This window comes from Canis lupus, chromosome 34 (assembly GCF_003254725.2).
Source record: "Canis lupus dingo isolate Sandy chromosome 34, ASM325472v2, whole genome shotgun sequence".
In the NCBI taxonomy this organism is placed as follows: domain Eukaryota; kingdom Metazoa; phylum Chordata; class Mammalia; order Carnivora; family Canidae; genus Canis; species Canis lupus.
The window spans coordinates 19,804,231-20,092,588 of record NC_064276.1 but is presented as its reverse complement, the minus strand read 5'-3'; the positions used below and the strand labels follow the sequence as shown (position 1 = coordinate 20,092,588).

The window sequence follows — 288,358 nt, the reverse complement described above, 5'->3', positions numbered from 1 at the left end:
ACCAAAGAGAAAAAGCTCCTTTCATATCCAGGAAGCAGTGAACAATCAGGTACCAAGAAGTCAGGGGGATGGATCACAGGAGGACTCTGGGAGCATTAGCTAGAAAAGACAGAAAAACAAGGTAGGCTGGGGTTGGGTGAAGATGGTTTTCTTGGCTCAAGTAAGGAGTGAGGCAGGAGCATTTTGATTTATGATAGACATTTTATTGTCAGTTTTAGAAGCTGTCTTTAAAAGAAAATGAAAATGTGATACTGAACAGCAATCCTACCCTAGTGCCTCCTAGAAGCATTTGAATGGCTGCACCACCTGTGAATGAGAGGAAGCAATCGGTCTCCCCTCAATGTCATCTCTATCCATCCTTCTCGCTCTCCCCAACAGCTGAGAATAGTCTCAGCTTCCACTTTAGTTATAGACATGAGTGATCTCTTTAAATGCTCTGTGGGCAATGAGAATCTGGGCTGCAAATCACTAAACTATTAACTTTAGTCAAGTAACACAGAAAGCTTTGTTTATTCAATACTGAAATAAGGTCAATTAACTATTGTAATAATCAGTGAAAGTAGGCAATTTGTTTCCTGTCCCAATTGTTCACATATGTTGAATTCAACTGAGGACTGTTATGGTATAAATGATTTTCCTTTTTGCTTTTCTGTTCCTTTTTATTTCTACAATTAAATTACTTTCTTAAAGATTTAAATATACAGGGATCTCTGGCTCAGCTGTTTAGTGCCTGCCTTCGGCCCAGGGCGTGAGTCCCGGGATTGAGTCCCACATCAGGCTCCCTACATGGAGCCTGCTTGTCTCTCTGCCCGTGTCTCTGCCTCTGTGTGTGTATGTGTCTCTGTGTCTCTCATGAATAATGAAAATAAATTCTTAAAAAAAAAGATTTAAATATACAGGGACTCCTGGGTGCCTCAGCAGCTGAGCGTCTGCCTTCAGCTCAGGGCTTAAACCATGGATCTGGGATCAAGTCCCATATTATGCTCCTTGCAGGAGGCCTGCTTCTCCCTCTGCCTGTGTCTCTGCCTCTCTCTCTCTTTCTTTCTCTGTCTCTTACATGAATAAATAGATAAAATCTTTTAAAGAAAGATTTAAATATACATGTTTGTATCCATTATAGATGGTAGAAGCATTAAACAAGAATAAATGTTTCTGATAGAATAAAATACGTAAAACTTTTGATAATGTGTGTGTGTTCACATATCCAAGTGCTTATATGAAAAGAAAAGCAGTCACTGACATTTGGATGCTGGCCTTGTCCTCACAGTTAGGTTGTGGCACTCACTTTTGAACATAAACTATTCATACAACACCAGTCTCAGACCAGAACACTCTGGGGTGATGCTGGATCAAGAGAAGCATAAGACCACTCCATAACCATATCTGAATACAAATAGAAGCATGCACATTGTCCAAATCACAAAAAAAACAAAAAACAAAACAAAACAAAAAAAGACCAAACAACCCCCTATCATGGCCAATATGAGTGGCTGGTATGTCTTTACCTGTCATACCTTCTGGCCTTCTAGATAAGAATAATTAACGTACCCCATCATAAGATTATCCCCACTTTCTGATAATATCCATTCCAGAGCATATCCTATTTAGATGAACCTTCCCCCACATGGCATGTGCTCCAATGGTATAGTGTGTCTTTTTCATCTGGGATGCTTCAAGTTTCCTAAGTGCATCCTTGTTCTTTGCAATAGGTCAAAAAACCCAACTTTGTTCAGTGACACATATGTTCCTGGTGATCTTTGACTAAAAGAAATTGATGAGGAGCTTATATATCACTTCTTCCAGTGTCCATGAGGCATTCAGATGTCTCCATGAACTCAAAGCAAAATATGCAGAAGATTTTTTCTAAGATATTTAACTGAGGAAACCAGCTAACTAAGATAAATTTAAGAAGTTAGAAATTTTAAAAGGGTGTTTCTAAATCTTAGGATAAAAATGAAATGTATATATTTGCATTTATTAGAAATTAAGGAGTGCAATTCCATGTAAAAATTATTTGTTTTCATGCTTTCTAATCTCTTAATAATTTATTTTACAGTATAGTTAGACTTGTAAAAATTGTTTTTCCCATAAAAAGTTAAAACAGGGTCACCTGGGTGGCTCAGTCAGTTAAGTGTCCAACCCTTCGGTTCAGGTCATGATCTCAAGGTCATGAGATCGAACCCCACATTGGGCTGAGTGTGGAGCCAGCTTAAGATTCTCTCTCTCCCCCTCCTTCTGTCCCTGACCCTGCTCATGTGCTCTCTCTCTTGCTCAAAAAAAAGTTAAGCAACAAATGCCTATTCTAGTACTGATTACCATCATATTTTTAGAAAATGCATTTTTACCTCTATTCTTATACATATTTCAAGAACATTACATAAGCTATTAATTTTTTTGGTAGAATGGAGAGAAATTTCACATACCCTCTTCCCTGCCAACTTGAATTTCCAGTTTTGTTAGAATAATCTAGTATTTTATAACTAAATTAAGAAAATGCTTTATGGCTTACATGGTTTCTTCCAAGAATTATATGAGACACATGCATTACATTTCATAATATTAATATAGGAATTGATTTTTAAATTTTATAATTTTATTTCTCCTCACCATCTTTATACCAGCCCACTCCACTTTTGAGGTCTTTATTTTGATTTATTTTCTTCCTTTCATTTGAAGTACTTCTGTGAGTATTATTTTCAGAGAGGGTCTGTGTGGTGGGTTTGGCTGTCTGGCATTTCTGTTGCTTTTATTCCCCTAGAATAGCTTGGTTAAGTATTATATTATGTGATCATAATACTTTATTTGTTTCTCTCAAAACTTGGTGGCATTATTTCAATGTCTTCTGGAATTTATTGAGACAGAAAAACTTTGTTTTCAATCTAATGTTTCTTTTCTTTTACATTGCCCAATCTAATATATATATATATATATATATATATATATATATATATATATATTGCAATAGCCACACAAATCTTGTAGAAAATACAGTCTAGAGAATTTCTAAAGCTTTGCTTGTTTTGTTTTATTTCTTGTAGTAATGTTGTCCACAGAGAAGAGAGAGGCATTTATTCTGATTCTTTGGATTGTCTTCGCGTGTTTGAACTACAATTTCTCATACGCTTAATGACTTGTCTCTGCTGATGTTTGCAGCAGGGAGATGGGGGATTGGTCTGTTAGAGGCCATACCATGTCACTTCAAATTATCTGAGTGTCTGACAAAGGAGAAGGAAAATGCATTATTTCATGGAAGTTTTGTTTACTAGAAGAGAGGTCTTATTGGCAAGGGGGTGGTAGGGAGGGAGCTTCCCCGACATGCACCTGCCCTAAATGGCCAGAGGAGCATGGCAAAACAGTCCTTTTCTGTATTTTGTTGTAGATCCAGTCATAGGATCATTGCTTCTCTCACTGACTGCCGTGAATACCTTGTTAGGAGTTGACTTTATTGGGCTGCATCCCCTTGCTTTACATTTCTGCAAATTTAATCCAAAATTAGTGCAGTAACTAGATGCTCCCTGTCTAGGGCCCTGGTGTAGTTCCAGAGGTTGGGTGGAGATTCACCCCCATTGACGATCCTTCCACTTGCCTTGCCACTCCAAGCAGGTCGGGGAAGATGAGTTAGCGCTCTTCTGCTAGGGGAGGGTGTCTTTGACTCTTAGTCCTGAGATGAAGTTTTTGTTTGCATATGGAGATCCACAGATTGGCCTTAATCTACATTGTACATGTATCTCTCAGCATTTTAGGAATGTAACATTTCTAGTTCCCAGTGAATACAAATCTCTTTCTTTTTGCATTTGATTATGCCAATAGGAAATTTGGGAAATTGAGAAGGTTTGGAAAGTAGGTGCATTGGTTGATGTGCACCACCGTGAAACTGAAAGTATTATTTCTAATTTGGATTTTAAAAATCTACTCCTGTAAACTAACTTGAATCTTCACTCGATCAAGATAGTTGTAAATAAGTACCCTACATATGTTTAGATACATAATGGGTGATATTTAAGTAACTTTAAAAAAATTAGTGCATTGTATTTATGCATCTCTAGTCCTTCAAAGAGCTCCTTTCTTAGCTGTGGCAGATCACTAGTTCTCTCCTGAAATCCTTTGTCCCCCTCTTCCACAGTAATAGGATCTTAGCTGGGCACATAGCCTTGCAGAATAAAGACTGCTTATCCCAGACCCCTTTGCAGGTAAGTATGCCTTTGTGATATAAGTTACACAGAAGTTACAGGTGAAGAGCTTTGGGGAAACTTCCCCCAAAAGTGTTCACTTTATGGATGGCTCTTTAACAGAAACATAGTGGCATAAAACAACAGTAATCATTTTGTTACTCTTTCATGGCTGCTGAGGGCAGAGAACTCAGCTGAGGACTTTGGATTGGGTGTCTCTCATGCAGTTGCTGAAGCAGAAGCATGTAGGACTGGCTGGGTAACTTTTTTTTTCATGTAGTCCTGGGTCTTCTCCATGTGGGCTCTTTGGCTTCCTCACAGCAGGATGACAGCCAGATTGCCCGGTGGCTGAAGGTGTCAAGAATGCGTATCCCAGTGAGGAAAGCAAAAGTTAAAATTTCTTTTATGAATTAGTTTGACAATCACATAGTTGTCAGTGTACCATATTCTAATCAGAACTATCACAAAATCTACCCAGTTTCAAAAGGAGAGAGGGCAAAGAGGTCATCTTTCAATAGGAATATGTCAAAGGCACACCAAAAGAAGAGCATATGGAGTGGGAGTTGTTGTTAGAGCCATCTTTGAGAAATTCAGTCTTTTCATCTCCCCATCTTTATCTTTTTTTAATCCTGCTGCCTCAACACAGGTGCTGTCACCTTTGGTCATGAGGTCAAAATAACACATGGCAGAAGAACAGAGAGGTTACCTGGTACCTAATATCGCCAAGTACCTTAGCAGCCATGGATCATCAACCTGGAATATTATGCAAGAGAGAAATGAACATCTTAGCTCTTACAGTCCCCCACTGCTATTTTGAGTTTTGGGTCACTTGAAGTTAAACCTGGCCACCATGAACCCATCAGGCTTTCCTCTCTGTTCACCAGTCTGTACATTAGAGCCTCAGTTACGTATCACTACGCTCTGTTCCCCAAATATGCTGAGCGTTTCTACTGTTCTCATCTCCAGAACACAGATCTCCAAGTCTATAATTCTCTCATCTTCATTCTTCACCAACATCTGCCTTAGTCCCTTCCCTTAAGTCCAATGAAAAAATCCCATCTTTTAGGAAGCTGTCTCAGATGCCTAGAGAGAGGAGTAAGGACCTCATCCAGCATATTCCCACAACCTGTTTGGTGAACCTGTGCTTCACAAATCCACACTGTCTTGGATGACAGCTTATTAGCATATCTTGAAATCTCCTGCTGCCTTGTAAATTTCTTGAGCATGAGCTTTATTGTACTCTTGCTTGGAAGTTCTCTAAGGCACCTACCTCAGTATCCCTTGTGCTCAATAAGCTTCAATAATTTTGTTCTATGAATCCTTATTCATTCTCTCCAAGAGGATAGGAGAAAATTTTGCATTATTTTTTAAAAGAGATCTCTGCCCCTGGATTCATTATTTCCCGGAAAACACAAAATGGGAAATGTTCTCTGAGGATTGAATAGAGTTTAATCAAAGTAAATGTGCATACATAGAACAGGATGAACCATTTGAAAGAGACTAAAGTGTATGGCTGTTTGAGGGACTGGTGGGCACAAGTATTTTCTGGAGGGTGAGGTATCAATGGGAACCAAACCTGAAGAAGTTGAAACCATATTCCTGAGAGCCTCAAAAACCTGAGTAAGGAGTATGGACTTCTTTTTTAGAAGACAACAATTTGCATTTAGAAGTTTGAAGGAACACAGTGATACCGTCAGATTAGTATTTAGAAGTTGAATCAGGCCAAGTGTGTAGAATTTATTTGAAGGAACTGAGTTAGGGATTGGGGAAGAAAGTCAACAATGGGAGTCCAGTTAGGAAGTTTTTAAAATAGCTCACAAGAGACAAAATGTGGTCCTGGATTAGAGTGGTGACCCTATATGACAACAATGGAAAGAAACAGAAAAGAAACACATTATCTAAAGAATTCACAAGATGTGGTTACTTAAATGTGCCATTGAAGAGGAGAGGGAGAGAAATATGGTAAGAGAAGAGGTAAATTGAGGCATCACTGGGGTAAATATGATAGTTGCAGACATTAGGGTAAACATTCACTCAATATTTGACCAGCATTTTGTGGACATTTCATATATTCCAGGCAATCTTCAGGTAGATCAAGATGGGAGGGGATAGTCTCTGCTGTTGAAGAAAAAAATCCTTTTGCAAGGAGCCAGATGTGCAAACAAACTATTGTTAGACAATAAGGTAATTGCTATACCCAAATAAAACAAAACAGCACACAGATAGTCCTCTCATTTTATATTATTTAGATGTATGAGTTGTGAAAGGACAAAGGCATTTGTGGTTTGCATCAGTCCTCTGGAGTTGCCAAGAATAAATCTGTGCAGAAATGCCCAACCTCTTTTAAAGAAAGAAATGGTACTTTGGAAGTATCTGGAAGACATAGTTTTAGAGGGGCATGGAATCTGAGAACTGAAGGGGACTAGGTTATTACTGGTTGCAAGAATCTTTTCTCACTAAAGCTCATCTCAATTCTCTCCGGACCTAAGAACAGAGCTTTCCTGCTGCACCAGTCCTCTTGGTAAGAACCCAAAGTTGACTCTGTTCCCCTTTGACTTCTGCTGTCACATGTTGCTTAGCCAAAGGCTTTATTTTTTTCCCAAGGCATGGCATTGGTTCAAAAGTTCACCAGGAAGCTTTTATGACTAGAAAGTGGAGAACTGGGATAAGAGGGAGACAGCAAAAGAAGCATATGGTGGTACAAACAGGTTGAAAGCTGAGTGAACTTCCCATAATGCCATTGGAAGGAGGAAACCTTAAAACTCTCCATATTTGTGTTGTTAGCATTCAGATAAGTATCCACTTGCTACCAATTCACTGTGTGGTTTGGGCAAATCATTGCACTTCTCTGGGCTTTTATCAGCACATCACCCACCACTCCTACTGCCACACTAGGCCTGGTTTCCAGTTTCACCAACTAATTTCTATCTATCTATCTATCTATCTATCTATCTATCTATCTATCTATAGACATTGAGAGGCTTTTCACAACTCATACATTTTTTCCCCGGGGGAAAGAATCCACTATGTATGTAAGTAGGATTTAATTGATCAAGATATATCTGTCTGGAGGGGATGGGGTGGGGTCTTGCAATAGCAGCCAAATTTCAAGGTGAGATTCTAGAGCCTCTTAGTAGAACCCATTCTTTGGAAGAAAACATCTGGAAGGATGACCTTGACTCTGTGACAGGGCCCGAGGTTTGGAGGGGGGGAAGCAATCTAGGTATGACTTGAATCCTGCTCTCTCTGGTCTTCTCAGAGCTGAGAAAAAGGAGGAGCTTGTTTAGTCCATTAGTGTCAATGGCTGCTGGATCAAATGACCACAAACTGGAGGCTTCAAATAACAGAAATGGGGCACCTGGGTGGCTCAGTGGTTGAGCATCTGCCTTTGGCTCAGGTTGTGATCCTGGGGTCCTGGGATCAAGTCCCACATCAGGCTCCCTGCAGAGAGCCTGTTTCTCCCTCTGCCTGTGTCTCTGCTTTTCTCTCTGTGTGTCTCTCATGAATAAATAAATAAAATCTTTGAAACAACAACAATGACGATGACAAAAACATGTAACAGAAATGTATTCTCTTGCAGTTCTAGAGGGGCAGAGGTCAGGAAGCAAAGTGTCGGGCCACGATTCCTCCAAAGACTCTAGGGTCCTGTTCTTTCTCACTTTTTCCAGGTTGTGGTAGTTGCAGGGGCTTCTGGGCTTGGGGCTCCAACCCTCCAATCTCTCCTTCTGTTTCACATAGCCTTTCTCTCTGTGACTTCTCCTCTTCAGGATCTCATTGTCTTTGGGCCTTCCAGATAATCCAGGATGATCTCATATCAACATTCTTAATTGCATCTGCAAAGATCCTTTCTCCAGATAAGATCACATTCATGGGCTTGAGGGGTTAGGATGTGGACATATCCCTGTAGGGGCCACCATTAAGTCCAATATAGTCAGTAAACACTGCTGTTTCTACATTGTTTAACAGCATCAATTGTTGGCTATTAAAAGAGCAGTGAGACCCTCCAAAAGGATAGAAGGCAGAAGGGACAAGGGACCCGAGAGAGGAGAGGGGAGCACCAGCTCCCCAGTGCAGCAGGGCCTGTCATCTGGTGCTACACGAGGTTATGCAGCAAGTGACAAGAGCAGAAACCAGGAATTTCCAAGGGTCCAAGCAGAGTGCAGTGCACGCGGGCCATGGTCCAAGGTAGTGCGTTAACCACAGTTTATGACGCAGAGTGAGCCATACAGTTAATTTAATGGGTCGTGACCAGAATGAAAGACAAAAAGAAATAGAGAAGAATAGAAAATACCAGAGTTTATTAAAAGTAATAAAGGTAAGTATTGTTTTGAGAAACGTGTGCAGCGGTGTATGTGTGCACTGGGCTATGGTGTAAAATGTTTTTCATATGTTGGTTGCAGTCAAAAGTTTGAGAGTCACTGGCGTAAGAGCGCTGGGCATGGCAGTTTGGGGCATCATAGAGAGAGCAGTGGTCCGGGGAAGTGTCCTTGGTTCTGGGCATAACACTGGGAATGATGAGTGGTGGCCTGAACAGCTACCAAAGGGAGCTCGTGACCTATATGAGACATCCTCGGGGGGCCTCCGTCTCCTGGAGGGACCTTGCAAAGGCACTGACAAGGGGTTGCAAAGAGAGTTTAGGTAGGTCAGTGATTCGGACACCAGTGGGATATTGATGGTGAGTACAGTTCATGAGGTCGGAGGTCATTTGGGTCACATACAGGAGGATGGTTTATATTAGATCTGCAGTTTGCAAACTTTGTTTTCCCTTCTGTTGCTAAAAAATTTTGCTGCAGAATCTGTGCGGTGGCACAGAGTCCCCGCAACACGCCCTTCCTGCGTCCTGGCAGCCCCTGAGGTCGGTGTCCCGCGAGCCCTAGGCCTGGTTTGGGAAGCCTGTAACGACCAGCCCTGGCTTAGAAGGTGTCTGTGGTCCCTGCTAGTGCAAATTCTTTGATTCCATGGCTCAGACAAAATTCTGTGTCATTTATCAGCTTGTGACTTCTCTTCGAAGCCAAGATTGAATTTTGGTCATCTCTGAATCCCCAGCACAGCACTTGGCACAAAGTGCTCAATAATCGAGTGTTTGAAGAAAGTGGGTCTTTTTCGCTGCTTCTTTGCATCTCTGGGACCAAGTGGGTGCTTTTAAAAAGTTGGCGGAGTAAACGAATAAAATCCTGCCATAAATCGTAGCCGAAGCGGTCATGTACCAATGTAACCAGCAGAGGACAGAAGAGTTCAGTTTAACAACATCTTCCTTCCAGCCAGGCTCAGCCAAGGCAGGGAGAGCAGGTCTGTTTTACGGGATTAAGAAATGCACAGTCAGAAAAGGATGGAGACACCAAAAGATGGAAACACATTAATCCCCAAAGCTTTATCTATAGGACAAAGCTCTTATCAGGAAATGGGGTTTTGCTTCAGGCCGACCGCAAGGTACAGGGACAGAACAGGGCCGGAGCTGCCAATCTTTCTAACATGACTTCAGCTACTTAGGTGGAAGAGATTCAGGAACTTCACAGCACCCTTGTCTCACAGAAAGAACATGGAGCTAAGAGATCAGAGGCTGTGACTCTGATACCACTGGAGAGAGGCCTCTCCCTTCTCTGGACTTCAGTTTTTTCCGCATGAAAATGGACCAGATGATTTTGAAGGCCCTGGTCTGCAGATGAGTCCAACTGTAGCACCCAGTCTGCCTCTGCCCTCAGCTCTTGGGGTGATGTCAGGAAAGTCAATGAAGCCAATGCAGTGTGCTTTGCCCCCCTACCCCACCCAAGGCAAGCGATGCCCACTGTGCTCAGGTGCTGCCCAGTCAAAAGGGGGACAGGAGTTGAAAATAATGGTTCTGGTTGACGGCATAAAGAAGTTAGGAGCCAGAGAATAAGTGAGAGGATGAGAGAGAAGGTGGACAGGGGCAAGAGCAAAGAGGGGGGAAGAGGAAGAAAACAGAGGAAGAAGAGAAAGGGGTAAGAGACAGAGCAGAGTGAAAGGAGAGAGGGATAGTGTGGGCAATGGTTTGTGACTCCAGTGTTTTCTAGAATTAAGCTTTTCAAAGACGCAGCTTGTGCATCAGAGTCTTTGCAGATGGGACCCCCGCATCCATGTTTCTAAGATGTGTCCTAGGCAATGGTGGTGTGAAGCCAGGCTTAAGAATCCCCAGTCTAGACTAACACTCGTAATTTTGAGTGTAAGGAAATTGGAGCAGTTGTGGGGCTACTTTCCCTGCCCAGGACATCTCTGTGTCTACGTAGCCCCTACCGCGCCGGTCCAAAGTGCAGGTTTAGGATCAGCTTGAAGAGGAGCTTCACCATCTGTTCTGTGCTACCCCAGGGGACAGGGCTCTCAGCTTCTCACCTCCCTTCTCAAACCAGCTCTTTCGCTGCTGGTTGCACTGGGAAGGCTCATGGAAGACCCCAGATTTAGGGGGCGAATAGGTAAAGAGAACTTAGAGATGTTTTCTGGGTGGCACAGTGGGGCACAACTGAATTCAGTTTCACTTCACTGGGGAGCCCTGAGCCGAGGTCATAGATCAACAAGTGAGATGCATCTGGAAAGACTGATAAACTCATGAAGAGAAAGGAAAATTGAGAGGAGAATTAGGGGCAAAGTGTCCTTACATACATCTAGTGGGAAAGGAAATGTTGGAGTGGCAGAAAGAGCCCTGCTACACACTGCATAACCTGGGCCCTCTCCATTCCCTTGTCTGGTTAACACTAACACACTCAATCAAATGTGAAACACGACACAGACATGAGCTGGCATTGTTATTCACTTCTCTGGTGTACCATGGACATATGCCTACTTCAGTGGTTATGGATGTGTCCTCCTTAGGCCTTTCAAGAGATGGAGAAACTCTTACATTTCCAGTGACTATATGAGCATTTTCAAATTATGGCTTCACTTTACTCTTAGCATTTATGAACAATTATACTGAGCAGTATTTAAAGGTTTTTCTTTCTGAATCTTGGAAATAACTAAGGGATCGATGGATCTGTGTTCTTGAGAGTATCAGCAGCCTCGGGTTGGGGTATACAAAAGAAAAGAGACTATTTTCTAATGGTCCTCAGTTATGTCAGGTTTATGATGTTTATCCTACCTACAGAATCCATAGAGACCTCACAAATAAGGAGAGAGAGAAGTCTATCTTTAACTCAACCATTATTTTTTATGGACTGCTCTGTACTTCACATTTTTGTGGCCTCTGAGGAGGATACAAACACAGCTGAGGCAAGATTTCTGCTCTTCTTATGGACTCCCAAGGAATGGAAATATAAAGTGATCTGTGAGAGTCTCTACTAGGGGCACAAAAGACATAGTTTGGGGCACAGGAGAAGGCCATATTGATTCTAAAAGACTCTCTTTTAAAAAAAGATATTTATTTATTTATTTATTTATTTATTTATTTATTTATTTCAGAGATGGTGACAGAGATAGCGAGAAAAAACAGGAGCAGAGAGGAGAGGGAGAAGCAGGCTTCCTGCTGAGCAGATAGCCCAATGCAGGGCTGGATCCCAAGACCCAGAGATCATGACTTGAGCCAAAGGCAAATGCTTAACCAACTAAGCCACCCAGGCGCCCCTAAAAGATCCTTGTAAACATCTTAGAATAAAGGTATGATGTTAGCATAGATGGGTTTCAGGTGGAGGGAAGTGCATGCACATAAAAATGGGTGCCAGAGACTTCAGGGTGTGTACAGGGATGAGCAGGTGGCTAGGGGTAGGAGGAGGGCTGGGATACAGAGAGTGACACAGAGTAAGACTGACCAGGAAAGTCAGGAGCTGAGATAACATGACTGTCAGGCTGATCTGTTTGCATTTAAACTGCTTGGCACTGGGGAGTCATTGAAAACTTTTGAGCTGGAAAGTGACAGGATAGAGACTAGATAAAAGAATTCTGCAACAGACCAGTCTAAGATGTCGCCACCTGCTCCTTCTCTTGGAAAAAGTTAACCTTACAGGCTTCATTCATTAACCTCCTCACTCTTCATTATCTCATGCAATCACGTTAGGTCAGGCCTTGTAGATGTTGGTGAAAGCCAATGTGGTAGGAAAGTCTGACTCCTCTACCATCAGCAACTGCAGAGGTGCAAGCTGGGACTCTTCCAGCTGAAACCCAGCCCAACAGAAGCCCTTAGAGATTGCAAGTTTTCATTCTCATGCTCCATAGTGGTAGGGTTGCTATAGAAGGAAAGGTCCCTCCGGAATTCTCCTGTACTCCACCATTTGACAAGAAGTCTATTTGTTCACCATAGCCTACTGCCATCTCCAACACCACAAGCCACCAAATCTTCCCTCTGTTGGGTGGGTCACTTACTCCAAATCGATCTCTTCTCAAGTCAAATCTTTAGCCAGCTATAAATCTAAAAGACATTCGATAAGTGAATTCACACTAAAGTGTTAATAGCTACACTATTAACACTTAGTAGTTAATGTCTGTGTCTCCAAGGAAAAGTATACGAAAGAAAAGACACTATTTTATAATGAATGAATCCCAGCATCCATGTGCTGCATTTCTGTGGAAGAGATCTTCCTGGGCCTTCAAATCCCACATCCCTAGTGTGAGACAGGCCTGCCTCCCTTGTTGGGCCAGAGCATCAGCAGGGACACTCAGCTCCCAAAGCCTGGCTCATTATCACCCCTTGACTTATGACCGGCTGTGTCCATCTGAGTAAGAACAACAAAAACAGGCCTTTATTTTTTATCATGTTTTATGGGTTACCAAATGCTTTCCCTTACCTTGTCTGATCTGGTTCTTGAATCCTATTTTAGCGAAGGTGAGGATTATCAGGTCCATTTGAAGCAGGAGAAAACTGAGAACTTTGGTCTAGTGCCTCAGACATCCAAGCCTTTTCCTCAGGTCTAGTGCCTCAGCCATCCAACTCTTTCACTGTTCTGTGTTCCTTCTCCCACTGCCTAAAATTCTCACCCTCTTCTTCCCTTTTATTTTTTAATTTTAAGGTTTATTTATTTATTTGAGAGAGAGAAAAGGAACATGCATGCACATGTGTGTGCACACACACGAGTGGGAGGGGCAGAGACAGAATCTCAAGCTGACTCTGCACTGAGCACAGGGCTGATGCAGGGTTCAATCTCACCACCCTGAGACCATGACCTAAGCTGAAACCAAGAGTCGGGCACTTAACCAATTGAGCCACCCAGGTGCCCCTCTCACCCTCTTCTGACTGGGAAATAAAATGGCTTTCCATTTGCAAAATGTCCAGAAATCTTGGTCAGAAATCCATTTCCCGTACTCTCAGGAATTTGTGGAATTTGAAGGCATTTTAGAGAATGTCTGGATCAGATTTTTGGGGTTACTGATGATTCTTCTCATTTCCTTAACTTAATATCCAAAACCATCAGCATGTCCTTCAAAGCTAACCAGTCCCCATTTCCTTCATGGCCACCCCTATAGCCCCAAACACCATCTTCTCTTGCCTGGGGAATAAGGTCCCCAATAACAAGCACAAAGCGCCTTCTCTTCCATAGAGACAGGCCCTGGGTGTTGGCTGTAGGAAGTCTGGGTTGGGGAGGTATGAAATGCCTTTATGCTAAGCCCACCAGTTGGGCTATTGCTGTTTAAGGGAGGATGTGTTCTTTCATTCTGGCTCCTCTTTTCTCTTAAATGTTCTTAGACTCTTAAGTTATCTCTCTGCTTCTATGCCTGCCCTCCTACAATTAATTCTCCACTTAGCAGAAGGCATTACTTTTAAAATATCAAATTAGGTCAATCCCTTACTAGAATCCACTTCCCCAGGGGTTTCCTTAACACAGCCTTCAAGGCTCTATGTGATCTGGCTCCTGCCTGACTTGCTGGCCTTATCTCTTAGCCCTCTCTGATTCACCTACTCTATTCTAGCCCCCTTGCCTTATTGCTGATATTTGAATGTACCAAGCATGCTTCCACCCAGGGACTTGGCACTGACTGTCCTTCCACCTGACCAGAAAATGTCTTTTTGCAGATATCTGCATGGCTAGCTCCTTCGCTTCATTCAGGTATCTGCTTAAATAGTTCCTCCTCAGAGGACATTCCCTAGCCGCCACACTCTGTATCTTGCTTTAATCCTTATCAATTTGAACACATATTAATTAATTATTTAATGTGGTTATGTTTTGTCTCTTTAGTAGGACTTTGTCTATTTAGTTTGCTGCTAAATTTGACCTGTCAAGTAGTGCAGATTCTCAGTATTTACTTGTAGAAAAATTTTGAGTGAATCAATTTTACAGATGGAGAAACTGAGGTCCAGAGTGGGGAGGGCAGGTTAGTAGCAGCATCAAGACTCAAGAGAATGTTTTCTTTCTGGCAGGCCCGTGAAATGTTCACTGCACCACCTCTTCCTTTGTATTACAAAAAAGCCAGATTCTTTTTCCATATTAAGTCTTCATTTTGAGAAAGAAACAGCATTTTTATATTATAATACAGTCTAGTTTGCCCCCCCTTTTTTTCAAACTTAAAATCTTTGATTATCAGGGTTGGAAGGAACCACAAAAATTATGGATCAAGTCTTTTATCTTGCAGATGAAGAAAGTAATGACCAGACAGGAAGCTGAATCATGGCCAAACTAGAATTAGAACCCAGGCCTCTCAACTCCCAGTACAGACACTTTCTACTTCCCTGCATTGCTTTATGTTGAACATCTATTTCTGCTTAAAATTTTGCTGTTTCTCATTAAAATGGGTTTCAATGCCTCATATTGGCAGGCAGTAACTCCCAAATGTACATTTTGCAGAGTGGTGGGCAATTGAATCCATGTGTCTGATCACATGAAAGAGGCCTGAATGCCTTCCACAGACACATGTATCTTGGCTGCAGGCTGCTCACCCAGGTATCTCTGGCATCACAAGAATAATGGGGAGGGGGAAAGGTTCTAACATGGAGTAACACCCTCCCTCTGACCTTACCCCTGCCTGGCTTGTGCCTTTGTGCAAGGCACTTACGCTCTCAAGACCTCAATTTTCCTCTTTGGGAGACTGGGCTAGCCCAGGCTGCACTGCCCCACGGTGCAGATGAGGAAGTACTTTGTGAGCCACAGAGGTCTGCATAAGGATGGAGGGAGGTGATTCTTGGTGACAGAGGTCTGAAATAGCTCCCCAGTACAACCACAAACCTCTTCCCCTCCCAGCTTCTGTAACTTGAAAGAGAAGCCATAGGGGTTGGCTGCAGAGGGCTTAGGTTGGGGAAATTTGAAGTACCTTTGGGCCTAATCAACCTTTATGCAAAGTTTTGCCAGGGGGGGGTGGTTTAAGGAAGATTTCCTGTCCCCTTTTGTCCTGGCTTGTCACTTCCAGGGGTCTTTAGATGCCTAACAATGAAAGGATTATAAAACAAAAACAAATAAAAACAACTCCCAGAAGTCAACTCCTCCACAGCCCCAGCACTTCAACAGGAGTGTGAAGGAAACAACCCAGGCCTCATGATTCCCAAGTAAGTATTTAAATAGCTAGAAATCTTGAGTATTTTTCCTGAGAAGCAGCTTAAGGAGGGAGCTGAGGGAGGGAGAGGCTAGAGGCCTAGGCTAGGATAGCCTAGCTGATGCTAGGCTGGGTGGGAGGGGAAGTGCAGAGGAGAGAAAGAGCTAGACCAACACAGATTGAAGTCAGAAAATGATGGGAGAGAGGGTGTGTAGAGAGAAGACAAAAAGATAAAATAAGAAAGATCCTGAGAGAGAAATTCAGAGAAAAGTTAGGAAAAAGGAGAGAGATGAATGAGGAGGAAGGATAGAGGAAGAGGATAAGGACAGAGGAGGAGAGGAGCAGGAGTCTGGGGAGGGAAGGTTGAAGAGATCCCAGAGCACAGAGCAAGGGAGTGGGGCTGCTATTTGTTTCTGGGATGGCTGCTGTTATAGGAAAACTCTCCTCTACTAAGTGGGGCTGTCAAGGACCAAGTCTTGGCTGGAGGAGAAGTGAGATTACTTAGGGGTGCCTGTGGACAGTTGGGCTGATATAACTAGATTCTGAGTCCCCTGTCAGGGGCTGAGGAGATTCCAGGACATATAGAGAAAAAAAACATACAGTGCTTAGATTGAGTTCCTCTGCTCCAGATCCATTGCTCTCTTGGACTATTCCAACATGTGAGTGACTTTTTAATGCCCCAGTAGTGGTTAGCCTTGCCTGGCCCTGCCAAGCCCTGGAAACTTTAGCACTTCTTGCTGTGCATTATCTCATAGCTTCGGCGTACAGTCACAAAAGGGAATGGTGACAATTCCCCAAATCATTCAGGACACCTCCCATCCCCTCCTGTCTCTCAACATTGTGGTTTTGGTCTAAGTATTGAGAATATATTCAAGATGCATGGCTGGGGACAGGATTGGCCAAGTTCTCTGCTTCACTTGGTTTCTGGAGACACAGAATATATTTTTAGCTTTTTATGAGCTTGAAGAACATGAAATATCAGCCCTGGAAGAGTCTGCAGAGATCATCTAGTCCATGCCAGGGCATTAGCTGATCCTTCCTTGATAGCAAATTATTTTAGGAAGATAAAAAAAAAAAAAGCCAAAAAAGCTGTTGAAACTGATCTGGACACCAAACATCTAACCAGAGTACAATCAGAATTGTAGGACATCATTTCTTAACCTTCCTTTTTTATGTGTGTGGGGAGCAGAGAAGTGCTGGATCTAGTCAAGAATCTGTTGATTCTTTTCCCACATAGACACAGAATAGTGGTCACATATGTTCAGGGAGTTCTTGGACTTTTGCATGTCCAGACTGGGGCTCCCTGACCTAAAACTGCTCCTACTGAACCCCTGGATCTGATAGATAACTTAAAGCTGAGTGAAAAGAACCCTGGTGTTGAAATGTGGAGGTCTTGCCCTTGCTTCAGCTGTGCAATATATGGGCCAGAGCACTTCACTACCCAATATTAGACTCAGCAACTCAAACTCTGACGTTTCCTAGATGGTTTCTGAGATCACTTTCCAGATCCAAGTTTCTAGGCACCAAGATGAGGTCAGTCTTGCTTTTTAAATACTTGGTATATTTTGTCACAGTAGGAAGGCAAGTAGATCAGAAATCTTGCAGCTGCTAAGTACTTGCTCCTCTAGTATAGGGATAAGTGAAGTTCTTTTAGAATCCATCACATCCTAATCTATGAGACTTTTTTTACAGAGATAATGGAGAAAGAAATGATTCACTCCTAACATCCACATTCCATTCTCAAATCTGCTTTTAGAAGAATGATTCTGAGTACCCCTTCTCACATACTAATACTTTTGCATTTGTCTGGCCCTCTTAAAATCCTTGAGTATGATGAGAGACAGAGTGGTCTGGGTACATTTACCAGTCTGCAGCGGTGCGTGATGGAGCCTTTGCCTCCTCCAGGGCTGAGTGTTTGTGTATGTGTGTAATTTAGTGTGTGAGCGTACATGTGCATGAGTGAAATCATGGAATGTGTGTGTGCGCAGCAGTGACTAGAATATAAAAGATTGTATAGATAATGTGGTATGCGTAAAATCGTGTGGGCCTCTGCGGGTGCGGGATTATGATTTTTTATTTTTTTATTTTTTAAGTAAGCCACTTTGGATTGTGTAGCCTCCTCTTACTTCTGTGATTGATTTCACGAGGGTAATGGTGCGTAAAAGCGCTGCTGAGATCTGGGGGCGCCTCCTAGTCTGACGTCAGAGAGAGAGTTTAAAAAGCGGGGAGCCGGTGGGGAGCACACAAGCCGCTTTAGGAGGCGCGAGGTTCAGAGCTGCCGCTGCTGCCTGCGGAGCCTCCCCTAGAGGTTGACCAGCCGTCCTCCCGCTCGGCTTCCCCGCGCCGCCGAGATGCTGTCCTGCCGCCTCCAGTGCGCGCTGGCCGCGCTGTCCATCGTCCTGGCTCTGGGCGGTGTCACCTGCGCGCCCTCGGACCCCCGACTCCGCCAGTTTCTGCAGAAGTCCCTGGCTGCCGCCGCGGGGAAGCAGGTAAGGAGATTCCCTCGACGACTTCTTTTCCCTCCCCCGAACCCCCCGATCTTCCCTTAGCCTTCACCCTACCCCCTTGGGTGGATTTAGGAGGTGCTCCTGAAGAGTTTCGGTGCTTCTCTGGGTCCCTCGTCTCCCAAAGCTCTCAGGAAAACTTTCAAAGTCCAGAATCTCCTCTTACCTCCTTTTTTTTTCTTTTCTGATCAGCGCAGTCGGTCACAGTGCAGGTAAGTTCTTTGGCATTCAGGAAAACTCCGAGCCCCGGGTAGCTTGAGCGCGTAGGGGTGAGGCATCCATCCCCCTAGTGCTGAACGCGGCGGTGCTGGCCCAGGTGCTGAAAGCGCGGACCTCTCAAGGCTACCCTTCCTGAGCAGTACCTCCCTCCCATGCTGCTAAAGGGCACTCTACAGACAGAACACAGTATATTTAAGATTGCGAAAGGTCTTGTTCCCCACAGTTAACTTAGCAAAAACGGTAAGACCAATTCCAGTCTGTGGCTCATGAGCCGGAGATTGAAATCGAATTAAACTGTTGACACTTTCATCTTTGCAAAACTGTATTAATAGTCTACTATTTCTGCGTGTATGTGTGTGTGTGTAAGTCTATAGAGGCGGAAAACTTGCAGGAACATTTGAGTTTTTCAAGCCTCTCCGTGTAACTTGGTGATTATAGCAACTACCCTTATTTTTATATCTGTAGTTGATTTTAGGCATGACAAGAGTGCACAGCTATGAAAATTAGGCTTTGAATGTAGCTGAATCTGCTTTCCAAATTAGGCTTTTCCATTTCTTTTTCTCCATCATCATCAGCAACCTTATCCCTTCTCTCTCTTTCTTTTCTACCCTGTTCAGGAACTGGCCAAGTACTTCTTGGCAGAGCTGCTGTCTGAACCCAACCAGACAGAGAATGATGCCCTGGAACCTGAAGATTTGTCCCAGGCTGCTGAGCAGGATGAAATGAGGCTGGAACTGCAGAGATCTGCTAACTCAAACCCCGCCATGGCACCCCGAGAACGCAAAGCTGGCTGCAAGAATTTCTTCTGGAAGACTTTCACATCCTGTTAGCTTTATTAATTATTGTTGTCCATATAAGACCTCTGATTCCTTTCCTCCAAACCTCATCCCACTTCCCTAATCCCCCAATCCTCAGCAAGACCCTTGCATTAGAAATTGAAGACTGTAAATACAAAATAAAATTATGGTGAAATTATGAAAAACAAGGCTTTGATTTCTCATTGTGTATCTTTCTGTTTAATAATATGGAATTAGGGGGATCCCTGAGTGGCTCAGTGGTTTGGTGTCTGCCTTGGCCCAGGGCATGATCCTGGAGTCCCAGGATCAAATCCCACATCGGGCTCCCTACGTGGAGCCTGCTTCTCCCTCTGCCTGTGTCTCTGGCTCTCTCTCTCTCTCTGTCTCTCTCTTTCTGCCTCTCATGAATAAATAAGTAAAATCTTTAATAATAATAATAATAATAATAATAATATGGGATTAACTTCAGTTGTGATTTTAGTCAAGTTATTTGAGATATGCACTCCAAATCTCACAGATATACTATATAAAATTCCCTGTGGTAAAAAAGGTTCTGTCCTGAATGGAAACTCTGATAGTTTGAGTCATTTCAAACTGAAATAATTTCAAATAACTCTATGACTTCTAACTTTAACTCAGTGGTAATTATTAGGAAAGGCTGCCACAAATGTCAATTACAAATTAAATACACTTAAAATTGGATATTGAAATGAGTATTTATGGGTAAGCAGTCTGAAGTGTCCAACTATCCACCAGGCTCTTATGTAAAATATATGAAAAATGAAAGGGAAAAATCACTTAGAAGCTGAAGGAAAGAAGCTGGCTTAAAAAGCTAAAATAAAGTTCTGAGACTTTAAAATCGATTACTTGTTTGTGGACATCTATTTGCATAAACACCATTGGCTTTATATCTTCTTTGACAATCCTCTCTGTAACTGAACAAAGCTAAAAGGCTGCCCATGTTTAAAAGGGAGCTCTTAAATTTTTTTCTCAGGGGAAAATAATACTTTTGTTGTAAGTTTCCAGGTAAGAGAAGTATGGGTTGCAAAAAATATGTGTATTGATTCATTCAGTGAATGCTATACTGTTGAAAATATTGGAGCACAATGTCATAATTGCAGGATAACTTAAGAAGAGATTCAAGCCTTCTTTTGATTTGATCAGAGAAAGCATCAAATAAAAATGCAGACTATAATAAAACATTCAATACATGCTAGCTATTATTATTAGCATTATAATAACATACTGAACGGTACCACTCAAGGCAGAGATTAAAACATTGCTAATTTAACTCACAGAGACCCTAAATAGGTTTCCCATCAGGGATGTCTGTTTTAACTATGAACTGTATTTCTGAATAGCTGCTAGAACAATAAACCCAATATAAATACATAAACTCAGTATATAGATCCCCATAGTGTGAGCTTACTGATGGCAGCACACAAACATCTAAGAAGGACTTCATATTTTGTAGAAAATATTTGTGTTAGATAACATACATTTTAATATGAATGTGGCTTAGTATAATTAATTCCTGAACAGCTGATCAAAAGAGAAAATCCCAGCCGCTTTACTAATCTCTGTAAAAACAGAAGACCCTTTGAGGTTTTGGTGCATCTTTTATTTACAAGACATTTAGGAGGGAATTAATGCGTGTCCACTTAGGGGATCTGTCTGTGTTAAATGTCTTGTGTACATCTGGTTACCAATCAACTCGGTGAAGTAATAGAATCACATTATTATGATTAAAGCACAGAAGAGAACATAACTTAATTGTTTTCTGTGCAGTGTATGGATTGTATGAGTGCCTGGGGATCTTAACTTTTTAGTATCATCTTTAGTTGTCAATTCCCAATAGCAGTATGAAAATAATTGGCAAGAATTATGTAGTGATGAGCCCACCTATACATTTATTCTTTATTTAAAGCCTAAATTGAATGAAGCATTTGATCAAGGTTAATTATCTTTCAGCCTCACTTTTCCCACCTTCATAAGTAGAGGGTTGTACTGAGAAGGAGAGTCATATCCCTTCCGGATGTGACTGACATTCCGTGCTAATGCTGACAAAGGTGCCAGAGGGGTATTGAGTTTTCACATTTTAATTAATATATGGAACATAGCTCTTTTTTTAATATATGGAAGTTTTTATTTTTTTTTACTTCCTATTTAGTTCATTTGCATTCTCCCTAAGTTTGATTCTCCGAAAGAGCCTAGCATTCCAGCCTGTTTATCATTTTGCCACAATGAGCCATTTAGATTATATTTTCCTTCTTCCTTGCCACAACCACAGAATTCAGCAATCCTCAACTACCTGCTAGTTCTTTTTATGGGAGGGCTTGAACGAGGTATTCCTCTTTTCTGGACCTTAGTTTCCCCATCTAAAAATAGGCATACTAAGGAATCAATCTCAGAGTTCAATAGACCACGTGTTGTAAGCTCGTAGTACACGGTAAGTAGCTGGTAAGCATTGAACGTTAATGGTACTAATTTTCTTTTCACATGTGCTGTGCTTCCTAGTGCCTCTTTCTTTGCTTTTTCTGTATCTTTTCATTTCCACAGGTTCAATTATAACCCAGCCTTCGAGACTTATTTTATGTTCTTGCTTCATAAAATTCTTTCTTTATGCCTTCAATTGGGATTGCTCCCTTCTCTGAGTACTTAACCTGCCTCTCTTCCATGGTGCTTATTTATCACTTCTTACCACTTACTATAACTGTATGAATGTATGTAAGACAGTAAGTATTTGTGTGTAAACTTCCAGTGAGTAGATGTATGTCTGATTCCTAGGTATAGTTCACTTAGTATCTCATGTAGTGTTTTGTGCATAGTAGGTTCTCAGTGTTCATTAAACAATAAATGGTCCATAAGTAGTCTTAAGTGACACAAATCTCTATTTACTAGGTGACAACATTCCTTCTTAATGCTTTAGTTGGCAGGGGAAAATGACATTAGTGGTTATTCTATATGATGCTGGTGTGACACCAGAAAGATACAGCATATGGTTTTGATTTTAAGAACCATGACAGCATGTGATTAGCAGACTCAGTCATTTTAGAAGCTTCAATCAGTTTAGTCTTCTTTAACCATCTTACAAAGTTCCCCAGTAGGGCTGCTTTACCATCGACCAACCATGGGGCTTATATTTACATAGAAAAAGATTCACTAACACTTTTTTCCACATTTGTTTATTTCAAGATCATGTGCCTTCATTTTTGAGCCTAATGTAGGACCAATTTTCTTGGCTTTGGCTCAAACTATTCATAATATACAAACAATTCTGTTTTATGATGACATAAAATATACCTTTAATTCCAAATATCAGACATGAAAGAGGGCTCAAAGATCATCTAGTCCTCACTATTCGTTTTACTGAAGGCTGACTTATGGAGAGGTGAAGCTTTGTGTCCAAGATACCTTGTGAGTACCAAAGCTGCAGAGATGGGGCAGAGATGGGGCAAAGCCTAAATTCCCCCTCCTTACCTTTTCTTCTACTATGCTGCCCCTAAGAAATCTGCACTTCTAGATAATTGATGTGTTTCTGATATGAATCCTAGTTTTGTCCCTGAAATTTCTTCACCTTCCACTACACAACAGGTCTGAATCTGAGAGATAGATTGATATAAATTGGCTTCCTATAATTATAGAAAGACAATTATAGGAAGAAACAGTTAAAGGCATTGATTAAGAGGAAAGGAGACTCAAAGAAGATAGTCTTTCACTTAATTGGATCCAAGAAGCAAACATCGATTCTGTTTTGGAATGGAGATGCCGAGGTTGTCCCAGCTAATGGAGGGACTCTTCCACCAAGGGGATGGAATTCTTCCTTGAGAGACAGTCTTCAGAGAAGTCAGGAGCCACACTTGCAAGACTAGGCAGGAAATACCTCATGGACCACCCCCAAATTCCTTAGGAGTGAAAATGAGTGCTTTCATCCCAGAAGTGCAGCTTTTCATGACCTAGAATAAGCCTCAGTGTCAAGGACTTGCTGGAGACTAGGAGAGAATTTGTATGATAAGGCCCCTGGTTTCAGGGAACTGAGTCTAGTAGGTAAGACATATTTATTAAAAATGACCAAATGCTATAATGGAGGTTTGCATAGAGTACTAGGGAAAAGGGAGGTGTCAGCAACTCCCTCTCTTTTCTATCTCTAAGTTATTCTTCTAATTCATTTTTAAATTATGGTTGGAAAGTCGAAATGCTTTTATTCTGGATGGAATAAATAAACGATAGGTTTAATGATACAAGGCACACTTTTCTAACATGATCTCAGTTAGCTTTGAAAGTGTTAATACTTTTTTTATGTATAAAAAGGCAGAGAATCAGAGTTTAAGCAACTTGCCCAAAGATGTCACCAGCAGGTGTGTGGTGGAGTTGGAACCAGGTTGGCTGATTTCCAATCCAGTGCTCTCTCCACTGTATCTTAGGGAAAAGAAACGAATTACAGGGAAATTGTGACTTGCTGGGCAAATTAAGAACAGATCAGCTCCAGACCATCTTAATTTAGCTCTTCTGTATATAACACACATGGGTATTGCTTCTCAGTTATTGTCAGAGGAGAAATGGATTTAGGCTCTGGGGTTGAGGTTTGGTTTTGTGACCTGATTAGGGGTACTATTTCCAAGGAACTGTTTGTAATCTTTATTTTCACACATTTAATATCATCATTATAGTTTTGCTAAGTGAATAGATGAACAAACAAACTAGAAATTCATAACCTCAGCTCTGAGCACTTCTTTCCTACTCATTTCCACATATACAGAGTTCAGTACAACCCAGGCTTGGGCATTTTTCACCTGAAGCAATTAAAAATAGATGAGTCTCAGTTTTTATTCTACAGGCCATGGAATCTGCCTTACTTATGACTGGGAAGTGGCCATATCTAACCCCCCTCCTCCTCGTTCATCTATGTATATCCTGTGAAAAGTGGTCTTAAGGGTGGGATTTGCAGACCTGAGAATTTCATTGAAATATACAAATGAGGTCAACTTTTGCTAAGTAGGCTTTTATGCCATTGAAGCTGATACAGCTCTCAAGGTCTCAGATAAATATTCTAGGTCATGTAAGTACTCCCCTTCTTATGTTTCACATGTCTCTGGAATAGAGTCCATTAAGATGGTGAAATTGTTATCCAGATATGAAATAGTTTTATTAAAATAAGCAACATTTCCAGGAAATTTAGGCTTTTAAAGTAGAGTTCAAATAGTTAAGAAAGTTAATGCATTCTCAGTTAATTGCTGGTTAATTATATATTTCTTGTATAAAAAATATTAAAAGTACACTTTCAGTTCCAATGCTACATTAAGGTCAGATGGCACAATTTAGGAAGGAATGCATTAAACTACCCTGGAATTGCTATCTCTGGCAAAAATTCATTGACTACAAAATACACATAAAGAAAGTCGAGATTTACAAGTTTAACTAGAATATAGGTTTCTTCCTTGTTTTCCATCAATATTTTCCCACTCACTCCCCAAAACAAGGACAGAAGGCAATGATTTTACCAGACTTCTCCCCAACATCTTCTTCATCATCATTTTTGCTTGTTATTACACATGGAATAGCATGATGCATTCATAATACCACTCAAGGTCTGTAACCTTCACAGTGTCTTCTGTAGCTTCCTAGCTCTCATGCATTTCCTCTCACATGATTTTTCAAAATACATATTTATGGATCACCTGTTTGTCATTGCAGGAGGCAGATTTCTGATCTTGTTGCTGCTACCCTTCTTCTCCTTCTCATCCCAGTCCTTCCCAGATACCTGTTCCGTCCCTGACAGTAGCATCCTGAATTGTTCTGGTGAACTGTCCCCTGTGCATTCTCAGCCATATTGTTGGACAAGATCAATTCCACTTCCAGTCCAGATTGATACCAGAGTGGATTAAGTCATTTGGTATATACCATCCCTTGGTCTAGGCACTGGTTCATGGCTGGGCACATGGCCAATCACAGTAAATCTTAAGACACTTTTGGGCACTACCAGGACATCTCTTTCCTGCTGATTGTGGGTAAAGAAGGCTGGCAGTGCAGTCTGAAGGTCTGAGCTGCAGAAGGCACAGTGGAGTGATGTAAGGACACTGGGTCATTGGTGGTTTTGTCAAAGTACAGCAGTAAGCTTATCCTAAACAATAACAAAAACAACATCTTTACTTTTCATACATATGATCTAATAAATTCGCTTAATTTTTAAAAAAGAGTTTGGTATTCCTTTAACCAAAAGCTTTCTTATACATACATTAGGGCTATCTTATATTGTTAGCAGTATATGTGTGTGTGCACACATGCTCACTTGTATGATTCCGTGGTTATGTCTTTGTTTATAAACCTGTAGATATTTATGCATTCATGTCCTGAGAGGAAAAAGGTTAAACTCTACTAGACTGTGTCTTCTTGAAACCCCCATAAGTCATAGGCGTAACAAGCTTCTTTATAAATACTATTGATAATAAAGATGAGAGTTGCCTACATTTGTTTACTACTTTCCAATTTATTCAAGTGTTCTACAAATGTTATCTCACTAAATATTCACACATTTTACAATTCATAAACTAGGCATTAGGGCAAAATTTATACCTCTGCTTTTTTACAAATATAAAACCTAATCAAGATATTTGAGTAACTTGCCCAGAGCCACAGATGACTTACATGAAAGAGCTTAAAATTCAGCCTAGCTTCTCTGAAGAATCAAGTAAAGCTGACCATCCATTTCAGTTTTAGGGACACTCTGATCAATTAAACAATGCTAAAGACCTCTGTAGAACAAACCTTCTCAATTTCTGCTTTCACTCTGCTGCTTGTTATGGTAAGCACATCCACCTTATCTCCAGTGATTAAGCCTCACCACTTGGCCCCTGACATCCCAGGATCTCACCCTATCCACTGGATTCAGAGGGTCCTTTTTTATGGCAAGAGTTCTCAGTGTCATTCCTGGCCTACAGAGAAGAGCCTTCATGAACTTCACAGAGCTCTTTGTGAGGCTTCTCATTCACTGTCTTTCTGGAGAGAGACTCTGGATCTTCTCATGGACTGTAAGTAGGAGGTGAATGAGTGGATATTATGTGAAAAATCACTACAGTTTTCCAATCTAGTGTCTTTTTTTGTTGTTGTTGTTCACTCCTTTGACTTTGGGCTTCCTCAAGTCCTCTGACTTGAGAAATACGTCTTGCTAAGAATGAGAACCCTGTTGACCATATCTTGAGGCCTTCCCTGAGGATGGTCTACCATCCTAGGTAACATTTTATTCGCTTTTCTAAAATTGCCAAGTTATTACCACTAATGTATTATTTATTTTGCATGCTGTTGATTGGCTATCACATTGCAGAATGTGTGTGTACGTGTGCATACGTGTGTGTGTATAGTTTTTTAAATGATGAATTCTTACAATTTAAAAATATTTATTGATAGTCTGTTTCCTAGGTGGAAGCTAAAAAGATTAAGCTAAACTCTCCATCCTTAAGCAGTTTAAAGTCTGAATGAATATTTACTAGTAACTGTGATAAGATGTTGGTTCTCAGAGTGTGGCCTGGACCAATAATATTAGAATTACTTGTCAGATATTAGGCTACTTGTCAAGAATGCAAACTCTTGAGCTCAGTCCCAGATATACTGAGTCAGAAATTTTGGGGGTGAGTGCAAAAAATTGTGTTTTAACAAGTCCTCCAGGCAATTCTGATGCACACTAAATCTGGAGAATCAGTAAGGAAAAAAGAGGCTTGGATGTATTCGGCTGGTCACTATGATGAAGATGATATTTAGTTTTTTAATTTTGCTCCAAAGTTTTTACCAAATAAAGTCACAAATAAAGTTGAAGTTCTTTTTTTATTTCTTTCCCAGTTACACTCTCTTTCCTCTCTCTCCTTTTAGAGGTAAACACCTTCATCAATTCAGTGTTTACTCTTCTTGCTCATGGTTTTACATTTTTACTATGTATGTAGACAATCATAAATAATACGTTGTATTGCTTTGTGCTTTAAAAATATTTTTGAATAACAGCTTACATATTTTTGAAATCTTACCATTTATATTTTTCAGTCATTTTAATCTCTGCATAGTATTTCATTGGACAAATATATCAGAATTATTTATGTAAAAAAAAAAAGAATTATTTATGTATTTCCCTATTAAGAAACACTAAGGTTTTTTTTTTTTTTTCAAATTTGTGCAGGGGAGGGAAGGTGTTGATGTCTTTAGATCTCTCTCAGCTCTGTGAGACTGTATGATCTCTCTTTACTAAGGAAAAATGTTAAAAGCAAAATAATTCTGCTGGTCTCCTAAGCCCTATTCATTTAGCTTTAAGAATTCCATGTTTCCAGGCAACTTTATATTATAATTTGCTACATTTAAAAATTTATATATATAATGAAGTCCATCTACTTCTGTTCTTATTCATCCCATCAAGATTTGGCCTCACTGAAATTGCTTCTTTCGAAATTGTCTATAAAGAGAACACTTTGCATCTCAGCAGGTGTTTTAAACTCCCTTGATTCCTATTAGTGTAAGTCCCCATTAGGTAGACCTAGGGAGACAGACAACGGAACAAATCAGACACTAGTTTTCAAAAGCTGATATACACTGTGTAATATTCTACCTGGAAGGAGCTGAATCAAAAGAGACTGGCCTAGGGGATTAAATAGCACAGGCTTTAACTGTCTGGGTGTATCCAGTCACAAAGAAAATCAGTTGCTCACTGAGTCAAGGCCATGGCCATTACAGCTCAAGGCTGTTTTACCTGCTATCCCTCTTTAAGAGTCTTGTAAACTTACATCTGGTGTATTTCAAGGCTGTAACAATCCTGACAGCCTCCCAGTGGTTCACCAATGCCCTTCTGATGCTGGCCTGAGAGCTTCCCCAGAGCTACGTGTGCTTGGGACCTAAGTGAGAGAATCCTAGGATTCTCTAGGTATGAGCTTATCCACCATTCAGAACTTGAACCTGACCTAGAGGCTGTGTGCTAGCCCACCATTCAATATTTGAACTTGCTCTACTATATCCCTATTCACAAATCATCCATACTCTGTTTAAGTTCCTCTAGTGACAAAGGACTTATTGCCTCCCAAGGAACTTTGGGTCTAGACAGAGCAAGTGTAATCACTGCCTCAAAGAAAGCCCCCAAAATTTTTCCTGGGAAACACATGCTTTGGTCCCCCTCACTATCCCCATATACTCTCTTCTCCGAGCCACCTCATTCTTCCTTCTACTTTTTTTTTCTTTTTGCATGCGACATGTACTCAAATTCTTTTACCCATCTCTGCATCTTTGCACAAACTTGAGTGTGGTCTATTTTATTTTCTCTGAGAGTAAGAAATTATTCTAACGGTCTAGGAAAGAATGATTTTAACTACAAGGACAAATATATCAATTTCTTCTTAAAATAAATGACGAAAGTGAGGTTTAGGGAGGAAAAGTATCATATCCAATGTTACATTAAGGATTAAAGCTTAGTTCTCCTGATTTTTTTTTTCTTTATCAGTGTTCACTGGTCCATCTTTCCAAAAATACTTGTAGGTATCAGCCTGATATAAGTTAACTATAGAATTAATTACAGGAGTTGAGCTTGTCATAGATGATGAAGAGCAGAGGCATGGGAATGTTATTCTAAGTTGAGGGGTTAGACAGCAAAAACACAGAGGCTGGAAAATGCAGAATGTGTTTCAAGAATGATGAATCAGTTCTAAGATGTGTTAGTCTGATCTAGAACTTTCCTTGAACCTCAAAGAACAGTTCAAGCTGAGGCTTTTTCATATTTTTGGGGGGCAGTTGAAGCCAGAAAACAAGTCTTTCTCTGAGATGTTTGGAGAATACTTCAGTTCTGTTTTGAAAGGATACATGAGAAATTTTCAATTTCTTTCAGAAACTGAGAAACATTTTTAGGGCTGAAAACAAAGGCTTTTTTGCCATACTCTGCAACTCTAAAATGAAAATAAAATGTTGAAATAGGCTGTCAATATGTTTTTTGACAATTCAAACTTAAGGTTACTTCAAATAAAAGACAGAGAGCTCTTTGGAAGGCTGATCTATTTAGCATGTTGCCTTTTATTTCTCTAAGTTGGTAGCTATTTCAGCCCCTTTCCTTCCTCTTGTGTTTGTCTTAATTTTTATGGAAAATTGATCGCTTGATAATATCCATGATAACATAAAATTCAGTACAAAGCATTAATCAGAATTTTTGGACTGAGGGGATGACCTATGGGATTATCGAGTGGTTATATTAGAAGGAAGATCTTTGTTTTATACATGAAGAAAATAGCTGTCTTTTGAAATTTCCTAATAGTTCCATAGACCTTAAGAATTTACAGAGCACCTTTCATAAATATCAATTCACTGATTAAAGATAAATGTTTTTCTTCCATGCGGGAGGCTCTCCTCTAATATCAGTGATATACATATGAATATGACATACTTCCTACCATTAAGAGCTCGTGATCCTTATGGTCAAAACTGTCTTAAAAACATAGCTATGACTAAATGTGATAGCAAATACAGGAACAGTTCAAAGGCTGGAATACATAAATTTGTCTATAGGAGGGGGAGTATTGAAGACTTTGCAAAGGATCTAGGTCCTGAGGATGAGTAAAAATTCGTAAGATAAAGAGTTGGAGGATGATTCAGTCAGATGACAAGCAGATGTTCAACACATTATGAGTGACTTAGATTCATTTGGTTGCAAGTAAAAGAAACTCATTTCATCTTGCTTAAACAAGAATGGAAATGTCTGATCAGAAACCCATGGGCATCCTGTGATACCAAGGCAGGTGACTGCTAAGCACATGATGGAGTTGAACAAGAGCAGATGAACCTGCTGAACTGTAGATCTCTGACTTATAGCCCTTAATCTAAATTCCAAAATCTCAGTGGAGAATAAAAACCTGGCCAAGCTTGGGGTCAGAATCAATGCTAGCCCTACCAACATGACCAGAGTGGGAAGATCAAGTGGTCACAAACATGGTTTCCAAGGCCCTCCACTATGGATAAAAATGTCAAAGAAAAGGGCTTAAAGACTGCAAAGGGAATCCAAAAGGGGTCTGCTATAAGCAGATATGAGACCTTTAATGAGAATCTGGGTAGTACCAAAGAGTAGAATAGTGTGGAGTGGGGTGTGTGTGTGTGTGTGTGTGTGTGTGTGTATGTGGAGAAGGGGAGATAAAGGAGCTTGGAGAGTTGGCATGAAAACGTTGTAAGAGTTTCACCCTTTTGGTTTTTTGTTTTGTTTTGTTTTTTTAGATGATGAGGGACTTTTAAGCATTCTGAGAGTAGGATCAGAATTTTATTTGGGGTAGTTATGTGCAGTGGTGATGTAGAAGATGAATTGATAAGGGATAAACTGAAAGAAGAGAAGACAAGTTAGAGGTTGTGGAAATAGTCTAGGTAACAATCAGAGCCTTGGCTAGACAATGAAGGTGGATAAAATAGTATGAAATGGAAAGACATTCAGGAGAAAGAAATAAGAGAATATTGTGGCCTACACAGTATGGCTGGGGATTTAGGAGGAAGCTCACATGATTACTACTTTTTTGATGGAAGCAATAGAGTAACAGAAGGTGCCATTCACCAAAACAAACAACAGAGGAAGAGAAGCTTATGGGAAGCATGGTAGGTTATGACGGGCATGTTGAATTAAGGAAGGGGCTGAGGATCACCTAAGGGGAAACTGCAAATAAGAAGACAGACATTCGGCTCAGGAGTGAGCTCTGAGTTGGAGATAAGATTTGAGAATCATGACTCATGGATGATAATTGACACCAAGGAGTAAAACTTTCCTGGAAAAATGTGCAGGGTCAGCAGAGAAGTAGGGCCAGACTAGCCAGCCTTCTGAGGGGAGCCCATAGTAGGAGGTGATCAAAGAAAAAGACTTTGGAGAGGAGGTTGAAAGGAATGGCCACAGAGGTGAGGAAACCAGAAAAGATGGGCATCTTGGAAACAAGAATAAAGAATTTCAGGAGAGGGAATTTATCACCATCTTACACTATAGGCCAGGTAGGTTTTTTTGTTTGTTTGTTTAGTATAGTTGTTGACACACAATGTTATATTAGTTTCAGGTATACAACTTAGTTATTTGACAAGTTTATACATCATGCTATGTTCACCACAAGTGTAGCTACCAGCTGTCCCATTACATAGCTATGACAAGTCATTGACCATTCCTTACGTTAGGCCAGGTAGATTTTATTTCCACTTTACAAAGAGAAAACTGAAATTTGGAGACTGAAATGACTCATCCAAATTTATACACCTGATCAGTGTTAAAGGTCAGGCCAGAACAGATTTTTTTCACTTTCAAGACTGCTGTTTTTCTGCTCCAGAATACCACAGAGAAACTCCCTGGCAGAGATTTTCCAGAGAAGTCACTAAATTCTCCTAGAAGGAGAGGTAGGAGCCCAGGGGATGACCCAAGCTGCAGAATAGGAGCCTGCAGCTGTTGCCCTGCCCCTGCCAGTCAGCGGTGGGCTGGGAGCCCTGGGTGGCTGGGTGACAGTAGCGCTGGCCTCTCCCAGCAGGCACCCCCTAGAGGCCAGCTCAGATTTTAAGTGTGCCTGTGACTTTAGCCAGCCTGAGGCTAACAGTTCCCTCCCCTTAAAATTGCAAAAGAGGCTGAAATGTTGAGTCTTCCACCTCTAACTTTATGATTCTTTTTTGTAACGCAGCATATTGGGTTCTTCCTCACTGCGGGAAAGATACATCTTCATAAACTTTCAATTCTGTTCCTAAGCACGAGGATGAGAGGTGATGAGAGGCACTGAGGAAATACCGGGGACCTTATCTTTAGAGACGCATGTAATGCAGAGTTTTACCAGCCTCTATAAAATCATGGGTGGATACGACCGGGAGACAGATGAGTTAGGTGAGGAGGCAGGGACTGGTGGAGCATGAACATGGAAAATAAATCAACTAGAGTGATAACAATAAAGAAAAGAAAGAAAAAAAAGACAAAAGAAAAGGAAGCCTCACTAATTAAAAATAGCTGAAGCCCTGGAGACACATTTAAAAGCAATCACGTCGGAATGTTCAAATTGAGAACAACAAAGAAATGGCTATGCAGACTCACTCCGTGCTCTGAGTGCCGTTTATAAAAAAATAAATAAACTGATATTAGAAAAAAAGCCTTTCCTTTTGCAAATTCTCCCCTTGTTGCAGAAAAAGAAAAACAGAAAACTTTCACATCATTTTCCTCTAGTCTTTGGGTGTTAGAATAAAAGGAGAATGAAATTAAATTCACTTTAGATGCTTTCCTTCTGGGCTGTAAAGCTGCTGGCATCATTTATCCCGGCCCCGGCACTTACATAATCTGGGTGCCTCGGGAGCCCTTGGAAGTCATTAAATAAAAAGAAGCCATCAAATAATAGGAAAGGAAGGCAATTAAAATGCTGGACCCAATAAGCCAGTCAGAAGTCTTGATTTAAATACAACCCCAGGACCCAGAATATTAGAAGTTCAAGAGTGAGAGGATTCAACTGGGAAGGATAAAGGGAGTTAAAAAAAAAAAAAATGCCTTTAGGAGTGAGGAGGAGACCACAACTCCCTGGGGGCAAGGTCATCTCTCTTTGTAGAGAGGAGGAACACCATCACCAACCACACTCTGGTAGTTCTCAGACTCCCTGAGCACTGGAGGGGACACGATATTGGGCAGGGTGAATGCAGAGGGTACAGATCTCAAATGTAGAGAGCCCACAGAAATGAGATCTGCTATGCAAGAAGACATCTTAGCCCCGAGGCTGACTTAAGGGTGTGTGTCTCTTGCTTATCGTGTGTGTCTGGTCTGATTCTGGGAGTGGGCTCTGGAGGTCTTGTGGCTAAGACCTCCAGAGCCCACTGGAAATGGCACTGGCTCAGACAAGTGGTTCCATATGTACCGTAGGCTCCATCCATCATCTCAGACTCAGGCCCTTTCCAGTCCAGACAGGGTCTGAAGTTACCCAGGGAAACATAGGACCCTCCAAACATGCTCCAGAAGGTCATCTTTATGGCTCCAGCACTAAGACCATGTCCATCCGCTTCAGGTTCCTGGAACCTCTCATCACCCCCACATCTATCCTTCATTGTTCCTGAGACATGGCTCAAAACCAGGCACAGAAGCAGAAGGTCTAGCATGTTATAGTACCATGCTTGGTATTTTCTACTCTTTCCAGGGTAGGGTCAGAAGCAGGAAGGTCCAGAGATTGTCACTAGGTTTAGAAGGAGGCTTTACAGTCAGGTTTAGGCTTTCCAGGAAGAGCACAAACTCTCAAAATATGGGAGTGAGAGGTCCCACTGCACAGACCTTCAGGATACCACCTGCTCATTGTTGTGGTCTGAGGAATGTGTCTGTTTGCCAACTGGCTGTGCTGGGTCTTCATAAGTCTTACCCACTGCTGGAGTAACCTTTGGAGATGCTCTGGGAAAGAGGCCCTGCTGGCTTTCTGACTTAGGGTCACATTGGTGAGCCCGTAGATTAATTTTACTATGGAAGGTGTCAGATTCATCACCCTTTCCTACTTCTTAGGATGTCTTCCAAAGAAATCCAGGTCCTAATCCTTGGAATCCATGAATGTTTTCTTGTATAGCAAAAGGGACTCTGCAGGTTGAATTAAGTTAAAGATATTGAGATGGGAAGAGTATCCTGAATTATCTGGATGGGCCCTAAACGTAATCACAAGTGTGATTGTGTTCTTGTAAGAGGAAAGCAGAGAAAGATGTGACACAGAGGAAGCCAAGGAGGACACTGAATCAAGATGCCAAGCTGCTGGCTTTGCAGAGGAAGGAAGGAACCATGAACCAAGGAATGCAGCTCTGAAAGCTGGAAAGGCTGAGACACAGATTATAGCTACTGGAAGAAGCACCACCTCCCTGAGGCTCTGATTTTACCCAGTGAAATGGATTTTGGACTTCTGGCTTCCAGAATGATAAGAAAATAAATGTGTGTTTTGTTAAGTTTCCATGATCATGGTAATTGTTCAGTAGGCACAAGGAAATGAATACAAGGCACTCCTACCACTCCTGGTATTTTTTTTTAGGTTTGAAGGACAAACAGAAGAATAAAAAACCCCAATAAACCATTTTCAGCCCTGGGAGTTAGGCACACAAGTTCTAGTGTCTTGGTTTTTGTTTCTTTTTTTTTTTTTTTTTTTTTTTTTTCATTTTTATTTTTATTTTTATTTTTATTTTATTTTTTTTCCTTTTTTTCTTTTTTTATTTTTATTTTTTTTTAATTGGTGTTCAATTTACTAACATACAGAATAACACCCAGTGCCCGTCACCCATTCACTCCCACCCCCCGCCCTCCTCCCCTTCTACCACCCCTAGTTCGTTTCCCAGAGTTAGCAGTCTTTACGTTCTGTCTCCCTTTCTGATATTTCCCACACATTTCTTCTACCTTCCCTTATTTTCCCTTTCACTATTATTTATATTCCCCAAATGAATGAGAACATATAATGTTTGTCCTTCTCCGACTGACTTACTTCACTCAGCATAATACCCTCCAGTTCCATCCACGTTGAAGCAAATGGTGGGTATTTGTCATTTCTAATAGCTGAGTAATATTCCATTGTATACATAAACCACATCTTCTTTATCCATTCATCTTTCGTTGGACACCGAGGCTCCTTCCACAGTTTGGCTATCGTGGCCATTGCTGCTAGAAACATCGGGGTGCAGGTGTCCCGGCGTTTCATTGCATTTGTATCTTTGGGGTAAATCCCCAACAGTGCAATTGCTGGGTCGTAGGGCAGGTCTATTTTTAACTGTTTGAGGAACCTCCACACAGTTTTCCAGAGTGGCTGCACCAGTTCACATTCCCACCAACAGTGTAAGAGGGTTCCCTTTTCTCCGCATCCTCTCCAACATTTGTTGTTTCCTGCCTTGTTAATTTTCCCCATTCTCACTGGTGTGAGGTGGTATCTCATTGTGGTTTTGATTTGTATTTCCCTGATGGCAAGTGATGCAGAACATTTTCTCATATGCATGTTGGCCATGTCTATGTCTTCCTCTGTGAGATTTCTCTTCATGTCTTTTGCCCATTTCATGATTGGATTGTTTGTTTCTTTGGTGTTGAGTTTAATAAGTTCTTTATAGATCTTAGAAACTAGCCCTTTATCTGATATGTCATTTGCAAATATCTTCTCCCATTCTGTAGGTTGTCTTTGAGTTTTGTTGACTGTATCCTTTGCTGTGCAAAAGCTTCTTATCTTGATGAAGTCCCAATAGTTCATTTTTGCTTTTGTTTCTTTTGCCTTCGTGGATGTATCTTGCAAGAAGTTACTATGGCCGAGTTCAAAAAGGGTGTTGCCTGTGTTCTTCTCTAGGATTTTGATGGAATCTTGTCTCACATTTAGATCTTTCATCCATTTTGAGTTTATCTTTGTGTATGGTGAAAGAGAGTGGTCTAGTTTCATTCTTCTGCATGTGGATGTCCAATTTTCCCAGCACCATTTATTGAAGAGACTGTCTTTCTTCCAATGGATAGTCTTTCCTCCTTTATCGAATATTAGTTGCCCATAAAGTTCAGGGTCCACTTCTGGATTCTCTATTCTGTTCCACTGATCTATGTGTCTGTTTTTGTGCCAGTACCACACTGTCTTGATGACCACAGCTTTGTAGTACAACCTGAAATCTGGCATTGTGATGCCCCCAGATATGGTTTTCTTTTTTAAAATTCCCCTGGCTATTCGGGGTCTTTTCTGATTCCACACAAATCTTAAAATAATTTGTTCTAACTCTCTGAAGAAAGTCCATGGTATTTTGATAGGGATTGCATTAAACGTGTATATTGCCCTGGGTAACATTGACATTTTCACAATATTAATTCTGCCAATCCATGAGCATGGAATATTTTTCCATCTCTTTGTGTTTTCCTCAATTTCTTTCAGAAGTGTTCTATAGTTTTGAGGGTATAGATCCTTTACATCTTTGGTGAGGTTTATTCCTAGGTATCTTATGCTTTTGGGTGCAATTGTAAATGGGATTGACTCCTTAATTTCTCTTTCTTCAGTCTCATTGTTAGTGTATAGAAATGCCACTGACTTCTGGGCATTGATTTTGTATCCTGCCACGCTACCGAATTGCTGTATGAGTTCTAGCAATCTTGGGGTGGAGACTTTTGGGTTTTCTATGTAGAGTATCATGTCATCGGCGAAGAGGGAGAGTTTGACTTCTTCTTTGCCAATTTGAATGCCTTTAATGTCTTTTTGTTGTCTGATTGCTGAGGCTAGGACTTCCAGTACTATGTTGAATAGCAGTGGTGAGAGTGGACATCCCTGTCTTGTTCCTGATCTTAGGGGAAAGGCTCCCAGTGCTTCCCCATTGAGAATGATATTTGCTGTGGGCTTTTCGTAGATGGCTTTTAAGATGTCGAGGAATGTTCCCTCTATCCCTACACTCTGAAGAGTTTTGATCAGGAATGGATGCTGTATTTTGTCAAATGCTTTCTCTGCATCCAATGAGAGGATCATATGGTTCTTGGTTTTTCTCTTGCTGATATGATGAATCACATTGATTGTTTTACGGGTGTTGAACCAGCCTTGTGTCCCAGGGATAAATCCTACTTGGTCATGGTGAATAATTTTCTTAATGTACTGTTGGATCCTATTGGCCAGTATCTTGTTGAGAATTTTTGCATCCATGTTCATCAGGGATATTGGTCTGTAATTCTCCTTTTTGGCGGGGTCTTTGTCTGGCTTTGGAATTAAGGTGATGCTGGCTTCATAGAACGAATTTGGAAGTACTCCATCTCTTTCTATCTTTCCAAACAGCTTTAGGAGAATAGGTATGATTTCTTCTTTAAACGTTTGATAAAATTCTCCTGGGAAGCCATCTGGCCCTGGACTCTTGTGTCTTGGGAGGTTTTTGATGACTGCTTCAATTTCCTCCCTGGTTATTGGCCTGTTCAGGTTTTCTATTTCTTCCTGTTCCAGTTTTGGTAGTTTGTGGCTTTCCAGGAATGCGTCCATTTCTTCTAGATTGCCTAATTTATTGGCGTATAGCTGTTCATAATAGGTTTTTAAAATCGTTTGTATTTCCTTGGTGTTGGTAGTGATCTCTCCTTTCTCATTCATGATTTTATTAATTTGAGTCTTCTCTCTCTTCTTTTTAATAAGGCTGGCTAATGGTTTATCTATCTTATTAATTCTTTCAAAGAACCAACTCCTGGTTCTGTTGATCTGTTCCACAGTTCTTCTGGTCTCGATTTCGTTGAGTTCTGCTCGAATCTTTATTAACTCCCTTCTTCTCTTGGGTGTAGGATCTATTTGCTGTTTTTTCTCTAGCTCCTTTATGTGTAAGGTTAGCTTTTGTATTTGAGTTCTTTCCAGTTTTTGAATGGATGCTTGTATTGCGATGTATTTCCCCCTTAGGACTGCTTTTGCTGCATCCCAAAGATTTTGAACGGTTGTATCTTCATTCTCATTAGTTTCCATGAATCTTTTTAATTCTTCCTTAATTTCCTGGTTGACCCTTTTATCTTTTAGCAGGATGGTCCTTAACCTCCATGTGTTTGAGGTCCTTCCAAACTTCTTGTTGTGATTTAGTTCTAATTTCAAGGCATTATGGTCCGAGAATATGCAGGGGACAATCCCAATCTTTTGGTATCGGTTCAGACCCGATTTGTGACCCAATATGTGGTCTATTCTGGAGAAAGTTCCATGTGCGCTTGAGAAGAATGTGTATTCAGTTGAGTTTGGATGTAAAGTTCTGTAGATATCTGTGAAATCCATCTGGTCCAGTGTATCATTTAAAGCTCTCGTTTCTTTGGAGATGTTTTGCTTAGAAGACCTATCGAGTATAGAAAGAGCTAGATTGAAGTCACCAAGTATAAGTGTATTATTATCTAAGTATTTCTTCACTTTGGTTAATAATTGATTTATATATTTGGCAGCTCTCACATTCGGAGCATATATATTGAGGATTGTTAAGTCTTCTTGTTGAATAGATCCTTTAAGTATGATATAGTGTCCCTCTTCATCTCTCACTACAGTCTTTGGGGTAAATTTTAGTTTATCTGATATAAGGATGGCTACCCCTGCTTTCTTTTGAGGACCATTCGAATGGTAAATGGTTCTCCAACCTTTTATTTTCAGGCTGTAGGTGTCCTTCTGTCTAAAATGAGTCTCTTGTAGACAGCAAATAGATGGGTCCTGCTTTTTTATCCAGTCTGAAACCCTGCGCCTTTTGATGGGGTCATTAAGCCCGTTCACATTCAGAGTTACTATTGAGAGATATGAGTTTAGTGTCATCATGATATCTATTCAGTCTTTGTTTTTGTGGACTGTTCCACTGAACTTCTTCTTAAAGGGGAATTTTAAGAGGCTCCCTTAAAATTTCTTGCAGAGCTGGTTTGGAGGTCACATATTCTTTTAGTTGCTGCCTGTCTTGGAAGCTCTTTATCTCTCCTTCCATTTTGAATGAGAGCCTTGCTGGATAAAGTATTCTTGGTTGCATGTTCTTCTCATTTAGGACCCTGAATATATCCTGCCAGCCCTTTCTGGCCTGCCAGGTCTCTGTGGAGAGGTCTGCTGTTACCCTAATACTCCTCCCCATAAAAGTCAGGGATTTCTTGTCTCTTGCTGCTTTAAGGATCTTCTCTTTATCTTTGGAATTTGCAAGCTTCACAATTAAATGTCGAGGTGTTGAACGGTTTTTATTGATTTTAGGGGGGGATCTCTCTATTTCCTGGATCTGAATGCCTGTTTCCCTTCCCAGATTAGGAAAGTTTTCAGCTAGAATTTGTTCAAATACATATTCTGGCCCTCTGTCCCTTTCGGCGCCCTCGGGAACCCCAATTAAACGTAGGTTTTTCTTCCTCAGGCTGTCGTTTATTTCCCTTAATCTATCTTCATGGTCTTTTAATTGTTTGTCTCTTTTTTCCTCAGTTTCCCTCTTTGCTATCAACTTGTCTTCTAGGTCACTCACTCGTTCTTCCACCTCGTTAACCCTCGTCGTTAGGACTTCTAGTTTGGATTGCATCTCATTCAATTGATTTTTAATTTCTGCCTGATTAGCTCTAAATTCTGCAGTCATGAAGTCTCTTGAGTCCTTTATACTTTTTTCTAGAGCCACCAGTAGCTGTATAATAGTGCTTCTGAATTGGCTTTCTGACATTGAATTGTAATCCAGATTTTGTAACTCTGTGGGAGAGAGGACTGTTTCTGATTCTTTCTTTTGAGGTGAGGTTTTCCTTCTAGTCATTTTGCTCAGTGCAGAGTGGCCAAAAGCAAGTTGTATTGGGAAAAAGAGAAAAAGAGAGGAGAGAAAGAAGGAAAGAAAAGAGAAAGAGAAAAAAAAAAGGGAAGAAAAAGAAAAAAAAAACGAAAAAGAAAAAAAAAAGAAAAAGAGAAAGAAAAAGAAAGAAAAAAAGGGGGTGGGGGAAGGAAACAAATCAAAAAGCAAAACAAAACAAAAACAAAAACAAACAAAAAAAGAACCACCGGGGAGTATCTTCTGATTCTGTGTTCTTTAAGTCCCTTGGCTTCTCCTGGAAGTTGTCAGTCTAGCTGGTGTTCTGGGGGAGGGGCCTGTTGTGCTGATTCTCAGGTGTTAGCAGTTGGGGGAGCTGCTGTGCCCCTGCCTGGTGCAGGGCTCAGTGGGGGTTGTTTACCCCCTGAGGCCGCAGGAGGAACAGCCCCAGTGGCGGGGCAGCTCTGGAAATCTGGATTCAGCTCCGGCAGGAACTCCGTCTGCAGGGCCTGGAGGCTCCGGGGCGGGGCCGCTGATCTGCTCAGCTGGGGGCAGGCGCGTCCTTGCTGTCCTGGGCCCTCCCGGCCTCTGCCTGTCCCGGGGGAGGCCGGATCCTGGGCTGTGTCCCGGCGCCCTGTGCTCCGGAGCCTGCGCTGGTGGATTCGCGCTCCCGGGCCGCGCAGCCCCTTCCGCGGAGCTGTCGCCCCAGCCCCTCCGAGCTGCTCCTGGAACCGCGCAGGCCCCTCTGCACGGAGCCTCTTCCTCTGCCCGAGCCCCTCCGAGCTGCTCCCGGGGCCGCGCAGCCCCCTCCGCGGAGCCGCCGCCCGAGCCCCCCGAGCTGCTCCGGGTCCCGCCAGTCCCGCCGGGTCCCGCCGTGCGCGCTGCAGCCCTTAGGGAGCTCGGGGCACTCTCCTGGGCGCGCAGTTGCTGTTACTGTCCCCGGGAGCCCGAGGGCATCCCCGCCCTCCTGGGTCCTGCTCCACCTCCCCGCGAGCCCCTTTCCGCCCGGGAAGGTCGGTGCAGCTCCTGCGTCTCCGGGACGGGGCTCTCCTGTCCTGGGGACACTCGCCCCGGCCTCAGCCCGGCTCCTCGCGGGGCCCCTCCCCCTTGGAGGCCTTTGTTCCTTTATTTCTTTTTCCCCGTCTTCCTACCTTGATAGAAGCGCGAACTCTTCTCACTGTTGCATTCCAGCTGGTCTCTCTTTAATTCTCAGGCCGAATTCATAGATTTTCAGGATAATTTGAAGGTTTTCTAGGTAGTTTGGTGGAGACTGGTGATTTGGAGACCCTACTCTTCCGCCATCTTGCTCCTCCCCTTGGTTTTTGTTTCTATCTCAACCTACACCAAATGCACAATTTCTCTTTGCTTAAATACAAGTGAACATGTTCACTGACATCCATACCAGTCTGATTTAGAATGAACTTATTAGTAATAATATCCTGATGCATTTTATTAGTTTCTGATGGCAACATTAAAGAGAAAAGCCTGAGGCACAGGCTGCTCATTTCATTCTTTCTGGTTGGCAGAAAAGACTGCCATTCTTACTCGATGGATGGCAGAAAAGACTGAAAAAGACAGAGTTTTCAAGGAGATTGGGAACTCTGCTGAGACTCTCTTTCGTGAGACAAAAGCCCCAGACTGATCATGAGGTGTCTTAAATCCTTAGGCTTCATTGGAGAAGGACTGGACACGTGCCACAAACCTGCTCTTCTTCCTACCCATTGCTCCCATTCTCCAGGCAGCCCACATGGAGCTCCGCCTCCTTGGCTGACCATGCCAGATACTGGAGAGGACCTCAATTCTGGAGGCCCGGCACCAAGAACTAAGACGTAGGTTCTAGCTTAGACTTTAAGGGATGGATTTCAATGGTTCTTATGTCATCAGGATCATCTTGCCATCAGAGAAAGAAGGTGGATTTTGAAAGGAAGAACAAGGTCTGAACAAGAAGCAAACCTTCAGCCTGAGTGTTCTCTGTGACTTGGGTAGGAAATGGTTCCTGCAGAAGTAAGCTAAAAATCTGGTAGCCTAAGGCTATTTCTTGGAGTAGAGACTTTGGCCTCCTTCAAGTGTTTTTTTTTTTTTTAATTTTTTATTTATTTATGATAGTCACACACACAGAGAGAGAGAGGCAGAGACACAGGCAGAGGGAGAAGCAGGCTCCATGCACCGGGAGCCCGACGTGGGATTCGATCCCGGGTCTCCAGGATCGCGCCCTGGGCCAAAGGCAGGCGCCAAACCGCTGCGCCACCCAGGGATCCCATGTTTTTGATTCAGAGGAGCATGAGGCTCCTTCTTCTAGCCTCTGGGGATCGTAGAGGCTATAGGCATAGCTTTGGCTTCCAGTCTTTTGATTCAGGTAGGCAGACTGGCTCAAGGTTGGAGCCAGGGACCCTGCCTGGAGCTTCATATTTTGACACAAGGAAGATATGCTAGAGCTTGGAGTTTTCCAGAGCTAGTACCTCTCTCATGAGGCAGTCCTAAAGAGTGCAGTTACTGAATCTTATGGGGTGAGTGGTCATGGGAGACAGAAGTCATGGTTGAAAGTCCTGATTTAAAGCAGCTTTGAGATGACTAGGAAGATTGTTCTACACATGTCATTACTATCCTCACCTAATTAAATAAACTCTAGCCTTCAATTCAATCTTGTATATAGTTTTTAACTCTAAGCCAACCTATCTCTCTCTTCTCCCTTTCCCCTTCTCTCACTCTCTTTTTCCTTCTTTTTCTCTCACATTGTTCTTGCAGCACTGGAAGACTGAAAAAAACTGAAATAGAAGAATCCATTGGATGAAGGGCCTTGTCTTCCATCCTTCAAATCTTGAAACTAAGGTCAAAGATTAGGTAGTGACAGAGTTAATTACATAGGTTTTAGTATGAGATAATCTTTCTTTTGCATTATGTAGTGACATACTGCAGAGACTATCATTAAAGCGATTTTTATTTTAATATCAGAATGACCCTGTCATGCTCCAGGAATTTGTTGGTATAAAAATTACTGGCTGCCCTACTTTTCTGTCATTAAACTCACAAGATAACCACCTATCCTTGGGTGCTATTTATAGGCTACAGAGGGGTATCTTCTCATTGACTCTGTGGAGTCAATAAGGAACCAGTAAGAAAAAAAAAGGGGGAGAAGCAATCAGGAATCAACAGCTCCTGAATTTAAGAGGTTCTTTAGTTTTCAGTAACTTGGATAAGTTTCAGAATCCTGGGAGTTTTTCTTGCTGTTGTTTGCCTGCTTTTTTTCTTTTTCTATTTAAGAAGTCACATGATATGGTTTAAAGAGCACTGGGCTTTAAACAGCAACAGCACAGATTCTCTCATCTAATCCTATCAACCTTATGAAATAAGTATTGTTGTTATCCCTACATTATACTGAGGCTCAGGGAGGTTATGATGACACAGCCAGGACAAGAATCCAGCTATGTTTGATGTTAGAGCACTATACTTTGTTATCAACTTTGCATTAGATAGTAGTCATTACCCCCAGGCATTTCTTCTGATCTTGAACTTGGGTGGGTCTAGAAGTGACATCCAGCACAGGCAAATTTCTACGGGGTCCTGTTGGATAGGATCTGTAAGTAAGCAATCTGATTGGCATACTTATTGTAAATAATGGGAAATAAAGTTTAAGAGCTGGAAAACCAACTGTAAGACCGTTGGATACATTAGACTTGATGTGAAATCAGTGCCACCTCTTAAAGGGTCCAGAGTAGAGAAGTAAATAGGTCTGGGATCAGACAAAGTTTCCAGCAGATGGGAAGGCCACTTCTGAAGCCCATCCCAGCATTCACTGGTTGAACTCAAAGTGACCTGGTGGCAGGGCATCCAAAATGTTTGTTCGCTTGTGTAAGAGTTGGAGGCCTGATCTCATAAGGGGATAAGTCAAGAGACATTTTGGAGGAAAAAAAATGACAGGATTTGATGATGAATTAGACATAAAACCTTAAGGAGAGGAGTGAGTCAAGAGTAACTCTGTGATTCCTTACTGAAGAAAGAGTGTGCACACAGATTTCTTTTATATCTCAAAACTATACTGAGAGAAGGGCTCCATAAGAACCAATCAGGGCATAGCTCAAGAATTTGGGGAGAATGTCAGAAAATATTGCTTTCTGGAATTGAATTTAGATAATCACTTGGAGATGATTTTTGAGTGATGCTGGTGAAAGTATAGCCTTTTCTCCCTATATTTCTCTAAGATATTTCAAAGATCCCAATTTCAAACATAATTAATACAAGATATGGTAGCCTGGAGCTTCTAATTGGTTCTGTCTATCTGAGGAAGATGTGTTTGGGTGTGACTCTGACTGACACAGGTGAAAGGTGTTTTTGTGACTAACCAGGGAAAATGATAAAGGAAACATGGAGAAGGAAAATTGACAAATGATTATAGTACTTTCTGAGTGAGAAACTGTTCCCCAGACCTAAGCAACAACAAGCCAGAGAGACTTTGCTAAGTTTTGCTATACCAGAAAAAATGTCTGAAAGGACCATCTAATTTCCTCTGCTCTGATTCTTTCATCACTAGACAACCTTCTGATGACTAGTTCCATTTTCAGGGATCCTGATCCTAGAAATGGGGCATCTTGGGTGAAACAATGTTGATGCATCATAATTAAGAAAATTAGTGTCAGGCTGTACTCAGACTCTTGTAAACTTGGATAGCTTGGGTCAGTTCCACAGAACACAATCTACCCCTAGGTGAACTCATCCAATTAAGGTATAAGTTGATTTTATTATTATTAGTATGTTAGTTTCCTATTGCTGCTATAAGAAATTACCACAATTTATTGGTTAAAAATAAAAATTTATTATCTTACAATTCTAGAGGTCAGAAGTCTGAAATCAGTCTCATGGTATCAATAGGGCCATGTTTCTTCTGGAAGCTCTAGGGAAAAATCCATTTCTTTGACTTTTTCCAGCTTGCTCAGACTTCTCATATTTGAGAAGTCATATTTGTTAATTCATGGCGCCACATCACTTTAACTGTCGTATCTCCTTCTCTGACTCTGACCTCCCTGCCTCATTCCTCTAAAAACCTTTATCCTTCGGACCCATCTAGATAATCCAGGATAATTTCCTTGTCTCAAGATTCTTAACACAATCATATCTACAAAGTCTTTTTTGCCATGTAAGACAACATATATTTACAGATTCTGGGAATTAGGACATAAATATCTTTGGAGAAAGCAATCATTCTGCCCACAAAATATTGTCACATTTTGCTCAATAGACTAAGGGCCAGTCCTGGGTTTTTTAATGTCCATAGCTAAGGCACAGGAACACTTTCAAGGTCCTCCTCTCTGAGACTGGGCTTGACCCAAGCAGGTCAATGGCAACGCTAAGATGGGTCATAAGAAAAGCATTGTTTATGACTAACAGGGAACCACGAATACAAATAAGACTGTTCCCAAATGAAGATAAGCAGAATGGTGACATCTTGGTTATTAGCCACATGATGAGCACTTGAAAGAAGTTGGCTCTCAGCCGTTGGATCTGTTAAGCAGAGGCTAGACTACTACTTGGTAGGAATGTTAAAAGGAGATTCAAATGATGGCAGGACTCAATGACCTTTATGATTCTTCTATTCATTAACATCTATTAGTTTTATTAAATGAACTGGATGGAGAAGTTCTGTTTTATTCAGGAGCCACTGTCCCTTAGTAGTCATTACCCAATGTATATTTATAAGGATGAGTCCAATAAATCTCCAAAACTTACCAACAAGAAGCAAAAGTCCCAGACAACTAAATGGACTTCACCCTCCCACAGCTTCCATTAAAGTTAATGAGAAGTGAATCATGTCAATAGAAGTGACATAGTCAAATCTTGAGAAACTTGGGGAACACAAGGACTCTAAATGGTTTTGGCAGAATACTAATTCAAATAACTCAACTTCACATGGAGTGGGTAGGAATAAAGGACAGTGAGAGGTTGTATTAATGCTTTGCAGAACATCCCAATTCTAGCTGCAGCAACATTGCCTCTTAGCCTGAAGTGTTTGTCCAAAGAACCACTTCATTAAAAAAGAGTGGTTTGAGCTACTTAATAGCTTTACTATCAAGTCATGAAGGCCCTGAAGAGGTGGCCTTGCCATAAAATTGTTCCCATCCTGTCTGCAGAAATGTCTGGTCTTCAAACTCAATCTCTATCTCTGCTTTTCATACTTTTAACTCTTTGCTGATGGTTTCACTTTGGGGTTATTTCTTGGCATGTTGTTATTTGTGTCCTATCTGCCTGTGTATAAATTAAGGAACTGAAGGGGTGGGAAAAGTGTGTGAGTGGGCAATGAGACAGGGCAGAGAGGGAGGCATCTCAGCTCTTAGCAAATTTGCAGAGTCCTTGAATGCCAAAGCTGGAAGGGTTTTTGGAGATTAACTAACCCCAATCCTTTATTTTATAGTTGGAGTGAATGGAGTCCAGAGAAGCATAGGGAATTGTCCAACATCTCCTCAGGACTAGTGAGAGGAAGAAAAGGGAGTAGATCTCACTTCCTTTAGCTGTCAGGTGGTGTGTGCTTCTTACTGATGATCACATTCTGTCTTCTGGTGGTGGTCTGTGGCTTCCCTACCCACTTTGGTCTTATAGAGTGCTTCCTGGCACCACTCATCATTGTGAACTTAAGAAGGCCCATCAAGGGGCATCTGGGTGACTCAGGCAGTTAAGTGTCTGCCTTTCGCTCAGGTCATGATCCTAGGGTCCTGGAATGGAGCCCCAAGTCAGGCTCCCTGATCATCAGGGAGTCTGCTTTTCTCTCTGCCTCTCTGCTTGTGCTCTCTTTCTCAAATAAATAAGTAAAATAAAAATCTAAAAAAAGAAAGAAAGAAAGAAAGAAAGAAAGAAAGAAAGAAAGCCCATTGAACTTTGTCTACCCACCAATTCCTATTCTCCCAAACTGACTTCTCTTTCCCTTCTTAGTTTTAAAAGTCAATTTACTAGCACTTAGCATCACTTTTCTTGGTAGAAACCCTCCACACTTTCCTTCTCCTAGGCACTTGTTCACATTCTTCCCTCCTCATAGAATGTCCTCCTGATCTGGAAGGCATCCTTCATCCTCTCTCCTAGAAGATATTCTCACTCCCTCTGAATCTTCGTAGCTTTTCGTAAGTTCTTCTCCGAGACTCTTGCTGTTTTCTAAATTGTATTAGTTATTTGTGCAAATGTCTCAAAGCACGTGGTGATGAAGGATGAAGTGATGAGGACAACGCCCATATCAGATATCACCCCCGTAGTAGGGGCTGCACCCAGAGAAAATAATGATCACAGTAACAGCAAATGCTGGTAAAGCACTTACACTGCAACTGTTTTAGTCATTTTACATTTATTCACTCATTTTTAAATCTCATAACAATCAGATGAGGTCATTTTTTAAATCCCCATTTTACAGATGAGGAAACTAAGGCATAGAAGGTTTAGGTATATTTTCCAAGGTTATCCAGTAGAAAGTAACGATGTCAGAATCTGAAGCAGGGAATCTGGCTTCAGGTTCTGACCTTTAAGCACTACACAGAATAGCCTACATATGTTTGTTGAAATATCTATACATCTACCTTCATGCCTGGGTCTACATTGGTGTCTATCTATTTACTTCTATACCTACATATACATCTATAACTATAGAGGTGCTAGTGAGCACTATTCTCTCAGATGATCACTCATGCCAATTCATTAAAGCTTACATTTTCATTATGGACCGAAGTAGTGAGATTGTAGGTTATCGAAGCATCAGAGCAGGTTGAGAGAGAATAGTTCAGGAACAAAAGTAGAATCTCTCTCTCTAAATCGTCTCAACTAAGACATGTCCTGAATTTTCTAGGGAGTGAAAGTGAGAACAGTACTTTATTGTTAATTATCTTTAAATGCTCTCTATTTTCCGATGGACTTAGGGAGAATCAAGACAAACACCAAAAGGTGTAGGTACATGGAGGCTATAACCAGGCTGTGTTTTCACATGAATAAATAGTAACATTATTTGGTTTTCCTGTGGCCCCATCAAGATAAGTTCCAGAAGCTTTAATAATTAATCAAATTAAGACCTAAAAATCAGTCCCCTTTGAGGAAGTTTGTTTCTGTTAGCTATCAATTAACACTGATGACTTCAGTTCCCTTCTCAGTGTGCTTGGAAACATGGAGGATGGAAAAGCACCGCAGTGTGTTAATGGAGCCATAATATACATTGCCTAATGAAGCATGAAGGCCTTGTTTACTCTGAATGCTGTAATTATTTAAGAGCTTTTAAAACCCAATGTCAAACCTTGACTTTTGCCTACCTCTTTCTCACAACTGGAGTGATGCGCTTAGTGTTTTATCTCAACTCATGGAAGTGAACTGCAAATAAATAGCTAATTATGCATTTCCATTTGCCAAATTCTTTCATTGCCATGAAAAGCTTTTGCCTGTCTGGACTCTGTCATTGAGAGATGCTTCACAGCAATGTTCAGAGCTCCCATTTACTGAAGGTCTAAATGCTGAGCTTCACATGAGGTGTCCTGCATAATTTACCTCACAGATCCTCACCACCACCCTATGAACTGCGGATAAGGTATATGAGACCCAGATGTGGCTGAGGTTACACAGGACTCAGAAACCAGGGCTGTTGCTTTTTGAGCCAGCAAAGCACAGTGCATAGATTCATAATGGGTGCTTTAGTCAGACTCCCTATGTTTAGATCCTGAGTCCACTACTTTCTGGATAAGATAAGTTATTAAACCTCTTTGTGATTTGTTTCTTTGTGTATAAAACAGGGGTGATGATAAACATGGATCTCACCTCAAAGGGTTGTCACTTGGAATAAACAATAAACCTGTGGGGTGTTCAGAACAACACTTGGCACACTGTAATTCCTCAACAATATCAGCTCTCACCATTACTTAGCTCTCTGCTCCTCATTGTGTGACCTCTGAAAAAATGTCAACACACATTCACTTCACTCCTGGAGGAGGCCAGGAGCCAAACATTGGTAGAGAAGAAAGATCAGGAGCTGAGGAGTGGGAAGGTGGTTGTCTATCTTGTCTCTGCAGTTACCTCACTGGCTGATGCCTGTGAGCAAGTATATTCTCTTCCTGGGCTTTAGATCCCTCATCTGTAAAAGAGGGTTGACCAGCCATTGCATTCTGCTGTGAAAAAGGCTATGTCAATGAGAGAGAAGGATTTAGAATCTGTTGGTACTTGGACCCCTGGTGTGAGGCAATCCAAGTGTAGGATGCTCTCTGACATACTCTAGGAGATGTTAGCCAAATAAGACTTGTTCCTGTCCTCAAAGGGTATGCCACCTTATGGAGTATCCAGATGGACATATAATACCACATAACAAGGCACAAGGAGCCAAAGGAGCAGGAGGGGCTGAAATCAGCAGGAGAGGCTTCTTGAAGGAGGTCATACTGGGGTTAGGCATCAAAAGATGAAAGATAAGTATAGAATAAGGACGGGTCATGCTAGGGGAAGGTGAGAGTACCAATAAAGACATAGAGTTGGTGACCTATAGGATGTGCACATTTAAGGGATGGTGTGTTGCATAGTGTGGTTCAAACCCATGAACTGCCTAGAAAGAAAATAGTCACCTTACTTACTGCAAAAGATTTGGCTTTGGTTTGAATCTCAGTATTACTTTAAAAAATGTGCAATTCATAGACAAGTCATTTGCCTTTCTCAAATTCATTCTCCACACATTTAAAAAAGAAATCACAGTCATAGGCAAATCCCATTTATAAGGATTCATGAAGTGATGTACATAAAGTATTAAAAGAGAGGGAAGCAAAATGTCAAGAGAGAAGAGTGAGGTAGTATGATAATTAATTGTGTACACATCATATTTTCCCAGGTATATGATTATATATTTGTGGGAGGTACGGTGATATAAAGAGAACAGCGTCTGGCCTACAGTAGTTAGTCAAAAGATACTACTTGGTATTGTTTGTCACCAGGACAAGAAGTAAAGGTAGATTGGGACCAATTTGTGAAGGACTTCGTCTATTTAAATTAGAAGCATGGCCTTGGCCCTGTAGGTATCAGGGAGCCACAGAAAATTCATGAGCAGACCAATAAGATGATGTCCACTCAGAGGCAGGGAAGCTATCCTCAAAAGCTGCCTAGAAGATGACCAGATGTAGGAGCTCACAGGCTGAGTGAGCCTTGCTCATAGATGAGGTGATCTGCGCTGTAGAATCGCAGGTTGCACAGTGCTTTCACATTGTGACATGAAGAAGAAGGCTATCATTTCCATTGCACATATGAAGAAATGAAGTCCTAGAGAATCCAAACAATTTGCCTAAAATTTTTTTTTAAGGATTTTATTTATTTATTCATGAGAGAGAGAGAGAGGCAGAGACACAGGCAGAGGGAGAAGCAGGCTCCATGCAGGGAGCCCGATGTGGGACTCGATCCTGGGACTCAAGGATCACACCCTGCTCTGAAGGCAGGCGCTAAACCGCTGAGCCACCCAGGGATTCCCCAATTTGCCTAAATTTGTATTGTCCATTCATGGTAGTGGTGGGATTAGAATCCAAGTATTTGGACTTCTGGTGCACTACTTTATACCACAGATGAATCCACGGGTGTGGGACACTCTGGGGGAGTAGGGAAGACTTCAATATCACAGAGGTCTCTAGAACCTGTCATTAATGCCGAAATGAGCTACTCCCAGACATTCAATCATTGTTAAAATGCAAATGGCACTGTGTGTGTGTGGGGGGGCGGGGTGTAGGCATGGTGAAGGATCATTCATTTTAGCCATTTAGACCCCAGTTTCAGAGAGCAGAATACTTGGGTGAGGAAAGAGCCTGAGGTCTCTGGCACTCCACAAGGTATGAAGTGACCAGTGGGCAGGGCACACTTAGAGAAAAAGCCAACTGTCAAATTTCCTCAGTGTCACCTGCACTATTGCAGGCCTTGGCTGGCATCATGTTCCTATCACCTACCTGTTGCCATCAGGACAACTGATTTCTGTTCAGGACCTCTGAGCCAGTGTTCCTGCTGTTTTCCTCCACCACAGGACTTGGGCAGACCACATCCTGGCAGTTTTTAAAATCTGACACGGCCAGCGTCCTCTGCCCAAGGAGAGGGCTCAAGTCTGAGGAAGAATCTGATACTGGACATTTCCTAGAGACACATCCCTTCTGCTGCCCTGCCATCTTCCACTTCCAAGGGTGCTCAGGGAGTGGAGGGTCATAAGAGTGCCCTGCGGGTCCTGACAATCATGGGCTCACAGTGTCTGTAACTGGCCAAGGGAATGTGGGCAGTGAGTACTGGTTGTTATATTGACTTAGGGCCCCTAGAAGCCTGTTGGAACAATGCAATGCCACCAGGTGATGTTTCTGTCTTGTAAACAGTTGCTCAAGAATCTATCACTGAGACGAGGAGGTTTACACAACGCTTCCCTGACAAGGCCTTCAGGGCTCTTCAGCACCAGAGCACGGATTCACAGGGCTCCCTTCGGCTGGGGAGAGAACAATGGGATGACTTTTCGGAAAACATTTTATTTTGCCTTGAATTATATAATTCTTGTCACCTTCTCCAGCTGAAACTCAGAGCTGACGGTGAGAACTTTTGACCAGATGTCAGCATCCAGAGTGAATTCTAGGATGTTTCTGTGAAGATCTGAAGTTGCTGGCTCCCTGTCTGCCCTGCCTGGGTTACATTTCATCTCCTCCAATACAACCTCCGATTCCTCTTTCTCCTTAGGAGGCATCCCAACATTCACTCCTTTCTGTCAGCAGGCCTTAGTAGGTCTTTCTGCCTGAGTGCCTGAAGTGTCATAGACTTACTCAGTTCCACTCCCCACTGCCCCCCCCCCCATGATATCACCCATATATGAAATCTAAACTGAAGAAATAAAAGGTCAAATTCAGAGAAACAGTGAGTAGAAAAGTGGTTGCCAGTGACCGGGGCTCAAGGGAAACAGAAGTTGGTAAATGGTATTAACTTTGGCTCTGGGGCGAAAAAGACTCGAGGATCTAACAGATAACATACTGACTGTAGTTGATAATACAGTATCATGTAATGGAAATTTGACTAAGAAAGTAGAATTTAAATGTTCCCCTCCCCCAAAAGAGAAATACATGAAGTGATGGATGTGTTAATTAACTAGATGACAAAAATCCTTTCACAATGTATGTATATCAAATCGGCACAAGATATGCCTCAAATATCTTACAATTTTGTCAATCACACCTCAGTAAAGCTGAAAGAAAAAAAAGAAGGTAATAAAACTTTACATTAGTTCCTTTGATCTTCGACATTTCTAGGATGGTATGTAAGGGCCAGAAACCCAACACAAAGTGGTAACCACTTTCTTTACCTTGGTAAGTTGGGGAAATGACTAAGTGATCTAAGTGATTAAGCTACGGGATCCTAGCTTACTTTGGCTCTAGGGTTTATTACATCTGAACGTAAATTACCATCTCCTCTCTCTTGCTGGACTGTGAGATGTTTGGGGCAGAGGACAGGATTTCATTTATGTCTGTTCTCCCAGGTCTTGCCCTGAGCCAGCACCTATAAATAACCATGGCAGGAGGAAAAGGGGGAGAGGAAGAGCATGGAGAGGTGATTAAAGGGAGAGTGGAGAGAAACAGGTGGATTTCCTCTCTATTCATTTTTGTCTTTTTTTTTTTTTAAGAAATCATAAAAACAGCTTAACCAGAAGTTAATTTAATTAAATTGTTAAGTGTGAGCTGAGTTTACAGATATTTGCATAGTGTGATTCAGCAGTTCCCAAACAATGAGTAGAAGTCACTCTGAGCTCAGGATTCTGCACGCCAAAGGAGTTCTGCAGATAATCCTGGAGTGGGTAGTCTCTGAGCCACTCTTTTGGAAATGCTGGATTACCTCCTTGGCCATTCTACCATTCATTCAGTGGATGAGCATTTATCCGGGCCTGGGATGTGCCTGGTGCTGTGTTAGAATCTGGGACGCAGAGATGAACAAGTTAGATACAATCTCCACTTCTGTGGAGCTTGTAACTGGGTGGGGAACCCACGTGAGTGTGCTCTGAGATAAAACAGGTGAAAGCCATTTTAGTCATGAGGAAACAGAGATGCAGAGAAGGATTTTTCATACTCCCATCTGGAGCTATTCTAGAAAAAAGCAAAATAGACAAAACAACAACTATACATACGTAAACATAAAGTATGCTTCAAGAACTTGCTTCTTTTGTTCTCATTCCAGTAATTTCCCTTTGAAGAAAAGGGGATGGATAGGCGGAGGGCTTTTTGTTGAGGCTTGCAAAAAGTGCTGTGATTGTTTTGCATCATGTTGCCCGTCTGTCCCTTGGTGGCAAATATGAGGTGGGTAGCAATCTTCCCTTACTGGTTAATAGTGGTTAAGCGTATGGAGTTGAGCCCCAGATTCTATCACTGACACGCTGGCTCTGGCTCCTCCTCGCTGTGTGATCTTGAACAGATCACATAAACTTCATGCTATGGTCCCCTTGTCTGTCAAAGGGGGATAAAATAGTACCTACCTACTAAGGTTAAGTTGGTGAAATTATGTACAATGTTAAACACAGCTTCTGACACAATACATATTCAATAAGGCTTAACATTTGCTGTTGTTATTGTTATGATGTCAGCCTCAACGTCCTTTCAGATACTAAGTTTCCTGTGGAATGCTCACCATATCTGTGAGGCTTCTCCCAGGAGCCCATTCTTTAGTGGAACATTCTTTTCTTCCAGTTAATATCCTGTACTGGAGCAGGCTTTGTACCCAGCAAGGTCCCAGGTGCTTTGGAGGACATTGCCTTTAAGAAACTTACGGTCTGATGGTGGAGGTAGACACCTACACAACACATTATTTTCCATAGCAAAATAGAGCCAGTGCTGAGAAAAGACATCAGCACATTGCTGTGGAGTGATAGGACGATTGGGGTTGGCCAGGGAAGTCTTCACAGGGAACTAGGACTAGATAGCGGAATAGGAGAATGACGACAGAAAAGCGGGTGAAGGATAGTCCATGCTAGAAACTTAGGACTCTGTTCTCCCGGCCAGAGACCAAGGGAGTTTTTAGGAACAGCCACAAATGATTAACACTGTTCTTTCAGGCAATAATGCCAGTGACATTGAGGGATGGCTTGGAATTGGTTTCAGTTTTCCATACTCTTCTATCCTTATTGATCATAAATGTCATAAAGGCAGGGAGAGGGGAAAGAACATAGTGTCTTCAAGAATGACTAAGCCATGTGAAAAGAGGTAATAGGAGGTAAGGCTGAGGGACTGGAGAGGTTCGCAGAAGGAAATGAACTTCCTTCTAAGGGTGATGACAGGGGGAGCCTGTGGTGGGGGGGGATGGCCAGAGGTGGGTATATGTGGGAGTCCCATGATCCGTCTCTGATGCTATGTTCTACATACAAATAGATATTCAAGCAAATCTGTCAATAGGCTGAGAGTTTTCAAAAATCTATTTCAGAACTCTGAGGTTGGAGCCAGAACACAGGTTTCCAATCCTTATTCTGCAGGATAACAGAAAAGCTTCAAAAGAAGGAGAACAATAGGTACCATGGAGGAGGCTATGATGGCCCCTCCAGATGCCTTTGCCACCCAAACACACAGTCTCAGGTGCTGTATGTTGGCCACAACACTCATGGCGTGTCACTTCTCTGAAGAATGAAAGCCTTGCCAGACCAGGTCCTACTCAGCTTTTCCCCCTGCCTTGCTCTGCTTTTCTCACTCTATTTCCCCAGAGAGTACTCCCTGCAGTAAATCGCTGGCACCAGAATCCTGGCCTCAGGGTTGGCCTCTAAGGAACTTGACCTGAGACGAGTGCTAACCTGCTCTAGGAGGTGTGGACTCCAGCAGCAGGGTGTAGGGCAAATTGAAGGTGGAGACTGAAAGCCTCACTTTCTTTCAACTCTAGTAGGAGTTTACAGCAATGATTACCATCAGTATGTGCTACCCTGAACTGTTATTTATGTTTTCATGTTTATTTTTGTCTCTCCTACTAGGCTCACCATTCATTTTATCATAGGCGGCACCCTTTACAATGCCTACGAAGGGCTAAGAAACAGAAACTTCCCGACTATCTATGGATAATACTTTTGAATTTTGAACATTTCCTTGAGAAATAAATGAGAAAAAAAAAAAAAACCCTTTGCCTGTAGGTGGGTATCTGAAGGCTGTAGCTTCAGTAAGCCATCTTGTACTCATTGAAAACCTGAATCTTATTATCCACAAACATGCACACCCACAATCACCCAACCTTCGTCAGCCTAACATTCTAACACAGCATTGATAAATATTTGTGTTTAATGGCACTTAAGGGGAGCATTTTGATTTCTAAACATTGGCTGGTGAGTAATGATTTTGCCAAGAGCACAGCAAGAATTTTGCAATCTTGACTATTCCTAGTCTTTTGATGACATACAATTACTCCGCACTGCAGAAAGAAGTGGAGAGAAAATTCTTTAAAGAGCTTGTCACCAGGGAATCATTTCATGGGGAATAAGGGTGGGAGCACCAAATGAATCCAAAAGAAGCTCAATTTTGCATTTTAAACACGATTTTTGCTTTTATCTGAACATTTGAGCCTTCTGAAGGGCTTGTGCTCTGCACTGGAGCAAATGGAGCAAGCAATGGTGGGCTTTGCCCTTGTTCATCTCTGCCAGGTTTTAGAAGAACATCTACTTAGCACTCAAACAGATCTAGAAATGAATTCCTAAGTTGCCAACCTGCTCAAGGAGACAGATGTGTGAACTGGGAAGGGCATAGGAGGCTACTCAGGTGGGTAGTTCAGGCTCCATTGGCTGTGTTACTTTGGTTGAAAGGGTTCCCATGCCAGGGTCTGAACTTTTATAGATTTTTAAAAAAGATTTTATTTATTTATTCATGAGAGATACGGAGGGCAGAGACATAGGCAGAGGGAGAAGCAAGCTCCCTGCTGGGAGCCCGATGTAGGACTCGATCCTGGGACTCCAAGATCACGCCCTGAGCTGAAGGCAGATGCTCAACTGCTGAGCCACCCAGGCATCCCTAAATTTTTATAGATCTAAAGTGAGAATTATAATACCTCTGCAGCAAGGTTGCTGTGACAATAACTGAGATGGCACTTGTAAACTAGCACAGTGCCCTTTACAGAGAGAGCGTTTGACCAATGTGAGCTCTCCTCCAGGTGCCGATTTGTGAGCCAAACTCTCCAGTGCTAGGTCTCAGAGTCACAGAGGCACTAAAGATACTATATGGTACAGCCGAAGGGCCCCAGCTGGTGAGACAGGAGGATGCAGTCCCCTCTCTCTGCTGCTTGTCTGCTGTGGTTATTTGACAAGTATGGCCCTTCTGTGAACCTTTCTGCATATCCTCTTTCCTCTCCATGTATTCAGTTTTCCATACCTCTACTTTCAGAACCCTTATGTATCCTTGAGCACTAGCTGCATTGTTCCAGTTACATTTTCAGAGGCATATGTCTTAACTCCCCAACCAGGGGATAGACTTCTTACTGTGAGGGACTAATTATATGTATCTCTGCAGCCGCACCCTAACCTCCAGTTTACAAAATGGGCCCAGCACACATCAAATGCCAACTAAGTATTGTTAGATTAATGGGATAGGGCCAGTTTTTGTGAATGAGACTTAATTTACAGTATGAGGGACTCATTGATATTATTCACATTTGTTTGACAGTTAATTCTTGTGTACCCATTGTGTGCTAGGCCCAGTTCTGGCCCTGAGATAATAGTGGTGAACAAGATAGAGAAGCTTGCTCATTGTTCGCCGAGCTTGTATTTTTTGTGAGGAAGAGACAAAGGACAAATAAATAACTCTGGAAGTCATAGTGGAATATAGGAAAAAATGATAAGGACCATAAGGGAATGGAGGGAAACTGAATGGGGAAAAATTAAAGAGGAAGACAAACCATGAGAGATCCCTAACTTGGGGAAACAAAAGATTGCAGAAGGGGAGGTGGGGGGGGGGATGGGGTAACTGGGTGATGGGCATTAAGGAGGGCATGTGATGAGATGAGCACTTGGTGTTGTACTATATGTTGGCAATTGAATTTAAACAAACAAACAAACAAACAAAAAAACTCTGGAAGAAAATTGGTAGTGATAGGTGTTGTGATGGAAAGAACATGAGGTGCTTTGCTGGAGTGCTAGGAAGGAGGTGGTTGGTGGCCAGGGAAGGCTTCTCTGAGGAGTTGGAATCTAAGCTGAGCTGTGAATGACCAGTGAGAACCAGCCAGCAAGAGTGTCAGGCTGATGGGACAGCGAGGACTAAGGTCCTCAGACAAGGGCTCATGCAAAGATCCTAGTTTATCAAGTTAAAGGACCAGAAAGAATGTGAATATGGGGAAGGCCTAATAAGGGCAGTGACTGGGGACCTGATATTTAAGTACTTAAGTAGATGAGGTGACCTATTATTAATGCACTGCCATCCTAAGTGCCTTGGTGTTTGTGCTTTTCCTATCCTGCAGGCAGCACTATTTGAGACATCATCTTGTCTACATGGAAAACTAAATAGCCCCAAGTTTCTCCTTATTCTTTCCTCCCTTTGAAAAAACAATCCATGAGCCATAATCACTGCTAAATTTACTTCCCTGTGTTGCACTTACATTCTTCAAAATTTATAAGAAGAAAAGCAAATGTCAGTGGAAAGAGTGCTAAAATTTTCAGTTCCCTACTTACTTATGTACTTATTTATTTTTTATATTCCACCTGCCTCACCAAAGGATTTGCAATTTCCTGTGCTAGAAAGTACAGATACCATTTAAAAAAGCACTGGTGGGATAATGAGGAGCCGGTCACTATGTCAGAGAAGTAATTGAGGGACACAGCAGGGCTGCCAGGCAGCCAAGGCATGAAGGGTATCTGGGTATCTTAAGAGTTTCCATGGATCTAGTGTTTCCATGGACCTTGAGTCTCATGTTAAATTCTAGCTGTGAGGCCTCAGGTAGTTCACCCCCACTTTGGGCTCCATCTGAAAAATGAGAGTATTTAGGTGAGAGGAATTCTCTGGGCTTGTATAATGTCAACATTTGGTGATTCCAGGTGAGGTTTGTGCCACAGAAGGCCAGGGTGGAGTCAGCAGGCAGGAAAAAGTAACTGGGAAGGATTAAGCCCTGCTTTGGGAGATAGGGGGGCTTCATGATGGGACCTTTGTGCTGTTGAGGTGGCAACATGGTGGCTAGGAGCCTGTACTCTGCCAAGTGGACTCCCTGGGTTTGCATCCATGATTGATCACGCAGTCTCTCTTTACCTCTGTTCTCATCTATGAAAGGGAATAATGGTAGTCCTTACACAATAGGGGTGTTGACAGAATCAATGGCATTCATCCATCAAGTACACTTAGAACAATTCTGGGCACAGAGCAAATGTTCAGGAAGTGGGAGTGACTCCTGATGTTGTTGCTGCTACTGTTCAGCAACCAGAACTCCTCAGAGGAGGGGATGTCATTGCTCCCCTGGATCTTCATGACAAAGAATGACTGGTTGAGGCATCAGGATAATTATTTTAGGCCAGATAACTCAGCCTGGATACCAACTTCACATGTGACACAGGAGTGAACAGTAATACTCACATATGCTGAACATTTGCTGTGTACCACATACTGTGATAGAAATCATACTTGCCTTTTCATATAATTTTGTCAATGACTCTATGGGCCAGTAAGGACCTTGAGGTTCAGTGTCATCCATTCTTGCTGGAACCCACATCTGTGACACCAAAGCCCATGCTTTTGAGGCAAGTCAAATACTTGTGGAATTACTTGTTCTCTTGCCTCTGAGCACCTCACTGGAGACAATCAGTCTGGGGACTGCCAGAGTGTCTGTTCTCTGATAGATGAGAGTCCTCTCTTGGGACAGGAGAGCTGGGAGGAGTGCAAGGGGATGCTGGTGGGAGAAAGAATCAATCCTTCTCTCTCTCCCCACACACCCACATGTGCATGCACACACAAGCATACACATGCACACACACATGATCTTACCACGTCAATGGCATAAAGTGTTTCATTTAGTCATAAAACATGGGTTTAGTGTTTGCTTTTTCACTTACTGGACTGTGGCCTTGGGCAAGTCATGAGCCTCTTATTTCTGTCTTCTGTAAAATGGAGAGTCGGATACTCCTCAGCTTCCTCAGCAGAGTTGTGAAGTTTAAATCCTATAGATGATGTATGTGAGGATTTTTGTAAGCCAGAGAGCAATACAAATGGCATTTTTCTTTCATAATATATAACCTATATTACCAAGATTTTGCATTACCTCCCTCCCTCAATGTTTCCTTTCCTTCTCAGAAAAATAGAATTATCCTCTTACCAATGATTCTGTCTCCGGGGACACTGGTGTGGCACAGTGGAAGGACAAATTGCCTTAGTTTAGCTCTAAAAATTGAGTAGATCAATTTTCAGAGTGTTGTCAAGTATTAAGTGAGTGGACAGTGAATTTTAGTACAGAGTAATGGCCCACGTCTGTCAATAAAGGCAACAAGACGAGGTGGTAGGGGTGGAAAGCTGCCAACCCAGGTGTATGTTCTGCAGCTAACAGGGAAAGGAGATTTTCCATTAGACAGTAACAAGAGCTAGATGGTAATACCTAGTCCCCATGTTTTCCTTTTTTTGGAGAAGAGCAATTACTATGTTGACCTTAGTCTGGCCAGCCGTTCAGGTTTGTTGACTTGACAATTATTTCATCCTTCTCTATGTTTGCTCTACCTTAATGGGGTAATTAGGCCTGCAGGCTGTCATCAAATATAGTGGGTGCCTGGGAACTTGGCCACCCTGGAGAGTAGATGAGGTGGGATGCCAAGAGAGGCCTAATATAGGGGTAAAGGCATGGAGCTGAGCATTAAGGCTCACAGTGCTTCTTCCTGAATGGGAGGGTTCCCTCATGACTGTGCCTGTTTGGAAACATATCTCTGGAGAACAGAGTGAGGCAGTGAGAGGAGAGCTGGGACTGTGACTCTCAGCTACTTGGCCTGGCCACTTGACCTCTTTGAACTTCAGCCACCTCATGTCAAAATAGTGATAATGGTGACTCACACTCCTCAAGACTCTTGGAAGGATCGAATACACGAATTCATTCCTTTTGTCCTTCAACATGTGTTAACTAAGCAACTACTATATTTTAGACACTCTGCCAAGACTTGGGAATATGGCAGTGAAAACAAAGAACCCAGCACCCACTTTACTACATAAAATATATAGTATGGCAGATGGTGAGGAGTGCCATGCAGGAAAAAGTACATCAAGGGAGGTAGTGCCAGAAGGAGGAGAGGAAGCAAGTCAAGTAGATATCTGAGGGAAGAATATTCTAAATAGAAGGAACAGCAGGACAGAGTAAGATAATATGTGTGAAAAGATTTTGCAAATAGTTAAAGGATTGCCTAAATGTATGTTGCCATTGTTCTATCTCTTAAATCCAGCTAGCCTAATAGCAGAGACTAAGTTTTTCACCGACGTATACACCTGCCTCTCAATGCTGCAGAGACCACTCTAGAGGTTCATATCAGATCTCAACACCTCAGCAGCTCAAATAACTCCTGGAAGAAAAGTAGAAAGGGGTCTCTGCATGATTTTTATCTGCATGTCAGCTTTCCTATTATTAACCATTTCTGAGACCATGTCTTAAAGGACTATAAGCAAACGACAAGTCAGGTAAAAAAGAAAGATCACTTTTGCATTCCGTGAAAAGAAAAGTAAAAGGAAACAGAAAAATCTAGTTGCTGAGTAGTTTTGCTTGGTGCTGGGCTGGTGAGGTCTGCCTCCACAGTATAAAATGTGCATTTCTATTGACATTTAGAAATGACTCTGAGAGCTTCAGACAAAAGACTCTCTAGATGTGCAAGAAGTTTCAATTATTCTGCTTGGGAAAATCATTTTTCAGAGATGCTTTTTGGTGTTGGGCGGCCTCAGCTGAAGTAGACAGGAGAGTTAAGGAGTGGAATTGATAATGACAGGTAGGAAAATTGGTTGTCACTCAAGAAATGGCAGGAACATCAGTGGGGAGACCTGTATGAGGAGATGGAGGATGAGCTGTTAGAAAATAGAGATGGGCTGTAGTAGGAGGACACACTACAACTACTTCCATAAGACGGAGCCTGCCTGACTGGGGGATGGAACTCAAAAAACACAACAGTATTTCGAACTTGAGAGAAAAGGAGACTTTGTGATTTTATTATTTCTAGGTTACTTCTTACTTCCCAACCTCAAATGGATTCAAGACTGGTAAAGAGTGTCAGCCACCATTGCTAAGTCTGGTGTTCTCTGCTTAGCCCCAGGATGAGCTGGTTTTTCACAGCTCCTTCTCTGCCAGCTTCGCAATGACCAGTGGCAAAGATAAACTTGACCTGTGGCCTCATTATATTATACTGTGGACTTGAAAGAACCTCTGACCCAACAGTCTTTTTATACAACAGAGGATCCTCAATGACATGAGAGGGAAAGTGACTTTGCCCAGGTACCATAAGGATTTGGTGGAAAAATCAGGATAAAAGAACTGAGGAATGCCCAAAATACCTGTGTTCAATGCTTGGACTTTGTTGAATGGCATTTCATCAATGTTTACCCAGTAAACCTACAGAGAGATCTTGTCCCTGTAACTAATGTCCAAATGATACCTATGCTGGCCCCTAGGACAATTGGATTTTAAACCTTTGCAGAAACAGGCCTAAAGTTGCCTTTGGTGGGATGGATGAAAGAGGCACAGGATAAAGTAGGAGTTGGAGGACTAGGGTTCAGGTCCTTACTGCATCCTGGCTGTGAGACTGGGGTAAGGCCTAGAATCATGGACACTTGGGGCCAGGAAGGAGGTTCATGGACATTTAAGCCAATTCCTTTTTCTCCCATAGTCCCCTATACCATATGTTTGAGAGGTCCTCTTGCCCTGTGATAGGACAAGGGGGTCATTCCCACTGAGGGCAATTCCAACTCTTGGAAAGGTCATTCTTATGCCAGCCTAAACTCATAAATTCCTTTTGAATAAATTCTTCCAATGTTACTTCTCTGGAACTCAGTTACCTTATTAAAAAATGGGGATTGCAATACCAGCCTGCTCTGCTTCTCTGATAGAGTAGTAGTAAGGTTACATAACAATATATAATTCAGAAAGAGAAAAAGCAGGGGTGCCTAGGTGACTCAGTCAGTTAAGTGTCTGCCTTCAGCTTAAGTCATGATTTCAGGGTCCTGAGATCAAGCACCCCCAACCCCCACCTTCACATGGGGCTCCCTGCTCAGCTGGGTGTCTGCTTCTCCCTCTCCTTCTGCTGCTCCCCTTGCCTGTGTGCGCTCCCTCTCAAATAAATGAAATCTTAAAAAAGAAAAGAAAAAGCAGTAATGGTAATGTAGGGCCCTGGGAATCACTGCTACTTACTGGGAGACTGGAAGTCCCTCTGAGCAGTAAACCCTGCTTTGCGAGATAGAAATTGGAATACCTCCCCTTCCTCTCTATCACAATTTCCGTTAGGATCCAACAAAGAAAATAAGAAAAAGAGGCAACATGGTGTAGCTAAAGGAGCATTACATTCAAAAACTTACCCTCAGGTCCCTACCATTTCATAATTATTCAGAAATCCTTCATACTCTGCGAGCCTCAGTTTCCCAATCCGTAAGGTAAAGGTGGTAATACTTGTTTGTTTGGGTTTTCTTTCCTTCTGTAAGTTTGTGAAAATCGGTTGAGGTTATTGATCTGTGATGTGTGCACCACCACTCAGGGTGCATGTGCCAGGTTGCTGCTCTTCCTGGGTGGGGAAAAGAGAGCCCACGATCTCCTGCCGTCTCCCTCAACATGTCATGCTCCTCCGGGGACTCCACTCTACTGAACTCCTCTCCTGTGTGATCAGGAGAGGGAGATCTTTGCTGGTGTCTGAATGCCAAGATGAGTGTCTCAGGCAAGCCCGGGGGGATGCTTAGGGCAGAACACTCACTTGTCTTTCACAGAACAAAAGGCAGTGCTCTATTCTGGCCACATTCAAGGTAAACTAAAAAGTACCATATAGTCGAGTCACTTTTCCCTTGGGCCTCAGCCACCATCTTGCTTAATCATAGTGAAGGCCTTTCATCCAGCACTAGGCTGAGATTCAGACTCTGGCTCTTCTGCATTCGCTGGATTAAAAATATCAGAGCTGGGAGCAACTTTTGATCATTTAGTCTACCTCTTTGTGTAGTTGGAGAATCTAAAGCCCAAAGGAAGTCTTGTCCTAGAAGATATAGAAGTTAGTGCCATAGCCAGGTGTACTCAAGTCTTCTAACTCTTGACTATAGTGCCCTTTGGGTCATGCTATACTGTGATACCTCGACAAATAGTGAGAGAGAGCTAACTATGTGTTAGGCATGAGGTCAGACTTTTATTAAGTTCCATTGGTAAACCAGACCTATCCCTGCCCACGAGAGCTGAGAGAGTAGTTGAGGTGACCAATACGGAAACAAATAACTCCAGTCCAAGAAAGGATTTATCCCCTACCCCCCAGAGGACTGACTCCCCAAAAGCCTTTATGGAATTTGGGCCAAATTTCCAAGTCTTCAAGCTTGTTTCAACATCTCTAAAATGGAGACATTTGTGTATTCATTCATTCTCTCAACATTAAATATGTATTAGCGCCTATTCCTGCCACATTATTTTGACCACATCTACCTATCATCAATGACTCTTTAACACACAAACCTGAGCTCCACCCCTGACTGACACAGTGATAGCATAGGTCCAAGGCAAGGCTGGGGAATCTGCACCGTGAATAGACTTGCTCAGGTGACAGTGACAAGCAGCCAGGTTGAGAATTCATGGTTTATTATGTGCAAAACACTACTCCAGGGTCACCTGGGTGGCTCAGTGGGTTAAGCATCTGCCTTCAGCTCATGTCATGATCTCAAGGTCCTGGGATGGAGCCTCACATTGGGCTCCCTGTTCAGTAGGGAGCCTGCTTCTCCATCTCCCACTTCCCCTGCTTGTGCTTTCTCTCTTTCTCTCAAAAAAAAAAAAAAATCTTAAACAAGAAAAGAAGAGAAACACTATCCCAGACACCTAGAGGGGAGAGACACACAAAGGCTATACTCGCTCTCAAAAGACCCCCGTCTAGTTGAAGATGGAAGTTGGGTCAGACAAGTGAACCAGCTCTGATAGTGCTGTCTGAGGAATGTGAGGTTAGAAGCAAGCACTAGTACCAGGAAACAGCACAGGGGCACCTAAGTCATCTTGAAAGGGTTGGGTAAGGTTTCTTGTCGAGGAGATGCTGGAGGTGGGCCTTCAAGCATGTCTATGAGTCAGTTCCTGGGATTGCTGGGGTGGTATGGGCAGATTAGAAAGGCAAGAAGTAGCTGCATGCAGAGGGAATTACAAGGAGAGGGAAAGGAGGAGGCAGGTGAGTCAAGAGGCTGAGAGGTTAGGGATCAGCCCTGGGAGGGCTTTATTCTCTGGGCCAGGAGGGGGAGCCAGGGTTTTATCTGAAGCTGAGGAATGACAGATTCAACCCAATCTTCAGGATGAAGATTTGGCAGTTTTGTGGAGATCGGATGGGGCCTCAGAAGGGCGATGGAAAGCTGAAGTGAGGCATGGATACTCCGTGTGCCATCCTGCAGCGGGCTGTTGGGAGATGACTTGGCAATCAGCGTCTCTCTGCTGAAGCCACAGATGCCATTACTCTCGTGACACTCCCGACTTTCTGAGATGAAAGAAGACAATGGCTGGAAAGTGGGTGGAGGAGTTAGAGAGAGGGGAGGGGAGGTGGGTGGGAAGAGGACAGGGACGTACTTGGTGTCAAACAGTGTTTAAAATACCCTCTTTGCATCACACTAGCTCTTAATTGGCACCAACCACTGAGGGGCTGATTGATCCCAGCAAGGATCCAGCAAAACAGATAATTTCTTACAAGCTCGGAAATGCATGAACCCCGCGGGGGTTCCCACACACCATGGCTTTGTTGTGCTGAGGTCTAAGGCTTCCTTGAAGGGATAAGTATCCAGGGGTGGCAGGTTTTTGTTTTTGTTTTCTGTTTTTTTTTTTCCTCTTCAAAATGCAGAATATATTCATGTAGTTAATGCCTGTGGTCTTGCTGAGCAGATTAAGAGAGGATAGAACAAAGAGCTGGGCTACCAAGCTACTTGTTGTAAATTAACTCTTAATGTAATGGGCTCCTGAGAGAGAAGTTGAGTATGAAGGATGCTCCAGAAACCTAATTTTGGATTAAAGTCTTGATTCATAAAAGATGTGTCCACTGCATACTTATGGGTTGGGTCAGAGGTAGCCTCTATCTTAGGTCCCGGATCGCCTGGGTTCTTCCCAGATTTGCTGGGCCTTCACATAAGGGGGAAGGAAGCCTACATTCATGGAGAACCTACTATTTACTAGGTACTTTGCCTTTGATTTTTTTCCCCCCAAAACCCCATCTGGCTAAATAATATTATCCATCTCTCTCAGAGGTAAAGACTAAAACTAAAAAGATTATGCAGTATGTCCAAGATCTCTCTGATAAGGGCTTTAGAGAGTCAGCTGGGCCCAGGGCTACAGAGCTTCTGATTTAAAACATGCATTTGGCCACTCATAGGGTTACTTTTACTGACATTGGCATGGTACAGTCAAAGCCTTTTATTTATTGAAAGCGTGTTGGTATGGTCACAGCAGTGTGCACTTTATGACAGGGCACAGGAGACAGACAACGTTTCAATAGTGGGATATGCTGTGCTGCTTCTGGAAGCCAGTGAGTGTTTACCTCCTAGATATGGATTTTGTTATCTGTGGCTTATGTTACTCTGGCTTTCTTCTCTGCACCTCGGCACATCAGAAAACTGTGGGAATGAGGCACAGCACCTTGGCAACCTTAATCTGACTACATGGGCCATGAGGGAATGCTTTGTGGATGCTAGCCCTACTCTGGGCTTCTTCTTTTTGTGTTACACACACATTCCTCCCTTCTTTCTGCTTTCCTGGTCAATTTACTTCACCAGTAGCAGCAAAAACCCTCTTCTTATTCTTACTGTGTGGATCTCTCTGCCTCATTTTTCTCTTAGTTTGGTTTTTTTGTTAAAAAGCAAAATTCAACTGAGTAAATTTAAAGATCGAATCTCCTCTAGCAAGCAGAAAGAAGCTCTATCTGAGGAGCTGGACAAAATGGATGGATTTCATAGGCCAAAGGGACATGGAGCAGAAATGCTCAAAAAATGGATTATTTCTTCCTGCTGTAGGAGAAGGCAGAGAAGTCTTATCACAGATTACCTCACAAGTGGAAATAAGGAAATTCTAGGCTGATTGATTTATAATTCGACTTCCGGAAAAGGCTAAAACTGCAGTTAGGTTAGGCATCAAGTCTTGCTAGGGCTTAGTCACAGGGACACCACTGGGGGCCTATTGTTTCTTTTTAACACCTTTAACACACGCATATAGGCCCACCTGTGCCCACACACTCCTCTTTTCCATGCTGCTTTTTTACACTATGCCCTGGGGCAGGCTGTGTGTATGTGTATGTGTATGTGTGTGAAGCTTCCTTATTACTTCCAGGTAGAGCTGTGGTGAAGGCTGACAACTCCCTCTCAGGTTAGTTAGCGACTATGTGACAAATATTTGCATGCTGTCACAAAGGGAAATAATGCAATAAAATATTTGGATCTTTGTTCTCTGTGATGTGAAACTGAGTAACTCATTCTTTTTTTTTTTCTCTTCGTACATCATTTGGTGTCACATAGACCCAAACCTTTAAAAAATACTAACAGAAATGCCCTGTTAATTTGGCATGGAAACTGATAAGCTCTAACCTCACAGTCCATTAGGGTGACAGATAGGTGTCAGATAAATTATGATACTGAAAGCTACCAGAATATGCCACCCCAAAATGTGCCTTTTTGGCATATGTATTATTTTTAACTTAAGACAATCAGCAATTGAGAGCCAGCAGATGCAGGAAATGTTCTTTACTTCCCCGCATCTGTCTAAAAATAAAGAATATAAATTTCTCCTCTTGTAAAGGAAATTTCCATTTATAAAGGAAATTTCCATTTATAAAAATGTCTTTCTAGCTACTCTCCGAGACAATCATCATCTGAGAGGCTCTTAGCTACGTAACAGATAACCTTTATTCAGCATACACCTCCTCTCCTCCCCTTCCTATAATTTGCCTCCTGGTTCAGGAGCCCCAAACACTCTTTTCCTTTGTTTAGCCTAAGATGATACATAAACTTCAATGCCTAGCCATCTTCCTGAGCCACATTTTAACTTGTGAAATCCTATGCATACGTACATTATGAAAACTATTCTTTTTGTTGTTGTTGTTAATCTTTTATCAATTTGATTCAAGTGCCCCAACCATTAAATCTCTGAGGATAAAAGGAGAAAAAATTTTCCTCACTATAAAACAAGGTGATGCGATCAAGATATGATTTTAGTGACATAGGAGCACTTTCCAGTTTATATCACTTTCTTATGTCTATTATTTTATTTGACCCTTGAAATAACACAATCTGGTGGGCATGCCAGGAATAAGAATCCCATTTCACAGGTGGAGAAATTGAGGCACAGAGGCTGATTAGTTTACATGTCTACCCTAGCCTGGGCCATGGCAGAGAATTGAACAGGTACATTTTCTCTCTTACATAGTGCTGTTTGCTGGAAGAAAGAGATTCTTGTACATTTGATTCTAGAAAGGCAAGCAAGAGGCTTAAAGCTTGATATAAGAGCAACCAACAAAACAATTTGGTTTAATAATAGATTTCTTTCAAGTGTCAGGTATTCTGCTGTTTTCACAGTGCAGATCAATTTCTGAGAGAATCTGAGCAAAAAGACCATCCATCCCCACTTCTGTGAAATTGACGTGATCTTTTGCGTCTTGATTCTTTCTAGACCCTGCTGCCAGAGTAGGCATCTTTCAGGGTTGTTCCTCATTACTTGTATGGACAACTTGTTCAGTCTTAGTGACACTGTTGTTATAAATAGCGGAAGGGCAATTAATAGTCCCTCAATTCTTAGGAGTTAGAACCCTCCCAGGAACATCCATTTTGGAAACCTTCATTTCAAAGGAAATGCCATCAATAGGAAATAGTTATTTAATTTCCAAGCAGGTTAAGAGCTTCCCTATGCAAGGATGAGTGAATTATTATACTAATCATTTTTAAATAAAGTAGTTGAGACAGGAAACTGTTGGAGGATAAGAAATTAAAAAGTAAATAAAACCATCCTATATTGCAAAGAGCACATTATAAGTACATCTTAACAAACGAGTCCTTGAGTTTTGCTGCCCCCTGTGTGTGACAAGCGTGTTTGCTAAGAAGCTCTGTGACCTCCCCAGGCACCCCCACATCTTTTAGTGCAGCACAAAAAAAGAGGCATAAGCCTGTTGAGGGAGTAGTCTTGTGAAGTTTGGAGCAAGACTGAGACAGATTCTGGTTGTCAGTACATAATCGCTTAGAAATGAAGATAATATTACTAACCTCATCAGAATTGGGGAAACGCCTCTCCCAAGGCAATCCACGTTGTCTCCATCAGACTTCTCTTCGCCAAAGAACACTACTTAGTTTTGACATCAAGCTGCCATTGGCATACAAGTTATAAAGCTTACTAAAGCAGCTAGCTACCTTGGGAGGTTTTATTCACCCCAGCAAGAACAACCAAAATCAATTTTGAAATTGTCAGCATGGGCCAGTAAGGCTATTTGGTTGAACTCCATTTTTAGTGAATTTAGAATTTCAGTAATATTTCTACTGACTTTCAGAGAGTTTCAACTGAGACAGCCTATATCATCAGACTCTTTGCCCAAACCCTGTGCTGGTATGCCAGGTAAAGTGGCCCTAGTTTGATTGGCAGTCATTTGTGTTTTTTATGAAGGAGATGCTGCTTATCATTCATGGCCATATTGGGAGGACATAAATCTGTAGTAATGCATGAGGACCAATTTCACATAATTGATGGGAGCGGATGTTCACACACTTCTTAGCCTAGGGCATTTAGAAGGCAACCAAACATGAAAGAAAAGCTATTTGAAGTGTAGAAATGCCTACCACAGGTGATTCATAAAGCCTTTAATGAGCCAAATTTCTTTTTGCAGTTACTTTACCAAATACCTGGAATGGTTTGTTTTTAGAGGACTTCATATTGATGTGTTGACTGAATGTCTAGATACACTGGCTGGAGGGTCCAACTATAATTTTCCCTCTACCACTGAGGTCTTAGAACATTATCCTGTGATTTTTTTTGGTCTAGCTCTGCTCTTAACTCAGGTAATCTGAGTAAATAAGTTGGAAGGTCCTTTACAACTTGAAAACTATGCGATTAATCTGTTCTTGTAGAGCAGTGAAAAGTATTTCCTAGCTGGTAAGTTCCTTGCAGACACATCACATCACCTTGACACAATCGGTAATCTCTTCCTCAACGGAAGCTCAGCATCTTCATGTGAAGACTTATTGATATAATTCCTTTTCTAAGATCTCCAGGATTCAAGAATGAAAGGTTCTCTACACATGTTTTCATTATAAGGAAGAGCTTCTTAAGCCTTATAGGATTTTAAAAATTAGTAGAAGTTTAAGCCAGGCAACATAGAATATAAAGAAAATAAACAAAATTCAGTCCAATTTCATCACTGCAGCTCAGCCATGAGGGCTTATCTTTCTTGTTCAAACAATACCCATAGCACTGAGAACAGTGCCTAGCACAGGTAGGGTCTTAATGCTATTTGGTAATAGAGAGAATGAATTATAATTTTGATGTGTTTTCTTCCACCTCTTCCTCCCCATGAATATTTTTTTTCATGGTATATTCATGATGTCTAAGTTGGCTTTTGCACCTTGCTTTTTCTATTTACTTGCTTTTATATAAAACATGTGCCTTTGGGGCACAGAATCCTCTTAATTATTATTTGCGATGACTGGCTACCATAGGAAACACGCTCTAACATGGCTGCCTAAAAGTTCAACATGTTGCTTAAGGAACTAGTATTTTTTTTTCTTGTAAAGCATTTTTTTATAATAAATTTATTTTTTATTGGTGTTCAATTTGCCAACATACAGAATAACACCCAGTGCTCATCCCATCAAGTGCCCCCCTCAGTGCCCATCACCCATTCACCCCCACCCCCCGCCCTCCTCCCCTTCCACCACCCCCTAGTTCGTTTCCCAGAGTTAGGAGTCTTTATGTTCTGTCTCCCTTTCTGATATTTCCCACATACTTCTTCTCCCTTCCCTTATATTCCCTTTCACTATTATTTATATTCCCCAAATGAATGAGAACATATAATGTTTGAAGGAACTAGTATTTTCTTCTCCCTACAAGTGCTTACACATAGGCTGGACAGTCAACCATCAGTATGAGTTGAGTTAGAGATGCATTTCTCTAAAATCATTTCTCAGTTTATGACTTATGAACCTCAAGGACCAGCCACTTTGCAAAGCTAATGGGCTTTCATAAAATATTACTGTCATGAATCAAAACTTTTCAAGGAGCCACTCCTCCCAGTCATACACTGTATCTGTTATGCCCATTACTATCTAAGTTTGTAACGTAAATTTGAAAAATAATGGAACTCTACTTCCTTGGAAATAGCCATTAATTCAAAATGTCCTTTCAATAAGGACAACTCAACAAGTAACAAGCAAGTTCCTGTGTACTGGGCACATTTTGAAATGATTAAACCTTAGTCATTGATCTCACAGAATTCAGTTGGCAATTACTAACACTGTATGAAGCACTGGGTACAGAAGGGAAAAAAAAAACCCTCCTATGTTCTAGTGGAATTCAGAAATGGGGATGGGGGAAGCTCTGGGGACTGACATATAGCAGATAACAAGAAGAAAGTGAGATAAATGCTACAGAAGAGCCATATAGAAGGACCTGTCATGGCACCTGACAGAGCAAGGTTAATTTTGCATAATGGAGTGGTATTTGAGGTCAAGAGGCTAAGGTACATCGACTGACAGCTTTTACAAGGAATAAAGAATTAAATGTTTCAGAAGAGGACAGAGGAAATGTGGGAATTCGTTCATATGGAGGAGAGAGGTTTTTCCTGCTAAGAGGTGGTGGAAGAGGAGTCCTGTAGGAGAGAGCATCCAACCATACCTTGACAAGAGGGTGTGAGAATTGAGAAAGGGTTCTACTGTGTTAGAATAATCCAGCAACTTTTATCTGTGGTCAGATCCCTAGGACATAGTGCTTGCCTTTTGTTTCATGGTTTCATTTTTTATTGTTTTATGATATTTTAATAACCAGAGTATGATTCACAGCACCACCAGTGCCCTTGGCAGTTCTAGCAGTGAATGTGTAAGCCACGCTGGCTCACCTCCAGCAAAATTCTCTTCCCCTGGGAGCCAGGTCAGCTGACATGGCATTAGTACTGAGACAGTGCCCAGGGCTTCTCACTGTTACTGGTCTGTCTGCCCTCCACTCACTTTGTCTAAGTATCTCTGGTAGAGAATATGCCCTGGCACCTGGCATTTCTGCCCATTTAGGGCATTATCCATCCCACATCAAGGTGGAGAGCAGTTGGCTATTTAGAATTTAGAAGGGCTATAGTATTAAGAGCAAAAGGCCTTTTTTCTTCTCTGAGAGGGAAGAGGTAAACCATGGAGGAAAAAGAGAAGCTTCTCAGCAATGAAAGAACATTTATCTTCATGAAGTTGCCACAGGTGGCTGTGGCAGGCAGTGCTCTTAGAAGTGCACTTCGAATGCCTGTGACACACTGGTGAGAGCACAGAGAGCTGTAGCACATAGTGGTTTCCACAGATCTGGTTTGTGCCAGGCCAAACCTTAGATTTGGAAGTAAAAAATGTAGGTCCTTGTCTTCTGATTCCAGATGATATAAGATACTAATGATAACAATTAATAATGGCAAATGTGTATGGCATTTTCTATGTGCCAGGATCTGTTGTGTCTTTATATACATTAATTCTTTTACTCCATTGAATCTTTGTGACAACTCTATGAGGTACAGACTGTAAACCCCATTTTAGAGATGATCCATGGAAATAAAGGCTGTACAGGATAAAAGTTGTTTTTTTTTTTCATTTGAAGGAGAAAGTTTAATAGTCTTAGTAAACCTCCTATGGTTTGCATGGAGATCTGATTTGTGAAGCCATTTAGGAAACTGCCATACATTCATGAGGGAGTCCCATTACACCATAGTTTCTTCCACATTTTCTTTCTTAATTTGTACTGAGCACTTGCAAGGTAAATGACATGAAGCTATCACTATGATGGAAATAGATAAAAAAGACCCAGCCCCTCCCTCAAATACTTACCACCCACTGGGGTTGGTAAGAGACTCAGGTGAATGACTCCAAAATAAAGAAGGTGGGATAAGTGTCAGAAGAATGATTCAAATAAGATTATATAATAACATGTTATCTGCAAATAAATAATTTTACTTCTCCCCTTCCAAGTTGGGTGCATTTTTTTTTTTCTTTTTCTTGCTTAATTGCTCAGGCTAGGACTTTTAGTGTTACGGTAAATAGAAGTAGCAAGAGTGAGTATCCTTGCCTTGTTCCAGATCTTGAAGGAAAAGTTTTCAGTTTTTCACCATTGAACATGACATTAGCTGTAGGCTTTCATATATGGGCTTTATTGCATTAAATTTCTTCCATAGTTATTTATTGAGAAATTTATTGATCATGAAAGAGTGTTGAATTTTGTCCAATACTTTTGGTACCTATTGAGATATCATGTAATTTTTATCTTTCCTTCTGTTTATGTATTGTATCAGATTGATTAATTTGTGTATGTTGAACCATCCTTGCATTCCAGGAATAAATCTTTCTTGGTCAAGGTGTATGATCCTTTTAATGTGTTACTGAATTAGGTTTGCTGGTATCTTATTGAGGACTTTTGCATCTACATTCATCAGGGATATTGGTGTGTAGTCTCCCTGTGGTATTTTTATCCAGCTTTATGATTAGGTTGATGCTTACCACTCAAAATAACTTTTGAAGTGTTCATTTTTCTTCTATTTTTGGAAAAGTTTAAGGATTGGTATTAATCTTTTTTAAATGTTTGGTATAATTCACCTGTGAAGCCATCTGGTCTTGGGCATTTTTTTTTTTTGAAGTATTTTAATTACTGATCCAGACTCCTTATTTGTTATTGGTCTGTTTAGACTTTCTATTTCTTCTTGATTCAGTCTTGGTATGTTGAATATTTCTAGAAATGTACTAATTTCTTTTATTATATTATCCAATTGATTGGCATATGATCATAATGGTCTCTTAAGATCTTTTCTATTTATACAGCATTGGTTTTAATATCTCCTCTTCTATTTCTGATTTTATCTATTTGAGGCTTCTCCCCCCTTTTTTTTTCTCAGTTTAGCTAAGGTTATTTATCTTTTCAGAAAACTAGCTCTTAGTTTCATAAGTTTTTTCTACTGTTTTTATTCTCTATTGCATTTATTTTTGCTCTCATCTTCATTCATTATTTCATTCCTTCTGCTAATTTTGGGCTTAGTTTGTTCTTTTCTTTCTGGTTCCTTTAGGTAGCCAATATGGAAAACAGTATGGTGGTTCCTAAATATATTAAAAATAGAACTACCATATGATTCAGCAATCCTACTGGGTATATACCCAAAGGAATTGAAATCAGAATCTTGAAGAGATATTTGCATTCCCATGTTCACTGCAGCATTTTTTTTTTTTTTCACAAAACCAGGACATGGAAATAGCCTAATGTCCATTGGTGAGTGAATAGATAAGAAAAACGTGGTACATACATACAATGGACAATTATTTTGACCATAACAAAAGAAATCCTGCTATTTGTGACAACATGGCTGGTCCCAAAGGATATTATGCTAAGTGAAGAAAGAGTTACAGATGACAAATACTACATGAAACACTTACATAAGGAATTGAAAACAGTCAAGCTCACAGAAGCAGAGAGTAGAGTGGTGGTTTCCAGGGAGAGAGGGAAACAAATGGGGGGGATGTTAACGAAAGGTTACAGAGTTCCAATTCTTTATAAAAGATAAGACCAAGGGGGTGCCTGGGTAGCTCAGTCAGACAAGCATCTGACTCTTGATTTTGGTTCAGGTCATGATCTCAGGATTGTAAGATTGAGCCCCAAGTCGGGCTCCACAGTGGGTGTGGACCCTGCTTAAGATTCACTCTCTCCTTCTCCCTTTACCCTCTCTCCTCCATCTTAAAAAAGAAAAAAAGAGATAAGTCATAGAGACCTACAGTTAATAAATCTGCATTGTATACTTAAAAATACACTAAAAGTTAAGTGTTCTTATCATGAACAAGTAAATAAATAAATAATATAGTGGGAAGTTGTTGGAGGTGATGGATATGTTTATGGCATAGGTTGTGATGTGCACCTATCCAAACTCATCAAGTTGTATACATTACATATGTACAGCTTTTTGTATATTAATCATATCTAAATAGGTGGTTAAAAAAAGATACAGGAATTTAGAACCTGGTTCTTGATCATGGGCAAGGAAGAGATTCAGCAAAGGTCCTATAGGGGAAATTGTATCAAAACTGGACTCTAAGGCTAAGTAAGTCTGTGCTGTTCTGTCTCCTTCCTAATACTGACCTCCTACTGGGTATATCATGAATCCTTCATTTTATCTTTTGTTTGTTTGTATTTTACATTAGCCTAGGGATGCGTTTGGAGCCTTAAATGGAAATAGTTCTGCTAGTTTCGTGTGGTCATCCCAAACGGACTTAAGCCACACAGGCTTCCAGGGAGTCCATTATCTGTTTATGAACAACAGGCAATCAGGCCAATGAACCATGTTATTGTCATTCTATTTGTGTCTCTCAAGTCATTTTTCATCTCAACTAATCAGAAGATAAAGTCGATACTGCTCCACCTTCCGCCTCCATCCTCATTTCAGTTCCCTGTGGTTTCATGCTGGGTTGGGTTGTTTGAAATCTGGTATAAAACACCCGAGAAGAGCTATAATTTTCAAATTTGCCTGTGGGTAATGTGCGTAGTAAATGTAAAGTACTAGCAATTTGGTTGTTTGAGATGTGACAATTTTTTTACATCAATATGCAGGGTCTGAGGCAGGCACAAGTTTCCAGAAGAAACATGTTTTACTGGTGGCCAGACACAAGCTTACCCAAATAAGTAAGGGAAGAGGTGAGGCAGGAAAGCAAAAGACTGATGTGGAACTTGAGTCTCCTCAATGTTTACCCTGTGGAAGTTTGAAAACAAGGCCCAGGGAGAGAGGGCCTCTAGGGGAACCACTGGCTACTTACTTTCCAAGAGTCCTAAAAGGAGGTGCTCCTTCCATTAGAGAATTGGCCATGGTCTAGTATCTGACCCTCAATGCTGTAGGCTTAGACCTGATTTTACAAGCATCCAGAGGTGTATTCTTCTCCTAGGGCAGACCTAGACTAACCAAGATCATGAGAATGATGTATAAAATCATAGATTCCCCTTTTTATTAGAGCAGGGAGGGGCAGAGGGCAAGGGAGAGAGATGATCCTAAGGAGGATCCACACCCAGCATAGAGCCCAACATGGGGCTCCATCTCACAACCCTGAGATCAAGGCCTGAGCTAAAATCAAGAGTTCAGCGCTCAACAAACTGATCTACCCAGACACCCCTAAATTAATAGATTAGATTCTTAGTAAGAGGAATCTCATGCATCAAATGGTAATAGCATCAGGCTCCCCATCTCACAAAACAAAAGTTCCAGGTCTAGGTTCCAATGGCTTTCTCTTTCCAAGGTACTGCTTGGATGGGTACCAACAGTTCTCTCTGTGATGCTTTTTATTGATGCATTTCTAACCAGCCATCTCTTTGCTCTTATTCTTTTTTTTTAAATTTTTTTATCGGAGTTCAATTTGCCAACGTATAGCATAACACTCAGTGCTCATCCTGCCAAGTGCCCCCCTCAGTGCCCATCACCCAGTCACCCCAACCCCCCCCCCCCCACTTCTCCTTCCACTGCCCCTTGTTCATTTCCCAGAGTTAGGAGTCTCTCATGTGCTGTCACCCTCACTGATATTTTCAGTCATTTTCTCTCCTTTCCCCTTTATTCCCTTTCACTATTATTTATATTCCCCAAATGAATGAGACCATATAATGTTTGTCCTTTTCTGATTGACTTATTTCACTCAGCACAATACCCTCCAGCTCCATCCACGTCGAAGCAAATAGTGGGTATCTGTCATTTCTAATGGCTGAGGAATATTCCATTGTATACATAGACCACAGCTTCTTTATCCTTAATGTAGTCCTGTTACTGCAATGGTTGCCCATGCAGAATGAACACTAAGTTCTAAAAACAACCCCAATCTCTGATGGTTTGGCTTGCTCAATGCTTGTTGGGTGAAAAATTCTGCTTTGTGGACTTTAGAGAAGTCTTGTCCCTTGGCTTTCTAGTTATCCTGCCTGTCAGATACTGCCAGTGGGCTCACTGGGGCAGAGTTTAGTACTGGGAAGGAAACCAAGGGTCCAGACTCTGGCCCTACATTTCCTGGTTGGCTTGGTTACAATGTGCTACGTGACTAAATAACTCTTAAGAAGTTAGTGGCTCTGAAACTGAAGTTTTGCTTTAGCAATGAGGAAGCTCAGAACCATATTTGTGGCTTCTGTCAACAGTGTAAGATTACGTGGTATCCATTAACTGCTGATCTGAGGATTCCTTGCTTTTGTTTTGTTTTTTTTGTTCCATTCCTAAAGTCTGTTCAACAATTGTTTTATACTTTTGTATTTTTGTATGCTCTGCCTCATTCTATAAAGGGAACTCAGAGCTAGAAAATCTCAATGTGACTGCTGATAATAAATTTCTATATATGAAAGAGAAATAGCTGTAAATTTCTTGGAACACTTGAGAAAAAAAGTACAATTTTGTGCAGTTCTTTGAACTCCACAGATTTAAAAAATGTGATTTTATAGTCCTATGTGAGTGGAATTGTCTTATCTGCTAGATTTAACCAGATTCAGATAAGTATGTGGGAGACAAATGGTGAAGACAGATGGGAGAGGGGAGAACTTAATGCACTCAGGGAAGATTTTGTGCACATCGGGAGGATTTCATGTACTCAGGGAAGACTTTGTGCACACAGAGAGGACTTTGTGCACATGGGGAAGATTTCATGCACATAGAGAGGACTTTGTGCACATGAAGAAGACTTAATGTGTACAGGGAAAACTTCATTCTCATGGGGAGGTATCTTCTGAGTTAGGTTGCTCATTCTCTGTGCACATTTGTGGATGTTACCTAGGTAATGTGGGAGTGTGCGGGTAGGTGAAAGAGTTCCAACAGCCTCAGAGAGTCTAATTGAATATGAAGCCCGACGGCAGCTCTTCACAATAACCTCATTTCTAATCACTGGGAATGTGGGAGGCGTATAGCCCACTTGACCCTTTGTGTTGGGACCACATCCTAGCCTATTTTCTCATTGTAAAGATGAAAAAACTGAGGTCTGGGATGTGACTTTCTCAAGAGCACCATCATTTAGTGGCAAAGTCATGTGGAGTCCTGATTACTGGTCTCCCGGCAAGCTCTTTTTCCTCATGTCCATACCTAACACATCTCCCACCTGTGTCCCATTTACTCCTTGTTTAATCATATCTTATGAATACACCACTATCCTCCCCTTTCTTTACTTTCAGCTACTCAAGGAGAGACCTTGATGCTAGAAATTTTACCACAACCCTGAGATCAAGGCCTGAGCTAAAATCAAGTTAAGTGTTTCAGTTAAGGAATGAATGTGTTTCAGTTAAGGAATGAATTCAGCTGCAAAAAAGATAAAAACAAATAAAAGTGTCATAAACAACATACAGAGATCTACTTTTCTATTAAATGATGAAAAATACAGAGGTGGGTGGTCCATTACTGGTATATCATTTGTAAATGTCAATGATGGCTGTAGGTCCTCGCGTGCTGCTCAGACATCCTGTGTGTGTGTGTGTGTGTGTGTGTGTGTGTGTGTATGTGTGTATCTTTCTGGTTTCAAGATAGCTGTGGGGGCACCAGCAATCACAATCTTGTTTGTTTTTTTTTTTAATAAATTAATTTTTTATTGGTGTTCAATTTACCAACATACAGAATAACACCCAGTGCTCATCCCATCAAGTGCCCCACTCAGTGCCCGTCACCCACTCACCCCCACCCCCCACCCTCCTCCCCTTCTACCACCCCTAGTTCGTTTCCCAGAGTTAGGAGTCTTTTTTTTTTTTTTTTTTTTGAGTTAGGAGTCTTTATGTTCTGTCTCCCTTTCTGATATTTCCCACACATTTCTTCTCCCTTCCCTTATATTCCCTTTCACTATTATTTATATTCCCCAAATGAACAATCTTGTTTGAATCAGATAGATGGAAAAGGGAAAGGGACACAATAGCATGTGTCAGCTAATTCAGACTTCTTTAAAGAGCTCTTTAAGACCAACCCCCTCCAAGTGACCATGTCACATAACCACCCTAGTTGTAAGGGATACTAGGGAATGTAGTTTTTAGTTGAGTGTTTTGCTGACCTGAACAAAATTAGGCCACTTAGAGAATAGGAGGGTAGATTGGATATTGGGTAAAGAAATTTTATGCCCTGCCATTTTTGTGATTAGGGGTAAATTAATTAATCTCTGAGTCCACTCAACTATAAAATGGAAATAATAGGAGGTAAGTGAACAAAGTACTTAGCAAAGTAGCTATCACATAGTGTGCAAGAATATAGAACATTCATAATATAGGACAATATTGACAAGATTGATAGGATATAAAAATTCCCTACTATCACTGGGGTGGGTGAGAACTATTTTGGGGAGAAGGAAAGAAGTTATAAATTTGGAAGTGAGATACTTGGCTTCCTTTTTTAGTCAGCATGTTGGGAATGTTGGGTGATGAACTTTCAGAGGTGTCTGGAAGCTTTTGTTCTCCAGGTGACATAGAGGACTTGAGACGTTAGGGGACTTGAGAGAGTTAAGGTGGGTACTCTGCTTGCCATCAACCCTTCCTAATGGACTTTTCTCTGACCCATCAGGCTGGGCTAAGTACCCCACTAGAAAATTCTCTTTACATGTCTGCACTCCCTGGTTATAAGCAATTGAGGATAAGGCTGTGTGTTAGTCCCTTTCATCTTCCAAGGGCTCAGCACAATACCAGGGGCATGGTAGGGAGTCAGTAAATGTGTACTGCATTGGAGGCAGCTGTTCTCAGCTGACTCCTTTTAATATTTTCCTCGGCCAAGCCAAAGCACAAAGTCCCCATCCTAGCAGGCCTTTGGGCAGGGGGGTCCTCTGAAAAATGAGATAGTTAAGGTTTCTTTACATTTCACTCTCAGGGAATGCTCAAATCTCTGAATACCTTTTAAGTTAAAATGATGGAAGTTAAAAAAAAGTGAAAAGATGGGTAATGACACTGATATTTTAGGCAACATGACCCTGCTCAGTGTCCCCTCACATTGCTCTCACATTGTTCAGTGTGATTCACACTGGATCCAGAGCAGAGGTCCTTGGGCCCAAGTTTTGGCTCTGCCATTTGATTACTAGTGGAGGGCAAGTTTAGGCCAGTGGCCTCTAATTACTTAACAGTCAAATGGGGGAAATAGTACTTGCCATTTCCCACTCCCTCTTGGGGTTGTGGTAAGTGTTAATGAATAAATGGGTAGAAGGAGTTTTGCACTGAAGTGAGAGGTCTACTACGGCTGTGACTGTTCTCATCAACATCATCCTTGAATATCCAACTGAGTGAATTGGCTTTCTAGGGCTGCCATAACAGTGCCCCAAACTGGGTGGCCTGGGCAACAGAAATTTATTGCCTCCTGGTTGTGGAGGCTAGGAGTTTGAAATCAAGGTACTGGTGGTGTTGGTTCCTTTTGAGAGCTGGGAGGGGGAATGTGGTTCATGCCTCTTGCCTAGCTTCTGATGGTTTGCTGGCAACATTTGGTGTTCCTTGGCTTGTAGCAGCACATTCTATTCTCCTTGTAGACATGTCTGTCTCTGTGTCTAAATGTCCCCTTTGTATAAAGATCATACTCATATTGGAATAGGGCCCACCTCAGTGACTTACTTTAACTCAGTGCCTCTGTAAAGACTCTATCTCTAAGTAAGGTGACATTCTGAGTTAGGAGAGATTGGGACTTTGACATGTGGATTTTGTGGGGGACACAATTCAATCCATAATTCTGGGGGATAGTAAAAGGTTCATAAATGAATAAGTATTTTACCTGTGGTCTGAAGAGTTTTACCTCCATTTAATTCCTGGTGAATTTAGCTACAGTCTCATTTTCTTATTCCAGTTTCAGTACTTCATAACTCTTGATTTGCTTAACTTTTCTGAGTGTTTGTTTTCTCCTGAGTAAAATGGGACTCTTAAAGACTTTCTTATAAGGTTGTTGAGAATATTAAATGAGATGGCATATATTAAGTGCCATATAGAGTGCTTGGCACATTGCAAGTGCCTCAATAAATGGCCATTCCCTTTCTTCATAGAAATGTTAGATAAAGTTGGGACATCAGGCAGGGGATAGCTACTGGGCACTAGGTTTCATAAAACAGTTATATCAATTTGTCTGGTTCAATCATTTTTGTGAAGAGCTATTTAAGTTTGAAGCTTTGGAAATGGAAAGCGAGCTGTCAGAAAGCTTTTTGCATTGACAGGAGACAAGCCAGTGTTGATAATCCATCATCTTAAATTGCCTACCTTTGATCATGCTCCGCTGTTTTTTTCTGACGATTTTACCCATAATGACTTCTATTAACTTTCAATGTGCCTTTTTAAAAAGAAATGATTTATAAATAAAAATATCCTCCCAGACTGTTTGTGACCTTGAAAACTATGTGAGATTTGATTTATTGTTCTAGTACTTCGCACTTTAGCAACACATGTTCATAACATATTAAAAAGCGAAGCTTAGTTCACCCCTACCATGGTGAGATGGAAGCGAACTTGAAATCCTATAATTCAATCTCCTTACTTTTCAGATGAGGAAACGGGAGAACAGAGAAGCAGGGGGACTGTCCTGCTGTTACCCAATGAGGCAGCAAGGCAAAGTCTAGACTAGAACCTGGGTGTTCTGCTTCCCAGTCTTTATAACTTCTGTTAGTTTATACTCTAGTCTGATTAGTGTCTTAGGCAAGTCACTTCCACTCTCTGGATTTAATCCCATGCATGCGCCATAGTCCTCAGAAGAGCAGAGCTTCCCTCCTCTCCCTATCAGACCACCATTCTAGCATTCAATACCTATGGCCATAGGCAGTACAAAGAGGTGGAGCATTCACTCCGTTGACAGGGGGGCAAAGTGAAACTGAGTGATGACCTTTAATACCTGGCAGAAATCAGTGATTCTAGGAGGGGATGTTCACTGTGATAAACACTCACAGAGTTAAGAGGGAAAAAATCCTGTCTTAAATACTGTTTAGACTGTGGTAAATTGGAATCCTATTCTATCTTGCCAAGTGACCTCGGCTGAATGAATGAAGTTAAGCCAATTAAGACAGGTTAGTCTCGATCATTTCACTGATAGTAATAATGCAAAGACCTAGGTTGGGAGATTGTTTTGAGGATTGAATTAGATAATGTAGGTAAAATCCCTACACAAAGCCTAGTCCATGCTAAATATTACATATAGTGATCATAATACTAGCATATTAGTAACAATACTTTAAATGAGAAAAAAATAGCTCACTGGTTCTTAACCTGTTCTAGATCTACTGGAAGTGACTGCCTTACCCAAATACACATACACAGAAAAGTGTATAAGTGGTTTGAGGGGATTATAATATTCTTGAAACTCCTATATGGGCCTTGGGGGGGGGGGTCCATGAATTCCCTGGGGAATATCTCTATAAGGTTTCTTCCTGTTTTATCAGTGATTCAGTAAAATTTCCTAAGGTTACCTGACAACTAGTGAAGTACAATATACATGTTTCATAAACCAACTGAATCATAATGCTTCAAGAAAAAGACTCTCTGGCAGTGGCCTGAAATAGAGTAGGACTAGGAACTTTGATGGGAGAAATAATAAGTCTCAAATTCTACATCAACTTAGAATCCAGTTAGCAGTTATTCAAAAATAAAAAATAAAGCATCTAATTATGATTCTACAAAATGAGAAAATGCTAAATGTGACATGCTAATAGTTTTTAGAATCTGAAACTCAGAGAAGGGGTGTCTCTTGGCCTTCTGGCCAGGCTGACCTTGACCATTGGGACTGCATTCACACAGGGACAGGGCTGCTAGGAGCTGCTCCATCACCTTTGCAAATAACATGCTAAGTTATTTTATTCCCTAATGTGCCCTTTGAGTATCGATGTGTGGTTGTCTCATTTGTCTCTTTCTATTTTTTTTTAAACATTTTGCTTATTCATTAGAGACACACAGAGAGAGAAGGGGAGAGAGAGAGAGAGAGAGAGAGAGAGAGAGAGGCAGAGACACAGGCAGAGGGAGGAGCAGGCTCCATGCAGGGAGCCTGATGTGGGACTCAATCCCAGGACTCCAGGATCATGCCCTGGGCCGAAGGCAGGCGCTAAACCACTGAGCCATCCAGAGATCCCCATTTGTCTCTTTCTTAGCTCTTTCAACAAACTCTGCTCTGAGGCTTCATGGTTCCAATCTGAAGATGACATCCCTGGACGCTTTTGTTCAAGCCACAAACGTTTACTGAGCCCCTCTATATGCAGTGCTTTGTGGTAAGCTATTCTATGAGAGATCTTTCTTATTTGCTTTTAATGTGGATTGGTTTTTCTCTCTTATACTCTTTCTGGGAATACTTTCTGGCATGTTCTTTCTGGTTATACTTTCACTCAAATTATTTTATTCACAACTCCCTGAAAGACTATAAGGGATGACTGACAGGGATTTTTTTTTTTTTTTTTTTTTTTACAAAATATATCTTGCTCTACATCATGCAGGAACAAAGTTTATGTCCGTGGATTTTGAAACTGGCCACTTTCTACTGTGTAGAATTGCCCTTTACTTGCCTGGTTTACTATAAGAGAAACCTTATATATATAACTGACTGTAACACAAGGCAATAAAAGGGAATGGTGGGGGGTTCAAGAGGTGAAGGAGATCTCTTTCCACTGGCCAAGGGGAAGGATCAGGTGAGTCTTTGGGGAGGGGAGTTGATTGGCTTTTTCCCTTGATCTCCCCAGTAGAGTCTGGGAAAAAAATGAGGAACAATATTTTGGTTCCAACCTCAGGAATATACATAGTTGATCCATATCGATACAACATATGCAATATTAATTTTATTTTTTTCTACTAATTTTCTGATGAAGTGCTTTATTCACTTATGGAAGAAAAATATGCTGGACCTAACTCTCAGTCACCACTACCGCTACCATGGAGTAGCAGGTTTTGTGATCATTTCATGATTTCTGTTTAGTTTAATTATAGCACTGTATCTGTATTAGTTTCCTGGAGCTGCAATGACAAAGTACCACAACTCATGGTCTCATAGTTCTGGAGGCAAGAAGTCTGAAATCCAGGTATATTAGCAGAATTGGTTCCTTCTGGAAGCCTAAGAAAGAACAATTTCCCTGCAGCTCTTGTAGCTCTGGTGGTTGCCAGCAGTCCTTGGCCTTTGTTGGTTTGTGGTTGCTCCACTCCCATCTCTGTGTTCTTCATGCTGCCTTCCCCCTGTGCCTCGTGTTTCGAATATTCCCCTCCCTTCTCTTCTAGAGACACCTCTAGTTGGATTTATGGTTCACTCTAAATCCAGGATCATCTCATCCTGAGATCCTTTACTCAATTACATCTACAAGGATTCTATTTCCAAATAAGGTCATATTCACAGGTACAGGAGTTAGAGTTGGTGACACTATTCCACCCACTACAGTGTCCAAATAAGACCTTGCTCCTTATCTTTGCTTTCCAATGAGTGTGTGTATTGCTTGTAGCAGTGCACTCATTTCAAAGAGGGTGAGAGTCCATATAAATGAAAGAAAAAAGTATCTTTGTTGAGTAAACAAGGAGGGTGATGAGAAACATATTATGAGAGCTACATACATGACAGTGGTAGAAAGGATTCTCCTGTGGGTCCATCCTTTGGCTATAAAGTGCTCTGAACCCCCAGAAGAGTGGTGTGATTACAAGTGTCTAGATATTACTTATAAAGCAAAAACTCAGGATTATTCTCATATCAAGTACCTGGACTTATTTCACTTAAGTGTTAGATAAAATATTTCTTTGTGCCAATCACTATGTACTTCAGACAATGTGTTTCTTCAAGCCTCAATTTTCCAAAGAGAACAGGGGCACTTGAATTATATTGGGTAATAGAGATCTCATGCAAGTGGGTTTTGCATAATGAGAAAGACAGGTAATGAGGGTATGATCTTGTCTGGGTGCTGGGAGAGCAGAGACTCAGACAATCCAGGTTTGATTGGGAGCATTTCATGTTATTGTACAGTTTGCTATAGATGTTTTCCTTGACCCAGAATATAAAAGAAAAAATTAAATTCAGCTAAACACTCTTTAGTGGTTCACATAGTATGTAAGTTTCTGGATTGTTATTTATTACTTGCTTAGGATGAAACAGAAAAGAAAGTCCAAAAACAATTTAGATTGGGATTATGGTTTCAATGTTTTTAAAGGATGAAAATGATGCCAAAGTTTCTTGGTTAAATAATAATTACTTATAATAAAACAAAATTTTGCTTCTCTTTTTAAATCTGGTCCAGGAAGACAGATTTATTAAATGTTAGCCTCTCAGCTTTTAACTCCCTAAATCAACTCTTACATCACAAAGTACATATGGAAAGCCTAATGCTTTTTGAAGGTTTTCTTTAGCGTCACTTCTGGAAAACAGTTTATTTTCTTCACCTGAGGGCAATAGATTAAAAAATAGGTAGCAGCCATGAGACTTCACCAAACATCTTCTGTCTTCCCTTTAAGAGATGTTGAAGGTGCCTAACGGAGTCTGACATGTTTTCACTAAGTATGAAATATCAAAATGGCAAATCCTAACATTTACTTCATCCAAGGACACTTTCATACCTTATGCTTTACCTTGTCAGCATGAATTGTTATCAAGCTGGGACAGGTCATGGCTGTCCCTATCATTCCCTATCATAGTTCAAAATGCTCAGATCAGCTTCTTAAATGTGTGGTATAATGTGTGAGGCCATGTGGCGTGATGGAAAGTAGACTAAGTCTCACAGGCAAAAACCTGGGTTCTCACCTAACTTTACCGTTTGCTAGTGATGCAAGCCTTGACAAATCAGTGGAACTCAACAGATATTTATTATGCACCTACTATGTGCCAGGCTTTGTGTAACAGAAGAGCAGAGAGAGAATATAGACACAGATTCCTCAGAATGATCAGATTTAAGGCATATGCATAGATAACTCCAGGTTGAGGTATATAGAGACTTGTACTGAAAGACAGGACTAGACAAAAAGTTCTAGCAAGCAGAGGAGGGGGAAGTTGCTTAGGTTTGGGAGATCAAGGAAGGTTTAATGGAGGAGGTTGTTTCAGGAGCTAGAATTTAAACAGGGGATAGGATTTGGACATGGTGGATGGGGAAGGGGATATAGGCAGAGTGAATCATGTGACCAAGTCCAAGCCCACTGAGATGGTAAAGCTCTGTGAAGCCTGATGAAGTATCTGTTAACCTGGCACATGCAGTGGTATATGTGGGTAGTAGAGTAGGTAGAGAAAGCTGGCGCTAAGAAGGTATTGAACTTGATAGAAGGAAGGGTTTAAAACACTAAGTTATCTGTTGGAGTTAATCTAGAGGGAAACAAGAAGACTAAAGAAGAGGAGGAGGAGGAAAGGGGAAGAAGGGGAAGGAGAAGCAGGAGAAGAAGAAGGAGAAGAAGGAGGGGAAGAAGGAAAAGGAGGGGAGGAGAGGGAGGAAAAGAGGAAAAAGAGGGGACGTGGCAGGGAGAGTAGTTAGAGGGAAAGAGAAGAAAGAAAGGAAGACAGAAAGCTAGATAACTGGGGGCATGCCTATGTCCCTGTTCAGCACCTCTGTATGGTCAATAAACAAAGGATAAAATGTCCTTTAGGAGGATTAGAACCTGTCACAGAAACAATCTGATTCAGAGGCCTGGTGGGTCCTACAGTCCTGGAATTTCTGCCCAAGTTCCTCTGACAGCTTTATGACAGACAAAATATATTTATTCATGTGTAAATACGTCCAGAGTCTGTGTAGGCTTTTCCCTGTACTATGACAGATAAGCAAAGCATAAAAATGGTGCTAATAACATTGATCTAAGATTTGGTGGTTTACAGTTTCTGGAGATCCATTGCCTAGTAAAGTAGGCATTAATATCATCTCATTTTATAACTAAATAACTAAGGAAATGAAACAGATGGAGAAGGAAGTCAAGTTCATGTCTCCTTTTGAGACTAAGTAGTTAATTATACCAAAAGTTACCTAATTTTGATAATCACGGTGCTTCAAAATTGGGACAATGTTGGGTACTTAAGAATAATTCTTTAACTCAATTCTTGAACAAATATTGATCTGACTTATAAAAGTCAGCACTATAAAGTACCACTTTCTTTTGGCTCACAATACTTCATTTTTAAAATAAAGGAGATGAACCTTTTTTTTCAGTCTTCACTTTATTTTCTTTGTATGGATTTAAGTCTGTGCCAGCATCAAGTCAAGTCATCATCTAGATTTTCATCCACATGTTATTAGATATTCAAATAAAATGAGCTTTCCTTTGTTTAAATATAGAATTAATACATACAAAGAATTTTAAAATATTCAAACAGTGTGGAAGAACAAAAATATAAAGTAAAATCATCCTCCACTTTATCACCAGCTCCTCTCCAGAGACAGTCACTGTCAGTATTCCCTCTTTTTAGTTTTACTAGTAATTATTATTATAACTTTATCTAACATACTTAGGGACCTACTTTTTGATGTCGTAACTCTAGACAGAGCTATTATTTCCTAGATATGATGTCTGAAGAGTTTATTCACTGACATTACTCTCTACTTTTCTTCCCTGTCCACTTTCTTTTTTTTTTTTTTTTTTTTTTTTTTTTTTTTTTTAAATTTTTATTTATTTATGATAGTCACACAGAGAGAGAGAGGCAGAGACATAGGCAGAGGGAGAAGCAGGCTCCATGCACCGGGAGCCCAATGTGGGATTCGATCCCGGGTCTCCAGGATCGCGCCCTGGGCCAAAGGCAGGCGCCAAACCGCTGCGCCACCCAGGGATCCCTCCCTGTCCACTTTCTAATTTCTGTTAGCTTGATTATTACTTTTGGGTTTTCTATATATGTTGTCTTCATGAATAACTTAACCCTATTTTGTCACTTTAGACAGCTATACTCCACTACAAAGAAAATCACAATTTATCTCTCCTCTATAATTATTTTTATACTATCTAAAGTTATTACATTTACATTCTCTTCCATAATTAAAAAGATACCTTGTGATTATAAAATAGATGGATTATAAAAAATAAAATGAATGAACAGAATGTACAATATTATGATTACATAAATACTATTCAATATAAGACCAGAGAGTGAGGGATTTAATACAGAACCAGGGATTAAGTCACATAGAAGTAAATCTATGCCATGAATATATTTCAGGTTAAAGGAGAATCCTCCAAAGGCAGCCTCCCTTACTTGATTCTAGTCTGCTTTGCCATTCATTCTCTGCTGCCACTAATTCTGTCCTTTATCATATTTCTGTTCTATTTTGAGTTTTGTTTTGTTTTTCAATCATAGTATGAAGGCAGTGAAATTCTTGAGTTTTTGCACATCCTGACGTGCCTTAATGTCTTTCCTTTTACATTTGCTTGAAAGTATGGGTATAGAGGTCTGTGTTGAAATCCTTTTTTACCTGAAATTTGAAGAGTTTTCATCGTCTCCTAATGCCCAAGAGGTGCTTATAGGAAATCTGCTATTACTAAGTCTTATTTCTTTGTAAGTGACCACTGCCCCATTGTTCTAACATCCAGATTTTCCTTTTGTTATTGGGATTACCAACTTTGCCATGATGTCCTTATCATAGCGATATCTTTTTCCACTAGCTCTCTGCATTCAGCACCTCTGTGGGAGTCAAGTCACTGATAGTAAGAGGTAGGTATTCCAGTGAACTGAACAGGGGATTGGAGTCAATTGCCCTGCATTCAAGTCTTGATTTTGCCTCTTCTAACCATTTTTAACTGTCTACAAAATCTTGCAAAATACTGTATCTTCACTCAAGTTCAATTTTTTTCTACCAAGACAAATCGATCCTAGTTTCAGCTCTGCTCTTTCCTGCCATGTCCCATTATATTGCAGAATTATTGTTACTGTGAAATACTGGAAGTAAAATTGTTTTGCAAATTGCAGAACTGTAAATTAAGGTATACATTGTTATAATAGATGCAAACATGATGAAAAGTATATGGTGTTATAGAAATGTTGGGTTCTTGTTCTTTTCCCTGCACTTATCATGTATCATTTGGCCTGGATGTATTGATATTACTGTGGGGTCTTCATCACTCAAGGCAACTTGCAAAGCAAGCTTGTGAATTAGGAGAGTTGGTCCCCGATATCTACCATTAACCTGTGTAGGACATCCTTCTTTCTCAGCAAATGTCAACTGATAAACAACCTGTCCCTTTATCCTTCTTAGAATAACTCCTCCCTGGGAAGTAGAAATGATGTACATCCTGACATACAGTGTAGCTCCAAAGTTCTTCCAGTCTTAAAATGAAGTAAGAAGAAATCGTTTAAATTACTGTTTGGGGGCATTAACTTGAATGCTTCCAGCAACTCTATTCTCTCTGATTCAACACATTTCTAAAGTTAAAACAAAATTTCGCTTTGTGAAGTATACTTCCAGGAAGTATTAAACAATGATGTAAAATGGAAAGGGAAAGAGTAAATTAGAATATAAGATTTAAGATATCAATATCACACACCTAACATAGCTACACACACACACACACACACACACACACACACTTCCAGTCATAACCAAGGTCTTCATTTACAATTAAGGAAACTGAGACCCTGGCTAAAGCAGGAACTTGTCCAAGATCACATGAGCTGAATGGAAATAGATTACAAGACTCTTAACTCCATCCCACAGTTATTTTACTCAAAGAGTAAGATCTCCTAATAGTCTTTAAGTTTCTAACAGATTTCTTTAAAAATGGAAAGCAGAAAGAGTTCTTGCAACATGGATAATCTTGAGGCTATTGAATAGATGTGGTTTGGGGGCAGCACCTCAGAAGACTTTCTGTTACAGACCTTGTGTGGGGTGTGTTATAATACTGACACTCCCCCACCCCAAGTGTCTCATTATTTTCATGGGAGGTAGGAAATTTGGCTCCATCTCAAAGATGCGAGGAACTAAAATTTAGGGAGGTAAACAAGTTCACACAACTTACAACATTTGCTTTTAATGAAGGGCAGAGACTGAACTTGAGCTTGAATCATAGGATTGCTTCTCAAAGTAGAGTTGAAAAGAGAATCTAGGAACCCTGGTTTCCTCAAGACTCCAGTCTGCCCCACAGTATCTCAACATGTACCATGATAAACAAAAGCAAAAGCCCCACTGTTAAAACAATCAGTTCTTAGAATGATTCAAAGAAGTTTTAATGAGCTTAAATTTACTGTATCCTGGATTTCTGATTTTTCAAAAAAAAGTTTTGCCTGGCATATGGATTCCTTTCTCATGGTCTTTTTGGAATATTTACAGAGCTTGAGAGATTTAAAATTCCTTGAAAAAGAGACGAGCTTTGCCTTGGTGAAAATGTTTCTGCAACTGTACATTCAGCCCTCTGGTAGCAGAGAAGAGTGTCCAGGATGGACAGGGTCCTGAGACCAAAGTATGAGAAAAACCGTGGAAGGAAATAAATATGCTCTGCTCAGAGCCTCAGCCAGGAAAAAACTCATGAGGGTACTTATTTTTTTATTTTTTATTTTTAAATTTATTTATGATAGTCACACAGGGAGAGAGAGAGAGAGAGAGAGAGAGGCAGAGACACAGGCAGAGGGAGAAGCAGGCTCCATGCACCAGGAGCCCGATGTGGGACTCGATCCCGGGTCACCAGGATCGCGCCCTGGGCCAAAGGCAGGTGCCAAACCGCTGCACCACCAGGGATCCCCTCATGAGGGTACTTGATAGCTGTGTTCAAATTCCCAAAGGACCATGAAGTAGAGGTCAGATCAGACTTGTATCATGTGCCTTCAAAGGGCTGCTCAGATGAAAATGAGAAGCCAACAGATGAAAATCAAAACAGTTTCCTAACAGCTGAGCTTTCTGAAGATGACATAGGAAATCTTTGGATGAAGTGAGCTCTGTTCTGGAAGGTCATCTGACCACTCCTTAGCAGGGGATTCTGGAGAAGTTCTGATGGGTGTTGGAGTGGAACCATCAGGAAGTCCATTCTAGCACAGCTACTATATTCCTTGGTTTAAGTCTCTTAAATCTCTACAGTTCAATATCACACACCCAACATAGCTACACACACACACACACACACACACACACACTTTCTTTATCTTCCTAATACCAATAATCACTTAAATTTATTGAGCATTTACTACATGCTAAACTATATACTCAGATCTTTATAAGCATATTTTCATTTAATCCTCCTCAGTGTTCTATTGAAAAAGTACCATAAGTATGTAATCCATAGATAATGCATAAATATTATAGGGTAAGTAATATGCTCAAAATCCCATAGTTAGTTAATGGGGGAGCTAGGATTTCAATCTAGTTGTGCCTGACACTGAGATCCTAAGTATTCTGCTATTCTGCTTCCTTCTCATGAAGACTAATACATTTGAAGAGCCAAAAATAATTTGCTTTGCACCCAAAATAACTGAGTAAAAGTTAGAGGGGTGCTGAAGATAAACTAGAATAATATTATGATTTCTCTGTCATGGATAACTGACAGCTGTGCTACATTTTGCCCAAGGAAGTAAAATTCTTTTATTAATGAAAGAGAAGAAGAGATTCACAGCCGCACAGGAGAAAAGCCTCCCAGTTTTTGTGGTTCTCTGTCAGTTTTAGGTGGAGGAAACTTCTTGATGTCAACCCGATTTATGGAGGTGCCCTTGACATTCCTGTACAGGTGCTGAGGTTAGAGAAGAGAGTGGGTAAGAAAGGGCAAAGTCAGTTTTCCCCGGGAAGAACTTGCTTAACTTCAGAGTCTTTGGAAGTTTAAATAATCAGAAGTGTGTATGAGGGCATGAGCATGTCTGCTCACATGGAGGATTTTCTGGTCATCTGAGGCTCTTCAGCACCTCCTTGAGGAGGAGCCAGATGGTAGTGCTTCAAGTCTGATTAGATGATTAAAAGATGAAACCAGAAAATGGAGAAACACTCCTACAACTCCTCCAGACAGAAAAATAACACATGGAACAATTCTCTGGGTGAGGTGGGAAGTTCAAGAGGCCCTTCTATCAGCTTGATGTTTACAGCTACCTTAAGATGATTCTTCACACTTTGAATTTTTCAAACAATTGGAGTCTACATTCCAAAAGAAGTTTCTAATTGCTTCTACTTCTCTAGTGAGGCAACTTTTCTGTGTAGGATTCTTGAGGCTTCTAGTGGTTTGTGATTCCACAAAGACTTGGGAGCATTGTGGAGATAGCCTCTACTAAGAAAAGCAGACATTTCTAAAACTTTCAAAAACAAAGTCCTGAAAGGCAATTAGAGTTTCAAGTGTCATCTCAAAAAATAATCTGGACTTCGTTTGAAAATAATAGATTGGTCACAGACATGCCTTATTTTGAGGACATGGAGCATGGAGGAGAAATCCATAGAAAAGAAGAGATATTAGTTTGTTTGGGGAGGTCTGAAAGCAGCATAAGGACAATTACAACTTCTGGGCGTGTAGAATGGGTTGCTGTAGGAAGCCCGCCAAGCTGGGACCCCCTTCAAGAGTCTCAGCCCTGGGTGAGAAGCAGGAATAGATTGCTGGGGGTGAAAGCAAGATTAGTTGGAAGTCAGCTGGACCTCCAGTTCCCTTCTTTACTCCAGACCACAAGAAAATTATCTGTGCCCCATACTAGAGACCTGAGATTTGTTCCTTGAAAGCCAAAATCATTTAATTCCTGAGTTGGAGACACCAGGCACAGTGCAGGGCTACTATGAGAAGTGTGGCCCCAAAAAGGGATAAGGGGGAAATCCGAAAATTGAACCCAAGGATTCCCATCCAGCTATATAACTCCTGATCCCAGAGCTTCATGCTGGGGCCCAGCCTCAAGGCAGAATGTCTTCTTTTAGGGGGAAAATGAAGGGATTTAGAGGAAAGACTTATAGTCTTCCTCTAATGGTACTTGGGAACTCTCCAGGAAAGACAGGGTTGATACCTCACTCATCTACACCTGGCAGAAAATTATGAATGCATAGCTCAGGACACCAGACATCTGAAAAGGCTTCAAACATGAGTAAGAGAGAGATTACAGCAAACAAATAATAATAATAAACTAATTCAGAGAGCACAGAGGCAATAAAAGAGTAGAAGATCAACAGTGGAACAGAATAGAGAATCCAGAAGTGGACCCTGAACTTTATGGGCAACTAATATTCGATAAAGGAGGAAAGACTATCCATTGGAAGAAAGACAGTCTCTTCAATAAATGGTGCTGGGAAAATTGGACATCCACATGCAGAAGAATGAAACTAGACCACTCTCTTTCACCATACACAAAGATAAACTCAAAATGGATGAAAGATCTAAATGTGAGACAAGATTCCATCAAAATCCTAGAGAAGAACACAGGCAACACCCTTTTTGAACTCGGCCATAGTAACTTCTTGCAAGATACATCCACGAAGGCAAAAGAAACAAAAGCAAAAATGAACTATTGGGACTTCATCAAGATAAGAAGCTTTTGCACAGCAAAGGATACAGTCAACAAAACTCAAAGACAACCTACAGAATGGGAGAAGATATTTGCAAATGACATATCAGATAAAGGGCTAGTTTCCAAGATCTATAAAGAACTTATTAAACTCAACACCAAAGAAACAAACAATCCAATCATGAAATGGGCAAAAGACATGAACAGAAATCTCACAGAGGAAGACATAGACATGGCCAACATGCATATGAGAAAATGCTCTGCATCACTTGCCATCAGGGAAATACAAATGAAAACTACAATGAGATACCACCTCACACCAGTGAGAATGGGGAAAATTAACAAGGCAGGAAACAACAAATGTTGGAGAGGATGCGGAGAAAAGGGAACCCTCTTACACTGTTGGTGGGAATGTGAACTGGTGCAGCCACTCTGGAAAACTGTGTGGAGGTTCCTCAAAGAGTTAAAAATAGACCTGCCCTACGACCCAGCAATTGCACTGTTGGGGATTTACCCCAAAGATACAAATGCAATGAAACGCCGGGACACCTGCACCCCGATGTTTCTAGCAGCAATGGCCACGATAGCCAAACTGTGGAAGGAGCCTCGGTGTCCAACGAAAGATGAATGGATAAAGAAGATGTGGTTTATGTATACAATGGAATATTATTCAGCTATTAGAAATGACAAATACCCACCATTTGCTTCAACGTGGATGGAACTGGAGGGTATTATGCTGAGTGAAGTAAGTCAGTCGGAGAAGGACAAACATTATATGTTCTCATTCATTTGGGGAATATAAATAATAGTGAAAGGGAATATAAGGGAAGGGAGAAGAAATGTGTGGGAAATATCCGAAAGGGAGACAGAACGTAAAGACTGCTAACTCTGGGAAACGAACTAGGGGTGGTAGAAGGGGAGGAGGGCGGGGGGTGGGAGTGAATGGGTGACGGGCACTGGGTGTTATTCTGTATGTTAGTAAATTGAACACCAATAAAAAATAAATTTAAAAAAAAAAAAAAGAGTAGAAGATCAAAATAGAATAGCTTATAATTAACATCTCTAGAGTTCTGAAACAAGAAGAGGAAGCATAAAAAGGAATACTCTTCAGACCAGAAAGAACTTTTGGAAATGAAAAAAAAAAAAAAAGTCATATCTTAAATAAAACCTCAATAAAAGAATCAGAAGATGAAATCAAAAGAATTTATCAAAAATTAATAGCAACCACAAAGCCCCTAGAGATATAAAAAATAGGAAATAATAGATAAGGAAATTAGAAAAATGTATAGTCTCATATGACTATTGGGAGTTCTAGAAAATGAACAGGAAAAAAGAAGGGGAGGAAATGATGAAGGATAGAATTCACAACTGAAAGCTAGTACTTTTCAGATTGAAAGGTATCACCAAAGGCTCAGTTCAGTGAATTAAAGATCCCTGCCAATACACATCATCTGGAATTTTAAAATGCCAAGGAAAAATAAAAACTGCTAAAGAAACTGAACTACACAGGCCTGGGAGTCAGCATGGGAGTGGCCTTCCCAAATAGGACACCAGAAGTGTAAAGGCAATAAAGTTAATGCTTTAAAAATTCTGAAGCATTGGGGACACCTGGGTGACTCAGTGGTTGAGCATTTGCCTTGGGCCCAGGGTATGATCCTGGAGTGCTGGGATCAAGTCCCCCATTGGACTCCCTGCATAGAGCCTGCTTCTCCCTCTGCCTCAACCTCTCTCTCTGTCTCTCTCTCTCTCTCTCTGTCTCTCTGTCTCATGAATAAATAAATCTTTAAAAAAAATTCTGAAGGAAAATTATTTTCAACTATGACTTCTATCCTCAACCAGGAGATAAGCAAATTGCTGCTTTTGCTGCTGCAAAGCTGCTCCACCTTCCTTCCAATCCCTCCAAACAAAGTGGCTGAGATAAGAGAAGAATCTATTTCTGTGTCCAGTAACAGGGCAGGTGTAGGTGGGTGATCCAGCAAGACAGTTCAGCTCCACATGGACACTCAGTGTGTGCAGGGGGGAGCAGTTCCCTTTACCTGTTACTCTGCCTTCTCCAAAAGGCTGACTTAGTCCACACATTCAAAGGTATCATCACCACCTTGTCCAAGCTCTGCCCAAGAAGAAGAGAAAGGGAGCTTCCATTCTAGAGAAAGGATAGGATGTAGATGTTGCGTACACTAACCCTGTTTACAGGCCCTGGACATGATCCAGTCCATGGTCACACCAAGCTGTAAGGCAGGCTAGGAAATACAGACTCTAGTTAGGTAGATGGATATCCAGCTAAAACTATGGAGAATCTATTTCTAATGGGAGGAATGGATATAGGGAAAATTTAGCAGTCTCTATCATACCACTTGATCCACCCAATCAAAAGTGAGGTAGATAAAGATACTTCCAGACATGTTTAAGATTTTGAAAAAGATATATAGTTAGATGTGTAGAGATTGCTAGAGCATTTCGTGAAAATTAATGGGACATACATTGAAAATAGGCAAAAGGAAAATAGGGCAATTATTAATTTTGGAAAAATTGAAATGACGATGCATGATTGTAGCATGTGATTGGCTCACTATCTCAAACATGCTCAGTAACAAGCAATATTTGCATTGTTACAGTAATGTAAACATTGGCTATTAATTTAACTAAGATTTTTGCTATGACTATTTTAGGGGATTGGAAAGAGAGGAAAAATAAGCCTTGTGTGAGAACAGTAACTCTTCATCTTTTACACTGGAAATCAACAGAAAATGTCTAAAATTGACAAATCAAGAAACACATGCATACTATTAAAAATAGGGTTGTAGGGATCCCTGGGTAGCTCAGCGGTTTGGTGCCTGTCTTTGGCCCAGGGCGCGATCCTGGGACCCCAGGATCGAGTCCCATGTCGGGTTCCTGGCATGGAGCCCGTCTCTCCCTCTGCCTGTGTATTTGCCTCTCTCTCTCTCTATGTCTATCACAAATAAATAAAATATTAAAAAAAATAGGGTTGTAAATGCTAAGTAACCACATATAAGAGGTAAGGATGTGGACATGGCACGTTGGAATAAGTGGAGTAAGACACTTCTATCTTCATGGCTCTTTGGTAATATTTGACTTAATCAGAAGCATGTGTTAATTTTAAAATTAAAAAAAATGAAAAAGTAATTCCAGTTAAAGAGAATTAAAGGATTTTTGAGTAAAATGAAACTTAGAAGTCATATTGTCCAACATTTGATCAAACTGAGGAATTTTTTCCTCAATACCTCTCTTTAAATTCTCTGATATTGAGCCAGAATTTCCTCTCTTCAGTGTCTGCTTTGGCTTCCCTCTGCCACAGGTCCTCTGAGAGGTTCTTCAGGTCTGCATGAGCACCCTATGGACAGGGAGCTCATTTCCTCCCAAGAGCAGCTATTCTTCCTCTGGAGTGAAGTCAGTCTCTATATGGCTTCCATCCACACGCCCTTGATCTCTCTATTCACTGGCCACCAGACGGAGTGCAATGCCTTTTTCTCAGAACATCCCAAAAATATCCTTGATGAGAGCCATGAGTTGTGCTGGTTGAATCTCCTCACCACTCTGTGAGGCAGGTCAATGTGTCTCTCAAAGTGCTGTGACATACCTTAAAAATATCTCTGCACTTCATTGGAGGAAGATGGAAGGTTGTACCCCACACGTTCTTGACGGTCCATGCAGTCAATGGGGCCACATTGGTCTTGGCTGGAGCCACCTCTTGCTGCTATCGTGGGGGATAGAGGAAATTAACTTATGAGAATGACGTGGTCTTTGTGCCTGCTGCTGCACAGAATTTGCATATTAGGGGAGTCTCACAATAAAGAAGAACCAAGGCTGCTCTATTATCTCCAAAGAGAGGTCATTCAGATGGAAATTGAGAATGAGCTTTGGCTAGCAGGGGGTAGCAGAAAAACAACCCTCACACACTGGCAGGAGGGCCTGAATGATACTGGCTGACTCTTCTCCTTCAGGCAGAATTAATATCATTCATATGGCCAAAGATCTATTTTTCTTTCTCAGAGAACACCAAGGGATGAGCTTTTCTCACTCTCAATCCTAGCTCAAGACACTACCCCAAAGACCTCTCAGTGTGCTCTTGGAGATTTGTTTTTTCTAGGATAGTAAGGCCCAAGGCACTGAATCATCAGTAATTAATCCATTTTGCTCAGTGTTGTATCAGAACAGGAAACAATGCTCTACCTAACAGTAGCTATCATGATCCTACCTCCTTCTAGAAAAAAAGGTGTTTAGACCCAGTGAGGTAAAGTAAGTAGCTCAAGGGAAGTGATGGAGAAATCAAGCGAGAAGCTAGACTTTCTGATTGCCAGGTGAGCACCCTTTTGAGAGAACAGGTGAAAGAAGAAGCCATGTGCATTGGCTGGAGAGTGAGAAACAAGAAGGAAACCACAGATAATATTTTCTTCTTTTGTAACTTAGCTATGAGCTCACACTAACCATGTTCTTTCTATACATTTTTTTTTTCTCCTGGAAATGGAAGTCTTTTTATTGTCTTTGTGCAGGGGTGTGCCCAGTTGGAAACCATTTGTTATTATGTGACTCTGAACCTTCACCTTCTCATCCGAAGCATGTATCCTCATGTTCTGTAATCCTTTCTTCTTTTCTAACCTCCTAAATTTAGTGTAAAAATACCCACTTTAACTCTCCCAAGAGCCAAACAGAAGGATTTTAATGGGCCAAACCTGCTCTTATGATATTTTTGATTTACCCAAAACCTAGAGAATATTACTTACAAGGCCAACTGTAGTAATATGTAGACCCTACAATGGGCAATGGCTCAAAAGCAATAGAAATTTATTTCTTACCCAGGAAGCATAGGTAAAAACTTGAGCATGATGGCTTTCTTTACATGGCCATTTTCAGACTCAAGAAGGTCTGCTGTCTTTCACACAATGCTTCCTGTCCTAAGCATCACCTCCATTTCTGCCAGTCAGATATGGACAAGAGTGTGGAGGGGGAACTGCATGGTAGGGCTTTATGGGCCAGGCCTGGAACAGACACACATCACTTCACAGGCTAGAACTAATCAAAATAATCATATTGAATTATAAGCTTGAGAGGGGTGAGTGGGAAGGGATTGGAAAACTAGTTCCTGGTTTGGTAATTTCCAGAATTAATTCTACACTAAGGAAGGGGAGCATATCATAAAGTTGGGTGGACAGCCAACTTTCATTGTCAAATGGGTATTTTGTCAATATCTTTGGACATGAATCAAAGTAAAATAAAATGTTCTCAACTGTTGCATCATTTTACTTAAATAATTTTAATTCATTTTATTCTTATAAACAAATAGTTACCATACTATATATTCAGCCAACTTTTATGTGGCCTCTGCCTTGAAAACAATTGCATCCACCATTTTTTTCACAGTCATTAACTTATTTTAAAAAACAACTTACTTATGACTCACATGTTAAACATTAAACCAGATGTTGAAGATATATCCATGGGTAAGACAGATAAATTTCCTGCTTACATGAACCTAAGATTCTAATGCAAGACAGGAGGAAATCAATAATAAATAGACTAAAAATATATTGGGTAACCACTAATATTAAAAGTATAATAAGTAGCAAGAAAAAGAATGCCTGTTAGCAAGTTGGACAAGGGGTTTGACCTGTATTCTTAGAGGAGGGAGGTGGTATTTAAACCCAGACCTAAAGACAGGAGGGAGGGCGGCATTTTGAGATCTTAGTTAAGAACTTTCAGACTCCATAATGACCAGTGCAAATGCCTTGAAGTGGCAATGGGCATGACTGTGAGACAGAAACAAGGCAAGTATGGTTGGGAAATTGTGGGTAAGTGGAGGACATGATAGAGTTGAGGTCAGGCAGACTTGTTGGCACAGAACGAGATCATACAGCATCTTGGAGGCTGTGCAAAGGAGTTTTAATTTTATTCCAAGTGCAGTGGGAAACAATTAGAACGGTTGATGAATCCTTTTGTTTTTTAAAGTACCCTCTGGCTTTTATGAGCAAAATGGATGGAAGAAAGCAGGAGAGGCTAGGGTGGTGCTTAGGAGGTCTTTGTCATGGTCCAAGATAGGATGATAGTAAGCTTGGAATATGGAGGAAGAAGTAAAAATGAATGAAGCCTGGAACTGGTGAGTATTTTGGAAGTTGTATGGTCTAGACTTGCTAAAGGATTTGTTCCAGAGGGAATGAGAAAGTGAGGAGTTACAACTGCTTCTTACATGTGATACATTCACTTACTTTCATCCTCTTACTCAATCCTAGGTATCCCTAGAAGAAAGCTTCTTAGGGTCTACGACACAAGGGGCCAGGAGTACTGGCTCCTGTTTTCTTGTTTGCTGTTTCATTTGCACAGACAAACTCCTTCTTGCTCTTTAATTTTTATGAGGAAATGAAAATAGCCTCTATCTCTTACCTAAGAAACCTGGTGAAGAGTGATAAATTGATAATATTCTCTGCAACAAAATTCTAACAGAAACACAAGATGCTCTTCTGGCTGAGTGATATGTCCTGAGCATTTGAATGTAATCAGACTGTAGCATATTTCTTTGCCCTTTTAAAATGATGATGACTAACTGGCTCCCATGTGAGTGAGTTACATCTTAGACAAAGGAGAAAACATAAAATAATTCTTGGCTTAGGACAGTTAATATCATTTAATGGAGTCATAGCTGCATAGTCCACAATCGAATGCGTAGAGAACTCTAAGGAGAATTTTTTACCTCTAAAGGATGCTTCTGTCCCTTTGTTTTCTTGCTCCTTTGTTTAAAAAGGGTCTTCTGTTGTGTTCCCATGTGACTCACGCTGCAGACAAGAAGCTTAAAAGTGCATGGGAGGCTGTCATCTGCTTTTTCCATGAGTGAGAAGGTACTTTTAGGCCCCAGAGATAATGGAATTAAAACTTCAGGTACACTAGAAAGCAAAATAGAATTACAAGCAGTACGCCCTTTTGTTTCTAAGAGTTTTGAGTCTGCAAAATCATTTACTTGAGATTGCAGATAAATTTTAGTAACTTTTGTGCAAACTCTATTAAATAACTCAGTTGCAATATTTTTTTTTATTTTTTATTTTTTTAGAAAGTCTATTCCTGTTTGGGGGGAGAGGGAAGCAGAGAAAACAAAAGTTTTGTATATTGTTGAAAAACTTTATCTTCTATGAGCATTTTTTCCCCAAATTTATGTATGATAGTGGTGCTCTCATCCTTTTTATTAAGTTGCTCTCTATTTTGCTGCCAAGTATTTTGCTAACAGTATTTCTAAAGCTGGTATTTGAAACCTTATGTGATAATGACCACTCATATTAGAGTAAGATGCATGGCTGTTTATACCTCCGAGCAAGAAAATTCTTCTGATTATCTCTGTTAAAAGAAGATTATTTCTGTCTCTTTGGTCTCACAGCTCTTTCTATAAACAGACAAAATGTATAGTGCAACCACTATTTCTAATTATTTCTCCATGCTTTTAATTCCTTCTTTGATATCGCTAATTATTTAAAATAACTTTTATAACTATAGTAGATAATCCTATTAACTTAAGTTTGGGGGATCGATTTTAATCTGCTGTTTCTTACCTATTCTCTGTCTCTATTTCTCTATCTCTCCCTCTATCTCAGTGCTAATTTCCTTTGTTTTTGTAACTTTATATATTGAGATCAACATCTGGAAGGCTTTATCTATGGAAATATTTGGACTTACATTTCTTCTGGGAGGTACCATGAGCCTGAATAACTTTCGTTTTAAGTAGATTTTTAATTTTAGTATAGTTTTAGATTTACAGAAAAGTTGCTATGATTGTACAGAGGGTTCCCATATACAGGGTTCCCAGTTTCTCTTATTATGTAAGAAATGAACCAATACATTGTTATTGACTAAAATCTATACATTACTCAGATTGCCTTAGGTTTTAACTAATTTCTTCTTTCTGTTTCAGGATCCTATCTAGAATAACACATTTCATTCAGTCATCAGTTCTTCTTTGCTTTTCTAGACTGTGAGTTTCCCAGACTTCTAATTTTTAATGATCTTGACCCTGTACCTCCCATGAACCTAAAAGTATGTTCTCAATATATATTGATTTTTCTATACATAGAAAAATCTGATTACAAAAAGAACCTGGCAAAGCCACAATTATGGTGGAAGATTTTCATCTTCCTCTTTCAGATTTAAAGATCAAATAGGCAAAAGCTTGATAAGGTATAAGACATCTGAATATCAGATGTCTTGATCTAGTGCAAATACATAACTAGAGCCCTGCATCTCCAAATGAGAGAAAACCCACTTTTTCAAGCATACATAAAATATTTACAAGGATTGACCACACACTCCTCCACGAACCAGATTTCAACAAATATAAAAACCAGATCCTGTTCCCTGGCCACAGTTCATAAATTAGAAATTAAATTATGAGATAATTAAAAACCCACATACATTTAAAAATGAAAGAACACACATAAATAATTCATGTATCAAATAAAGCAGTAAAGTTGTACTTAGAAAATATTTAGAATGGACTGAACAAAAACGTGTCAAAACCTTTGAGATGCAGGTAAAACAGAACTTAGAAGGGAAATTTTTGCCTTAAAACTTAAAAGGCAAGTGGGTTTTTTTATAAATTTTTAAATAACTTACAAATAATTTTTTTAATCAAAAAGAACAAAGTCTTAAATTCAATGCACTAAGCTTATTTTTTAAGAAATTAGAAAGGCAAAAAAGAAAACCAAAGAAGTGGGAGAGGACAACAGGTCAGCATGGTGCATGAAAGGAAGGACAAGGCCACAGGCACCTGAGCTCCCTGAGGCACAGACATGGGAATGCAGTACGTGCAGCATTAGATATAATGCAGAAGACAAGGTTAGGGCATTCCTTCCATGCCAAAAAAGTCAAAAGAATAATGTAATGTCACTTACATACCCTTCACTGAGATAAAACAATTTTAATGTTATGTATTATCTCTTTTTCTTTTCTCTTTCTGTATATATGTCTTTTTAAAAAGATTTTATTTATTTATTTGGGAGACAGAGTGAGTATGGGAGTTAGGGGAGGGGCAGAGGGAGAGAGAATCTAGAGCCGACTCCACACTAGTGAGGAGCCCGATCCGGGGCTAGATCTCATAACTCTGAGATCATGACCCAAGCAGAAACCAAGAGTCTGATGCCTAATCGACTGAACCACCCAGATGCCCCTGTATATATGTTTTTTTCTGTACCATTTCTGGATAGGTTTTGCCATGAAGCCACTTTATCTTAAATACCTCAGCATTCATCTCCTAAGAATAAAAATCATCTTTCCCTTAACCACAATGCCATTATCACTTCCCCCCAAATTAATAATAATCATTCCACAATATCATTCAATATGGAGTTGATATTCAAATGTTCCTAACTGCCTCAAGGATGTCTTTTATAGCTATTTTGATCTGAGGTTAGGCTCATATGTCAGATTTAGCTGTCGTATTAGTTAGGGTCTTCTAGAGAAACAAAACCAATAGGATATATACATAAATTTGTTATAAGGAATGGGCTTATATGATTATAAAGACTGACAATTCCCAAGATCTGCAGTTGACAAGCTAGAAACTTCCCAGGAGAGCCCATGTTCAGTATAGTTTCAACTCAAGCCTGGCAGTCTTCTGATCCAGGAAGAGCTAATGTTTCAGTTCAGATCTGAAGACAAGAAAAAAACAAATGTCTCAGCTTGAAAGTAGTCCAGTAGAAGGAAGTTCCTCTTACTTAGCCTTTTTTTTTTTTTTTTTTTTTTTTAAATCTAGTCCTTCAACTGACTGGATGAGGCCCACCTACATTACGGAGAGCAATATGCTGCACTCAGTCTGCTAATTCAAATGTGAAACTCCTCCAGAAACACCCAGAATCATGTTTGTCCAAATATCTGGACACCCCAGGGCCTAGTCAAGTGCACATACAATTAACCATCACAGTTGTTATGTCCTTCAGTTTAGACTTTGAAGCAGTTCTCCTGTATTGTTTTTTAAACAGGACTGAGTCTTTGAAGAGTTTGAATGGTTGGCTTATGCAACACCCTACATTCGGGATTTTTCTGATTACTTTGTCATGTTATCATTTAACTGTTCTCCTGTCCCTCATATTCTCTACAAACTGGAATTTAGGTCTGGAGGGACTTAACCGCATTCAAATAAAACCCTTTGGGTCAAAAATACATCATAAGTGTTGTTTGAATTCTGCACTGTGATACATAGAGAGGTTCCTAATGATAAGTTATCCCACTATCAGTGAGGCTGAGATGCTCACCTGGTACACATGTTGACCATCAGAGCTTTTTAATGCAATGATATATTTTCTCATTTTAATCAGTAATTTGCATGGTGATATTTTGGCACTGTGTGAATATCCTGTTCCTCTATAACTTTTCACCTGTTTTAGCTTCCTTTGATAATCCTTGCCTAAATCAATTATTATATGGGAGCTTTAAAAAGGGTGATTTTCTATTTCCACCATCTCTTATACATTTATTAGTTTGGGGATGTTGGATATGATTCAAGGAGTTTGAGGTTTTTTTTGTTTGTTTGTTTGTTTTTTGTATACAAAGTAGAGGCAATGAGATTTTACATGCAAAAAAATCTAGAGAAGAGGGAAAGGCTATAGGCTTTTGATGTAATTTCTACCAAGATTCCAGAGTTCCAATATTATTTGCTCACCTCTGAAGCTCCCTGTGGAGACAGCTACTTGAATCTGCATACTCATCCAATCAGATGAGATTCTGTGAAAGAAATGAGGTTCCTAGCACCCTGGCTAGAAGTCTTTCCCAAGAATATGGACTTGGGAACACTTGGGTGGCTCAGTCAATTAAGTGTCGTACTCTTGATCTCAGCTGGGGTCTTGATCTCAGGGTCATGAGTTCAAGTTCCTCATTTTAACTTTACAAGCAATCATCAAGGTTTTGCTTCTGCCTTAACATGTCTTAAACATCCCTAAAAATACTTTTTCTGACCCATGAATTCCACTCCTAGGCATTTCTCCTGAGAAAAATGTACAAGAACAAATCTACAACATCTCATTGTGGTTTATTTAAATAAATAGTATAAACAGTCTTCATGCCAAGCAAAAATATTGGCTAAATAAATTTTTGTGCAGCTATATAATAGATACTATGAAGCTATTAAAAATTACACAGCAGAAGTATATTTAATGACAATAAACATTTTTCAGTATGCAAATTAAGCACGAGGACAAAGACCAATTCCCTTCCAGAAACCTCCAGGCTCTAATGCAGACGTACAGTTTTAAAGCTTGGGGTTGCCAGGCTCCAATTACTATCAAGATTAGAGCTTTGGTTCAGCTGGGATATAAACGAAATTATTGTAAAGGGAACTGTGTCATCCTCTACCCAACAGAATCCGTGTCCCGTTCCTTTCAGTCCAAATGTCTGATATGCTTGGTGCTTGCTCCTGGCCCCCTGTTCTTTTTTTTTTTTTTTTTTTTTTAAGCTCCTTCCAAATTAACTTCACTCATCTGGCATAATAAGCAATGCGGAATACTGTCAAATTCACAGAGGGAGGCAGGGAGAAGGCTGACATTTTGCAGTGCATAGACATACACCTTTAAACTCCCTATGGGCATTGCCTCTTCTTCCATACCTGTTTCCATCCATTCTTTGGCTTTGCACTGCCTCCACCCAGCAGTCACTCCCAGGGCCTCTTCTTTGGCAGAGCAATTCTCTGCTTGTGTATCCTTTCCCACTTTGTAATATCATAATATCATCTTTAAATATATATATGGCTAGTATGCTGAGGATGAAGGTTTTTTTCCTACCCTCAGCAAGCAAAAAATCCTCTAGCTACCTGGATCCACAGTTCTTTTTTATTTTTTTTTAAGATTTTATTTATTTGAGAGGGAGAGAGAGAGAGAGAGGGAGAGAACAAAGGGAGAATAATAGGGAGAAGCAGACTTCATACTGAGCAGGGAGCCCAAAGTGGGACTCCATCCCAGGATGCTGGGATCATAACCTGAGCCAAAGCCAGACGCTTAATCAACTGAATCACCTGGATGCCCTTGGATCCACACGTATGTAAAAAAAGGTTACAAATAACAAATATTTCTCTCCAGTCAGCCATATGTTAAATCAATGTTCTACTATTAATATGTTTTTCTTATGTAATAAATGGAAAATGAAAAGAGAATGACCTTTTCGATGCTTAGTCCACAGCAGGCATTGGTGAATGCCCAGTCTCCCGACTTGGCAAGTACCAGGTGGAAGCAGCCAGAACAAGGTAGATCTCAGCAGCAGAAGGACCAGGACACTCACTGGGTGATGATGCCAGAGACATTGGGGGAGATCAAGGCAGGGAACTCTGTTACTCGGATTGGATTAGGAAGTGGGAGTTTCAAGTTGTGGTTAGGATTCTTTTGGTTGTAAGCAACAGGAACGAAATTCTAATTTAAGCAAAAAATAGAATGTACTGGCTCATCTAATAGATGCAGCAAAGTGACTTGATCCAAGGCTCACTAATGTTATGACAATTGGCTGCTGCTTTTCCATTTCTGTTTTCCTTTCTTGTTTCAACTCCATTGCAAACCCATTCTCCCTGTAAAGTATCAATAAGGTCATCGAGTACTCATTAAGTGGAAGTTATCTCCCCTACCCCAACCCACCATTACTAGCAAAATTTCCAAGATTCACTCCCTTTATGGTGGCTTGGGGTGCATGCCTATGTGCAGGGGATGCACCCATGATTGGCACATGCCTGGGACTGGAGGTATTCAAGGGCTGGGTTCCTAAGAAAGAGTAGCCTGTTGCCAGGAGACTTGGATGTGGCCTGAGAGTCATAACAAATATTCCCTACTGGAGTCTGAGGAGCCACAGTGGCCCGAGTCATTGTAGGTATCTGGGAAACAACAGGATTGCTAACTGGACATCCTGTCTGCACAGAGCTCCTGCCTGGGGGCAGGGCTGGTGCTGTTTCTGGGTTTCTTTCTCTCACCTGAATTTTCTAGTGAGTCTCAAGTGGCCCTGATCTCTGGGGAAAGGAACACATACAGACTGTTTCTAAAAATTATGAAAAAGAAACTGGCCTCAAAACGAGAAGTAGTATGACTTGCCCTCTCCCTGCATGAGAAGGGCAAGGGAGAGCATTAACAAATTAATAATAAATTTTATTACCAGAACTCTTTTATATAAAGGTTTTGATTCCTAAACTGCCCCCTAAGAATTATGCTTAGAGGTATAAATCTTTCAAGCTCCAGTAATATTCAGAGCCCTCATAAACAGTGGCTTTGGAAAAACCATTACTCTTGCTACCAACCCCACCCCTGTCTTAAATCTTTTATTTAGATAAAAATTTTGGTAGAGTCCAGTGAGCAAGTGAGGACAGATATTTTACAGATGCATTTTAATTCAAGCTTAGTTTTATAAGGTGTTTGCTTAGCTTAGAATTTTTCTAGAAACTTTTGTGCTATTTCCATTTTGTTAGCAAACCTTGTTCAAGGGATATGATCATTTTATAAGGAAATGAGGCATGATGAGGGAATCCGTGCCTCACAGTCAGATAGCCTGAGTCCAAACTTCAGCTCTGCCTTGTACTAATTTTGTGTCTTCGAGAAGGGTGACATCTCTGAGGTTCAGCCTCCTCTTCTGCGAAATGGAGACAATAATACCATGTAGGGGAGCTATGAGGACTAAGTGAGAAAACTTAAGGAAAATGATCACAACAGTCTCTGGCACATAGAAGATGCCCAGTAAATATTTTGTCTCATTTTCCTTTCCTAACTTCTACCAAAACAGAAATCATTTTCCCTCGTCATAAACAAACCTCTCAGCCCTATATTCCAGTGCAAGGAGGGCATCCAATGAAAATATTGAAAATATTTTTCTTAAATCTGATTTTGTTTCTGCTTTTAAAGACTACCTAGAGAATTCAAACCCAGCACTGGAGTTAGTTTATAAGTGATTTGAATCTGTGTTCCAAGTAGGAAAACAACTATTGGCTAAAAGACATTGAGGAGAACTAGGGGAGGTTAAAGTGCCACCTCCTCTGAGAAGCTTCCCTTGGTTTTCCAAACCTGGTGGACATGGCTGTGCCTTCCTACATGCTCCCCACCATGGTACTTCTAGAATAGAGGCTGGCAAACCACAGCCCGTGAGCTAAATCCAGGCCACCACCTGTTGTGTACAGCCTGCAAGCTAAGAATGATTCTTTGACATTTTTAAATGATTAGAACAAATCAAATGAAAAATAAGATTTTCTGACATGTGAAAATCATGTGTAAGTCAATTTCTGTATCCATAAATCATGTATTTTGGGGTTTTTGTTTTTTTTAGTTTGTTTTTAGAGAGAAAGAGCACATGGAGAGTGGGGGAGTGGGCAGAGAGAGAGGAGAGAGAGAGAATCTGAAGAAGGCTCCACACTGAGCACAGAGCTCGACACCGGGCTCCATCTCACGACCCTGAGACCGTGACCCAAACAGAAATTACAAGTCAGACGCTTAACTGACTGAGCCACCCAGGCGCCCCCATAAATCGTGTTTTATTTGAACACAGCCATGCTTATTCATTTGTGAACTGTCACTGCTTCTGCATAACGATGGCAGAACTGAGAAACTGTGACAAAGACCGCATGGCTAGTAAAGTTGAAAATACTTGTTATCTGGCCCTTTCCAGAAAAAGTTTGCAGATTCCTTCCCTAGAACATTCATGATCATGTCACATTGCATTTACTTCCTCCCACCAGGCAACATAATCTTTGAGGAGTGAGATGCACTCTCTTTGTATTTGTGCCTTTAATAAGCACCTAACATGTTACTTGGCAAATATTAGGTATCTATAACTTAGTGTTTTCCCCATTTCCAGGTACTTCAAGAAAAGTGTATCCCTATTGTAATCCATATTAGGTCTATCCAAGGGTCTCTAGCCTTTGGCCACTTAAGGTCTGATAACTATAGTTATGGTCAAAGACTGATGAATATTTCAGGTGTCTGAAAATTAAAGAGAAGGGACCCCTGGAAAGTCACCTTTCTCAACATCCTGTTGCTCGAGGTTATGTGGTGTAAGGGAAGGAGCACTGGATTTTAAGAATTGACCTAATTGATTTGAGTCCTGGACTAATGACTCCTAAGCTGTGTGACCTTGGAAATAAACCACCTCTCTTCCTTCATGCACAGTACAGAGATCATTCTCGTCCCAGAAACCTCATTGGGTCATTATCACCTTGGAAAATACCTATACTGATGAGGACTGGGGCCATGCATGTCCATCTTGTTCCCATTGCAGGTCCCAGCTTTAGCACAAAGCTTGGCAGACAAGGAAGCATAGGTTCTTGGCCGTGGTTGGAAACTGGTATCATGCAGGGGGTTTTCATTATCCACTTGCAGAGAGCATGGTCCGGACAAGTGAAAGGAGAGTTTCCAGAAATCAGGACCTGGACAGCCGGGGTTTTTTCAGTGTTCTGTAGGCTCCCTTGGTGATTCTGATTTTGAGCTAGGATTGAGAGCCACTGTTGCAGAGAGCTCAGTAAATATTTGCTGACTGACTAGGTGACGTGAAGCTGATCCCACAGGCATTTTTCTCCTCTGTGCTTTTAGGTACTGACTGAAGGAATCAGGATTTTCTGCATAAAGGGCAAAATATGTTGTTCGTCACCCTGGATCAAATTGTTCTCTCCAGTTCATGGAGGTCTGATTGCTTGCCTTCTTCACCCTTCACTGCCTTGCAGGCTCTTGTTTATCTGACCCTTTGGGGCCCCTGCATTCTTTATGCTCTGCTTTTTTCTCCTGTTGGTTCTACATCAGTTTTCCCCTCTTCCTCTGCAATCTTCTGGCCTTTCTTCTTATTGTTTCGAAGTTCATCTTGCTAAGTTCACTGGTAGCACTTGCTTACCACCAGCAGCATATACCAAAGTGTATGCACTTTCAACTATTCCCTTTTTTTTTTTTTTTTTTTTATTTACTGCTAAATTGGTTTTGCCTTGTACTTCACATTGGAAAATCAATCCCTGGATGCTCCTCTGCCATCTAAATTACTAAATTACTGTCTCTGGAAATAAGTATTCTCAGAAGCTTTGAGCTGGCTGACAAATTAGGAAATGCACCTTCCCTGCACCATGATTTATAGAAAAGGAAACTGAGGCCCAGCAACAGGGAACAGCTACTCAGGGTCACAGAGCAAGTTCACAGCAGGCTGGGACTGGATCACAGATTTCCTTCTGTCCTCCATATTTCCTTCAGGGCAACACATGCCCCTGATAGCTAGGCCTGGAGCTTTTCCTGGGCAACTCACTGTTTCTCTTTCACAGAGAGTTGGCATCTTTCCAAAGCTGGGCCTTGCCAGACTCTATTAATTTTATCAGTCAAAGGAGAAGGGAGCCTTGCTGACGGCAGACACATGTAGGTGTGAGGAGGGCCTGGCTTAGTGACACTTACAGGACACAGGCCTGCATGTCTCAGCCACCTGGTGTATACTTCAGGGGAACCAAGTGATGACAGATGTCCTAGAGGGGCAGCAGAGCAGTGGGAGAGCTCTTTTCTGTAACCACTTCCAGCTACTTCCCAAAAATGAAATGGTCATAAAGAGCCATCCAGTTTGCCTATAGATCTGTATTGTCCAATGCAGTAGCCACTAGTGACAATTGAACTTAAAACAAGATTAAATTAAAATTTTATTTCCTTAGTTGCAGTAGCCACTTCCCAAGTGCTCAATAGTTACTTATAGCTAGTGGCTGCTGTACTGGACCGTACCTATATAGAACATTTCTAGGGGCACCTATGTGGCTCAGTTGATTGAGCACCTGACTCTTGGTTTCAGCTCAGGTCATGATCTCAGGGTCCTGGGATCCAACCCTACATCGGGCTGCACGTTCAGTACTGAGTCTGCTTTTTTTTTTGTTTGTTTCAAATAAAATTTTTTTAATAATAAATTTATTTTTTATTTGTGTTCAATTTGCCAACATACAGAATAACACCCAGTGCTCATCCCATCAAGTGCCCCCCTCAGTGCCCGTCACCCACTCACCCCCACCCCCCGCCCTCCTCCCCTTCCACCACCCCTAGTTCATTTCCCAGAGTTAGGAGTCTTCATGTTCTGTCTCCCTTTCTGATATTTCCTACCCATTTCTTCTCCCTTCCCTTCTATTCCCTTTCACTATTATTTATATTCCCCAAATGAATGAGACCATATAATGTTTGTCCTTCTCCGATTAAGTTATTTCACTCAGCATAACACCCTCCAGCTCCATCCACATCGAAGCAAATGGTGGGTATTTGTCATTTCTAATGGCTGAGGAATATTCCACTGTATACATAGACCACATCTTCTTTATCCATTCATCTCTCAATGGACGCCGAGGCTCCTTCCACAGTTTGGTTACTGTGGAGTACTGAGTCTGTTTGTCCGTCTCCCTCCTCCTCTGCTCCTCTCCTTGCTCACTCTCTCTCTCTCTCTTTTTCAAATAAATAAATAAAATCTTCAAAGAAGAAGAAGAAGAAGAAGAAGAAGAAGAAGAAGAAGAAGAAGAAGAAGAAGAAGAAGAAGAAGAAGAAAAAGAAGAATTCTAACATTGCTGAAGATTCTTTTGAACGGTGCAACTCCAGATACTTGGGTAAGATACCTTTGTCTACAGAAGAAACACTCCCCTGAGGCAGATCAAAAAGAGGTCAGCTCATGCCAATGCCCCTCAGGTTCTGGATGAGACTGGCTGGTGCAGGCATTTAGGACTCTCCTGCTTCCAGCCATCCCCAGGTGTGTCTTATCTTCTCTGCTGGACTGTGGGCTCCTTGGAAACAGTGTCTGTATCTGACTAATGTTATGTTCCCACAGAATCAACCTGACACATGATAGGCCTCAGTGGATGGAGAACTAAAAAAAATTATGTTCTTTATCCATTTAGTATTATTTTTAAAAAATAGCTATTTTCAATACTGTGATAACGATTTGGTTTGTTGTTTTTTGATAAAGAGGAACAAAAGTGAAAACTGGCTGCTGGTTAAGTGAGAATCCATATTAAGTTCCCCTCCTCCTCAGGGAAGAGGCTCTGGGGTGGGTCATGGACAACAGGGTAGGGTGAGTAGGGGGCTGAGCCCAATGCCGCAGCACTCAGGTTCACGGATATGGGCACTGACTTGACTTGGGGATTATATCTTCCTTTGGCACAAAGCTCTGGGATGGAGTTTGGACTGCTAATTCCAGGCCAGAAGGCAACGTGGTATGATGGACCAGGAGGCATAAAGCCCTGGTCCTGGTTCCAATACTCATTAGCTGCTTTGTGACTCAGTGTATCCGTGACAGTCTAGGCTCGTAATAATAGCCCGTTTCCTCCCCAGTGCACAGACAGGACTAAAGCGAAGTTCAAAGGCAAAAAGCCCTACCAGAATCTTTGTAGCCTAAACAATGCATGTCAGTGTGGGGACGGCAGTCCAGATGGTTACCATGAGCATCTTTTGTCAGATCACCAGGACCTACCTGCTAGAAACCCTTTCTGGAAGTGCTACTGTTTGCACTTGCCAACTGATGTTCCTGCTTGCCAACCAGGGCCTTGGTCCAATCCCACATCTACTGAAATTATGCAACGGCCACAAAATTCTCAGCAAGTCAACAACAACAAAAGTGTTTCAGGAAGAGGGTTTTATTTGTTTTACTTAAACAAAGTGTTCCTCCTTTAAGATGTCTCCAAGAGCTAATCATTTCTATTTTCCTCCATTATCATTGCAAAAACCAGGTGGATCATGAGGAGCGAGAAAGAGGAAAAGCAACTGAACTCACATTGAGAGCACTTACGTGACAGGGAATGTGTGTGCATGATCTTGCTTCATCCCAGCAACTTTTGAGTTAGCTATTTTTATACCCATTTTACAAGGGAAGAAACCAAGGCTCAAAGAGCTTAAATTTCTGCCCAGGGTGACATAGTTAGTGAGTAACACACGCAACACATATCCAATGTCTGATCTAAAAAGCCCCATGGGTCCCACTGCCAAGTCTTGCCTCCCGCCTAAGCAGAGAGCAAGACAGGGTGAGGATCCGTGCTTTCCACCTGCAACCACAGCCTTCTCTACTGTGCTGTGGGTGGCCGAGCGCTGCTTTATGCTCTGTAACTCATCTGAAAGGCCTACTTCAAGTCATGACTCAAACCAGTTCTCTACCAGCCAGGCCATAGTTTGCATGTTTATGATGAGGCTGAAGTTTCTCTGTTCCTTTAGAAAAGTCTAGGTAATTTTGGAAGGCTTTCTGGTCTGAGATAATCTCATTCAAGTATCGTAATCCTATTTTGGATTACAAAAACTTTGCTGATAATTCTGTGTAGTTATGGCAACAAAGGAATGTTAATGTGCCCAAAGAGCACAGCTAACCTTTCCATTATCTAGTTAACCTTGGGCGACCTCTACTTGGTACCATTTCCTCGGTATTTGGAGACTGACAACACACAGACCTGGCAATATTTTTCTTCCCTTTTCAGGTTTAAAATCCCTTCAAATGGTGCTTCACAGTCTGAGAATTTCATTAATTCAATTATTTCCCTTCAGCCAGCAGTTTCTCAGGAAGCACGTGGTCTATTGCTCTCTCTCACTGTGCCTACATCTTGGACAACAGTGGGGTTCCATGTGCCCTCATGCAGCTTGAAGACTCCGCTTGTAACCCTCAGTGGTGGGGCAGTGCGAGGTCAGGCATACGTTTGTTACTCAGTCGTCTTGGGCAGCTCACCTTACCCTGATGATTCTAACACTCTTCCATGAAATGAGAAGAATAACCTCAGCTTTACCCATTTCTCAAGTTGGTAAAACGATGGATTGAAGGGACACTAATGATTGAATTGTGTCACTCGCCAAATTCATTTGCTGAAGTCCTAGCTCTCCCGTACCTCAGCATGAGACCTTTCTTGGAAACAGGGTTGTTGCAGATATAATTAATTAAGATGGGATCATACTGGAGTAGGGTGAGCCCCTAATCCAACGTAACTGGTATTTTTGTGAAAAGGGGAAATTTGGACATAGAGATGTCCAAAGGGAGAACGTCATGGAAACAGGAAGACAAGATCAGAGCCATGTGCCAAAGAACGCCCAAGATGACCAGCAAGCACGAGAAGTTCAAGGAGAGGCCTGGGGTGGACTCTTCCTCCCGACCTCCAGAAGGAAGTAACCCTGCCAACACTTGACCTTAGGCTCCTAGTCTGCAGGGCCGTGAGATCATACGTTTCTGTTGTTGAAGCTGTCCAGTGTGTGGCGCTTTGTTGTGGCAGTGCTGGGAAAGGAGCTACTAGGCTGATGATGTTTGGTTTGGGGGCCTGAGCAGCAAGAACAGGGTGAAATACAGGAGATCTAATGCCCTCAGCAAATACTGGCCTCAGGACCTGAGGCAAGTCATTTAACTTCTCTGGGCCTCAGTTTCTTTTGTGAAATGGGAATTTCATAGTGTTTATATTGCGTTTTTTTTTTTTTTTTTTTCCCCAGGGACTGCGTAGGATAATTTATTTGAAAGTACTTTGCAAATCATAAAATGTTATACAACTATTATTTTGCAGGGGGAAGTGTTCGTGTGTGATTTGGTGATGGTGAGAGGGAAGGAATGCCTGGACATGGGATTAAGATATGTATTCTGCATTTTTAGAAAACCAAATAAATACTTGAGTGATTCTATGAAGTAAACAAGATGTCTTCATCAGCCAGAGAAGTGAGCCTTGATTCATTCCCCCTCATGTGATTTGGTGCCTGGAGCCCAAGGGTAGAAGCCAGGGGAGGCCTGCAGGATTAGTCAGCCCGCTGGGGTGGGGGTGGGGGTAGGGAGGTAAGGGGTGAGGGGAGCAGTCTGCTTCTGCCTCAGGCTCCTTCCCACCCACTTGCCACCCCTACATCCTCTCTCACGCCAAAGGAAAAATCAAGACACTCTTATTTGGCTCCTGACTCAGCGCCCCCCTCCAGCAGAGACATGGGGCTCAGACTCTTTTAGAGTAAGCTGACACTGAGTTTACTTAGCTTGTCTCCATCTCTGAAAAAACTTGCTGCCATTTTCTGAACTGTCTTCTCAATCTCATGCTTCTTTGTTACGGATGACAGTCCTGCTTCTTCCAGAGGTTGTCGGTCATTTCGGGGAAGCCTTTTCAACTTTGTGAACACCTGTACAGACACGTGCACGCATGCGTGTGCATGTGTGTGTCCTTCATGTCAGTGTGTCCATGTGCCCAGCAGAGGGTTAGCCTCGTGATGTCAGGACCCCATGTCTGTCCTGTTCAAGCCAACGCCTGGCTCATGGTGGGGACTGAATTCGTGTTTATGGAAGAATGAGTGAGTGTTGTGTGAGAAAAGCAATATGAGCTCATAATAAAAACCGAAGACTCTGGGGGATCCCTGGATGGCTCAGCACTTTAGTCCCTGCCTTTGGCCCAGGGCATGATCCTGGAGACCAGAGATTGAGTCCCCACATCGGGCTCCCTGCATGGAGCCTGCTTCTCCCTCTGCCTGTGTCTCTGCCTCTCTCTGTGTGTGTCTCTCATGAATAAATAAAATCTTTTAAAAAAAATTGAAGACCTGGGGGCCCAGTGGTTGAGCATCTGCCTTTGGCTCAGGTCATGATCCTGGGGTCCTGGGATCGAATCCTGCATCCAGTACCTGGTGAGGAACCCGCTTCTTCTACCTATGTCTCTGCCTCTCTCTCTCTGTGTCTCATGAATAAATAAATAAAATCTTAAAAAAAAAAAAAAACTTGAAGACTGATGGGGTGCCTGGGTGGCTCAGTCACTTAAGCATTTGACTCTTGATTTCAGCTCAGGTCATGATCTTAGGGTCATGAGGTCAAGCTCTGCACTGGGTGTGGAGCCTACTGTTCTCTCTCTCCCTTCCTCTGCCCCCTTCCTGCTTCTCTCTCTCTCTCTCTCTCTGTCACACACACACACACACACACGTACACACACACACACACACACACAAAAGAATACTGATTACCAGAAAGCTGCATTTTAATTTTAATATCCAGCAATGACATTTCCTGGCTGTGTGAAAGGCACAGAGTACAACTTAGAGAAGCCTCAGTTGCTGAATCCATAGAAGTGACACTAACTTCCCTGCTTAGCTGGGAGAAGTACTGAATGGTCCAAATAGGTAAAGGTGTTGTGGTTAGTTTTGTGTGCCAACCGGGGAAGTCTGTCACACTCAGTTATTCATCAAATACTGACCTCGATGTTGCTGTGAAGATAATTTGTACAAGGGGCTAACATCTACAATAGGTTGGTATTCAGTTGAGATTACTCTTAATAATGTGGGTGGACCTCATCAAATCAATTGAAAGTCTTTAGAACCAAAAACAAAAGTTTCCTGCATAAAAAGAAATTCTGTCTCAAGATTGCAGCTTGAATTTCCAGCCTGCTGATCTACCCTATAAACTTTAGACTTGCTGGCCACTCATGACCACATTAGCCAATTCCTTGAAATAAATCATATATATGATCATAAATACATATATATCAATTAGTATTTTCTAAAGAATATATATATATATATACACGGACATATATATATATTCTTTAGAAAATACTAATTGATATATATATATATATATATATATTTTTTTTTTTTTTTTTCCCCCTCTTTGGACAACACTAAATAATATAGATGGGATAGTGATCAGTTTGGAAGGTTATAAGATGAAGGACAGAGAAGGAAGGGAAGAAGGCTGAGGGGCCAGGAGTGGGAAGGCCCAGTACCCCATCTCTCCTTCTGCCTCAGTGATGAGAGTAGCTGCAGTACTTTCTGCAAGGAGAGAGGTGTCCCAGGAGGTTTAATGGTGCCACCTCCCCAGGTCCTGGCCCTGGGCGGGGTTGGCACACACATTCTCAGGGGGGCCGACTGTGTAGGCAGCAGATTTGAACAAACAGGGCCCCAGGTGTGGAGGAGAGGGCATGGAGAGGGACAGGAACAACTTGCAGCTCCCGGCACCCCGCCTTGGAGAGAAGACTGGGAGCTGTCTGTGTGGGTGTTCTCTTGACTGACACCATCCTAATTAGTACAGTCCCCTCTGGCACTGGGGCTTCTTTTATTAATGCCTTCATTAAAAGGTCTCCCCTAATCAGTCAGCTGTGGGATGTGCTTTCAGAAAGAAAGTTCTTTGGACCCTCAGACAGGCTCATGTGTGAGAAAAAGGGAAGCCTCGGGCAACGTGTGCAGGGTCAGTGGGTCTTCTTGAAATCTTCTTGCAGATCCTACTTATCCTTTACTGGTCCCTCCCACTCTCCCTGCACCCCTCTGCCAACCCCAGAGGCATCTTATGTGACAAAAATGAAACCTTACATGGCATTTTGGACTCACATTGTATTCTCAAACAGAAACAAATTTTGCAAAAGTTTTCAGCCAACTCAGTAATGAGCTCATTTGGGACATGGTTATGCTGGTGCTCCTTCACCACAATATAAGAGCAACATTAATTACCTATCGTGTTTGTACTCCAGCTTATGATTTAAAGTGGGAATTCACATCCATTACTTGCCCGACACCTACTATGTGCTAGTGACTGAGTTTGGCACCAGGAATCTAACCATGGCTAAAATAAGATTCAAATTTCTTTTTTAAAAATATTTTATTTATTTATTCATGAGAGACACACACACACAGAGGCAGAAGCAGAGGCAGAGGGAGAAGCAGGCTCCCTACAGGGAGCCTGATGTGGGACTCGATCCCAAGATCCCAGGATCATGCCCTGAGATGTTTAACCATTGAGCCACCCAGGCGCCCCTGATTTAATTTTCAAATAAATTTCAAAAATAAATTGGTCCACCCCTCATTTCATGCCTAGGAATGACTAGGCACCCCAGCCCCCACTGGACCTCACTTATGGCAATAGTCCCTTTTTCCTGCTTTCCTGGGATTTCTACAGTGAGAAGGGTATGATGGGTGCCCAGAGACAGGAAGCCCAGCCTTCTGACTTGGACTGCACTGATAGTACTGAAGGAGTAGGAATTTGCTGCTAGGATTTTTCTTTGGAGTGGCATGTTTTCTCTGGGGGGCTTGTAGCTGTCCCTCCTATGTACATAAATAAAGTATTTTCAACAGTAAAAAAAAAAAAAAAAAAAAAGAACAGAAGAACAGTGGATACTTAAAACATTATGCAGGAAGGAGCAAGCTCTAGAAGGGACTACCCAACAGCCTGACTATTTAAGTAAGGTTCTTCAGAGGAAGTGTGAACAGGCTAGGTGCTGTGGGAGAGAAAATCATATCTTTTTTGTGATGGAGCCCAGACACATGGAAAGCTGTCGTAGAGGCAGCCCGGGACTAGAGACGGGAGGCCTGGCTTGTAGATGTTGCTCAAATGAAATCTCAGCACTTGACTTTGGCAAGTCATTTCCCCTCTGAACCTCAGGTTCCTTATTTGTAAAGTTAGTTCAGTTTTCTTTTGTTGACATTGAAACCTTCTTTTCTGATGTAGGCGGACACCTATCAACTATGTGAAATTGGTAGAAGCAGAGCTATTCTTATCGAAGCAGGGACATGGGCCAAGGTTACAGCGGCTCTCCCCCCAACTTTTCCCCATAAAGGTACCCCAGAAGCATCTCTTTCTCTCTTTCACTCTAGTGCTCCAACTACTACAGCCTGAAACTGTAGTACCGAGTGGTCTTGGAATTCTCCACTCTGAGAATCAGTGTTTCTGAGAAGTTTTCTAAGCAATCTGATTTTTTTTTAAATGGTAACTGCTAATCACTATTTATTGAATGCCGTTTAACAGGCTTTGTGCCAGGGGCTTTGTACAACAACCCCATGAGGTAGGTACTGTTGTCATTACTTTCTGACAGATGAAGAAAGTGAAATATAAAATGGTGGTAACTCACCCACGGTCATGCAATGATGAAGTGGCACAGGCAAAGATTCAAGCCCAGACAGCACGGCTCCACAGCCCACAATAATAACCATTATGCCATCCTGCTTTTTAGCAGCCCCACAAATGTGTTCCTTGACATTTGCTTGAATAGCTCAGGCTGCAGCTTAAGCTCATTTAGTCTTAAGCACATAACCAAAACATCCAATTGAGGAATTAAATGTCATCCTGTAACCTAATTATTGTCTTATAGAACAAAGTTATCATAGTTTTCCTGGATCTACCTGGGCAATATTTTTCTGCTTTACTGCATTCCATTTCTTCATGGTCCCTGCATATAACAAAGGCCATAGGAAGAACCACTGACCCTCATCTTTATAATACTCTCCATTTGGCCACCATTGACACATTTTTCAGCTTCTCCAGGTCTAAGAAAAAGCAGCAGTAAAATTTGCAGAGTCTTGGGATACCACAGGGCTGGGCAAGGATGCTGCTCTTGGAGAGTAAGAGACATCTGCGAAAGGGACATGGGTAAGCCCACCGCGAAGTCCCATCGTCCAGCCTCAGCTGAGACCTCACCATGCATCACTGTCTTGTACTCCTGTTCCTTCGTGCCCCGTTGCTTCCCTACAACAGCTATGCACATTCTCCCTCAACCCTCAAGTCCCAGAGTCTGCTCTGTTTCCTTCAACCTCCCCAGGACGATGCTTATCTCTCAACCTGAGGAGTGGACCCTATCTGCTCCGAGACTCCTCACCTTCTTGTGCCTTCCCAGGAGCATCTCCCAGAGCTCCTCCCCATTCTCTCTTCTTGTTCTTTTCCTATCCTTTATCCTTGTGATGGAGAAGTGTCCATCTCTCTTCTCATGCAGCCCTGACCCACCCTGGCCCACTTGGCTTCACGTACTCTTGCTTGCCTCCTCAAAATGCCAAATCTCTTCTCACTCTGCCCCCTCAACCAACAAACATGGCAAGTCTCACTCATTTCAGACAGACCTTCCTTTTGGCCCAGACACACTCAACTGAAGCACTGTGGCGCCATATTTTCCTCTACCAAAATCAGTTCTCTCTCACCATTCTTCCTTGAAGACCCCAACCATCAACAGGGCCTCAACTGTTCTTCTCCTTGAAAGCCACTCCCAAGGCCTGGGACATCATCTATAGCCACCAGCATGAGACACCAATCTTCTGCCTGCCCACAGCTTCTGCTCTGGTCTGCTACCAACCCACACTGCCAGCCTGCTCTTTCTGGAGCCCAGTCTCTTCATTTTTTAAAATTTTTTAAAAGATTTTATTCATTTATTCATGAGAGACAGAGAGAGAGAGAGGCAGAGACACAGTCAGAGGGAGATGCAGGCTCCATGTAGGGAGCCTGATGTGGGACTTGATCCCGGGACTTCAGGACCATGTCCTGGGCACTAAACCACTGAGCCACCCAGGGATCCCCAGCCCATTCTCTTCAAATACGTTTTCAAAGTTAAAACTTTGTTTCAAACACATGTGTTTTCAGAATCCTAATATGTGCAACAAATACAAGACAGGGTGGTCAGACTTGTGAATTTATGTGTGAGCTTGTCTATGAGCATTTGTGTGTGTGTGTGTGTGTGTGTGTGTGTGTGTGTGTGTGTGATCAAGGGCTAGTGAGTACCTCCACCTGATTAAAATGGGAAGTTCAGCACCTTTTCCCTGGAAACTTCTTCCTCACTTCAGGATTGGATTTTCAGCAGGTATATTTTGTGAAGTGACTCTGAACCTATGGACACAGTTGATTGGTACAGAGATAGGCACTTAACCTCAGAAGAGCTCATTAGAACCCTCCCCTGAGCCTTAGATTCCAGTTGGGATAGGCAGCTACCAAGATGGGCCTTTATGATACTGCCTCTATTATTCATGCCTTTCTGAACCCTCTAACCTTCAGTGTGAGCTGGACTTAGGGAGGCACTTTTAATAGTAGAATGTGGCTGAAGTTATGGGATGTAGTTTTCTAGGTTAAGTTGCAAAAAGAATGTAGTTTCCACTATAAGAGCTCACTCTGGATCCCATTCTCTCTCCTTCTGTCTCTGATCACTCATACAGAAGGAACAAGTTACCACGTTGTGAGCAGCCCCATAAAGAAGTCTGCATGGATTAGCAAGGAACTGAGGCTGCCAGTCCAACAGCCCGTGAGGAACTAAAGCCCGCCGACACTCACGTGAGTGAGTCTGGAACTGGATTTTCCAAAGCCTTCCAACAGCCATGTGAGTGAACTTGAAACGGATTCTGCACTCCTTCCCCAACTAGTTGTGTCTTCAGATGAAGCCCGTACTTAGCCAACAACTTAGGTGTAGTCTCATTAGGGACCTTGAGCCAGAGATGCCCAGCTAAACTATGGCAGGATTCCGGGTACATAGAAGCTATAAACTAGTCATCATCACCATCATCATTTTCATCACTTACTGTTTAAAGTCACAGTGTTGAGGTAATCTGCTATGTCACAGTAAATAACTAACACAACCTTTGATCAGAAACATGTAAGCCAAGGAGCTCTAGGTGACTGTTTTGCTGCAGGGTCTGGGAGGTAGACACAGTCAGCCTGCAGTGAGACAGAAGGTGGAGTCAATGTTAGAAGCTTCCTTGTGGTCTTCAGTGCCTTGGTTCTGGCTTATTTGTGTGACCTAGTTTATTCTTGCCTTTGAAAATTCTGTTGCTCATTATAAAAGTCACCCTTTGCCTGCTGTTTGCATTTGTGATCAAATAGGAGGGCTCTGATGGACAAATCTTATCTCCTCTGCCTCCAATGTTCATTTCCGTTTGCCACCCCAGGTGCTCTCCATCCTATGGAGCCTTCTTGACCAGACTTCCCTCTTCTCTCCAGATAGTCAGGCACACTTCTCTGTATGCTTCCTTAGCCCTCTGAGCATGTTTGAAATGTTTATCACAATTCTGAGACTATGTGTGTACCTGTCTGGCTCCAATCTTATAATTGGAGCAAGACAGAGTGAGACTGTCTCATTCATCTCTGTGTTCTCTAACACCTTATAAATGAGTTTCTAAGCCAATAAAATAGAGCAGTATTCATGCCAAGACAGCTTTACTTCTATAAAGCGGATTTTCTGGTGATGAGTTCCCAAGGCTAGTCAGAGATTTACAGAGGAATTCAAGCAGATACAGAAAAGCTAGTACATGTTATAACTTGATATATTTTGAAAATCTGGTATTGAAGAAATGCATATGTTCATGTGAAATACAATAGAGAGAAGAAATAAATTCTGGGAAGATTTTATGAAAATATCATTTAAGCTAGGCCTTGGCTCATAAAAAAGATTTTGACAGATAAAATCTTATTTAGGGGACCGGTAAGGTCCTCCAGCAGACGGAAGAGCTTAAGCAAAAGCATTGAGACATAAAAGTGCCTGGCGTAGTAGAGGAATAGCAGATAGTACACAGACTGAAGGGTTTGGGATACATATAATACAACATAAGGCTAGAAAGCTAGACTGAGACTAGGTAATGGAAAGTCTTAAACACCTTCCTCTGTGTTTACTCTATGTTCTGGTGTTAAGTGGAGCTTTTTGGAGTGCAGGGACTAAGGGATGGCATCAGGAGAGTTGGGTTTTAGAAAAAGAACCCTGTAGGATAGATTAGACAGAGGGCTGAAACAGATGAAGGTAGAGAGGCCAATTCAATAACAGCTCTGGTTGTCAGGTTAGTAGGAATGTAGGTAAGAGGAAGACTGAAGTGATTTGGGAAGCAAATATCCTGTGGGATTGGAAAATGATTAGGAAGCTATGTTCTGGTCTTCCCCTAAGTTTGGAATGCTTAGAGTCTAGGGTGATGATTCTTCCCAAGAGGACTGCTGTAAGAGAATAATTCCTGAGCTGGTATGGAAGATAGGCTAAAGAGGATATTATCCTTGTTCCCAGAAGTCCATTCATGGTAAGCAGTTAAATAAGTAATGAAGCCTGCATCCAATAGACTGTTCTATAGGCAGTACAGTGTGTGAAAGTGCAGGCTAGAGAAGAATGAAGTGAGAGATTTATGAGAGAGAAATCAGAAGTCAATGATAAATCTGAAAGATTGAAGCAGGTAAGAAGTTGGAGAAACAAGGGAGAAGGTGACGTGGATTAAAGATGAACCTACATGGGTAGATGTGTCACGAATCTGCTGGAGACAGCACTTGTAACCATTGGGCAGCGCATGAGGGCAGGTGCTCTGGCTGTCTTCTAGTGCAAGGCACACATGCTAAAGGCTGAGGAAGGATTCCAATGGGAAAAATGTTCAAGGTGTGTGTCTCATTTGATAAAAGGGTGATCAGGGAGATAAAGGATTCAGAGATGAGTGTTTCCCATTCAGCCCTGTCCAGAGATCTGCCCACCTTGAACTTCACACTCCAGTCATAACAAACTATTTATATTTTTCCAGGAACACCAGATATCATGCTTCTATGCCTTTGCATATGTGGATGCTGCTCTTTGGACTGATTTTCCCTGTGTTAATCTGGAAAACTCCAATTTATGCTTCAAAACCCAATTGTAGGAAGGAAAGAAGGAAGGAGGGAGGGATGGAGAGAGGGAGAGAAAGTACCAGAGAAAACCATCTCCTGCAATTCTAGTATAAAATCTGGTAGCTCTCCTGGAAAGATCATCTTTATTTTCCCATTAAAAAAATCCTTGTAATGCACAGAAAAGGCAAACACAAAACTAAAAAGTGAGGATCCTTTGAGCTGTATACTCAGTTACCTGGCTTACATCCTCATGAGGGAGATTCTTCCTAAAAAAATGGTGGGAAGAAGGTGTTATATGTAAGTGATAAATCACTAAATTCTTCTCCTGAAACCAATATTGCACAATATGTTCACTAACTAAAATTTAAATAAATAATTGAAACAAAAAAGAAAGGAATAAAAAGTGGGAAGACATAATGTGCCATCACCATTGGATTTTGATAAGACAACCTTGTTCGTATCATTTAATGTATTTCTGAACTGGACAGAGCCTTCTTGAAAGAACAATGGAGCTGGGAGTGATTTTTAAGCACATAGAGTAGGCAAGTGGGAAATGGGAACAAGACAGCAGAGGTGGATTTGGGGGATTGGTAGTGGTTGATGAAATCTTTGGAAGTGTATATCTTACAGAGATAGAGTGGTAAGTAGAAAGGAAAAATTAAGCTAGTCAAAAAAGTGTACACTAGGGAATTGTTGGGTTGGTTGTTTTGGCTTTTATTCACACTATTGATTCAGAATATGAGCTCATAAGTCAGTAAGAAAATCAATCAATAAAAGGCAAATTTCATGAAACAATCCATAAGAAGATAAGTTTGAATTGCTGAAAAACACTTGAAAAATATTTAATACTATACATAATTTTTAAATTCCAAATGAAACCATAGCATGCCAATTTTAGTTTTTATATTGATAAAGATTTTGAAAACTGATAATACAGTCTCATACAGTGCTGATGATAATTTAATAAAATCCTTTTTGGAGGGTAATTTGACAACACCTAAAAAGAGCTTAAATGTTAACTGTAGCCTTTGATCCAATGGCTATATTACCAGGGATTTGTAATGCAAATAGAAATAGAGGGATATATAATAATTTATGTACAATGATATCTATTATAGCACTATTTATGGACAAAATATGGAAACAACCCAAGTGCTCATCAATGGGAAAATGATTAAATACATAAAGTATTAAAAACACATGTTTTTATTAGAAATTATAGTATTTAAATAGTATTGAATGATTGGAAAATTGTTCATACAATGATGTGAAAAAAGTGGGTTCATAGCAAATTTCTCCAGGATCTAAAAAATGTTATTTCACTGCATTCTTGCCCTCTATTGTTTCTGATGAGAAATTTGTTGTCATTTAGATTATTAGTCCTCTATTTGTAGTGTGTTGTCTTTTCTTCTGGCTGCTTTTGCAAATTTATTATGATGTATCTGGACATGTAATTTCTTTGACTTTATCTAGTTGGACTTTAGTAGGTTTCTTGGTTCTCATTGAATATTTTTTGTCAATATTGTAAAATTTTCTATCACTATTTAAAAATTCAGTCTGCATCACTCTTCTCTCATTTTGGGACCCTGATGATATGATTATTAAATCTTTTGGTATTGCCCCAGGGGTCCCAGAAGCTCTGTTTATTATTTTTCCATCTTTTTTCCTCTGTTATTCAGATTGGACAGTTTCTATTGATCTGCCTTAAAGTTCAATGACCTTTTTCCTCTGTGACTTCTATTCTGCTGTTGACTACATCCAGTATATTTTTATATTTTGGTTGTTGTATTTTTTAGTTCTAAAATTGCTATTAGATTCATTTTAATATCTTTTATTTCTCTGCTTAATTTTTTTTCTTTCCATTTATTTCAAGAGTGATGGCCCTCACTACTTGGGGTATGGTTAAAATAACTTCTTTAAAGTCTGATAATTCTGGGGCACCTGGATGGCTCAGTGGTTGAGTGTCTGCCTTTAGCTCAGGTCACAATCTGTGGGGTCCTGGGGTCGAGTTCCTCTTCGGGCTCCCTATAGGGAGCCTGCTTCTCCCTCTGCCTATGTTTCTGCCTCTCTCTGTGTCTCTCATGAATAAATAAATAAAACATTAAAAAAATAAAATCTGATCATTCCAACACTCAATTAGCATCTGTTGAATGTCTTTTTCCTTAAAAGTCATTTAAATTTTCTTGGTCCTTCATACGTTAAGTAATTTTGGATTGTGTCCTGGGTATATTGAGTATCATGTCGTGAGACTCTTGGTCTTAAATCCTATGGAAACTATTAAATGCTCTTTTTTTTTTTTTTTTTAAACAAGCGATTGATTGAGTTGGGTTCATGCCAAAAGTTACAGCTGGTATTCTGGGATATATGGTTCAAATATCATTTCAATTGTTAAAGCCATTGCAGTGCAATTTATGTTGTCCTGTGTGCTAACCGGTTCCCAGAAAGGGGTCTGAGCAGTGCTTTAGTCTGTATGGATGTGAAAAGTAAGGGTAAACCTATTTATACTGATCTTTATAGGATTATGTTCCCCCAACTTCCCCTAGCTAGCTCTGAGAATCGCCATTCCTTGTCTTCTGGTTAGCAAGCTGTGAATTACCTATTGTGCTGTGTACTTTTTGCTGTGTACTCCCAGTTCAAGTGGTGAGAGGATTGAGAGGGGAAAGAAAAGCAATGAGAATTCCTCCCACGCTCTTGGCTCAGAGTTTTAGGCATCTGCTCTATTGGCACTGCCATCATTCCTGTTATTGGCACACTATTACTGCCACTGTGGCCACCATGAGTTTGCTTTAGGGCTGGGGAAAGAGAAAAAGAAAAGCAACAAAACAAACAACACCACCATCACCACTAAAGGGAATCTACACACTCCCTCCGTCCTTTAAGGGCCCAATTTCCTGCTCCTTGGGCCAGAAAGAGAAGGCTTCACTAAGAGCTCTTTCTCTTTGCACCCGACCCGCACTTCTGGGTTTCAAGCCATAGAGGCACTGTCAGATCAGTAGTAATTCCAGTTTTCCAAACTACCTGATAGTATTAACTTTTCAGAGTCCACAGGTAAATGCTGCATGCATACTGTCTAGTATTATTAGTTATGTTCAGTGGGAAAGAAAGGGAGATGTGTGCTTCGTCTTATGCAAAACTGGAACTAATTTCTTCAAGATTACCTTTATTTATATATCAGCTGTTATTTACATATACATAGAAGGTGCTAAACTATAAATTTATGTGGCTGAGTATTTACCTGTTTATCTCGACACCCTAGCACCAAGTTTGGAACATAATATGTGCTTTTAAAAGTTCAGATTGAATTTCTTTCTAACTTTCCCGTCCTTGTCCTTAATGGACATATGTTTGCAGTTATTCTTAATACCAAATGTTTAGGAAATTGTTCTATCACACTGTTCTGGCTAAAGCAAACTGTGACCCAAATGCCCAAATGTACCCTCTCAGGCACCCCACTTTCTGCCCAGTAAAAATTTAAGCAGAGGATACAACATGTCCTCTCAGTGTCCTCTAGACTTGTAGGATGCCAAAAGTACTATAAATTTACCATATTACTGGTCTTCTCAATGCAGAGCTTTCTCTTATGAGTAATAAAATATGGCCTTCAATGCAAAGTAGCCTAAATGCTTACATAGATGGAATTTTTTAAAAAGCATTCCTGCATCCCCGAACATCAAAATAAATAACTATAAATGTGAGTCATCTGTTAACTCATCCATTAGTAGAAGTTAGAATGAAGCCAAACTAATAAAATCAAAATAATACAGTCATTAAAAGAAGCAGTGAAAAGTAGCATCTTAAGCAAGAGTTTTGCAAGGAAGAGGCTGGTGGAGAGACACTTACTCCCAGAGATTTTTCCTCTCCTTGTACAGAACATTAAGGAGAACCCAGTGGAAGAAAAATTGCAAAGTTAGTCTCTCCGTTTTTCTTTTCCCTGGTACCCCCTCCTCCAAGCAAAGAAAGTAAACAGATAAATGATACCCAACTAATGACCAACCTGTAGGCTGTTTGCATTGAGTTTGGGGATATGTTGTAAAATAAACATTAAGACCTTCGTAGTTGTTTACAAGTCTGGTGGCCAATCTTCAGGAAACTAATTATTTAAATGCTTGTGTAGCAGGATGTGGAGTTTTAGGGATTTTTTCCCCCCTTTTGTGCTTCTGGCTATGATTTGTGATGTGGAAACAAGAAGGCTTTTTATTTTATTAAGAGTTTTTTTCTTTCTTTTTTTTTCCACTCTGCCTTCCCAGCAAGACACTGAATGAACCTAATGCAAGGACCTAAGGATGCCTCATTACCAGGAGTATTAAAGAGCCCTGCAGAATTGTTACAATAGCTAATGGAGATCACATTGGAAGACGGGTAATTATTTCTCCCTGAAAACAAAACAAAACATAAAGCCATAGGATTTTTCCTTGGCATTTTTGAGTCAGAAGGGTCCATAGAGATATATCTAGGCTAGTTTTCTACATGTTTTTGGACCCTTAGAAGAGTGTAAAGGCAAAAATAGGATTCTCCGGATTTTGTCTTCTTTGATTATTATTGGCTTTAATAATTCTTTCAATTACAAAAACAATATAAAATAATGACATTAATGAGACAATGCAAAATATATGAAGAAAAAGCTTAAAATGTTTTTCCACCCATTCTCATCATAAACTTAAACTATTTTCTATATTTTTAAAATAACCTCAGAGAAACTGTGCATTTGCCTATAATGAGGAGGCAAAAGATGTCAGAAATACCAAATTACTTTGCTTTTGACTGGAATTATATCAAATTAATATAGTTGTATCATCTAGGCATATGGGGATTCCAAGTTCTGCATGGTATTGATGAACATAAATGGGAAAACCTAATTTTTATTTAATCAAGTTTGGTAACAAAATACTAGCCCCTGTGAGAACAATAAAAGATATCTTTGAAGGTAAAAAGATCCAGAATTTACCATCATTCACTGTCTGGCTCAGTTACTCTAGGAATATCTAAATCATTTACTTCCAGCCTACTTACATAGGTTCTGACTCACACTCAGGAGGCAACGTATCTGCTTCTCCTTCAGAAGGTGGCCCAGTCTGAGGATACAGCTGACAGAGGTAATAGGTTATTGATTTTCATACTGCCATTGAGGAATGATCATGTTCGCCTGCATCCTCATTCGTGTGGCAACTATGAAAAAGTAAATTTCAGATTTAATGGGTTCAAATAGTTATTATCACGATGACATTTATGCTTCTGGGGACTGTCAGTTCTCAAATTATGAAATTAAGAATCATTGACCATTAAGCTGGGAGTAGTCTTCACAGTATCTATTTGGATTCTCCCATCACTGGGCTCCCAGCTCAAGGCTAACTGAGTCAAGAAATGGGAAGATCCTGCATCATCCTCTTAGTAACTGCATGTAGTTCTCCGTAGGTAAAAAGAATATTAACCTCTTTCTTGAAGGAGGTTGGATCATTATCAAATGAAAAAAAGGCATATGAATTTGGTAAATACCTTTTTTCCCCTGGAGATAAGAATCCCTCACTATGCCTGCAGCTTTCCCGTACATCTTCGGCCTGATAGGATTTGAAATTAGCAAAGAAGAAAATACTGCAGTTGCCTCTCTTCAGAAGGAAACACCTTTACCCAAGTGAAAGCAGATTAGAATTTTTCCATGATATATTCACAGGTCTATCACACAATAAAAAGTTTTGTGAGCAAAACTTTTGGGAAATGCTGAGATAAGCCAAGTGCCATGATTCTCTTTATTTTAGGAATTCTAAGAGTCTTTTTACAAATGGCTTTGTATCAGCAGTACAGCTAATATTGAGTGAAGTACTTTCCATCAAACTTCTTTGACTCCAGAAATATTTTTATATACAGAATACCTTGTTGGACTGGAAACATAAAGAAAAGCCTTTGGAAAGGATGATCACATGAAATTCATTTAGCTTGACCTTTGCTTACTCACGTTGAAGGCCTTGGCTTCATCTGCACTGATAATATTACATAGAACATTACATGAATCCTATGTGCTGCATGAATCTGTGTAGAACTTTCCCACAGGTGACCCTCTGGCCTCTGCTTGAATACCTCCAGTAATGAGGCTCGCTGCCTTTCAAGGTAGCATTTTCCATTTTGCATATCTCTGAGGGTTAGAAAGGCCTTCTTTATCTTCAAGGGTCATCTCTCTGCTTGTGACTTTTGTCTATTCACCATAGTTCTGCTTTATGAGGCCATTTAGGACATAACTAAGATACAGTGTATTGTAAGCTTCTAAAGCTTCATACTCCCCTCCCCTTTTCTTTTCTGCTGCCTCAGAATCCTTGCAAATAGGCTATGAGCACCCTACCTAGGTGACCAGGTATATCAGTGTGATAAGATTGGCCCCTTTCACAAATTCCCCTTTGGGCCCTCCCCAGCTGTGACCTAGTAACATTCAAATGCACCATTGAAATCCCTTTGCACCTTTTCTTGAGTACTCCACCTTGACACCAATAAAGGCACTTGTCCATGGGACCTCACTCTCTCTTGGCTTATTACCTGCTTGGTTGAGCTGGCTCCCTTAGCAATTCTCTTGTGTGGCCCCTTATGGTTTATGATGACCTTGTCTCTTTAGGAACTGTGAGAATATCAGACTTTGTTTTTCTGTGTCTCTCTTGTGTCTTCTGTGGCTGCATCTGACTGACCATCATAGAACACAAAACTGTTAAGTTTTTAGTTTTTTATTACAGAATATAGCTAAGCTTACTGTCCCCTGCAAGGACTGACACTTTTCTTTCTACTTCTACTCCATTTACTCTGGGTCCCAAGCTGTAAATGTTTAAGATGCTTGAGCCATCTCTCTAAGGAGTAGATTCAATTGCTTGCTTTCTTATTTAAAGAATTGCTTGTGTGAGGCATATTTCCTAGTGCTAAAAAGAAAGAAAGCCATCAGACATGGTCTTGCCCTCACAAAAGCTGACAGTCTAGGGAGTAGACAGGTCTGCAAAGAGATAATAATAATGCAATAAGATATGGCACAAAAATACTTGAGGTGCTACGGGAGCACAGAGGAGGGAGCCACTATATCCACTTGGGAATATCAGAGAAGACTTTGTAAAGGGGAATATATTTTTTTCTGCTGCTTGAAAGATAACAAAGAGTTTCCCAGGTTGGGAAGGTGGGTAATGGGCATTTTAGAAAAATATGAAATCATATAAAAGTATATGAACTGTATTTGGGGAGCCAAGCATGTTTGTTTGTCTAGAATGTAGGCTGCAGGGGGGTACCACGATAAAAGAGGTAGGACAAAAGGTACATAAGACAGTCTTTGACCTCCAGACCTCCTGAAAGAAATGAAAGAACAATAATTATTGGAAGGAGGGATCAAGGACATGAGCAGAGGATTAATTTTGGACATAAGGGATGATGTTTTGAAGAGAGTAGAAAAAGTGTAGATAAAAAGCTTTGAAGAGCAAAGAAGCCAATCTGAAAAGACTACATACTGTATTATTCCAACTATATGATATTTTAGAAAAGACAAAACTATGGAGACAGTAAAGAGATGAGTGGTTACCAGGGGTTGGGGGAGATGAATGAACCAGCAGAGCACAGATGATTTTTAGGGTAGCAAAAATACATTATATGATATTGTAATGAAGGATACATGTTCATCATGCATTTGTGCAAACCCATAGTATGTACAGCACCAAGAGTAAACCGTAAAAACTATGGATTTGGAATGGTTCTGATGTGTCAATGTAGGTTCATCAGTTGTAGCAAATGTACCACTCTGGTAGGGAATGTGGGTAATAGGGGAGGCTGTGCACATGTGGTGGCAGGAGGGATAACAAAAAATCTCTGTTCTCCTCTCAATTTTGTCATGAACTGCTCAAAAATAAGCAAGTCTTAATAAACTTTTTTAAAGCTATGAAGATTTAAACAAAAAGTATGAGATGAGGGTAGCCCGGGTGGCTCAGCGATTTAGTGCCGCCTTCAGCCCAGAGCATGACCCTGGAGACCCGGGTTCGAGTCCCGAGTCAGGCTCCCTGCATGGAGCCTGCTTCTCTCTCTGCCTGTGTCTCTGTCTCTGTCTCTCTCTCTCTCTATCATGAATAAATAAATAAAATCTCAAAAAATAAGTATGAGATGATGAAAAGATTTTCTCAGTAGGAGTGAGGAAAAGGCATTAATTTGTACAGAGGCCAATGACTAGATTTCTATGACTTTCCCTAGTGGTATCAGCTTAGGTTCTGGAGAAGAGAGAGTAGGCAGGAAGTGTTTTGAGCTAAGACCAAATCCACAGAAGGCCAAAATCCAGGTTAAGACAAGAGTGCAAAAATAGGTCATCTGCAAGGAATTTCATGCTCCTAAGGAGCACAGAGAACTGCTACTGCTACTACTACTACAGCTATAACTTATAAAGTAAAATACCAGAAGAAGATTCTAGAGTAAGACAATTATATCATTAAATGGTTGACCAAGGGATCCAGGCTCAATGGGAGGAAAGTGAGGCCAGAACCAGACTGGGTAGCCTGGGAGGAGTGGACTAGTGGAAATTACAATGAGAAAGAAGGCATCACAGAGTGGAACAAGACCTGGTATTAGTCAGGTGTGGAAGGCTGTAATAACACCCCAAACCCCAGAGTCTTAACACAATTAAAGTTTTATTTCTCTCTCAGAGAAATCTGGTGCTGATGTTCAGTGTGGTAGATTTCTTCCAGGTGACAACTCAGAGACCCAGGATTCTTCTATTCAACAGCTTTTTGGAGTCCTCAACTTCTATCTGGTAATTGGCAAAAGGAAAAAAAAATAGAGATTATGGATTATATGTGAGGGATCAGTTGGAAGTGGTATATGTCACTTTTGCCTGCATTGCATTGGCCATAGTTTGCTTCAAGACCACATCTAGACGTATTGCAATTGGGAAATATGGTCCTTCTGTGTGCCCAGAGGTAAATAAAATGGTTTCCTGCAAACATAACATTGCCTTTGTAACACACAGTCCCTGCCCTCACAATCCAACCTAAAGGAAGAACCAGCCATCATTCTTTCAATGATACAGTCATATAGTATGAACTGGGTTCTCTGCAGTCACATAGGAAGGTGTGATTAATTGTGGCTGGGTGAAAATAACAAAGTTTACTGAAAGACTGACTTTTAACCTGAGCCCTGAAGAATGCTTGGGAGGCCACCTTACAGAGAAGACAGGAAAGAAAATTCCAAGTGAAAAGAGAACTCGTTAATCAATACCCAGAACTCTGGAAGAACATAGCATATCTAGATACATGGAGGTGGCTGTGGGGAGGATTGGAGGATGAAACTTCTGGAAGATAAAAGGCCGGCTCAAAAAATATGTGATGAATGTGAGAATACAGCAGGTGATTGACATGATCAGACTAAATTTTAAAAGATTACCTCAAGAAGGAACATGGAAGTTTGGAGGAAATAGCATGTAAAAAGTTTATGGTGGGCCCGCTGCAACAATGAAAGGCCAACGGCAGGAGCCATAGGCAGGAGGTGATCAATCACTGGCTCTTTTGTTGGATGAATGGACATAATGGACTTTCCACTTCCATCCCCCAACCACGAGCCTGAGGCTGCTGACCTTCACTGAGAGAACTCCATCTTTCTTTGACTGACTTCTAAAATTCATAAGCCATTCTTATACCACCTCTAGCCTGGTGTCTTCTAAGGAACAATGCACTTCATTTCATTTTTTAAAAATGCCAAGTTGTTGGTTAGTTAAAGATTATATTTTCTGGTAAGAAAGACTATAAAGATTGGCCATAATTGAAGGATTTCAAGCACCAGAAAAGCTGAAAAGTATATTAATATTTAATTATTTGAGAGAGAGTGCACATGTGTGAGTGCACACACACACACACACACACACACAGGGGTGGTGTGGGGTAGAGGGACGTGGAGCCTGATGTGGGGCTCAATCTCCTGACCTCAAGATCATGACCTGAGCCAAAACCGAGAGTTGGCTGCTTAACCAATTGAGCCACTAGGCGCCCTGAATAGTACATTAATTTTGAACAGAATACTCATGTTTCCATGAATAAGGCCACTGATATGAGATGTCTCCTTGATTTCTAGTACTATCAACAAACTGGATGGAGCAGTGAATTCAATTAAGCAGATGGGTTTGCTTAGAACAATCAAAGGTATAGCAATTCCCTCTTTTGACCACCACCATTTCTGTGTCCAGTCTTGCCTCATAAGCAGTGATGGCTTCTTTTATGGACTACATCATTGCTGGTTATCAACTAAGAACTGTTGTCTTTTTTGAACCATGTCAATTTGGATCACAGTGTTGTATCTTTCTCTCCCTGAACGTGTCTCATAAAAGTTTGAGCCATTTATATTGTTAATAATGAAGCTGGGAAATTACTGGCAACACCGGAGAAAAAGGGAGCAAATAACAAGATTGATAAGACTTAGCTGAGCCACCAATATAGTGCTTTTCATCAGTTGTCAATTAAACTGCCAGACTTAATTGTTGCTGTGTTTAAAAATACATATTTCTGAGAAGTAATGGCACAAATACATACACTAATAAGTGCAAAGCTAGGAGTTTCCTCTTGTGGCTTCATTTTTGCTCTCTAGTTCTCAGCCCCTTAACCTCTCTGTCCCTTGCAGATAAATATTGCCAACTATTGTCTAAGGAGAATGTCATACAGCCTCCAAACAGAATTGCTAGTCAGACTTTCCTGTGGGAAGGGATTTCAGACCCCAGATCATAGTCTTGGGGTCCTTGTGTGGACGGCTTGACTTGACTCATGTCCTTAAGGCATGATCGCAGTACATGAGAACCTGGAGGGTTTTCACTTTCTTTCTTCTACATAGCACACCAAGGAGAGAGAGAAGATAAAGTTCTGTAGAGCCTATTCAGCAAACATTTGTTGAATGTCTGTTATGTGCATCCGAGATAAGGTAGGATGAGAAGTGAAGATAAACAGAACCTGTCTCTACACGAGGAGTTTACAGTCCAGCAGGGAGATAAACACAAAAACTCCTGACAAAGATTTAGGGTAGAGTGGAAGGATGGGGCAGAGGGGCAGAGTTAGGAGACATTTGAAAAGATAGACTGAACTGGATTATGATCTATGGTTTTAGGCTAAAAAGGTATTAAACATCGGCCATGGGTAGGCGGGATACTAAGTCGTTTGCATGCAAAATCTCATTTTATCTTCAGAACAAGTCTATGATATGGGTATTATTATCCTCACTTACATATGGTAAAACTAAAGTTTAGAAAGGATAGGCAGCTTTGCCAAGCTGGAAAAAAGCAAAGAATTCATGTTGAAATCCAGTTATGGCTAATTCTACAGCCTGTCTTCTTCAACGTTAATGTGCTGCCTCCTGGGATATTGGGATGAGAAGAAGGAGGATAAAGATGAGGATGACATTTCACATAAAAGCAATAGAAAAACGATGCTGGTATATTTCTCGAGACATGAAGCACAGGTGGAGCAGGCCCCACACTCAATTTTTGTTGCATTGTGTTAATTTGGGGCCAAGCTCGGTGTTCTAAGCTCAGTAAATGAAAAATGGATCAGTTGCCTGAAAAACTAGTGATTCTATTAGTTGTAATCTAGTTGATTTGGATAACTAGAAAGATTTTAAGAAAGTCTTTAAGTGTGGAGAGAAGTTTCTTACTTATTCATTCATTCATAACAAAACTATATGCCAGGCCCTATTCCAATGCTTTTTAAAAATATATATCTATTTTTTTATTGAAGTTCAATTTGCCAACATATAGTATAATTCCAATCCTTTTTTTAAAATTTTTTTTTGATTTTTATTTATTTATGATAGTCAGAGAGAGAGAGAGAGAGAGGCAGAGACATAGGCAGAGGGAGAAGCAGGCCCCATGCACCGGGAGCCCGACGTGGGATTCGATCCCGGGTCTCCAGGATCGCGCCCTGGGCCAAAGGCAGGCGCTAAACCGCTGCGCCACCCAGGGATCCCTCCAATCCTTTTATAAATAAGGATTCGTTTAATCCACACAACATGACATTGATACTGTTTTCCCCCACTTTACATATGAGAAAACTGGGGCAAAGAGAGAGTAAATTACTTTTCCAAGGTCTCCCACCTCCTAAGGAGATTACCTGGTATGGTAGTCTGTGATCATAACCATTAAGAACACTGACTCTCCTTGGAATGACTCACAACTACTGAACCCTTATTTGGAAGCTAATCCCTTCTTCATTTTCTAGAACCAGCCTTGTTCCTTTTTGAGTTATATAAGGAAGAATGAGGTGAGCAACCCAAGCTTGTCCTGTTCTGTGCATGGGTGGCTTTTTTGGCCCACATGACACTTGCTCCTATAACTGAGCTCTTTTATTGATTTCCTCTTGGGGAACTTTTTCTTCTCATGTTCTCTTCCCCTGTGCCAGTAAGAGGCTCAACCTAGATTATTTCTCCAGGAACTAGGTCTGCAACACTCAGAGTTCTGCTTGTTTTTTGTCAATCCCACCATGTAAGACAAACCTTAGACAAATGGCTGAGGCTCTGCTATGCCTCCTTACAAGTACTCCCTGAGTCTACTTCCCTTCCAGATCTCTAATTATTGCCTGCTCCCAGGTTGGTCTCCTGTCATCATGCCCCAGCCAACTTTTGGGGTAACCCACCATCTCATGTTATATGTCTTTGATGGTAATTTTTGCTCAGATGCCCGCTTGTCATTTGTCACTGGGTTTTTTGTGCCACACCTTTTGAATGGAACTCCATTATCTAGAGCTGATTCTCTCCTCCCTACTTTCCTGGTGTCTGTCCCACCCAGTGCATAGATCTAGGTTCAGGTTTCAGACCAAGGCAGGCAACTCTTTGATGTACCACATTTTTAAAATGAGTTACATGGGAGGGAGAAGGTGTAGAAGGAGGAAAGGAAAAGAGGAGACAGTGAGGAAAGAAGAGAGAAATAAAGAAGGGAATGAATGAGAGGAGAGAAGTAGGAAGGGAAGGAATTTGGAGTGATGGAATAAGAATGAGAGAAAGTGAAGGAGAAGAGGTGGGAAACCGGGAGAGAAGAGAGAGAGAAAGAGAGAATGCAGCCATGTCTTTTTTTAAAGTAAAATTAAAGATGTAAAATCAGAGGTGCCTGGGTGGCTCAGTCAGTTAAGTGTGGGACTTTTGCTTTCAGTTCAGGTCACGATCTCAGGGGCATGAGATTGAGCCCCGAGTCAGGTTCATGCTCAGTAGGGATTCTGCTTGTCCCTCTCCCTCTCTCTGTGCCCCTCTCTCTGCACACACACACTCTCTCTGTCTCTCCCAAATAAATAAATAAATCTTTTAAAAAATGTATAAAACCATGCCAATCATTCCTAGTTAGCAGATAGAGTCCCACCAGATACCCAACAGAAGCAAAACTGTCAGCCAGGATCTCAAAAGCCCCATAATTAGACTTGAAAAATTATAGAATTGTTTGCCATTCAGTTTTCAAGAACAGCTTCACTTTGGGGCACCCGAATAGCTCAGTAGCTTTAGCGGCCTGCTCTTGGTTTTGGTTCAGGTCATGACGTTGGGGACCTGAGATCAGCCCCATATCCTGCTCTGTAATCAGCAGGGAGTCTGCTTGAGGATTCTTTCTCTCTCTCCCCCTGCCCTTCCCCTACTTGTGCTCTCTCTCTAAGAATAAATACGTCTTAAAAAAAAAAAAAAAGAAGAAGAACGGCTTCATTTTGCATGTTGTTGTCATATATTTGACTTCCTAGATACTCTCCTGAAAGAACTTTTTTGCTTTTGCTTGGATTTTAATGGCCTATTGGGGAAAACTATCTTATTTCCACCCTATTCACAAACTTGACTATAGCAAATATTTTGGGAAATAAAGGAAATAAAAGCAACCTGGGGGATGCCTATCCAATATCAAAATCAACACCCATTTTGATGAAAACTTTTAGTTAGTCAAATCTATTTATTGATTTTTCAGTTCATTTATTTGCAGAGCACCTGCTAGGTGCAAGACAACATACAGAAATAGTGACACATTTCACCTGGACTCAGATATGACACATGCTTTCAGAGAAGTTTTGAGGCATTTCAGGATAGGAAATACAAAAATAATTATGACACAGAACAAGAAGTGATAAAATGAGAAAGTAATAAGAGTTTTAGAAAATGGAAATTGTTTGGGGCTACATCAGATGGCACTTGATGAGCCTTTAGGTTCATGGAATTTGGACAGAAGGCCATAACCGGACCAGACAAAGTAGCACATGTTATAAAAATAAAGTAGTGGATAAGAAAATAATGTGTGTGGGGCCTAGTGGATAGATCAAACTTGGAAGACTCGCATGTTATACCACTTTATTGATGGGAAATGACAATTTCACTTTCCAGATAAGTTTATTGGAAAAGAACTCAGAAGAGTCTTATTCTTTTTCAAAAAATATTAAAATTTGTATTTGTTTATTTATTTTTATTTAAATTCAATTTGTCAACATATAGTATAACACCCAGTGCTCATTCCATCAAATGCCCTCCTCATTGCCCGTCACCCAGTTACCCCATCACCATGCCCACCTCCCCTTCTGTAACCCTTTGTTTGTTTCCCAGAGTTAGGGGTCTCTCATGGTTTGTCTCTCTCCTTAATTTTTCCCACTCAGTTCCCCTCCTTTCCCTTATAATCTCTTTCACTATTTCTTATTCTTAAAGATTGTTCTCAGCTTAAGTGAAAACTCAGGAATTTTTCTGTGTGGTTGGTTATAGTTCTACATTGTTCTATCTGTTCATATCTACTCTCCAGTTTCCTATTCTCAGATGTATGATAAATTTCCTGGGGTCCACTTATCTGAGATAAAAGAATCCTATTGTTTGCCTATACAGGAACTTTGGGATATGAGATTGGCACTCACTCCTTTGCTGGGAACCAAGGTAATCCTGTAGTGACAGTCTTTCAGGGGCCTAAAAGGATCAAATAAATTTCTAATCTTGAGAAATCTGACTTATTCACACAAATGAGGAAGAAACTCAGAGAAAGAGTTGATTCTATAAATGTTTATATAACCGTAAGGTTCTGACCTAGGGATACAGAGATGAGTAATCCCTGTGAAGGGCTTATGGTTGGGGTGAGGAGTCAAGTATTATAAACAAACCCACACAACCCAAGAAAACATACTATTGTCAAGATGCAGTAAGTGGAATGTTTACTTTCACCTGGGGGCTGTAGTGTAGTCAGGAAGTCTTCACAGAAGAAGTGACAATTGGCTCTTGAAGAAGGTGCTAGGGCATGGCCTGGAGTGCATGGCCCAGAGTGCATGATGCCCAGGTGGTTCAAGAGAGGGTTCTATGTGCTGCCTCGCCTGAGGGACCTCCTCTGAAAGGCCCTGAGCAGAGATGTCACTGAGATATTACATCTCTGCATTAGCCTCTTTTGGTGTTGTCAACACGGATTGCTTTAACCAAACTCTTTATTCAGTTGGCTTATCTTTTAAAACTTTTCGTTGTGGAGGGATCCCTGGTTGGCTCAGCGGTTTGGTGCCTGCCTTTGGCCCAGGGTGTGATCCTGGAGACCCGGGATCGAGTCCCATGTCAGGCTCCCTGCATGGAGCCTGCTTCTCCCTCTGCCTGTGTCTCTGCCTCCCTCTCTCTGTGTCTCTCATGAATAAATAAATAAAATCTTTAGAAAAAGAAAAAAAAAACCTTTTGTTGTGGAGAATGTTAAGCATATACAAAAGAAGCATATACAGAAGAATATAATGAACCTTCATGTACCTGTCATCCAGCTTTGATAACTATCACCTTATGGCCAATTTTGTTTGTTACCACTGTTCCACTTTCTCCTGTTTCATGTGATTTTAAATGAATTCTAGACATCAGAATATTTTACCCATTAATATTTCAGCATATATCTTTAAGAGATAAGGATTCTTTTCTTAAATCAGTATTTTTTTGTAGTTTAATTTGTATGAAAGGAATTAAAAGTGTTTTTATTTCTAGTTTGAATTTATAAGAAACACATTCTCACTGTAGATAAACCAGAATAATTAAATAAACAAAAAGATTAAGAATCTAACAATCACCCATATCCATACCACCAAGAGACAATTATTGTTTTCATTTTGTTCTATAAATTTTCAGGTGTTTTTTTCTTGTATATAAATTAAAATGAATTTATATTTTTCACTGTTGATTATATGCTGTTTTTTTCTTTTAACAATATAATTATATACACACACATATAAATACATAGAACGCATTCTCTACCATTGGGCATTTTGTTTCCTAAATTTCTCAAACTTAACTTTTCTCTGTCATGCATCTTGGCATTCCATGTTCCTTCCAGGCTCTGAAATTAAATTATTTCACTGCTGTACTCATTCAGTGCTTATTTATTTGGAAAGCGTTCCTCATTCATACTATAGACAGTTATTTCCATTATTTTTAGTTCTTAATACTTTACAAGAAGTATTTACTACTTAAGTGAAGTAGTTCATGTTATATTTTAACTTTTTTCAAAGTTCCTGTTAATAATTAGATTATATTCATACAGAGAAAAAGAGTTGCAAAATAATTTTTCATAAATTAAATTTGTGGTGAACTGACCACAATGATGTATGCTGGAGGGCTTCATTATTTAGCATTTTCAGTACACTACTAGTCTGGAAAGAACTGGACTAAAATGGGAATGTTTTTTAATGGAAATTATATAAATTTATATGGAGTCAACAAAATTTGTTCTTTCCTCATAATTATGTTCAGAAGAGAACTGTTTTATTGCTCTCAATTTATGTGTACTTTGAAAAATAACTTTACTTAAGTATAATTAATATACAAGAAAGTAAATCCATTTAAAGTATAAGCACTATGAGTCTTGACAGCTATACACTCTACTGAAACCATCACTACACTCAAGATACAGGACATTTCCATTACCCCAAACTTTACTCTTTCCCCTCTGTTCTGTGTACTTTTTAAAAGATTTTCTTTTTTAGAGCAATTTTAGGTTCACAGAAACACTGAAAGAAAGTACAAAGATTTTTCATATACTCCCTACCCTGACTTGAGCATTGTCTCTCATCATCAACAGTCCCCACAAGAAAGATGTATTTGTTACAACTGATGAACCTACAGTGACACATTGTTTTTCACCCAAAGTCTATAGTTTACTTCAGGGTTCACCCTTGCTATTGTACCTTCTATGGGTTTGTACCCGTATGCAATGGCATATATCCATTATTATGATATCTCACAGAGTATTTTCACTGCATTAAAAATCTTTTGTGTTTGGCCTATTCATTTCCCCATTTTCACCCCAAACCCTAAAAACACCGACCCTTTAATTGTCTCTGTAGTTTTGCCTTTTCTAGAATGTCATATAGATGGAATCATACAGTATGCATAGCATTTTCAGATTAGTTTCCTTCACTTAATGATATACATCTAAGTTTTCTGTGTCTTTTCATAATTTGACAGTTCATTTCTTTTTAGTGCTGAATAATATTCCATCTTCTGGGATATTATTTGTCCATTTATTTCTATAGGACATCTTGGTTGCTTCTAAGTTTTGGGAATTATGAAAAAAGCTGCTGTAAACATCCATGTGCAGTTCTTTTTGTGGACTAAACTTTCAGCTTCTTTGAGTAAATATAAAGGGCCAATCCCACCAACAATGAATGAGAGTTCCTGTTGTTCCACATCCTTACCAGCATTTGGTATTATTAAAGTTCCAGATGTTGGCCATTCTAATAGGTATATTCTAGAATTTCTCTATAATTTGCGTCTGATAACTTATGATGTGGAGTATCTTTACAAATATGCTTATTTTCCATCTGTATATCATCCTTAGTGAGGTATCTGTTAATGTTTTTGTATATTCTGGATAAGAGTCCTTTATCAAATATGTCTTTTGCAAATATTTGCCCCAGTCTGTGACTTGTCTTCTTATTCTCTTGACAGTGTTTTTCACAAAACAGAAGTTTTAATTTTAATAAAGTCTCCAGTTTATTATTTCTTTTATGGAACATGACTTTGGTGTTGTATCTAAAAAGTCATCATGCCTGAGATCATTTTAGGTTTTCTGCTGTATTATCTTCCAGGAGTTTCTTAGTTTTGTATTTTATATTTAATTAAGTCTATGATCCATTTTTTTTAATTTTTTATTTATTTATGATAGGCACACAGTGAGAGAGAGAGAGAGAGGCAGAGACACAGGCAGAGGGAGAAGCAGGCTCCATGCACCGGAAGCCCGACGTGGGATTCGATCCCGGGCCTCCAGGATCGCGCCCTGGGCCAAAGGCAGGGGCCAAACCGCTGCGCCACCCAGGGATCCCTATGATCCATTTTGAGTTAATTTGTGAGGGGTGTAAGTTCTGGGTCTAAATTCAGTTTTTTGCATCTGAATGACAAGATGTTCCAACACCATCTCCAGTAGACTTTTATTGCTCCATTGTATTGCCTTTGCTCCTTTGTTGAAGATAATTGACTATCTTTATATATATTTCTGGGCTTTCTATTTTGTTTTATTGATCCATTTGTCTATTCTTTTACCAATACCACACTATCTTGATCACTGTATCATAATAAGTCTTGAAGCTGGGTAGTGTCAGTCTTCCAGCTTTGTTCTCTTTTGAGGTTGTGTTGGCTATCTTGGGCTTTTCACCTCTCCACATAAACTTTAGAATCAGTCTGTTTATATTCATAGAAAAACTTGCTGGGATTTTGATTTGGATTGTATTGAATATATAGATTAAGTTGGAAAAATGCTATTTTTAGTTTAAAAATAGCTAAATTCAAAGAAATTTGGGGCCTACATATAAGTTGTAAGAATTTTTATAATGAAATTTCATATCAACTTCAACCAGATTTAACCATTCACCTATTGCTAGAATTTTGTCACATTTGCTCACCCTCTCTCCTTCCATCCATCTACGACCAGATATATCAGCATATTTTCTTTCAAAGAAAAAAATTCTAATCATCAATATGTATCTAATATGCAGTCATATTAAATTTCATTGACTCTCTCAACATTGTACTTTATAGCAAAGTTTTTCCCCTAAACCAGGATTCAATGTAGACTTTGGTCAATTTGTAATGATGGTATCTGCCAGATTTCCCCACTGTAAAGACTTACCTGCTTCCTTTGTAATTACCAAGTAGTGTCTAAGTAAATACTTTGAAATGACATACATATTCTTATCCTGAATAAAATTTTACCTATTGGTGAAATGGGTAAAAGGATGATTTCTGCCTGAGCCAACTATTAGTATCTTGAATACAAAACTGATTTTACAATTCTTCTGTTCCTTCTATATTTATTGACATTTTATTTTGAAAAAGTTTTCCTTCTCCCCCCTTTTATTTGTTACTTTCTTTGCTTATTGATTTGTGTATTTCTATGGACTTCTTTTCACTGAAAATGTTGTAATTTGTTCTTGTCACTATTCATTTTGATGATATATTGTACTAGGTTTGGGCAGCAGAAATTGCATCAAACTGGGTTCCTGTGTCATACTGATGTATGTGTCTTTCTCATTCCTGGGGACTTCATTATTCTCTGGAATAAGATGTTCCAGGATCATCTTGTACTTTTCTTGCTCTAATCCTAATTTCAAATAATTCTCCAACAATCCCTGGTTCCTTGTAGTATTGGTAAATAGTATTTAGAAATCAAGACTTGAGTACTAAGTGAATTTTTTGTCTTAATACCATCACAGTATTATTATCATATCTAACATATTAACAATAATTCCTAATGTCATCATATACCCAGAGTTCAATTATCCAATTGTCTCATAAAGTTCATAAATGTTTTCTCAGCTTACACAGTATGCAGATTTATAGATCTTTTAGGTCTTTTTTACTTTGTAGATTTATTCTTTATTTTTCTTTTTGTGTCTTTGCCATTTATTTGTTGAAAAAATCAAGTTGCTTCTACTGTAAAGTTTGCATTGTCTGGATTTTGCTGATCATATTCCTTTGGTATAGTTAACCATGTTCCTCTGGTCTCTATATTTTCCTGTAAATTAGTGGCTGACTCTAGATCCTTTACTAGATTTCAAGTCTCCGCCTTCTTCCTTTTCTTTCTTCTCACCTTTTCTCCTTCTCTTTCTTCTTCTTCTTCTCTTCCTCCTTCCCTTCACTTCATAGGTGGAATTGTGCTCTACCTGGAGACATATAATGATGATTTCCCTTCCATGATGTTAGCAATGCTGATAATCAGTTAACTTGTTATCAGTTACAAAATGATATTACTCTATCATTCCTTCTTTATTTATTGTCTGTAATGCTGCTATAAAAAGAAACTACTCTTTGGTTACTTTGTGGAAAAGTTCATTTAGGAAAGCAAGACAAATGCTTGCATTTTTCCCATTACTAGTTTTCAAAATAATGAATTTGTTCCCTAGCATCCTCCAATGGTAAAAAAAAAAACAAAAACAAAACAAAAAAAAAACAAACAAAAACTAAACAAAACTAATTTTCCTTTCTGGTAGTGTTATGAATGTATGAATTTAAGCATATTTGTTATGTTTAAACCCATTTCAATTATTATTCTCATTGATGCCCAAATTGTTCCATTTTTGATCAAAAGAAGCGTGATTATGTACATTGGTATATAAGTCCTTTGAAATAAACTTTGTAGGTTGATATCTTTTCTGCTATTTGGTATGGCATGCTGATCCAGACTCATCTTTATATTTCTTGTCTCAGACATGGAAATAGCACCCTGGGACTCAAAGATGTTTGTTGTTACTGGTTTGGTCATTGTTTGTAGGCCTTTTAAGTGGACAGAGATGTGTTTTTTCAAAAAAGCTAGAATACCTCATAAATTCAGGATAATAGTACTAATTCAACTTCCACACTACAGGATATTTTCTTAATTTCTTCAAGTTTATATCTTTATCTTCTTTACTCCACAGAGAAAATTTTACCACTCAAGGATACTAAAGATAATAGTATTAAAATATCAAATAAGGACTCATTTTGCTCTATCCCACATTACACACAAAGCACTATTAGAATCACAATACCAGTAGTGCTACCAATAATGTGATTATTGAAAGAAGTTTGAAGCATTTTATAGTTACTTTTATCCTTAGATTATATCCTCATTGGGGATGTACAGGCAAATATATGTTTTGCAGTAACTTGAAATAATTTCTGTCCACACAGTTATGTCATCAATAGATACAGAATAGGTTCATTTATTGTTTTCAATTTATTACCATGCTTTTGACTTCAAATCCAAGTTTTAAAATTTTATTTGAAATCTTCAAAACACCATATTAAACTCTTTTAAAAAGGTTTAAAAAAAAGAAAAAGAAAGAAAGAAAAAGTTTGTTTAAATATTCTTTTTAGCATCTTTTTCAAATAGAGATGGAGTGACACAGGTGAAGGAGCCCATAACAATCTCTTAATGTCTTGTCATCAGATTTTTATTGCGTAAGAACATAAATGGCAGGATTTAGGCTAAGAAGATAAAGAAATGTCTTCCCAATAAAAAATTTTCTACTTTAGGGTTAATAACTTCTCCTGGGGTTGAAATAGAACTTTATTTTATGGCTTATGATGGAAATGAAAGTACTAAAATCTTTAAAATTCAACACTCTATTTGCATTTTTATTCTACTGAGCTGGAGAAATGAAAGGTCTGTGGAGCAGTCGTAGCTGGCTTTGATCTTACGGTTAACAGTATCTGTAATATCAATTTTGAGTTAGACACCTGTTATTCACAGAAAAGTTTTTCTGATCTTTCATGCTTCTTATCTTTTTAGTACAGGAGTGAGAGTCCTAGTATAGTGTTTGTTGTAAAGATCAAATGATATATAAAATATAAAGGCAATATGTAAAATAAATTGCTATATAAGAATAAGTACTTTTATTATTTAGATCAGTGTTCTTAAGGGCCAGATATATAGCTTCTGAGAAGCAAAAGGTCCTTATGGTTTGGTGGAAAAGTGGCTATTTGATTAAAAGATTATCTTTCTGGGATCCCTGAGTGGTTCAGCAGTTTAGCTCCTGTCTTTGGCCCAGGGTGTGATCCTGGAGTCCCAGGATTGAATCCCATATCAGGGTCCCTGCATGGAGCCTGCTTCTCCCTCTGCCTGTGTCTCTGCCTCTCTCTCTCTCTCATGAATAAATAAATAAAATCTTTATAAACAAAATAAAAGATGATCTTTTTTTCCCTTTATTCCCACTAGGGGAAGTTGATTTCATTGAGAGCAATAATACCTACCTGAAATCCTTTAAAATCTTTCTATTTCCTATGGATTAAGTATAAACTTCTCATTTTGCCAAATCAAGACTTTTATAATACTGCCCCAAACTCTTTTTCAGGACTTACTTTTCCCTATTTTCATTATTATTTTTATTAATATGTAAGGAAAACTCATTTCAAGTTTGAGAAAGAGCTTCCATAAAGTATAAAGGCTCACATATAGCTGGGATTTTTTGGCTTTCCCACCAACCATTGGAGATACTTTGAAATATATTGAGTTTTGCTAGGACCTTCACAAAAAGTCATGCCTTTGTGGCAGGGCTAAATTAGCCCCACAGTAAAGGCTGTTCTGGATTCACTATAACAAAGCTTAAAAGTAAGGCTCAAAATAATCAGATCAATCTGCAAATAACTTAACTGTATCCCATAACACTTTTTAAAGGAATACAACTAAATATAACAACCAATCAATACATGAGATCTGGTATCCAATGAAAATTTTCCAGGTGTGCAAATAAATATGAAAATAAGATCCTTAATAGGGAAAAAATAAATTACTAGAAACACACTCAGAAATGACAGCTATGATGGAGATAGCTGATAAGGAACTTGAAATGACTATTGTAAGTATTCACAAAGATATAGAGTAAAACAAATATGGTAAGGAAAAATGGAAGATATTAACAAATATCTAAATGGAACTTGGAGAGATGAAAAATATATCAAAAATGAAAAATATACTAAATGAAATTGACAATAGATTAGACAGTGCAGAAGAAAAAAATAGTGAACTTGAAAACACAGCAAAAGTTGCTATCCAAAATGAATAGCACATAGAAAAAAAAGACAGAAACAAGTGAACAGAGCTTCAGTGAATGTGGGACAATATCAAGTAATCTAACATACATAAATTGGAGTTTCAGAGAGAGGATAGAAAGATGAAGGCAGATAAAAATATTTGAAGAAAGAAAAGCAAAAGAATTTTTCCAAATTTGATGAAAACTGTAAACCCACAGATCCAAGAGTTTTGATAAACTCCAAGCAGAATAAATATTGAACACACACACACACACACACACAATGGCAAACCATTATCAAGTTGGTAAACACTAGAGAAAAAGAAAAAAATCCCAGCCATCAGAGAATAAAGACACTTCATAGTGAAAGGAATGAAGATAAGGATGTAGATTCTCTTTGGAAATGATGCACGCCAGGAGACAATGGCGTGCAGAGACGTGGTCAACCTAGACTTCTACACCCAGAAATGAAAACAAACTAAAAACATTTCAGACTAATGGAAGCTGAGAGAATGTGTCACCAGCCGACTCACACCACAAGAAATGTTAAAGGAAATCCTTAAGGTAAAAATGACTCCTTCAATCTGGATCCCTTCTCTTTGTATGATTTTATAGTTTCCTCAACTGGATCCACTGATCTATGTCTTATTTTAATGGTTCCATATTATTTCTGCCATGAGATATAGGGTATATTGCAGACCTAGCCACTTAACCTGAGGTCAGGTTATAAGTATAGGTTACAAGTATAATATTATTAAATAAAATAAAGCTTAATGACCTGCATCTGGGTGGTTTTTCCTTCAGAGTCCTGCAGATACATATGTACCTCCAGAGGCCATCCTGAGTGTCAACTTGTTTAGCTCTTTCTCATAGACAGGTTGCTGATCTGTCCTCATATGCTTTCCTTTTCTATATCCATTCAATCCGTTTTTCACACTGAAGCTAGTGACAATCGAAGGCTCAAATCTGATAATGCCACTCCCCGGTTAATGTCTTTTCATTCTTTTGAATTCTAAGTAAGCCTCCTAAGCTTCTTATGATCTTTAATAATCCAGATTTGCCTATTGCTGTAGCATCATCTTTCATCATTTGCTGCTTCAACTTTTATTTCACCCATTACACAACTGAGAGTCCTTGAATGTTCCATGTTCTCTTTTGCTTTCAGGACTCTGTTGAAATTATTCTGTTTTCCTCAAATGCTGTCCCTCTTCTTCCATGTCATCTGTTACCTACTCCTTAATGAAGCCCTTCCAACATCTCAGGCCTGGATTAGGTACTCCTCCCCTGTTCCTAAGCCTTTGGTAGTACTAGTCACACTAAGTTATAATTGCTTCCTTACTTCTGTCTCTTCAAATGAGACTGTGAGCAACTTGAGGGCAGGGACTGTCCGTTGCCTACCATAGTACCTGATATGTTGTTGGGTGCTCCAAGAGATTTGTTGGCTGAATGGTAGCTATTAGTTAGTGACCGAACGTCATTATTAATTCTTCTAACCTCACTACACCTATCATAGTGCCTGACACATATTAGTCACTCAGTACATTTCACTACATTAAACATTTATACTTACTATGTATCTGACATATTGCAATGCCTTTTAGGAAATGTGATTTAATTTAATCCTATCAACCGTCCCACCAGGAAGTATGTTTCATTATCCTCAACAAAAAGATTTGAAAAGTAAGACTCAGTAAATTTAAATAGCTTTCGCAGGGCCAAATTAATGTCCATAATGGTTTCCCAGTTCAGCTTCCATTTCCACTGAAGAAAATATGTCTAAGAACAGGGGAAGAATAACAAGCAACTTCCTTACTCTCTGTCCACTCCTCCCTTTATCAGATTTATTTAAAGAAAAATAACTTAATGTCATTGCTACACATTTTCCCGGTTAAAAGTAAGAGAAAAGGAGCAAAGGAGCCTGACATTATGGAAACAAAATAACATTTATTCCCAGTGAATATCTGTGAAGTTTATCAAATTGAAATGAATTCTGCAAAGAGGCAAATTATGGTCCTTGTATGATCAAATGTTTATCTGCAGGCATTTGATGGGCTTGAGAGTTGACAAGGACAATGGATATAATATCACAGGATCTATAATCAGTGCACAAACTGGAAAAAAGGATGAAATTGATGATGATCGTGACTTTGTCTTCTGATTGAGATATAGAATGCTTATGTTTTTACAGTCAAGTTAGACAGATTAGTTTGGATGGATGGATAGATGGATTAAGTGGCTGTCGATCTCATATTGTTGGAAAGGGGCAGTGAAGGCATCTCTGACTAAATACTTCTCATAAATACCTAAAACATCGTTTGAAATTCACTATGAGGAAATCCAGTCAAACATTCTTTTGGGCAGAGAGTTTACATGGGAAATCCTGGTGTAACAGCCCCAGAAGGCTATGTGGAAAAGCATTCTGGCTTTTGAGGACTGCTTTCTCCCTCTGCTGATAACTTATTCCGTAACTCTTGCAACACAACCAGCAGGGCTGCATTTTCCTCTGTACAACGAAGAGTGGGAACACTTGACCTGCGTGTTTCATCAGCATTACCATTGCTGTGGATCTAGGGGGCTACAGTCATCCTACCATTGCATGAGGCTAATCTGCCTCTGGTTCCTTCCTTCCTAAATTCCCAACTTTCTCCCACTATCACCACTGCAGTGTAGACCACTGAAATGATCAAGAGGTGATAGATTTGTGGAAATCATATAAATCAGGAAAATCCTAATTATTCTATTTCTCTCCACTCCTTTGGTATGGTCATGGATATCAAGGATATGCTGCTAACTGGAAAACATTCTTCGTCTTCAGTGAGCCACAGTTTCACCGTCTTTAAAATGAGATTCATAATGGGTACTTCTCAGTCTTCACTGCAGTCTTCTTTTGTCTCATCCTAAATTATAGGTGAGGTTTGAATGGGCAGTGATTCCCGATAGTGTTGAACAGGATGCCTGGTGTGAGATAAGGAGTGTAGGAAGTTACTCTCCAACTTTACTTTTGCTTTTCCAGAAGAGTAGTAGATCAAATAAAACCAACATACCCATCTTATACCAAATTTGTCCTATACAAATGTGTAGCACCTGACTTTTGATGGTTCCTTATGCCTAGAGAGATAAACAAATTATATGTTCCGGAGTCAACCTCCTCTCAGTAAGCATGGTTTCTTCTGCAGAGCCTGATTTCTCTTACATGTGTGGAAGTGAAGCAGCATCTAATTAGAGATGGGTTGCCTTAGTGAGAAGTTGCTTCTCATTAAAACTCTCATCCTTGAATTGCCTGCCTTGATTTTAAGAAACCTACTCTGCCAGAGCTCCCATTGGTGCCTCCTGCCACCAAGAAATTTTAAATGGCTAGGGTTAGAGGGTCTGACAATGGTGTCAGTTTCTGTGTCCGATTTCATGTGACAATTAATTATAATATTTGTTCAGAAAAAAAAGAAGCCTGTTGTCATAGTGATAGCTGACTTCCCAAGTAAGATGCATACCCCCAGTTGAAGTATCTGCCTGCACAGATCCAAATATCAATTTGTTGTGTACACTGTAGAAATAATTGAGAGTATACTTCAGGGAGAAAAAAATTTGATATGGACAGAGTTTCCTATACTTATGCTATTTGCATCTTCTCTGTACAACCATGATTTTTCCTCTGATTTCCATTTCTTTTTCCAAGAATGATACTTTTCAGGGACTTGGCTATATTCCAGAGACTAGTGGTGATGTCGCCTCCTTATATCCAGGAGGCCTTTAAAGCACTGAGGCCACTAAAGGGAATGTTTTATATTTGCTGGCTCTGTGACCTGAGGCAAGCCATGTTCCCTGTCTAAGCTACAATTTCTCCCTCTTATAAATGAAGAAGGTAGGACTAGGTCAGTGACTCTCATGGAGAAGTGGATAAAATATATCATATATAAGAATTATAAAAGAGAATTTGAGGAAGATGATACAGTTTTATATTCTTGTTAATCCCTCTTATAATAGAGATCAAGCCTGGAGGCCAATAGGGCATTATCACTTGTACAGTTAAGATCTTTCTAGATCTTAACTAGAAAGAGGCTAGAGCTCCTGACCCAAATGTTTGAATTGAAAACTGGGGAAAAGGGGATACTGAGTTTCCTCACCCTTCTGATTGTCCTGATATCTCGTTTGCTAACCTCAAAATTCCAGTAGATATGCCATGAGGTAAGCTCAAACTTTTTGTCCCATCTTTATTACGGAGTATAGCAGCTTTGCAGACACTGTCTTGAGTTCACACTGGAGGAGCTGGGGAAATCAAAAGGAAGAGGAAATATTGGTCATTAGACAATATGTACAAGTCAAGTACTAACTGAGGCACTTTCATATCCATCTTTCTCACCAAAAACAAGAAGGAATCAGTCATTTTTCCAACAGTTATGTGGCCAGTAAGGGGAAAAGACCAGAATATTCCCCCAAACTTTTAAAACCATCCTTTTTCCATAATCCTTAAATGCAGAATCCTTAAATCCTTAAATGAGTTAGTCATCTCTCTGTCTGCCTCTCCCTTATCTCCACTAGCAACCTTAGACTTACAAACAAATATATTCCACAAATGAGATGCAGTGCCAAGCCAGAGAGAGAATCGAAAGGGCACAGTTATCAGAACAGACAACTAATTATTGGGCCATATTCAGAGATAGGCGGTCTGAGGATTTTGCCCAGAAAAACTTCTAATTGTAGGGCATAAGAGAAAAATATTGGACCGAAAGGCTGTTAATATGAGTTTTGGCTTTGGCTTTTTATATTTGCTGGCTCTGTGACCTGAGGCAAGCCATGTTCCCTGTCTAAGCTACAATTTCTCCCTCTTATAAATGAAGAAGGTAGGACTAGGTCAGTGACTCTCATGGAGAAGTGGATAAAATATATCATATATAAGTATCATAAAAGATAATTTGAGGAAGATGATACAGTTTTATATTCTTGTTAAACCTCCTTATAATAGAGATCAAGCAAATGACTAATATAACAAAACCGAGGACCCTCAGATAGCTAATAACCACTCACTGAAAACTTCACTGGTTGTTTGAGAACAGTGGTTGAAACTGAAAGATGTTTTGTGGGCACAGATTTATGAATGAAAACAGGGAGCTCTCAGGAAGCTTAAATATACCAGAGTAGTGTGGGACCTATAAGCTATCAAAACTACCCAGCCAGATACTCCTTCTAGGATAAAGCCCAGAATGGAGGTGAAACTGCTGAGGGTAGAATCCACATCCAGCAGGACAGGGACATTGGGGACAATGAAATGAGAAAGCTTAGATAGAATGGAAGAGGGGGAAAGTCAGCAGATCTTAAAAAATATGAAGAAATTTTCTACTCAAATTTCCCGTTTCCTAAAAACAAAAGAAAACGGTGTTATGGAGCTAGGAAGCCCCTCCTGACCTCTTTCTAAGAGTATGGTACTATGATTTCCAATTCAGTGGCCATTAGCCACATCAGGCTATTTTGATTTTAATTAACTAAAATTAAATAAAAGTAAAATTTAACTCTCTGTCATACTGGCCATATTCCAAGTTCTTACTAGTCACTTGTGGTGACAACATTATACAACACAAGACATTTCCATCACTCCAAAAATTTATATTGCACAGTGCTGGAGGCCATCTAAGATGTAGCATAAGTCAACAGAATGAATGTAGTCAAATTCCATCCAAAGTTATTATAAGAATGAAGGGAATAAGCAAAATAATGTACCTATAGGAAAAAAAAAGGATTGGCATACTTATTGCCTAAAGATAGTCACCTAAAATACATAATAAATATCTTATATACATCATAAAAATTTTGGTTTTATGTGCCATTTAATCTGTGATACAAGTATTCAGTTCTGCCAGTAGAGAGCAAAATCAGCCACAGACATTAAGCCAACAGAGGGGTGTGGTTATGTTTTAATAAAACTGTTTACAAAAGCAGGTGGGAGCTGGATTTGGCCCACTGGCCATTCTTTACCAACCCTGGCTTTCGGCAATGAAATTATGTCAAGAGGACACATCCACAAAACAAAGAGAAACAGTAACCTAATAACCAAAATCAGCTACAAGAAAAGAAAAAAATGTGTCGAGTCTGTAGTCTGTAAATATAATAAATATAGGACATGGAGGAAAATCAGGAACATTGACTCTATCTTAGGTTACAAATAAATCCTCAGTAAATTTCAAAGGAAAGAAAAAATACATAAAATTTTCTAATCACAATACATTAAAAATTAAAAAATAAGACTCTTTAGATGCAGAGAAAGCATTTGACAAAATACAGCATCCATTCCTGATCAAAACTCTTCAGAGTGTAGGGATAGAGGGAACATTCCTCAACATCTTAAAAGCCATCTACGAAAAGCCCACAGCAAATATCATTCTCAATGGGGAAGCACTGGGAGCCTTTTCTCTAAGATCAGGAACAAGACAGGGATGTCCACTCTCACCACTGCTGTTCAACATGGTACTGGAAGTCCTAGCCTCAGCAATCAGACAACAAAAAGACATTAAAGGCATTCAAATTGGCAAAGAAGAAGTCAAACTCTTCCTCTTCGCCGATGACATGATACTCTACATGGAAAACCCAAAAGCCTCCACCCCAAGATTGCTAGAACTCATACAGCAATTTGGTAGCGTGGCAGGATACAGAATCAATGCCCAGAAATCAATGACATTTCTATACACTAACAATGAGACTGAAGAAAGAGAAATTAAGGAGTCAATCCCATTTACAATTGCACCGAAAAGCATAAGATACCTAGGAATAAACCTAACCAAAGAGGTAAAGGATTTATACCCTAAAAACTATACAACACTTCTGAAAGAAATTGAGGAAGACACAAAGAGATGGAAAAATATTCCATGCTCATGGATTGGCAGAATTAATATTGTGAAAATGTCAATGCTACCCAGGGCAATATACACGTTTAATGCAATCCCTACCAAAATACCATGGACTTTCTTCAGAGAGTTAGAACAAATTATTTTAAGATTTGTGTGGAACCAGAAAAGACCCTGAATAGCCAGGGGAATTTTAAAAAAGAAAACCATATCTGGGGACATCACAATGCCAGATTTCAGGTTGTACTACAAAGCTGTGGTCATCAAGACAGTGTGGTACTGGCACAGAAACAGAAACATAGATCAATGGAACAGAATAGAGAACCCAGAAATGGACCCTGAACTTTATGGTCAACTATTTTCGATAAAGGAGGAAAGACTATCCATTGGAAGAAAGACAGTCTCTTCAACAAATGGTGCTGGGGAAATTGGACATCCACATGCAGAAGAATGAAACTAGACCACTCTCTTTCACCATACACAAAGATAAACTCAAAATGGATGAAAGATCTAAATGTGAGACAAGATTCCATCAAAATCCTAGAGGAGAACACAGGCAACACCCTTTCTGAACTCGGCCACAGTAACTTCTTGCAAGATACATCCACGAAGGCAAAAGAAACAAAAGCAAAAATGAACTATTGGGACTTCATTAAGATAAGAAGCTTTTGCACAGCAAAGGATACAGTCAACAAAACTAAAAGACAACCTACAGAATGGGAGAAGATAGTTGCAAATAACGTATCAGATAAAGGGCTAGTTTCCAAGATCTATAAAGAACTTCTTAAACTCAACACCAAAGAAACAAACAATCCAATCATGAAATGGGCAAAAGACATGAACAGAAATCTCACAGAGGAAGACATAGACATGGCCAACATGCACATGAGAAAATGCTCTGCATCACTTGCCATCAGGGAAATACAAATCAAAACCACAATGAGATACCACCTCACACCAGTGAGAATGGGGAAAATTAACAAGGCAGGAAACCACAAAAGTTGGAGAGGATGTGGAGAAAGGGGAACCCTCTTGCACTGTTGGTGGGAATGTGAACTGGTGCAGCCACTCTGGAAAACTGTGTGGAGGTTCCTCAAAGAGTTAAAAATAGACCTGCCCTACGACCCAGCAATTGCACTGTTGGGGATTTACCCCAAAGATTCAGATGCAATGAAACGCTGGGACAACTGAACCCTGATGTTTCTAGCAGCAATGTCCACAATAGCCAAACTATGGAAGGAGCCTCGGTGTCCATCGAAAGATGAATGGATAAAGAAGATGTGGTTTATGTATACAATGGAATATTACTCAGCCATTAGAAACGACAAATACCCACCATTTGCTTCAACGTGGATGGAACTGGAGGGTATTCTGCTGAGTGAAGTAAGTCAATCGGAGAAGGACAGTGTATGGTCTCATTCATTTGGGGAATATAAACAATAGTGAAAGGGAATATAAGGGAAGGGAGAAGAAATGTGTGGAAATACAGAAAGGGAGACAGAACATAAAGACTCCTAACTCTGGGAAACGAACTAGGGGTGGTGGAAGGGGAGGAGGGCGAGGGGTGGGGGAGAATGGGTGATGGGCACTGAGGGGGGCACTTGACGGGATGAGCACTGGGTGTTATTCTGTATGTTGGTAAATTGAACACCAATAAAAAATTAATTTATTTAAAAAAATAAGACTCTTCTACCTAGATTTTTTTTAAAAAAATGCTATCAAATAAATCTTGGTTCAAAGAAATGATGCAAAACAAAATCGCAGAATTCCTTGAAAAAGAACTGAAGTGACCATATCACAAATCAGAATCCATGAAAAACAGCTGAAGCACCTACCAAAGGAAATTGTATAGTGTTAAATGACCATTTAAATAAAAACTAATGAAACACATGAATTAAATAATCAAGAGTTTAGAAAAAGAATAAGTAACCCAAAAGAAAAAGTAATATGGGTCAAAGCAGAAATCAATGACAGAAAATGGAAAACCAGTAAAAATAATAAATAAAGGTAAAAACTGGCTCTGTGGGAAAAAAATAAACAAAGTGTTTAAACCATTGGCTAAGCCAATGTTACATAAAAGAGTAAATTATAAATATATAATGTTAGAAATGATTAAAAATAATTTTAAAAAGCAGGATATTTTTAAACTATGAGATTAATTTGTAAATCTATGCAAAAACATTTCAAAACTGTGATGAAATAATTTTCTAGAAATTATGACTTATCAAATTTTACTCCAGTAGAGATAGAACCATCTTGGAAAGCCAATTACCATTAAAAAAACAAAAAAGAGCTAATATATTTAAAGAATAGAAAAGCACCAAGACCAGGTTGTTTCTATTTCTGTAAACAGACTAGGTTCTCCTTAAAGATATCTTCCTTCCTTTGTCCGTCCCTTAAAATTCTAGTAAGCTTTCTTAAACATAATTAGCATTAGCATTAGCATTAGCATTTTGAAATTTATGTACTTATACACTTATTAAAGGCATTCTGTGAAATTGATGTTGTGTAGGGAATGCAGCAATTGTGGTGGGGCTGGGGAGGTCATGTGGTAGCAGGAGGCTGTGTCAGCCAAGACAGCAGAAGCCTGCAACCAGCAGAAGCAGCATAATCCAGCAGCTGTACACTGGACAGACCTGTGCTTGAATTCTGATTCCTTCAAATTATGGCTTTATGACTTTGGGCAAGTTATTTAATTTCTCCAAACATTATTTTCCTCACCTTTAAAACGCAAATAATAAAACTTACCTTACTTATGTGGTTGGTATGAGGATTAAATGGGATAACATATATAAAGTGCTTGGCTTGTCAGTAGCATGGAGTAACTATTCAGCGAATGGTAGCTATTGTCATTGAGCAGGGCACCATTGATAATAATGTGATGTCCCTGATATTTCTGCAAGGTTTACAAACTGGGAAAGCAAATTGAAATATGGATTTGATCTCAAAATTCAATCTCTGTGTATGAGGAAATATTGTGATCTGAATCTTTCTGTTCTTGCCCTCGATCTTCCTAATTCAAGATTTTGTCCTGAAAGGACATTGGATAAAAACGATGGGTTGGAAACCTTTATGTTGTTTTGCTCTACTCTCAAAACCCATTTAAACAACAGTAAAGTGATATATTTTAAAAGGCAAACATCCACAAGAGTGGAAAAAATGAAAAAAGACAAAGCTGCAAGCAAAAAAATTTTAGAAAGTGAAATGCAAATGAATGTGTGCTGACCAATTTAGTAGCCCAGAAAAAGCTAAACCTTAAACCAACACTGGTAAAAGATGAAAAATAACCTGTTTATATGCAGAAACTCTCAACAATGTATGAATTCACATCAAGTTCCCCAGGACTTGAGGATGAACAAGCTTACTTAAAAGTCTGTTTATGACTTAGTTAGATCTCTAGATCCCCTCCCTACCCCTTATAGCCAGACAAATACCCATCCCCACTTTGGTAGAAATCTGGAGATGTATTTTCTGCATAGGATACAATAGGTGCACCCTGGACTAGAGAATACTAGACACAGTTGAGAGTAGGGTATCATTCTGAAAACAGGAATAGTAAGAAAATGTATGTATCCTAAATGGTGTCATCTGCAGCCAGCTCTGCCAACAGAGCTCTAAGAATGCCAGCTCCAGGGAAACACAGTGTCCTTCAGTGTAATGCTGGAGGATTCTTCCCCTGAAATATGATCAACCTAAGGGGAAAAATGTATAGATACTGTTATAAAATGGCTTAAACTTACCATTAAAGCCTGCAAGCAAAAAGTCACACCCATGAGCCCGGAGTTTCCAATGAACTTTTCTTGTAACCTAGACTTGCTTGTTTGTATGGTGCCCAAAGGATGACCATCCATCTCTAACCTGAAATACCGATAATAAAACACACACAATAGGTACCTTAGAGAAGACAGATAGCATTTAGGGACAAGACACCCTGAAGGGGAAAAAATACAGACACACACACACACACAGATGTATATAATACATTTACACATACATACTTCAGAGCATCGAGACACTATATTGCATTCATGAGAAAAGAAGAGGGTACTTTTAAAAAGCATATTACGTAGGGCACTTAGGTGGCTCAGTCAATTAAGCATCTACCTTCTGCTCAGGTCATGATTTCAGGGTCCTGGGATGGAGCCCCATGTCTGGCTCCCTGCTCAGTAGAGGAGTCTACTTCTCCCTTGCATTCTGCCCCTCCCCTGCTCATGCTCTTTCTTTGTCTCTCAAAAATAAGTAAATAAAATCCTTAAAAAGAAAAGTATACTAAGAGATGAAGGAAAACCTAGAAATTGAAAGTATAACAGCAGATAAATAAAAATTCAATAGAGGAAATAGAAATTAAGGATGAAGATGTATACTCTAAGATAGAACAAAAAGACATACAGAAAAATAGGAAAGAAAGATGAGAAAATAAAAGGATCGGTCCTTGAGGTCCAAAGGTCCAATGTTTAAATAGTAGGGTTTCTTTTTTTTTTTTTTTTTTATAGTAGGGTTTCCAAAAGGAAGAGAAGCAAGGAAATGGGAGGGAAAAAAATACCAACCAAATAGGTCAGGAAAAATTCCCAGAAGTGAATGACATCAGCTTCCAGATTGTGAGGACCTGCCAAATACCCAGGGCAATGAAGAAAAATATTTTAATGGAGGGAGAAGGAAAGAAGGAAGGAGGTAGGGAGGCAGAGAGGAAGAAGAGGAAGAAAAAAATAGAGGAGAAGGGGAGCGGAGGAGAGGGAAGAAAAATTACAATAACACACAAAGAGCCACAAATTGGAAAATTTTCAGGGTCTTGTCAATAGTCACATTAGAAGCTAGAAGACCATGTAAGGAAGCCCTCAAAATTCTCAATGGAGTGATTCCTAAGTTAGAATATCATACTTAACCAAACTATCAGTCAGGTAGGAGAATAAAATAAACACATCTTCAGAGATGTAAGTTCTCAAAATTCTACCTCCCGGATACTCTTTTTCAGAGAGCTCTGCTCTGCCAAAGAATGCACGTCCTTTTAATAAGGTAGAAAACAAAAAACAAAAAGAAGATAGGACTACAGAAATAGAAGATCCAACATACAAAAGGCAGGAGAGAAGTCTTAGTGATGACTGAAAAGGCAGATCCTACAGTGCTATTAAAATCAGCAGGTTCTGCACTCCGATGTTTTTAGCAGCAATGGCCACAATAGCCAAACTGTGGAAGGAGCTTCGGTGTCATCGACAGATGAATGGGTAAAGAAGATGTGGTCTATGTATACAGTGGAATATTAGCCATTAGAAACGATGAATACCCACCATTTGCTTCAACGTGGGTGGAACTGGAGGGTATTATGCTGAGTGAAATAAGTCAATCAGAGAAGGACAAACATTATATGGTCTCATTCATTTGGGGAATATAAAAAGTAGTGAAAGGGAATAAAGGGGAAAGGAGAAAAATGAGTGGGAAATATCAGAAAGGGAGACAGAACATGAGAGACTCCTAACTCTGGGAAATGAATAAGGGGTAGTGGAAGGGGAGGTGGGCAGGGGGTGAGGGTGACTGGGTGATGGGCACTGAGGGCGGCACTTGATGGGATGAGCACTGGGTGTTATTCTATATGTTGGCAAATTGAACACCAATAAAAAATAAAAATAAATAAAATAAAATCAGCAGGTTGGAGCACAACTAGGAAGGAATTCTTCAAAAATATATAATTGATGGAATAACTGATGTTTTTGAACATTTTAGGATGAGAGTATAATACTTGGCAGAAGTTTGGATAAATTGGTGTTATCTACATAGAGGAATAAGCAAATTAAAAAAAAATACAAGACCATTATTAGCCCTAAAGAAAATAAAAAGTTAGGGTGCCGGGGTTGCTCAGTCGGTTGAGTGTCCGACTCTTGGTTTTGGTTCAGGTCATGATCTCAGGGTCATGAGATTGAGCCTCATGTTGGGCTCCCTGCTCAGTGTGAAGTCTACTTGAGAATCTTTCTCCCTCTGCCCCTTCTCTCTCTCTCTCTCTCTCTCTCTCTCTTACTGAAATCAATAAATAAATCTTAAAAAGGAAAAGAGAAAAAGAGAAAGCAAAAAGTTCTTTAGAAAAGAAAAGTGATCGGTGAATACTACAGGATTTAGCTGGGAAGAATGTTTATATAGTTTTAATAATAAGCTCAGAACACTGGCCTGGCCCAAATCAGATGTATCTGTCATGAGAAGACTTGGGTGGGCTGGACTGATACATATATGTAATCATGGAAGAGGAGGTACTGAAAAATCAAGAAGTAGCAATATCTGGAACAAAACAAACAAAACAAAACAAAAACAAATGTAGCTGAAATAGTTGATAGTGGTTGCGTCTGGGGAGGGGCCTCTAGAGGGCAGGCAACAGGGGACCACTCCTTTCTGAAACAAATTTGTGAAGTCATCAACTCTAAATGTAAATGTGTAATTTTGATGAAAACAAGGACACAAGCATACTAAAAAGCAGAAGCAAAATTTCTCAAATAAGCCATGAGCTCTCTGCCTGTGGATTTCTCCACAATTTTAAAAGCTTTCTGGGCATGCTAAGACACAGTGTATTTTCCTCACCCACCACAATGTGGGACAATGTGAGAGACAACGTGTTTGGGAATGAAATTGCCCCACCAACCCTGTTGTAGTGACCAATGTTCACAAATAATCACAGTTTTTACAAATACAAACCCCACACAATTTTTTTGAGTATTTTTTCTTTACAGTTTATGCTGGGATTCCTAGATAGCTGCATCTTTGGTGAATGAGTGGGAACAAAAGATTACCAATAGACAGAGAGCAGTCAGGAGAAGCAACCAGACTTGCGACCAGATGGCAGTTAGCGAGGCTGGGACAGCCAGTAGTCAGCAGAATGCAAATAACAGCAATGCTAATCATTCACATGAATGTAAAACTCCTAGCTTATGAAAAACCCACAGCCTTAGAAAAATATGTCTGCTATAATTGAGAAGAACATCATTGTTTTTATTTAACAAGATAGCTACAGTGTAGGCTTTTGGGGTCAACAGCCCCCTCCAGGCTCCTAGCCAATAGCCAAGATCAACTGCGAGCCATGTGAGTGAACCACCTGGGATGCCGCCCATTCAAGCCAGGTAATGCCAAACCCAACTTCTATCTGTAACCCCGTGAGAGTCCCATAAGTGAGAATCACCCAGCGGAGCCTCATCAATCCAAAGAATAACGAAATGTTATAATAAATTTGTGGTTTAAGCCACTAAGATTTGGGGAGATTGGTTATGTAGCAATGAATAAGCAGAACAAGGAAACTCTACTCCAGCCCTCTCATGTCCCAGTAGGAAAATAAAATCCTAGGACAGGGGGTAATTTGGCCAAAGTCTCACAACAGAGAAGACTCAGCCCTTCAAGCCTTTGGGCCATGATTCCTCATCAAGGCCATCGAATCTATACTAAATGCTGCCAGTGTCTTCCTCGCCTTCCTCCTTCCCTTTCTCCTCCTCCTTTTTCTCGTAACCTTTTATCTTGATATTTTCAACTTACAGGAAAGTTTCAAGAATAGCACAAGAAACTCCCTATACTGTTCACTCTGATTAACTAACTATTTGCATTTTACCTCATTTGCCAATGTTTTTCTCAAGAGAACATTCTCCTGCAGGGAGGCTGCCCACATACCTGATTCCTGCTGAGTGGTTAGCCACTGGTCAGCACATCCCAGCAGGCAGAAGAGGAATGGGCACCTGAGGATGAGAAGGGTAGAAAGGAAATGCGTGGGAGAAAAGAAAAGTGTTAATCAAGAAGGGATGTCAAAAGGGAGAGTGGAATCACTCAATATCAATTTGTCCTCATCAAGATATTCCCCAGAAGCAGTTCCCTAAGCTGTGCGTATTGAACTTGAAGCCTGAAGGCACAAGTTAGAATCTTACCACTGGCTGTATGACCCGTGGCGAGTTCCCTTCTGTTGTTGAGCTTTGGTTTCTACCTTTGGGTATAAACCACGTTCAGTAAGCCAACACATTGGAAGGGCTTTGCAAATGATGCACATGAAAGGAATTTTAACCACCTGTGTCTGTGGAATCACTTGGAGAGCTTATTAAAAATCCTAATGCTACTGCCCCATCTGCAGAAATCCCTATTTCAATGGTCTGGGGTCCAGGCACTGTAGTTTTTAAGAGATCTTGTATAATTGTTAAGGGCTGTCAAGGTTGAGAATCACTGTGATAGATAACATTGCCATCGCTCAGGGGTTGTTTGAACTCCTGGAACCCTCTGGGCCAGATGTCCTCTGTCTTGGCCCCTTTCCCACTTCTGCTACATTTCTCTCGGCACCAAAGTAAACCTCAGAGTTTGGAGGATCCTCCATTCTAAGCCTGGGATGCTTCACCTTTATTTAATTTCTGCATTATCCCTTTCTTTATCCCTGATGATCGACACCAGAAAGTTGCTTCCAGAAAGAGCTTCCTAGGTTCCCAACCCCTCCACTACTAACCAGAGGTTTTCTGTTTCCACTGCAGTTCAGCAGCTGCCATTCTTCCCTTCTAGCTCTATAAACACCTAATTGCTGGCATGCAGATCTATGTAGTTTGGGATTGGTAGGAATTATGACTCATATGTAAATACCTTTGAAAAGAAGTGTAGGAGGGATTTTATATTCCTTGGTGGTCTTAGCAGGACAAAAGAAGAATTTCCCAGATAGAGCATAACTTTTATTTTATTACAAAAAATATCTTTTGTGGTGCATTTAGCTTCTTCTTCTTCTTTTTTTTTTTTTTGGTACAAATATTCAGAAATGAACTACTCACTTTATTTTGAAGTTTAAATTCTTCTATCCCTCCTTGCATCTCTTCTACTTCTGCTCCTTCCTTCCCCTCTTTTGTCCTTCTTCTCTCCTTCCTCCTTCCTTCCTCTGTTAAAGAAAAAATTATCAGGACACTTGTTAAAGACAGTAAGGCAAACTATATTCAAGGGAGGAGATTATCACAATATTAGTACGGATCGCTGCAATGGGGCTCAACTCTAAATACAAGGAAAAGTGGGAATTTATAGCTAAGAAGCAGAGTGGAGGTTGGTAATGGAAAACTATTAAGAGAAAGCATCAGAGAATAAGGGGGTCTCTGGTGGCAGGTCAGGGGATCACCCAGGGGGATGGGGAAGGAGGAAGTAGCTAATTAAATAGGAAAGGCCGTCAGACGTGGGGAGTGGGGGATTCTTGCTAAAATTGGACCAGGTAAAGATGGGCACAGAAGCCTAGTTGAGAGGAGAATTCAGAGGAGTCTAATCAGAGTTTGGTCAAGGAAAGAATGTTTGTCACCTCCTAACCCTCCCCCTTCCCTAATTCCCCAGTAATAGGGAGACAACAAAACACAATTTGAAATATGTTATAATAGAATTATATAAACTTTTGTGGAAGCATTCACCTTTGTTTGGGATAGGTACAGGAGAGAGGATATTTTATTTGAATTTGGAAAGATGGGCTTGAGATTTCTTCAGGCAGAGATGGGAAGAAAGATACTCTGGGCAAAAGAACAGCAGGTGTGAGAGCCCAGGGCAGGAACTAACAGGATGTGTCAGGAGAATTGCCTTGGAAGCTGAGAGAACAAGAGTGTTCTCGCAGGGGAAGAAAAGATGATGAATGAGGGATTGTTGTCCAGGACTGGCTGGTGCAAGAAATTCTTAGGGGAAACATCTTTGGTCAGAGGTCTGGTTGGTTCCCCGTTTCTCAGATTCGCACACTCTATTTTCTTAGCATCTGTAGAGGCCATCAGATTGGAACTTGTCCTACCCCCTTTTACTGCTTACTCCTGTATTCACTGTTTCCACCCAGCAAAACTTTCTCTACAACTATTATGTATATCGATCTGGTTTGTTTGCTTGTTCATACCTTTGTTGTCCATCTTCCTCTTCTAGGATATAAACTCCATGAGGGCATGGCCTTTCTTAGTTTCCCACTGAATTCCCAGAGCTCAGCCAGTATAGGGCACTTGGTAAGTGTTCCACAAATTTGCTGAATAAAGCACATGTTTTTGACCGGAGCCATCCCTTCCCAGGGACCAGAATACTAATGTCCTCCACCTCATTCTCAGTGTCAAGGTCTCTCAGAAGTAAGATCAGAATTCTTATTGATGAGCATGGAAAGAAAATAAAAAGAAACGGGAGTCCTAAGGAAAACCCTAGCTGGGTGAGGCCTGATGAGATGCCCCTGCTCCACAACAGAGAGCACTTATCTGCTCCCAGATCCTGGGCTTCTCTCCCTGGCCCCTCACCCCTGCCCAGCCGCCAACGACTGCTACCCAGGAAGCTCATCAGCCTTTCTGCCCATAGTTTTCAGAATGCCACATCCCATCTCCCTGGGGACTTTCTCCTTGGTGCTGTCAATTCTACAGTCACAGCTGGGACTGGGACTGGGGGGAGGGGAGAGCGCTCTGTCTTCAAACTCTCAGGAGGGGAGCAAAGGAAGAACCAGCACTTTTGTGCCTTGTGGGTAGGAGAGTGACATAGGGTTAGAGAAGTCAAAGGCTCATCATTAGTTGTTTTTTCTGACAAACCTGGAGGGCTTTAGGAGTGTCTTTTTGTTGTTTTTGTTTACTTCAAAGTCAAGCAAATTCTACTAATGAAAGCTTCTTCCAAACCCCTTTTCTTTGGTTAAAAAGATCAACTCAAAAAAGCATATTTAAAAAAGAAAAAAAAAAAGCAAATAATCTGAGGAGTGTTTTTATTTTATCTCTCTTCTAAGGAAGGAAAAAAGACTTTGCATCAGCTAAAGACAGAGTCATCTGTTCCTGGGCCTTGAGTGCTCATGAGTGAATCCTGTAGCTAAAGGCAAATTTCCATTTCAGCCGCCTAGACTGCCCTAATTACCTGGCGGAAATCACGGAAGGTGATGCCAAGTGGCATTTGAGCCTGTCATTTTCTTTTACTGTTTGGGGGATTCAGATATTTTCCACTCTAATGTGGCAAAATATTCAATCAGCTTAAATTATGCATGCACTCCAGATATCAAGCCAGCTAGATGTCAGGAGCAATTCAATATTTTTTTTGAATTTGGGAGACTGAAAGTCAGCAAGATAAAAGTTTAGAAGAGCTATATACAAATTAACTTTGTAGTATGTGGTAAACAAGTATAGAAGTGAGAAAACTTTTTGTCCCTGGCTGTGCCAATTTCTGGGATCATTAGATAATTTGCATTAGCAATATTCTGGCAATACTGAACAGACAGTTTTAATTTCCACTGCCCTATCTTGAGTTTCTAAGTATTCTTCGTTTCTAAAAATAGATGCCAAATAACATGTTCTATTTGTCACACTCTTTGTGAGTGTGACCGTATTGCCCCTCTTCTGTGTCATTGCATTCATTTTTTGAGGGGAGGAAACCATCAGGGTCAAGTTGACTTTATAGAGGTGAGTTTGGCATTTCTGGTTACCTTACGTGATATCATTGATTAATTTCAGGAATTCAGGAAACATTTATAAAACATCAACTATGTGACAGAAACTGAGCCAGGGTCAGCGTGATTGAAACCTTGGTGCTGTACACAAGCCTGACTCCTACACTCCTGCCATATAGCTCAGTAACTGATGCAAGGTAGAATGAGATAAGTGTCCTGGAGGCCAAGTAAACTCAGGACTCATGGTGGGAACATGGGGAAAGGTGATTCCTTATGAGTCAAGGATCCAAGGAGAAGTAGAAATTGTTAAGGATGTGTTAGACTTCCACATATATGTGTATTTGCAGAATGTGCTCTAGACAGAAGAAACTACTTGAGCAAAGATACGGATCTGTACAAAATCAAGTGTGCTGTGGCAATAGTGAGTATTGTGGCTGGAGACCAGGATGTCAATGGTGCCCAGGGGGAGGTGTTGAATGAGTGGAACACAATAAACCTCAAAAAGACTATGGAGAACTTTGGTTGACAGATTGAGGGATCTGATCAAAATTTAGTGGGCGAGAGAGAGCCACCTAAGGCTTCTGAGAAAAGGCAGAACAGAGACAGAGCAGTTTGGGAAGATACTTTGAGGCACAGTGTCACAGGGCCTGGGGCTGGCCGTGGCCACCAGAGTGGCATGGAGGAATGACATACTTTACTGCCGATCCATCTTCATTTGGCAAGCTCCACAATAAGGGACGCTGGGAACACGCTGATGCATGACCAAGTTGCCTCACTGCAAGAAGTTCACAGTAGACTAATGCCATATCCAGCCAACCTTGCCTCCGGGGACTCCTGCTCATGTAACTGAGGACTTTCTGATCATGTCTCTATCTCTAATGGCTAATTCTCAGAAAAAAAAGTGAAAAGTTCTGACAATCATCCAGACATGAAATTTGCCAAAGCCAGAGACCTGGATATTTTGAAAAGTGCGAAAAGGAGATTATGTTTCTTATTCAAATATTCGCTAAAAATGAACAAACACCAAAACCCAATCTTTAGAACATGGCATCGCCTTTATTTCCAATAATTTGGATCCAGGAAATCTGGATTCCAATCTTGAGATTTACCTGCATCTCGATTTTGTTTTCCTTATCTGCAAAGCAGTCATAATTCTCAGTCTTTCTGCTTCAGATGAGATTGTGAATATTAAACTATTGTGTCAACTGTGAATATTAAAGAATTATCATCAGTGATCAAATTCTGGGTAAAATAAAAATTTCATTGTAAGATACCTATAGCAGGTGATGAATTGAGTTCCCCCACTCCCTTACCACACTGTTCAAAACCTCAGAATTTGATTCTCATGACCACCCTATATATTTCCAACAAATTGTATGTCCCTAGACGGTAAGTTTCACCTGGTTAAGGAATCATGCTGGTCATTCATCAACGTATCTCGTAACACCTAGAGCTTTTCCTGGTACAGAGTAGGCACTCCATAGATACTGGCTGAAAGAAATAAAATAATGACTATAAGCGCTTTTCCCTTCATATTGGATATGATCCTTTTTTTTTTTTAAGATTTTATTTGTTCATGAGAGACATGAACTCCCTGTAGGGAGTCCGATATGATATTTGATCCCGGAACCCTGGGATCACGCCCTGAGCTGAAGGCAAACGCTCAACCGCTAAGCCACCCAGGTGCCCCTAGATATGGTTCTTTTATTTCTGGCCTTTAGCTACTTACCACCCTACATTTACATTATCTTTTTTTTCCCACCCCCCCAAAAATTGTGAATATCTACTATGTACTGGGTCTGATATTAAGCGCTGAAGATAAAATGGTGAGGAAAAAATGACTCAGCTCTTGCTTTTATGGAATTTATAATTGAATACATTTTTATTATAATCAGCTTCACAGATCCTATCTTTGTCAAACTAATTCTATATATTGTTATTTGTATTAACATCCTTTAAAATTAGAAATTGGGGATCCCTGGGTGGCTCAACAGTTTGGTTCCTGCTTTTGGCTCAGGGAGTGATCCTGAAGTCCAAGGATCGAATTCCCACATGGGGCTCCCTGCGTGGAGCCTGCTCCTTCCTCTGCCCGTGTCTCTGCCTCTCTCTCTCTCTCTCTGTGTCTCTCATGAATAAATAAATAAAATCTTAAAAAAATTAAATTAAATTAAATTAAATTAAATTAAATTAAGTATAGTTAACTGAACCATTTGAAACCTCTTGGAGTATCTCAAGCCCAAATGAAAAAGAACTTTCATAAAGATTGACAACTGAATTTTTAAAAATGTATTTAATATTTATACCACTGATGGTTAAAACATAATTATACCAAAGAAGTTTTTTTTTTTAACTTATTTATTTCACAGAGAGAGAAAGAGAACACAAGCAGGGGGAGCGGCAGAGGGAGAGGGAGAAGTAGGCGCCCTGCTGAGCAGGGAGCCCAGATGTTGATGCAGGGGCTCTATCCAAGGACTCTGGGATCATGACCCCGGCCAAAGGCAGACACTTAACCAACTGAGACACCCAGGTGCCCCTGAAGAGGTTTTTTTTTTTTTTTTTTTTTTTTTTTTTTTTTTAATAAATTTCGATTACTGATAGAGCATTGAATGACTGGCCTAACACGGAAAACTGGATTTTTTTGAAATTCAACACGTTTTTAAAATTAAATTAGGTCAACCAACCAAAGAGTGAGCATGTACATTTAAGTATACATGTGTATGCTACATGGCCAGAGAACCAATTTACAAACTGGTCACACTTCAACCAAATATTTTATATATTAAAGAAAAAATAAAATAGTGGGTTCCAGAAAATACAAGGATTTACCAAAATTGTCAATCAGCAAAGCCTAAGAGAAAGATTTGAGATAAAATTGTCATTGAAAGTATTCCTGTTTCCAGTAATCTATTTTCATCTTTTTTAAAAAAATGATTTCTAACTTATTGATGCCATGACCAGAGAATGTAGTATCAAGTTCCTTAAATTTTACTGGGACTTCTCTGGTCTAACACGAAGCTATATTTCTGCAAAAATTCCATGTGGGCTCAAAAATGATGCACACTCTCCTATTGCTGGATATTGTATATATGTTTTTAGGTGATTACAAGTTTAGAATTAGCTTCATAGATAATTAAAGTTTTTATTAATATTTAATAAACCTCTTTATTGCTAATAATATTTTTAACATAAAGTTAAAATGTTTGACTTTTCCCTAGAATTTCTTTCTCCATCTGTTTTTTTTTTTTTTTTTTAAGGTTTTATGTATTTACTTGTGAGAGACACAGAGAAAGAAGGAGAGACATAAGCAGAGGGAGAAGCATGCTCTCTGCAAGGAGCCCAATGTGAGAATCAGTCCCAGGACCCCAGGATCACGACCTGAGCCAAAGGCAGACACCCAAACTCTGAGTCACCCAGTCGTCCTTTCTATCTGTTTATTTAAACATCTCTACATCTTTATGGTTTTGTTGTTTCTTTTGTATGTACCACATAACTGAGTTTGTTTTAAATCCCACCTAAAACCCGTCTTCCAACTAGAGTTCAGTTCTCACACATTGGCTGAGATAAATAGCATGTTTGAATTCTTTCTTTCATCTTATTTCATACTTTCCATTTTTCTGCCTTTTAAGTGTTTCTTTTAAATTCCATTTTCATTCCATTCTTTGGATTGACTCTGCCCTCTACTCCCACCCCATTCAACTTCTTTTCCTCCACCAGTCTAGAAGTTTTACATTCCACTTTTCTGGCTACCCTTAAAATATTAACATGACCATTTAACTCAAAGTTCAAAATTAATCTAAAGTCCAAAGTATTTCTCTTCCTCCTGAATAACAGAAGGAAATTCGAATGACTTGAGGTAATCAGTTTCCTCATCCCACTTGCCAATATTGCCCAGCATATGAATTTTATCTTGATTTTGCAACACCACAAGTTGAACTATATTTTAATTTCTTTTACAGTCACTATCAATTTGGTTTTATCCGCAAGTCAACATTGTTCTTTGTTTGGTATTCCTTTCATTTCTTGTTTTTTTTTTTTTTTTTTCTGGAATCTTTTCCTTTTCTGAAGAACATCACCCTGACATCTTGTTTTTAGGGAGTGTTTTTGGAAGTAAACTCAGTTTTGGTTGGTCTGAAAATGTCCCCATTTCTCTATTGCTCTTGATAGATGATCTCACTGCATATACAATGCTACTTTGACAATTATTTTCTTTTAGCACTTTAAGAATGTCTTCTAGCTTCGAGTGTTGCAGTTGAGAAGTAAATTATCAGTTGCATAGGTAATCTTTTCTCTCAACTATTCCTAGGCTTTCTTTTGATGTTCACTGCTATAGTGTCTCTACAATGTTTCTCAGTGTGTTTCTTTCCATTTATTCTTCTTGGAGTTCACCAACCATTCCGAATCTGAGAGCTTCTATTTTCTACAAATTCTAGAAAATCTCAACCATTACCTCCTCAAGTATTTTCTCTTTCCTTCCTTCCTTCTGAAATTCTGATGAGTACATTAGAGTTATGTTCTATTGTCTCTGTATCTAAACTTTTAATGTATTCATTTTTTGTTTCTCTATTCTATTCTCTATATAATTTCTTCAAATTTATCTTAGAGGCCAATCACTCTTCTGCTGTGCCTAACATACTATTTAAGTCACCCAACAATCTTTTAATGCCAACTTATGTATTTTTAATATATAAAAATTCTATAGTGGGTTTTTTTTTTAAGATTTTATCTATTCATGAGAGAGAGAGAGAGAGAGAGAGAGAGAGAGGCAGAGACACAGGCAGAGGGAGAAGCAGGTTCCCTGCAAGGAGCTCGATCTGGGACTATCCCGGACCCCAGGACACACCCTAAGCTGAAGGCAGAGGCCCAACCGCTGAGCTACCTAGGCATCCCTATAGTGGGGTTTTCTTTGAACTCTAAACCTGGTCAAATTTTAAAATCTTCATTTGTCTTATTTCAATGTCCACTTTTATTACTTCAGGTATTTTAATTATATTTATTTTATATTTCTAGCAATCTGTATCAGCTATACTCATGGGTGAGATTCAGTAGTTAATTGTTTTTGCTGACTCTCATACACAGGTTAATTCTGGTGAGTGGAGGTTTTGGTATGTGAGTTCCTATTCCTTGAATGTTCTGTGCAGAAATCCTTTGAGGCCTGAGTTTTAAAGTTTGTTTCCCCAGAGAAGACTTGTATTTGCTCCTTCCAGTTATCAAGACACACTGCACCCCAGGATCTCTCAGAACTTAATTTTTAGCTTGGATTTTTGAATGACATAGACGTACGATAAATTTTGGATTCAGATTCATAAACACTATATGGGCTAGGAATTCTCAGAGGAAACTCCTCTTCCTCTTTCTTTCTTTCTTTCTTTCTTTCTTTCTTTCTTTCTTTCTTCTTTCTTTCTTCTCTCTCTCTTTATTTTTTCTTTCTTTCTTTCTTTCTTTCTTTCTTTCTTTCTTTCTTTCTTTCTTTCTTTCTTTTCTTTCTTCTTTCTTTCTTTCTTCTTTTTCTTTTATTTCTTTCCCTTCCTTCTTTCTTCCCCTCAATCTCTCTTCTACTTTCATTCCTCCTTTACTTTACTTTCCTCTTTCTCCTCCAGCTAGAGTCAAAGTAAAATCAGGTATTTGTCCATTTTCTTCCTCTGTGAGTTGTGGGACTTTCTCCTTAAGGAATCCAGCTCTGTGTGGCAGTCTGTAATCCACTCCTACTCCACCCAAGCTCAGGCTTTGTCTTCAGTTAGAAGCCAGACCCTAGGCAACCCGGATCAGAGCTCATGCTAGGACAAGCTATTTTTTCTTTTACGCCTGGCTTCTTCACTTTCCCCACAGCTCATCCATGCCTTGACAAAATATGTGTTTTTTATATTTTAGATGGGTTATATAATGAGAAGTTTCCCTGAGCATCTCTTCTATCTTCTTTCTGCTCAACCTTTTCCTTCTTCTCCTTTTGTTCCTCTACCTGCAAACAAAGCCATTGTACAGGAAAAACAAAATATTAAATAAATTGTGCTAATTTTAACTCTATTAATTTGTTTGCCATCAGTTGGACAGTAATTATCTACTTTAGAGATGTTTTTAAGTTGATGATGCATCCTAGGCTAACACTATTTTTTGAGTGTCCACTGACATGTGTTTACCCTGCAAACTATTTTCTTTGCTTAACCTCAGTAAGTGAGTTCATAGGGTAATGCCACGTACTTAAAAGGATTTGCTATTATCAGGAAGGGGAAATTTTCCACTTATCCCTCTTGGTTCTTTTGGCTAGTCCAGTAGTTAAATTAACACAAGACAGATTAACAAGAGAAAAACACCACAAACTTAATTTCATATGTATAGAGGTGTCATAGATAAGGGACTAAGAATGGGCCAAAGCAGGCTGTTTATGTACCTTTTAGACAAAGAAACAATAAATTTATGAAGAACTGACTTAGACTTAGGTACTAATCAGTGAAGTAACTAATCAGAGTTTGTTTATATAGCCTTCTTGGCCCTAAATTCTCTATCTCTGGAAGTAAGAATGTCTCTCTACATCCTGGTATAGGGAGAATACCTTTCGCATGGGACATTTATTTCCTGCTTTCAAGGAGATAGGAGTGAGTATCAGAGTGTCCTCCTTGCATCTGCTGTTTCTTAAGTAACTTTAATTCAGAATAATTTATATGCCACTTTGGCCTGTTTGAGGGTGGCCCTTTCCTGAGTCCCATCACTGTTAAAGACAAACAATAGCATTTTATGGTAATTGTGAAGCCTAGAGATATACACAGCCATTCTTAAAACTCAGTTCTAAATTCTATGTCCTTAAAACTTCAAGATGCCTTTGCTACTATCATTTTTCTATTTGCAAGAAAGATTCTAAGTGTTGATTAGATGCTGGAGAATGAGATGGGGGCCTATAGAGAGTACCAACAAGCATTTATGGAAAGTCTACTGTTAGCAAGGAATCATGCTTTGTGTTTCAAGGACCAGGAATGAGTAATAAATGGTCTCTATTCTTAATTTATAAGACAAGATCTAGAAAACATAGTTGCTAAATCCTGTTAGATCCATTTTGCTCATTTCTCAGTTCCTATAGGAGGGAAAATATTAGGGATGGATATTGAGTAGGAGGTCAATAATGTTTACTACCAGGATTGCAACTAACCTAACTGGTAAGTCAGAGGAGCCTCTGGCAAAAGCCAGATTGCAATGAGGACAATAGGATCATGGGTACAGAGAAATCACTGCTAAATAGAGGCTAGTATGGATGTTCACTTTCAGTAGCAAGACTGAAAGGGAAGGAATTAGAGATCTCAAAACAAACAAACAAACAAACAAAAAACAGAAAACAAAAACCAAATTCTGGATGCTGCTACTTTATGCCCTTGATGATCAAAATATAGCCGCACCCCAGACCCACTGTACAAGGGTCTTCATGCTCACAAAATCCCCAGGGAATTTGCATGTTCATTAGAGTCTTAGATGTTGTCTTAGGGTAACCAACTGTCCTCATTTAATCTGGACTGAGTTGGGGGAATTTCAGTGTTAAAATCAGACTATCTTGGGAATTAGGGACTCCGGTTGTCCTCAAGGCACTACGTTAAACTGTCCCAACTAGTTCTTTCAGAGCACCTATGCACTAGGTAAGAGAAGATTACATGTGAAAATATAAAGAATTCTATCACTGGGGATCCAAGTGGGACACAGGAAGGAGAAAGTGTACCCCTATTTGTAGAAGAGAGTTTTGGATATAGAAGGTAAGCAGGGAAAGTAAGAAGGTAAGCAGGTGGTGGTGGTGAAGGGAGCAGCTTCCTCAAACATCATTTGTCACTAAGGGGTGACCTGTGACAATATTGTGGGAAGCCTGAGCAGCATTAGGATGTGATGAATGTAGAACCACAACATGTGACCAACAGGGTTTCAGCTCTCCAGCCCCAGGTCTTCAAGAGTCCAGCAAGAACACTCTGTGAAACAGAGAGGTCAGAGTTGCAGAGGTTGTCAGCAAGGAGGCTGGCTTCCTAGACAGATAATGGCTGAGATCATGTAGAGGGTAGCATTCAGAGCAGAAATATCCAGAAGGACAGAAGATATGAACTAGTAGTTGACTAATATGTGAGAGTTGATATCTTCCTTTTAGTTACTAGGAGGTCATAAGATCAAAAAGGTCTGAGACCTGCCATTGGAAAAGTAGGAATTCGGGGATTCTCTTGGTCTCCAAAGCCAACCATAAAGGGAGTACAATTATCCAGATTTTCTATCACCAGAAAATTCACCAATCATACCTTCCATCAGTTCTCTCAAATATAACTTTTCTGCTTAAAAAGCTATGGGCTGTTGTAAGGGCAAATACAAATTTAAAATAAGAGGCTTAGTTTTCCTGTTGAAAATAAAGGAAAGGCTTTCCTTCTTTTCCTTCTGCTTAGAGCATTTACCTTCAGAAACTTATAATTTGGTCACTATTCTTAAGTAATTTAAGAATAGAGGCTCAGTGGTTGAGCATCTGCCTTTGGCTCAGGGCATGATACTGGGGTCCTGGGATCGAGTTCTGCATCAAGCTCCCCACAGGAAGCCTGCTTCTCCCTCTGCCTATGTCTCTGTCTCTCTCTGTGTCTCTCTCATGAATAAATAAGTAAAATCTTTAAAAAAAATAAAACTTGTAGTTTTAAGCACTTTATTTCTTTGACAGGCACCCCTTTGAAGACTAGATAGATCTATTGTCAGTTTTTTACTACTCTTGGGTCATATGACCCAAGAGTGTCTTCCTCAGGAATCTGGGAATTATCTTTTTGAAGTGCAAACATCAAGGGAGATAGCTCTTTATTTCCCAGTTCCCATAGGAGGTCAGAGGCTAATTTCAGTGAGTACCTTGCTCCTATTTGCGAAGCTACTTCTTATCATAAAGATATGAAAAGTTTATTTCTCTTCCAGATAAAGCCAATTGGCTAAGTGTCTTTTTCTCTCCCTCCTTTGTAGAGAGGTTTTCTGGGTTGGGTAGAGATTTTGTTTTCAATTATATTTTCCCAACACTTTTAAGCAGAATGATACCCAACTAAACTTCTTAAACATCTTTGGACCTGTTGGTTTCCTCCACTGAGCTCCATGACCTGGCACAAGCCTCCTTAACAGTAATGCCTGGGGCTAGTTAGCAACACCCTCCAGGAGCATGGAGATGCCTGAGATAGATGCCTGCTACGGGCTAAGGCACAGATGGAGTTTAAGCTGATGCCCAGATTGTATCCCATCACTCACACACACACACAGGTTTTATTCAATGAAAACTTATTTCTCCATGTACCTGACAGCATGCTAAAATTCAAACATGGTCCAGGCTACAGGTGTTACTTCTTAACCCTAACATATTTCTTTCTTTTTGCTATTTAACAAAGACCATATCTCTATTTATGTTAGGTCTATATAAGCAAATACAAGTTAAACAGATTAACCATCAACCATATTATTTCTTTACATTTACACAGTGATTTTTTTCCTATTATCAAATGTATTTGTCAATTAAAATTCCTGGAATGCAAAGATTTGGTCAGAGGCAAGGAAAAGTTTTATTGCCATACAGTTTGCAAATCACAGAGACATAGCTTCCCAACAAATCAAAAGTATGCTCTTAAGGGGAAGGATTAAGCTCAGGGCTAAATAGGCAAAAACAAAACAAAACAAAACAAAACAAAACCCCACAAGTTCTGTGTCCTTTACAGAAACTTGCCAGACACAAGTCCCAAACTGCAAGTTTCAGGAGCAGAGTGGCAAGCAGGATACAGCTCACTATTTCTGGTAGCAGTTTCAGGATGTAACAACCGCTGGAGAACATAACAGGATGTATTGCAGGGGTCTTTTTGCGAATTTTGCTGAATTTTGTGCAAGCTTGTTATCTCAGGCTTTGCTGACTGATTTTGTTCCTCTTGGTCTTTGGCCTGCTTAAAAATCTCAGTTTCTCTCTCTTGACATCGAGAGCCCAACTCGTCTGTCAGGGGTTACTGTCTAATTATTGGAGTCTTTTGCTCTCATATTCATATACATTACGTCATTTGAGTGTTACCGACATCCAGTAGGCAGATGGGTACTATTTCCCTGTACTTCAGGTAAATACACAGTTTCAAAGAGAATAGTTTTCTCAAGGATAAACAGGGAATTATAAGTCCACCATGCTTGCCCAGAGCTCATTCCACATATCCAGGCTTTCAAGTTTTGAAGCATGTCTCAGGAGCAACTCTTTAAAAGTTAGGCTCAGCTCACTGACAAATGTCTGTGTGTCTTGATAATGACAGATGTGAAGAATGGAAAATCCCAGGGCAGCCAAGCAGTTGACAAGATGAAGCCCAATCGCTGCTGGCAAGCATGATAGGTTTCTCAGGTGGTTCAGTAGTGGTAAGATAGGATCCAAGGTGACACTTTTATGTTTCTTTTATCTTGGTTGAGACCTTGGGAAGAGGTTAAAAAGCTGGAGAAAGATTTGTTATTCGAAGAGGAGACTTTACTTGAGAATCTGGCATCCAACTTGTTTTGCTAGGCTTTCAGGAAATTAATAGTCAGACTGCATTCCAGCCTCAGGACCCGGGCTGGTAGCAGCTGTTGGATATTTGGTTGGTCGATTAAAAATGCTACTGTTAGAAACCTTTTGCAAATTAAGACAAACACCAGGTTTGTTCCTGCTCTGTTGGGGAAAATATTCTTGCATTTTCAGCCAGAGCTAATTATCCACACCTGAGAAAATTGCCATACAAGAGTATGATCTGCCTGAGGTCTTATGAACTGCCTTCTAGAACTTTTTGTTCTTAGCTGTCTTTATTTCCTGGAAAAAAAAAAAAAAAAAAAAAAAAGAACAAAGAATATCTATACTGCATGGAAGACTAAGCTGTGAGAGAACAACTTTCCTCTTTTTGTGTCTTACACCAGGATTACTGTACTATCGTGTGCTGATGACCTGTCCCAGAGCTTTTATAAAAGTAGATAGATAGAGTTGGCTGAGTCGATCACCCAAATCAAGAAGGTTATTTTTGGTCTTTTAAAACTATTCTAGAACTGAAACTTAAAATGAGAATTGACAGAGTAAGAGTGTTCAAGGAGGTCGTAAAAATCTGAACAAGAAAAAAAATATGTGTTTCAGAAGATTTAAGGCTGTTTTGGCTCACTGAGTGTTTCTGGCCTGCAGGATCTGGGTCCTATTTATCTCTATATGCCTGGGCCTGTTCCTGGCACACAATAGGCCTCAACATATGTTGTTGAATGTTTACTAAGTGGTAAACATGTCCATGGAAGCTGGTTTTGGATACACGTAGCAGAGAAAGAGAACCCTTTGGCAAGGCTAGAAGCACTGTAAGGCTCTCAGAAAAATGCATTGGAACTCCATCCATGTTTTTGGCATGACTTTACAGAGTGAGTGGTGGATGGCCAGAAGTCAGACCTGGTGGTAACTGGAGAATAGAATGAGAGAACAAAGAATGAAGTGGGTTTTAGGGATTGGATGGGAATTACTATTATTGATGTTCTCCCCAACCTGCAACAACTCCTGAAACCTTTGGTCAGACACTGGGGGAAAGGATCTGTTTTAAAAATGATGGGCATTCATATCCTCATGTGAAGTTTGGAGATCTGCTTTTTTACTCTCTTAGCCAGTTTGACCAGAGAACTGCATTAACGATGCAGGACTCACATGCTTGCACAATACACCTTGATTTCCTGGCAAAGATGCCTAGCCCTCTCTAGCAACCCTGCTAGTCTGTGATGTTGGGTCTCAAAGAGACATTTTATGGAAATGTACAAGGGAAGCCATCACCACTTTGAAAACAATGACCTATTTAGGACCAAGGGACTGAGAGGCCCCGTAGGGGGCAGGTGCTAGAGGAGAATGAGGATCAGAGAGATGAGCAAGGAACTTTTAACCTAGTAGGGGGTCCAAGATATGCACCGAATAAACACAAGACAAGATAGAAAGCAATGGATATTATGAGAAATATACAAAAAAAAATTACTGTGGAATGGTAGCAGAGGGAGAGGATACCTCTGAGGATTCTTAGGGGATGTCATGTTTCAGATAGGCTTTAAATGATGGCTGGAATTTGGACAAGCAGCTTTGGGAGTGAGAGGCAAGGAGGTTCCAGACAGAGGAGAGAGAATGAGTGAGGTTAGTGAAGCAAGAAAGCACCGACTGTGCTTGGGGATAAGCGAGTGGCTCCATTTGGCTGGAACATACGTAGGAGGAGAAAGGTACTGAAAGACAAGATTAAAGAATCATAAACACCAGAAGAAGGCAGCCAGGCCTTATTTGTAGCCAAAATGAAAAGCACGTATGGGAATAATGGCAGGTCAGCATTTTCATCCATAGATAGAAGATTATCAGAGCTTCCAAGAAGTTCACAGCACTTTACCAACAAGATTTTCACCAGCCTCCCTGCTTCTTTGCAAAGGAAAGCAGAGACTATGATATGATTACATTGTTCTTGTTTTAGATGGAAAAGGTAACATTGGAATGTGGAACATTAGATGCCAGTGAATTATCAGACTTCATAGCCCCATTCCAAATCATATCTTTTTCTCAGGGATGTGTAGACTTCCTTTTCAGATATTCAGACTGTGTACTCTATTCCCAGAGTAACGCTGCCATTGGAATTCAGATCCAATGGTGGACCATTTCAGGGTAGTTCCTGGGCAATAGCAGCCTGACTGAAGGCAGGGGCAGTAAAGTTGGGGAACTTGGGGATTTAGTTGATGGGAATGAGTGACAGGGTGCATGTTATTTCAGGCCCTCCAGGAAGCAGATGTCAAAATAGAGTTATAAGTGTGAGATATATATTGAGGTAATGTCTGTGAAAAATAAAGAGAAGAGGGAGAAAAAGTGGGTAGGGAAAGTCTCTGACTACACTGCAGATCTGAAATCTGTGAAAGGAGAGGAGGAGGGAAGGATGGATGATTACATAGGAAGAACCTCAGATTTTGGGGAAGCTTTGAGAACATTTTCACCAACCCATCAGACAGCTCTAATCCCAGGATTGTCCTATGGGGAATCCAACTTGGGCAGACATGGTGATGCTCATTCATTGACTATGGATTGCCAGAAAAGGGGCTCAGCTCAAATGCTATGATAGATCTTTAAAAACTGCAGATGGATGCTGTCAGGAACTGTACTCTTTATAGTAGGCTGTCTCCCAGGGGAGATTCAGAAGGATTTCTTCCATGGCTACTCCAAGAGATGAAGGGAGAGGGGAGTCAATGAATCCAAGCCTCCTTGATGGATGGTGGCTAGACATTCCCTAATATTAGGAACACAGTGCAGAGAAATGGATGGGGCATAGCTTTCTTCTCCACCTGTCTCTGACATAAACTCTGCTTGGAGGTAGAGTGTGTGATAAAGTGACACTTTTAAGCCTATGATTTCATATCCTTTCTTATACTCTGCTCAAGTATCATGCATTATATTGCAGCCTACACTCTAAAACCACTGCTTCAGCTTCTTCTCAGATTATCTCTTCCATCAAACCAACATGAATCAAACTAAGACAGGAAACATGGTTGATAGAATGCTGTGGATTCAAAGCTCTTTGCCAAATATATCGTGACTTTTTCTTGAATTATCTTCAAGATAATTTCTCAATGTTTTTCCCCCTTACATGCTTTTCTCATTGAGGATTCTGTCAAGGTCATGGTTACAAAATTTTAAGTCTTCCTTCCTTGCCTCACTTCTTTAAAAAGTTGTTTGCCACTTTATTGAGATATAGTAGATGTACAAAAAACTGCACACATTTAATGTGTAAAATTGGACAGGTTTGACATCTGGATACATCCTATAACCACACAACAATTAAGATTACAAAGATTTCCGTCATTCCAAAAATTTTCCTCACGCCATATTCTTCTCTTTATTCTTGTTTGCAAGAAGCTACTGATATTTTTTCTGTAGATTAGTTTGCATTTTTTAAAAGTTTTGTACAAATGGTAGCACCCGGGTGGCTCAATCAGTTAAGTGGTCAATTCTTGATTTCGGCTCAGGTCATGATCAAGCCCCGTGTTGGGCTCTGTGCTAGGTGTGGAGCATGCTTAAGATTCTCTCTCTCTCTTACCCTCTACCCCTCCCTGCTCTCCCTCCCTTAAAAAATTTTTTTATACAAATGGATCATGCACTATGCACTCTTTTTTGACATGGCTTCTTATACTCAGTATAATTATTTTGAAATTTATCCATGTTGTGGCATGTATCAATAGTCTGTTCTTTTTATTGCTGAAAACTACTGTCCCATCAGATTGATTTGCCACAAATTGTTTACATTACCTTGATGATTGACATTCAGGTGGAGTCTGTGTATGACCATATATGTACATGTGGGTCTAATTCTATATTCAGTTCTGTTGCATTAATAGATTTCTCTAACTTTATGTCAAATCTGTACTGTCTTGATTATTATAGATTTTTAATTGTGAAATCAGGTAGTATAAAAACTGCAACTTTGTTCTTGTTTTTCAAAATTGTTTTAGCCATATTAGGTCGAATTTTTGGCTGATACAAATAGCACATCCCACATAGAGTTTCCTGCATAGAGCCTGCTTCTGTCTCTGCCTATGTCTCTGCCTCTATGTGTGTGTGTGTGTGTGTGTGTGTGTGTGTGTCGTGAATAAATAAAAATAAAATCTTTAAAAAAAATTAGGTTGCTGAATTGTAACAGTGCCTTCTATTTCCTGGATAAAAGCCCTTTGTCAGCTATATATCATGCAAATGTTATTTCCTAATCTGTGATTTCACTTTAAATTTCCTAACAGTACCCTTTGAGGAGAAATTTTTTAAAAGATTTATGTATTTATTCATGAGAGACACATAGAGAGAAAGACAGAGACATAGGCAGAGGGAGAAGCAGGCTCTATGCAGGGAGCCCGATGTGGGACTTGATCCTGAGACCCCGGGATCACGCCCTGAGGGTGAGGCAGATGCTTAACCACTGAGCCACCCAGGCATCCTTTGAAGAGCAGTTTGATGGAATTCAACATACCTATGTTTTTCTTTCATATTTTATGCTTTCAATGTCTTACTTAAGAAGTCTTTGCCTGACACAAGGTCATTAAGACTTTTCCCTTCCAAATGTTTTATAGTTTTATCTCATAATTAAATCTGTTTCATGTGAGTTACTTTTTTCTAATATTGTGGTAGGAGTTGAGGTTGATTCATTTTGCAAATGACTATCAAATTTTACCAGTGTGTTGAAAATGTATCCTTTCCCTTATTTAATTCCCTTTGTGTTTTTGTTGAAAATCAATTGACCATATATGTACATGTGGGTCTAATTCTATATTCAATTCTGTTGTATTAATAGATTTCTCTAACTTTATGTCAAATTTGTGCTGCCTTGATTATTATAGATTTTTAATTGTGAAATCAGGTATAAAAACTGCAACTTTGTTCTTGTTTTTCAAAGTTGTTTTAGCCATAGTAAGTCCTTTGAATTGTCATATAGATCTTGAAGTCATCTTGAAAATTAAATTTGTATTTAAAAAATGCCTGCTGGCAACACCCTTTTTGAACTCAGCCACAGTAACTTCTTGCAAGATACACCCAGGAAGGCAAAAGAAACAAAAGCAAAAATGAACTATTGGAACTTCATCAAGATAAGAAGCTTTTGCACAGCAAAGGATACAGTCAACAAAACTAAAAGACAACCTACAGAATGGGAGAAGATAGTTGCAAAGGGCTAGTTTCCAAGATCTGTAAAGAACTTATTAAACTCAACACCAAAGAAACAAACAATCCAATCATGAAATGGGCAAAAGACATGAAGAGAAATCTCACAGAGGAAGACATAGACATGGCCATCACGCACATGAGAAAATGCTCTGCATCACTTGCCATCAGGAAAATACAAATCAAAACCACAATGAGATACCACCTCACACCAGTGACAATGGGGAAAATTAACAAGGCAGGAAACCACAAATGTTGGAGAGGATGCGGAGAAAAGGGAACCCTCTTACACTGTTGGTGGGAATGTGAACTGGTGCAGCCACTCTGGAAAACTGTGTGGAGGTTCCTCAAAGAGTTAAAAATAGACCTGCCCTACGACCCAGCAATTGCACTGTTGGGGATTTACCCCAAAGATACAGATGCAATGAAACGCTGGGACACCTGCACCCCGATGTTTCTAGCAACAATGTCCACAATAACCAAACTGTGGAAGGAGCCTCGGTGTCCATCGAAAGAGGAATGGATAAAGAAGATGTGGTTTATGTATACAATGGAATATTACTCAGCCATTAGAAATGACAAATACCCACCATTTGCTTCGACGTGGATGGAACTGGAGGGTATTATGCTGAGTGAAATAAGTCAATCGGAGAAGAACAAACATTATATGGTCTCATTCATTTGGGGAATATAAATAATAGTGAAAGGGAATATAAGAGAAGGGAGAAGAAATGTGTGGGAAATATCAGAAAGGGAGACAGAACATAAAGACTCCTAACTCTGGGAAACGAACTAGGGGTGGTGGAAGGGGAGGAGGGCGGGGGGTGGGGGTGAATGGGTGATGGGCACTCAGGGGGGCACTTGACGGGATGAGCACTGGGTGTTATTCTGTATGTTGGCAAATTGAACACCAATAAAAAATAAATTTATTATTTAAAAAAACAGTGTTATTGCCATTTGCTATTATTACTACCTAGAAAATAAATAGATCTTAATGATAAAAAAATGCCTGCTGGATTTTTAATTGGAATTTCATCAAATCTACAGATCAGTTTAGAGAGAATTAACTTCTTAAAAACATTGAGCCTACCAATCTGTGTGTGTGATATATCCTATTTCTTTAGGTGTTCTTTCACATGTCTCATTAATGTTTTGTAGTTTTCAGTGTATAAACTCTGCACATTTTTTGTCAAATTTATCACTAATTACTTCATATTTTTAAAGATTTTATTTATTTATTTGAGAGAGAGTACAAGTGGAGAAGCAGACTCCCCACTGAACAGGGAGCCCAGACATGGGGCTCCATCCTGGGACTCTGGGATCATGACCCAAGCTGAAGGCAGACACTTAACTGACTGAGCTACCCAGATGCCCTTAATCACTTCATATTTTGATGATATTGTAAGTTATTGATTTTTAATTCTATTTTATGATTGCTTATAAATTATATATGCAATTAATAAATGCTTATTATATACAATTAATTTTTATTGCTTCTAAACAATCTTCATGTATTATGCAAACTTGATAAACTTACCAATTCTTATAGCTGTTTTGGAGATTCCTTAAGATCTACAAATACATTATACCATCTTCTAATAATGATAATTTTATTCTTCCTTTCCAATTTGTGTGGAAATTTTTCTTGCTTTATTGCAATGGCTGGGACTTCCAGAATAATACAGAAGAAAAGCACTGAGAACAGGTGTTCCTACCTTTTTCTTTTTTTTTTTTAAGATTTTATTTATTTATTTATTTAATTTATTTATTTATTATTTATTTATTTATTCAATCAGGAAGGACAGAGAGAGAGAGAGAGAGAGAGAGAGAGAGAGGCCGAGACACAGGCAGAGGGAGAAGCAGGCTCCCTGTGGGGACCCCAATGTGGGACTCAATCTTGGGTCTCCAGGATGATATCCTGGGCCAAAGGAAGGTGCTAAACCGCTGAGCCACCCCATGATCCCCCTGCCTTTTTCTCCCAATATTAAGATTCAATATCCACTGTTAAATATGATATTAGTCAAAAGCTTTTTATAAATGCTCTTTATCAGTTTGAACAAGTTTCTTCTATTTCTAGGTTGATAGGAGTTTTTAGTCATGAAAAGACATTGAATTCTGTCAAATACTTTTTGTATCTATTGGGATTATCATGTGGGTTTTCTTTTTCAGTCTCTTAATATGGTAAATTACACAGACTGATTTTCAAATCTTAAGGAAAACATATTTCTGTGACAAACCTCAATCATGATGTGTGAACTCTTTCTATATTGCTAAATTAAAGTTGTTAAAATTGTATTTATTTATTTTTTTAAAAAGATTATTTATTTGTTTATTCTGAGAGACACACACACACACACACACACAGAGAGAGAGAGAGAGAGAGAGGCAGAGACACAGGCAGAGGAAGAAGCAGGCTCCATGCAGGGAGCCCAACTTGGGACTTGATCCCAGGACCCCAAGATCACACCCTGGGCCAAAGGCAGGTGCTAAACCACTGAGCCACCCAGGGATCCCCAAATTTGCTAAAATTTTATTAAGAATTTCTGTGTCAGGAAGGATGTTGGGTTGTCAGTTTTTGTGTTTTTTTTTTTTAATATAATATCTTTGTCTACTTTTGTATCAAGAACAATGCTGACTTCATGGAATGAGTCAGGAAGTGTTCTCTCTTCTTTTCTGGAAGATATTATGGAGAATTATTATCATTTTTTCTTTTAGTGCTTGGTTGAATCTACCAGTGAAACCATCTGGGCATGGTCATTTTTTTTTGATGGTTATTAATTATTTATTCAAAGTCTTTAAAAACATGGGTGTATTTGTGTTATTTATTTATTTTTTTTAGTAAACTTTGGTAGTTTGTGTTTTTCAAGGCTTTTGTCCACTTCAAATAATGTGTAGAATTTACTGGCATAAAGTTGTTTATAATATTTACTTTTTAGTCTTTTAATATCAATAAAATCTATACCAATGATCTTTTTTCCTTCCTTCCTTCCTTCCTTCCTTCCTTCCTTCCTTCCTTCCTTCCTTCCTTCCTTCCTTCTTTTTGCTGATCAATATGGCTAGAGGTTTACCAATTTTAGCACTTTCTCAGATAATTGATTATCTCTATTATTATTATGTTGTCTATTTCATAGACTTTAACTTTGATCTTTATTATTGCTTTCCCTTGGCTCATTTTACCCTCTAAAAAATGTTGTTTAAGATGAGAGGATGGGGGATCCCTGGGTGGCTCAGTAGTTTGGTGCTGCCTTCAGCCCAGGGTATGGTCCCGGGGTCCCGGAGTCAGGTCCTGCATCAGGCTCCCTGCATGGAGCCTGCTTCTCCCTCTGCCTGTGTCTCTGCCTCTCTCTCTCTCTCTCTCTGTCTCTCTCTCTGTCTCTCATGAATGGATAGATAAAATCTTTCGAAAAGAAAAAAATGAGAGGATGATTCCGTACTGACTTTATCATGGCTCCAAACAAAGATTCTTTGTTCATATTTTCAATGAACTTATCATCTCTGCTCCCATCCTTTTTACAAACACTAGGAATTTAATCAGCATTATTCTATTCAATATTCTAAGTTGAAAGTATAAGATATGTTGGGTGTGGGCAGAGGCATCCTGCTGAGGTAATAAGGGAATTGAAAGTAGGTCCAAACAAAGAACCAGAGAAGTGATTAGAAATCAAAATTTACAAAAATAGAAGATATTCAGAATAAGGGTCATAAACATAATTCTCCCTCATCTAAAGAACTGTTTTTATAGAATAAATGTTAGACTTCTTGGTGGATCAACAGGGTATAAATTACAGAGATATAGTTTTTGTCACAGTCAGAATGTCCCAAGTATGGGTTATTTCTGTGGAGATGGGTGTGAGTTCTCAGTCTCTGAAGAACTGAACTGAACTAATATTTGAATATTCATTGAACTTGTAATTTCTATCCCTGAGGTCAGACAGGCTCCATGAAAGAAGCCTGATGTGGGACTCGATCCCAGGACTCCAGGATCACACCCTGGGCCGAAGGCAGGCGCCAAACCACTGAACCACCCAGGGATCCCTCAGACAGGTAGATGTTTAAATGCTACTGTCACTACACATCAATTGTGTGACTCTAAGCCAGTTACTTAACCTGAGTCCCAGCTTTCTCATATGTAAATGGCAAAATAAACATGCCTATTTTATAAGGTTATAAAGATTAAATGAGATACTGTGTGAAAAAAATATTTAGCACAGTGTCTGGTATAAAGTATATACTCTGTATATTTTTATTTGCTTGTTTATTTATTATTAGCCTGTGCTGAAGTCCAGCATGGGCTGGAATGGGAGGAGCTTACAGGTCATTCAGGTCAATCCCATTACACAATGGATGGGGAAGGTGAAGCAAGGAGCAGTGGCTTGTCCTAAATCATATAGTTTGTCGTTTGATAAAATCTGAAGCCCAGGTATTTAGACTCTCTGGTCCACTGACCTTCCCCCACTTTACCCCCCCCCCCATTCCACATCACACACATACAATAGGAACTGGGGACAGGAAGCTCAGTTATAGATTCTGGTTTCCACTGTGTGCTATATGATTTCAGGCCAGTCCTTTATGCTCTACAGATCTCAGTTTCTTCATCCATAAAATAGAAACATGGCCATATTTCTAAAGGCTTTCTAGGGTTCAGAGTTTTGTGTTTTAAAACAGGTAATTTAAGCTGATGTGTAATTGTTTTCCTCAAACAGGCACTTCCATTGCTTTACCCATGGTGACAAAAAAAAAAAAATTGCTTTTGTTTCATGTTCTATTTTAAAAAGAAATCTATCATTCATTTCTAATCTTGTTTGTTTGCAACTGTGTTGAGTTAAATAGCACAGTAGGCTTAAGTCAAGCCGGCCGGCTTTCTGGGAAAGCAGTATGGGGGTGGCTACTTTGTTTTCCTTATCTTCCTTGGGGTACAGATAACACAGCCTGCTGCCTGCCCTGTCCCTGTCATCGGCTTAGGGATTTGCAGAGACCACACTGTTCCTCCAGCACCAGGGACCCCTGCCACCACCTTAGAGATAATTCATCATTCAGGCTGTTCCCAAGTTGGTGGGGAGTTGACTACATGCCTACCTCACAAATGCCTACATTCATCCACAAAAGAGAAGCAATAAACTGAAAAGATATGTCAATTAAGGGATCCCTGGGTGGCGCAGCGGTTTGGCGCCTGCCTTTGGCCCAGGGCGCGATCCTGGAGACCCGGGATCGAATCCCACGTCGGGCTCCCGGTGCATGGAGCCTGCTTCTCCCTCTGCCTGTGTCTCTGCCTCTCTCTCTCTCTCTCACTGTGTGCCTATCATAAATAAATAAAAAATTAAAAAAAAAAAAAAAAAAAAAAAAAAAAAAAGATATGTCAATTAATGCTCCTGCCTTCCAACTTCCTTTTGCTGCAATGAAAGAGGAAAGATTTGCCTTTTCTCTTGTGTTGATTTTGCAAGGTTTTCTTTCTTGTCACCTTAAATGGATATATAGCCTGTTGGAAATATGCATCTTCCTTCCATAAGGTACTTACTAAGCACCCATTCTGTGTGCAGTGCCCAGTTGAGACTCTATGCCTGCCTCAAGGAATGCATAAGCTGGGGATGGTGGGAAAATGAGCAACTCTTGAGTTTAAGTTTGTATTTTAATTCATACACATCTAGTGCTAAGAGAATATGGTGTAGGGAGATATGAACTCTGCTTGGGACTCAGGAAAAACTTCCTGGAAGTGGTAGGATTTATGACTGAAAGATAGGTAGACTACAGGTGAGCAGAAGGGACAGTTTGGGCAATTAATTTCTTTAACAAATTTCATAACCAATATTAATTGAAGGTGGCATGTTCTATGCTAATTAGATGTTGGAGGATTGACTTGAGAGAGAGAAAAGATTAATCTAGTGGTCCAAGACAACATCCTCCCTGGATGATGACTGTTGTTTAATTCAGGTAGAGCAATGGGGGCAGTCTTATGTAAGGTTTCCCGTGGCTCAGAGGAAGAGTGGAGAATGTAGGAGGCATATCCTGCCTTTGCAATTACTACTAAGGGTTCTCAACTCAGCTCTACTGACATTTTTGGCCACCTAATTCTTTGTTGTGGGAAACTGTCCTGTGAATTATAGAATGTTTAGCAGCATCCCTGACTTGTACTCACTAGATGCCAGTAGCAATCTCTCTACAGTTAGGACAACTGAAAATCTCTCTAGACATCATCAAATATATCTTGATAGGCAAAACCACCCTGGCTGAGAACCATGTTGAGATGCAGTTTAATATGTTGGAAAGATCATAAAAATCAAGATCAGAAGAATAAGTCTCTTCTTTGAGGTTTTGGACAAGTTGCTTTCAATTTGGGATTTCAGTTTCCTCATTTTAAAAAGAGGAATTGTACTACATTCATCCACTTGTTTATTTGTTCCTTCATTCAATCAGTAAATCTTTTGTAAGCTCCTGCTACAGGCCAGGCATTCTTCTAGGTATGATGGATACAGCAGTGACCGAGAAAAACAAGGTCCCTGCCCTCATGTTGCTTACATTCAAGTCAAGGGAGGCAGGCAATAAACAAATGGGCATAAAAAATATAATAAAATCCTAACCAATGACTAGTTCTTTTTTTTTTAATTTATTTATTTATGATAGTCACAGAGAGCGAGAGAGAGAGGCAGAGACACAGGCAGAGGGAGAAGCAGGCTCCATGCACTGGGAGCCCGACGTGAGACTCGATCCCGGGTCTCCAGGATCGCGCCCTGGGTCAAAGGCAGGCACCAAACCGCTGCACCACCCAGGGATCCCCTGACTAGTTCTTTGATGAAAATAAAACAGAGCAATCTTATAGGCTGTTCTTCAAGGAATTATTCTCACATGGCATTTCAGCTGAAACTGATGGAGTCATCCATGTGAAGCTCAGAGGAGAGAATGCTTTGCCTGGAGAATGCTCCAGGCAAAGAGGACAAGAAGTGCAAAAGCTGTGAGTTAGGCCTGTCTAGAGGGTGGTGAAGAGTGGAGAGAATGCTAGGAGAGGCCTGAGGGGTAGATAAGGGTCAGTTCCTACAGGGCAATGTAGACCAGGTAAAGAAGTCTTAATTTTATTCTACTTGCTATAGAATGCTATTGGGGGATTTGAAACAGGAGAGTGATACAATCTGATTTATTTTCATAAAAATCATTCTGGCTACTTTGGGGATAATGGATTTTAAGGGGGTAAGAATGGAAGCAAGAAACCAAGCAATGAAGTGGTTTTACTAGATCAGGACAGAGTGGGTGATGGCTTGGTCTAGAGATATGATAATGCAGATACAGAGAACAGAATAGAATTTTGGGATATCTTTTGGAGGTAGCCAACTGGATTTGCCGGTGGTTGAATGTGAGGGCTAAAAGAGAAAGGGTAACCAAGGATAATGGCCGGGCTTTTGGCCAGAAGAACTGAGGGGATCATTTTCCCATTTACTTATGAGAGAAAAACAGATTTTGGGGTGAAACACAATAGTTCAAGATGAGTTTAAAATAATTCTCAACTAGAAAATTCAATTCTACAGTGGGATTTAGTGCTGCCTTTCTTTTATTTTCTCCAGAGACCTCAATCCACCTCTCCCACCTCCATACCACACATCTATCACAGATACACACATACAAAACTCTAACAAAAACAAATGTGTGTGACAACGGCATAGCAGAAAATCAGGGTGGTTTCCAAACTACCTCATGCATGCACAGATAATCTCTTGCCTGACAAGCAACAAGGGTCTTTGGAAAATCATGTTAGAGATCTTGTCAATGGGAGGCTTTGCTATCAAGAAATCTAATGAGGCTTTAAGAGAACTGATAATTCATTAGCATTCTTGAACATGCCTCCACTGTGTTGCGTGGTAATTATTGAGTAGCTACAGACCAGCTCAGAAATACAGTGACAAGATAGAATGCTCCATCCATCAAATCTCAAAGCTATAATCATCTAATGAATGCTACAAGAATCAAACAGTGGAAATAATAATAATATATTTGCTTCCCCCTGAGCCTTTCAGCAAGGTTTCCAGAGCCTATGGTGAATAGATTTACTGGAAAGTTTGGCTTCCTCTAGGATGTAGGCCACAGTTGTCTTACAGCTACTGGACAAATGGTTCTTCTGACACACAAGGCAGAAAGGCAGGTAGATACAGCCTTTTAGCATAAAAGAGAGCAATCCTTCATCTTGGACCCTCACAGGAGAGTATGCTGTTGAGAGCAAGCATGGATCTTACATGAGGCTTGCAGTTTTCAGGAGTCTAAACTAAGATTGGGCTTCTCTTTAGCGTTGGCATAAGGAAGACATCCCCAGAAGCCTTAAATCCACTCCATCCAACACTGAATGAAGAGACCACAGGGAATGCTGACAAGTGAAAACTGCAAAACTCTCAGCACACATGACTTTATCCACATCCCCCCTTCCATCCCACCTCCAAGTTAAGAGACTTGAACAAACTCTAGCCTGGCTTCTATTAGCTCAAGTCCATATCCCTGGATGACAACTCCAACCCCTTTAAATGACCACCTGAGAAAGCTCAATGTTGCCAAAAGAATTTACTGTTTGTTCCAGCCAAAACCAGACTATATGCCCCTGACCTCACTTTTTTTAGAACATTTACTTTAGAAAACCTGCAATTGTAAGTCCCTTTTCTGTCCCTTTTGAGATGTATCTTCTGCAACCCAGAAATGTCTGTCCCAAGGACCTGGGTGCCATCCCTTTGAATATGATCAATAAGAGATAGAGCCAGAGTCTCTGTGGGAGGGTGGGAACCTAACTTTAATAAATGCCAGAGAGGCCTAAGCACATTGGCCACTCAGTCCTAGTGTCCTTCAGTACTTCCCTTTCAGCACATTCCAGCATTTTAAAAGCCCACTACTTCTTATTCAGTGGAGTTGAACTCAATTTACCCACTGAAGTCTCTCCCTTACTATAGTTAGCTCCAATAAAATATGCCTTGCCTTTTTTAACAAGTGTCTGGTGTGAAGTTTTTCTTTTCCACGAGCCTGGGTTCTGGGACTTGGAAGACACAGGAGCAAGTTTGGACTCAAACTCTTCTATTGTCATAACTGTAGGCAAAAGACTCTGTTGCCTATAGCTTTAACTTCATAAGTGCAAAATGAGGATTCCAAAATATACTCCATATATCCAAGCAATTGCGATCATAAAACTGCATAATGCTTTATAATAAGAATGCTTATACTCGAGTGTTAAAAAATCCGAGGGGGTTTTATAAAGAATATATCTTTTAGAACAGGGCAATCTTTACGAAGGATGTACTGCTGACTCACAACTAGCCCATGACACAGAACATCCTTGTGCCCGTCCCCTCAATTTATTTTTCTCTCTTCTTCTTTATAATTCAAGCATCAAAGCCCAAGATTTAACCATCTTTGAAAATATACTGATCTTGGGTTTAGGGACTACATTTTTGTGACTATTTTTAAATATCTTTATTAAGTACAAATACTCTAGTTAGTAGGGGCAACACATGGGCTTGATTGCAGCCATTTCTGCCCTGGCAGAGGTGAGTTTGTGAGTACCTGACAGATCACCCAATAGAAGGTGATTTAAAAAAAAAAAGGCCCAGAATGATATCAAGTCATGAGAATGGCATTTGTGTTCTTTCTCCTCCAGAGATTAATTGTTTGCTCTTCTATGTTGCTATCGCTGTCAGATAAGTGAGCAGTGACCTTCAAAGCATGAGTTCCAGTCCCTGCCTTTTTGCCCCTGTACGTGGTGGACATTGAGGCCCCTATGTCTCTTCCTTGAGTCAAACTTGGAGACCAGGAGTACACTAAACGTATCTACCAGGAAAAGCCAAGGATAGTTTCTGTTCTGTGGACTTGAGGCACTGTACCCAGGTAGGCGCTGGCCTAGCATACTACCTCACCTAAGTTGCAGTTCTCGCCTGCTTCCTGCTATCCTTGTTCAGTCAATATGAATAGACTTTTGTGCCCCAATTTCCATCTGAACCTGCAGGTTTATAGCCATTTTGACTAGGCCTAGACACTCTGTCTGTGTCTTGCCTTTCCCCACTTCTTGGGACACTGGATCTTATCTCTCTTCCCTGCACTCATTAGTCCTGGTGTCCTGCTCAAACAAGCAGCTCATCCGGACCATAGTGCCACGCTGATAAACTTACCTGAGATCACCTCACCATTGCCTGCATGCTCCTGCTTCACACCCTACCTGTCAGACTGGATTTCTGTTCTGGATCCACCAGCTCACCTGAGCTGTTTCAACATTCCTGCAGACAATGCAGTTTGAGCTGTCAGCCACCCTGGTCGGAGTCCGTTTACAAGTCAGATAAATTCCCATAGTTCTGGTCCTGTAGTGTATCCTCCACCACTAGCTTCTCACAGGGGCCCTGAGGTAAGATCTCAAAAGATCTTACACAAAATCTGGCTTTGGAATAATTCTAATTCTTTGTGAAACTTTTTCTGGAGTTTACTCTGACTTAGTTTGATGCACAAATACTTCATCCTCGTTGCTTTATTTTTTTTATTTTTTATTTATTCATGATAGACAGAGAGAGAGAGAGAGAGGGCGGGGGGTCAGAGATACAGGCAGAGGGAGAAGCAGGCTCCATGCCGGGAGCCCGACGCGGGACTCGATCCCGGGACTCCAGGATCGTGCCCTGGGCCAAAGGTAGGTGCCAAACCGCTGAGCCACCCAGGGATCCCCCATCCTCATTGCTTTAAATATCCACCTCTTCTATGAATGAGATGAAGTGCCTTGGTATTGTCAACTCACAACTCTGTTTTGCACTTCACTTCTAAGCATGGGAGAATTTGAATTGGCAAAAAAAACAATGAAGGGCAATTCAATACATTATCAATTCTGATAAATTATTATTGACAACCCTGTTGTCAGGGTTCAACAAGATTTCATTATATTTAGAGCAGTTAATGTAATGCTACCTTGATCTTAGCCAATCCTTCTATTGGATGTAGCTGACCAACTTCAGTGAGTTTGACACTTAAATATATCCTTCAAAGTACTGATAACAAAGGCCTATGCTGTGATTGCAAAGAACCACAGAGCCATCTGAACCAATGCCTTTGGGTTGAAGGATTTTCCTGCAGAGGTTCAACTGGAAGATGTATCCCGTGGGTGTTTAATCTTCATAGAGAGAAGGTGGTGTTAGAATTCAGATTTTAGTCCTTCCTCCTTTTGTGTGAAATGCAGTCCTTCAGGTAAACCCATCAATGATTCAGCTTAGTGCCATTAAGTTTTTCTAACTATAACAAGGGAAGATAATAACAGCTCAGGGTTTCATGAGTCATCATGCAACTCTTTACCCTCTCCTAGCCTCAGCTGGCTCATATGTAAAATGGAGGTATTGAGTATTGAGTAATATCTCTTAAGTCATTCCCATTCTTAAGATTTTTTTTTTCCATTCTTAAGATTTTTGGGGTAGTCTATTGGCTTCCTTAATGAGCATCTTCTAAGCTTCAATTTAACTCCAATTTCTCTCTGAGTTGGACAAAGACATGTCTTCAGATTACTCTTAGCTATAAATTTTCAAACTCCAAACTCTTCATTCGGCCATAAAAATTATTAGACTCCTAATATGTATAAGACTAAATTTATTGAGGTTGTTACAAAGTTACTGTGGAATTACCTTCTGATATCTGTTGCTTTGGGCCCCCTGAGATTGAGCTAGATCCCTGCTTCACAGAACAAGCCTTCAGACCTGGAGACAATGCTGTTGCTCCTTCAGGGAGATTCACAAGAAGCAGAAGATAAGTGAGACAAGTTCCATCTTAAACTTTAATCTGCACTGACAGGTTTATATTCTTTTTGATATGAAAGAGACTTTTGAAGTCCTATGATCCATTCCACCCACCGGCTTATTTCACAGTAAAGAAACCAAGACTCAGAAAGGAGAAGTGAAGTAGTTAGAACATTGATGATTAGAACTGAGGCACACACACCTGGGTTTGAGAACTGGCTCTGCCACTGGTTAGTTGTGCAACTCCATATTGAATTTTTACGCCTCGATTTCCTCATTTATAAAGTGGTTATAATTAATATCAACTTCATAGAGCTTTGTAAGGATGGCTGATTAAACGGAAATAAGCATGTAGTGGAGTGCCTAGCCTATCTTAAATACTCAATGAATATCAAACATATTGATCACAGTGCTTTGGGACCAAACCCCCATCTCCTGCTCTCTTTGATTATACAATTGGAGCTTTTGTTTTATGGATCTAGAGAAAAGCTAAATGAAAAATGCCTGCGTCTTAAGTGTCAAGAATGGTTGTTTTCTTGAGACAAAACATATAAAAACAAAAAATAAGGTGAGACCAGTGGCTAGACTTTGATATAAATACAGTCTGAGCGTGTAGATTGCTGACAAATTATTCATAATTGCAGAGGCTGCTGGAGGAGACATCAGGATAATCTTATAGAAATAGTTACAGAGGACAGAAGAGGACTGTGATAAATGAAGCATAGGATATGCAGGGTATGGAGACCGATGGTAGTCATGGAATGTGATTGGGGAAGGGGAGTGGTGAGGGAGGTATCTGGCACAGGCAGGCAATGGTGATGACATTGGCCAGCAGTCTCTGGACCTTGGATGCAGAAGTGGAAAAGTTACTAGAGCAGGAAGGCAGAGTTTCAGTCCTAAAGGTGTTCAAGACTTCAAGACTTGTTTTAGAATTTCCGGTGTGTGTGTGGGGCGGGGGGGAGAATCCCAGGGTGGCTCAGTGGTTTGGTGCCTGCCTTTGGCCCAGGGTGCGATCCTGGATTCCCATTGGGCTCCCAGCATGGAGCCTGCTACTCCCTCCTCCTGTGTCTCTGCCTCTCTCTCTATGTCTATCATCAATCAATCAATCAATCAATCTGAAAAAAAAGAAAAAAGAAGAAGTTCCAGGGGGGAAATGCTGGATGACTCTTGACTGAGAAGTAGCCCTCTTCCATGGAGAAGGTCATCCTTCATGTGCAAAAATTGGAGAAATATCCTTGAAGTGGTGAGAAGGAAAGGGACCACCTACTTGAGTAGCTAGAAGAGCCCATTGAATCTTGGTCTTAGATAAAGGCTTAAATGTTATAGCCAGATTCCAATCTTGTTCATCTGAAACAGAGAGATATCAGTGCGCTTTCCTGAGAGGCCAAGTGGGGCCAAGACAGGGGCAGAATTTACAGACTGATGATATTGCATGGGGCTTGGTCAGAGTACGGCAGAAAGACACCATTTAGGGAGCATACACATAAGCAGGCAGTCTTGATGCCAAGTGCTCTGTACTCCTGGCATAGGAAGTCTTAAATCACCATGCCTCTACAATGATAGATTGGCTTTTAGGGTCAAATATGAGACTAGGTCAGTAGAGGGCTAATAAGAATAGGGTGTAAGAATAGGGTGTAAAGAGCAGTTGCTATCCTTGAAGTGGGGAACAGTGCAACTTGTTGAAACTCTTTCTTCCATGCACCTTGCACATATCTCTGTTACAACCACCACTATAATCTACCAGGACTATATGTCTTCTCTAGGTGACAAAATATTGAAGGCAGAAATTTTGAAAGACAGCAGTTAAGAACATTTACTCTGGAGCACTACAGCATGGATTCCATTCCAGCCCTACAATCACTAACTGTGTGACATCAGGCAAGTTTCTTACCCTTTCTATGTCTGTGTCCTCATCTATCCCTGTCACTGGTGCAGTGACAATTATATTAGTTAATAAAGCGATTACATAGTGCCTCGCATATAGAGAATGTAATGTAAGTATGTGTTAAAAAAATAAAGTTTACCTCTGTCCCCAGCTCCTGGTATGGTGCTCATTTTCAGTGTTTGGAAAATGATGGTTGAAGTGAAAAATTAAGTCTAGGCATTTTGCCAAGTGATGGTTGGAACCCTAAATTCCTGGCCTATGATCTGTGACCTCACCATGACCCAAGACACCAGCACCATGTAGTACTTATTGGTTGAGATGATCCCAGCATCCGGGCATGGATGCAGCAGAGCAGTCACCATGAATTAAGAAGACACATGCAAGTTTAATCCTGTGAATTAATAATAATAATAACCCTGTAAATTATTCCATCCCATCAGGCTGCCACAGGAGACAATGGCTGCTGCTCTCCCAGCTCCTACCCCACCTACCTTATTTCCTTATCAGCCTCCAGGTGCAGGTACAGATAGAATGACAGGGGCCCTAGGAGGAGAATATCTGCAGGCACAGCCTCTTGAACACGGAAAGGATTCACAATGAAAGAGTATAAATCTGGAAAGTGAGGAGGTTAGACGCCAGTAAAAGCTGAGGCAGTAAGCAAAAGAAAACTAATCCTGGGGCTACTGAAAGCAAGCCTTCACCTTGCTTCCAGGACTTTGTCCTCTAAGGCACCCTTGAGTTTTCCCTCCACCAACTCCCCATCCCTTACTCTTCCACTTCCTGCTTCCCTCCCAACATACACCACCTACCAACACCAACAGCATGGCTTCTTGTCAAATATGACTTAGTTCCAGGAGACAGAGCCTCAGCCTCCCCTCTATTTCAAATGGAGATTGTAACTCCCATTTCATGGGGCTCTAGTGAGGATAAAAAGACAGTGTGTGGGAGAAGGTATTTTGGAAGAGTGTTTAATGTACGAGTCCAGAACAAATTATTTTAAAACGCACCATTTATAAACAGCCAATCATTGTTTTTATCTTATTTTATTTTATTTTTGTAATTAACACCCCTGCCTGAGGGCTTGTATAAGACTGACAAAGTTCAGTTGCTTTTTGAATTAGCGCATACATATAGATAGTAACTGAGTCAACACAAAGCACTTCTGAAGGTTTCTTACACTGGTAAGCATTATGTAAATAAAGGATGATATGTATGTGGAAATGACAGCGTAGGGGAGAAATCTGGACCACACTGAACATTCTGTAGAATGTTCTGTGGCTCCTACACAGGACTCTAAATCCGGCTCTATATTTCTGTTTCCTCATTATTTAAATGCTGATATACTTATTCTGCGTACTTCATACATGGGGTAGTGTTGAGAATCACAGCAGAGATGTTGGTTGGTGAATGTGCTCTATAAGCTGTAGTATACTTGACACATTTTAGAGATTATTCATGGTGTGTGTGTCAATGTTGATACGCTGCTACACCTGTTCACTTCTTTTCAAATACTTCTATCCCTTTCTCTCTATCTCTCTCCCTCCCCTCTCTCTCTCTTCCTTTTGCAGTTGGAACACAAAATATTGATCAGAGTGATTAATCAATGTCTAGACAACCTTATAATATTTGCTTTAAAGTGCAACTTATAATTACCAGGGCTTGAAAATAGTAAAATGCACACACATACACATTCTCACATACACACATTTTGAAGCTCTGATACTTACCATCCAAAAGGAATTAAACATTTAGCCTGGGTGCTGAAATATTTGACCTGGAGTGTTTATTCTGATCTGCGATGTAATTGGACTTGATCAGCTGTGTTGGGAATAGGAGTTAGCCCTTAATAGGATTAGAAAGATTATCTAAGACTTTGCTTCACAGCCTACACGTTGAAATCTATATTGGTTTGTCAACACTGAACCTACTGTGACCTTCTGCCCCTAGCAGAATGGCTTGCTCAAGGTTTTCTATTCAGAGTGGAGTTGGACTGTACTTAAACCAGCAATTTGCTCCTATCCAGGTTGCTTTTTCTAGGAGAAATAAATGTGATTCAAGGTTGAATGAGAAAAGTCTGACTGCCATCACAGGCTCTTGACACTAGTCAAGCTTCAATGCACAGCATGACATGAAACTGGACAATGGAATACTGGTCCTGACCCCAGTGCTACCACTGCATAGCTGTGTGAATTTGGAGATGTCACATGGATTCTCCGGACCTCAGTTTCTTCATTCATGAAATGGAAAGAATAGCATCAGCCCCGCCTATTTCAGGTTTGCTCTGCATCTCATATATGATCCTGTCCTTTGTTAATCAGGCCTTGTAGACAAACCCAAAGGTCTACAAAAACACTTTGACCTCTTGATAAAGAAAGTGATGGCTTTATCACTTGGTGGGGGGGGGGTGGAATATTCATAATGTAAAATTCATTTTTCAGAGAAATTGAGGGCAATTATTGATCAGTTTTGTCTTTGATGTCAGGTAGAATTATTGCCCAGAGAAGCATGTTTTCAACTTTTCTCAAACTTTGCCTGAGGATCAAAAACATAGTTCCCTTTGAGATTTTTCATGCATTTCATGCATTGAGGGTAGCTACAAGGTCACAGATTTCTGGGGACACAGTTATGAGCAACAAAGAAAGTTTCCTGTTGAAAGTAGCTTAAAGATATAGGTACCCCTTGTTCCCAGACTTTTGACAGAGCTGTGGTGGTCCTGCAAAAGCACTTTCCTGACTCTGCCCAGGGTAGCAAAGGGATCATGCTATGGATGAGGCAGATTGGAGTTGGCAAAACTATCAAGTATACTGGAATTCTGGGTGGTTTTTGCCCCTTGTTTGAGTCGGATGCCCAGGTCATTCTCTCTGGAAGACCCAGTAAGAAAGTGGCTTTCCTATAGGATCCATAAAGCTCCCTTTCCTGGCTTCCAGCAGAATAGCACTGCTCTCAAGACACTTCCTAGGGCCAACTTTCTAGGGAAGCCTGGGTGGCTCAATCAGTTAAGCATCTGATTTTTCATTTCAGCTCAGGTCATGAGCTCAGGGTCATGGGATCAAGTTCTGCAAAGAGCTTCACACTCAGAGACGAGTCTGCTTGAGATTCTTTCTCCCTCTATCTCCCTCCCCCTCTGCTCCTCCCCTACCACTCCCCTTCGCTAGCTCATATTCTCTCTCTAAAATAAATAAATAAAATCTTGAGAAAAAGGAGAGCTTTCCTCTCTAGCGCTGCATTTGCTTCTCGCTCCTCTGGGTTCTGGGTGCCACACTGAGTATACTTGCTAGGCATGCACCTGCCAGGGGCTCATGTCTCCTGGGAAGAACACATTCATAGCCAAGTATGACCTGCTGGCTGCAGTGACAAATATCTCTACAGGCACAACTGGGATTACAAGAAGGACTGATAGTGAGTGAGTTTATGTTGAATCATAAACCACAGTCATTCTTCTTCCCCTTCAGCTTGTGTTGGATTTCTTTCTCAATCACCTCTCTCTACCTCTCCTGCCTAAGCCCCAAGATAATTCCCAAGAAGAAAATCTAACAAACCAGATGGTACTAATTTTTGGAATCAAAAGGACTGCGTTTGAATCCTGGATCTATACCTCACTAGCTCTGTAAGCACAAGAGCTCCCAAGACCTCCCAAGTTCTCCAGGTCTCAGATTCTGTACCCACAAAATGTCAATTGTAAAGATTAAATATGAAAACAGTAAAAACTCCTGGCCCATGATAGGAACTCAATAAAGCCTAAAACAGCAATAATAAAGTGATCCTCCAGAATCCCATCATTAGAGTCTAACAACTCCTTTCACATGCAGAAATAATAGAAGCGGCTCACCCATCGTCCGTAAGAGATGAATTGATGCTTGCGTCAGCCCTTTGCAAACAGACTGATCGATGGAGCCAGTGATCAGGAAAATTGAATTCCACTGAATACACATCGCTGTCTGCCTGGCATCATCATATTTCAATGAAGCAAAACTGTAAATAGTGGGAGGCATTTCTGATGAGCTATGTGTTTGGGAATAGGGGATTTTGAAATGTCATTTTGAGCTTAAATTAATCAAATTTTGAGCAACCGAATTTGGAGAAACAAGTTCAATAGCATCTAAGTGGTGAACGAAAATGAATTCAGTCTGAGGAACAAAATAGCCACAGACAGGACGAATTCCTTGGTGCTCCCTTTGACTTTAAGAAAAGCCTACGTTAATGTGCTTTCTGTATTGTTCATTCTCTAGACACTTATTTAAAGTATTACATATGCCAAGTATTGTGCCAGGAATTAGGGAAACTCAGCTGCAGACCTAGAGACAGGCCCTGCCATCAGAAGACTCCAGTTCAGTGGGCAGAGAGGATACTCAGATGGAATACAGATCACAGGTGAGGCTACTATGCCCCTTGTAGGTCTGGTGAAACCTGGCCTTGATCCATAGTCTATGACTTGTGATAATCTAAAACCTTTCCTAAAATATCCATTAGAATCTTCTACTTATTTCTTGTCTTTATGTCCATGCAATGTGGCCTGTCTTTCCCTCAATACCCTGGATGTAGGCCTTTTAGCAGTGCCCTGAAAATTTGCTTCTATGACGTATCTCATAATGATTTATAGATTTTACTCAAAATTTTATGGAAATCATGGTGTGGGTCACATCACAGAGTGGATGACCTCCTTTTTTCTCTCTGGGGTATTCAACAATTGCTCTTACATTTGAGCAAGGTAGTTCAGACCTGTTTTATATCCCTCTCAGTATAAACTTCTACCCCATGCAGTCATAATTTTTCCAAATAAGTGGCTTCCTTCCCAGAAGTTCTGATGACTCTTGTCACCATAACATCTTCCCCCCTCCTTATATAGGTAGAATGTTATAATATGTGATATCAACGGTATTAGAGAAGTCAGGAATAGGGAGTCTTTCTTCTTTGACCTGGGAGAGTCAGAGGTGGCCTTCCAGAGAAGGAGGTCTTTGCATGAGCTCTGGCATAATAAACAGGTAGGGGTTGGGAAAACATCTAGTTAGAGAAAATGGAAAAGAGGTTTGAAAGACAGTGGTATGATCCTATCTGTCCTCCCTGCCCCAGCCTCAAGACAAAGTAGTACTATCTGAGGGCTTCAGTGTTGTGTCCTGCAAGTTTGGACAGAATGGTGGGTTGGACATCAACACCAAATAGAGCCAGGTAAGAGGCATCAGTGGATCAAGAAGAATGACAAGAAAACCAGGAAATCTGCTGAGTGGATCCAGCCAAAATTGTTGAAAGAAGGGAACTATCCAGATAGAAGGCATGGGATGGAAACTAAGTGAAGAAAATTTGATGGGAAATTGGGACAGAGGATCTAGAGCAGTGGTTCTCAACTTAGCTATACACTGAAATCCCCTAGCAAGCTTCCAAAAACCCCATGCTGAATATCGCTCAGACATCTGATTTAGTTTGTCTGGGGTGTGGCCTGGACACCAGGTTGGTTGAAGGCTTTCCACATAATTGGAATAAGCTGCCAAAGTTGAGACCCTCTGCTGTAAGGAATATTCCCCAAAGGTGGTGGTAACAACAATAGCAGCTTATTGCTTCCTCCACTGTGCTTGGAGGTGAGGGTGAGGAAGAAGAGGAGGAAATCTTCAGAATGCAAGCCTAACCAGGACTTTTCTGAGAGCCATGAACCAGGAGAAGTCATATTTTAAACTTAAAATACAATCCAATACAATATTTTCCAAAGTGTGACATTGAACCACATCACCAGAGTCGCCGGGAGTACTTGATAAAATTCCTATTTCAGAGCCCCATGTCAGAATCTCTTAAAGGGGGTGGGACTGAGAATCCACATTTTTAAAATAAACTATATAGGTGATTCTTACCCACATGAGGGTTTAGAAATCATTGTAGCAGGTAACTAGTATATCTTATATTGCTTCAGTTAATGAATGACACCAAGAGTAAAGGTACTTTTCACTGAGCACATACTGTGGCAAATGCTATTCATATAGATTATTCCATCTTGTCCTTAGATAGATACTTTATTTTTTTAAAGATTTTATTTATTTATTCATAAGAGACACAGAGAGAGAGGCAGAGACATAGGCAGAGAGAGAAGCAGGCTCCATGCAGGGAGCCTGATGCAGGACTCAATCCCAGGATCATGACCCAAACCAAAGGCAGATGCTCAACTACTGAGCCACCCAGGTGCCCCAAAGAGGGACACTTTAAAGGAGGTATTGCTATCTTATAAGGAAATTGAAGATCAGGGAAGTTAAATGACTTGCCCAGAATCATGGGACTAGTGAGGAGACAAACCCAGTCTTCAAGCCATCATTTTACTCCAAAACTTTGCTGTGCTTTTTCATTTTTCCTTTGCCCTGCCCTCTCCCCAAGGACAGGGATATCATCTTTCACGGTCAGGCCATTTTCATGGTCAGGCCGTTCCCAGGTCAGCAGTCCTACTGCTATCAATTACTTTGATGGGTGCCTATTACCTTGCAGTGGTGGTGAAATGAGAGGAAACCCAAACCTGGAATCAGAAGACTATTTGTGCCTTGGTGCTACCCAACATGGTCTTGGGTAAGCCACTTTGCTTTTTTTTTTTTTTTTTTTTTTTTTGCCACTTTGCTCCTAAGAGCATTTATTCAGATATAAAAATGTAACTCACTATGTTCTCCAGATACAGCTCTTTGCCCCACTTCTCTAAACTTGCTCATATAGCCTGAAATGGGGTTGAGCACACTTCTCCTCCTGAAACTGTCCACTTCATTAGCAATGTCTCTTATCCAAGGTCCTGTTGGAGGAGGCAATATTCTTTTTCCTCCTCTAACTTTATTGAGGCCACATCAGATCAGTAACTCCTGCACTGATGGAGTGCTACTTCCTCTTAGAAGTGAGAAAAACTCCCTCTCTAGTCTTCCAAAGATAGGAGACTTGACGGATTGTCCAGAGCTAGAATATTTAATGAGTCCAGTTTAACTATGGCCTGGCTTACTGTACCTTAAACAAGCAGCACCTTGTGCTGCGTTCTTTCTTGTTTTCTGTTTTTTGTTTTTTTGTTTTTTTGCCTGAAATGCAGGTAAAGCCTTGGCCCCAGGCCAGATTGACCAGTTTTGTTGGTCTTTGGCTTCCACTTATGGCTGATTGAGTAAACAGATTTAAGGTCCCTCTTGGGCCTGATTCTCTTTCTTTCTCTTAACAAAGATATTCTTGAACGTATGAGACCCAGGATAGATATTTGGTGCTTAGAAAGGCAGTTAATAAGCCTAACACATGTTCTCCAAATCAGCATTTAACAGAAAACTCCTAATCAGGGATTATCAGGCCATGGCCTTAGTGGTAAGCAAGGTGGCAGTTTTGTGACCATGCTGCTACAGTTTACTGTGTGCTCAACAACATCCAAGAACCCTGTACTGAAGAGTCAGACACTCCTGGGTTTGGGGCCAAAATACCAGCATAATAGAGCCAAGGTTTCCTTCTTTACTTCTAACCATGCCTCCATGCTCTCGTTCACCAAGTCCCCAAGTATCATTTTGACTACAGACTAGATGTTATTCTTTTTTTTTTATTTCCCCCTTCTCCACATACTCAGAAAGTGCTGTATACAACAAGTGTTCAATGCTACACTTAAATGATGTCCAAACCCACTGACAATTTTGGTGAACAAAACACACACACACACAACACACACCACCAAAGGACAAAAAAAAAAAAAAAAAATGATGCTAAGGGAATTTGGTCCTCATGCTGTCATTTCTTAAATGGCTGATTTGGGATGATTAAAATCATGAGGAGTCCAAAAGTGGAAGAATTCGTCATGTTTGACGTTGGCACATTTTAACCAATTTTAAAAATTGCTTCCGCATCAGTAATGTGGCCAATTTACATGTACTTAGGTAATGAGGAAGAAAATATGCAGACACTGAACGTGAGAAGGAGAATAACCATGAGGGAGGGCAGGGAAGGAGCCAGCCCAAAAGAAGGAGGAGAAAGACATGAGGAAAAGAGAGAAAGCAAATAATTTAAGATGAAAGAATGAATAATGAAAGTAAAAACAATAGAGTACATAAATATCCTCCTTATTCAAATTTAGGCTGTCAGAGTAGCAAGCGAAGTTTAGATTCCAACGTATGCAAGAAGAAACTCAAGCTCAAGGGGAAACAAACCACCCAAGGCCACATTCAGTGTGAGGGCTGGAGCGCAGGTCTCCCTCAATCAGGCTGGTTCTGTGGAATGTCGTCACTTCCGATTCACTGTGATCAATCCCACACATATAGTAGGCACGTAAGCATTGCTTGTGGAATGGAAACATGTTGTGCAACATTCTGACCTGGTCAGAAATCATTTGTTTTGTTGTTGGGTCATTGGTTTTTATTTTTCAAGGTGAAGAATTTTAAAATGTGTATGTTTTTCTGTCCCTCAACCAAGCCTTCCTGTGTTTTGTCTTACCAGGTACCCTCACCCTACTCCATATCACAAGTCTTCCTAACCTCTCAAAGATCTTATTTGTCTCTGCTTTTATACCCTCTGGTGGTCATACTTACCTTGCAGTGCTCTCTCCTCTTTGTCTCATCTCTAAGCACTTTGAGATCAGGGATCTCATCTTAGCTGTGATAGAGTGTCAATGGCATTGAATTAGCAGGTGGGTTTGGGACCCAACTTTGTTGGACTTTATTAAACCTGAGGGTTAGTTCCCCCATCTGTAAAATACTGGTAGGTAGTTCCTGGACACTTCACCTCAGAGGATGCCTGTGAAATCCTCCTGCAATACTGTGAACTGTTAACAACAGTGCAGCTCTAGAAATGGGAGGATTGTGGCTGCTGTCTCCCTCACAGCACTTAGCATCTAGCTTCACATAGGTACCACCCTACAGACACATGTTTGTTGAATGAATAACGTAGCAACCACGTTAGCATCTTCTATTTTAAACCAGCCCTTTCTCCTTCTAAAATTAACAGAATCTTCTGTTTTCTAGAACTTTGAAGATGATAAAACTTCATTTTGAGTTTTCTTTTTGAGTCCTCAAAAGTTCTTAAGAATCTCTTTGAGTCATTCAATTCTCTTTACATAGTTCTTGGACAATAATCCTGGGTCTATACCAAAGGATAAAGCATATATATACCCAGACATTTCATGTGCCCTATCTAATTGGGAGCCTCACTATGATAATGTAAGAGAAGCACTATTATTAGTTTCATTTGCAGATGAGAAATTGAAGTATAGAACTTAAAATTTTGCCCAAGATGCCTTTTCTATCCAAATGGCAAATTATAAGACACATGGAATACAAAATACCAACGTCTGTCTATTGAACTACTCCTGACAACTATGTTATATCATTTGGAGGCATAGATTTGGCTAGTAAAAAGGGCTCAAAATCAAGAACCCATGTCTTTTTAATCCCCCTCTGAAGGCTGATTTGTAGTCATAGGAGTTGTGGAATCTTGTCATGCCATGTCTTTCCAGCCTTTTCTTCACCATCTGCCTTCATGGAAAATCCAGTCAAGTTTTCTTGGAAAAATCTTTGAAGTACTGCTGTCAGTCAAAGAGGAATAGAAAAACTCTGCTAACCAGCTATGTTTCCCATTATTGCTCTAATATATTACCACAACTTAGTGGCTTTAAAATAACACACATTTATTCTCTTGCACTTCTGGAGTCAGTTTCAATTCAAGGTGTTGGCAAGACTGCTTGGGAGGCTCTAAGGAATGATCTATCTCCCTGCCTTTTCCAGCTTCTAGTTCTGCATCTCTTGCTTTCCTCTGTCTGTGGCCTCTTCCTTTATTTTTAAAGCACTTTACTCCAATGTCGACTTCCATTGCTACATCGGCTTCTCCTCTCTGTAGTCAAATCTCCCTCTGCCTCCTCTTGTAATGACACTTGTGATCTCAATGACACTCAAGATCCAGTTGAATAATTCATGATAATATCCCCATTTCAAGATCCTTGATTTAAACATATCCAGAGTTGTCTTTTATTTATTTATTTATTTATTTATTTATTTATTTATTTATTTATTGCCATAAGGTAACATTCATAATTTGTAGGGATTAGGGCCTGGATATCTTTGGCAGTCATTATTCAGCCTACTGCACCAGCCTAGGAAGATTTAGAGTAAATGAATATATCACCTATATGTTACAGGATTCCTTAAGCCTCAAGATTTACATTAAAGTATTTCTGGGGGGAAGCCTGGGTGGCTCAGCAGTTGAGAGTCTGCCTTTGGCTCAGGGCGTGATCCCGGAGTCCCGGGATTGAGTCCTACATCGAGCTTCCTACATGGAGCCTGCTTCTCCCTCTGCCTATGTCTCTGCCTCTCTCTCTGTGTGTGTCTCTCATGAATAAATAAATAAAATCTTTTTTAAAAATAAAATAAAATAAAGCAAAATAAAATATTTCTGGGATCATGATACCTCTGGGGCACTCAGCAAAAGCAAATGCAAAGCTTTCTCCAGAGTGATATTTCCACAACCCACGTTGCATTGAATTCCTAGTCACTCCCATATTGTCATTGAAAATGTGCTCGCACTCAAAAATCATAAAATTCACGAAGAAAAAAAAAGTAGAGTACACATACACAACACATTAAGACTCCATGTAAAAAAAAGAAGAGGCAGATTTGAGAAAGAAACAACTGTTACTCCTAGAAACAAAAATTGTTGAATTTGAAAGCTTGATGATTCTGAGAACAGAGTAGATGCAGTAGCAGATACAACTAATGCCTGGAAGACAGATTTAGGGCTTTAACTAGAATGCAGTCTACCATCTTTTAGGGGGTTCAAAGAGAAGGGAGAGGGTCAATATTCAGTGAGAAAATGGCTGACAATTTTCCATAGTTGAAAAAAAACATAAACCCTCAGATTGGAGATTTACAGGGCACCTGGAACAAGAAGAAAAAGAATGACCCACACCTATGGGCTTTGAAATAAAAGTGCAGAACTAAAGGATTAATGCATTGGGATAGATATTCTCCTAGTCACAACTTCACATTTCCGTAACTCTCCAGTTATCTCTACAGTTTGATTCACTCCCTGAACCACAGAGCTGAAGGGAAGCCGGGATCATCTCACCTAAAACTTTTATTTTATTGAGGGAAAACTGAGGCCCAGATAGGGGGCATGGCTTTCTCAGGATCACTCAAGAATCTCAAGTCAAAGGAAACCTGGTATCCCAAACCCTAACTAAGGCTGTTTCCAGAAGCTCTGAGGCTTTATCTGCTTCTCCACAGTGGTCTAAGGACAAAGGAAAGTATACCCACAGTGGGGAAGTCACCAAAATAGACAAGGACAATTTATTAGCATTAAACATTGGCTAAATGAGACCCAATATTATCCTTTATTAAGTTAAGCTGAGAAGTTGAATGCAGGGGGTGTTTTATATGTCAGCACCATAGCCATTGTGAATAGACTGATTAATAAGTAAACAAACAAATACTAGGAAATCAGACCTGTTTTAATGCTTCAAATTCACAATAACACCCTGTTAACATGAACTTCAAGTATTAACACTAATAATCACACTAATCACAGGGATGAAAACTCCAAATTAATTCAAATGCTGCTCAATAGACCATCACTGTGTCCTCACTGTCTGTTCCTTTCATATCTGTTCAGATCTCTATGCAGTAATTAAATCCATTAAAATGTAAAACTAGCTTTTGTTCTCAAGGGGAAAAATGAAAAGGGGAGCTGAATAACATCCCTGGAGATGGAGCTGTGACTTCTCAGAACTTTCATTATATCCAAATTCTTGGCCTTTTTTCTGAAACAGCAGCTTTCCCGTGCGAGGATCCAGTTGCCAGGCTGGGTCCACAGTATTTCTTATCAAGAAAGAAGATGTGGCCTAATGAAGAGGATGAGAATAGAATCAAGAGAAGACTTACACTGACATCCTGGCTCTGCCTCAAACAGCTGTATGATCTTGGTTTTTAAAAACATGTTTTTTCTCTGGACTTCATTCTTCCTATTTGTGAAATAGGAATGATATCTGCTCTCCCAGGCAGACTGTAGCAATCAAAGGAGATGATAAAAGTGAAGGTGCTTTGTAAACCCTAAAGTATTTTTGCAAGGTGAGTTATTACTCCCCAGAATGCTCTGAAGCTCACAGGAACTTCGATTTATTCTTTAAATAAGGTGTGGGAACACGGTGCAGTGTGAGAAAACAAGGTGTATGCATGGTTTGCACTTATTAAAGGATACATTTTAAAAGATGATGTAATCATGACTCTCATACAGATAGAAAATTGGATATGTCAGAGATTTTATTTAACTCATTAATTAATGAGGAAACCAGTAGATGTTGCAGTGAATCCAAAAACAAACTCAAAGGGTCACATATTTTTAGTCAAGTATGGAAAGCTGAAATGAATTTATAAAAATATGAAAAAGTGCTCATAAAAATCAATTGCATCTCATTAGGCTCGATTTGCATTTCTGTGGGCAGGAATTATTTGAATTACTGTCCATTTTCTACAACTTAATTTCTATCTGCACAGAGCTGTAAAATAGCCCAAAGACGAGGAGAGTCAGAGATAACCTAGGTGGATGAGCTAACTATCAAATATTAAAGGCTTTCACAAATTTTCCTTATAGACCCTTGATTGAAAGAATCCAAACCTACTTAAAGTAACTGCTCAAATTTTGGCTTCATTCCATGTCAACTCTACAAACCTTAGGTAAGTAGTGGGAAAACCCTGGACCGGGCTCCAGTATGCCTACTCAGCTGTCTGGATCACCAGCAGATGTACATGTGAGATAACCTTGGCCAAACTTCCTCTTGTATCCAAACTTCAGTTTCCCTCTCTGAAAAGTGAGGGCATTAGACCAGTTGACTACTGGCCCACACCAATAAGAATGTGGACTGAAAAATGTTTTCTGCAGCAAAGACAGTTTTACCCTCTACCCCCCTCTCAAGAGGGTGTATTACTTTTATTCAACCACTCTGAACAGAGAAATAACATCACATGGCTCTCCGACTGCTTTACCTCCTAAAATACATTTGTTTAAAAAGAGAAACAAAATAGGAGTTGTCTGAGAAAGACAATAGAAAGAGTAAAGTATGCACACATGCATGCTATCTGTGATAGTTAATTTTATGTCAACTTGACAGGTGTTTTGGGATGAGTTTAACATTTAATCAGTGAACTTTGAGTGAGCAGATTGTTCTTCGTTATGGGTGGGTCTCACCCAATCAGTTGAAAATCTATATAGCACAAAAAGATCAGTATCCTGTAGCAAGAGGGAAATATCTATCAAACTACCTTCAGAGTTCATCTGTACCATCAGCTCTCCCAGGTCTTGAACCTGCTGGTCCACACTCTAGAATTTGGACTAACTGGCCTTCATAACTGTGCGAGCCAATTCCTTATAATAAATAGGTTTTACTCACTCTATATGTACATATATACAGTCTTATTCTGTGGTGGGTTTTTTGTTTTGTTTTGTTTGTTTGTTTTGTTTTGTTTTGTTTTGTTTTGTTTGAGAATTCTAACACACTACCATTACCCAAATGGAAGTCTCCACAGAGGTAGTGAATAGTTTTGACTCCACTCATAGCCACTCCATAAAGCCATGAGTTGGAACTTCCCAATGAGAACCTGGGAATCCTGGTTTGTGGGAGGCAGCAAGATCTGGTCAGTGGCCCCTGTGGCCAAGGAGGGCATCCTATGGAACCTGGCATTCCCAATGAGAGATTTCAGCTCTGGTTCAGAACCACTACCCCTCTCAAGGGCAGGAGTCATATCAATAGACATTCCTGGCTTTCCTGACAAGTGAGCTATGAGAAAATTTGGGGGAGCTTGAGAACTGGAGAGCAAGGATAGAGGGAGGGTTATACCCATGTTAGAAAGCTGCTGGGAGAAGAAACAGACTCCTAAGAAAAGGCTTGTGCCTGCATTTGCTGCAACTCCAAATGAAGACATCACTACTGTGCTAGCACTTACTGAGTCTGGCCATTATACTGGGCACCATGCTGAGTGCACTTTATAGAAATTATCACGTGTGGTCATATCAATGATGCTGAAAGTAAAGGCATTATCCCCATTCAACAGATGAGTTCAGTGAGGGCAAGTAATTCACCCTAAATCACCCAGATCCTGGGAAGTATAAAATAGATCCCTAAGGAAAGAGTATGGCCCGAACCTAAGGACCAGTGAGGGAGATACTAGAGACAGCCAGTGAGCACCCACCATAGGAGTTCTGGAGAAGAGAGAAGACAGCAGGAGATTTGGGAAGAGGGTTGGGCAGGCAGTCAGCTGCCTGAGAATGGCTTGGATGGGGGCCAGGATCTCCAACTGTTCCCCCAAAGCTGATGCTCATTTGTACATTTGGCTGGCAATTGGGAATCACCAGCAACATGTCACCTCCCCCTAATTAAAGCTTACCAGAGTCAGCCAAGGAAGAAGTTACTGTTGGCAGGATACAGCTCACCCAGTTCCAGCACCATCCAAGAACAGAGGCCATTTACTGGTTATCCATGAGTTTCATTTGCTAACAATTACACCTCATTTCAGGGAATCTGGGGAGTCCCTGATGCAGGCTTACATTTCCACACACCCAGATTTCCTGAGGGAGCTCCTCAGAGATGTCAAGTGAGATGAGACATATGATAGAGAATGGATTGCAAGCAAAGGAGTTACCTCCATGATGTCTGGCTTGAAGAGCAGTGTACATGTAGGTGTGGTCAGGATAGTGGGTTGGACACTACCAGCTCTGCCATTTTGAAGATATACAGGCTTGGACACATGTCTTTACTTTTCTGAGCTTCTGAAAATGGAAATGTTACCATAGGCCTACTATGAGAACCAAATGAATGTACAAATGTAAAGGGTTTTTTACACTTTAAAGCAAGGGTCAGCAACCTTTTTCTGTAAAGGGGCAGATAATAAATAATTCAAACTTTGTGGGTCATGCAATTTCTTGCAGCTACTCAAGCCCACCATTGTACTGTGAAGGCAATTGTAGACAATACATAAAAAAATAGGTATGGCTATGTTCTGATAGAACTTTGTTTATAGATGATGGAATTTATTTTTTATTTTTTTATTTTTTTTTTAATTTATGATAGTCACACAGAGAGAGAGAGAGAGAGAGAGAGAGAGGCAGAGACATAGGCAGAGGGAGAAGCAGGCTCCAGGCACTGGGAGCCCGACGTGGGATTCGATCCCGGGTCTCCAGGATTGCGCCCTGGGCCAAAGGCAGGTGCCAAACTGCTGAGCCACCCAGGGATCCCTGATGATGGAATTTAAACTTCATATAATTTTCATGTGTCATGAAATATTATTCTTATTTTGATTTTTTCAACCATTTAATATGCAAAAAAATTTCTTAGCTCTAGGCCAGACAAAAAGAGAAAACAGGGGCCATTGATTGTCAACCTCTGCCCTACAGTGCTGCATAAATGTAGAAGGCATAGCAGCAAAAAAGTTTTGCAAAAAGATAAAGAAGATTGCATTTTTTCCTATGTTAATATGAGGCTTTTAAAAAGCAATTATTTACTAGGCTTTGTGGTGCAACCATGAAGAGATTAGCAATCTGGGAGAAAAGGCTGGTGTAGGCTGGAGCAACCAGCAGAGGGATTCATAGAAGGTGGCCATTTGGTTTGAGCCTGGAGGAGGAGAGGAATTGCAATAGGTAGAGTCAAGGTAAGAGGCAGGTATTTAAGGAAGAGAGAGAAAAGTAAGGGCACAGTCCTTTTTTGGACAATTGAAAGACAACCAGAGAGGGCAACCTGGGTGGCTCAGCGGTTTAGCGCTGCTTTCAGCCTGGGGTGTGATCCTGGAGACCTAGGATCCAGTCCCACGTCAGGCTCTCTGCATGGAGCCTGTTTCTCCCTGCGTCTGTGCCTCTCTTTCTCTCTCTCTCTCTCTCTCTGTGTGTGTGTGTCTCTCATGAATTAATGAATAAATAAAATCTTAAACAAAAAAAGACAACCAGAGAGAGGAATGTGGTATAATTGGCAACGTCAGGACTCCAGTCTGATGCTCCCCGCTCTTTCTATATTCTAGACTCCTGGTAAATTGTGTGGACAAATAGAAAATCAGGAAGTGTCCAGCTCTAGGAACACATTGTCAGATTGAGAGATAGCAAGACATTCCAGAGGAAGTTATTAAAAATAACAATTGACAAGACAGAAACAGTAATGAAATAATATCCTTTAATTGAGCACATACTCTAGTGAACATTAGGTATTCTCCAAATGCTAACTCATTGCGGAATCATAATTACACTTTGGAGATCTTGTTATCCCCATTGTCCCCATTTAAAGATGGGGAGGCTGAGAAAAGGTTAAGAAAATGTTCCATTGGGCTCACTGATCATCCTTAATAACAACAAACAAAGACCTGCATGTTGTTTTCCAAAGACTCTTGGCAGGGACTGAGGGAAATAAGAGGAGTAATAACCTAAGAACTGTGTCAGTGGCCTGAGGGAGGACAGAAGCAGCTCACAGGTGGGACAGCCAGGGCTTCAGGGGGAGGAGCACAGAGGCAGTGTCGGTAGATGAGTCAATACCAGCCTGACTGGAGTGGCTGCAGACTTCTTACATCCATTGGTAAGCCTGGAGCGGTTCATAAGAATGTTTACAGATGTCTTACTGGGGAAGGCATGCTCTGGAAGGAGTCATAGTAGCAGCAGCATGGGGGTTGGAATAATTAAATAATATTTTCAGATCTCCCAAGAGCCATTAGATGAAAACAAAGAAGCAGGTGAGAAGAGGAAGTTGAGAGTTATTTGCGCTGTGTTAATGGGCCGTTAATCAACAGACCCCCACCCACCACCAGCAGCAGCCGTTCCCTGCAATCTGGGGAGACTGTGTGCTCACAAAGCGCCCATTCAAATGCCATGAAAGCTGGCACAATGAAGCAATCAGACAAGCCCTAGCTTCTCCATGGTGCTATACCTGCACCTGTTTTCACAGCAGGAACTCCTTTATCAGCTTTAGAAACTTACAGAATGGAAGAGGTTGTCTATAATCACTTCTCTTCCATCCAGCCTTTGGAGGTAGAGATATTAAAGCCAATATCCAAAAGCTAATTGCCCTCTCTCCCTGGAGAACCAGTGAGCCCATGTGGGTCTGGGCAGCTACAGGTCTATCATGTGGCATCGACATGACTGAGCCCCTTGATCTGTGAACCAACTCCAGCTGTGAGGGTAGGAGTAGGGGTGGTAGTGATGGCTATAGCTGGAGCCAGGGGGATGGGAGCTACATTAGCATCCTCCCCACCACTGTTGGGGAAAATGCATGAGCTGGCTCGTCAGGTGCGGAAGGAGGATGAATGCTTTTTTGATTGCTATAATTGCGGTAAATTGGACGCTTGAGAGTGCCTCTTTAACTAGAAGAATCTCGTGGATGAGACTTAGGGAAGAGGCCCCTCTTCGGATCCCTCTCCTTTGTCCCATGTGTATGAGATAATTCCCCAGCCATTATGGATTATGAATGGGCTGCTAATTTTAGTTGTGCAAGCCAAACAAAGACCCTGGTTGGTAGATCCGGAAGGTGATTCATCTAAAATGATGTTTGTATAGTGAAAGCTGAAGGTCTTGAGAGGCACCCCTGATTATTTAAAACTTTCCTTCCAAAGAGCTGGAGAATTTAAGTGACCATCTCAGCACTGACAACCAAACATGAACTCCGGTACCTTCTTTTCTGCTCAAGGTCTTTCTATCTTGGCGGTGCTGGGTGCTTTGGGTGTGAGTGTCCTCTCATAGTTCTTAATTGGGAAGAATCAGGAAGGCAACAGTGAAAGACCCAGAGTAAAAGCCACAGAGACCCAACATAAACCAAGTCCAACGGTCTTTGGTACCTGTGCGGAGAACAAACAAGAGGTAAGAGAATTTGGGAAGCCAAGTGGAAGAGAAGTTCAGGAACATTTGAGGAAGGTTAAAGGTCGACTGGAGAGCCCTGGTGCCTTCTTTGATTCGTTTGTTTATTGTTTGTGAGTGGTTCTTGGGCTTCTTAGGCTGAGAGCTGCAGGGTTGGTGCTTTTTTTTTTTTAAGTCCACCATAATAGCCAAGAGAATATTATACTATACTTAGCTGGCTTTGCTTACTTGCTTGCTGTTTCCCTTCAGCAAGTCACTCTATTTGGTTAGGCCTTGAGGTGACCAACTTACCTCAGTTTTCCAGATACTTTACAGTTTTAGCCCTGGAAGTCCTGCATCTGGGAAAGCCCCTCAGTTCCAGAAAAACCATATATCCTGCTTCAATGGGGCAGAGTACCTAGGGATAAGAGTGGAGAGGTAAGGGTTAGATGTGATGAATTCTGGCTACTAGGCAAAAGGCCCCAAAGTTATCTTGATAACCCATTTTTCATCGGCTCTATCCAAACATTGCTGTTGTTTCTGGAAACCTGTTCTCTCTAGCCTTTATTGTACTTACTGACACACTTGTCTTTTCTGTGAGCAATTTGAGGGTAAGGGCTCTTCTCCAAGGGACAAAGTACCTGATACCTATCAGGCCCTTTGTTAATGTATTATTGAATTAGATCCATCACCTCTTGGGCCTTCTGTCTATAGGTCCAGAAACCATTCAAATGAACAGCCTCTTAAGATCATTGTGATAACTAAGAGGCTTAAATGCATAAATAGAAAAGAATAGATCCAAGCCCTTGTAAATCTTCTCCTACAAATTTGCTGTGTGACTTTGAATAAATTACTTTCCATCTCTGTAGCAGTTTTCTGATGAGTAGTAAGAAAAACTAACAATGTGGTGGTCTTGTACTATATCAGCTTAGCTAAACTGGAACTATGGATCCTAGAATTCTCTTTTCTGTATGGTTTCAAGTTAGAGTTGGCCACAAGCCAGTGTTCCAAGTTAGGGTCATGTGAGCTTTGGAAGAGGGACATGAAGGAGAGCCATTTAATAATTTTGCACTCTGAAGGTCAGTGAGGGCTGGCACTGTTGTCACCAGTCTAAAAGCTTACTTGATTGCTATGGGGTACAGTTGGTCCTTCAGCTCATCCAGCTCCTACAAGATCCCCTCCTTCAACTTCTCTGAGTCATGGGCCATGTGCAGGTGCTACACTGGAGTCTGGGGGAGCCAGTTCATCCTGATGCCTTTATTGTAAGTCAGCAGCATCATTGAGATTGAAAGGGGTGAGGAACGGATACTGTTCCAGCTAATTATTGTAGGTTCTAGTCTGTTCTTCGTATCTCTACTTTGTGTCTATTTCCCTCTATATTTCTAGTCCTGTTGACTTTAGGCCCAACACTAAATACAGAAATTATAGACTCAAGTGGCCAACATTATTAGCCTCCACAATTGTGTACAGTCCAATCCTTGTAATATATTTCTCATTCTATACCACATGAAGCAATTCTGCTTCTTGGAATCCTGAATGATGCAAGTGATATTTATCAAATGCTTACTATGTGCTAGTAGGCACTTTCTTGATGGTTTCCCTATATTAATTTATTTAAAACACGCAGAGCTTCTTGTGATGTAGGTATCATCCTATTTTGTATTATCTCCATTTCATAGATGGAAAAACTGTAGCATAGAGAGTTTAAGTAACTTGCCCGAAATCAGACAGCTTGTAAAAGGCAGAGCCAGGATTTGAACTCTAACAGTTTGCTAGAATCTGTGCCTTTACGGACAATATGACGCTCTTTCATTTGTAGATTGAAAAGTTGTTCTTGAAGTCTCTTCTGGTCTGAACACTCTATGAAATAGTTTCTGTATTGAATTTCTAACCCCTAGAATAGGGTATCTTGAAGTGTGATGCAAGAATCATCTACATAAAATCACCTGGGAAATTGGTTAAAACACAGATCCCCTGAACCCCTTGAGCCTATGAGATGTGGTGGTAGTGATGGTGGAGGGAGTGGTTTCTGCACATTTACAGGTTTTTCAGGAAATTTTGATAACATTGAGGTTTGGGAATTACTTAGTGTCCTAGAAGAATAATAGGTAGAAAAATAAATAAATAAATGTGTATGTGGTTTGGGGTTTTTTGTTTTGTTCTTTTGAGAAAGGAAAAGCTGTAATGAATCAATTTAGAAGTGGCTTCTGCCTCAGGTCTCCAGTCAAGAAGGTGCACTCAATCGAGTTGGTGGTATCAGAAAGCTCTGGCAGATTTGCCTCTGCTCTTCCCAGAAGCGCCCCTAAAAACAGCTTCAGAATGGTCTTTGATGAGATAGATCGTCATCATCTTGCCCCAAGACAGTGCCCGGAAGCGATTAGAGTGGTAGGAGCTAAAGGGGCAGCAATGCCATTTGCATCCTCCTTTCTGACCAGCCCTCTGTCATCAGCTCTGAGTTGTTAATGAAACATGTCTCCCTCCCCTCTCCATAGGCTTAACAATCATTTGTCTTCTCTTGGGAAGTCAGAGTCCCCCTGGCTGGAGATGAGCAGAGGTTCACTGGAGTGATCTTGTCTATTACCAGCCTCTGGGACTCAGGGTCCTGGAAACAGAGCTACCATAGGTTACACAAATTGGTGTTAGAAGAAGGCACAACAATGGAAAACCCCTTCACCACCATTTCACTTGTGGTCATCATCAGCAGGCAGGTAGGGTTGGTAATGAAGGCCTCTTCCATGCAGTGATGCTGGCCTCAGGACACCAGCACCCTTGCTGCAAAGCCAGTGAGCAGACCCTCTCAGGCCTAAGGTGGTCCCTCCTATGTGGCAGGGAGGAGGGTGGGGTGCTACTTATGAGTTTGCAAAAGCTTTCCTATGCGCTGTCTCGTTTGAGCTTCTTCCCACCAATTTTGGAATAAATACGTTATAAAACTTAGAATCTGATTGGAGAAAATGTTAATAACAAATAATTTCCTCTCCTTGTCAAGCTTCTCTCACACAAAATGTGTAATTTTTAAAAAAGTATTTCAATTCTCCTAAATGTGATGGTATGAGACAAGTATTGGGTTCTAGTGAGGTGCTAGGTACTGTGTTTGGCAAATCACTTAAGTGGTATCATATAGTCCTTATGGTGCCCCCCAAACAGTATCATCAGTATCATGAAACAGATGGGGAAACTGAGGCTTAGAGAGTTTACATAAATAATCTCATGAGATTTCGAGGAGGGATTGGTGCACCTGCAAGCTGTCAGTACAAGCATAAGCCAAGAAGTAAAGCTGAATTTCTTGAATGGATCTTTGTACCAACCTGCCGATGATGAGCTTCTTAAGACTAGGAACTGATCTAAATTTTCTCCCTGCCGGAGTCAGTTCAAGTGCCAAGACTGGGGTGAAAGGAAACCAATCTCATGCTTTCTTGACTTTGAAATCAGGCTAAACCTGGAGAATGATTCTCCCTTTTGTGTGGAAGAATTCTGATAGTTCTTTACATTCCTCAGCTCTCCTGGAAGGACTTGGCCTATTGTTGTTCCATCCTACATTGGTTTTCCTCCAGAGAAAGGAAGAAAAATATCTCCCTGCTTCCATTTTTTACTCCTATTGAGTCCAATCCCAGCAAGAGGCCCAATCCCAAGCTCAGATGCTCATACTTATAAACAGATTTTTATATTCCCATGTTTGGAAGGTACTTTCTAATTGTAACAATTTGATCCACTCACTTTACCTTCCCAATTCTAATGTCCTTGTCTAGAAAATGAGGATAATTTCTACCTCACAAAGTTGTATAGTTTTCACCCAATAGAACTTTACCAAGGGTTTTCTAGATGTCTGATATATAGTGACTGATACAGAATCGGTTACTACTAAATATTATTGAGGATTGATAAATATTTACTAAATGGTTTGGTAGGGACTTGTCTAGTTAGGGAAAATCATTATTAAACATAGGACCTGTTTCCATAATCTTTACTCCTTGTCCCTTTTGACTTATGTACTAGACACAAAAGAAAAGAAATAGAAGCAGAGTAATGACTTAACATTTTATGTTAATTATCCCATATGTTATCCATATTCTGTGTCCAACCATTTGGAATTCTGTTGGGTGCACAACTGAAATATCTAGAATAAAAATAATAGGTGTGAGTGTGAATGTTTTTCCTATCTTTTTTGCCAAGTGACATTTATCAGGTAACTTTTTTTTTTTTTTTTAAGATTTATGTATCTATTTCAGAGAGAGTGCACAAGCAAAAGGGGCAGAGGGAGAAGGAGAGAGAATCTCAAGCAGACTCTGGGCTGAACACAAAGCCTGACTGGGGGCTTCATCTCACAACCTAGAGATCATGACCTGAGCAGAAACCAACAGTCAAAAGCTTAACCAACTGACATACTCAGGCGCCCCCAAGCAACATTTTATTAAGCCAGCCTGAATGTTTATCTAAGAGAATAGGTTCGTGAAAGACATGGTAATTATCTTGAAATACATGAAATCCTTTCATAAAAGATGAATTAGATTTTTTCTGTGTGTCCTCAGGGAAGAATCACCACTGACAAGTGGATATCCCTTCAGAAGATATGGGTGTGTTCGCTTGGTTGGGGGTGAGAGTGGAAACCACTGAATTGACATGATTCTGGCAGAGATCAAGACTGAGCAGAAGAGAAATAAAATACTTCTCATTTAATAATGGGGTTCCACTGACTCCATTTTTAAATGAGTAATTGATTCTATTTTTAATTGAGTAAAGCCCATTTTATCTGAACCGTCCCCAGGACCCTCACAAACACACTCACACATACCTGCATAGACACACACACGCACACACACACACAATTTATGTTTGCCTTGGGAGCTTTTCCCATCTTACTAGGTGCCTGTTAAGAGGAACTTTCAGCCTCAGCATTACAAGAGAATAGAGAAAGGGAACCCTCAAAAAGCAACTCCATGTTCAACTTCCCTTGGGGATCCAGCACCAATCCTGTGTCCACCTGTCTATGAAATTTGATTCATGACCAACATTATGAGGGCTGAGAGTACATAATTAAAACTTAAGTCATTTTATATCAGGAAAGAGCAAAGGCTCTAGGAAGAAAAAATTCTTCCTTCATGAAAAGATAACTTTTGGAAATGGCCAAATCTGAAGATGGAGGATCTAGGCTGAAAGCTCAAAAGTGGCCACAGAGGATCTTGACGTAATGAGTCCCTTCATTTTTTTTTTTTTTTTTAGATTTAAGGCAATATTCACATTTGCTTCGATTATACTTTCTTCCTTTGTATAATTCTCTTCCAAAATCATCAGAAGTCTTTAGAAAAGGAGGTTATATGTTACCATACACCTAGAGATACTGGTCTTGAGAAAATGAAACAATGCCAAGAAAGGGGGGATGCCCTCGTGCCCATCTGTACCTTCTATTGTCTCTATGGACCTTCTCTACAATCAAGTAGACAGGCTGTTGCTAGACAGAAGAACCAGACACACCCCATCAAGAGATAGAGTCTATTTCCCTAACCTGAGTCTGATGGGCTTTGTGATTTGCTGTGTCCAATAGGAATGTGGCAGAAACAATGCACTGTTTTCAAAATTAGGCCTTAAGAGACCCTGCAGCTTCCCTTTCCACCCCCTTGGAAAACTGCCTGGTGGCCACCATGAGGAATGCCAGTTTAGTCCAATAAAGAAAGGATGGGCATGTGAAGGAAAGCAACGGAATCCCAGGCAACCGTCAGCACTTACTGCTGGACATGAGAGTGGGGTCATCTTGCCCCTTTCCATGCATCCCAGCTTCCCACCTAAATGCACACTGGGGACCAAGAGAAATCAGGAGAGCAATTTCCTGACCAATGCTCAGAGTCATAACAAATAATGATTTGTTTTTGTTTTAAGCCACTAGGTTTTGAAGAAACTTACTAAGCATCAGCCCATTTAATGAAGCAAGAGCCCCAGGTGATGCCAACCATAGAAAAGCCAGAGGCAATAAGAAAGGCCCCCAGTGCTAGGGAGCACTCCAGAGAGGGCAGAGCCATGAACAAAGAAAGGAAGAATCTGTATGGATTAGAGAATACTGCTCTATAAAAGGAGAAAGAAAGTGACTAAGCAGACACCTAAGGCACTAATGAAAGAAGGAACTTTCTGGCAGAGTTGTTTAAGAATGGAATGGACTGCTTTATGAGGTGCTGAATTCTTTAACATCAGGATTGTTTAGGAACAGGCGAGAAGGATGCTTGAAGGGCAAATTGGAGCACTATATCGTTGGCTCTGTGAGGTCACTTCCAACATCAGGCACCTGTTAGGTTCTCTGAATCCTGTTTGAGAAGATAGCAGTATTCACAGAATTATGTCAATACATCTCTCATGTTCTCTTGCAAAGAAGCTCTGGTTTATCAAGAGTGGTGATGAAGTGCATGTGAACGAGACAATTCCTCTGTGTTTATGATGACTCCTCTGTGTGCATAGCTTATGGACATTCGTGTGGCCAGGCTGGTCAGAGCACACAGACACGTAGCCACAACAGGCACCAGAGGACTGGGAGATTGAGTTATTGGAAAAACATCCAGCTCCAAAATGAGGCCTCTGGGCAGGGATTACATCTTTTTTGGGGCTCTTCTTGGGGCCCGGCTCTGTTGTTACCATTAAATGAATCTGAAAGATGATCATAATAATGACAACAATAATAATGATACTGTAATGGGCAATACTCCAAGTCCCCACTGGCCTCTTACTGCCTGCAACAGATCTGCTGCTGAGATGAGCCATATCTCTCTTCCCTTTAGAAAAGGTTCACAGAATGCCAAGAGGTGTGTTTGGCCCTATAGCAAAATGCCACTTCCTTTAAGAAGCAGGTGGACCCTCTTGAAATTTCCTTGTGAGAAAGGCTGCAGGCTTGATGTATACTCATTACACTACCTTTCACTGACATTCTAAGGGGGAATTAAACCTTGTGACATGCTCATCAAAAGTTGTGCTGATTCTCCTTTTTAAAGGAATGCAGTGAGGCTCCCAAGACTGGGTTTTCTCATTTCCACATCTCCACCCTCACTAGATGAGAGCTCAGAAGTAGAAAACACTTGGAAAAGAACATTTAGAAATTCCATCAACTAACTCTTTCAGGTTTAACTGCATATAGGAGAACCATACTTCAAAGCAAAGATAAAGGAGCCCAGCAAAAATATTTCCAAGGGAAAACCAAGGGTTGCTCGTAAGCAGCATGCACTTAAACGTCCTCAAAAGAATGAAACTTCAGGAATACACAGATGTAGGGTCTTCCCTTGAGAAATAGAGCCTTTTCAAGCAGAGAGCAGGTCATTCTCTCCTCTTTCAATCTAAACCTTACCTGAGAGACAGTCTCCCAACAGAATCATTGCTTCTTTACTCTGAAACTTAATGGGGAAAGAAGAGACACTATAGGAGCAACGGAAAGAATTTTTGCCCTAGATTGCTAGATGATCTTCAGCAAGCCATTTGCCCTCCCAGAACCTGCGATCACTTCCATATCTTTCTGGATTTATAAATTGGTGAAATCTGGGCATCACAGCCTCTCAACTTCACTCCGTTTTGCAAAGCATTCAAAGGAACACACCCTGAATTAATTCCTTTTGAGATTAGAGATGGGCCATTGAGAGGATGGGGCCGACAAAGGAGGCTGCCCCTTTCCTACAGAAAATGTGTGGAATTGAACTGTGATCTGTTGTTTGTACCTTGGCTGTCACACTTAAAGGAATTCTTCTATTCTGTGCTGGGTAGAGGAGCTATGGAGAAGCCAATGAAAGGATGGCCAAGCCTTAAGGGCCAGGGGAAGAGCATTATGTTACGATGGCCCAGTGAGAGGGCACCAAGTTTAGGAGCAAATATAACTTATTGTGGCCCAGAATCAGATGAACCATCCGAGAAGGCAGCTGGACTATGATTAAGAAATCTCCTCTCTTCCTCTGTGTGTGTCTCTCATGAATAAATAAAATCTCAAAAAAAAAAAAAAAAGATTTGTGAAGAAAAGGGAAGGTGAATTGGTGAATTTCTTTTTTCTATTTTTTTTTTTTTTAGATTTTATTTATTCATGAGAGACACACAAAGAGAGAGAGAGAGAGGCAGAGACACAGGCAGAGGGAGAAGCAGGCTCTACGCAGGGAACCCTACACGCGGGACTCGATGCCAGACCTCCAGGACTACTCCCCGGGCCCAAGGTGGTGCTAAACCGCCGAGCCACGCAGGCTGCCCAGGAAGGTGAATTTCTTCCTAGCATCACTTCTCTAATGACATTTCTTTTTTTTTTATGATTGATTGATTGATTGATTGATTTGACACAGAGGCAGAGATATAGGCAGAGGAAGAAGTAAGCTCCCTGTGGGGAACCCGATGCGAGACTCAATCCCAGGACCCTGCGATCAGGACCTGAGTCAAAGGCAGAGATGCTCGATCACTGAGCCACTCAGGTGCCCTCCTCTAATGACATGTCAAACATCCATAACACCGTCTGCAAAAGAAATTTCAAATATTCCAAGTCCCTCCCTCCTTAATATACATACACCACAGTGACCCCCATTGTACAAAAGTAGAATGTTCACTATAAAGATAAAAGACTCTTGGGATCCCTGGGTGGCACAGCGGTTTAGCGCCTGCCTTTGGTCCAGGGCGCGATCCTGGAGACCTGGGATCGAGTCCCACGTCAGGCTCCTGGTGCATGGAGCCTGCTTCTCCCTCTGCCTGTGTCTCTGCCTCTCTCTCTCTCTCTCTCTCTGTGACTATCATAAATAAATAAAAATTAAAAAAAAAGATAAAAGACTCTTGATGGAATCACTTTACCAACAATAAGCTAAAACCCTGTACAATTAACTCATGGTGCCTTTGGGCTGATGGTGTTGAAGGCGCAGGCGGTGACTTACTGCCCTCAGCAAGGCACAGACTAGGTGAAGCGCTGACAAGCCTGACAGAGACACATTTGCTCTGGCTTTCAATCCTCTAATCTTTTCGTAAAGAAGGTGAGAAAGGAACTGGTTTGCTGAGAAACTCCAAGCTAAAGGGCAGATCTGGGCCATAGCTTTCTAGATCTTCAGCAGACTCATCCTGAGACACAAAAGAAAAACTTCTTTTCTTTAATAAAAGTTCCTCAAACTGCTGAAATCACCACCAGCCTCTGAGTGGGTGCCCTGTTCATTCTCCCGGGGTGAGAAGCTTTCGTAGGGAGAAAGGAGCAGAATTATTTTTCAGCTTAATCAAAGTGTAATTGACAAGTACAATTGTGAGATATTTAAAGTGTACAAGGTAATGACTCAATATACATATATACTGGGAAAGACTTTCCTTACCATCAAGTTCATTAGTCCCTGGCTGGCTTATTTCACTTAGCATAATGCCCTCCTCCACTTCATCCACATTATCCCAAATGGCAGGATTTCCTCCTTTTTTTAAGGCTGAATAACATTCCCTTGTGTGAATATCCCATGTTCTTTACCCATTTCCCTGTTGACAGACACTGAGTAGTTCATACCTTCACTATTACAAATAATCCTGCAATGAACACAGGGTGCAAATATCTCTTCAAGATAACAGTTTTGTTCCCTTTGGAAATATACTCAGAAGTGGGATTGATATGATAGCTCTACTTCTAATTTCTTGGGGAAGCTCCACACTGGTTTCATAATGGCTGTATCAGTTTATGTTCCCAGCAAAAGTGCAAAAGGAACTCCCTTTTCTCCACATCTTCACCAGCATTTGTTACTGTCTTATCTTTTTGAAAGGAGCAGAATTCAAGGAAGGCTTGTGGAGAAGACAGATAGGGCCTTGGTCTTGCCAGCCAGCCAAGAACCCACTTGAAAAATACCAGCTCTGGGGATCCTTGGGTGGCTCAGCGGTTTAACACCTGCCTTCAGCCCAGGGCATGATTCTGGAGTCCCGGGATCGAGTCCCGCATCGGGCTCCCTGCATGGAGCCTGCTTCTCCCTCTGCCTGTGTCTCTGCCTCTCTCTCTCTCTCTCTCTCTCATGAATGAATAAATAAAATCTTTAAAAAAAAATACCAATTCTCTTTAAAGGTGAGTTGACTGAGTGCTGAAATCTAAAGGGCAGCCTGAGAAGCAAGACTTTTTTTGTAATGAGGTATAATTTACGTACACAGATCACAGGCATACAGACACATTTTATCTAGTATCATTTTCCGCTGGCCTGGAGAACTTTCCTTAACAGTTCTCCTAGTGCAAGAGAGCTAGTGGCAAATCCTCTCAACTCTCATTGGTTTTTATTTTGCCTTCCTTTAAAAAATATTTTCTTTGGATATGGGTTTCTAGATTGATATTCTTTTCCCAGTGTATTAAGGATGTTTCAATTTTCTCTGCTTTGAATTGAGAAACCAGTGGTCATTTTTATAGTTATTCTTTTGTCTTTCTGTAATATATCTTGCTCCCACATCCCACCCACACTGCAGCTGCTTTTAAGATTCTTTTTAATCATTTGTTTAACACATCTTGGTGTACAATAATGCCATCAGAATACAGTGTGAGGTGGGATGTGTGTGTATGTGATTATCCTGCTTGAAGTATTCTGAGCTTCTTACATCTGTGAGCTTATCTTTTTCGTGTCATTAAAATTTTTTCAATCATTACTTCTGTAAATATTGTCTCTCTGTTGTCTCTTCATGGTACTCAAATTATGCCTACCCAGGATTCCTTGGTATTATACCACAAGACAATTTTTCTTTGAAATTCTGTCCATTTTCTTCCAGCATATTCTCTCTCTGTGCTTCCATTTATATAATCTCTGTTGTTCTGCCTTTGAGTTCATCGACCTTTCTTACGCATTATTTAATCTGATGCTAAATCCCATGATTTCTTCACTTCAAATATTGTATTTTTTAGTTCTAGAATTTTCATTTCTTTCTATCTTAAGTTTTCCTTTCTTTCTTAAAGCTCCCTATTCCTTATGTTAACATTTTCCTTTAAATTATTTATTAGAATTATATCTGTTTTTAAGTTCTTGTTTGCAAATTTCATAATCTTTCTCATTTCTTGTTTCCGTGTTTCTGATTTTTTTCTTTTGATTACAGATCATGTATTTATGCTAATTTACATATCTAGCAAATTTGATTGTATGGTTGGCATTATGTGTACTACAGTTTTAAGGATTTTGTCTTCTTTCAAAAGAGAGTTTAGTGTTTTATTCCAGCAGACATTTAAATTACTCATGGGTCAAGAGAGATCTTTCAAGGTCTGCTTACAAACTTATATTTTTTATAGATTTTATTTACTTATTTGAGAGAGAGAGAGAGCAAGTATGAGTGGGGTTCAGAGGGAGAGAGAGAAAGAAGCAGGTTCCCTGCTCAAGGCTTGATGGACCTGAGCTGAAGGCAAATGCTTAACCAGCTGAACCACTGAGGTGCCCCATGTTTGGAAGCTTTTAAAGAGCCAATCTAGAATGTCTGTTACCATAAGGTTAGACTAATTCTATTCCTCAGGTGCTGACTTTCTGTGGGTTTTATTTAGTTTCTGGAATGTTCATGCAAAAGCTCTCTATTCTGCGGGTTAAAATGTCATCCCCTAGCCCTGTACAAACTTTGGTATTTGTTTAGTTCCCAGCTCCCCATAGTTGTCTTCCTCTGGTAGATGTTTTCAGCCAGCTTCATTCCATTTTTCTCTGAACATATACAGGTTAGTATTCAGCTAAAATCTCAAGGGGGTCCATAAGCAGACTTTTTGAGCTTCTTTTGGACTCAGCTATCTTCTTTCACTTACCCTGTCCCAGAAATTCTAGCTGACTTAGTCACCCTGAATTCTGATCTCTGGCTTTTCAGCTCTGTGAGGCAGCTGTGGTATGGGTGGCTCCTCTTTTCTGCACTGCTGTCTGAAACATGCCTCCAAAAGAGAGCAATGCTAATCATGGGGCTGACTCGTTTGTTTCTCATCTCCCAGAGATCACAATCCCATATGGCTTTTGACTCACATCAGAAAACAGTGATTTTTTATATAATTTGTCTAGGTTTATAGTTACTTACTACAAAGAAACTAGTGTGGTATCTGTTAATCCATCATGGCAGGAAACGGACATTCCACCAAACAGAATATATGATGACTTGGTACCAAGTGCTGTGCTAGTCTTTGAGGCTTTACAAATGACTAGCATGTCCCTGGCCTCATTATCTGGTGGAACCACAATCACGCAAATAAGCTCAATGGTGTTAGAGGAGCTTTTGTAGAGGAATGTACTGAGTGTCATAGAAATCAAGAGGAGAGACTATTTAACTATCTGAGGAAGTCAGGAAAGGCTTCCTAGAGGAGATGACATTTAGGCAGAGAATTTCTATTTTGCTAGTTGGAGAGCAGAAAGACATGTTAAGCAAACGAACAAAGAATAAAGCATATGTGTGTATAGTAAGAAACATTAAATGACTGCTATATGGGTTCTATGAGGGTGAAGGAAAACTGCTACAATGTGAAACTAGAAAAACAGGGTCTAGCTAATGAGCATCACGTTAAATAGATTGGTTTATCCTGTACAGGAACCCATAGCATCATAATGATTAAAAGCAAGGTTTCCGGGATCCCTGGGTGGCGCAGCGGTTTGGCGCCTGCCTTTGACCCAGGGCGCGATCCTGGAGACCCGGGATCGAATCCCACATCGGGCTCCCGGTGCATGGAGCCTGCTTCTCCCTCTGCCTGTGTCTCTGCCTCTCTCTCTCTCACTGTGTGCCTATCATAAATAAATTAAAAAAATAAATAAATAAATAAAAGCAAGGTTTCCATGAGACCCTGTCCATAACTTATTCACTAGCCAGGATTTTGGATAAACTTATTATAATCCTCAGGGGAGTGTTGTTCTTTAGTTTTTAAAATAGGACAATGTCATAAACTGCCCTTATTATCCCAGTGATGGTTAATGAAGTTAATGCCTGTAAACCACTCAGCTTGGTGTTTGACATTTATTGCTCAAACATGATAACTGCTTATGTTATTGTTATTTCTACAGGCATATGGAGTTCGTTTGTGAGATGGTTTGTTTTATGAACAGGCATGTATTTTAAGAAGAAAAAAATGTGCTGTTGGCTAAATGTGGGATAAAGTACATGTAGAAGAAAGGCTGGAGAAGACCAGACTACAGAGAGGTCTGGAAGGTTCACTCAATTGACGGCAAGGAGGTCCATCTTCTGTGGGGAGAAGCATGGCACCATCAGGGCCTCAAGCCATAACCAATTGCTGCTTTGCCCCTATTGGAACGGGTTTTACCTGCATTTGTTCTAGAGCAGAGATGCTCATTGATCTTTAGTAATCCCTAAACAAGGAAGTATCATTACCAGGGGTGATGGGCTTATCCATACATTCATTTAAAAGCATTACCTAATGTGAGCATTTTTGCTATTTGTGGAAGATCAGATTTTTCAAAGTGGCCACAACAATAACTCTGATCCCACACATTCTTCTTACTATGCAACATTGATGCTGTACCCATTAATTCAGAGTGCACTTGTCACTGAGCAGAAATGGAACTATATAACTTCTTAGCCACAGTCATAAAAGGCAATACAGGTGATATCTGGTCCTCTTGGAACTCAATTGGCATGCCGTGAGAAAACAAAGAGCCCATGTAGAGATGCCATGTATAGGTTTTGTGGGTGATAGCTGCAGCTGAGGTTCGACAGTGGGTACCAACCTCTCCACATGTGCATGCCTGAGATCATTAATGATTCTGGCCCCAGTCTTCAATCCACCTCTGCTCCATCGTGTGAAGCAGGGATGAGCTGCTCTTGCCAACCCCTGCCCAAATGCTGATTTATGAGCTGGAAAACCAAGGGTGTTGTTTTAAAACATCAGATTTGAAGATTTAAATTGGCTGATTGCTTGGTAGGCAGCAATAGGTAACTAGAAACTATTTTATATTTCCTCTTGTTCATGGTTACTAAATGTACAGCTATTAGCATTTTAAGGTCCTCGATCTTTCAAAAATATTACAAGGGGCCTCATATTCACAAAAAAAAATATGAAGATCTACTGAACTAGGAATTTTAATGGGTAAAGTATAGCAGAGGCCATTGTACCAATGATATTGGTTAGTTTTTTCTAATAAAAGACTATTCTCTACCTGTAAGAAATGCAAAAGAGTTTCCTGAAGCTGGATGCTATCTCCCATAGCAATTATCTTGACAACATATTTTTCTTTTACTCATGATAACGGACTTATTTTCTACTCAGGCATAATTTGTTTTTTAAAAACAAGAAAATTATGCCTCTCTTGATGCTGACAAAATCAGGTGAGCTTAAATTGGGAACATAGGAATCTTTTGAAATCATTTCTGCCAATTTGTCCCCTTTCATTCCCACTCCCTATACTTCCTCCACACAGCTCCTTGCATACATTCTCAAATGTGGTCACAACAGTTGGCAATAACAACCAAAGATTAGGCTTCACAGAGAAAGACTAATAAAACTAAAACTAGAGCTGGAAACATCCCCAGTTTTATTCCCTTCTTCTTGAAGTTGACTTGTGAAGAGAGCTCTGCTGCATGTGGTTTGAGAGAACAGGCCTCCCAACATCCTGGAGAATTGTTGAAGTCTTATAAAACAGAAAGGATTGTGTAAACTGTTGAGATATCACAGGCAAATACAGTGAACATCTTCTCCAAATAAACACCAGGACACATTGATCCAATTAATGGTCTGACAGTGGGGTAAAGCATTTGGATACAAGACCCGTGGTCTGTCTGTTGTTCTGAGAGAGAAAGGTAAAGGAAAAATATTCAATGATAGCCCAGTTGTTCTAATCCATTTAGGAAATATCCTATCCCATTCTAACATACAGCGTGCATCAAACTGGCCAGCATTAAAGATAAACAAAACAAAACAAAACACCTTTATTTTTGCCCAAATAAAATAAAGTTCCCTGTGAAACCCAGAATTTTTTTTAATCCATTAGTTTTTTTCTTATGTCAACTGAATTCTTACATTTGCTGTTCACACATTTTGCATTCATGTCTCAGAAATTCTCAGTGAATTCCCCCAATTGACCACTGCACAAAGAGTTAGAGTGTTCTCCCCAAAGGGAGATAAGATGTTTACTAAGTGTTTGCTGATTGATCATTAAAACCAGGAAATAATAACTTGCTGTTATGTTTTAAAACAACTGATAAGAACAAATGGCTTGAGACAAGACTAATCTTTTAAGGAGTCTAACAACCCAATTAAATCAAGAAAATCTACCCCACAAAAAGGCACAGAAGCACAGGGAATCCAATTTGTATGACAATTTCAGAGACTGCATGGACTTCATTTTTTTAAAGGTTTTATTTATTTATTCATGAGAGACAGAGAGAGAGAGAGAGAGAGAGAGGCAGAGACACAGTCAGAGGGAGAAGCAGGCTCCATGCAGGGTGCCCGATGTGGGACTCGATCCTGGGACTCCAGGATCCAAAGGCAGGTGCTAAACTGCTGAGCCACCCAGGGATCCCTGACTGCATGGACATCGGGTTAAGAACCCCTGCCTAATGACGATGTATTCTACACAGAGTATGAGCTAACTTCTTTGGATTTAAAGTCAGTCACTATTTATTGTAAGCCTACTAGAAGTCAGGCACTGAGAGGCCCTCCACTTCTACTTCATCACAGTCCTGAGAAGTAGTTAAAGATGGCCACAGTTTACAGCCCAGGAACCTTCTTTCTTCTCTCATCCTTTCCCCATAACAACTATTAACATTCTCAAAATTCAAATTTCTTCCAGTACATTCTGGGTAATGTTAATATGGTCAAAATATTTTATTCTAAGGGTGAGAAAATTGAAGCTGAGAAAGAAAGAGAAGTAATATCCCTAAAGTCAGATGGTGAGTTGGTACAGGTTGGGCTTAGAACCCACGTCTGTCTCCCAGGCCTGTGCTCTTTGACTATACCCATACTCAAGAGAAGGGTATTTATATACCAACTCCAGTGAGTTATTTGTTGAGGGCTGTTTGTCAGATGGGGAGATTCATTAACTCCAGGCTTTCCATCCTCCATCAGTGGCCAAAGCAGGTTGTCAGTGAAATGCAAATCCTGACAGGAGCAAGTCCCTCAGCATGTGTAGAAAGTGAGGGGATATTTTCAAGCTACTGATAATGTCTGTCACACTTGTGTATTCCTGTGCATGTAAGATCTGTGGACTAGTGTGTGGCATATTTGTTTGTGAGTTGGGAGTCTTGGCTCCTCATTTAATATAGTTAAGCTCCATGTGAGAATCTATAACTGAGCACCATTTGGAAACTCAAAGAAATGCTTCTGGAGACAACAACCAAGATAATGAAAGGTTTATGAAGCAAGCCGAGGAGGATGATGGTTCTGGGTTTACGAAGCCTACAGAAGGGAAAGTTGAAACAGAGATTAATTTTAGCCCACTGAATCCAATCACCTTCCAAATTCTGTTGATTCTACATCCACAGTGACTTCCTTTCATACTCCTTGGTCCTTTGCCAAGATTTTTGATATTTATCACCTAAACCAGTCACTTTCAACACCGTTACATCTAAAATTTATTTTTCTAAAAAATAAATAAAAATAAAAGATTTTTGATGCCCAAGTATTTGGAAATGAAAATCAAAGATAATATAATCTAACAACACATCATTCCACAAACAACAATATAACGCTTTGCATTTAATACGTGGAGAAGTAAAGGAAGGTAATTTATAACAAAACAATAATATTTTTCAGTAAACTAGTGTATATAATCAAGTAGTAAAATGTTTCCATACTTTGAGTGCTATAAGTACAAATGCATGCCAGTATAGGTGTGTTGAACTAGGATTCAAATATCATTAGTGTGTATATGCATAAAACAGAGTTAAATGCTGGCTCTGACCATTATAAAAAGGGATATTTGATTTTTATGTGGAATTCAGAACAATTCTTGGTTGTTTGTAGCTGTCCTGCACAATGCAAGATGTCTATCATTCTTAGCTTCTATTCATTGAACACCAGTAGCAAAGTGTAAGATCCCTCAAAATTTCAAAACATGCCTTAAAAGCAGTATTACTTCCCCTGAGAACCACTGGCTTATTACAATAAAATCCTAGCTGTTCCTCCAACCTATAATCTCTCTCACCTACCCTCCATGGCCAGCAGAGTCAACTTCCTAGAATGCAGGGAAGACCTTTCTCCTAAGCTTTCATGGTCCCTTCAGTCCAAATTCCTTTTACCTGGTAGGACACCTGGGGGTTGGTCTGGCTAGTAAAGGTCTCAGAAAGTTGGAGCCAGAACCAATACACATAGGTACCAAGATTTTGCACTGCTAGATTCCAGGGGGTATTACTTACATCTTTTCATAGACATAACATGTGATGTTTAAAACAAAGGGGCACCTCAGTGGCTTAGTTGGTTAAGTGCCTTGCCTTTGGCTCAGGTCATGATCCCAGAGTCCTGGGACCCAGCCCCGTGTCAGGCTCCCTGCTCAGTGGGAAGCCTGCTTCTCCCTCTGCCCCTCATCCCACTCATATTCTCTCTCACATTCACACATACTCTCTCTCAAATAAATAAATTCTTTTTAAAAATTAGTATATATAGCTTAGAATCTATATATAGACTCTATATAAAGAAGTCCAGTGTTCCTCTAACTGCTCTGAGAAGCCCTTGTTAAGGTCTGGGTTACATAGAAGCATGGGCATGCTGTCAAGGTTCCTCTTATATCCATTCTTTCCCAGTAACTCAGGCAGTGAGTGTGGGTGTTACTGGAGTCAGAAGAAACTGGAAGTTCCTGTCTCTGTGCTTGTGCTCCCTCTCTGGTTTCTGGGTCCAGATTTTTGGGTCTTCGGTGGACTCTGGGCTGTTCATAGCCCAGGAGCAGTGGAAGATGGATAGGATGGTATGAAGGATGACAAATGAAAGTGTGAAACCACAGGGCTGACAACGTCTTTCCTTGGGAAGAGCCCAGCAACAGTCTTCCAGGTTCCTTAGGGACAGGTGGTGCTCAGAAAAGCCAAAGAGCATCTGGTACTGGAAGTCTTGTCCTGGTTCTTGGCACCTGCCAGCATATGCCTCCAGCAGGCTTGTCAAACTTATTCATCCAAGTCTCCCTAATGGCCAAGGAGAATGAATATGGATACCCCACACATGGGGTATGGATATATGGGTAGAGTGGGAGAGAGGAGTTGAAAGAGGCCTAGAAATTTAGAGTAAAGTAACATGCTGCAAACATAATTTCTTTGAAATCTCATGTTTTATCTTTATGCTTTATCTATTCTTGTATTTCATAGTACATCATAGTGTTTATTTTTTATACCTATTTATGTGTGTGTGTGTGTGTGTGTGTGTAATCTCCCCCACTAAAGCAACTTTGAATAAAACTAGCACTCCAAGAATAAGTGTCATGTTTCTTCTATAGTTTCAAGTCACCACAAGTGGGTACAAACGTCTCATTTAGGATGACTTTTGTCCTTTCTTATTACTTGTGGCTCTTCAAGGTATTGGTGCTTTGGAAACAGGGTCTTAACAGGAGAAGAATCCATGCTTTGGAGAGATGTTCCAAGGGGAACAATATGGTTTGGCAGGGCAAATCTGCAGTGGCACTTGCATGAGAATAGACCTTCAATTTTAGGATCCAAGTGATTCTCCCTGTATGGAAGTCATTATGGATGGTAAAGAGAGGGCTGGTTTATCAATTCACCCAATAAGTATTTACTGAATCCCTACTTAGAAATGCTAGGTACTCATAAGAACTATGTGGAAAACTTAGAACTACCTCTTTAAAAAAGTACTACATGGGCCATGGTTAGAGAGCTGATGGGTCACACAGGAGAAGGCAAGTTTCCTTCAGGAAAGGGTGGTGGTGCAGATAGTTGGGAATTGGAGCAGAGAACCCAGGTCCATTGCAAAGCTCTTCCATGCATGGAAGCAGAGATCTTCAGGATTCTAGGGACATGCTTGACCTGGGTATGTTAGCTTGAGTTTCAGGACATCTTCTGTTTGGTTACAGTAGTTAATATTGGTCATAGCGGTCCATCTGGGTGATAACACACCAAAGTGGCAGTTTGTAGCTCTGGGCTTCTGTAGCCAGTACAGACAGCCCTTGACATGGGATGGTTCCACTTTACAATGGTGCAAAAGCCTTACACATTCAATGGAAACTCTACTTCAAATTTTGAATATTGATCTTTTTCCAATCTAGTGATATGTACTATTCTCTCTCCTCATGCTGAACTGGGGTGGCAAACTGCATGTCCCAGTCAGCCACAGGATCATGATGGTAACCAGCCGATATGCTGACAGTCATTCTGTACCCATACAGACATTTTGTCTTTCAGGACAGCATTCAATAAATTACATGAGATATTCACCATTTTATTATAAAATCGGCTTTATGTTAAATGATTCTGCCCAACCGTGTTCTGAGCACATACAAGGTAGATGAGGCTAAGCTATGATGTTTGCTAAGTTAGGTATATTAAATACATTTTCAACTTATGATATTTTCAATTAAATGATGTTTGTCAGGATGTAATCCCATTGTAAGTTGAGAAAGACCTGTATATGTTTCATTAAGCAGACCTCCTTTAGGAGCTATTCCACCTCTGGGTTTCCAGAAGAAAGCACCTGTTTGCAGTTCATTCTACTTCCAAATGCCGCTGAAATTGTTTTCTTAAAGGCCACCATCAACTCCATACCATATAATGTTAGTCTTTGTTTTATGTAATCTATGTAAATTTGACACTGCTTTGCTCTGTCCTTTAGCTCCTTTGACACCATGCCACCTTGTTCATCCTCCCGAGTCTCAGCTCGTTCTCATTTTCTTCTACTTGCTCATTCTCAACTGTACCTTAGGCATGTGGTTTTACACGGTTCTAGGCATCCTTCCCTCATTATTCCTTCCCTAATTGCATCTATATACCTGTACTTTATTACCATCTATTCACCAATAACTACATTCCCCCTCCCCACCCGCCCTCAGCAAACCCTCCATTTATACAACTTCTTGCTCCACATATTTGTTGTGACGATTCATAGGCAGTGGTATGCTGGAGCAAGCTCTACCTGGATCACCAGAACTTATAGCTAAGTTTCCAGAATTTTTCAAGCTGCTTGTTAAACCACTGGGAGCTTGAAATCAGAGGTGATGGAAGCATATACAGCATGAAATCAGGAAATCCTACAAATCCCTGTCCATTTCCTCTCCTCCTTGAGAAATGTTTGCCATGCACCACTGCCACAGATACCTTCAATTTAGCATTTCAGTACTGCTCTATCAGTATTCTTCCCTCATCTCAAACCGGGTTCTGTTCCAGCATTTCCTCCCAGAATAGTGAGGGAAACTACCATCCACTGAGTTGCTTCAACTGGAACTTTAGGGATAACTTGGATATCATTCTCCTTAATTTCTTTATTTCTATCCACTTTTTAAATTTATTTTTCTTAATCTGATTGTATTAAGATATAATTTACATGAACTAAAATGTGGCCATTTTAACTATATAGTTCAATGAGTTTTTGACAATTGTATATACTTATGAAACATCATCTCTACCAAGATATAGACTATTTCCACAAGCCAATCAGTTCCTTCATCTCTCTTCGTAGCCAATTACCCCTACAACTGACCATAGGTAAGCACTGATCTGCTCATAGATTAGTTTTATCTATTCTAAATTTTTATAGAAATAGAACATACATCTATATTCTTTTGTCTGGCTCCTTTTACTCAGTGTCATGTTTTTTACATTTATCCGTGTTGTTGCACTTCTCTGCAATTTTTCCTTTTCATTTGAGTAGTATTCCACCATATGTATTTACCACAATCTGTTTATTCCTTCTTTGACTGGTGTATATCTAGATCATTACCAGTTTGTATCTAGTATAAATAAAGATTCTATAAAGATTTGCATATGAGCATTTTTATGGGCACATGTTTTCATTTCTCTTGGATTTGCAGATGTTATAGGACTCTCTTAAGAAGGCAAGATTTAAATGGTGCTCCTAGTATTTCTTTTAATTTTTATCTAGTTGCAGAATAACATATTAACGCTTTCCTTATCTTCTGAAAGATATTGTGTAGGATTGTTATTTCTTCTTTAGATATTTGGAGGAATTCACCAGAAAAGCTATCTGGGCTAGGATTTTTCTTTGTGAATGTTGTTAATAAGAATTCTATTTTTTTTAAAGTACATATAGGACTGTTTAGAATTTCTATTTCCTCAAGTCAATGTTGGCCTTTTTTTTCAAAGGCTTCTTTTGTTTCATATCAGACATTGAATTTTTTTGAATAAAGTTGTTCATAATAACTCTTAATATCCTTTTAGTAGAATCTGGAATAACTTCCCCTCTTTCCTTCTTGACATGAATAATTTGATCTTCTCTCTTGTTTTTCTTGATAAATTTAGTTAGAAGTTATTAGTTTTATTGAAATGTTGGTCACAGCAGCCAATCAAGATGGTGACACATTGCTTGGCAGGTCAGAGCTATGGGCCTCTACAGCCAGTATACATTCCAGTGGGCAGACCTCCTTTATGAGCTTCTCTCATCTCAGGGCTTCCAGACTAAGATGTCTGCTTGTAACTCAGGGCCTGATACTTACAGAGTCAACTTTCAGTTTTTATTGATTTTCCCCATTATTTGCACATTCTGTATTTGACTAATTTTTGCCATTATTCCTATTATTTTACTATTTTACTTACTTTAGATTTAACTGTCTCCTCTTTTTGTATCTTTTTATTATGGAAGCTGAAATCATTCTTTGAGTTTTTATTATTTTCTACCATAATCACTTAAAGTTCCAGAACTTCTTTTAGGCACTGTATTACCTCCATCCCACAGGTCTTGATATGTTACCATTTTATTTTCATTCAGTTCAAGATATTTCCTAATTCCTCTCAGGATTTCTTTCCTTCTTTCTTTTTTTAACCCAAGAGTTACTTAAGACTATATTGTTTATTTCTTAAACATTTTTCTGTTTTTAATTCTAATTTAATTCTGTGCAGAGAACATACTCTATGATTTTGATCTTTTAAGACTTACTGATTTTAATCAACTGAAGGATTCACCTTGTTTATTTTCCTGCTCCATGATGATGATTCTGTGATGCTTATTGTCCAGTGTCTGAAAGTGCTTATTGTTGTATATATTTTTCCCAATTTTCTACTCATTTCTAGTTGCAGTACATGTCCTACACCTGTTACTTCGCAATGACCCAAAAGCTCCCTGACTTACTGAATCTGGTTCACAATGATTAACTTCCTTAATTGCTTTCTATTCCTCAGGTCTCAACATTCCCCCTGCGAAGTCTCCCCTGACTGCCTTCCTCCCCTAGACACTTGGTTAGAACCCTCTTTTGTATGTGGCTGTTCTTCAGCATGCACAAATTTACTACTATTTGTATGCATCCCACTCTATTGTGTTTTCCTGTTATGTTTTTACTTAATTCCCGTAAAGAATATGTATTTTATATATAAGATTGAACCATATGAAGTTTCTGCTCTTCGACCATTTTTTTGATCTGCAAAACTAATAGTTTTCCCTGGTTCAAACTAATATGTATATTAAAAACAATATTTATTCATATAGAGAGAGGTTGTGGGGATCTCAAAACAGCCCTCTCTTATGAAATGTTTTTACTTTATAATAGTCCTTTCTCAGAATTTTGGAAAGTGGACCTACCACATTCCCTGATTCTTGTTATAAAGCTGCTGTGAGGATCAAGTGAGATAATGTATGTAGAGCAATTAGAAAAGTATCTGGTACATGATAAGTGTTCAGTAAAGCTTAGTAGTGTTGCTGTTCCATTGGTGTTCTTTAGTTGCTGCTGTGTCAGTTGGGCTTTGTTTCTGCTAGATGCCAGGCAGATCCCTCAGACAGCTGCTCACTCTGTAATGTCCTTGCCTCACAGCAGCCCTTTAGAACCCTGTCTCAGCTTTTCCTCAGCTCTCTGCTTTTAGTTAATGCCTAGGAAAGAGTCCCTTCCTTTGTGACAGGGATTAGGTTCTATGGGCTTCAAATTGGTTGGAATAATCCTTATACTTGATCTCTTCATCTCTCCAGGAAGCTTCTCAGGTCCCTAAAACCAGCTTCATGACCAGCCTTTCTCATTCCTGAGGTGGAGAGGGACTGGATCTCAAGCACATTCAATAATCCTTTTAGTGTTTTATTTGTTTGTTTGTAGTATTCTTATTTCTTATCTCTTCAGCAATGTTTGGCTTGCTTGGCTAGAGTTTCTTTACTGAGTTCTGGGCTAGGGTGTCCTAGAAGTAAGATGTTACTGATGGCAGGAGCTGCTATCCCAGGGACCTGCTGTTTCTATAGCTGCCCCTGTCAGAAGCTCACAGGAAACTGAAAGTAGAAATGGCACCAGCCCTCCCTATCAACCATAGTTTAACAAAAATGAAGAAGGCCCTTGTCTAGAAGACTTAAAATCTGACTCTTGTCTACCATGTGCTGAATGATTTGGCCAAGTGCTATTCCTCTTGAGACCCCAGTTCTTTCACCTGTGTAAGGCCTTGTTAATTCTCAAATTCTATGACCTGCTTGAGTTTTTTTTTCTTTTTATTATTTTTTAATTCATCTTGAGGATTTCTATATAGAAGAAATTGGAGGAATTCTTTTTCTGAACTGCATTTTCCTTGGACAACGCAAGTTGGTAGTGTATTAGCGCTTTAGACCTTTCTTAAGTAGAGGCTTAATTTATTATCTAGGAACAGCCTTGTACCTTCGTACTAAGGACACAGAATGAACTTCAGTCCCAAAGGGACTCACCTTTATGTCCTCCTCAATCATGCAAGTGAACACATCAGATCCTACAATCATGCAAGTGAACACATCAGATCCTACTTTGAAGGTACCATTTCTCAAATAATAACATGGGGGATAATGATTCCTGGCCACCTACCTACATCAGAATATTGTCACTACACATTACTTAAAAGGCACTCTAGAATAGTGCTTCTCCTGGGATAACTAAAGTGGAAAATGTCAGTAATCACAGGTGCATATACCTCTGTGGGCTGCATTAGCCATGGTCCCTTGGAAGCAGTGGGGGCTGCTTAGCTGATAGGGAAATTGTAGGCATGTGGGCTCAGATTCTGTGAGGAGCAATTACAGCCCAGAATACAGAGCAATTGTGGGAGGAAGTTGACAGCTGTAATTGAAGAACATAATATGATAAGTCAATGGAGTGAAGAGACAAAAAGAGTGAAATCCACAACAGCAGGATAGCAATGAAATCCCTGTGTTTGATCATTTTCATGTCCTGTTTTTCTGTCTAAAGAGAAGGACTCCATAGAAAGTAGGCCAGTATTGAATCCTGATCTTGCCATTTACTAATGGTAGCATCTTGAGCAAATCATCCTCTCAGGCTTAGTTCCTTCCTCTGTGAAAACTAGGGTGGTAATGTTTTGCAAAATTGTTGCAAAGAGTAAATGATTTATATATGTAAAAGCAGCTGGTGATAACACTTCAAGACCACAAATATACATTCTGAGTTCTCATTATGTGCCAGGCACTGTACCAGCCAAAAAGGAGATGCAGGTAGAAGTGAGACAGTGCCTGCCCTTCAGGAAATGGAGGCTGCTGGAAGAGAGACACAGATACACAACTACCTAGGATTAGAAGGTAAACTATTGGTTTACATAAAAGAATCCAACTCATTTCAAAATACTACTTTCAGGTATTTTATAGATCTTTCAGCTCTTCTTTTACTATTGACAAAGATCATGTCCCTAGTTAAGTAAAAGTCTATATATCTGCATATTTCATCTCTAAAAAAATCATCATAAATGAGTTAATTCTTTAATAATAGTTATCACATCCACAAACCACTGTATTTTTAATGCCTTCTGAGATTCTGAGGATCTGGAGATATTCCTATTTAAAAATTCAGTAATTTTTGTGTATGATGAAAGAGAGTGGTCTAGTTTCATTCTTCTGCATGTGGATGTCCAATTTTCCCAGCACCATTTACTGAAGAGACTGTCTTTCTTCCAATGGATAGTCTTTCCTCCTTTATCGAATATTAGTTGACCATAAAGTTCAGGGTCCACTTCTGGGTTCTCTATTCTGTTCCACTGATCTATGTGTCTGTTTTTGCGCAAGTACCACACTGTCTTGATGACCACAGCTTTGTAGTACAACCTGAAATCTGACATTGTGATGCCCCCAGATATGGTTTTCTTTTTTAAAATTCCCCTGGCTATTCGGGGTCTTTTCTGATTCCACACAAATCTTAAAATAATTTGTTCTAACTCTCTGAAGAAAGTCCATGGTATTTTGATAGGGATTACATTAAACGTGTAAATTGCCCTGGGTAACATTGACATTTTCACAATATTAATTCTGCCAATCCATGAGCAAGATAAACTCAAAATGGATGAAAGATCTAAATGTGAGACAAGATTCCATCAAAATCCTAGAGGAGAACACAGGCAACACCCTTTTTGAACTTGGCCACAGTAACTCCTTGCAAGATACATCCACGAAGGCAAAAGAAACAAAAGCAAAAATGAACTCTTGGAACTTCATCAAGATAAGAAGCTTTTGCACAGCAAAGGATACAGTCAACAAACTAAAAGACAACCTACAGAATGGGAGAAGATATTTGCAAATGACGTATCAGATAAAGGGCTAGTTTCCAAAATCTATAAAGAACTTATTAAACTCAACACCAAAGAAACAAACAATCCAATCATGAAATGGGCAAAAGACATACATGAAGAGAAATCTCACAGAGGAAGACATAGACATGGCCAACATGCACATGAGAAAATGCTCTGCATCACTTGCCATCAGGGAAATACAAATCAAAACCACAATGAGATACCACTTCACACCAGTGAGAATGGGGAAAATTAACAAGGCAGGAAACCACAAATGTTGGAGAGGATGCGGAGAAAAGGGAACCCTCTTACACTGTTGGTGGGAATGTGAACTGGTGCAGCCACTCTGGAAAACTGTGTGGAGGTTCCTCAAAGAGTTAAAAATAGACCTGCCCTACGACCCAGCAATTGCACTGTTGGGGATTTACCCCAAAGATTCAGATGCAATAAAATGCCGGGACACCTGCACCCCGATGTTTCTAGCAGCAATGTCCACAATAGCCAAACTGTGGAAGGAGCCTCGGTGTCCATCGAAAGATGAATGGATAAAGAAGATGTGGTTTATGTACACGATGGAATATTACTCAGCCATTAGAAATGAGAAATACCCACCATTTGCTTCGACATGGATGGAACTGGAGGGTATTATGCTGAGTGAAGTATGTCAATCGGAGAAGGACAAACAGTGTATGTTCTTATTCATTTGGGGAATATGAAAAATAGTGAAAGGGAATATAAGGGAAGGGAGAAGAAATGTGTGGGAAATATCAGAAAGGGAGACAGAACATAAAGACTCCTAACTCTGGGAAACGAACTAGGGGTGGTGGAAGGGGAGGAGGGCAGGGGGTGGGGGTGAATGGGTGACAGGCACTGGGGGGGGCACTTGACGGGATGAGCACTGGGTGTTATTCTGTATGTTGGTAAATTGAACACCAATAAAAAATTAATTCATTAAAAAAATAAAAAAATAAAAATTCAGTAATTAAAATGAATTGTCAAGTAAAGCCTATGATCTAAAGTGCATCACGCTTAAGCACTTTCATCTAAAAGGAGAGTTGGGAGTTGTCTGGGTGGCTCAGTTGGTTAAGTGTCTGACCTCAGCTCAGGTCATGATCTTGGGATCCTGGGATTGGGCCCTACATCAGGCTCCCTCTCTCAGCTTGTACTCTCTCTTTCTCTCACATAAATAAATAAAATCTTTAAAAAAATAAAAATAAAAGGAAAGTTGTTCCCAAAAAAACTAGATCTGATTTGAGCATCTAAGGAACATGTCATTGAAGGGTCTACCTAGCTGAGCCCTGGCCACTTAATAAACCTGAGACTCAGGGCAGAAGAGAAGTGACCTTCAATGGGTGTGACCCTCAAATTCCTAGCCAGAGATAAATTCTTTCTAAGACCCTGATGGAGCCCAAAGTAGTCTTGGCCACTCTTTGACCTCCTGGTTCCTCCAACAATTTTTCATGGAAACCAGATGCTCCATGTTCTACTTCCTTCATCCCAACCTTTGCCATGAGCTGCACTTTCCTGCCCTAAGCCACACTCAGTTGCCACAAGGCATTCCCAGATCAGATCCTACTAGTTGACTAGGCTCCTTCTTTGTGAAAACAGTAAATATACAAAGGCTACAATAGAGGTAACAAAGAAAGACTACCCCAGATGTAAAGAAAAAAGATATTACCCATAGTGCCTCAGGAAAGAAAGCTGCTTGGAGGAGGTGGAATTGGAGCTGGGCTTTGAAGGAATGTTTTGATTTTAGAAGATATAAATTACAAGGAGTGAAGGTTCTCCAGTAATTTCTCTGGACCCAGAGCTTTAAGTGCAGTGAGACCCTCCCCTCCTCCTTAGTCCTTTCCAGATGGAAGTTCTACTCCTGTTTTGCTCTCCAAGGAATTCTGTGCTCCCCATCATCTAGGGAGAGGGCTTCGGCTCTTTGTTTGCTTCTGAAGGAGAGTAAGATACAGAATAGGTGTCCACCATACGATGCAGCAGGCCAGTATCTGATGGAATACTTCAAAGTTCATATCTTTCCCTATTCACCCCAAATCTATTCCATGTCTGAAAGTTCTCTGCTAGAAAGATATTTCTTTGAATTTCAAAAGCCTTTCTGTATTCTACAGAATACACAGCTGGTGTTCAAAATATTTAAGAAATAGATATACAGAAGAATACTTCATAAAAGAATACATCTTAAACTGTTTCCAGCTAATACTTTTTTGAGATTAATTCACAAATAGCTGAAATAAGGTCATGTGGACACAATAGTAAGGATAATTTATTTTGGAGAGTAGTTTGCAGTTTCTAAAAAAACTTCCACACTCACTGTTTTATTTGATTGACCTGACAACTCTATATTATATTAGCCTTTGCTACCTATGAAACCACTCCAAGTCTTAGTGGCTTAAAAAACACAATCATTTATTCTCACAGAGTGGGACTAATTTGGGTTCTGCTCATCTTATCTGGGTTTGGTCATGGGTATAGGGGTTAACTGGGGGTCAGGTGATGTAGGATGGCTCAACTGGGACAAGTTGGCTCTGCATCACCTTCTGGGAACAGTGAGCTAGCCTAGGCATGGTCTACTCATGATAATGGAGGTAGCCCACCAGAGAGCAAGTAGAAACAGAAAGAGCTCTTGAGAGCTAAGCTCAGAAATATTGTACTGTCATTTCTGTTTTACTTTACTGACCAAAGCACATTATATGGCTGACTCAGTCATGGTCTAGAGAAATATCCTCTTCCCTTTTGCAGGAGGTCACATGGCAAAAGGCATGGTTATGGGAGCAGATAAAAAATTAGGGAACTTAGTCCAATCTATTATAAACACTATGTGATAAGAGGGCAAGCATTACTATCATTAAATTCATCCTATGTGCAAATAACTGGAATCTCAGATAAGTGATTTTTTTCCATGGAGTAGAGCTGGGTCTTTTGGCACCAAACACTCTTCACTTCTATTGCACCATGGAAGATTTGCTTGGGAATCTGCGTACTGGAGTTAGATGGAAGGGATTCTAGGAGAAGAATGGCTTTTGAAAGACTGAATATTGTCAGTGGTCAGTGGCCTGACCATATATAAAAATAGAACTCTGACCCATGACCTCTGCAACAACCAGTCCAGGAAGCCAACCTACAGCTTTTGCAAGATTAGACCCCAAACAGTCAGGACCTAGTCAATCACTGCCAACTTCCTTAATCTCCCTACTTCTGCCTTAGGACTAATCAGAGAAAGCCAAATACACTCCCCTAACTAATCAAATAGGATGTCCCCATTCTAGTTAGTTGTCCTTCAGTTCCCCATGCCAAAAGTCTCCAATTGGGACATATTTGAAATTTCCCCTTTTCTTACTACAAAACTTTCAGACTCTCCTGCCTGCTTTTGAGTCTCTGCCAAAAGTGTGATGGTAGCTGACTCCCTTGTTAGTACAAGCTCTAAATAACAGTCTTTGCTTTTCTTCATTTGGGTGGTCTTTGTTTATTTCCACACCCTGCCACCTAGAGACCAAATAGGAGACTTTTTAGGTCCTGCCTGTAAAGTCAAGGAAATGGATATTGGGCCCAAAATACTCACTTTAGAATTCCCCCATTTTTCTCCAACATTGAGCAACCTTCTTGACTCTCAGGAAAGTGGTAGGAAATGTTTAAAATCTTTATTTTAATAATGTTTTATTCTTCTATCCTTTTCCTGAAATAAGCTATAGATTTTAAGCATTGTCATTTTGGGTTCTGTGAGTCTTCTTAAACAATCAAACACTGACTAAACACAAAATTGGCACCAACCCATATGTCTGTCAACTACTGAATATGTAAGAAAATGTGGTATATCCATACAATGGAATACTTTTCAGCAATTACACACTAAACAAAAAAAGTGAGACATAACAAACTACCTATCACATGCTTCCATTTATATGACACTTTTAGAAAAGTCAAACTTACAGAGACAAAAAGCACATCAATGGTTGCTAGGACCAGCTGTGGGAGTGGGGATTGACCACAATCTGGCATGAAGGACCTTTTTAGGAAATATTCCTTCATTTAGAACATTTGAAAATGTTCTAAAATGGATTGTAGTGATGTTTGCACAACTGCGTACATTTACTAGAAACCACTTAACTATGAATTTATAATGGATGAATTTTATGGTATTTATCTTATACCTCAATAAATCTGTTTAAAAAGAAAGCATTTTGAAAAACAACATGCCTTGGAGGGGAATAAACACATAGTATGGATGAAAAGGGAATATCGGGATCCCTGGGTAGCTCAGTGGTTTAGTTCCTGCCTTCGGCCCAGGGCATGATCCTGGGGTCCCAGAGTCGAGTCCCACATCGGGCTCTCTGCATGGAGCCTGCTTCTGCCTCTCTCTCTCTCTGTGTCTCTCAGGAATAAATAAATAAAACCTTTAAAAAAAAAAAAAAGGAAAGGGAAGGAAAGGAAAGGAAAGGAAAGGAAAGGAAAGGAAAGGAAAGGAAAGGAAAGGAAAGGAAAGGAAAGGAAAGGAAAGGAAAGGAAAGGAAAGGAAAGGAAAGGAAAGGAAAGGAAAGGAAATGTCAGGAGAATTGCCAAAGACCCAATGTTTGCTCTATCATTACTTGCTCCACTCTGTGGAAGCTGGATATTCAAAACTCGCTCCTTGAACATAACTCCCCTATGACCAGAGTATGACCTTCTCAGGAGCCTCCTGCTTGACCCATTGTTCCTTACCTTTGCTAGCTTTTAGCACACAGAATGTCAGACTGGTAGGCATGGCAGGTACCTGGGCTTTGGAGTCAGGCAGACTCAGGTTTGAACTCTGGGTTTGTCATGTATCAGCTGTGTGACCTTGGGCATATAATTTGGCTTCTCCAACCTTTGATTCTCTCGCATATAAATTGGGACTGATAATTCATACCTCATAAGGTAGTTGTGAAAATAATTTGAATTAATGTGTAACAAACTACCCCAAACTTAATGGATAAAAACAATTGTTTTATTTGATAAAAACAATTGTTTTATTACGTCTAGTGATTCTATGGGTCAGAAATTCCAGAGGGTTTGTTAGGGTGTCTGTGTCTGATCCACATGCTGTTACTGAGGGCACCAGGGCTGGGGGATCTACTTCCAAGATATTTTTTTCACTCATGTGCCTGTTGCCTCCACTATCCTTATTCTCTCTTTTCATGTGTCATCTAATCTGTAGGGCCTTTCCATGAAATTTGAGCTTCTCACAAGATGGTGTCTCAGGTAGATGTGCTTACATGGTGGCTGACTTCTCCAATAGTGAAGAAGCAGAAGCTGCCAGGCAAGTTGGGGCACTACCTAGAATGGCAGAGTATTGCTTTCACTAATATTATTGATCAAAGCAGCCCCAGGACCCACCCACCCAGACATGGATAAGTGGGGTTGGGTTAGAAGGTTACATGTTCACCTGAGTGTATGGTTTGGGAGATAGTATATGAACATATTGGAAGTACAATCTACCACAGGGTTAATGACCACATGGTACAGAGGTTGGCCAACTTTCACTATAAGGACCAGATAGTAAATATGTTAGACTTTATAAGCCATGTGGTCTCTGTCATGATTACTCAATTCTGCTGTTGTAGCACAAAGGTGGTCATAGACAATACCTAAATGAAGATTTATAGCTTTTTTCTAATAAAACTTTATTTATAAAACAAAGGAGGCCAAATTGATCCATGGGCCATAATTTGTGACCTTTGATATAATTCATGACATATAATAAGTGGTCAGTAATAGTAGAAATTGTCATGGTCATTGTTATCAAAAGCCTCTGGAAAGCCCCTAATCCACTCTTTACCACTCTTCCTCTTTATAAGGTTACTTGACTTAGCCAAGTTTGGTGTCTCTGGCCACCTAGATGTTCCATCTTTTCAGTTTCTTCCATAACTGGCACTTACATTTCAGGTTCCAATAATCATCACCAATCCCCACCCCCCACCTCATCTTAACATCTGCTCTCCCTCTCACTGCTTGAGCCATGCAGGTTTGGTAGGGCCTTGGCTTATACAATATGATCAGGCTCTCTTTAAGAGGAGAATACAAAATTGAAGTAAAAGTGAATCTTTATCCAGAATGAAAAAAAATCACAGCAAATACATTTTAAAATGCTGAAAAATCCATAAATGCTAAAAAATCCACAAAATCCAGAAAAATGGCAAATACTGACATCTCTGTCATACTTTTTCCTAAAATCTGTTCAAATTTTTGTTTGATTTTGTAATATTTACTATAGAGAGACTAGAAAGATAACACAGTTTTCTTCTACCATGTTAATCAGTTTTTTTGAAAACACTATTGATAGTTTAGTAAAGTTCCTTTAAGCTTTACAACTCTATTAATAATATCATCCAAAGTTTTAGGATCGTTATCAAACAAGGGAATTTTATCCAGTTTTTTTCTTGTGTGAGCAGGAAGTTTTCAGGGCATTTCAGGTTTCTTTGTACAGTGACTCATCTTAAGTACTCTGAATCAAGCCACTCATTAATGAGCTTGTTGTTGATGTCCTTGGTATAGTGAATATTATCAGTTTTTTATTATCCTTCATTGATATTATCGTTCCAGGTCAGGTCTACAAAATATTTTAAAATTTTCCAATGTGTTTACATGACTCACTTCACTTTGTTGATTGGATTATCAAACAATCTAAGAGTCTATTCACTTATTTTATTGAAAAGTTATCTCTTTCTCTTAATGAATTACTGTCTTTGGTGATTTTTGGTTTCTTACAATTTGTCTCTCAAGATCAGAAAGTTTCTATCCATTATGTTGCTTGTGTTGACCCCCATTTTCCTGTGTTCCATTATTTTTTGTAAAAGTCCCTGAATTTTTATTATGAAAGTTTTTAAATATGCAAATAGTTTTTAAATGATACAATAAATATTCAGTAATTTTCTTTCAATTCTTCAATAAATAAATTTTTAAAGGCTAAAACAAGATATACTTCATGTATGTTCAAACAGGAAGCAAAAAACTCTCACTTGACTTACTGAAATATTCTGATGTCTTTTCAAACAGCAGCTAACATGGTTTGTTTGAACATTACCAATTTTCTGCATAAAATAGTGCATCTTATTCAGATATGTGAAATACATAAATGTGTCCCACTCAATTAAGATCGAATGTATTTTCAACTTCCTCATAACCAGACCCCCCAAAAAAAATCTATAATCTATCCTATGCTACCTGAAACTAGCAAATTTGAGATGAAGGCAGATTCAGAGTGGGAAAAGATTGTGATTTTAACTCAGTCATTAAAATACATTAACTTAGAAAACAGCATGGAAGTTCTTACAACTCAGCAATTGTGCTTCTAGATATTTGTCCAAAGGATACAAACATAGTGATTCTAAGGGACACATGTACCCCAATGTTTATAGCAGCAATGTCCACAATAGCCAAGATATGGAAAGAGCCCATCTGTCCATCGACAGATGAATGAAGATGCAGCATATATATATATGGGGGGAGGTGAGGAATACACACACATATATATACATATATATACATATATATATTATTATAATATATAATGGAATATTACTCAGCCATCAGAAAGAATGAAATCTTGACATTTGCAATGACGTGGATGGAATTAGAGGGTATCATGCTGAGCAAAATAGGTCAATCAGAGAAAGATAAATACCATATGATTTCACTCATTCATAAGTGGAATCTAAGAAACAGAACAGATGAACATAGGGGAAGGGAGGAAAAATAAAATAAGATGAAAATAGAGAGGGGGTCAAACCATAAGAGATGCCAAACTCTGGGAAACAAAATGAGGGTTGCTGGAGGGGAGGTGGATGGGAGGGATGGGGTAACTGGGTAATGGATATTAAGGAGGGCACCTGAAGTAATGAGAACTGAGTGTTATACGCAACTGATGAATCACTAAATTCTACCCCTGAAACTAATAATACAGTATATGTTAACTAAATTGAATTTAAGTAAATATTTTTTTTTTAAATACTTTAACTTGGGAAACTTATCAAAACAAAGGAATACATTGCTAGCTTCTATCCCCATGCCCAGTTTTGGTTTGAGGTTTTTTGTTTTTTGGTTTTTTTTTTTTTTTTTTCTTTTTAAGAGAGAGCAGGAAAGGTGGGTAATATGTAGCACAGTAAATATGTGAACAAGGGATCAGTGATCTCTTTTGCTAACCACACTGTGAGACTCATGGCAAATCTTTTCCTCTCCAAGCCTGTCTCTGTGTCCCTAACTCAGTATAAATCCATCTTAGCCTGGCTTTGAGTGTCAAGACTCAGGGACTAAATAGAAGTCTGGATACCCACGTCAGAGTCATGAGAAACATTTGATTAAAATGATTCCTTTGGGTTTTCATTCTTTGGGATTATTTTTCTCTAAGTTTCATCTTTCTTCAAAACAAAGGCCCAAAAGATTTTTACCAAGTCTCCATTTGCTGCATCGTAAGTATAATCGAAACATACCCTTTAGCTAGAAACACATTGTCCCAGATGCAGAAACAGCAAGCAAGAAAGATCCACATAATTTCCTACACAATGACTCCAGAGAACATTTTGTAGAAGACAATTGATTTCTACCAGCACACTCATTAATTTTCATGCCACCTTCTCTAAGTTTGGGGAACAAATGAAGTTATTAATATTTGAAGACACTGGGCAGTATTTTCTGGGACACTTCATTAAAAAGGCTCCATTGTCAACTAAAGACAAGGAGGGGGGTCTAGACCCAAAATCTAGTCTTAGAGCTGGTTTATGAAAAGCCAGGAGTCCTGCCATTGTGATGAAAAAGTGGGTTGGGAACACTGGAGGCATCCAACTGGTTCTCAGAACTGGCACTTCACAGTCCATGTGAATAGAAAGGAATGTGTGCAGGAGCAGGCAAAGGGGATGGAAGGACTTTGCCAGAAGCCCTCTGCAAACTTCTCTTTGCATCTCAGTGACCACCTTTGTGTCAGATATCAGTCTATGAACCCATCACTTTTCTTGGAGCTGGAAGTGAAGCATGTGAGCTTTGTGAGAGAAAGAGGGATGTCTTGGGGGGAAAAAAACACAACAACAACCTACACTCTAAGGAAAGAGTGGAAATGGGCACTGGGCAGGCAACCCATAGTGTTCACGAACTTGGATATTTACAGCTGTCTTGCTTCTGCACTCAACTGCTTGGTTCTGCACTCAATAGGCAAGACAGCCCTTGCCTGCTTCAGATTTTCAGAGTCCAGTGACGGTGGCCCCCACCTGACTAGAAGTAGAATTTACTCACCAAGAAGGGAAGCAAGATGAGAGAAGGCAAAGTTTTGAGGAGGTGGTGTCAAATGTGCAAGACTGCAAAGCACAGAATTTAAGAGCAGAGTTGAAGAGAAAGATCTCCAGCTCTGTCGTCACCAGCTGTTAGATCTTGGATATCAGTCCCCAGTGAGCCTCGGTTTCCCATCCATTAAAAGAGAACGACAGTACTGGCCTCAGTGTTCTTGTGAAGATTAATTGAGATAGTAGAAGTGGAATGCTTTGAGCTTAAAATTTAAAAAGGATATTTGAGAAAAAATCGCTATTTCTTTACAATTTCTGAGAACTGAGGACAGTCTATGGGGAAAATGTTGGGGATTGAGGGTGAGATCAGTGGAGACAGAAGCTGGTCCTAGAGGCCCTGTGGGCAAAATCTGAAGGATGATTTGATCTGAGGAGAGGAAAATGGCCTGAAACCACTCCTTCCTGCCTCTGCTGTGTTTTATGATGCAGCCTCAGAGAAATATCCCTCATCAGTGGGACAGTTCAGTAGACAAGGTACTAGCTCCAGCATCTTAGAGCTTTGTTCCTCCTGCTTCATCCCTTATAAATCTCAAAAACAGGCACCCAACATAGGGGTGTGAAACTGCACAAGTTATATTCTTTCTCTGGGTCTTCATTTCTCAATCCATAAAATTCTAATCTCTCAAAAATCTCTCATATGCCCTTTTCCCTAATATACTGTGAGTAAAAGAACAAGATTAGAATTTGGGCACAGCACTTTTGAAATGTTCCCATTTCATCCCAAACTGTGATCTAAACATTATGATGGCTCTGAACTTCACTTAGCCATGAGAAACTTATCCTTCTTAGAATTTTTCTTTTCTCTTTATTTAGGGGATAAAAACATTACAAAAACAAGCCTCAGAATCAGGGCGTGGGGGTAGATGATTCATTCCCATCATGTTATCTTTTGAGTGTAGCTAATAGTTCCCCCTACACTACCCCCATTCCTTATCTACCTGAATTCCACTGCAGACAAACAAAATGATAATGGCAAAGGCAATCTTAGACACTAGCGAGTCTGATGGACTCTGGTAAGGAAGTTATTACAAACTCTGCCGCCCACAAAGATCTGGCAAGAACAAAAGGATGGGTGTTTGTGCAGATACCTTGTCATAGCTCAGTGTCACTTGCCTCGGGCTACCAAATCTCTCAGCAAATAAGTAACTCATTTATCCTCAGAGACCACCCCCCCCCCCCCAAGGAAGGACATCAGTATTCATTCTGATGAAGAGCCAGGAAATTAGAGTTTCTCTAAAGCCAAAAAAATCAATGCTAGCTTTGCAAACCCACCAGAGGCTTTCTAGGTTTTTTATGCAGGTTCTCGCTCCCAATTGGGAAGACAGACTTGAATTGAAGAGTGATTGAATTTATGAACTAGACAGGTCTTTAACAGATACCTGTGCCAACCGAATACATTTAGTATCTAAGTCCCTTTTTTTACACATCTCCACGAGGTATCCTCTACCTTCACTTGAAAACATCTAATGAAGTTTCCAACAGAGAATATACAGAAAAGGAGCCCAGAGAGACTGAAATATGAGGATTGAATGTGGAAGGGTGGATGATGGGATGATTAAGGAATCTTGCTGGAGAGAAGACAGGGAGTATTGAGACCACACATTGGGTTTGGGGAATGTGGGATCAAGGACCCAGTTTGGGCTTCCTCAAAGGTCAGTGTTGGCATGAGCAGCACCTTCCAGGGGTAGGTGGGCTGGGTAGACAGGAAGTAGGGAACGCAGCACTTCCTTAAGCAGTCCTTTCTCCAGTTGACGATTTGGCTCTTGTACATCATGGTCTTTCTGGACTGTGTGTTGCAAGGCCGGAAAGACTGGTTTGGGCAGAATGAGACTTCAGCTGTAGGATAATCACTACTACTCATTGCTACTAATCATTGCTACTAGCAATGACCAGTGTCATTTTGACAAGTTAAAAAAAAAAGATTTCCTGAAACTTGGAAATAGGTGAAAGAGATTATCAGGTACTGTTTCAGTGCCAGAGACTACTCTCTGTTTACTGGATTATTTTTCTTCACTATAAGGCAAAAGCTCCTTTTGAAAATTTTGTTCTGTGGAAATGCAAATAACTTCTTGCCAGTGGAACTAAGAGCCCCAAAGTTAACAGTTTATGATCTTGTTCAACACACACCAGTTTTTGCACAGCCTGTAACCCTGCAAGCTGTTAGATTGCCTATACATAGCTAGTGTCTCAAATGCTCTTGGGCCAGTTTTAAGTCTTCTTGCTCTCCACATTAATTGAGGAGCTCAATAAAATCTGTGAAACATATTCATTTAACATCTATATGAAAGAACATGATTTTATCTTTTCAAAAACTATATTTTAATAGGCAACTCACTTTTGCCTCCAAGAATTTGATCTCCTTCTCTGTTAAAAGATACTTTAGGACTAGAAGCTGTCTAAGGGCCCAGTCCAAGGCCACCTACAACCTCTTTCCTAGCTTCCCAGGGTCTCCAGGGAAACTGCTAGACTCACTCTTTGGAGCGGAGAATTAGTGCCTGCCCGTGCCGCCCCTGCCACCCAGCTCCCAGAGAGTGGTCGGAGCACACTAGAACACTGTTCTGCATACTGCAATGGTTCTAAGGTTGTTTAGAAGTTCCCAGGAACAAGACTACATAGCTTTGCCCAATCTACTTCCACTGCCCTGCCTTTCCCTGCCCCAACCAGTCCCCACATCCAACGATAAGCCTCAGAAATTCCTTGTTCCACATCCCCAGGCTTTTAGTTTAATTAGGATGGTAAGGAGCTTCCCCTGAGCGATCACCTACTTGACATCCTAGAGTGGAAATCAGCACCTTTTGGCTGCCACTGAAGCAACAGAGGTCAAGCCACTACATCCCTCATCCCTGCTGCTGCAAAGGGGCACATGGGAGTGCTCTCTAAACCTGTTTCTGGCTCTGACATCTGCTGAATCTGAACTTTCAAATCTCCAGAGGCTCCTCTCCCTCTACCTGAGGATGTTGAGCCATCGTACTCACCGCTGAAAGTGTCCTGACTTCAGGGGGGTGAAGATGTGAAGGGTACACGGGGCAGAGAACATGAAAGGTGGGTAAAGAGAGACCACTGGATGCATCTAATATTCCCCAAAAGCCACAACTTTTGGCCCTGGACTATAGTTAATGACCAACACAGAAATACTTTCCATTTCAGGGCACGCCTGATTTTGTTAACAGGAGGGGTGTTGCTGGCCAGGGGCCAGGGGCCAGGGGTTGCTTTTTGTGTTTTTGGTTTGCCTTTTTTTTTTTTTTTGGCTGAACTTCCTCAGGTCAAATCTCTGTTTGCCTCAGAATCAGCTCAGTGCTCCTAATGTTCACAAAATAAATATTTTTGTTTCTGATCCCAGCTTGGCTGCCTGGCCTGACAATACTTGCAACATGGCTCGGCCAAGTGTTTTGTTGAATTTCTCTGCACATGTTTCTGCCCTCCAGTGACATCATGATGCATTATTCCTGTTAATTCCTCAACATGGGGATAGAGTCATGCTTCTTTCCAGGCCAGCCACATCCTGAGCCTTCACCACTCCAGGACAAAACAGTTTAAGGCTGGGATAGCTGCAAGTTTGGGTGGAAGGAAAGACCTACAAGTCACATAATATTTATTGGATATTGTGCGGTTATACAAGGTGCCCTAGAAACAAAATCATCAAGTGCTTGGGTATGGTTATCCTGGAAATCTAATTTGAAAACAATCAGCAGGTGAACCTATTTAACACCCTGAATGGGTCTTTGTTTAAAAACACCTTCCTCCTTGGGCATCTGGGAGGTTCAGTTGGTTAAGTCCTGACTCTTGATTTCAGCTTAGGCCTTGATCCCAACATTGTGAGTTCAAGCCCCCTGTTGGGCTCCGTCCTGAGTGAGGAACCTACTTAAGAAACAAAAACTCAGTCATCAGAAAGGACACCGATGTAGATTGAACTGAAAAGTATTATGCTGAGTGAAATAAGTCAATCAGAGAAAGACAATTATCATATGATTTCACTCATATGTGGAATTTAAGAAATAATGAAAGGAACCATAAGGGAAGGGGGGAAACTGAGTGGCGAAAAATTAGAGAAGAAGACAGAGAGTCCTAACTCTGGGAAACAAAGAGTTGTAGAAGGGGTGGTGTGTGTGTGGGGGGGGGGGTGGCTAAGTAGCTGGGTGATATTAAGGAGGGTACATGATGAGATGAGCACCAGATGTTATACTATATACTGGCAACTTGAATTAAAATAGTAAAATAAATAAATAAAATAAAATAAAATAAAATAAAATAAAATAATAAAATAAAATAAAATAATAAAATAAAATAAAATAAAATAAAATAAAATAAAATAAAATAAAATAAAATGCAGTTGTTCTTTAAAAACAAAAACAGGGATCCCTGGGTGGCTCAGCGGTTTGGGGCCTGCCTTTGGCCCAGGGCATGATCCTGGAGTCCTGGGATCAAGTCCCACATCAGGCTGCTTCTCCCTCTGCCTATGTCTCTGCCTCTCTCTGTGTGTCTTTCATGAATAAATAAATAAAATCTTAAATAAATAATAAAAACAAAAACAAAAAACACCTTCCTCCTTAATAGTGATGTAGGAATGACGTTAGGTTTCGAAGCCAATGACCAAGAAAGAATTCTTGAGACATCTTTGGTGCAAAATGGTGTTTTTTTTTAAAGCACAGGGACAGGACCCATGGGCAGGAAGAGCTGCTGCCCCAGTCCTGTATGGGGTGGCTGATTATATACCTGGGAGTTGGGAGGGGTTTGAGGACAGCATACTCTCTAAGGAATTTTGGAAGCAAGGTTTCCAGGACCTCGAGGGACCTGCTATTGTTGGGAAAAGGTCACTTATTACCATCTAATAAAACTTGAGTCATGAGACCCTTCAGATGTATATCAGTGGGTCATATGCTTGGGGGATGATTGCCAACACCTATCTTGGGAGTTTAGAGAAAAAGGAAATTTCTAAAGGAATTTTTATATGAAGTAGACTTACAGGATCCTGGGGGTCAGGCTAAGATTGCCTTTTGCCCTTAGCAAAGTATGAACATCATCGAGGCACTTGAGTCTGTAGAGGAATGTCACTCTCCCTGTTTCAAGGACTTGTCAGTGTGCTCTGTCCTCAGCTAGTCCTGTGATTCCCCCATCAGGGTCATGAGGGGTGGCCCATTATAGACTTTCAAGTCCGGAGGGGGTTACGGATAGCATAGTTCTAAAGAATTTGGAAGCAAGATTTCCAGGACCTCGAGAGGCCTGCTATTGTTGGGAAAAGGTCATTTATTATCATCTAATAATACCTGAATCATGAGACCCTTCAGATGTATATGGGGGGGGGGGGGGCGTCATATGCTTGGGGGATGATTGCCAACACGTATCTTGGGAGGTAGAGATAAAGGGAGTTTCCAAGGTAATTTTTACAGGTTAAAGGAGACTTACAGGGTCCTGGGAGTTGGGCTCAGACTGCGCCTTGCCCTTAGCAAAGTATTAACACCAGACATTTGAGTCCTAGAGTAATGTCACTCTGCCTCTTTCAAGGACTTGTCAATGGGCTGTAGATAGTAAGGGCATTGGATAGTTTTTCTTCTGACTTTGTTTCCCACATGAATAGGCCAAATGACTTGCGGATCCTCCGCTCCAGTTTAGGAAGAAGTTTCTCCAAGAAGTTTGGGTGAAGGAACATTTGTCTCGCTGAGAAGAAAAGCCCATTCCAAATCCCTTTACAAAAACTCTGAATCTCAGAGACACAGTGGTCTCTAGGAACATATTCTTAGAAGGGGAAGAAAATAAAAGGCAAAGGCAGGAAGGGCGGGGGTGGACATCTCCCCAACCCCAGGCTGGGCGAGAGGAACTGCAGAAGGAGCAGGACTGAAGGGGTGCTCACGCCCTCCCCCCTTGCTCTTTCTCCAGGCGAGTCCTGCACCTGCTGGCCCAGACCCCTCCCTCAGCCCTGTCTGCTGGGGCGCCCATGTCCCCCAAAGCCAGCCCGAGCACCCCTAGCTGACCACTGGGTCCCTGGCGGCTTTGGACGTCGGGGGCCGCCGCGCGGCACGAGTGGGGGACACGGAGGGCGGCGGGGGCGCAGCGGCGTGGAGGTCTAGGTGGAGCGGAGGTGTGTGCAGCCGGGGGGGCCTGGAGCCCCCTGTGCCCCCTGTGCCCCCTGTGCCCCCCGCCCGGCTCCCGGGCTGGGCAGCTCCCGCCCGCCCACCGCGGGCCCCTGGCTGCAGCGTTGCTCGCCGGCCCAGTAAGCCTCTAACCCCAACCGCACTTCGTGGTTCAAGACTATTACTTTGGGGGGGTGCTTTGCCACCCGCGTTCAGGACTGGCGGAGCTCCTGATGTTAAAAAACAAACAAACAAACAAACAAACAAACAAACAAACAATAGGGCAGCCCCAGTGGCGCAGCGGTTTAACGCCACCTGCAGCCCAGGGCGTGACCCTGGGGCCCCGGGATCGAGTCCCACGTCGGGCTCCCTGCATGGAGCCTGCTTCTCCCTCTGCCTGTGTCTCTGCCTCTGTGTGGTGTGTGTGTGTGTGTCTCATGAATAAATAAATAATTTTTTTTTTTATGATAGTCACAGAGAGAGAGAGAGAGGCAGAGACACAGGCAGAGGGAGAAGCAGGCTCCATGCACCGGGAGCCCGACGTGGGATTCGGTCCCGGGTCTCCAGGATCGAGCCCTGGGCCAAAGGCAGGCGCCAAACCGCTGCGCCACCCAGGGATCCCCCTCCTGCATACTTTTCCATGTTCGTGTCTAAATCATCTCCAGACTGTGGGAAGTGGGAAGTCTCCTCCATACATTCAGTTCCCTTTGATTGCCCCTTGCAAACATTCCCTGCTGGACCCTTCTGTCAGCCAGCTTCAGTGTGATCTGTTTCTCTTTCTAGGCCAGCTGGTAGCCAGGGTTCTGGGAGCTGGCTTCTCCAGCATTCTGAGAACTCCCTCAGTCCCTCTGCTTGTGGAAGCCACTACTTCCTGGGCTCCAGGTATTCAATATACTTGGTTTACTTCCTCATTTTGGGAGGGTGTGAGGATGGGGAGAGGGGAGATGGGGTAATATCCTCTAGTAGCTTCCTGAAAATGGATACCAGACGAGAAAGGAGATAAAAATTTGACTTCATGGGTAACTGAAAATAAAATTATTCCATACCTACACTTGACTAAATTTTGGCTGGGTATCAGATTCTATGTTGGAAATAATTTTCCTTCAGAATTTTGAAGGCTTCATTGTCTTTTAGTTTGCTGTATCCCCATCTGCTTTTTAGTGTCTTGTATTTGAACTTAGACACAGAGCCCAGGACTACCAGATTTTTGAGGAAATCCTCTAATATGAAAGGCAGAGACCAAAACAAGCATAAGATAAAGAACTTAGGAGAGCTAGCCAGTGCAAGATTCAGAAAATGATACATGCCAACAAACAAAAGCATGAATGCCTCAGAGAGATATTGAGATGTTGGAAGGCTGATATCATTATAAGTCTAGGTCCTTTATATGTTTTGTTTTTGTCCTGCTTTTCCTTCCAAAACTTTTGGAGTCTTTTTTAAATTTGGTGTTAGAAGTTTCTTTTTTTTTCTTTTCCTTATTTTTAAAGATCTTATTTATTTATTCATGAGAGACACACAAAGAGAGGCAGAGACACAGGCAGAGGGAGAAGCAGGCTCCCTGCAGGGAGCCCGATGTGGGGACTCCATCCCAAGATCCCAGGATCACCACCTGAGCCAAAGGCAGATGTTCAACCACTGAGCCACCCAGGTGCCCCAGAAGTTTCTTTTTTTTTTTTTTTAGAAGTTTCTTAATAATATGTCCAGAGGGGATCCCTGGGTGGCTGAGCAGTTTGGCGCCTGCCTTAGGCCCAGGGCGCGATCCTGGAGTCCCGGGATCGGGTCCCACATCGGACTCGTGGCATGGAGCCTGCTTCTCCCTCTGCCTGTGTCTCTGCCTCTCTCTCTCTCTCTCTCTCTCTCTCTCTCTCTCTATCATGAATAAATAAATAAAATCTTTTTAAAAAATATGTCCAGATATGAACCTTGCCCATTCATTGTGTAGGGGGCCCTGAGGTGGACCTTCTCAATCAGGAAATCATGTCCTTTGGTCCTAAGAAAGGCTTTTAAAATCATCCTTTCATTATTTCTTTCTTTTCATTTTCTGTTTTCTTTTTCTGGAGCTCCTATTGTTTGGATATTGGGCCTCCTGGACCAATTCTCTAGTTTTATCTGTTTTTTATTCTCTATGTAGAGAACAAATAGGTGGGCAGCCAGTAAGAGTATTTCTCAATTTACACAATCAAAAGAAACCATAAATAGATGATCAGGAGACTGAGACCACCTGAACTAATTAAAAAAAAAAAATCAGAACTCTTTATTCAGGAATATCTGAGCCACTTTTCAGATCCATAATTCATTGGCTGAAAGAGACGATGGTTCCCAAGGAGGAAGAATGCTGAAAAAAATCCCCAATCCTTCCTTAAAGAGGTGAATGGCCATTTATTTGGGTAACTGTATGCTGGAGGAAAGGGAATATGCAGACATTTCGAGGACTTTAGGATTCAGGGTCTGAATTGATATTGATCCCCAGAAATCTGAAATAAGTTACAGACTTCTGTTTGAGTAGATGTGGGGGCCAAGTAATAAGCTGAGTCCTGGCTCAGGTCAGGCTCATGATGGATCCACTGAATCCATAGCTTACCCAGTGGTCATTTTGCCAGTCCCTGAATGGATAATTGGAATGGACACATGCGGTAGATGCCAGAACCCTTCATTAGTTCTTCAGTCTATGGGGAAAGCTGAGGACTTCTCTTTCAAAAAACCTCGATAAGGTATCATAAAAACATCTCAGGGGGGAATGGCAGAGATTAGAGCCACCCTTGAGACCTAAAAGACACAGAGCTGGGATCTCCAGCCTGTTTTCATTTGATCCGCCAGTCTGGCTCCTAGAGAAACCAATCAAATCCTGGGAGGATGACATTGCACTAGGTGTAATGTGTGTGACACACTATGTGTGTCAGATACAACCAAGTAGAGGTCTCAATTACAACTACTGTGCCAGAAGTGATATTTTTGCTAGAGCAAATTAACATAGCTTCAGAGACATGGTATATGGACATCGATCGGATGAATTTATTCTTTCTCAGAAGAACTTTTCATATAGAAAGGGTAGCAGCTTACATATACACTTTTGTCCCAGGACCATGTTAATTCTCTCAACCTCTGTCATAATCTGCAGAGTCTGAACCATCTGGACTTTCTGCAGAACATCACATTGATTTACTCCATCAATGATATCATTTTAATCAGACCAGAGGAGTAAGAATTGGCAAGTGCATTGGAGACCTCACACCCTAGAGATGGGAGTCCTACAGAACCCTACAAAGATTCCCTGACAAGTCAGTAAAGGTTTTAGGGGTACAGCAATTTGAAGCATGCCAGGACAACCCTTCCAAAGTGAAGGGCAAATTACTGCATCTTGACCCTCACACCACTAAAAGGAAGCACAATACCTGGTAGTCCACACTTCTATGATTCATTTACCAATAGATAGAGAAACCTGCCAACTTTGAGTGGGACCCAGAATAGGAAAGGGCTCTGAAGCAAGTCCAGTGCAATGCCCTGCCACATGGGCCATATGATCCAGCAGACCCTTTGGTACCAGAGTCAGCTGTACTGGGAAATGGTGCCAGATGATGTTTACATCAATCCCCAGTAGGAGAAATACAATTTCTAGCACTTGTGTTCTGAAACAAGGCCATGCCATCTGCATCAGACTTTATACGCCATTCAAAAACCAACTTCTACAAGCCCTAGAGGTAAAACTCCTGATGGTGAGATACCAAAATATGATGGAGCCCATCATATTTTCATGGGCAGAGATGCCCATCATGACCTAGATTCTAAAAGGCACATTTAGTCATAAGCAGGCCCAGCATAACCCATCAGAATATGGAAATAATGCACCCGGGCTTGAGCACAAGTCAGGGATAGAGAATACAAAGGAGCTGGATGAACCAGTGGCCCAGGCTCCAGGGCGACCTCCACTTGTACACTGATACCTCCTCTCCCTCAGCTCACAGCTAGTCATGTGTTCAAGGAGAAGCTATTACTTATGACCAGTCAACAGAGGAAACATAAGGCCAATCTTGGTTCACCAGTGGCTTAGTTCAATTATGTGGTGAAAGCTCAAAATGGTAATCAGTTAAGATAAAGTCATACTGGAGCCCTTGTAAAATAAGGGAGAAATTTGTATATAGAAATGCACATGTGAAGAACACCACGTGAAAGTGAAGGGAGACATCAAAGTGATGCTTCTATAAGCCAAGGAACGCCAAGATGGCCAGCAAATCACCAGATCCTAGGTGAGAGGCATGGAACGGATCCTTTCTCATAGGCCTAACAAACTAACACATCACATGATATCACATTAGATAAATGACCAAATATGTAGCAAAAGAGTTATAGTCGAGGTGATAAGGTCATGGAATTTCCTGGTTCCATCAAATACAGCACCACCCAAAAGCTGCCACCCTGACAGATCAATGACACAGCCTCTTAAAGAGGCAGCTGGGATGCCCCTTGGTGATGCTGCCTTGCAAAGATGAGTCACCATCCACCAGGGTATAGTATATATCCTGAATCAATGACCACTATGTGTGTGGTCCCAGTAGGTAGTGTGTATGGGTCTGAAAATCAAGAGGCGGCAGTTTACCATCACTCACATTAAATCTGGTGCCATTTTCAAATGTCCCATCAACCATAACCCAAGGTTCCGCAGGTCTGGCCAGCCTAGGTAGGGACTTGCTCTCACTGAGTAACACAGTAATAACATTTTTTTTTTTTTTTTTTTTTGCCAAGAGAACAGCAGGCAAGAAAGTGACATTCTCTTGATCCTCAGAGGGAAATAGGACTCCTGTTACATTGTGGAGGCAGTAAGAATATATTTGGCACCCAAGTGATCCACCAGAGCCCCTCTTGGTACTTTCCTGTCTACTTTTGACAATGAGTGGACCAGTGCAGATGACATAGACTGAGAATGGCCTTGTGACCGAAGGCCTACACCCCTCAGGGATGAAAGTCTGGATAACCCCATCAGGTAAGCCACCTGACCAGCAGAGGTGCCTGGGTGAGGGGGATGGAGAATGGGCAGTAAAGGGAGATAGTGAATATCTAGTTGCCATCCCAAGACAGATTCAGTGATGGGGCTCCATTTGCCTGCTGAACATTTTATACCAAGCAAGTTGGTTAAAGTGGTACAAAATATTGACTGTAGTGGAGGCTGTGGTCCCCTGCCCAGATCCTTGCCTTTGGGATCAGGGCACTCATTGCCCCAGCTCTGGGGAGCATTGCCTGCTAAAGACTAAAGCTAAGCGGAGATCTCCCCTAGGACTCCCCTCCAACCAAAGATAGCTGCCTCACCTGAGGTTGCTGCAGAGAATTTGTCTAATTACTGTTTTGTGAATATTATACTTCCTCTTATCTCTCTGAGGCATAAATCATAGTTTGACTTTTGAAATATGTTTTTGGTTTGTTTTCTTATCCTTGAAATATCTCTGTTTTCTTTGACTCACCACTTTTTTTAAATTTTTTTTTATTTATTTATGATAGTCACAGAGAGAGAGAGAGAGAGAGAGAGAGAGAGGCAGAGACACAGGCAGAGGGAGAAGCAGGCTCCATGCACCGGGAGTCCAATGTGGGATTTGATCCCGGGTCTCCAGGATCACGCCCTGGGCCAAAGGCAGGCACCAAACCGCTGCGCCACCCAGGGATCCCCTGACTCACCACTTTTTTCGCCATTTTTTTTCTTTTTCTTTGCCTTCACATTTGGAGATAAATCACATATTTAATACCCCTTGACAGTCTATCCAAATTAGGTGTCTGACACCATAGAGTTCACTGGAAGCTCTGTAGGATTTTTGTATATGTCGATTCACTCTGGAGCTACTTTAGCTAGTCATTCCACTGGATTCCATTGGAAACTGTCCCCCTCCACCACCACCACCCTTTTTAGTAGATATATATTGTTTTTTCTCTTGAGCTCATAAGTTTTCCCAAAGAGGGCCCATCCACTCTCCTATGTATTTGAGGAGTGGGTAGGTAAGGCATAAGGCTGGTATGGCTCCTGGGTTTCATGTTGAGGTAAGGGAGTCCCAGAGTCAGTGTGTAGACTTTGACTGTCTTTCTGTTGCTGGGTGGCACTCCCTTGCTTCGCATCACCCAAGTCTCTGAATCCAGAGTCCCAATAAGTCAATGTCTTCAGAGAATAAACCTCCATTCTTCTCCCTGGAGCCAGTTGAGAGTGGTTACCAGGCTGCAGAGGAGTAGAGCAAAGAAACTTGCCATAAGGCTTTCAGCCAATCCTCCTGCTTCAGCACCCCAGCACCTACCTTCAGAGCTACTCTTGCCTATAATTTTTGAACTTTCTGAGATTGTGCCACATGAATTGCTTTGCATCTCAGTTTTCCCTTTCCTAATTTCTATTCCAGATCTCCTCATCCAGTGCTGAAGGAAGTGAAAGAATAGGATAGCTCCAGGGGAGCATTTGGGTAGATTTAAGTAAGGGAGAAGGAAGAACAAGAGGGCATCAGGATATCAGTATTTCTAATCCATAAAATACTCTCTTTTTTGGTTAAAACTGCAGCATACCTAAAACATAATTGCCTGATCCTTGGGGTAACATTGATAGCTGTATTACTTTCCCATTTTAGCTGTAACAAGTTACCACAAATTTAGTGCCTTAAAACAACACACATTTATTATCTTACAGTTCTGGAAGTCCAAAGTTTTAAAAGCAGTCTCACTGGGCTGAGGTCGTGTGTCAGCAGAGCTAGTTTCTTCCAAAGGCTCTGGAGGAAAATCTATTTCTTTGTCTTTATGAGCTTCTAAGAGGTGTCTGCGTTCCTTGACTCATGGCCACTTCCTCCATCTTCCAAGCCCATCACTCCAAACTCTGCTGTCGTCATTAAATTTCCTTTTGCCCACTTTGACACTCTTGCCTCCCTCCTATAAGGACTATTGTGATTACATTGAGTCTATCCAGATAAAGCAGGATAGGTTCCTCATCTCAAGATCCTTACATTAATCACATCTACAAAGTCCTTTTTGCCATGTAAAATAACATATGCACAGGTTCTGGGAATTAGGACATGGATATCTTGGGGTGGCCATTATTTTACCTACCACAATAACTTCCTGATATCATTCATGACCCTCAGTTCTTGTGAACATATGTCAAGATATCTTAGATAGATAGATAGATAGATAGATAGATAGATAGATAGATAGATAATAGAAATGAATGAGTACATGAATGAATGAAGTGCTTTTAGTTATTCAACAAATATTTATTATTAAGTCAATTATTTGCTAGGTTATGCTTTAGACTATCCACTAAGGAGATCTAGGAAACTAGGAAACTAGTGTTTATTCTAGTTACAGAACATTTTATACCAAGCAAACCTGACCCTGCTTGGTCTCAAAGCACATTCTGTCATATCAAAATGGCAACCAATTTATTGCTTACCATGTAATTAAGACAAAAGAAAAGAAGACAAGCTTATTTTGATCTTTCTGCTTCCAAGTATTTGCTTGCAAAGGTAAAGAAAAAAATAATACAGATAACACAGAAGTAGAAAAACACATCCGGATCAAAGAAAACCTCTTGTCGCACTGAACGAGAATGTATGGGACAGGTGTTTGGAACAGAAAATCCAGATGAACTTTCCCAGACAGCTTGAGCTCCCCTGATGGTCACAAACCCGGCTCTCCTCTGTGTGAGCTTTAGGTTTGGCCCTAGGGTGGAGGGGGCTGTTCTGCCTATAGTCTGAGTGTGTGACCTTGATGTAAACCTTAGGATTGCCCCTGACGTGATCTTTGGGTCTGTCCTCCATGTGGCTTGTGAGCATGACTGCTGTGCAGACTGTTGGCGAGCCATCTTTAGAACCTCAGAGTATGTCCTCCAGGGGACCTGTGTGGCTTGTGAATTTCCCTGTGTGGTCTGTCTATCTGCCATTGGGGTGGTCTGCCACTGTTCTGTCCCTTGTGTGAATTGTGAATTTCCCTGTGTGGTTTGTGAATCACCCTGTGTGGTCTGCCTGTCTGCCATTGGGGTGGGTGGTCTACTAGTCTCCCCTTTGGGCTGAGTGCCTGCCCCAGGTGCTTGGGTCTCAGTAGTGGTATGGCTGGGCCCTGACCCCTTAGAGCCATAGTAATTCCCACACTCCTGGTTTTGGCTGGACACGTCACCAATGTGAGAAGAGGAACTCCTATTATCTGTACAGGAGAATGGCGATATTGATGGCTCTGTTGTGTTGTTTCGTGACCTCAGTAAACAGTAGCCCAGAGTACATGCTTCACAATTGATTGTGTCATGGGACCCATCCAAAGGCACCTCCCTGATGATGGGTAGCTCTGGAAACTTCCTAAAGCCATTCCCGTAGAATTTCTCCAGAATACGCCGCACCACATTTTTCAGAATCCTCATGGTACTCTCTGGGGAGAACTCAGGATCCTCAAATCGAGACCAGGAACACTTCTTGCACCTCTGAGCAAAGAGCCGCATAATCACCTGGCCCTGGGACTTCTGGTGCTCCAGGTACATGTGACATAAGATAAGCACTTGAGCAGAAGCCCAACTTCGCTGGCATGAGGAACACTGAAACCTGCAGACAGAAGGAAGGAGGCTGTTGTGCCTTCAGGTGATCATGGACCTGAAGGAGGTGGGTCTGGCTTCAATCTCTAAGATCTCTTCCAATTAAAAAAAGTGTAGATGATGTTAACAAATTGCCAAATAAGACTGAGAGGGATTGGGAGGCTTGAGGGTTTTGTTTTGTTTTTCATTTTAAAAATTTTATTTATTTATTTGAGAAAGAGAGAGGACAAGCAGTGGGGGAGGGATAGAGGGAGAAGCAGACTCCCCGTCAAGCAGGGGGTCCCCGTCAAGCAGGGGGTCCGCTGTGGGGTTTGATCCCAGGATTCTGGGATCACGACCTGAGCTGAAGGCAGACGCTTAACCAACTGAGCCGCCCTGGCACCCGGGGATTGTGTTTCTGATAAAGCTTTTTCCTGTGATCTGCTGAGCTTCCACCCTACATGGTCTGAAGTTTACCTCTTTGCTAGTAAGATATCTCTGATGTCTCAGAGGGAAAAGTGGTTTTGCCATCTGCCAGCCAAATTTGGACCTCCTAATAATCACAAAAAAAAAACATATAAAATAACTACTTTGAGGCAGGCCTTGTAATAAGGGCTGCAGTGTTATCCCCCTTCATCTTTAAAGGTCCCCTCCGAGGTAGGCATTATTGAGCCCAATATCCAGATAAGGAAACTGAGTCATAAAGGGATAAGCAGACTGTTTTTAAATACGTATATTTATTCCCATTATCTATGGGAATGTAGAAGAAGGAACACTGCCTCGGAAGACCAGGGAACGCTTTAAGGAGGAGGCGGCCCTTGAGCTGGTCCTTGAAGGATGAGCACAAGGGAGGGAGGAAAGGGCCTGCCAAACAGGCAGAGTGTCATGATAAGGAAATAGAAGTCTGAAAACGCACCAGCACGGTTCATAATCCAAAAGATGGAGCAGAGGACAGATGGAGTCAGGGTGCGGCAGAGAGGAAAACAGGACAAGTAAGGTGGAAAGTAGAGCGAAGGTCCCTGTGTGCCCCCTAAAAGGAGACCCGGTTGCCTAGGTCAGCATTTCTCACCACCGCCCCACCCTTACCCCCAGCACAGGCTCTGCAGGAACAGACTCTGGAGGCTAAAGAGGAAGATCGCCCATGAGGGGAGGGTGTGACTTAGGGACTCCAGGATCTAGGTTTTAGATGTCTTGCTTGCTGCATCATTCCCTCTCTTATCCCCAGGCTTTGAGCAAAGTCAGGGTCAAAGTGATTGTGTAGCCTCCCTCCAAGTCTTGGCTCTTTCGAGGAAGGCCCTGGTCCCAGGCTGGGGCTGGACCAGGAGGGCTGCTGCCCGTCTGGACTGGGGGCGGAAATAGCAGAAGTGTCTGGATGGAGGCACTCTGGAACAGGAGGTGGTGGGGAATGGGGAGGGCAGGTTTATGGAATATGGAAGCAAGCCTTGGGGACTTCCAGAAACGTTTAGGGAGGAAAACTAGCAAAAGAGGAAACTCCCTCCAGCTAAGCAAGTTGGAGGCATTGCCAACCACAAGATCACTGTGACCATGAAAGGATGGAGGTCCTGGTGACATTTGCTCCTAGAAGGAGCTCTCCAAAAAAGCAGTCAATGGCTGCTGAGCTTGACCCCCCTGTGCCCAAGAAGGCCTGCCAAGAGGCAAACCCTGGCTCACCTGCCAAATCCTTTTTGCTGGTACTGCTTCCACCCTTCTGCAAGGCAGTCTGGCTCGAGTTTCCCATCCAGCTTCAGAGTCCACCTGGCCCGAGGTTTCTCCTGCTGCATCAGTTCTTGAAATGTCTGCTCCCATGTCCGGACGTCTGACACCGTTTGCTTCCCTTGAGGCTGGGAAGCCATGCCTGGTGAGGAGCTCCGTTGTACTGGGCAAGCGGCAAGAGGGGAAGGGAGAAAGAAAAAAAGCAAAAACTACCTCAGTTTCGGTTTCTCAGCCTGGAATGCATCGGCTGTCTTCTTAAGTTTCGTTTTCCACTGTTGGAGCCCACAGAACAGGTTTTCGTTTCGAAGACAGAGGGCAGCAGAGTTTTGCCAGTTTGTGAACAGGCCTTGCCGAGAGGGATCTGAGAGCAGAGCTCTGTTCTAGATTCTGGAGGCACCTGGAAGTGCCCTGGGGATTTTATTTTTCTCTTATGTTTACACCAGGCAAAGCACTATGCTCAGCGCTGGGATAGATGCCACCGAGCAGTGGTTTCTACCCACATGGATGCTCACACTCTTGCGCAGACACGAGAAGGCAGCTGGGGGAGCCTGTGTCCGATGCTGTCTCGGGCACCGGTGACTCCTCACCACATCCCATGGGGGGATTATTCCTCGTCTTCTGCAAGTGAAAGCACAGAGGAGTGGGTCGCCTTGCCCAAAGCCACACAGCCATTGCGCAGTGTAGGCTCGTGAGACTTGAACCCAGGCCTGTGGGGCTCTAAAACCTGTGATGTCCCTGAGAAGAAGCTGAGGATGGTATTTCAGGTTCTAGGCTGTCACTCTGGAGCCAGGGTGGGAGGACCATCTTGAACCCTGACCCAGTGGTTAGGTCTAGTGAGATCTCCTGGGTCCTGGGGCAGGACACCAAGCTATTTAACTCTGCCATTTGCCATGTAAATTATCTTGCAGGGCAGGATGCAAGCAGGTGTGGGAGCCGTCTTTCAGGGACAGGATAGAGAGAATTCCCACTCAGAGGGTGGGGGACCAGAACCAGATGACCTTCAAGTCACTTCTAACTTAGACTCCAAGATTCTAAAAAGTGAGCTCTGTCCCTCTGGATTTTAAACTCAAATAGGGGAGAAAACGACAAGCAGGACCTTATGTCCTTGGAAGCCCCATTAGGGTTAGCATGGCTCAGACAGGATCAGCCTAAACCTTCTCTGGCCTTCTAGACTTTCACGTGCTCCTCTTCTTCCCTCCCTCCCCGGATATTCTGTTTTATACAAACTCTCTGCTTTTCTAACTTTACACATTGAGGGCACCTATGTCTACACAGATGATGTAGAAAACTCTTGTGTACCCAGATAATTTTAGGAGCTTGGAATTGGACCCACAGGATTTGAGAGAAGCCTGGAAAGCCCTTAGGAATTAATTTTTTCTCTTTATGGCAGTCATCCACTTGATAATTTATTTCTGTAGTTGCTCTAGCTCAGGGGTGGAAGGAGCTGGAGGGATTTGGTTTGGTTAAAGGAGAGAAACAAGAAACAGGAAGTGTAGTCCCAGGGCCCCTGGGTGGCTCAGCTCAGTTAAGCATCCGAGGCTTGATCTCAGCTCAGGTCTTGATCTCCAGGTTTTGAGTTCAAGCCTCACATTAAAAAGAGACAGAGAGGGAGAAAGAAATGTAGTCCCTAGAATAGCAATAATTTTACTTATATTTTTAAACATCCCTTCAACTAGCAGAAACTCTATAGGCACATGCAGAACAGATACAAAAATTTTTGGACGTGGTTGATCTGGGAAATGATGAGACTGGATGACCCCTAAGCTAAGTCCATTTACCCTGCCTTGGGGGTTCAGAATAAGGAGAAATTAATACTACAATTTGAGTGCCTGCTGTGCTCGGGATACCAGACACATCTTCACCTCCTGGACTCCAGGATGACCTAATAAGTGGCAGAGCCAGGCCTTAAACTTCTCTGAGGCTACACTAAATCTCCTGAAAGTGTGAGCTTGTCTAAAGAAGGAATGGGTTACTAATGGTAGAAGAACAAGCAGAAGACAGAAGGAGCAATTTTGAGGAACCTGAGTGGGGGGTCTTCATGCTGCTCTTCTAAGGGTTGCACCCTCTGGGCTGGCGCTCCTGGGTATATCCTAAGAAGGACTACTACTCCACTTAGAACAATTCAGCAAAGGGTCACCTGGAGGGGAAGAAGGAAGGCGTTAAGACCACGTTGTCCCAGAATGTAATAGAAGGAGCAGGTTCTCCTCACCCAGCCCCTATACTGCACATTATGACTACTCACAACTACTTACAACAGGGAAAGCAGAATTAGACAGTTGTCTTTAAAATAGCAGATGACACATCATTAAATACCTAGAATCTGCTCATCCTTATTCTCAGGATAGCAAGAAAGACAGATCAGTGAAGGAGCATCTACCTTCAACTTCCCTGTCTCACTTTTCTTGGCTTATCCTTTTAATGCAGAGCATAGCACAGAGCCAGCCTGCCCCGGGGTGCATCCCAGTTCCTCCACCCCCTACCGTGGCGGCCTGGGGAAGCCCCTCCACTGCTCCATACCTCAGTTTCTCCATCTAAAATGTGGCTATAATAATACCACCTATCTCTCAGGGTTGTTCTGAGTATTGAATGAGTTTTAAAATAGCTATCAGCACTTGGCAAGCAAATAGAAGGGTTTGCTACTTGTTGTTGTCACGGCATTGCATGTTTCTCTGTTAAGTTACCATAAAACCTTTCTTAAACATGTTGGGAATACAACAAAATGAAAGTATATAGAGACAGTAGTACATGGCAAAAACAAAAAACAAAAAAACAAAAAACCCAACCTACAAATAAGTGTGCATATAAGGGCTTGGAGAGCACAGTCGTCACTTTATTTTTTTTTTTAATTTTTTTTTTAAATTTATTTATGATAGTCATACAGAGAGAGAGGGAGAGAGAGGCAGAGACATAGGCAGAGGGAGAAGCAGGCTCCATGCACCGGGAGCCTGACGTGGGATTCGATCCTGGGTCTCCAGGATCGCACCCTGGGCCAAAGGCAGGCGCCAAACCGCTGTGCCACCCAGGGATCCCAGTCGTCACTTTAGAATTCAGACTGGGCAGAGATGTACATTCCTATCACTACACATTCCTAGATACGCAGATATATTCCAAGCTATTCCAGATACACATTCATTCCTATCATCCTCCTGTTACGTAACCCCTGTCCCCACACTGTGAACCTCCCTGGGCAAGGCCACTGCTCCCCCAGGACTCACATCTAGCAACCATCTTGATAGCCAGCTACGTGTGAAAAGTGAGCTAAGAAGTAGGACAGCAGCCCAGAGCCAGCTGCTGCTCAGGCTCAGGGCTAGGCCCACTGAGGACTCCATTCCAGAGAGCAAAGATGGCACCAAAAGGGCAAAAACAAACAAACAAATAAATAGATAAATAAATAGGCTTTTTAAAGAGAATCAGAAGAGCTGTGTAAAATCAAAAGAACTTGAACAAAAACTCGTAAGTTTTCAAAGGTGCGGCTTGTTTCACATTCTCCCTGAAAATCTGTTTGGCTTCAGGCCCTATACGGTCCCCATGGAATGCTGGGGTTTGCCTCCATAGACAACCATTTGGATAGTTGCAGTAGAAAGACCTTCCATGAGCGTGAAGGAGGCTGAGCCCCAGAAAGGAGAGTGACCAACTCAGACCATCCCGAAGCCCCTACAGATAGAGCCCCGACTCCCATTCTCGACAGTACTTCCTCTTTTTCAATACAGGCAGCCTTAAAACCAGAGTCAGAACTATTCAGGCTCTGTTCCAAGACTGTGGTGAAGATGTGTTAAAGCAAGGTCCCTAAAGCACCTTACCCTGCCACCCCCACTGCAGACCAGTGCCAGGAAACCAGAAGGCTAGAGCCACACCATTCACTGGCTTTTCTCATCTTTCTGACTCACCTTACCCAACTGTTCCAGCCCCAGAGATCACATTAACCACCCGCACCAAGGTCTTGTCTCAGTCTGTGCTTTCTGAACCTCAACCATGGCAAAGAGCAGTTTCATTAATTTTTTTCCACTTCCTTCCTCTGTGCACAAAGGCATATTTTTAAAAATTTTTATTTATTCATGAGAGACACACACAGAGAGAGAGAGAGGCAGAGACATAGGCAGAGGGAGAAGTAGGCTCTCTGTGGGGAACCTAACGTGGGACTCCATCCCAGGACCCTGGGGTCACTACCTAAGCCAAAGGCAGATGCTCAACCACTGAGCTACTCACGTGCCCCACAAAGGCATTTTCTGATCTGACACAAAAGTTGCTGAACTGCCATTCTCACAAGAAAAAAAACTGAACAAACTGAAAACTAACAACTCTTCTTAGATCCATTAGAGAAATGGGGTCACAGGGCAAGCTGCTGCCCTGAAAACTGGAGAGACAGAGGGGTAGAGACAGAATCACAGTTTCTCAGAGCCAAATGCCCAGGAGCTGAAGCCACCGTTACTGGAACCAGTACAGGCAGGAACACTTGAAATTGTCGTTGCCAATGGCTGGAGGCTCAGTGAATAGCCGAAGAACTGAAAATCCTGGAGGCCCTATCCTAGGGGAGATCCCCATGCTTTCGTGAGTTCTACCTCCAGGAACCCTACCAGGTTCTTGTTATGAAGACGGAGAAAATTCTTGTGCTTCCAGCAATGGGAGCAGGAAAGTACCTTTTTTTTTTTTTTTTTTTTAAGGTACCCAGAACTCTCTGTTCTTAACAAGGTCTTCCTTCAAGGAAAACTATTTCACCAGAGCGTAACACACCTGGGTTTATAAATACCCGATGCCAACTGCTGCTGGCCTCCACCGTGCACATGGGAATGACCCCACTCCTCTCCGTGTGTGACCTCCTTTCCGCTGGTATAAGGACAAGACCTACCAAGCTTGCAGTGATGAGAGAGGAGAGCCAGGCATAAGCTTAACGGGGCAGAGCTGGGAGCAGAGCCAGGTCCTACACGGGGCGGACTCATTCTCTTCTCAGCCCACAGTATCAGGGGGAGAAATAAAGAATTCAGTCAGCTGTCAAAGATTTCCAAACATCCACTGGAATCATTCACCCCACCATGCCATGGAAGAGATTTTAAAGGTCCTCTAAGACCCATTCTTTACTGGCTCACTTTGTAATGGTTGACATTTGATTTATTTTTTTTTAAGATTTTATTTATTTATTTATTTATTTATTTATTTATTTATTTATTTATTTATGACAGACACACAGAGAGAGAGGCAGAGACACAGGCAGAGGGAGAAGCAGGCTCCATGCAGGGAGCCCGATGCGGGACTCGATCCCAGGACCCCAGGATCACACCCTGAGCCAAAGGCAGATGCTCAACCGCTGAGCCACCCAGGTGCCCCAGCATTTGATTTATAAGTGAAAGTTTAGATACAATTCTTGGAGTGATTCAGGGGGAAAAGCTTGTGCTTCAGATTAGACCAGGGTGTATGTTCCCCTTCCAACCCTTACTGAGTTACTTAACCTCTTTGAACCTCAATGTCCTCATCTGTGAAATGGGAGTAATACTCAGCACACTATATTTAATAAGATATGCACTAATATGACATAAATATGAACTATAACCACTGTATACATGACATAATATAAACTATATCTGATAGTATTATTTCAAAAAAGATGACTCTATAGAGGCTTGAAATAGTTGCACTTGGATGGATTAGAGCATTTGAACATAATAACTCAAGAGTAAAGAAGACACAAGGACTCCCTTATGGAAAAAAGAGAGATGTTTAGGCCAAGAACTTAGAAAGTGTCTGTTGTCTGTGTGTCGGGCAGAAGAAAAGCAGAAGATTAAAATGAATAAATTTTAACTATTTTTTAAATTTAATTTAAAATTTAATTTTTTAAATTTTAGAGCATTTCATGTGCTAGAATGTACCTTTATCCCCAGATCCATGCTGCCCATCTGGAAACCTGATGGCTTGGGACTCTTAATAGGAAATGTTTCAGAATGGAAGAGAGATACGAGCAACGGAGGCAGGTCAGCGAGGGCCACCACGATGTGAAGCTGCAGGGACACTGCATAGCCTGCTGGTGGTCACTCCAGTCAGCAAGAGCTTGGCTTTTTACCCCTGCAGGCTGAGGCTGGCCTGGCCATGAGAGTGCAGCTCAGCCCTCAGGGAGATCCATGAAGCCCTCCTGGTATCACTGAGAATTTTAAACTTGCACAGAGAGCAGCCAAGACCCCAGGCCAGCAGCAGAAGACCAGCAGGCCCAAAGCCGCAGCCCCCCAGGGGTGGTTTGTGAGTATATTAAAAGGTGAGGGCATCTTGACCTCTAGGCCGATGTTTTTGCAATATTGTCCCCTCAAGGACAGCTCAGGAGGTTGGTGCTGGAGCCGTCTCAGAATCTGACCTAGAATCTTCCACGAAGTTATTGATTTTCCCAGTTCGTTCCCCAGATCATTTTCACAGCCTGTTTCGTGTACCTCTCTGTGGGAGCACTCCTCATTCTCGGCCAGGAGATGGAGGATTAGGTTTTCCATTGTCGTTGGAGGAAAAGAGGTCAATTCTATCTCTCTCCCTGCCAGCTCTGCAGGGATTTTTTTTCCATTCCATCTTTGAAAATCCAGATTCATTATAACCTTGTTTCAGTGAGGAGGGGCTTAGCTGGCCCTGCGAGCACCTTTAATTATTGAATATCAGTAGCGTATGTCAGGCCTGCAGAGAGCTCAGGGAGACCTACTGCTTCTGAACACACGGTGCTGTCGCCAGAGCCCCTGGGAGGTGCAGGTGATGAATGTGGCTGGAGGCATCAGTGCCGCCTCACTGCTTCTCTCCCTGCTCGCCCCTTCCAGCCCCGTGATTTATGACGCTCTGTCCTGTCCAATTTTGGCCGCAGCCTGATGAATGTCATAAGGCTGTAAACACTCCAAGGCTTTACTTTTTGTGTGTTTTCACCCACTTTGTATTTGTTATGATCCATGACACCCAATAACAGATTAATTTTTGCATCCACTTTGTGTTCTTGTGAAGCTCCTGCAGTTTGGGAAATGAATATTCGCAGCACTAATACGTGGAACTGAGCTGAAAGATTATTCTGGCATGGAAATTTAGGGAGAAGAAAACGAGATACTGTCCCCAGGGAATTTGATAAACAAAGAGGATGGGATTCGGGAGAGAGGACCTAGATTTGAATCCCCTGCCGATTGCCATGATCTGGACAAGTGTAATATTGCTCCACCTCAACTTCTTTTCTGCATAGCAAAGCATTGGCTTAGATTGTGTCGGGTTCAGTCCCACTTCTGGCATTCTGCAGGTGGTTTGGGGCTCTGGATATACATTAGAGGTTGCAAAAGGATCCTCCTATATCCCGCATTGATATGGTTGACAGTGTGAGATTGTCCCAGGTGGGTAGTAGAGGGAACCTGAGCGCAGTCCTCCAGAGGCCGAAAGCCTACCTCCTGGTAGAGCTTACACTTCCCTCTTCCCACTTTCAGAGAAAACTGAAGGGGGGTGGGTTGGCAAAGCTGAGAAGGCTATCTAGACGTACCTGCTAGAAGAGAAGGGGGACAGCGTGTAGGTGTCAGTGCCTAAGAAGAGGGAAGAGTGCTGAAGTAAAGGGGACTATGTAGCTTGAGGAAGGGAAAATGCACTAGAAGAGGTCTCGCTGGAATTTCCAAAGATGTTTCTGCATGCAAAAGGATGCAAGCTCATCCCTGAAAACCGAAAGGGCCAAACTGCAGGCAGGGGATGAAAGGAGAGCTTTCATTCAATGTAAGGGACAGCGGAACACGACTGTCATTCCAAGTTGGACAGAGGTGGGGTGGGTTTCCCCACCCCCAGCCCCTCTCTCTAGTGGCATCCCAGGAATTTTGAGTAACACACAGAGGGCTAGATTAGGAATTAAAGACTGGGATTGAAAGCTATACTTTTCCAGGAATGGACAGGGCAACCACACAGAGAGGATACCAAACAGTTCCACACCAAAGGTCAGCTGGAGGAGATGACTTTCAGGCCTCTTCCTACATTTGTTTAAAATCCCCCAGGGAGTATCTCCTCCTTCCCTGGAACTGAAAATAAAATACAGGAGAAATTGATATGGCCCTGTTTGGTGCAAGTCAAAGTATCGGTGTAAATGGGCCAAGTAGGTGTTTGTTTACAAAAGGACTATTATAAAGTCCAGGCTGCCACATTTTCCGTAGCTCTAACCCTCAAGTCAATGAGCACACAATGGTGCATACCCATTTGTAGCCTTCAGAAATGTTTCCATTCTTTTCCACATGATTTCCTCAAGTGTGACTGCTAGGTAGATTTGAGTGTAGCAAGTACTAGCGGGTCTAGATTTATGGATAGAATGCAACTGAGAAGTGGAAACAAAACACTACTTATGATCTGAGCTCATTTTGAGAGGTGTGCTAGACCTCCAGTCTGCCAAGACAAATCAGCTTTGGTGAAGAAAATCCATCTTTGGGCAGTCCCGGTGGTGCAGCGGGTTAGCGCCGCCTGCAGCCCAGGGCCTGATCCTGGAGACCCGGGATCGAGTCCCACGTCAGGCTCCTTGCATGGGGCCTGCTTCTCCCTCTGCCTGTGTCTCTGCCCGTCCCCCCTACCCCACCCCATCTCTGTGTGTCTCTATAAAGAAAAGAAGGAAAGAAAGAAAGAAAGAAAGAAAGAAAGAAAGAAAGAAAGAAAGAAAGAAAGAAAGAAAGAAAGAAAGAAAAGGAAGGAAGGAAGGAAGGAAGGAAGGAAGGAAGGAAGGAAGGAAGGAAGGAAGGAAGGAAAAGAAAGAAAGAAAGAAAGAAAGAAAGAAAGAAAGAAAGAAAGAAAGAAAGAAAGAAGAAAGAAAGAAAGAAAGAAAATCCATCTTTACTCCTGAATCTATTCCTATACAATGCCTTTCACCTCCACACTGTTTGTTATCCTGGCCCACAGAATCACCCTTGATCGTGTCATGTTCTAGATCATCCATCTGTCTAACCGCAACCAGCTCTCTCCTCCGGCTACTCCCACCAAGGCTGTTCTAGACCTTGCCAGCCCCTGACCTCTCTGCTCTCTCTGTCCCTCAGCACCCTGCCGCCTTTATCTCCAGCTCTCCAGCCCTCTCCAGTCTAGATAATGTGGTCTTACACTGAGGCTTGTCCCATCTGACTGCTAAAAATCTCAACCAGAGGTGAATCTACTTCCTACTTTAGTCAAATATGTAAGTAGCCTGCTGGCTGCTGCTGGGAAAACACACACGTTGGTGTCATTGTATATTTACGTCCCCAGTCTCCATAGAGCCTCTACCTTGTCCATACTCTCTCTGCTCCCTCGTCTTCCACTGTTACAGCTATTTCGAGCGATGTGCATTCTCCCCCACGTCCCAACCCTGCCATTTTACCAGCTCGCTCGAGGGAGATGGCCTTACCTCGTTCACTGGGAAAGCTGAAAGCTTCAGATTGGGGATCTCCTCAATGTTCTGCCACCAAACCCACAAACTCCTTTGCCTGTACCCATCCCTTTGTGCTTCACTCCTGCTTTTTTTGCAGAAGTGTCCTTCAACCTAGGTCGAGTGATAACTTCTGTCCTTCCTGAAAATCTTGACATTTTCATTTCCCTCTTTTATACTTCTGATAAGCTTTGCCTACTGATGCTTCCACTCAGCATTTAAATGTGTTGACCCCACATCGCCTTTCAGCTGTCACTGATCTCCTCCTTCCCTGTCACAGCCACATGTCTCAAATGAGTCTCTTAACCTCACAGCCTCCCACGCCACAGCCTCAAAACTTTCTTACCTCCCATTCCTCTGACTTCCATCCCCACTACACCTGACTTCTGTCCCCAACACACCACTGAACCTGGTCTTACCATCATTTCCCTTAACCTCCTTGTTGCTAAATTCATTGGATAACTCCTGGTCTTCATATTACTCAAACTCTCTGCAGAGCTTTGGACTCTGTGAAACAATCTACTTTGACTTCGGTAATACCACACAGTCTTGTTCTGTTTTGGTTTTCTCCTCAACTTTCTAGCCACTGTCTTAGCCTCCTTCATAAGTTCCATTTCCTGGGCTTGTTAGTGTTTCTTGAGCTCTGCCTTCTTGTCTGATGCTCTACTCCTCTTAGGCTAGGCCTTCCCATGTACACTGCCTTATGCACCCTGCTGCCTGCCTACAATTCCATTCTCTTCTGAGTGTCATAATCATATCTTCAGTTGCCTCTTGAACATCACCACTTTGATTTCTATAGGACTTTCAATGTGCTACACTGAAAGCGATCTATCTAAAATTCAGATCTCATCATGCCAATCCCACACTGAATCCCACGTTTCCATGCTATTCTTAAGTGGAAGGACAAATTCCTTGGCTTGACCCCTTAACCCTTTGGGCCTCTGCTTACCTCTTAAGACCAGCCTCTCACCTCAGCCATTGATATTTTGGTCTAAATAACTTGTTGTTGTGGGAGGCTATCCGTGCATTGCAAGATATTTAGCAGCATTCCTGACCTCTTTCATTTTTATTGTTGAATAGTATTCTAACCCATTATATTTTTGACATTTGTTCATATTTTATGAACAATGTGCAATTTTCTTTTATTCATATATTCTCCTTACCTTTGTTATATGATTCTGTCCTTGCATGTTGCAACCTGCAGTCTCTAACCTAGGTTCTAGAAAGAATCATGTTTTACAGTGGCTTCAACAGGCCACTCTAGAAGCCAGCTAACCCTGATCTTATGTTAATAATTGGATTTCTCCTTTGTGAAGAATATTTAATCCTGCCCTTTTTCTTTGCCTCTCCCCTCATCCTTGCAACTGGGCTTGGTGTGATCAGAATTTTGAGCTTGCTACAATACTGCCCTGTGCATATTTTTACCAAAGCACTGTACTATATGTTACCTATCCTACTTACTATTCTGAATAGTTTAGACAACTAGAAACAAAGACAGCATATTATTGTTAATGCTTCTAGCACCTAACATGTTGCCTGGAACATGTTAAACACTTAATAAATTTTTTGTTGAATGAACAAGTCACTGCTTTGTAATTTGCCTTGTATTGTGGTTTCTTTGGATCTGGGCCTGACTTGGTCCTGGTCAGGCTTCCCAGAGATGGAGTCTTGCCTTTGCACAGGGTAAAGAAGCTTTGACAAAGATCTGTTGTCGGAGACAACAGATGGTCAGAGACACACTGGCATGGTTCACTGCCTGCCTCCATCCTAGATGTCACATAACCATCTCTCTAGGATACTCGTTGATGCCCTTTGCATTGACTCATTGACTGAACTGTGTTTTACACTCACTCCTCATCTGGTTTTGTACTTTAGCCTGTGTCCTGAGTGAGCTGGCTTAGTCCAGGGAAGGAACCAGCAGGAAGTCTTATGTTTAAGCAGCTGGACCCATTGTTCTGGAGGTTAGAGAATAAGCATGGCTATCTTGAGTGAGAGACACCAGAAAGTAAATTCTTACTCACTCTTGGCTGATGCAGTGTGGAAGGATGTTTTATTTTTTATGTAAGATGTATTTCATTTCTTATTTAACAAACAAAGCATTGTTCTAACTTGCTCAATCTTCATAACAACATTATGAGGTAGCTCCCACACTTATCCCTGTTTCACAGATGGGAGCACAAAGAAATTAGTTCATTCACCATCACACAGCTGCCAAGTGGCCAAGCCAGGATTTGAATCCAGGTGCTCTGGCTTTCGAATCTTGTTCTGCTGCCTCTCACTTCTGGGTCTTTCCACATGGTGTTCCCCCTTGCTATAAGATTCCTTCATCATCCTTCACCTGGCCAACTACTGCCCAACCCTGAAGTCTTATCTCAGATATCTTTTTTCTCTAACACATAAGCATTTACTACTTCCCTAAGCCCAGATTTTGTGCCTACCCCATGTGCTCCCAGAGTAGCTGATATTTTTTCTTTTATAACACTTTCACGCTTAGAGATCTATTAACTTTGTTCTAATCTCTTCTATGACTTAAACTTTTCAAGAGCAAGAGCATTTTCTACCTGGTTCAACATCGTATCCTCACATTGAAGAACGAAATACCAGGAAAGTAGCAGGTGCTCAAAAAAATTGTTACATAAGTGAATGAATCCAAACCTCCATATTTTAATATCAAAATTTAGCATTATTCCATGAAATTCTTCTAATCTAGTCTCTTTGCTCCCCTCTTATCGATTTTTGGATTGATGGAATATCAAAGTGGGATAAAACCAAAATAATGGGAATAATAATCGCTCCCACTCACAATTTTCTTAAACTGAGTGATTAATATAATAAATTCACATAGCTGGGGCACACCTGGGTGGCTCAGTGGTTGAGCATCTGCCTTTGGCTCAGGTCGTGATCCCGGGGTCCTGGGATCAAGTCCCGCATTGATATCCCCGCAGGGAGCCTGCTCCTCCCTCTGCTTCTCCCTCTGCCTGTGTCTCTGCCTCTGTGTATCTCTCATGAATAAATAAATAAAATCTTTTTTAAAAATAGACTCACATAGCTAAGTAAATGTATCTCTGCAGTATTCAGACCACTTCCAGAACTTGTCTCCAACTCTGAGAACACAGTAAAAGGACATTAAAATTCTGAATATGTTATGGGTGACTCCCCATCACCCATTTAATGCTGTGGTGTGATGGGGCAGGGAATAGTAGTGAATGGACTCCATCCCAGCTCTAGGGGCAGGAGGAGGGCCACGACTGATCTAAACCTAACAGTGAAAGTGCATTTCCCTTCAATAATTACATGAAGTCCAGTTGCCCATTCTGAGTCAGTGAGTTCCTTCTCCTACAGCATCATGTGGGGTGCAGAGAGGACCTTTGGGTCTTATGGCAGCCCCTCTGTCTCTGTGAGGAAGTTCTGCCTCAGAGTGAAGTTGACACTTCAGAGGTAGAGAAGGGAGATCAAAAGAAACTGGGTTCTTGACAACATCACCAGGTTGTGGCATAACATTTCAAGAGTTCACCTTCTTTCGGTTAACCACCCATGTTCCCCTTTATTGTCTGAACCTGTTTGAATTAAGTTTCCCAGTCCTTGCTGCATAAAGGCTACATTGGTACATTGGAGCTTGTCCAAGGACATATGACCCTGGTGCCAGGTGGGCAAATGAGGCCACTACCCCAGCTAGCTTCCAGATCACACAAACACGGGAAAAAGAGCTGTGGCAAAGAATGCAGAGCTCCAGATCATCATCATTGCCTCTGGCTCTATGTCTCTTTACCAGGTTTTCGGAATGCAGAACTAGCAAAGAAAAACTACCCTAAGCCTAAACTTCTTCAGTCTCTCCTTGTCTACACCTAAATGTCTAAAAGGTCAACAAATAATTCTTGAGAGATTCAGGCTCAACATCTGACACTGGAAAAGCACAGACTTGGAGATCAGAGCAACATCTTTCTAGTAAATAAGGTTGCTAGGGTAAAGAGGGATGTTTAATTTGTATTCTGAGAATGTTCGAATAGATATTTCTTCTAGCAACTTCATGCAATTTTGTAAAGGAAAGACTGTCTGACAACAAAGAAAACTGACAGCAAAGTACAAACAGAAGGCACTAGATATCAAGGGGAACCAAAGCAGGAGAGGGCATGCTCAAGAGTGCCCCTGCGATCAGACAAAAGGCAGAAGGAGGTGAACAATTAAAGAAAAATAAAGATGTAGGGGACAAATCCAGAAGGTCCCATGTAGGTATAAAATATAAAGCCTGGAAAGAGAAAATTGCAAATTGAGGAGAAACAAGAAAAGGAAGAAGAAACATTGCTTGAGTCAAAAAAAAAAAAAAAAGACATATTTCAATTTGAGAGGATGTCATAAAGAGCATCATTAATCAGGATTCCTACACATACACATACTCCAGTAAGTTTTTTTTCATATCAGAGAAATTAAAAAAAAAAAAAAGCAAGACTGAGCAAGACTGGGAAGAAATGGCTTACCTACAAAGAAACAGAAATAAGATTGGCTTCACATCATTTCTTATTAATATTAAATGTCAGAAGGAAAAGAAGCCACATTTTGAGAGTTTAAAGGGAAAATATTCAAGGCCAGAAAAATATATCAAGTTATTTTCATTTGCAAGGGGGTAAAAAGATATTCTTAATAAGCAAGAACTCAAAACATGTATCTACATTTCTCAGAAGCCTTGTTAAAATTGTGCTCAAAAGACAAATAAAATAAGAACTCTGGGATTTGAAGATCTTTAGTCTTTTAATATTTAACATCTGAAAGATAATTTTTACCATATTTAGGATAGTTCACATTCTTACTATTTTACATAGAATTTTAATCATTAATATGTAACTTCCATGAGGCAGAGGGTTTTTGCCCATTTTGTTCATCCTATATCCAGTGACTAGAAAAATGCTTAGCAAATAGTTGGTGCTCAAGAAATATTTATTGGAGGAATGAGTCAACAGGAAATAGATGGTAAATCAGATCCAATGCCTTTCCCCTAGGTATTTTTTTTCTTTTTAGGTAAATACTGTTCTGATTTGCATTCACAGACTTCCTAATACAGAACCATCCTTGCACACCTAGAATACTCTTCATACTAGCAATATGCTATTCCTTGAATATATAGCTGCATTTGACTTGATAAGATTTTTATGACTAACCTTACATTAGATGCTACTGTTTTGGTTTTTCTATTTGTCTGTTGTCTGTGTGTGTCGGACCTTTTTTTGTTTAGTCTACCTAGAATCCATTCTCCTTTCTCTTCATAAAAGGCCCTATTTTCATGCGGACTATTACCACTTTCTCATTCTAAGCCCATAAGGTTCAGGTTGGACTAATTCTACCGCTGTTCTGGGAATGGACACATCATCCACTCCGAGCCTGCTGGAGCACCAGATCTGCCACAGGGAGTGCTTCAATAATGGGAATGGAAGCCAGGTGGGACCAATGAGATACCTTCTCAGAACTTGTACTGGAATTGTCAGTAGAGAGATGCTATTATTCTGCTGTAACTCTCCGCTGATGGAATGTCGGCTTGCACCTGCCGGGATACGCCTTGCCACAGGCAGGTGAGAAAGTGCGCTGAGAATGAAAGCAGTAGAAAGGAAATTTTACATGCTTATTTTCAGCATGCCAAAGCCATACTCTCATATCTGTTAGTAACATGAACAAATAAGCTGCATTTTTTCCCGTAAGTCCATTTGACATAATGAATATAACATTCATAAATTAGCATTGTCCATATTTGTGTGTGTGTGTGTGTGTGTGTGTGTGTGTGTGTGTGTGTGTGTTTGCTTTATTAAGTTTTGGTGTCGGGCCTATGCCAGCCTCATAAAAATATTTGGGAAAATACTTGTTCTGTTGTTCTGGAATATGTTGGAAATCCAATTACCCACACCTCCTTCCACTCATATTCAGAACACATTGGAAAAATAGACACTGGACCTAGGGGAGAATGAAAATATAGTAGACCCTGGGTGCTTGGGTGGCTCAGTGGTGGAGCATCTACCTTTGGCTCAGGTCGTGATTCTGGGGTCCTAGGATAGAGTTCTGCATCAGGCTTCCTGCAGGGAGCTTGCTTATCCCTTTGCCTGTGTCTCTGCCTCTCTCTGTGTGTCTCTCATGAATAAAAAATAAAATCTTTCAAAAAAAAAAAGGAAAAAGAAAATATAGTAGACCTTATAGTACTGGTAAAGCTGGCCTGAAGAACATGATGAGCTCTGCAGTCAAAATGGGGTCCTCCTGAACTGAACTTCCCAGTCACTGGAAGGTACTGGAACAAAGGTTTCTCCCACTAATGCCCCTATGCCCATACATACAATGTGGGGAGGGCAAGAGAGCCCTGCCTTGAGTTAGTTTTGGTTTTTCAACTTTCCTGAAGAATTATGTATTTCACTTAGATTTTTCATTTAGTTCTGCTTTTTCTCATTCCTAATGCTTTATGTTTTTATTTTCTCCATTTATTCAAAGCCAAGTTCCCAGGGATTGCTTATTTTAACCTATTCCACTACAAATCTTTAAAAGTTAGATCCTGATTGTGTTCATATTCCCTCAAGAAGAGACTATTAGTGTGCTTTCTCTTACTCTATCCTCCATCTGCCTGTTAACATGATTGTGATTTTTACTCTGAGTTATTAAAATATTTGTTTCTTCTCTTTTAAGAAACTTAATTTACACTTAAAAATGAGATTTACGGGGGCACCTGGGTGGCTTCGTCAGTTAAGCATCTGCCTTCAGCTCAGGTCATGATCCTGGGATCAAGCCCCTCCTTGGGCTCAGCAGAGAGTCTACTTGTTCCTCTCCCTCTGCCCTTCCCCTTGCTTATTCTCTCTCTCTCTCTCTCATAAGTAAATAAAATCTTTGGGAAAAAAAGAGATTTGCTGGATTCAGTGAAACTCAGTATTTTTTCTTATATGTATTATTTCCCCCAATCTGATCTCTTATTCCTGATTAAATTTTAATCTAGAGGGCATATTTCTTCAAGTCCTTCATAAGATGTTCACAGTGCATACTCTTTTGAGCCCTGCAGCCCTTTGGTTGGAGAACAAAAGGCATCACTATTTTTGCTTTGCCACTGCTATTCTTTAAATATTTCTCAAGTCTACCAGTTTCCCAAGTTGCAGATACAAACGTGAATGTCAAAATCATTCTTTTCCCCCTTGTAAGTAACCTGTTCTCTCTTTTCAAAAACTTTTAAAATGTACCTTCTATTTCTAGAAATTAAAACTTTACCACAAAATGTTTCCTTGTATTATTTTATTAGTTATGTATATAATCCTATGACTTTTAATCCAAAAGTACTCTTTATTCAGCTCCAAGAAATTACATTTTAAAAAAATTATTATTTCTCCATTCTTTCCTTTTTCTCTTCTGGAGCCATTTGTCTTTGTCAACTATACTTCCTGAGTCCATCCTCCATTTCTCTTTAATTTGCATTAATATTTTTCATTGATTTGTTTTTGTTGGTCCATATTCTGTAATATGTTTTTAGGTATATTTCTTAGATTAATAATCCAGTTTTCAGCCTTCCATACATTTTCATTCCTTCTGTAGAATTTCAACGTTAGAAGTTGTTTTTTAAATTATTTTTCCTAATTTTTGAGGGTTCTTTTTTATTATAATTATTGTTATTTCTTATTATTTCTCTTTTGTAACATCTTGAATCTCATTGAAAAATTGTATCAATGAGTTCTCTTTCTTGTTCTCTCTTCCCTCCATTCTGCATAAATGGGCCCTGTTTTATTTTTATGTGATGTTCTAGCTATTCCATTAGGCTTCTCATCCTCTCAAATTCTCAGCATTAAGATGATGATGATGATGATGATGATGATGACGTATTTTCAGTCTTATGAACGCAGCCTAGACCTGTCAGCACCATCAGCCAGTGTAAGTTCCGTTAACACTATTCAGGCTGAGCTGTTCGGGCCTTGGAGGTGTTAGACCCTCTCCAGGTAGGTCTACAGCAATAGGTACACAGGCCTGGGTTCCTGAATTAAGGATGGGGAAGGCCACTGGGTTCATGAACCTATCCTGGTTCATGAGAGGGAAAAGAGAGCACTGGAAAAGAGCTGCGGCCCTATGCAGGCCTGGTCCACCCAGGACAACTCGTGTCAGTAGGACTGAGCCTGTCCTGGGCCTGTAAACACCACACTGACTGCAAGGCTGGTTGCTTCTCGGCTTTGCTCTGGGCTGTCTGAGATGCAAGCCATCACCTGCTGCCGGCAGATCCCAAGTGGTTGCCTGAATCGTCTCCATGGTAACTGAGGTGCCAGTCAGGCAAATGGGACTTCTTCCAGGCTTTCTTTCTTCCCTGAACTCTGGCCACTTGGTTAAGCCATCTCAAAGAAGTACTAAGACAGATATCTGAGCTCAAAACATAAAGTTAGAGTATTTCCTTTCTCCTTTACACTTGGAGAAGATATATTCCACTATTTATAGTTTGGAAGGTAAAAATAACTGTTATTTTCTAAAAGGGAATTCATGGAATGGTGGCAATCACCTCATGCGTGAAGTCAGAGGCCCACACAAGGTTCACAGCTCACAGTGAGCCAGGCCTGTGTTTCTCATTGGTGAAGATTACTGATAAAAGGGGCCCAAATCTCTTCCCAACAATCTTGTGAAAATCCAACATTAAGAATGTGAAGATACTTTCTTAAAAGTAAATCATTATGAAAATACAATCTGATGTTACTATTAATATCTATAAGAACTGGAGTTATAATAAAAAAGAAATGGACTGTCTCACATAGCAATAAAACTCCCTGTCACTGGGTACATTCGTGAGCAAATAGCACAGCCCTCTCTTAGAGATATTTGGGGAGATGGATGCATTGGACATTAGAATCATTAATCTCCAAGTCCCTTTTCAATTTTCTGAAAGTCTGTGATTCATCCAGCACTTGGAAGTGTCACAGGCCTGGGAACCAAAATTTCCCTGAAGTTAAACTCAGCTCCATAAATTGGAAGTCAAATAGGAGCAAATATATATTCTAAATTGGGGTAAAGTATGGCCTCAATATGTGGCTAATGCACACAGACTTCTCTTTCACTAATGACAGGGAAAAATATTACAATGGGAATTCTCTAGTAAAATAGCTAGCTGTAGCCCATTGTCATCATCCTGACAGGCTGAGGGAGAAAGAGACCCCAGACTTAATTAGCAAAATCTGACAAATTTTCTCTTGAGCCTTAGGCTTCAAGCCCACCTGCTCCTGCTGTCTCCTAGGCCCATATTCCAAGTCTCCAGTCTATACCTAGATGTGGTATAAATGAATGAGTTCATATCTGCAAGCTATCAAGAGAAACCATCCACCCGTATTCAAACAAACCTAAGCAAGAATCATATCTCTGTCAGTTGTCATATCCAATATATTCTGAAAACTAATGAGCCTTGTTAAATTTCTACCAGAAACTGACAAGAGACCCCATCCTCATGAAACCAAGTACACAATGCAAAATGAAAGGGAAAATCAAATCTGGCTAATGAGGCCTTTTGTGATTTACTTAATTCATTAATTCAACCAACACTAACAAAGAATCCTTTGTGTGCTGAGGCACATGGCTCAGTACCATGGAGAATCCATAAAAGAACCGGTGAGGTCACGTTTATGGTAACAAGTACCAACAAACTATGACAAAGTCAAGAATAACCATGAGATGTAGAAGTAGGAGGCTCAGTTGAGGGGGTTAGTGGGACATGGGAAGGTTATTTCTCACCAGGAAGATTAGGAAACATTTCCTGGCCAATCAGTATATGAGCACAGTCTTGAGGAATGGGAAGAATATAGATGTGTGAGGATGAAGACAAGGAAGGCCTAGAGACAGGTAAGTATGGAGAATATTCACAGGTCCAGAAGCTAATACATGATATTTATCAAGTGCTTACTGTGTGCCAGGTGCTGTGCAAAGCTCTTTAAACAAATTCTTTCATTAGATTGAGAGAACTAAGGCACAGCGAGATTGAGTAAGTCCTTCAAAGTCATACAGCTTAGAAGCTATAAAATTGATACAATAGCAGTGATGGTTATAGGAGGAAGTAAAAGCTATTCATGATAGATTAAGAGTATATTACATGTGAAGTTGAGGAGACAAATGTGTCTAGCTTTTGAGATAGTCTCTCTAGATCTTGTTACTGAAAAGATCCAATAACTCTGTTATTTACTAAATTTTCCATTCATCATAGTGGTTTGGGAAGTCTTGAAAACCTAGACATATTTGACAGAGTGAAAATGGCCAACTCCCATTTCTTTCTTTACCACATGTTTCTTGGTTCTGACTTCAAGAGAACTCTGAGGTGATTTAAGGGAAGTATACTATAAGCTGAAACCTCTTGTCTCTGGGAGAGTTGAAGAAAGGAGCCTTGAGAAAGTCCCTTCATGAGTCAGCTTAGTGGAATAGGACAGAATCCCACCACTCACTTCAGACTGAAGAACATCAGTCCTATTGTGTGGAAAACAGAATAGATTAGAACAAGAGTAAACAAACCAGGGGTCAACAAACCAAATTTAGCTTGCCATGTGTTTTTGTGAATAATATCTTATTGAAACAAAACTGAGCTCATTAATTCGTTGCCACTTTCACAAGATAATGAGGATGCTGAGTAGTGCTACACAGACCATGTGGTGTGCAGACCCCAAAATATCAGGCCCTTTGCAGACGAAGTTCACTGTCCTCTGAAATAGAAAAATCAGAGCATTCTAGTATATTTACATTGGAAGGAAGAATGGAAATCATTTATTTCCTTCTCCCTTCCCCACCCCCAACACATAGATAAAGAGATAGAGCCCTCGAGAGGAAGAGGTTTACCTAAAATCACAAAGCTGGTAAAGGACTAACTGGAGTCACTAACCCCCAGACTAGCATTCTTTCTACTACACCAATCCTGAAAGACTAAAATAGCTTGTTTTCTTTTTTTAATATTTATTTATTTATTTATTTATTTATTTATTTATTTATTTAGAAGTGGGTTGGGAGAGGATGAGGGGGAGGAATAAGCAGACTCTGTGCTGAGCCCAGAGTCCGAGGTAGGGCTCCATCCCACAACCCTGAGATCTTAACCTGAGCAGAAACCAAGAGTTAGCTGGTTAACAGACTCAGCCCCCAAGTACCCCAAAAGTAGCTTGTTTTCTAAACAATTACGCAGTAGCTAATTCATGAGATGCGGGTGACCAGCACCATGCTTCCTCAGGGTTCAGTGGAGGATGAGAGTACAAGTCCTGGTGCCTTCCCATTGCTTGGTCCTCAATAGAGGTTGACATCTGAGGAAAAATCGAACCGAACCATACCCAAATTTCCCTCCAAACTCTTCCAGAAAGGCCCACAACGGAACCCAACTTAATGTTTCTCATGGAGTCCAACACCATCAGTTGGCCTTTTCAAGGCTAGAACTGACGTCTACTTTCTGGGGATGCCTCAGATGAAGTAATTTGTGTTGGCAGCCATATCACTGAGGATGCCCTAAGCCCCTAAACAGCGCTTAGGGAATGAGATGAGGTAAGGCAATGAAGACTCTCACCTCTCACCACTCTCAGCCTAGCATGGAGCCCCTGTGTATCAACTGGAAGTCCAGGTGGCTTCCCCACATTACTCAAATGATTTTTCCTGCTCTTCTTCCCCCTCAAGCTTGCATAGCTGCACAAGTGTAGGATGTGCCTCCACCACATATTAAAAGCAATTTGAGGCACTGTGGGTAAGTTCCTTTTGCACTGTAGAGATTGTCCACTTGGGGATATATGCAGAGCTTATGTGTGTGTGCATGTAGGAAGTCAGACACAAATGTGCAGAGAGGTGAAAGATTTTCCCAAACAGGAAAGTCTTTGTGGAAGCAGCAAAACTTGATGTAGATTTTGTATCAGAGGTTAACAAAATCTTGGAATTAGAATGCCATCTAATGAGGCCATTTGAGAGCCAAAGACTCCCAGACCATGCCCAGAGCAGGAACTGCACTGTATGTGCAGCATCTCAGACAGACAACCTCTACCTGTGTCATCCAGATGGCATGCTCACTATTTCCCAGGGAGCCCATACTGTGTTCAAACAATATCAACTGTTGGATAATTATTCTGCACATTAAAATGAACTTTCTTTCAGATCTAAATGTGAGACAAGAATCCATCAAAATCCTAGAGGAGAACACAGGCAACACCCTTTTTGAACTCGGCCACAGCAACTTCTTGCAAGATACATCTGGGAAGGCAAGGGAAACAAAAGCAAAAATGAATTATTGGGATTTAATCAAGATTAAAAAGCTTTGGCACAGCAAAAGAAAGAGTCAACAAAACTAAAAGACAACCTACAGAATGGGAGAAGATATTTGCAAATGACCTATCAGATAAAGTGCTAGTAGCCAAGATCTATAAAGAGCTTATTAAACTCAACAGCAAAGAAATAAACAATCCAATCATGAAATGGACAAAAGACATGAACAGAAATCTCACAGAGGAAGACATAGATATGGCCAACAAGCACATGAGAAAATGCTCTGCATCACTTGCCATCAGGGAAATACAAATCAAAACCACAATGAGATACCACCTCACACCACTGAGAATGGGGAAAATTAACAAGACAGGAAACAGCAAATGTTGGAGAGGGTGTGGAGAAAGGGGAACCCTCTTGCACTGTTGGTGAGAATGTGAACTGGTACAGCCACTCTGGAAAACTGTGTGGAGGTTCCTCAAAGAGTTAAAAATAGACCTGCCCTACGACCCAGCAATTGCACTGCTGGGGATTTACCCCAAAGACACAGATACAGTGAAATGCTGGGACACCTGCACCCCGATGTTTCTAGCAGCAATGTCCACAATAGCCAAACTGTGGAAGGAGCCTCGGTGTCCACCGACAGATGAATGGATAAAGAAGATGTGGTCTATGTATACAGTGGAATATTACTCAGCCATTAGAAACGATGAATACAGAGAGAACAAATTATTTTAAGATTTGTGTGGAATCAGAAAAGACCCCGAATAGCCAGGGGAATTTTAAAAAAGAAAACCATATCTGGGGGCATCACAATGCCAGATTTCAGGTTGTACTACAAAGCTGTGGTCATCAAGACAGTGTGGTACTGGCACAAAAACAGACACATAGATCAATGGAACAGAATAGAGAATACAGAAGTGGACCCTGAACTTTATGGTCAACTAATATTCGATAAAGGAGGAAAGACTATCCATTGGAAGAAAGACAGTCTCTTCAATAAATGGTGCTGGGAAAATTGGACATCCACATGCAGAAGAATGAAACTAGACCACTCTCTTTCACCATACACAAAGATAAACTCAAAATGGATGAAAGATCTAAATGTGAGACAAGATTCCATCAAAATCCTAGAGGAGAACACAGGCAACACCCTTTTTGAACTCGGCCACAGTAACTTCTTGCAAGATACATCCAGGAAGGCAAAAGAAACAAAAGCAAAAATGAACTATTGAGACTTCATTAAGATAAGAAGCTTTTGCACAGCAAAGGATACAGTCAACAAAACTAAAAGACAACCTACAGAATGGGAGAAGATATTTGCAAAGGGCTAGTTTCCAAGATCTGTAAAGAACTTATTAAACTCAACACCAAAGAAACAAACAATCCAATCATGAAATGGGCAAAAGACATGAAGAGAAATCTCACAGAGGAAGACATAGACATGGCCAACATGCACATGAGAAAATGCTCCGCATCACTTGCCATCAGGGAAATACAAATCAAAACCACAATGAGATACCACCTCACACCAGTGAGAATGGGGAAAATTAACAAGGCAGGAAACCACAAATGTTGGAGAGGATGTGGAGAAAAGGGAACCCTCTTGCACTGTTGGTGGGAATGTGAACTGGTGCAGCCACTCTGGAAAACTGTGTGGAGGTTCCTCAAAGAGTTAAAAATAGAGCTACCCTCTTTGGGATTTACCCCAAAGATACAGATGCAGTGAAGCGCCGGGACACCTGCACCCCGATGTTTCTAGCAGCAATGTCCACAATAGCCAAACTGTGAAAGGAGCCTCGGTGTCCATCGAAGGATGAATGGATAAAGAAGCTGTGGTCTATGTATACAATGGAATATTACTCAGCCATTAGAAATGACAAATACCCACCATTTGCTTCAACGTGGATGGAACTGGAGGGTATTATGCTGAGTGAAGTAAGTCAATCGGAGAAGGACAAACATTATATGGTCTCACTCATTTGGGGAATATAAATAATAGTGAAAGGGAATAGAAGTCAAGGGAGAAGAAATGTGTGGGAAATATCAGAAAGGGAGACAGAACATAAAGACTCCTAACTCTGGGAAACGAACTAGGGGTGGTGGAAGGGGAGGAGGGCGGGGGGTGGGGGTGAATGGGTGACGGGCACTGGGGTTTATTCTGTATGTTGGTAAATTGAACACCAGTAAAAAATAAATTAAAAAAAAAGAAACGATGAATACCAACCATTTGCTTCGACGTGGTTGGAACTGGAGGGTATTATGAGTGAAATAAGTCAATCGGAGAAGGACAAAGATTTTATATATATATATGTATATATATGTACATCTGTATATATACATTATATGGTCTCATTCATTTGGGGAATATAAAAAATAGTGAAAGGGAATAAAGGGGAAAGGAGAGAAAATGAGTGAAAATATCAGTGAGGGTGACTGAACATGAGAGACTCCTAACCCAGGGAAATGAACAAGGGTTAGTGGAAAGGGAGGCGGGGAGGGGGTTGAGGTGACTGGGTGACAGGCACTTGACAGGATTAGCATTGGGTGATATGCTATATGTTGGCAAATCGAACTCCAATAAAAAAATAATAAAATAAAATGAACTTTCAGCTTCTAATCCCATCTCCCAAAGCCACATAGAATGAGTCTCTTTTCCTTTTCTTGTGATGGTTCTTAGGATGCACCCACGTCCATCAGACCCCCTCCCTACCCCATCTTATGTCCTCCTGGTAATGAAGCAACATGGGTGGATGGCCCCCGCATGTGTGTGCATGTGCACATATGTATGAATGTGGTGAGATGTGCAGGGAATGGAGGAGAGAAAGAATTACAGCAGTTCTAAATTAGTGAGGCATAAAAGCCATGTGAGTGAGGGAATTGAAAAATAGGCAGACCATATTGCACAGGGCATTATATGCCAAACTAAAATATTATGCTTTAGCTAGGAGAGTAACGCAGCCTGATGGATGATTTAGAAAGATTATTCTGCCTACATGATACGAGAAATATTTGCAGGACCAGACAGGAAGCCTATTAAGAGCATGCTGCAGGAGTGCAAATGAGAGATTATGGGGCCAGAGCAAATCAGAGTACATGAAGATGGGGAGACAAAGACATGGACTAGAAATGTTCAGGAGGGACCCAGAAGAGTTGGTGAGTGGTAGAGACTGTGAGGAAGAGAAAGAGACCAGGGAAGATGCCAGGGGTGATGGCAGAGTCAGCAGACAGAGCATCTCCAAAAAGCTGCCACTACCGGAAATGTTCATGTCATGGCCTTGGAGCCCTCCCAAAGGAGAATCTGCAGAGAGAGAAATGATACATTAACTGCGGAAGTTGGCAAGGAGTGAGGAATAAGAAATACTAATTACAGGCCAAGATAATTAACCAGCAGGTCTGGGATCAGCTGCATGTAACCTCAGCTCATCTGCGCCTGAAAATGGCCAAGGGAGGATGCGAGGGACAGACTTGTGGGCAGGACATTTTGCAAATGCTAAGGGAGCAGCTGAGCTCAGACCTTGGTGACACTTGAGTTTGATGTACTTGGCACTTTAGTTCCGGTTGCTGGAACCCTTGGGGTGCCAAATGCACTGTAGCCAGCTGTCCAGTTGTCCAAATGTCACTTATGCCTCTAGGCCACTAATTACCAGGCTCCCCTTTAACCTTATTGCGTCACTCCATTAGGGGCTTGTTGGCAACATGTACAGGAAATGGATTGGAGGCCATTAGGCTGTCCAGGTTGAGAAGGGTCAGGTCTTGCCTCATGGGAGAAAAGTCGACTTTCATAATCTGAAGCAGGAGAAAGATCTTAGGACTCAGAAAGAATATGTTCTTGTCCCAGCCCTTCCCTATGGCCATGAGCAAGCAAATTTTCATGTCACACAGCCTCTGTTTGCTTATCTGTAATCTGGGGCATAAATAATCCCTGACAGTGAACATCAGATGAGATCAGAGGTTTAGGAGTACGCATGAAAGGAGCTGTTGTGACTGCTGGTGATGTTAAATGCTCACCTGAATTAAGATTCATGGGACTGGGGATAAAGAAAGCATGGTTTAAGATACATGGTCCTATTTCTGCTAGTATGTTGTATGACCTTGGGCAAGTCACTTCTTCTATCTAGGCCTTAGTTTCTTCATCTGAAAAACTGAAGGGATTGATCTAAAGCAGTGATTCTTAACCAGAAATGAACACCAGAGTTGCCTATGGAACTTTTTAAAAATGCAGGTTTCCACACTCTACCCCAGACATAGTGGAGTAAATTCTCAGGGGATATGAGAATCTCATAACCACTGAGGACCATTGGAATGGACAGTCAAGCCCCCCTGCTTCCCACCTCTGCAAGCCTGTTCCCTCCACACCTGTAACTACTTGTTTCCCATCCTCAGGTAAGCCTCCCATAGGCTCCAACACCAATCCTGTCCTCAGGCCAAACCTCTGGACCCCAGCATCAAGCGCTGTGGTCCTACACTGGCTTTGATCTCCTGTTTTACTCTCCCCTCTGAGCCCTGACTGACTGTCCAGATGTGATGTTACCTTGTTCCCTAAGAAAGCTGCGTTCCTGGGCTTGTCCAGCCCTGACTGGCAGGGCACTGCCTTGCTTTTCTCAGAGTCTGGGACCCCATTCCTGAACTCCAGGCTAAGGGGAGGGGACCTATTACTGGCATCATCCAAATACCCCCGGCTGTCAGACCTCTCATTTCATCATGCCACACATCCCTGTCTGCCTCACGGAGAATGCTACTCCACCCAAGATTGGTATAAACACTGTGATGTGGCTTCCTTCCCAGGACTACACACCACCTGCCACACAACCTGGCAGGGGTCGTTTTCTGCCTGCAGCCCACCTTAGGCCTATGGCTTCATTCCTATCCCACTCCAACCTGATTCCTACTCTCTGTCCAACTGCTGCCAAGTTCATCTTGACCAGTTCTACCCAACCATGTGATTTCAGTGGTTTCCAATACCCCTCTTAATGAAAAGGTTAGGACCAGAGTGGTTGATTTGACCACAGGAAAAGCGTTGGGCCTTGGTAGGCTTATCCGTAAAACAGGAATGCCAACATCTGCCTTGTAGGAGCATCGTCTCTGACTTAAGTGCTTCTCCCCACCTATTAAGTGAACTAAGTCCTACTTGTTCATGTCCTCAGGCCTCAGATCTTGGACATTCCTTCATAAAGCAGGTTTCCTTTAATCAACATTCCTCAGCATCACTGTTATGTGCTCTGATAACTTGTACTTTTCCTCGATTGCTTAAACACATCTAATTAATCATTAATTATCAGCTTAAAGTCTCTCTCCCCTACTAAATCATAAGGTCCATAAGGGAAGAAACTGCCTTGCTTACCAACAGTAAATCCCCCATGCCAAGCACATAGTAGACATGAGACGTGTCTGATGACAGAATGGTGAGCTGTTAGATGTGCCTGGTGAATATTATTCCCTCCTCTCTGCTCTTAGGGAGCACCGCTAAGCCAATCCCAAGATATGAGCCCCTCAGTGCAAGCGAGCACCAGGGCACTGCTGAGCTTTGTTCTGGACTCTGTGCGGGAGCCACAAGCAACTAGAAGTCTGGTGAGAATGGTTCCACAGCAGCAGTTATCAACATCAAAAGAATTCCATCTGAGAATTTTCTAAAAGAATACCGGCACCAGCTGGGCCAGCCCATGGAGACTTTGTTTTAATTCATCTGGAGTACAGTCTAGGCGTTGGCATTGTGTAGTAATTCTCCCAGGTGATCCCAATATGCAGCCATAGATGAGAACAATTGATCTGGTCCAACCAATTTCAGATATGAAGGGGAAGCACAAGGGGAGAAGGAATTAGCCCAAGAACCCACAGTAGCAAAGCTGGAGCTAGAACTTTGAGGAGCTAACTTTCCACCCACAGCTCCTCCCACTGCACCAAGTTACAAATTGAAATCCCCTTTATCAATCACAGAGGCGGCTTTCTTGGCACCAGGCAAGGCTGGGGGCAGACAGCTTGTTTTTTCCACCCTGGAAAATCTGTTATTAAAAGCCTGTTTATGCAAGAAGGATATAATTAAAAGTGAATGAGTGTAATTCCTTTATCGCAATGAATATTAATTAAAGGTAAACACAGCATCAATATTCATTTAGAGGAGGATGGAGGCTGAAAAGCAGACTGCTCACACCCGGGCTGTCAATCACATTAGAAAGTAAAAGGATGGCAGGACCCTGATAGCAAAATGTTGCTCTATTTTCCTCAGATCCTCTTGGATTAGAAGTCAGCCAAAATGCAAATCTGTTGTCAGGGTAGGATTCATGACCGTGCTCATCTGCATGGACACAGGTCTGCCTTGTTCAGGGCATAGCCCATAGGAAGTTTTAATTTGTAAAGACTTCTTTATTTGGGGTGAACAAGGTGGAGAAGCAGCTGGCCTCTTGGGCCCTCCTGGAAAGTGAGAGGCCAAACAGACCCACAACCAGCCCTATTGCTCTGGACTGTGTGCACTGGGAAAATGGCAAAAGCACATCATTTGCCAAGGAAAATCCCCAAGACTACGGCAAATCCCCAGATCTGACGACTCAGACTCATTCATGGAGGCATTTGAAAATACAGATTGCCAAATCTTATCTTGGTTCAAACCAAAAGCTTTAA

The 288,358-nt window shown here is 40.9% G+C and overlaps 2 protein-coding genes across 16 annotated transcripts; one reads left to right on the top strand and one right to left on the bottom strand.

Annotated features, from left to right (window-relative positions):
* The first annotated feature begins 17,799 nt into the window (after positions 1–17,799).
* On the top strand, positions 17,800–19,280 carry SST (somatostatin). Of its 2 annotated transcripts, XM_049105793.1 has the most exons (3): positions 17,800–18,061; positions 18,274–18,288; positions 18,913–19,280. In XM_049105793.1, the coding sequence occupies exons 1-3, from the start codon at positions 17,924–17,926 to the stop codon at positions 19,123–19,125; spliced, it is 366 nt and encodes a 121-aa protein (XP_048961750.1). In that variant the 5' UTR covers positions 17,800–17,923; the 3' UTR covers positions 19,126–19,280. The 2 variants fall into 2 exon arrangements, with proteins under 2 accessions (XP_048961750.1, XP_025281109.1); XM_025425324.3 differs by lacking the exon at positions 18,274–18,288 and having other exon boundaries at positions 17,804–18,061.
* A 126,575-nt stretch (positions 19,281–145,855) lies between these two features.
* Positions 145,856–260,485, bottom strand: RTP4 (receptor transporter protein 4). Of its 14 annotated transcripts, XR_007408146.1 has the most exons (9): positions 260,158–260,297; positions 209,432–209,537; positions 163,509–168,064; positions 163,218–163,313; positions 159,527–159,630; positions 158,400–158,464; positions 154,505–154,622; positions 148,053–148,194; positions 145,856–146,886 (listed from the first exon to the last, which is right to left on the bottom strand). XR_007408146.1 is itself a non-coding variant. In XM_035710252.2 (2 exons), exons 1-2 carry the CDS (start codon positions 260,337–260,339, stop codon positions 209,492–209,494), a joined length of 228 nt encoding a protein of 75 aa, XP_035566145.1. In that variant the 5' UTR covers positions 260,340–260,480; the 3' UTR covers positions 209,432–209,491. The 14 variants fall into 14 exon arrangements, 2 of the variants coding, with proteins under 2 accessions (XP_035566145.1, XP_025307111.1); XR_007408141.1 differs by lacking the exons at positions 163,218–163,313; positions 163,509–168,064 and adding an exon at positions 208,957–209,121; XR_007408142.1 differs by lacking the exons at positions 163,218–163,313; positions 163,509–168,064 and adding an exon at positions 208,957–209,121 and having other exon boundaries at positions 148,086–148,194.
* Positions 260,486–288,358: the final 27,873 nt, after the last annotated feature.

Excerpts from the sequence above, each read along its gene's own strand:
- RTP4 (XM_025451326.3), bottom strand. The coding sequence starts at position 260,339 with ATGGCTTCCCAGCCTCAAGGGAAGCAAACGGTGTCAGACGTCCGGACA. Across the intron at positions 258,518-260,157 it reads CAGCAAAAAGGATTTGGCAG|GTTTCAGTGTTCCTCATGCC; the intron begins GTGAGCCAGGGT and ends TTCTGTCTGCAG.
- SST (XM_049105793.1), top strand. The coding sequence starts at position 17,924 with ATGCTGTCCTGCCGCCTCCAGTGCGCGCTGGCCGCGCTGTCCATCGTC.